The sequence below is a fragment of the Pseudopipra pipra genome, chromosome 1 (genome assembly GCF_036250125.1).
Source record: "Pseudopipra pipra isolate bDixPip1 chromosome 1, bDixPip1.hap1, whole genome shotgun sequence".
In the NCBI taxonomy this organism is placed as follows: domain Eukaryota; kingdom Metazoa; phylum Chordata; class Aves; order Passeriformes; family Pipridae; genus Pseudopipra; species Pseudopipra pipra.
This window is the reverse complement of record NC_087549.1, coordinates 22754769-23043126: the sequence shown is the minus strand read 5'-3', so window position 1 is coordinate 23043126 and position 288358 is coordinate 22754769. Positions and strand designations below refer to the sequence as shown.

The window sequence follows — 288358 nt, the reverse complement described above, 5'->3', positions numbered from 1 at the left end:
ACCTCAGACTAATTGGAAAAGCAGGAACAGTATGCAATTGCCCTCAATGCAGTGATATTAGAGTTTGCCTGCACGAATTGAAGTCCACCCATCTGTCAATATTTCTCCAATTTCTAGGCCACCAGCATGTTTGCTTATTCCCAGCTCTGCGTGGCGCCAGCTGCTGTGGGCAAGCACACACTCTCTGTGCCTGCCAGGATGGATGGAGGCAGGACCTGCTCAGCTGGGTGCCATCCACAGCAGCCTGTGGAACTTTATAGGTACCCAAACCACTCCTACCCCCCTGCTGGTGAACCTGAATGAGGCATCTTTTTTTTCGAACAGCATGGGCAAGACTGGGGCTGGCCTCAGGTGCTTGACACTGCACAGTATTTCCCCCTTCAGTTGGGGTCTGTTCTGCTCACTCCCGTTGGTTCCCTGTCACCAGTAGCTCCTACAGGCGAGGAACCACAGTCTTGCAGAGATGGTGTAGGAACGATAGGGAAAAGAGAAGAGAGAAGGGATTTTCAGGGCTTAAGAGATAGTCTTTCCAAGGAAAGACAGGGAGGCTGTTTCACTCCAAAACCTCCACTGGCAAAGGTCTCAGTGAAGAGCCTTGGAAAAATTCAGACTGCAGCTTGGCTTCAGAGTCACTGTGCATACCCTGGGCAGCGTAAATACTTTCAGTTGCTGTGGCTACAAGAAGAATTGTTAATTAGTCAATTTTCTGGGGAAGCAATAAATACACGTTACGATAAAATCTGACCACAAATTTGCTGGTTTGAATTTCTGTCCCTCAAATAACATCCTTGTGAGCATGTTTTCCAGATCCCTTCCCAGACTTACCCATGCCAAACTACCCAGTACTTTGGAGGGTGTAGGCTCATGCAGGGCCAGCAGCAAGGGAAGTCAGCACAGTATTTTGGGTTATTCTCACTAGTTCCTACATTAACAGCTGAAAGCTTCTGTAAGACTTTGGATTGTAACTATTTGATGCATCCTGCACACACATACACCTGTAATAATCACACAGAAATGTAATAACTGTTAATGGTGTTGCAAAGAGGAGCCAGGTTTCTTACTCTTTACTGTTATGCATATTATCTTGGATTCACTTTATTGTTGTGATTTTCTTTCCTCTCTTTTAACACAGCCCCACAGGCTGTCTTTAGCCAGATTACTGACAGCTGATTTGATTGGTGTTATAGGGATGAACTCTGAGAAAGTCTGATGGCACAGTGTGAGCTGCCTGGAGCTGGCAACCAGTCGTAACATACCCCAAGTAGTTTTCCTTTTCTTTTTATTTTTGTAGTCTTGAGTGATGATGCTCTTCTTCATAAATGAATTGGTTTTGGACAACAACAGGATGCCACTCTGTTTTGAGAGTTTGTTGTTGTTTTTAATAAACATCACTGTAGTGCCAGGTGGGAATTTAACTCGTGGTTAAATCAAGAGGCCATCAGTTCTATGCCCAGCTTAGATAGGCTGAGTCAAATCTTCTTTTGAGTACCTCTGTGCGGAATACGACAGTGTGAGTGCAGTGCTAAGGAGCTGGAGGCAAAACAGGTCATTTGGAACCTTATGTAGGGTGCTGGGGAATGGGCTCTGCAGGACTCTGCATGGGCCAGCTTGCGCATGAGGGCAGGTTTGACTTCTGGTGAGGTGTTGGCTGGGTAGAGTGATGTATGCGGGTGGCTCTGAGTCAGTGGTGTTACCAGCTCTTCTGGCATGAGATCAGTGTCCAGGAAGCATTAATTTTAGCAGCAGAACGTGACTTTTGTTGAGGGGAAGTACACAAAGAGCTTTGAGTAAAAGGCACATGACTACAAAGAAGGGTGATTACTTCCGAATTGTGAAATAAATGAAAGTGGCTTGTATGTTGTCTTTCTGTGGTGGTGCTTATAGACAGCAGTTGTACAGCAGCACTAGAGTTTCCTTTTTGGAAATATGCTGTAGACCACAGGAAATTGCTAAGTCTAAATAAACGGGTTTATTAACTAAATAAGAAAGCTACCAATTCCGGACCCTGTGTGATCACATTTCCCATTACATTCTGGTAACTGTTTGAAATTCAGGCAAAAATCCTGAAACTCCAAGTAGCAGAAGCCACATGGACTGTCCCTGACTTCAGCACGGCTGCATGTGGAGTCTCTGTGAAGAGGGACTGAAGCACTGACTCATCCAGCCTTAGATATCTCACCCAATCTTCACAGCATGGAATCTCAGATGGCTCTGACTACCCAAAATTTTGGATTGCAACTCTCCTATTTCCTTGCCATTTTCTCACTTCCCTCACTTTGACTGGAGACTAACTTTGCACTATGGAGCTAATTTGTTCTGGCAAGTTGGAATGTGGTACTTGTCATATGCCAGAAATTGCTGCAGCAGAGCATGCCTGTTTCTGAGATCCCACCAAAATGACTAGACTCACCTTGGAAACACTGGAGGTAATGGCAGGATTGTATTAACTTAATACTGCCATGAGGGGAAAAACAAATCACATGGGGGCAAGCACAAGAAGCTTCTGACAACAAGACATAATGGAAAAATATTATGCTGAAAAAAAGTTGCTTTAAGGCCATTTGATTTGTTGGTTTCCTCTTTGGAAATGTAAAAGAAGTGAAGAAAACTACCCTAGAAACAGAACTGAATTAAACAATACTCATATTCAGGAATAAGGAGGAACCTTTTGAGGCAATAGTGTGGGCAGTGATTGACTAAATGCCATCATCAAGGGTTAATATCTGAAAGCAGTACTGGCCAGCATTTCTGTGATTCTGTACAACATTCCACAAGTCAACCATTTGATGCTGCCAGACATGCTCTGGGAACACAGCTGGCACTACACAGGTGGAAAAACACAGATCCTGTAGCTTTCTAGGAACTTCGGTCTCTCAGGTCACTAAGCAGTGGTCCAACAACTCATTGAAGTCCTTTACTAAATAGATCAAACTCCATCTTAAAACTCATCAGCTTATTTAGTTCCCACTGCCCTGATTAGGAAGCTGACCCACAGCCTCCATGTCCTTGGATGGCCAGGAAAGGATTTAGAGAATGCAGTTTCCCGAGCCTTGCTTTGGTGGGCTGGAGGAGCTGGCCCCATGCATTTCTGTCTAGTAAGAATAGACTGGGACAACCAGACAGCCAGAACACCAGAGGTGTTGGAATGCTCTTCAGGAAGCTTTTGAGGTGTTACTCCTTTCATTACCCTGGTCAAGGAGCTGCCTATCTGTGCTGCATTTGTCCTGACCGTGCTCCCAGGTTTCACTCCTACTAAATCCACAGTGGGAAGAGGAGGGATATGCGCTGCCAGCTCATGCCTTGTTGCAGGTCAGGATGCACCTGGCACATGTACTGATGCCCAGGAACTGCAGTCTTTCTGGTTTAGACAGACGTTGCCTGTTTCTCCTTCCTTTCACTTTTTCAGGCTTTGTTCATCCTTTCTGAGTGCTGGTAGCCAGAATTGAACACATACCTCTGGGTTACATTTTACCAGTGCCTTGAAAAATAGTACCAACAATTCCCGTTTCCACTGTCCCATTTCCTGCACTGTCTATCACATTGTATTGGCAATTTATAGCCTGACAATAACTGATGCACCTACATCTTTCCCTTCCTCTATTCCTTTTAATATCCCATTTATTGTAGGAATCCTCATTTGTTATCCCTGAAATCCTGGATTCTCACTTTTCATTCCATTTCTGTAAGTTCCATCTGTTACCTTTGCCTTCAGAAGAGTCACCTCATTCTCTCTATCCAATATCCCATTCCAACCTGACAATATTCTGGAGCTCTATGTCTTTCTCACTGAGATTCCTCCTTGAGTTCCCCTCTTCCCCATTTCAACAAATAATTCCCCTTCTGTCCTCCCATCAGTTGTTTCACTAAGTCCAGACAAATGAGATCTATGATCCTTAAAATTTCCATCATCTATCCAATCAGCTCCTTATCAAAGAAATATCTCTACATCTATCATTTAATCCCATTTTTCAGTTACCTCCATGCTTGTAAATACTTTCCCCCACAAAATGTGTTTTAAATTGTCCAGAGCCTTCAAGAACTGGACTTCTTGGAGGTTAGGGAAGTAGTCTGGGGATTACCTAGTTTGTTTTCCTCTCTGCTCCCTTTTTAAATATAGGGCTTTCATTCTCTTAATTTTGAAGCTGTCCACTGCTGTTCCTGATGCGAGGTATTTATTACTACTCTACATTCCTATAAAATCTTCACTTTTGTACAGTGGCTCTTCAAGCAAAACTCAAGAAGACTTTACTCTCCAAGTGTTGCTTCTCACCTGACACATCACAGTATTTGGTGATAATGAGGGTGACTAAATGATGCAAAAGGTGGGTTGATTGGCATCTGGGAGGGGATGTTTGTACCCTGCAGGGAAAAGACAAGGCACAGAGAGAGTAGGAAAGAGCATGGACCCGTCAGGATGGCAGAGGCCAGTTGAGAGCCACCTTCAAGCATCCACCACTTTTGCTTGTCATCCTGGGCTGAGCTGTGCTGGAGATTGATGCACCTGGCTCTGTGTCATCCCACACAGCACATGGCCAGAGGGGGCAGAGCCAGCCCTGTGTCACTGAACAAGAGCAAACATCTGACTCTGCCAGGGAGAAAATGAGTTCAGGCCTTAAAGACAGCAGTGACAGGTCACCCTTCCTTTGTGGGAAGGAGCTTTGATGCGCAGTTATGATGTGCAGTTATGATGTGCAGTTATCTGTGTCCAATTAAGAGGCAAGGCTAATGAAGGCAGTCCTGTGGAAGGCTGCTGGCCATTGCCTGAGCCTGTGCACCACCCAGAAGTGCAGCTCCAGGGATGAGCCCGAGGAGACTTGGCTGATGTTCACCCAAATGCCCTGCAAACCCCTCCGGAATCAACATCTCCAGCAACTTTTTAAAGAGCTGGATCTCAACATAAATTTCAAAGGAGGTTTGAATTTCTTGCAAATTTGTATTACAGCCATGTTATGCTTGAAGGCTGAAGTGTCCACGAGGGTTGTTCAAATGCTATTTTTGCTTCTGCAAACAAAGGAGCCCTTGATACCAAATGAGTGACTATATCACCCAAGTATGCTGTCCTGTCTAAAGATGGAGATATTAGTAAGCATTTATTTTCATTGTCCAAAAAAGGAGGAATTGCTATTTCCATTTTTTTTTGCTAAATTTTAATACAAAAAAGAAAACAACTTTTGGATGGGGACACTTTTTTATTTTCCCAAGAAAAATTACTTCTGTGTGTGCAATACTGGACTTGCTTCTGCAACAAAAAATATTCTTTCAGGATATTTTGATGATGTCCCTTGGGGGGACATCATCATCAGCTGTTTTCCAGATGTTTTAGTCTTTCTTAATCATACTCTTTCACTAGCCATGAGATCTGATTCAAAGCTGAAGAACGTCATTCCATCCGGCACGGCTCTTCTGAGTCCCCAGGAAGTGTTTGGGTTTTACAGCTTACAGACATGAATTTAATTAAAAGATAAACTGAAATAAATCTATTTACAGTGTAGTTATGCATACAACACACTATTGACAGTCTAGAGCTACCAGCATTGCCGCTAGGAGATACATGTTCAAGGGTTTACATCTCATGTGTTTTATGCATCACGTTGAACTTTGTAATTCTGCCCTGGGGAATGCAGTGTGCCTGGCTATTCTGAATACTTACAGAAAATGTTCTCATCTTGCCGTCCACCTCTTTGTCTAGTTCATTTATGAGTCTGTTGAACAGCAGGTCCCACCACAAATTACTAAATTCTTTTGGTGACCTTCGTCCATTGCAAAAAGTTGTGGTTTATTTCCTTCTTTGTAGCCAAACTTCAGGAAGTCTTCCATCATCCCCACATCACCATTGGCCAATCAGAGCTCAAATCAGTCCAGCAGTTTAATTACCTAGGGAGCCTCATCTCCTCAGATGGAGAGATAGACAACAGGTTAGCAAAGGCATTTAGTGCTTTCAGAAAGCTTCATAAAAGAGTTTGGCAAAATAAGCACTTGAAGAAAAGTACAAAGATCAGTGTTTACAGAGCCATAGTGCTGTCTACTCTTTTATATGGATCTGAATCACCGGTCATCTACCGCCACCACCTGCGTCTCCTAGAACGTTTCCATCAATGCTGCCTTCGTACAATCCTAAACATCCACTGGTCAGACTATGTGACCAACACATCTGTTCTAGAGCAAGCAGCAGTCACAAGCATTGAGGCCATGTTGATGAGAACACAGCTGCGCTTGAGATTAAACACATCTCAAGGATGAAGGACCACCACCTCCCTAAGATCTTGCTTTATGGTGAACTTACCACTGACTGCTGCATGAGAGGAGCCCCGAAGAAAAGGTACAAGGACTCCCTGAAACAACATCTCAGCCTTGGCCACACTGATCAACATAACTGCTCTACTCTGGCCTCCAGTTGGGAGGTCTGGAGACACACCATCTATAACGCTGCTGATGCCTTTGAGAATGCACACAGGATCACTCTCAAGGAGAAAAGACAATGCAGAAAGAATCATGCCTTGCAGAATTTACCACCTAAGGAGTCTTTCTGCTGTGCCTTTTGCAATCGTACATGCCTGTGTCATATTGGCCTTTTTAGCCACCAGCACGCTTGTGACAAACGTGGGTAGAGACCTTTCCCTAATTTTCATTCGCGAAGCCCAACCATGATGATAATGATGTAAACAAACCTGCAGCTACCCAAGTCTCTGATGAGGAGTGTTGCCAGGAGCCTTTGGTCAAGCAGCAAAGCGGTCTGATTCTCTGCATCTGCCAAGAATCAGTGTGCAGTGGTTCCTGCACCAGCTTCACAATGCAGGGGTCTGCCTTTACCCAAAACACCAAACTTTGGCTTTTAGACTGAAGATCTCCATTAAAAGGACTGTTTCCCCCATTGCTCCATTCTCTGTATAGTTATTTATTCCTACATGTAATAGAGGTAAACTGCTCCTTAATCAAAACCATACCCTCCGCATCCATTTCCTATTGTATAATAAGAACAACTTGTTGTATACTTCTGCTCTTAAAAGTAAATTGGCTGTGCATGTCTCAGGCAGTTTATGCAGGGCCTTGTTTGGTCCAAACTGTGAATGAGGCCCCTGGGTTTCTTTCCCCTGGAAACCTAACATGCAGATGACAGCCCTCTGTGCAATTGGGATCATGTCTGCTACACACATGGCCATGCTGACATTTTCCTTGCTCCATCAAGAGATGTAGTCCCCAGCTAGCATAACAAAATGTAGGAGAATTTTTGAAAAATTAAGATCTTATTAGTTCTCAAAAAGCAGCTTGGGGATTTTTTTTAAAAGTATTTTTTCCATTAGTTTCTCTAAAAAATGAAATATTTTCTTTTCATTGCTCTTATATTATTCCTTCAAAAAATCTTCATTTTATTGAATTCAATTAATTTCTTTTGTTTTCATTCATAAAGGACTGAGTCCTACAAACACCTGAACACAGGAGAGCTTTATGGGAAGCAGATATATCCAGCTTTGAATGCACTCTCACTCGTAGTTAGCTTCCCAGAAACGTATCAGCCAATATCTTTTTTCTTTCAAAAGGGAGGGGGAAAAGAAGATCCTGTTTATATGGATGGTGACAATATAATTTTTTTAAATGGATTCCAAATATTGTGCTAACAACCTTGAGAGCTTGGTCATGCCTCCAAAAAATGCAGATGAAGGAAAAACTCTCTAAGAAGTTTTTTCATGTTTTATTCTGGATTTTTCCAGTTATCAGACCCCTGGCAGTCCAGTTTTGGGAAGAATGTTGTGGTGTGGCCCCTTCACTTTGCAGAGCCTGAGAGTGCATGAGGTGTCCTTTTGCCAGACAAGACCTACCACCTCCTTCCCACTCCCCTGTTCCCCCTGCTAGTCAGAACACACAGAGCGATCACAAGTGAGGCTGAGGTCACAATGCCACCAGCATCCCAGGATGAGCCAAGAAAGCCTGTCAATGACTGTAAGTACCTGCGTGCCTGGGCTGGGGAACTGTCTGGGAAATGTGGTCCTGCTGGGCTGGTCTCAGTCTATCTGGTTGCTCATGTTTCTCTTCTTCTGCTATATGCAGACACATGTGAGCGCCCTCCCACGGCTCATTACTGAGCACACACATTGTCAGGCTTTCATGCTAAGGCCACCTCTTTTTTTTTGTCTCTCCAAATGCATGTTGCCAGCCAACTCGGATGGCAGATCTTATTTATGTGTCCACCCCTCAGCACTGGGGTTGTGACCCCATCCATCCTTGACTTCCCCGTGACATATTCAGACAGAGGAAAGGGCCCAAACATAAAAAATTCTCAAAAATGTAAGGTAGACTAATTATTTTTCCTGTCATTTATTTTCATATGGAGTCTACCACTGCTGTGGGAGGAGAAGTCGACAGAAGTGAACAGCAGAGTAGGTGGATTATTCGAGCTCACGAGCAGTTCCTATTACCACTGACCCATCTGCAGGGGCTGCAGACTCCCAAAGAGTTGGAAAGGGAAGTTTTTCTGATGTGGGAATGCTTGAAATTGTTTGGGCATCTGCTCATATACTTACACAAGTCTTGGTTAGGGGAAGGAAGAACTAAAAAACATAGGAAGAAAACACATACATTGGAAAGTAAGAATTGCTGGGGTCTTTTGTTTGTTTGTTTGCTCTTGTAAAGGAAGCAGATGTAGGTAAATAAAAGAATGCAGATTCTAATTTCTTGGCATTTGATAATTCAAGTGCATTAGAGATACAGCAAAAATCTAAGCCACAGTTTGGCAGAGTACAATACTATTATCCCATAGGAAGTACAGACCATTTATTTCAGTGCTATCTCTTCCTGATTTATAACTCCCATGTAAACTTTATGCAGACTTCACAGAGCAGGACTGTGGCAGGTTCAAGGAGTAAGGTCTTTTCTGTACAGTTACATTAAAACAAACCTCATATTTGCCAGAGGCAGTCTCCAGCTTGTTTTCATAAAAAGGAAGTGTAGTGAACTTCTTCATGCAGCCTTCACTTACGATCTTCCTCATTCTATTTCCCCTTCATCTTAAAATAGACCTTTTAGGCTGAAAGTTAATGGTTCCACTTTGTACACGGAAAACATAACAGAGTGGTGTGAGGTGAAATGTAGGAGCTAGTCCAGAATGACGCAAGGAAGAAAACAGCTTCAGCTGCAAATGCTGAACCAGTCAGAGTATGAAAATAATTTCCTTCCTTCAAAGTGAAACAAAAATGTAGCAGAAAATATACTTTCTGGGAGGCATGAGCAATAGCCCTGGGATCAATTGTAAAAAAAAGTAAATTGTTTAAATATATAAAGTTTGTGTTAGGAGCTGTTGCAGGGCAGAGAAGAAGGAATTATTTGCTGATTGTGCCATACATTTTAGAGGTTCTCCTCATTTATTCTAGTCACATACATACACACTCTTTTACTACAGAGAGCTATTTTCATTCAGAGAACCACATTTCAACGTGCATGCATTGTAAAACCACTATAGGAAGAGTGTTTAGTGAGCAGCTAATGACTTCCTTAAAAGGACAATACAGTTAACAGTTGAGAGGATGTACAGCTAAATATGGCCCTTATAAAACTTAGAAGATTCCATTAAAAAACAGACGTGCAGGAAGTGTCTAGTTCCTATTAGAATGAATTGTACACAGTTGCATGGGAAGAAATAAATTCAGTGTACAGAATTTTACATCACATCCTTTGAAAGCTCTGAAATTCTCTGGGGTCTGCAAATCTGTGCATCTGGTCCACATACAGATACATACACACACAAACAATTAACTGGCGTGCAATTACTTTAAAGGAAAATGTGCATCTGAAAGTCAAAGCCTACACATCCTGAAGTGGAGGATAATGTTCTACTGACTGCAGCAGGCTTGGGTTTGGTTGTTAACTTACAGCCTAACCTGTAAGTTAGGCTCTCCTCTTACTGATACCACACTCACACGGAGGGACTCCAGGTCTGTGCAAAGGAGGGAGGAATCCATTCCTGTAATTTCTGTGTTAGAAAAGTAATCCCCTTCTCTTCTTTGATACAATTTTCTACTTTGAAAATTAAAACAGAGCTAATGCTAAAATTTCCTTCGTTGATCATTTATTCATTTCATTTATTACGAACTGCAATTATGCATTCAGCCTTAATCAAGTTAAATGATTTTATGGGACTCTGCATGTTTATTTTTAAGGTATTTTCCAGAAAAAGATCTGGAGCCAGAATCATTTAGCATTGAAAGGTCACTGTTTACAGGAACCTGAAAAACCTTTCTCAACTGTATTTGAAATGATTTTTAATTCATTTGCAAGGACATCAGAGAATCAATTTGCCTCTAGCCGCAGTCCCGACGCCGGCGAGTAAAGCCAAGAAAATCACCCAGAGAGCATCAAGACAAATCCCTGATGAGATACAAGGCAAAATTGCCTACCGGAAACCTAAAGACCTAGGGTCAGATGTTCATGGACACAAATCCAAGATTTTTTTTTTCCCTTCAAAAGACTCAGTTTTCATTGACACAGTGAAGCTACAAGCTTGTGCTGTGAGGATGCCCCAGTTGGGTTCAGGACCTTAGGAAGGAGTGAAGTTTTGGGCAGGTGGGCTGCCTGCAGACAGTGAGGGCTCTCACTAGTCACTTGGGCTGCTCTGCAGTCCACAGTGGGGACAAGACCCATGTCGGGTTTCCTTGCTCCATGCAGCCTTTTGATCTGGGAGCTGAGGAGTGATCAAGAAAAGAAAAGTTTAAAAAAAATATAATTATAGAATCATTAAAGTTGGAAAAGACCTCTAAGATCATCAAGTCCAACTGGTAACCTGGCACTGCCAAGTGAGCCACTAAATCACGTCCCTAAACACCACATCTGCACATCCTTTAAATATCTCCCCACTTCTTTGGGCAGCCTATCCCAATGCCTGACAACTCTTTTGCTGAAGAAGTTGTTCGTAATATCCAAAATAAACCTCCCCTGATGCAAGAGGGAAGTGAAAAATATCACTGTTGTGACAAAGAAGGTTTAAAAAATGAAAAGGAGGACTTTTCATTGTGAGGCCTGGGTTTAATGTTGTATTTTTATTACTACAGATGGTTTCGTGGGGAATATGATGGCTTTCCTGCTGTGATGGAAGAATTATGCTCAATTTAAAAGCCTGAATTTCCAGTCTACAGGTTTCATAGGAAATAAATAAACAGTTTCACACAGGAAATGAGCAGAAGTCTCTCTGTGGCACACAGCATTTACAAATCATCGATTTGTCATCTGATATTTAATGGACTACCTTACATTGAGAATAGGGCACTGACATAAGTTTTACAAAGAGCACCAACAACCAGACTCCTAAGAGCCCATGCAAAATGAGTGCAGTCCCCAGCATCTCTTGTCGCATCCCTTTTCCAACTCTGCTGAAGTGCTTGGGCTAACAGACGCTCTACTTGTGGCTTTTGCATAGTTTGTTCTGAGCTGGAGTGATACATTTATGTATTTACAGATATAAAAAGAAAAGCAGGTAACAGAGGTGCTACTTAGAAACCTCTTTTAACAACAGAATCAGCATAGAAGTGCTTCTGCTAGGTCTGAGTCATAGTGACTTAACAAGGGCAACCAAACATGAGCCACTGCACAAGACAGCAATTAGCTCTGGTGGGACTCCTGTAGAGCAGTCACCAACCTCTTCCTCGCCCTTCCCAGTCTAACCAAAAGGTCACTAATATTATTATTATTAACACAACAGAAGTTGTAGCACATATGAAAAACCTTATAATTTGCCATATTTGCCCAAGATGTCAGTGAAGGCTCAGTAGTTTCTTGCCTCTTCCTCCCCAGCATTGGTATTTCTGGTGGGATTCAGGCTCCTAGACCAAGGGCAGGCAGCAGCTACCCAGTCTCATGACCTGCAAGGTTTACCTCATGTCCCTGGGGAGAGACTTCATTACCTCAGTTCTGTAGTCACATCACACACATCATGTTCCTAGGCACAAGGATGCCAGAAGCCATGGCTGTCTCCAAAGACTTTTCAGGCAGAGTGGCTGTCTCAGGAGCATTTCTTCCCCCTCTTGGGGTCTGGAGAATTTGAAACTTTGCCCACCCACAAGGTGACATCCTCATACAGCCTGAGCAACCACCCCCAAACACTTTCTCCACCTTCAATGCAGAAGATGTCTATCTTCTTTCCAGTTGATGGTTTGTTCACCTTGTTGCTCCAAACCATCAACCCTCTGAGCAGTAACATGACAGACACCTCCAAGCTCATGACATGCTCTTCAAAATGCCCTTGATGGGTGGAGAACCTGTAGTGTCCCTTCTGTTCCCTATGTCTCTCTGCAGGGCAATGTGGCTTTTCCCAGCTTGTACCATTTGTTGCAGTTTCTGTGTGCAATCCCAATTCAGGCTCTCCAGATTTTCTACCTGATGCTTCTTTTCCAACAGAGCCATAGGGGTGCCTTGCACTGCCTGCAGGACCAGGTCAACACCTGTCCTCTGTAAAGTTAATTCTGCATAGAATGATTTCCTTTGCCTGTCACAGGTCAAACAGAAGGCTTCCAGCTCCCTATTAAAAATGCCTTCAAGACACAGTCCTCTCAGTAAAGATCAGGAAAAGGTGGGAAAGAAAGGTTTTATCTTTATAGCAAGGAGAGAAGAAAGAAATTACAATTGTCACAGCTGAAGTGGCTTTTTCTCACAGCCATTTTATACACAAATGCAGTGACCCATGAAGTTACACCACCACACTATTGCATTAACACCACCAAAGAGCCATTAGCCCAGTGTCCTCTCTGTAGTAGTGATGGATCACGGAGAGGGTCAGTCCTTCAGGAGATGCCTGTGTTACCTGCTAGAAGCAAGAGCTGAGGGAGGCAGCCACATGATCACATCATCTCTTAAGAGCACACACTTGGGCTAACTGCCTGAAAGACCTCTAGGCGAGGTTCAGCATGACCCAAATGATGTAATCCTAGGGAAATCTCACGTATATCTTCAGGGGAAGGGTATTCTCCAGCAGCCCCAGCAGACAGCTTGAGTGCCCATCTTTCTCCTAGTCTAATCCACCAAGATTGTCCTGAACTGCCCCCTCCCCCCCCCAGTTCACATGGACACTAGACCACTACTGCTGTATCTTTAGCATGCCACCACTGTTACCAGGCTTCTTTTACCTATGGAGATGGGCTATACCATCTCTGTTATTCATTTGGACAAGCTGTGAGACCCCAAAACACCTTCTAGAGGACCCACACTGAATTCCCAGGGAGCATATCAGGGGCAGCCCTGGTTAATTGCTGGTGACATCTGCACTTAGCACAGGTCAAGCGCTGGCCCTGCCTTTCTCAAAACAGGCTTAATAATTATTAACTTCAGGCTGGATGAAAAAAAAACAAATTTTAACTAATAACCTTGATTTCTGAGTATACACAAACCAGGGGTTTTTTTCAACATTGGCTCTGCTTGACTTTCTATTTGCCTGGGAAATATTGATTTGATGCTTTACCCTCTTCCTGCAGTTTTATACCAAGGGAAGCCCAGAAAATCTGGAGTGATGAATCCACAACGCAAAGTGAAGTCAGAGACATGCTCGAGTCAGTGGGTATGTGGCCGCACTGACAGAACCGGAGCTTCCTTTCTTCCCCTTTCCTTATGAATTAATTCACCATCATGTCAGTTCTCTTGTAACTAAGCTGGCTTTTTTTCTTCCTGTTTTGTTCTTAATGATGCACTCTGCAGCCATCGTGCAGCCTGAGGGGCTCAAATGGCATGTAAATGGATATTGCCCTGCAAGCTGCGTTCTGTCATACAATTGCCATCGTCTCCTAAGTCTTAAAAGGCAGGACATGATGTGAATTACAGGCTTTTCTTCTCCATGTGGGGCTCACGGCTTATAGTCCTAAATTACATTTTGTCAGCCTGTTGTCAAATCAAGACCATTAGAAATAAGCTGCAGTTATGTAAGTGTTTATGAGTGTCTAAATATTAATGTCAGGACTCTGCATAATGGCAATGGTCTAAATAATCCTTTTTAGCCTTTGTAGTTTAATCTTCATTCATATTTTATCCATTAGTTACCTCTAAATAGCATGGTTCTTTTGATAAGTAAGAGGCTGTGAAAAACAGTCACTGAAATTTCAACATTCTTGTCTTTCACTGCAGCAATCGAAAACGACTGTATTCCTGGGGCCGCTTGGTCTTTGGTATTTTAATTGCAAATGAACTACACAACCTACACAACCTGCAGCAGTTTAAAAAACAACAAAAAAAGAACAAAAAGCAAGCATCCCAGTGCCCATCTCCTGCCTCTATCTACCATCTGCAGAGGTATTTGAAATCTCAGCCCACTCACAATTATCGGCACTTAACTGCACCACTTTTCTACACAGTGGTATTCACCGGCTTTCGAAGCTTACCAATAAAATGCTGCCTCCATGACAAGGTGATAAGATAAAATGATAAAAGGCAGGAATTGGAAGCTTTCACACTGTGCCTAACTAGCTGCCAGTGTCCACAACTGATCTGTCAAGTCAGTGAATTGCTGGGCTTGGATGGAGGCCCCAGCTGTGGGCACCAAAGATGGTATAGCATCCAGCTGTGGAAAAGGAGGGTTTCATTTATTTTATGTGATTTTGATATGGTACAATCACTACCCTACCAGGGCTTTCATCTGGGAAAAAAAATATTATCAATACCTGAATGCAAGGGGTGTAATGTTCTGTGAGCATGGTTTTGGTAAGGGAAAAATGAATTCCATAAATACCTTGGCCCTCCATTTCTCAACAAATTCAATGAGAGTCTCATTGCTTCAGCATTTTGTAAATAACCAACTACATCAGCTGGTTATAAAGTTTTGAAATCTGTTTCCAAAATGCTCAGTAATTTGTTTGTTAATTTATGACACTCACTTAAATAAAAATAACCAAGCAAGAGGGATCAAAAAACTGCAAGAGGACTTCCAGTAGGAGAACTGTTACCATTTGCATCCATCCATTGCCATTGCTTAGGGCCTTTCTCATATCCCCCCCGTGTCAAAGGAATGACATGTAGGTAGCCAAGAAAAAAAGTTGTTATTAGGGAATTCCTCACCATTGGATTTGTGGACAAGGATATTTTCTAAGTTGAGACACAGTCTTGTGTCTGGAGATCCTATTGTGCAAGATTTGCCATTGGGGTTGGGTTCTAAGGAAGTTCTGACAAGGATACATGCTGCTGAAAAAGCACTACACACTGGTGTTGAATGATTCACTGTGTCACACTGGAGCCTGTTGCAGAAATAACTACTGGTAGCAGGGAGCATTTCAAACTCTGGCCTACAAAGCAGATCCTACAGTGTGAATCATGTCGGAGTGATCCTCTCTCCTTACTTCCAGATGCTAAATTGCCTAAAAGGTTGCTAAAAATATGACCATTGCTTAATATTACCCTTATATGTAGTCTTTCTGCAATATCATCTTGAAAGCTGTATGGGGAAATCCTTCCACCCATGTGATAAATACATTTGATAACTCTTCAGAATCTAAATTTTGCAGTGGAGGCATTCACTTTCCCTATTTTAAGCACATCCTTCCTAGTCCGGTCAAATGAATGTGAGCATTAGTTCATCAATGAGGTGAAAAGGAACTCTCAAAAGAAAACACACCCAAACCTTCACTTTTTTTTAGCACTGGAACCTGCTGATGTGGGGAGGACTCACTGCCAAGCTTTGCTTTTCCACAGCCTCAAAATCCTGCTGGGCACCAAAGCTGCTCAGCGCTCAGCAGGAAGAGTTGTGGAGCAGCAAGGGGGGCACAGTGCATTACTGCCCTGACCCAAAATGCCTGAGATAACTATCACCATTTTTTGTAAATATGCATGTGAAATAACTGGGGTTACGGTATATCAGGGCTTCTGTTGAAGGTAATAATCCATACATTTTCAATTGTATTATCCAGGCTCTCTAGAGTGGTCCAGTGTCCTGAACAAAAGCAGAAATAATTAGGTACCACTGCAGTGTCTAAATGTTATTTGATTTTGAAGACCAATTTTAAGGAAATCAATGACAAGTAAAAATTCATCTCTCTGATCTTTTCTGACAAGGATTTTGGGCTGCTAACAAAGCACTAAAAGCAGCATTTAGCGATTCTGTACCATAGTGGGTGACACTAAACATTTCTTCAAACTTCGCAGAGGGGTTGAAAAATTATATTATATTATGTTATACATCTAGAAACTGTTTGTGTATAAGGTATTTGCACAAGGTTAATATTTTCTTTTTCTGTTTGTGCATCCACACATGTCCCTATACAAATGTGTACAAGTGTATCCAGACATAGATGGTAAATCTATGCTTTTAACGCATTTTTTTAATAACCTGGGTATGGTGGCATTGTCTTCCTGACATTTTGGCAATACTTTGACCACTGTCAATGCCTAAAAGAATCCCATGGAAGTTGATGATGAGCTGTAGAAGAAATGTGTCTTCACAGCAGAACGGCATTGTTTTCTGTCTGCTGTTCTCGCCTCTTCTCTTTAAAATACTTCAGCCATCTAATCCGGGATCAGAAATGACACTGTGTCACTTAAATTGCCAACTGCACAAAGCAAGTCCTGAATAGTGAGTGGCTGAAACAAAAAAAAGTTTGTGCAGAACCTGTACTCTACAAATTATCTGTCCAAGCAATTCAGTGGTCACTTAAAAATAACAAATGCGTTTGAGGAAATGGATGGGGGCTCACAAAATGACCTGCTAACCACCACCCAGGACAAAGGGTTCACATCCCCCCACGATATCTACTTTATCGTCACGGAAAATTAGCATGTGATACCTAGGAAATACTTCTAGGGGAGTCTGCAGTGATCTCTCCGTGTTGCCTAATATTTTGAATTGGGCAAGGTTTTTGCAGACATTTCCTATGAAGCTCTGATACCACACCGATGTGCCCCTGCCTTGGGGAGCAGGGCTGTGGGAGAGAGGATTGCCAGCCACCATGTGCTTGAACACAGCTGAAAGTGGAGGAAGGATGATACTCACCCCGTGCTCTTGGATGTTTCCAGCACTGGGCATGATGTTTTGCTGGAAATGCTGGCAGTAGGTACTGAAGACTTTTGCAGGAGGCACAGAGAGGGATGCTGAGGGAGGAGGGATGCAGGGAGAGGTACAATGGTGTGAGCACGTGAGCCAGAGCTACTGCCCAAGCAAGGTCTGGGGCTCTGTGCCTTTCACATGGCTCTAACCCACATCCCAGGCCAGGGAAACTGCTCCCTTTCTTAACACCGTCTTGCACGTGGCCTGCAGAAAGCATACATGAAGACACACGGAGTAGCTCCTATTTTCAGCAACTGCTGTATGCATGCCAGAAATAGGCTTTAGTTCTTTGCTGGCTTCCAGTTTGTGTTAACAAAATACAGTGAAAGCGATTGCTGAGCAAAGGCAGAACTGGAGAGAGCTGCAGAGGGGTGGGAGACTGTGAAAAATGAATGGCATCCGTGCCCTGCTACCCAGCAAGAACTGCTGCACGGTACCACTGGGATCCTACCAAGTACAATCACTGACCAGGCATCACATATTTTCCACCTCCCTAATCAACAAAAACAAAACTAAAAACAAACAAACAAACAAACCCACAAAAAACCTCCCCAAAAAACAAAAAAAAAAATTTTAAAAATTGCTATTTTCTCTTTTAAATCCTTGGAAACTCTGCTAGAATAAACTCTCTAATCCTGTTTGAACAAGTGTGATTTTATAGTCTCAATGTTTGCTTTGCGTTGTATTACAAACCCCCATTGCCACTCACTTGAAAAAACGCTTTTGGCTCAAATACATCGAATAGCGAAAAACAAATACTGTTTATTCATCTGATTGAATTAAAAGCATTTTATTTAAAGTGTTTACAAAATCTTCTACATGTAATAGGAATTCACTGCAAAGCCAGAACAGTGCTTTTAGAACTTTTTGAAATCATTGCCGAGTAATCATGGTAATTTGATTATGTTAGCAAGACTGTTTAAAAATTCAGGAAATTGGGTCTCTGTTCAGTAAAATGAAAATAGGTTGTAGGAAAGAGATACTTGGGCATTAAATGCTACAAGACATCCTGCTGTAGATTGCCAGATGTTCCCATTTGGTGAACTGAACATAGTGAACCGTTTCGATTGAGGATTGCAACATGCAGTACAGAGTAATCAAACCGCCCTCAGGCAATGGGATGAAACTCCTCGTACCCTGCTGGGATTATCCAGTGCAGTAAATTCCCATAATCTCTCATCTCAGTGCATGTAAGTGGCTCACACAACCAACTCAGGTCACACATTTAGAGTTTGTAACTTTGGTTCTCAATATCCTGTGCATGCGCTTTTCAATAGCTATCAGTTCTGGACACGCACTTCTCATTCAAGGTCTTGTTTATATGACTACATGCCCTGTCTGGAGTTCCACTTCCATTCCTGCCCTCCCTGTGTGCAGGAGACATTAAAAATTAAAATTGCTGTGAAATAAGTCCTGAAGAATTTGGTTTTGTATTGCATTTTTCACACTTGGGTTATATAAGACCGCAGTGGAAATCCATCAGCTGGTAGCAGCCACACAACCATGTTGCGTAGCTAATTCTCAGGAACAGCAGCTCTGGTGGCTCTGGATGACTCTTTCATCTTGTTTAATGGTGAAAAGGAATTTTGGTGACATCGCTGGCGTTACACATTCACTCTTCTGTTTTTTAAGGAATGCCATGGGATTGATCTCTGACCTGGAGGGCTACACAGAGGTGACCTCCACCTCTGACCCCCACTACTCCAAAGAATCCAACTGAGTGATGGTCAGAGCATCAGCCTGTCAGCCCTGGGCTGCTCTGTGAGTACCACTTTCAAGAAGAAGATGTCCTGTGATCCTGAAGCAAATTTTCCCACTTGTCCACGTTTCAGTTTCAGTAACAGATATACTGAGACCCCCCGCTGTTTGGCAAGGATGTATCACTAGAGGAACAACAGGAGGATTTTTATGCAATAGGCACAGCTGGAGAAGATACCACTGCACTGTACCCATTGCAGGTTTGGCCCCATTTCCTGCTGAGCTTCTGAAATTGTTCTGCACCAGTATGGTGTCTGGATGGGCAGCACCAAGGACAGGGGATTGTCCAACAGCAGAGGTGCAGTGGTTCAGCTGCTCTCTTGAACTTAACCTCAGGGTCTGCTTCTGGTACCAGAGGGCAAGTAAGGACTATCTAAGCTAGATGAACACTGAAATTCAAAAGCCACTAAGAGAAGGTCATTTTTCTCTGAAATAACTGTGGTCATGCCTGTGTCTTCCTTGAATCCTTCTTGCTGGTGTCAACTTCCATGGGAGGCTAAACCTTTCCCTTCCCCTAGGTGTACAGATTTTGGAAATCTCTGCTGGAAACCCCCCAGTTTCCCTTAAGTTATCATGCCATCACTTATGCCTTCCTCATGTCCACCATGATGGAACAGGCATTTCTGGCTCCAAATGATGCTCAACCGCTCTTTAAAATCTGAATTTCCACATTTATTGTTAAGCCGATACAGATGTGAACCTCCACCCACTAGATCATAACTGATGAAAGTTCCTACACCATTTATACCTCTGAAGGGTTTTTCTTTAAGCACTTTTGTCAGCAGCATGTTTTGGATCAATTTCAAATTTACATTAAAAAGGCACACTCCTTATCCCTTACATTGTCACTACTTGATACAGCTTTCTAATACTCCTCAAAGAGCAGGTGCAAATTAGAAATATGTGGCTTTTGCACTATGTAGAATACCCTTTAACATTTTCAGCACAGAGCTATATCACGGTGAGGTTATTTTTCTTTATTCCTTTTTGTTGCTGCCATGACCATAAACTCCAGCACGCTCCTCAGAGAGGTGCTCAGGCAGGGCAGGCACCCCGGCAGAGCAGGTTGCAGAGAAGAGCAGGAGGCCTAGTCTCCATGGCTGTGACCAATTGTGCTGCACCACGGACCATGTAATGCCTGGGAATAAAAAGTGCAGTTACAGAGGCACCAAAACGCAGCAAGAATTTGCAAACACTGCAAGTTGCTACATGTTGCCATCACAGAGAGCTGGAAATGCAGGGAGTTGCACTGGATGTTGATGTTGGGTGTTGATGTGAGGCAAAACATCACTGTGTGGCATTTGTGGCGTTCAGCCATCCTCCCTGCTGCCATTGACACCAACCAGGTGTAAATTCAGGGTTTGAGAGTCTCTTTAGAGAGAAAGAACCCATAGTAGCCTGTTGTGGATAAGAATTCCCTGCAGGGGCTTGCCTAGCCACATCAAGTCAGATCCTCAGCCAGCTGTAGGTGGAGGGACTTGGTCCATCTTGGTCTTCCTCCTTTCCTGTAGTCTAAACCCAACAATGATCCTAACACTAGCTCCTTCTGTGCAAAGCAATCCAGCTGCCAGTACCTGGGGGGTTTAAAATCAAGCTAAATATGTTCATTCAGCTTCATCTTCCCCAAGCAGGACTGACTGCAGAGGTTGGAGCAATGCACTGTCATTGCCTAACAGCACAACGTTGAGGACTCAGCACTTCACAAAGCCCTTGAAGGCATTGGTTATATGGTGCTCCTTGGGCACAGAGTGATGTGCACACAGCTTCTCATTGATGTGATACCAGAACACCAAGAGACAGCAAATTGAATTTAGCCTCTTAATAGCATTTATTTAGGTTTGCTTTAGTAACAGGCAAGAATAAGGGCCTAAGAGCCCAGGAGACTATAATCCTTTTAGACACTCAAGCTCCTGAGCAGAGTGAGGTGAATCTCCAAATGTCATGTAAAAGACATGAGAGACTCATGACCATGGGAAATTCAGGGAATCCTGTTGCCTCTGAACGAGATAGCAGATGATGGATGCCTCAGATGGTTTTTCTCTCCTGATTTTTGGGTAGTACTGAGCTGAAGAACAGAGGTCGTAAAGACAGACTGAACTGGAATGAAAATTAAGTTTCTAGTATATATAATGAGCTGTCTCTCTTTTCCAGAATTTTTGTGAGAAAAAAGGGAGATTTCGCTAAATCTGCACCTTGACTATTAAGGCTTGAAGACACAGTGCTCCAAGCTGCTGAAAAAGTATCAAATCCTTCAGCAAAGGATTTGCTGAATTCTTAAGTGAACTCTTTATAATGTGAAGTGGAGCCAGTATCCTTGATAATATGGTTTCTTACCAAGTTAAACAATAACGTAGGAGTTTTGAAGCAAATCAACTCTGGGAGTCTACTACTGTCACTGTGCTTTTTCATCTCAGGAAATTCTGAGGAATATAACTGGAAAAGATTTATTTCATTGTGTACTTCTGAAGAAAAATCCATGTTAGAAAACAAGGGCTCGAGCTGTGGCAGATGGTGCTTTTCTGGAGAAGAAATTAGTGTTTAATAAGGACTGTAATAGTGTGAACCAGATGTTCATCTCACATTTTATCTTTGAAAGGATTTGGGAGGATGCCATATAGATACATATGTGCATCACAGATCTTGAAAAAATACACAACTGGATCTCCAGGGCCTCATTAAGGGAGGAGTAACTTTCTGTGAGCCATCACACTCCACTGAAAATCAAGGTCTGTTTAAACTGTGACTAAATATCTCCTAGGAAAGATATCTCCTAAATATCTCCTAGGAAGATATCTCCCTTTCACCTCTTACATAGAAAGGGCAGCACTCCAGAAGAATAAGGGTAGCGGTAATCTGGTTTTCCAAGCAAAACGGTGACCCTGCTTCATCAAGTATTTTGCAAAATAATACTTAAAGAAAAGAAGCTCATCAAGGAATGCTACTCTTACTGTGCTTTATCTAGCTCTCCACTGGGATGCAGAGGTGAGTCCCTAGCTATTGGGCCTTCCAACAAAACACAAAGCTGTGTCTGCACTGCTCCTGCTACGTGGAATCCTCTCATCCTTTGGTGAGCTGTCCCCATTTCTTCCCGTGCAATGGAGAAGGGCTCCCCTCCTTGCTCTCTCCAGCAGCTGAGCTACCTGAAGGCTCAGTCTCATACTAGGTGCTCCTGGCAGAGCAGAGGTGTGAGATCAGAGCTCCCACTTTGATGCTGAGGTCTTGTGGCAAGACTATTTTAACCCACATGTGGCTGCCACTCCTGTACCTGTGCCATGAACACCCTCCCACAGTGACACATGGCCTTGGCTGCCTGGAGCAGCACAACTGTGCCTACTCAGGTACGAGGCTCTCCCTCCATGCAGCCCCCAGGGCTGGCTGGTGTGACAGTGACTTCACTGGCTGTGGCTGTAGAAGATCGATCATCTTGACCTTGTTACCCTTTTGCACTTGCAGTAAATCAGTCCTTGATTCCAACCATGACCCTCTGTCTTGCTATCTTCACTTAGCAAAACCACACTTTGCTGTAGAAAATGAGCTGTGGATGGATAAATGCCTACAAATGCCTTTCCACATGCTGCATCAAGCCAGTGAAGCTGCCATAGGCATCTCTAGGAGTCGGACACATTACCTTTATTTTAAGTGGAGGGTCATTCCCAAAAGAGCGCATGCAGTGAGTACCAGTTATGGCAGCCGTGTTACTGCAGTGAGAGCAGGTGCCCATCATAGGATGCAGCATTTATTATCAGCTCCTGTCGTTACTGTAAAAGCTGCAAATTCTATCTGTATCTGTGAAGGACAAGGTTAATCAGTGACCTATAAGGTGCTTATTTAGCATTATTATCTCTCTGTGTATACATGTGCCTATCCACACGGGAAAAATCCAATTAAAAATCCAGGTGGCCAATACTTCAGCTGAAGCACAGCTCTGCAGCAGCAGCAGCTCCTCACAGTGCTGGGAGCAGTGTCCCAGGACCAGGCAGTGCTGGGACAGAGGCACACATGCGCCCTCTGAAACAAGAGTTACTCCTTTGTTTGGGCTTCAGGCCTGGCTTCTGGCTCCTTGTGGGGTGTGTGGAATTCAGGGGCGTTGTTCTGTGTCAGGGGTCTGGTAGCACCCGTGGCAGCTGACCTGGGAGTGGGGGGAGCTCAGAGCCCTGGAGGAAGAGGTTGGTTCTCCAGCAGTGGCTGCTGACCTGCTTCAGTCCTTCTTAATGCGGCAGCTAGAGCTGCTCTTTGTTCCCAGGTTTTAAACAAGGATTTTGTCATAGCACTGAAATAATGACCAAGAGGCTGTGCATTTTAGTTAGCCCTACTGTGATTTCAAGTCTCTTTCCTGCAAGCCAACAGGAAGACCAAGTGGGTACATACAGGAGGTTCTCCATTATGTTGAGGGAGAGCCTCCATGATCCTGCTGCCCTCCTTTCTCATATCTCTGCAAGCCTGCCTCAGCATACAATCAAATTCAGAAAGAAGGGATACTCAGATTACGTGAGGCACATTGGAGAAGCACATGGGAAATTATTTTACCATAAAGTTCATGGTGGATGTAATTGCCAGGATCTTTTTTCTGGGCATGGAGTTTGTACTTCTGCATATTGCTGGGGCATTCAACACCATGGGCATTTTTGCTGTCAGAGCTCAGTTATACTATATGAAGAACTTTGCAATATGTTTTGCGTAAATGGAAAAAAAGCATTAATTAATAGTTTTTTAATTAAGAGGATGAGATACATCTTGCACACTTAAATTGTTTTATAACAGATTGACATAAATTTTTTTGCTATTAGTAAGTTGTAAATCAATTAAATATGTCCACACAGAGGACCTGGTTGGTATAAAATGCAAGAATGATTCACAGATTGCTTGTACTTACATTCCAGTTCAAGGTCTCCTCACAGTTGGGCTAAACACTATCCTGTAAACAACATGCTTATCTTTTCCAGTTTATTCTTTTCTTGTGACTCAGATACAAAACTGAACTACTGTCATTCAGTTTTGAAGGAAATGCTTTAGCTTAAAATGCTCACACCAGGGTTCATGCTGAGTTGCCTCACCTTGCAATTAGAACAGGTGAGGAGTGCACATAAATGATTATTGACATCTCTAGGAGCTCAGCTGATGTAAGATTAGTTACTTAACTCAGTTATCTGCTGGAGCCCTTGAACCAAAATAAAGGCTATTTTCACAGACAGCATAATTTGCTTGTGCCAAAGCACAAAAGAACTCATTAAGGACTTCATTCTTTGAAATTCTTAGGAGTCACACCAAAACCCCGTGGCTGCTAAATATGTCTTTCCAGAGCTGGAAGTTAATGAATTTAAAATGTTGTTCATTACAGAAAACAAGAAAGAAGGAAAAATAATAGGTGTCACCATCATTAATGAAGAATTTGGAAGGCAAATAGATATTTTTTTCAATGCAAAGATATTTGCAAGTTTTTCCAGCTTTCCTGTGCTGCTACAGAAGCATTGCATCTTGTACTGTCAAGCAAATACTACTTCTGCAAAGAATTTCCTAAGAACAATAGAGTAAAAGCATCTGTGATCTCTGAAGTGAGGTTTACTTGAGAGAGAGCATGCCAATATTCAGAGCCCTCCAGCACAGCTTGGGAACACGGGCTCACTGCTGACTGAGGCACAGCTGGCATTACACCTGGAAATCAACAACATCATCTACCTAAACCACCTGCATCTCTCTAAGACTTAAAAAGGACAACATGATTCTCCTTCTTCATGCCCATTGCTGTCAACATAGTAAAGTCATATCAAATTTACACTGGTCAGAACTGTAGGAACATCCCTCTCTGCTCATTTCTGCCAGATATTGTTGCCCATTTTGCCTGATCCTTACTCATGAAACATCTGAACAGTGAACCTTGTGGGACAGAAGCAATGATCTCCCTTGTGCCTAAAGATCTGTTGTAGCATTTCAGGCAATGTCTAAGCAGATAATTTGAACAGCATGTGTGTTTACGATTTTGTTGGCTGCCTCTTCTTTGCCTTTGTCCTGGATTCTGTCTTGAAGGACTCCAACACTGTGCGGTGTCCACTGCAAATTAATGTGCTGTCAGGGCCAGTCACTGCAAGCCAGCATGCAGAGGAAGGCACTCAAAGAGCAATCCCAATGACATGTGTGAATATTCAGGGGATTTCTGTTGCTCATATGGGTTGCCATTAACAACCATGAGCCTTTATGATAAAGTTTATGACTGTGCCTACTACCCCACATAAAGAGAAAGGGGAAGGAAGAAAGCACCCACTGCCTTCGTCAAGGTGATAATTCCCACTCCAGTACATATTAGTCTTTTTCTTCCCCACTGCTTGCATCCTTCTCCCTCCCTCCTATCCTCCCATTTCCTTCCGCCACTACAAAGCCCTTCAAAGATCAAAGTCATCATTGACCATGAGTTTGCACAATGTTTCTGCTTCAACACTGGCTGGGAGCCAGCTGGCACGTGTTAAAAACCATCATCAGTGTCTGTTTAATTACTGTTCCCAATGCAGTATTTTAACAAAACTCTGGAACAGACACAGTTCCAGCAAGCTGATGCCCAGTGATGGGACACTGCAGCAGCACAGCCATGCCTTTGACGTTGACTGGTTTAATTCTTTTTTATTTTGTACTATTAGTCCACTTTTTGGCCTGCTTTGCAAAGATGCCTTTGCAAACACAGTAGAAGGCTATCTCTAAGATTTTCCCCAATTTAGTATAAATTTACTATTAAAATAGGTCCCAGGTAGATTTGGATTCAAAATATATCACTCACAAAAAAAGAGATGCTCTTCTGCTCTGGCTCCCCCCTCTGTGACCTGTTGCTGGATAAGGACACTCTCCTGGCTAGCCTTGGAGCTGGGGCTTAGCGTGATGATTGACTGACTGCTCCAGGAAGTGCTTGCAATTTATCCACTTGTTAAATTGAGCCCATTGTGGCTGAGTCTAAGCCTTTTCCTGACCTTTGATATATGTCCTGATTTCTGTCCTGCCCAAAATCACTAGGTGGTTCCTCTGGCTCATACCTTCTCTGATTCTACCCCAATACATGACCATGTATTCTTGCTGCCTTCAGGGAATCAATCACATGTAACACAGGCCAGGTCAGCCAGGCCCCAGGTAGCCAGTGGCTACTTGCATTGAAGGACCTCATGTTGTACATCCCTCTAGACAATGGCAGCTTCCCCCCACAGTCTCAAACACCTGCAGTCAGCCAGTCTGGGCACATGCCACCTCAGTGAGCAACAGTCTGACACCGGAGTGCTCATAGCTACCATTGTAACAGGACGATCAAAACCTCTACCCTCTTCATACTGTGCAGATGGACACCCTCCAGGTCAATCTCCATATCATGTCTAAGACTTTGCATGTCTGGTTACTTTGCCCATGTGCCTCTGTGGTTACATTCACTTGGTCAGACTTGATCTCTTTGACTATCTGTAGGTGCATCATCTCCACTATTGCCCAGAATTATAACACAGGATTGACAGCCACAATGCTCAAACCAAGTGCAGCCTAATCACAGAGACTCATGGGGCAGGAGAAATCTGAACTATCTGGTAGCAGGAGAGCATCCATCCCAAAGTACAAGGGAAAGGGAGCTTCACTGTGCCACTCAAGCTGAAGTTACATCTGTGAGACTGCAGCACCATTCAGTGAGAGACATAATTGGAGCAGTCTCTGGCTGATGCACAAGTTATCCCTGTTTTAAGGAGTGAGACTCTGTTCTCATGACCACTTTGACCTGTTATGCTTCTTGTCACCCAGAAATTTGAACTGCAGGTACCAGGACTGGATGGGGATGACAAGGCAAGTCCTGCAGCTGAGGACATCACTGTCCTGTCAGACATGACCTGCAGCCAAGGCCATTGCTGTCCTGGCAGACACATCCTCACATGAGCCAGGGAACCACTCCTACTGCTCTGCAGTGGATGGCCTCTTTGGCAGCTCGAGGGACTGTGAATAATCCTTTTGAGCTCCTGCCACCAGTCCCAAAGTGTGATCAGTACGCAATTACGCCAATGGCATAGTGTGAATCTTCTGCTTCAAGTGTCTGGGTTTGAATAATGGTGACAAGAAAGAGATGGTATGTACGGGACATTCAAAAGGACGCTTCTTCACACAGATCCCGTGATAGGAATACAGTCACCCCTTCAGATCACAGGACAGTGTTGCACGCAGGTCATGTACTATGGACATATTGTCCTGGCATCCTCACCTTGCCCTTGGATCGTATGATAAGTACATCTTCTTGTCCTTCCTCCCTTGTCCCATCACACAGCCAGATGCGGACCTCAGCCCCAAGAAGCCTGACTCCTGGCATCTTGCCATAGGGCTTTTGCCCATGCCTGAAGGAAAAAACCTGAGGCAAAAATGTGTCTTCAAGACACCCACGATGCTGAATTGTGACCCTCAGCATCCAGGGTCCCCCAGCAGAACACAGCACATGTGGTGGCTGCGGCATGCAGCATCGTCCTCCGTGACATGGGCATTTTAATAACTCCTATGCTGTTCCTTCTTGTATACTAATAAGTTTCACCTCCTCCATGGTGGATTTAATTGAGGTTTAACTGCTCAGAGCTTTTGTTCAAGAAGACATCAGAATCTTCACATCTTTGGTCACTCTATCTCAGCAAACAGGATCTGAAAAACTATCTGGGGATTATCCTAAGGATGAGGGTAAAATTTTGCCCTTGGAGAGATCGAGTATTTTACCATATATTTTATCATATCCCTGGAGTTGGGATTTTCCCCACTGAGATTTCTTACGCTTTAACTGGGCGTTCAGTTAGAAAGACCGCACATGGTGCTGTCTGAGTGATGTTTAGCTTTTCTGCTTCCAAGACTGGCTTGACCTAAGACGAGAGCTATGAGTGGAGGGGAGGAAGGGGAGACAGGCTGGGCAGGAAACAGAGTCCAGTGAACTTTTACAAACCTTAAACAACCACAGTTGGCTGGGAGATGGACCAAGGTTCAGGGCAATTTATTTTATCTGGAATTGTTTCACATTTCTGAATGTGTGGGGTTGGCTCCCCCTCCAAAAGAAAGTAGCCTTCTGAAGAAGGCTTTCAAGATGATCATTCATTTATCTGTAGTGCAATATTTGCCTTCTCTGTATTCAAAAATTTGGAACTAATTCCCTGTATGACATAGCATTTAATGAGTTTGTCTCCTGAATTCTGCAAAGCATTTAAAATACTTTGATGGCATTTTCTCTTTGGTAATTAATGTCTTATCAGTGAGTTTTGTAGAGAATAATGGCCTGATTCTCCTCCAATGCTGTTTTACATCTCTGTAGCTTCACTGACTACAAATGAGTTACTCCTGCTTCATATAGTGGGAGAGGAGAATTAAGACCTTAAGCCTACCACTGTTTAATCACATGCTTTGAACTCATTTTCTCTCATTCAGAATCTGTCCTTTGCTTGCAGCCCTGCATAATTTCCATTTTACTATCATTAGAAAGCTGGTCATCATCTAGAATGTGTATGCTACCCTTTGATTTAGGAAACCCAAAATGAGGGATACTCCAGCCAGGAGAGGCCCCACACCGCATCATCTTATGGTGGTAGATGGTGGGTCTTCTCACCTGGGTGCCAGACTTCCCCTAGAGACTGTTGTGCAAGCACTGAGGGACTTGGTTATTATTTCATTTCACCCCTAATAAGCAGCCTTTTCTACATACCTGAGGAGTTTGCAATTAGACCCAAAAAATAAAAGCTTGTTGCATGAAAATCAAGCTTTTTCTCTAGCATGAGAAGTTCAGCTGCATTTTCTCTTGGAAACAGACCACGGACTCTCCTTTTACTGTAGACTAATTTGTTTTGATGCTCACAGGATGTATATCCTGAAATTGGAATAAATATGCTGAAACATGCACAACCTGGACACATCTTTATTTTTTTTCTTTTGGCTCCAGATCCAGTTCCATCTTGAGAATGTAAAAACAACACCAATAGAGAGAGAAACAGAAATGCAATACCCCTAGATAGCTGTGATAACTCTTGACATAGACAGATGTTTACTTGCTGTTCAAATATATGTTTATTTAAAATATATTTATATCTGAACAATAAAGGATGAGCAGGCAAGAGGTAGCAGATACTGTTTTAAAATACTTTCATTGATTATACACAAATCTGGACTAACTTTAGCATGTTCAGTGAATTATATGGGCAAGTACTTCAAGATCTGTTTACTCCCGTAAGTTAGGGGGGTTATAAGTGGTGTCAATTAATTGCATTGATTTTCACGTGTGCAAGCATTATTCATATGGGCACAGATTTCCAGGATCAGACAATGGAAATTAGTTAAGTGGGACATGTTGGGCATTATATTTTAAGATCAACATTAAGAAAACCTTTGCTATAAAAACATTTAAGCTACAAAACAAAGTGCTTGGAGTTGAGAAACATCAGAATTCAGGTTGTCCTTGCAGCTAAAGCCTTATGATACCATCTTTAATTATAGTCGTCTGTGTCATTGTCTCCACAGTTTTCAAATTCTGCAACAAAACACTGCATGGATCTTACTGACATTATCTCTCCCAACAAAGCCTATTATTTATACTGATCAGCCAATGCAGAGCATTGGGGCCAACAGACATCTTCCCTTCGCTATTTGGTGACAGCAAAGGAACATGTGCCTTACATCTGGCAGTATAATTTTGAGGTCTGGAGAAGAATGAAGTTGTTCAATGCTGGACAGTTATCATCTTGTTTTCAGCAGGACCATATTCTTCCCCTTCTCCTCCCTTCCAGCATAGACGCTGTGTGGCCCTGCTTTCCTCCCTTGCTGCTCCCATGGGTATCACCTACCAAGGGTCTGATGTCCTGGCATTCATCCCTCTGTGTCAGTGTTTTTCTTCACCCCTGCGCCTGTCCTTCTCCCACTGTGCTGTTCCTTCTCCATATGCCCCCATCTTCTTCCTCAGTCTCCAGCTCTCACAGCTGCTGACCCTCTCTTTATTCCTCCATGAGTAAATCAAATTCCCCTCTCTTCCCTCTTACTGCACAAGCACACACAGCAGACCTCATCTCATAAGTTACAAGAGGAACTCTACAATCAGCCCTTTTATTTGGAGACCAAGCACAGAGAGATTTCTGTGGCTCTGAGCTGGAGCATGCCTGGCCAAATGGGATTTCTAGATGTCAGAATTTAACAAGTCTCTACTGAGCATGTACAAACTGCAAAGACAGCAATGCTTAGACATGGTCCAAAGTTGGGAATAATTTCCCAAATGTGTTGAAAAACAAATTTCTAGTGTTTGGTTGACTCCTTTTGACAAATTTTTGCACTTTCCTTCCATGCATAGAGGTAAAACGTCTTCTCAGAGAAATATTTAAGAGAATTTGACTTACATAGACAAAATAACATACTTTCTCCTAACCTTGTTCTTCGAAACATATGCACCATTCTTGATAAAACTTGCAAAACAGAAATCAAATTAAACAAGTAAAGTCAGCTGGAGGTTGATGCCCAGCATAGGAAATTTCAGCTTCATGCATTAAACTTTGGCAAATGTATAAGCAAATGACAACAAGATATAATAATGACAAAGTGTTGGGCAATCACTGCACCTATAATTCATAACTCCCACACATTTTAAGATAATGGAAATTACTCATGTTCATCAGGAATTGAATAGATGCCTCTGTTATTACTTGTATTATTCAGTTAGCAACAGCAGCCAAATGTATGTCTAACTGACTTTCATTAACTCCAGCAGTATACCTGGCAGAATTAAAATCTCTTTCAATTCAACCCTTCTGTATTTTTCTCCTGATGTACTGCATACAAAACTTAACCACAATATCATCTTTTGAGATAATAAACTAAATCAACTGTGCATTTCATTTGCAGAGATCATCACATATTAGACACTTTCAGGTATGCAAATGTGTCAGGGAAATATTGAGCCATGGCTCTAAATGAAATTTTCAGAGAGAAAGAATTATCTTTTCTATTTTAAAGGTACATTTTGTCCTAATTAAAAAAATAAAAAGGGTAATAGCCTTTGCTAGAATAACACGGGTAAATTTTACGCTGTTCAGGAGGTCAGCATGAAATGCCACTGAGTTTCCTACAGCAGTTAACATTCAGAGACAAATAGTCTTTGGGAAATAGTGTTTCTTTGGCCAAGTTTCATAATTTTTTGGTATACCTATCTGTCAGTATTGTGTCTTTGACTTTACTTATGGTGCTTGGTAGGCATCTCCCCTGGAAAAGAGATCCTTAAATCAGCAAGGCACTCGGGGCACATATTTTACATTTAAAAGATTCAGCAAGTTGCTGAATACCAGGGGCTGAGCCCTACTCTAGGAGTGCTGTCAAAGACAGACTTTACTGCCAGGTGTGAAGGCCATCTTTGAATCTAGATTAATAACTGGTTCAGATGTTCCTCTCTAGGCAGGGCTTGGGACTTTGTGAAAGTAACTCTTCTGGAAAGCTGGCTGACATCATTCTCAGTGAGCATGAGATGACTCCAGAACTCCTTGCTCCCTGCTCCATCTGCACATCCCCCTCTACATCTCCTCACTGGAGCGAAGCCCCCAGCCTAGGTGCATATCTCTGTCTCTTTTCATCAATACTCACTCCTTTGTTGCACAGTGACAAACACAAACCAGCTCCATTGGCAGGGTACTCCTGGGCTGCTTCACCCAACCCATCATCTTGTAGGAGGCTGTTGCTTGTGCTCTGCCCACAATGTCAGCCTTCTATTTTCTTCTTTATTAGGTCTTCCTACCACTATACTTTTCCACGAAAAATGAATAAAAAAAAAGTTTTGTCAGCTGCACCTTTCTGTTGTCAGTTGTTGCAGGCCAAGCTCAGACCTTCTGCTGTATTCATATAAAGCCCAGTATTATAAACCACCACATAACCCCCATACAGTCCAGCTGTGCAGCCCCAGCAGTGCCACAGCAGACACAACAAGAACTGGTTGCTCAGCGATGCCCTTAGCTCCTGCTGGCTGTTGTTTCAGCTATCAGGGATGCCTGGTTCTGTGCAGACATATTTTGTACTTCATATCTAACCAAAATAAAAATATAGACGGAATAAAAAATAAATAACCTGCATTAGTCTACGATTCAGAAGCCGCATAGCAAAAGAGACCATTGGATCAAAGAGAAGCAAAGATGTCCTAGGGTATTTTGGAGATGCTTGGAAGAGCTACCCTTGGAACAAGAGCCTGTTGAAGGATCCATGTTCATGTAATTACACTGTTAAGAACTGATGCAGAAAAAAACCATTTAGTGACATGTTACCAAAAATTTCTGCCACCTCTCCTGTGATTCAACAGTCCCGTGAGTACCAGTTCCATCCTACCACATCCCTCAATTCAGATTCTAATACAGAAATGAACACAACTGCACTTACATATATTTTGTGAGACATTTTTATAGAAGAGATGAGCAGTTCTATTGTTCTTAAATTAGAAGCATAAAATTTGGGAGTTTGGGAATGTGGTAATAAATCTTTCTGAACTGTCCTACCAACATATTTTGGGAAGTTGTTTTAGATAATTGCCAGTGTGGGTTCAAACAGATCTAATGTCAGCTGCTTTTTCCCTTTTCACAGGTTCTGTCCCTCCTTGAATAAGGGAAAAATTTGCCACCTCTTATGACCTTTAAATGTGATGCCAAGGCTATCCCATCCTGGATACAAATACAGCCAACAGTAATTCACATAACAAACATGAGCTCTAGCCAACACCACCTTGCACCCGCTTGACTGCAATTTGAGGCTCAGGGTTGTGCTTTGAGCCAGGCATTCTCAATCACAACCTCTATTACTGAACAAATCTTAATGGAGAAATGGCATGATTAGGAATTCTTCTCCCTATGTAGATCTCTTTCCTTAGCCCTGCTGGTTGTGCAAGTCACCTGGAGGACTTGGCCATGCAGAAATGAATACTTGGGAAGCACTCTGAAACTTGTGATGCACACATATCCTTAATGGTATCTTGGCAGCCATAGGCTGGAAAACTTTTTCCCAAGATCTTCATGCTTGTTTTTTGCACAGCTCCCATCTCTTTCTAACTGTGACTCTTCTCTAAACTTCCAGTCACTCCATGGCACATCCCACTAGAAGGGTCCTGCAAAGCCCTCTCTGTGCTCCTCCTAGCCTTAGAAATGTTTGTGTGAAGTCATTCAGTGCTTTGACTGTACAGTGCAAATGAGCCAGAGATGGGAACATAGACTATAAATCCAGAAGGCTTATTTCCCCTTTGGAGAGACACAAAACTGAACTTTAAAATTTGGTGGACATCTGGGTCTTTTCTGTTGTTGATAACTACATTGCACAAGCTACATGTGAGGCCCTCTTGTATCCTTCCAGCATACAACACATTTTGAAAAAAAAATGGCCTTCGGTGAAGTTTGCGCCTTAATCCCACCTCAATTCCACTCCAGCCTGGTTTGACTCAATGTCAATGTTGAGATCAGGTGACCTGTGACCGCTGGAGGGCTGGGGGGACTCAGGGTGGCACAAAGGCAGTGTGGCGATCACTGCCTGACAGTCTGCTTAAGAAATGCCCAGGCCTGTAGCTTTCTCTTGGCACCTCTGTCTCATCATCTGGCTCTGGTTACTTTCTCATTGCAGTTCTTATTACATAATTCATTTGGGTTAAAAACATTTGGTTTCAGCTTTGTGCTGGGCTTTCCACTTACCTCTGTACCTATAAAATCAGGCTGACAAGAAGAGGAGGTGATGAAACACTTGGCTGTGATAAGGTAGCACAGCTGTTCTCCATGGGGCCATATGTGGAAATGCTCTTACTGCTGTAGGGTGCTCTCAGACAGAGGACTCAAGAGTGTGGGGAGAGAGCAAGTGGGCTTCATGACAATATTTTGTTATTTCTGCAAGGCTTATTTCTTTTCTATTCTTTACTCTATCTTTCCAAATAATCCATCTGGCTTCTGGCCTTTAGTTCTGCTCCTTCTAGTATTAACGTGTGTGTTTATCTTTGTGCTTGGCATCAGGAATTGTCCCCACAGAGGTTTAAGGATGTGTGTAGGCATTTGGAGATTTTGCAGGTCTTAGCCCCTAATCCTTTAAGGGCACTGCCCATCTGGACACTGCAGGTCCATGAGGAGCCCATTAGTTGCTGCTGTCTTTGCCTGAGGAAGGCCTTCCCTTTGCTGGTTGCAGAGGATATTTTGATTTTTGATAGATTCTAACACATACATAAAACCCTGATAATCATGAATTGTAACACAAGAGTAAAGCTGAGCTTCATTGATACATTAAAGACATGACTGTGAGGTCTGAATGCTACAAAATGCCCACTGTAGTAAATCCCCTGCCCCTTGATGTCTGACAACCCCTCTCCCTGCAGACAGGGCTGCCTGTAAGACCCCATGCCTACCTGAGGTCCTACAGATTTTGCCCAAACAGAGTTTTCCTCCCTTTGCTTCACTGCACTTCACTTCACTCACCCACATCAAACAGTGCTGAAATTATTGCTTTGTTGGATTGCAATCCTGCTGCCTACAAAGGAAGAAGACACACAGAATTAGGTCTTAAGTATTTGCAACATACTTTGAAGGAGAAATATTATATGAAACAATCTGTTTAATATAAGAAACACATAAACAATCTCAGTGTGTGACACCAACAAGGAGCAGATGACTGAAAATCTGGTAGGATTTCAGTGGGGAATGCAGCCTAAAAATCAATGACACGGCATGTCCGGAAGGTGGATCTAGAAATAGCAAGTGTAGTAACTGTTGAGAAGTATCATGTTCCTGGGGGTCACACACAGTGAGAGTACTCCAGGCATGGCCAGCTACCCCTCTGGGCACAAGGGAAGGGTCCTGCCACTTCCCAGCACTGAGTCAGCTGCTGCACACACACTGCACAGGGATCGCCAGGGAAGTGGTTGCCTGGGAGAGGCTGGGAAAGTGATGAGTGGGGTGAGAGATTGCTTGTGCCAAATTAACTTTATTTTCTTAGATAGCATTCCTGTTTTGATAGGAAGGCAACCAGAGCAGGAACTGGAGGTAACTGGGATCTCAACACCACTCATTCACCGAAGTATTCCACAGAGCATGAGGCAAGCAAAGTGAAGGGCATGGAAAAACATCTGCTCAGGGAATCTCCTTGGGCTCTTCTTGCCCCCTTCCAGGCTGGGGTCCTCTGAGAGGGATATGTTTTGCTAAAACAAAAGAGAACATTACAGTTCTTGTGGCCATTTGATTCGGGCTATAAAACGCTGCTTGCGACCATCTGACTTAAATCACCAGTGGCAGTTTGCAAGTGAGACTGATGTATTTTGCTTTCCTGGTTATTGCTCCTTTCCCATGTCCAACAACTGATGTAATATATGCACACGTTCAGCGGTGGAAACACTCTGGCATAGGCAAATGGATCGGGCTGAGGCTCCTAAGGTCTTCAATACCACCATTTTCCCCAGCTGAGAAATACCATGGACTAGTCGTAGCAAGACTTCTTGTTTTGGCTTCTGGAGCACACATTCTTGCTGCTGTCAATTCCTGCACTATTTATTTTGAAGACATAACTCCTGGATCCATGTAACTAGGTAAAAATCACAGCCCTCTCTTACTCGCCACCCCTCACCCCTAAAACTTTCTAGTCTTCTTGCTGAGGGAGAAAAGTCTGAGGCAAAAAGACAAGTGGGAATCCACAATGGGCTGGCATTTTGGAATAGCCTTCCTTCCCGTGATTTTCAACCCCTCCGTTTTACTTTTTTCCGACACTTGAAGCTGCCACCCAGGTTAACTGGGGAGGGTGGCGCGGAGCAGCGGTGCGGAGTCCGGAGGCACAGCGCTGAAAACAACGCGGCCGCGGCCCGATTCTCCTTTCGAAGGGGGAGCCTTTCCACGTCTCCGCTTTCATACCGGGCCAGCCCTCGCTCCGTCGGCCCGCGGCGCTGCTCATGTTTTCCACTGGGGGGGAGGACGAGAGAGGGAAGACCGGGTCGGAGGAGGAGGAGGGAGGGGGGCAAGTTGGTTGAATTTGCGAGGGGCGAGAGCCGGCGGCAGCGGCGCGCCGCCTCCTTCCACTGGCTGGGGGAGCTGCCAATCTGTGTTGTAATCCTGCAGGAATTTCTGCGGGGTTTAACTGGGAGCCGCGGCGCCGCCGCCGCGCACTCGGGGCGGAGGGAGGGCGGCGGAGCCGGCAGCGCGCAGCCTGCAGCCCGGGTGCCCCAGCGCCGCGCAGCACCGGGCCCGCGGCAGCGGAGCGCGGGGACCAGCGGAAGGAGCGCGGCGAACCGGACCCGGGGCGCCGGCGGCCCTGCCCCGCGCCCCTCGGGCGCTGCCGAGCGCCGCCCGGTTTCTCCTTTGTGCCCGGCCCCCGGCGGCCGCCGCGCCGGCTCCGCGGGAATAATGCGGGGCGTGTGGCTGGCGCTCACCGTCAGCTTCGTGGCCTGCGCCTCCGGGCAGCCGGTGAGTGCCGGGGCGGAGGGGAGGGGGGCGGCGGCAGCCCCGCGGGACGGGACGCGATGGGACGGGACGGGGGCGGCCGCCTCGGCTCCGTCAGCCGAGTGCGGGGCGCGCAGTCCCGGCCCTGCCCCGTGGCATCGCCGCCCGCCGGGGCGCTGGGCTGGCTCGGCGGGGCATCTGTTGATCGCCGAGCGCTCTGCAAGCAGCAGGCACCGTTTCTCCCGCCCAAGACAAAAAGAAAAGAGACGCTCCCCCCCCCCCCCAAAAAAAAAAAAAATCCCACGAAGGCAGGCGGAGCACCCTGCCAGAGCCGCGCTCCAGCGAACCTCAGCCGAAGTTTGCTGCGACGACCCAGCCGCCTGCCGGCCCCGGAGCCCCCACGGTTCGTCTTTCCCTCCTCCCTGGAGGCGGGGGGAGCTGCCCGGTGGCCGTGGGGCGCCCAAGGGGCGGCGGCGTTGGGTTGGGTCCCGGAGCGGGGCTTTGTAGCCGTCCCGGACCAGCGCCGGGAGCCGCCGGGCCGCCCCGTGTCCCAGCAGCCGCCCGAAGACAACGTCGCCTCCTCCTGGTTTCACGGGAGGTGAGGCGGGAGCCTTTCCTTTGCAAAATCCACCCTCCCTGGCCGGTTGCTAAAAAGAGGGAAAAAAAGGCAGTAACTCCCCTTGGCTGCGCGGCTCAGGACTCCCAAAAACCCTCGGATACGCCGCGCTGCTGCGCCTCTCTGCGTGCGGGTGCGCAGCGCTGCGCATCTCCCGGCCAGCCCCCGGCCAGCCCCGGGCCCGGCTCCGCAGAGCCCGAGCCCGGCGCTGTCCCGGCCGGCCCTTCCCCACGGGATTGCCGCGAGCTTCTCGGCATAATGCCGCTATTTACACTTTTTCCGCGCCACAAGTGTATTCGCTAACCGGGCCCTCTGCTTAATGCAATTAGCTCGGTTGCCGGGATTTGTACCTCTGGGAAAGCCTCGCTCCGGCGAACGCTCCCACCGTTTCGCGGTACGGAGCTGGCGAGGGCCGGCCAGAGAGTTTTGGTCTTTTCCATCTGTGGATCTGAGACTGTCTTGAGGGAAGGGAGCATGCAAATGACACTGTTGCAGTGTTTGGGCAAATATTAGGAAATGATAAATTGCGGTTTCAATATGAAATTAAAAAACCATGACAATTTAATCCAATTAAAATGAGCCGCTTCACTGAACTAAATAATGTCACTAGCTTGGGTTAACTTTTGAAGTTCTCTAGCTATTGTATAAATTAGCCAAGTCACAACCCTTGTGAAATCTGGCTCATCATTAGGGATTTCTAAGGATACAATTGTAAAACACTTTTCTTAGGGACTAATTAAAAAGGGTTGGGTAGAACATCGACTACTGTTTCCGCTAAGTATAACTGCGCTACAGAAACACCCTTGGCTAATGAGGTACAATATACTTTAATTTTATAGAAATGCTGTTATTACAAAGTTCTGTGATGGTGGAGTAGCTATTAAACTGCCACAGTAATTAGTAAAGTATTAAGTTTGATGGTTTTTGCCTTAGGATGAACACACTGCAGCAGAGTGAGGTGGGTTGTTGGGGCATACTGGGTCAGCGCGGTTCGGGGGACAGTGGGGAGAGCAAGGCAGCGGGAGCCTGCCTGGCTCTGCTGCAGCGCCCTTGCTGCTGCCAGAAGGTTGTGGAAGGACTGACTGGAAAAGTAAAAGGAGGTTGGTCTTCTTCCTTTTTTTTCACCCCCCTTCTTTTTCCTTTAACCATGCCTGGCAGCAGCTTCATGGTCCCTTAAGGTAGGATTTTGTAGACCAGTCTTTGGGAAAAACAGATGCTAAATCCGTCCTTTCTGCAGAAGGCTGTCCTGGTCATAAGAGGAATTTTATATGGATGCTTAAAAAACCCCCAACTAGCTCGCCAGAGCACTGTCAAGTGGATTTGGCTCTAAATTTCTTCTCCTTTATTTGATTCTATTATTTTCTATTATTATCTACACAAAGCCTTACGGTAAAAATCTCTCTCATTCTGATGAAGTAAATTATCTGTGAGTTTTTTGAGTGGAGGAGAGGAAAGCAGCAGATTTTGTTTCCTAAAGCAGGGAGTTCCCTGTGTTTGTTCCATGTAACCAACAAACATTTTTATTGGGGTGGGCCAAGTAAACGTCAGAGCCATGTTAAAAATGTACTGGAAGTGCGACCTGCCGCTGAACCAGGGAGGGGTTTACCCGTACTGGGTGCATGCTTTGTGTGCCCTGACACTCTGCTGCACCATGCCAGCTCCCCCGGGGGAGCAGCCCTTTGAGGACATGGCTGTGATGAAGAGGGTGAGAGGAAGTCTGACCTGTTTGTGCCAGCCTGCGCATGGTGGCAAGTGTTGCCCACATCAAAGCTGGTGGATTTCAGCCAGGGCTTGTGGAGTGCTTTGCTGCCATCAGTGCAGTGTGTGGTGGCACATCAGATTAGAGTGGGGTCTGGTAACCCCAGTAGGCCTGAAAGGATGTGGGAGATTCACCCACAGTTGGCTGAATGGCAAAAAATGTGCTTTTTAGCTACCTTGAAAGTTTCTTTGCTTGCTTATAGGAGAGGAAAAGATGGTGACATGAAACTGGAAAGAAAAGGAAAACTGTGAATGAGAGGCCTGGTGTGCCTTTTAAAAGGTCGGGTCCAGTCCTGATATGTTGGGAGTCAGCTTTTGCTGATTTTAATAGCACTAGAGGGCACTGCCAAGTATCCAGCTGTAGTTGTCAGCTCCCATTCGGAAGAGGCTGATAAACCTTTCTGTTTCATTCTAGTTTGCAGCAGTGGGACAAATGGTTTTCCAGAGCTTGTGTGACAGTCTGATCCTCTCTGCATGCCCAACTGCACGTTGAGAAACTTTGTTGGCTAGCAGGTTGTGCTGCATACTACAGCATTATGGTGCTGCTCCCCTCACAGAAGGTTAATCACATCTCTCCTCGGGAGGCTTCTGGGGTCTGCAGACTGCTTCACATTAGCATTGCATGAGTGTGGGGTTGATTTTTGGGCTTTCAGTGAAACAAAGTTGTCTTTCTGTTTCTTCTGTAAGCATCTGAGCACTGAGTTGTTGGTATAAATAATAGTTATTGAAGGATGATCCAAGTTAATATTTTTCAGAAGTATTTAGTATTTTAGAACGTGGTGCTGTAATCTTCCTGCATTTGTTTCCAATGGTTGCTTTGGTTTTGGAATTTGGAGAATTGATAGTGTGTTGGAGAGGAGGAATGTTGGGTTTTTTTTTGAAAAAGGGAGTTAGACTTTGGAGATGGTAATTAGAGGAGAAAAAGAGATAGGTGGCATTTTATATTTATATGCTGCGTGTGTCTCTCCTAAGTGTGTTAAATTTGCATTGTTAAATAAGTTCCAAAGAAAGGGGGAAGCCTTTTCCGTCTTGATTTATTTCCACCCTTCCTCAATTCACGTAAGCTTTTTCTTTTATTGTAGCATTAATAAATACTTGTCCGTTCCTTTTTTGTGGCTTGGCAGAACCTGGAATCAGCCAGCAGCATCTGCCATGGCTGCTTCTTTTGCTCTGGCCGAACATCTGGGTTCTCCCATCCAACAACTGCCTGCACTGCCATGCACTGAAAATTCTGTGGAGCTCTGGGGTTTGCCACCAGTCTCAGGTATTACAGGTGCCCCTTAAATGGATGTTCTCAGGAGCCACTTTCTGGAAATAGATTTCCCTCTCAGGTTAGCTTATCTTTTAAAAATTATTCTTGACCCAAGATCAAACACTGAAGAAGTTCCTCTTTTTGATATCTTAGCCCTAAGGTCTGCATTGGAACTGACTTTGTATTCTGGCCTAAAGTGCAGAGTTGTTTTCTCTGCATTTTTTCCTAGATCCTTATCAAGGAAGTAGATGAGAGCATCCTCTTCAGTAACAAGTCAGGACAAATATTTTAGGGTTTGAAGTTGAGTACTGGGATTGTGATTCTTGGGCAGATAACACCTCTGTGGTAGGTTTGAGACACTTGGTGCACCTAATGGGATAAAGATGGCGGACTTTGGAGAATGAGCCATAAGTCTTGGATTTGCTTGGAGGTTTGGTGGATCTAAGTCTCTACGGTCCTAAGTTAAGTATAATCTCAGGATGACAATGAAGACCCAATTTCTTGACTAGTAGAGGTGCAAGTTATGAGAAGTCCCATGTCAAACACACAGCCATGATCTAATGCCTGCAGGGAGGATGGTGGAGAACTACCTTGCATCCTCCCTGGGGAATGTGGTGTTTTGGCAGGGAGTCCTGAGCTTGTAGAAGAGCTCGATCCTCCCTGTAGAGCAGCCGATTGTTTGATCTCTCCATTTGCCCTGCTCCTCGTGGCCAGTTGTCTTTACAGGATGTCAAGCAGAAGCATATGGATGGCATTTATTAATTACATTTTCTCACCAAATTGACTTTCACTATTGAGCGGTTTAAATGTTTTGCTTATGGCAAAGAATTGCAGGCTTTAGTAAGGCCCAGCAGCTGAACAAAGAGCTCTTGTCTAGTTACGGAAAAGTGCTCTTTTGTCTTCTGAATAGATTTGACTATGATTTTTAACAGAAATGTTGTGTTTGAGATTGGCAAGCTTATTCGAGGCCCCATATAAGACTCTACTTGACTGTAAGTCATAAAGATGCCCTCTGTGCTGATGCATTTGCGAGAGGATGCAGAAGCTGTGACCAAGTGATTTGGTCCACATTCAAGTTGTTTTGCACTTTATGTTGTAGCAGGCATGAGAGAATTACTGGAGGGTGTTCTGTGAACACCTCGTTGTTTGGTTTTCTTTGGTTCGTGCTTACAAGACACTAATAAACTGCTATCTATAATCTTTTCAGCACTAGTAATTTATTCATAGGTTACATGACACTATTCAGTGATTTGGGAACAAGATTTCTCCTGCTCACATTGAAGTGTAATTTGCAATCTCTCGAGTAAAGACTGCATTAGTGTTTGACCCTGTAATAATGACAGTTCTCACTATGTATGTTGTTTTCTTGATTAGCTCAGCCCTGGGGGATGCTTTCAAAAGCATACTAGATATTTAGGCAGAAATACAAAATACATGTAATCCTCAAAAGTATTGGAAAACTGATTGCAGTAGAAGAAAACATAGCATTTAACAACCACTTACAACAAGTGCACTTGTGCTGAACAAATTATTTTTGTCGATGTCTCAAGTAGGAGTTTCATATGAAGTGAAATAATGACTAATAGAGCAGTTATGAATCTGCAGAAGTTGACCTTGTCTGTAGATAGGCTGTTGGAGCGTAGTGTCGTGTAAACTGTGCTTAACTACGGCCTGAGCTGGATGGTCCATGTGAAAACACTATTTTTAGTTTATATATAAACAGCTTCTTCAGAAATCTCCCTTCAAATTGAACTGTTTTGTTCCCAAGGTGAATTGATTTGAGAAAGTTCAAATAAAAACCTCTTTGGCTGTGTTTCAGTTGTGAGCATGAAGACAAATATGTTGTACTTTTATTAATGGTAAGGAGACAAAGGGACTTGCAGAAGGTCAAACAGCCTGTAGTATGTGCAGGAACGGAATCAAAATGTTCAGAAGCCAGCATTGTGATTAACAACCAGAATGTATTGCCTGTATTTAAATATGATGTTGTCAGACATGTTTTGTTCCTGTTTGATTAACCATAATAAAGCATAATTTTCTCTAGAGGTGCTTCCACACTAATGGAGGTCACTTGTCACCTTTTAGATCACTGTGAAGTGGCCCATCCCTATTTTTTGAAGTGTATTTCGTAAGTGTGACTATCTCTCTGGACTGAGAGGACTGACTTCACAGAGTTGCAGGAAACAGTGGTGCTAAAGTAATATAGCCTGGGAGGTGAAGTACTCAGGGAGCAGTTGGATGCGTGACCAGTGTAGCCTCAAGACTAAGGATGTTTCAAGAGCGAACAAAAAATGTATCATACTTGCTGCCACAGGAATGAATAACCTAACTAGGTCTTCCCTCTCTCCTACCTTCCCCAGGATCCTCTCTGGTATGTCTTCTGTCCTTCCATTAATTATACAAGTAGAAGTAAGCTTTCCTCTTTCTCTGGGCTGAGCTGCATTAATTCCACCTGTGATGACTCTGCAGTACCTGCTGGAACATCTGGCTGGACACAGCACCTGGAGGAGACAGCCCAACTGCATGCATTTGATATCTTTTGCCTTTCAGAGCTGAGTCCTGTTTGCTTTTTGAACTGGGGCCTGCAGGGGAAGGCTAATAATGGGTTTGAATACATGGCATATCTTGCAGGCTGCAGAGAGATTCTTCCTTTGCTGAGTTGTTTATCCATGCTCACTCTGGATGTGGAGATCCCAGAATCAGTGTGTCACTTAACCTGATTACCAGATGAAAGCTTCCACAAAGCCTTTTCATTCAAATTCCTTTCAAGCATTGTGCAGTTCCAGGTTCAAAATGCAGGCACGGAGGTGTGATATTGATGGTGTACTTACTATTTAAAATAAAAACCTGTAAGGGAAGCAAAGCAGAAAGGTGAAGGTAGTTCAAAGTAAAGGAAACACCATCATTGGGACATCTAAAAGTTGAGCTTCCACTGAATATAAATTTGTCACATTGTATAAATAAAAATAGGTATGGCTTAGCCCTATAAATAATAATAATGCATAATTCCTGCAGCAAGGATGTGCATAAGATAATGTTGCTGAGAAGCAAGATTCTGAGTTTTTTTGTGGAAGGGGGATTGCAGAACATTCAGGTTCTGTCCTGGTCATGGGATTGCATCTGCTCCCAGTTGGTTGCTCAGAGGCACTTGATACATGCCACTAGTGGCAGTGCAAACATGGTAGAGGAAAGCATTTGTCCAGCAAGTAGAAGAAGCATCCATGAACATGCTGTGTGAAATCTGGTTTTGTTAGTTATGGGCTTGTGTAAATCTTATTGTGAGAAGGTGTAAGTTCCAAGAACTGCTGTGGCAGCATATGATGTTAGAAGATTAAAGCTTTGGAATAATTGATGACTTTAGCATCTGTAGCATGTGTGACTCACAAATTTTCTTTTCCATGGCAGAACAAGAAAAATGGCTAGTCCTAGAGATACATAGGAAAAGTTACTGAGGTGCCATTGCCATGCATATAGTCTAAATTTTTGTCTTTGGTGAGGCTGTTTATAATTTTCCAGTCATGCAGTCTTTGATTATTTCTCATCCATGAAGGCCAATCTTTTTGGTTGTAACCTCTAAAATGTCACAAACTTCTTGGGGTACATTTGAAATTATGTGTTCACAGAGACTGTCTTCCACAGAGCACTCAGCACTGACCTCTCTCCAGCTGTTGTAGTTCTAGCTGGGAAAGCCTTTGAAACTCTGTGTGTGTATATGTTTTATATAGAACTTTATTCTACTTAGAGCTCTATTTTACATATATTTAAATTTTTTATACTGTCATGTGTGTGTCTTTTACAAAAGGCAGCATGTCTTTCAAGTACCAGGAAAAGAAATGCCCCACAGAATATGAGCAGAACTCCTAGTTAAATAAACAGAACAAAATTGCTCTCAGAATTTTCTTGGCCTGAATTAGTGTGGAAGGAGCATCTTCTCTGACCGTACTTACCAGGAAAAAAGCATTAAACAGAAGGTGCTCTTTGAAAATTGTTTTTGTCTTGTTTCTTTACTTGTAATTTAATACAACACTTGCATAAATTTTCCTCTGTAAGTAAGATTTGATCCTCTATAGCTCCAACAGGTGCTTTTGGTTGGATACTCCAGTGCAGCCTTCCCTCTGCCCCCAAGACCCTGTTAGGGGACAGGCATGGTCATTGTTGCAGAATGTGAGTTGGAAAAAATTTGTTCTAAAGAGAAAAACTGAGAATAGTGGTTAGCATAGATCTGGACCTGACCTGACCAGGCTGGGAGGTCACACCAGAGCTGTTGTGACCCAAATGGACCCCTGGCTCAACTGAAATTGTCTGTCCGTATTGCAATTGAATTTGCGTTTTCCTCTTGAGCAAAATGCTTTGGTGGACAAGTCTTTCTGGTGCATGAAAACATGACAGAAGTCTCCAGAAATTTTCAGAGGGTTTGGCAGTGAGCAGGAGGTGGGTGATGAAGACCTGTGGCAAACCATGAGATGGTTTTTGCTCTTCTGGTAGGAGTTGTGGTTCTTCCTGCAGAGCAGCATAGAACATCTGCTGGTGTGCAGAGGGGAGGAATGGCATGAGGGCATTGGAAGAAGAGGCAAGTCTGATATCATGGCTGGGCTTTATGAACGAAGATTTAGGAAGGCTCTATCCACATTTGCTACAGGCACGCTGGTGGCTAATGAGGCCAATACGAGACAGACATATCCAATTGGCCAAAAGGTACAGCAGAAAGACTCCTTAGATGGTATATTCTGCAAGACACGATTCTTTCTGCATTGTCTTTTCTCCTCAAGAGTGATCCTGCGTGCGTTCTGAAAGGAAACAGCAGCGTTATAGATGGTGTGTCTCCAGGCCTCCCGATTGGAGGCCAGAGTAGACCAGTTGTGGTGATCAATATGGCCAAGGCTGAGATGTTGTTTCAGGGAGTCCTTGTATCTTTTCTTTGGGGCTCCTCTCTTGCGGCAGCCAGTGGCAAGTTCACCATAAAGCAAGATCTTAGGGAGGCAGTGGTCCTTCATCCTGGAGATGTGCCCTGCCCAACGCAGCTGTGTTCTCAGCAACATGGCCTCTGTACTTGTGACTGCTGCATGTTCTAGAACAGATGTATTAGTCACATAATCTGATCAGTGGATGTTTAGGATTGTACGGAGGCAGCGTTGATGGAAGCGTTCTAGGAGACACAGGTGGTGGCGGTAGATGACCCATGATTCGGAACCATAGACAGCACTATGGCTCTGTAAACACTGATCTTTGTACTTTTCTTCAGGTGTTTATTTCACCAAACTCTTTTATGGAGTTTTCCAAAAGCACTGTATGCCTTTGCTAATCTATAGTCTATCTCTCTTACTGTCCAAAGAGATGAAGCTTCCCAGGTAGTTAAACTGCTGGACTAATTTGAGCTCTGATTGGCCAGTGGTGACATGGGGATGATGGAAGACTTCCTGAGGTGCCGGTTGATAGAGAACTTCTGTCTTCTTTAAGCTGACTTCCAGCCCAAAGAGCTCAGCAGCGTCTGCAAAGCAGAATGTTAAATGCTGCAGAGCTGCTTCTGTGTGGGTGACAAGGGCATCGTCATCAGCATAAAGCAGCTCCCGGACAAGATGGTTTAAGGTCTTGGTGTGGGCCTTCAGTCGCCTTAGGTTGAATAGACTTCCATCAGTACGGTATCGAATGTAGATACCGTCCTGATCACTGAGGTCTGCCATGGCCCTTTGGAGCATCATGCTGAAAAAGACTGTGAATAGGGTTGGAGCGAGAACACAGCCTTGTTTCACACCAGTGGTTATTTGAAAGGGCTCAGAAAGTGTATTGCCATATCTGACCTGGCCATGCTGATCCTCATGAAGTGAGATGATCATTTTAAGGAACTTGGGGGGACAACCTAAACGTTCCAAAATCTGCCACAGACCTTTTCTGCTCACAGTATTGAAAGCCTTGGTGAGGTCGACAAAGGTTACATAGAGTCCTTTGTTCTGTTCCCTACACTTCTCTTGCAGTTGTCTGAGAACAAATACCATGTCTGTGGTACTCCTGTTGGCTCTGAAACCACACTGACTTTCAGGTAGAATTCCTTCTGCTATAGTGGGTATTAGTCTGTTCAAGTTCTTGCCAGGATTTTGCCAACAATGGAGAGCAGAGTAATACCACGGTAATTTGAGCAATCTGATTTAATTCCTTTCTTCTTATACAAGGTGATGATGACTGCATCACGTAGGTCTGATGGTAGTTTGCCTAGTTCCTAACAGCACACCACAAACTCGTGAAATTTGGCATGGAGTGCAAGGCCCCCATGTTTCCAGACTTCAGGTGGAATTCCATCAATCCCAGCTGCCTTGCCGATTTTCACCTGGTGAATGGCCTTGAGGGTTTCTCCTAAAGTGGGGGCAGTATCCAATTCGTACGTCACCGGTTGTTGTGCGATGGACTGAATTGCTGAGTCTCGGACTACACGGTTGGTACTGAAAAGAGTCTGAAAGTGTTCAGACCATCGATTCAGAATGGCAAGTCTGATAACTGACTATAAAAAAATCTATCATTTAACAACCTCAAATAATGAAAAATCATGAACATGTTTGGATAATGTTTGGATACTTCATTATCACTCGATGGCCTGACTGTGCAGGGTTTGAGGGTGAGGAAAGTAGGTACCATGGCCACCTGTTAAAAACAGACTTAACTCCTTACAGTGTGCAGGTGCTGGAGGAGACAGGGCCTTAAAGGTGAGTATTACTGGTTGTCTCCAGTCACGTTGCCTATTGCAAATGCTTTTCTCTCTGGTGCTATTTAGCCCAAGCAGCCATGTCCTGTTGAAGAGCTGTGCCTGTAAGGGGGATTCTTTGCCTTTGGTGAGGCTCAGGCTCAGTAACAGACAGACTTTCTGCTGGGGTGGAGAGACAGAGGTGCTGCCATTCTGGGGCTCCCGGATGGAGGGAACTTCTGAGCTCCTGGTAGCAAAGAAACATTGGGTCTAAAAGGTCTAAAATGGTTTGAGACAGCACTCTTGATGGTATTGCTGTGATGAAAATGCAACTTCTTGTTTGTTTTGCAACTGTAGGGCATTAGAAAAGGGAAATTATCTTTCTTTCCTTTTGTTCCTGTTCACAACCTGAAAAGCTTATTCTACCCTTGGCTGGTTTGGGTCCTGTGCTTTCAGTAATGCTGTTTTCTTGACAGTATCTCTCCTACTTTAACAAAAGCTTGTGACTTGGCATCTTGATGTAGGTGCCTTCTGGTGGACACTTGGAACTGGTCTTCTGCCTGGTGGCATAAATTGTCATGTAGCAAGAGCCAGATAAGCTTAATAGTGATGAAGATTTCCTGATACTTTTTTTGAGAACCATGAATCTTGTCTGTGGGTTAAAGAAGTCTTCTGGGCATGTGAATATTTTGTAATTCTACTGATGTCATGTGCTAGTCATTTAATTTTGGGGTGGGTTTTTTGTTTGGTTTTTTTTTTCTCTGACTTTCTCTATCTGCACTGAAAGAATTAGACAGCTTTGGGTTATGACAAAAAGACCCAACAACCTTACTCTGGGGAAAAAAAGTGTGGTGGTTCTATAATACACAGGTAGGAGTCTCTGTGATGCTTCTTTGCTGTGTTACTTCTTGCTGTTTCACATAATATCTGAGGATCTTGCCTTCACTGGTTTATGCAGGTAAAGTTATTTGACTTGAGGAACCTGAGGAAGACTGAGGAGAAAACTTCTGGCAGACACTGTCAGTCTTAAAAAAAGTAGGTAGGATCCCTTGTCATGAAGCTTGTGGCTGTACAGTCAGAACTGGCACAGTTCCCACATAGTAGAGTAGTTCACATGGCATTTCTGTATTTGTGACCAGAGATAAAGGGGTCCTAAGGGAGGATTAGCAGGAGTATTTTTGGGGATTTCTCCATGGCTTCCTAGAGATGCACAGAAAAAGCTAATCTCTTTCTCTCTCTCTCTCGTTATTTAATTCAGCTAATCTAATTGGAAAACCTCCTTAGAGCATTCTCTGGCAGCTAGCTGTAGCAGCTGCACAATTAGTAGTGTCACCTAACAGGAGAGCAAAACATGGAGCAGTAGGAAACTGGAGTAGGATGTTTCTGTGTATCTTAACAACTCTCCCAAGGGCCAAGCTTGCTGAAGTGAATTCAGCTGTGAATTTCAAAAGCTTAAAAAACCCCAGTAAAAGTCTGAATTTTTAAAGACTTAAAATTCTGAATGCCTCAATGAAGTAGTTTTGGGGTTTGGGCATTGTTGTAGTTTATTTACGGATTGATTTATTAATGAAAATTTACACAAACATGACTGGGATTGGTGGGCTCTCTTGCCCATTCCTCAGGGGAGTAAAGCTGAGTGGGGAAAAGGTGTATAACTAACTGCTTTATATATCTGGGGACAATTCTTTTTCCTTTGGCCTCCCAGCTTGGCTCCTGGACTATGCTTTATTTGGGGATAGCCCTGAAGTCCATCAAGAGCAGGAGCTGGCGTGGAGGAGAGCATCAGCCTCATCAGGAGGTGACGGAGCCATTGGCAGTGATGCTCCCTGGTTGCACAGTTCAGGGCTGTACGAAGGCACCAAGGGCAGAGGCAGGTTTGCATTTGAATCACGAACTTGGCACTTTACAGCTTCACATCATTTATTACTAGGATGCTAAAGTCACTTAGCCATACCTGTATATTCAGGCAGCATTTAGTTAAGAGTATGTGTGGGGCAAGTCATGATTTCCTGATCTGCATGGAGTTATGTGGTTGTCATGTTTGAAATGTGTGACCCATGGTTATAAAGGATAGGTTTTGGAAGCGCTATTAACAGAGTGGCATATGTCAGGGACTGGAAAATCTAGGCTATTTATAATTATCCACAGGTGGAGAGGGAAGCAGCAGTGCATAGTACCAGTAATAATTATCAGCAGTATAGAAGTTCATCTCTTAAGCCGTTGGGTCTAACGCACTAAAAAGTATTTGATCAGAAGTCTGGCACAGCCTTCAAATGGAGCCGTTCAAAGGCGTCCTGACCTAATTTTGCTGCGGAAGTGTGTGAGCCTTTCCTCATTCCCCTAATTTCTTGCAGAAGGTTTCAATGATAAAGTCTTCATCGCCTACACGTGCATATATTGTACGGCAGAGCTTTTGAATAAAAGCAGCCCTTGCAGGCCAGGTGGTAAATATAGCATGCAGCTTAACAGAAAGGACATTCAATTAAGCAGAGACGGATCTTTCTCCTGCATTTTGCAGTTGTCAATTAGCTTTCCTTAAGACTTTTTTTTTTTTATTTGCTGAATCTTTCTGTGATTAATTACAAAGTCTGAAGTTCAGTGCTGGCTCTGTATCTGTGAGTAAAAGCTTCATATTACGTTGAACTTCAATTTCAGTGAACACCTCTAAAATGTAAAGCAGCTTGTAAATAAATAATTACATTACAAAACACTGTCAACAGAGCTAGGTAAATTTATCATTTCGAGCATACAGCGTAAGTACTTTGATTTTTCCTTTGGATAACTAAAAGCAGATGTAATGACATTATGTCTTAATGGACTTTCATCTTCAAATGGGGAAAAAGAAGCCTATTTTTTCAACAGTGGCACAATGGAGCATACTGCAGGGATGGGTAGTGCTCTGTGTTATTGTCTGTGTAGGTGTAGACTGTTTTTATTGAAAGATAAAAACAAAATAACATGAACTGAGAGCTTTTGAATTCTGACTTGTCACTTGTACAATTTCTCATGCCATTATCACCATAGTGGTGGTATAAGACTACCAGTTTCCTGGTGAGAAAGGTTGCTTTTTGTTCAGTGTGGGGTTTTTCAACTTGTGTTAGTGGTATTTCTGAGCAATACTGCACTGTACATGGTAACTATAGTGCACTTAATTGTAATTTATACCTTAAGTTATTTATTTGCTTTCTTTCTTTTCAATCTCTTGTGCTTGCAACCTCATTAGACTGATTTTTTTTCTTTCCCTCCTGCTGCTTTCGTGCTATCAGGCAAGCCAGGTAACTGTTAGCATTGGCACTGCTCTTCAGTCTCAAGTTGCAAGTACAAGATCCAAGAGCAGAAGAAAAGGTAGATTAAAAACTGGGCCAGCTCTGGGTTTTGCCTACCCTCAGGAATCCTTCTGCTCACTCAGCTCACGGCAGTGAAAAAGAGGGGATGGGGAAGAGTTGTGAGTGACCAAAGTACTGGCAGAGCTGTTGGCAGGAAGGGAATGCTGGACTGCTGACATATCTTGGCCAGACCTTAATTCAAGGAAAAACCTGGACATGACTGATCTGGGGTGGAAAAGAGTTGCTGTATCAGGGATGCTAACTCCATCTTTGACTCATCAGCTGTGCCTGTTTGACAGCACTGGAGCAGACAAACCAAGTGTTTAAGCAGACATGGATGATCTGAGCACTGCATCCCTCATCCCCTTTGCTTTTTGAAAGTGAATATGTGATGCCAAACTTTGTAGCTTGGCATTTCTCTCTGTTCTTCGGTTTTTCTTGGAAGCCTTTGTGTTCTCCTCTCTAACTGGGGAAGAATGGGAATAGTGGGTGCAAGTTGCTCCTCCTCTGACCTACAGCCTCACTTCAAAACTTATTTTGTGCAAATCACCATTTGTCTGTTTAAGTGATCAGTAACTATGCTCCCTCAAATGGAGGGGGAGCCGGCTGAAGTTGGGACTAGTTGAAGTATCAGGTTACCGAGGGCACTATCATGAAGGTGACAGCTGCTTTCCTTATGCTGTGCTGAAACAAAATATCCCAAACCATTCCACAGAGCCTCACCAAATACATTAACCTCAGTGCTTTTACTCTTTCCACAAGTTGGTGGAATACTTAGCACTCTCAGTTAATCAAGTATTGGAGTGCTAATCTTTCTCCATAGATACCGGGGAAAATGTTGCTACCCCAAGAGTGCAAATGTATGCTTGACCTAATGACCATTTTCAAGCCCACAGAGCAGGGAGGGAAGCAGTTTCTTCCTGAAGTGCTTGTACACCCACTGTAGGTGCTGAGCCTGGCACAGGGGGAGAGGATTATCTGTGGCTCAGCAGCTGCTGTGTGGATGTACGACTCTTCATACTGTGTGCGGTGAGCAATCTGTTAACCCAACTCTGTCTCCCTCCCACCTCTTCCAAGGTATTTACACTTACCCTTAAGTAACCATTTCTTTCTTTGACTACTTGAGCTGACACACTTTGAGATACTCAGGAGTGAAAAATGGGAGGTGCTACTTGAAATAGCCTTGATGTGCTGCACAGGAGAAGTGTGTTTGAGGAGCAGGCTATAAGAGTCCTCTCTGAGCTCTATTTTTACCTCTCTTCTAATAATACCATTTTATTTTTTTTATTTTAAACAAAAACTCCTATGGGTGTCTTAGCCACAGAAAAAGAACCCACAAAAATACCTTGCTGAGGTTTGGTTGCAGTTTGTTTCCAGTAATGAAGGGCAAACCTTTGTAGGGAAGAAGTTTAAATGAAAGAGTAAGGTAAATTAAGACCGTGAGAATATGCTGGTCCTGGGCTTTGTGGGACCATGAGTAAAGTTTTGGGAATCACCCTCTGATGCGAAGTCTTTTCTTAATATTTGCCCCTTCAGAAAGAAGTAGTCTTGGGATTAGTCTTTGGTCTGCCAGAGACTTACTCCCAGAGTGGTCAGAGGGCTGTAAAATACGATTTCTTTTGAGGCAGAGGGACCTTTTCCCAGGCCTCTGAGAAAGGGTCTGCTCTGACAGAAGGCGTCAGAGAAAGGGAGGTTGAACTGGGAAGCCTGAGTCTGTAGAGACAGCAGGGATGAGAGACTTAAAAATTGTGGGGGGTAAAGCTGAGAGTAATCCTCTAATTGCTGAGCTGCACTGTATGGCAAGCGTAGCTTTAGTTGTTACATGCCAACTGCCTCATCCCCTTTCTGGTTAGGAAAAGCAAGAACAAGGAGTGAAAGGATGCTGAGAAAATCACCTGGGTCAAACTTGACTCACACAGGTCTGATAAAATGCACCGGGAGTTTCACTGAGTGTGTTTTAATAGATAGCTGTAACAGCCTGAGGCAGGTGGAGCTGCAGCAGGAGGGAAGCTGGGCAGCCTCCGGCCACAGGGTTTGCAGGAGGCTCCTTCCCTACTCCCTCTGTGCAGCCCTCCTGTTCCAATGGGCTGCCAGTGTCACTGGAAACCTCACCTTTCCCTGACCATAGAGCTTTCTCCAGCTTATGGAAAAGAATGTCTGTACCACTTCATTTGTGGTCAATGATGTGAAATGTTTCCAGAGTTGAAAGTGTGCTCTGAGCAGTGCTGATACTCCTGTCAGGGCAAAGAAACAGGGTAAGAGTTAAGGTATTGATAGAGCACCAACTTTGTATTTTTTGGCTTGCAGCTGCTTGGCTATTTCAAAGCAACTGGTTTATCTTTTTATCTTTCTCCGTCACACCTAACTTAAGCAAAGCCTGTGCTCTGCAGAGCCTGTTGGAACACATGCATTTTGAAGTGGAGAAACTGCTCAGCAGTGAGGAAGCAGGAAGATCTGACAAACAAGTTTGGTACCTCATGATTCTTACTCTTAGAAGGTCTGGAGCACTAGGTACCCCAATAACAAATCTCAGGAGCATAAAACTAGGTGATGCATACAGGCTCTGCCAGGGAGACTATTTAACCTGAACTTTTGCAAGAGGATGAGTGGAGTTTGCTAAGTCCCTGCTCATGCAGCAGAGATCCTGCACGCCTCACCTCACCTCCATTTGCCAAATTCTTGAGGCTTTTTTGCTTTAAAATGCAGGTAGAGGCTGAAACTCTATGACTGACCTCTTGCGTGAGGTGACGCCTTCTTCCAAGGGAGAAGGAACAAACCAAGGAAATTAAAGGGAGAGTTGTTGCAATAAGAATTTTTTAGCGCTGTTTTGTTTTCTTTTTCCGTAATTATTTTTAATCCTCTTCTGCTGGCAATGTAAGAGGCATCAGAAGGCGGCAGTGTGTTCGTTAGGTGTGGTGCAGGACTTATGGAGCCTAACCAAAATGAATAAGCTTCACTGGATGGTCATTGAGCACATGCTTTGGAAATAACTCCTCCATTTTCTCTTGGGGTTTGGGAGATGAAGGGAGACTTTCTTTCAGGCCTTCTACTTTTAAAATAATATGCTGGCATGCCAAGCAGAGCAGGATTTATTTTTTTCTGATGCTGGGAGAAGAAGTCTGTGATTAAGAAACTCTGGCTGTCTGTGACACTTGGTTTTCTTGTATTTTTGATGCTTGTGTTTGTCTGCTAGGGTGTTCACAAAAGCATAAGAAAGTGTATTTTTGGGAAAGTTGTGAAATGGATGACATTTTCCAAAAGGACAGTATGTCTCTTGGCAGCATCACAGTCAAACAAGTAAATATGTGTTTTGGTAAGGAGCCTAATTTTGAGAACATCTATGGATCTGCCCTGTCATACCCTCCTTAATGTGATTGCAATTCCAGGCAGTCTTGGAAATACCACAGATATCAAATTCAATTATTTTTCCTTCATATTTCATGAATTTAAAGTTATTTTTTAATTCTATGATAATGGCCTGGATTAATGGACAGTAAAAACTCTGGACTTCTAGCAAAATTAGCACAAGGTAGCCTGGAACTCTAGTGGTGGTGTCTCAGCACTTTCTGTGGAGAAAAAGGTGGCTGAGTACCAACTTCTGTTCACTTTTTACCTCTCAGCTGAAACTCCTGCTTGTTTGGGTGTTTGTATTTCCAACATAGAGGGATCTTCCCTCTACTAATGAAAAGTGTCAAACTGCTGAAAATTTGGTGGAGGGGGAGGTGTAATGCTGCGCTACTGCTGCTGATCTCTTGTGTGCATGGGGGGCATCAACAAAGTCAGATGGAGAGACACGATAAATGATGACAAAAGAGTCACAGCATGACTTTACATGCTGAAAACCATCCTGTGACTTCTCACAGCCGTTAACTAATGCCATTCCAGAAAATTATGCATGTTTTGGAAGTGGCTGCAGCAATGGATGGGAGAGAGGCAGCTTTCCGTGAAAAGGAGGAAAAACTCTTAACTTTTGATTCCCTCTGCTTTTGTTTTTGTTGGGGGTTTTTTTGTTTTTGTTATATGCAAGACATAACTACAGTCAGTTCCTTGCTCTATTCTGCCCAAGGGCCAAGCAAAGCACTGATGGTACCTGGTGTTGTCACTCCCAGCACAGGTGCCAGAGGATGAAGGAGTTGACGTCTCACCAGTCCCTGAGCTGCTCACCTCCTCCAAACCAGTCCTTCATTGGGGAAGTTGTTGCAAATAATATAGTGTTGCAAATAATGCTGTGAGAGATGAGGGCGAAGGTAATGGTGGATTTATCTGTGTGACTTCTGGAATATGACCCAGGGAAGCAGAGGTACTCTTGTGTAGCTCTTGTGAAAGCAGAGGACCACCTTCACTAGGAGAAGTGGGACAGAGTGGCAAGTTGGAGCTGACTATTTGGGTGAAAAAAAGCACAAGTACCCCTTGTGGTATTTGATATCTGAACTAATGTGAAAATGCACAGACTGATATGGCTGTTATGGCAATACTTCAGCATAATTTAAGGAATTATGCTCCTTCTGCACCACCAGCAAATCAATTATTGCTCTGTTATGCTCATGTAAGAAGTAAAGTACCTGTATTTTATCAGTTTTATCTTTGAAAATCTGTGTTATTCAGGGCTTTCAGTATATGAATTAACCAAGTTAAAGTCCATGCATCACAGTGCATATGGTTAAAACATTCTTACTTATATGGTGAAAATTAGCTAATATTTTGTATGAGCTATTAAAACTTATTTAGTTCTTGCTTAATAAATATTTATTAGCTGCTAAGTATCAGTCATTCATGCCTGATGAATGAGGTTCTCCAGGAGACAGCTTCAGCTGGGAAGGCATCTCTCTTCCTGCCCGGATCTACATTAAGCAACGTCTTTCCCACCTGCTGCTTTTTGCCCACCATTGGAATATCCCTTTTTGGTGCTTGTCAGTGAGTCTGGATGGAGATGTGGGTATCTGGCACTTCCGAGCACTCAGAAAGGGGCCAGTTCTCCAGGAAGAATCCTCTTAGAGATATGAATTTGTTTGTTACACAGGGAGGATTGAAATGGATCATCTACTCAGGCGATGCTGTGGTTTCTCCTTGGGAATTTAGGTGGATATTATGCATGTCACATAGCTGAGTTTCTGAACACATTTTTCTTTTTAAAATCTGTTTTTAAATGTCAATAGACTCATCTCTGAAGCTTAAGCATCCAGAATTGACAGGTATCTCTTCAAGACTAGAGAGTCTTTGTGAAGAGGCAAGTAATAAGGCAGTATTAAAATAAAGTATTAGGCTGTTTGGGATTGCTGTTTATCTTTAGTGTTGGAGGGTGACAGGTCTGGATGTACTACAGATACCATTTTCCAGGACATTGTGGACCATGTGAATGTGTGTAGACTTCAGCCTGGAGGGGACAGGATTTTCTACAGGACAAGAAAACAGTAATACATTTGTATGCATTATGGCTGTTTGATAGCAAAGGCAAAACTCCACTTATATATGAAAGGCAGGACAAAGGGAAGCCAAAAAGAGCTGGCCAGAATTGTATTGGTTTGTTTAAGAAACAATGGACTAGGTACAAACACAGCAAAAGAAAAGATCCGCCCCAAAATTCTGTACTGCTTTTAGTGTGATCAATGAGAGCCTAGCAATGTAGCATCAAACAACAGCTTGGGATGTGCTGCTGGATCTTTTGAAAAAAATGATTGGTAAATGGTATTTTGCTGATGCATTAAGTGGCAGTTTGCTGCAGAATTGCCTTGAGGAATCAAAATAAGTTAGAGACTTCACTTTTTCAAATGTAAAGTTTCTATTGCCTAGCAGTTCAGGGATTGCCAGGCCATCAGCATGATCTGCCCAGATTTTGGAGCTGGATTTAGTTATATACTTTAACCTTATAAAAGAGTCAATGCTTCTTAGCAATTTTATATAAGGAACACTAGATACGGTATTAATTTCCTTTTCAGTCAGTGTGTTCTGTGTGAGGTTTTATTTATTTTTTTAAAGAGACCACATGAAACCTTGAGGATTAAAAGTAACTTTCAAGGGTGTAATTACAATGCAGTTCTCCACTGCATTACACTTGTTTTGTAAACTGTCACTATGCAGCTGAACTTACCCTTTGAATGAAGCCTTATGTACCACCCAGAGTTAATATTTAAACCAAACCACACGCTTAAAATTGGCTACCCATTACCCCAGTTACATTAAATTAGAAACTCTCATAACAAAGTGAAAAGGTTCTTGTTTATAAGAATAAGCCGCTTTCCGACCCTCGGGCAGCAAACTTGCAATATTTTAAGTCTTTTGCTCTGAAGAAAATAGAATTCAGTCCTCCAGCTGCACGTGGCCGTCTCAGCACTGCAAAAATAGAACCTGGTGCTATCCCAAATGCATAATTCGTCCCGTAGCTTGGAGGCATTTGTGCAATACGGCAAATGGCAGTGGCTTCTTGAGCATGCCGTGGTTGAACAGGGCACGGCGGCTGTGGGGTCCACGGTCATGTGCCTGTTCCCAGCTTGGACTCTTCCGTCCTGTGCCAGGTGAGAAAGGCACCCTAAGGATGATATGGGCAGCTTGGCAGCCTCGCTGGAGAGTGCAGGGACCGCACTGCTTTTGGGAAAGTAGAGACCGACCTTGCAGCCACTGAAGTTGCGGAGAAACCGAACCTGATGTTGTCTTGGTTGAATGCAAAGAAAACGAGTTGTAGAAGTGAGTAAATCTCAACTTCACTGGTATCCTTTGGATGGAAATATATTGATTAAAGCTTTAGAGAACATGATTATGTTCTGAATTTGTATAGGAAAAAGCAGTTTTTTAAGCTATATAACTGCTGTGTGGTGTTTTGCTTCTTTCCCTCTTTCCTGCAAACCAGTATTTATTTCTCCCCTTCCATCACATCAGTGTTACTGCCACCAAAAGCAGAGAGTTGGGATCAAGATGGTGATCAATGTTGACTATTAGAGAAGCGCAGCATAAAGTAGCTCATGTTAATAGCATTACCTTGTCTGCTTCTGAGCAAAATTTACTAGAGCATTTATTAATTTCCATTAATAAATTTGGTGTCCTAAAGTATTTTAGAGTTGTAAATAAGTAAATAAAACAAAAAATAAAAAGAACTTGTATTTTCAGAGTAATTCCTTTACAGCATAAATTAAAAATAAACGGGAAAAAAACCTCAAATCAGATGCAATCCATAACTTAAGCACACGCTCTAAGTTAAGCACACTGAGCAAGCCCAGATGGGGCTCCCTGGTGGGACTCCTTGTTGTGTATTAAGTGAGACATGCATGGAGCCATCAGATAAAGGTCCAAGTTCAGAGTCACAGGTGCAAGCCCTAATCCAAAAGTGATAGCAGGGTACAGAGCCAAAATTGACCAAATGTGTTCCTTTGAGGGTTTGTTGGCTTCATTAAAATGCTCCATGAAGTGTTTTCACGTTTTTTGATTGATTTGAGGCAGGCTAGAGCATGCTCTTGTCTGCTGGAGATCTGTTAATGTATTTATGAACTTACAAAATAATGTAAACAATTTTAGTGCTCTAGATGGAGGAGAGAATGGTACAAAATTCAGTATAAGCATGAGATGGCATGAACACTTAGACTAACACTGCACAGGTTGCTTTATTCAGTATCGTATCTTAGTGAAAAGACAGAATTAAGCCAAACTTACCAAGTGTTGCATTGAGAGGAGCAGGCTGAGCAGGAGGAGCTGACAAATGCAGAGAAGAGGCAGCTGGCTGCCTTGCAAGTTTGTCCTAGGAACTGTTGCCTCTTAAAAACAGAAAATAAATCAAATTTTATATACCAAAGGCAGTTTATGTGCTGTGTTTGGCAATTAAAGTTAGAAGTGCAGCTGAGAGGGGGGATGCAAATCACTGCAGACAAACATAGAATTGTCTCAGTGGAAAAGATGAGTAAGAGAAGAAAGTGCTGTACAAGTGACTCACTTATTTTGGTCAGCCCTTCAGAGAGGAAATCAAAATGACAGAACTGTGTGAGTCTTAACAATTTTCCACCGTGCTAACTGGGAGAAAGGATGTTTCTTCTTTGCCTCATATGAAAGACACCAGGGGTTGTCATTGCCTGTGTAATTCTGTTAACCTGCTGTTCCTGTGTGTAACTGAAGTACAACATGTGTGCGATGTTCCTGTTTCGGTTAAGTAAGACTTTCCATCCCAAGCTCTCCTTGCTAAGTATTTGTGAAGCACTCATGTTTTTCTTACTTGATAACTGGCAGTTGCCTGCTCTTTTCTCTTCCCAGATCCTCTTACCCCCGCCACAAACTCAAGTTACTAAGCAGTGTAGGGATAAACCCATGGCATCTTGCCTGTCTCTGAAACTGCAGCCTGGGGCTGGCTGGAGTCCAGGTTTTTGGATGGCCACTGCCTTGCTCTTGCTTGAGGATGCTCCTCAGGGCAAAAGCAGTGGATTTTTGCAAGGGCTGGAATTGCACTATAGCATCTGGGAATCTGCAGCTGTAGACTTTGGTCTAGCATTTAGTTGAACAACTCATACCAGGCATAGGGACTGGTGCACATGAACCTCAGTGACATTGCAGAGTGGGTGCTCCAAAGTCCATGACATATGTGACACGTGGACTGAGGCCTTAATTCTGCTCTTACATACTCACCGTCCCTGGAAGTTGTTTGTATTTCTGATTCTGTTCTTTGTTTCCTGGCAGAGAATCTTTGGTGGTATGTCCCGTATAGATCAGGGACAGATGAGTTCTAGATTATTGGAGTGAAGAGTTTGCTTGAAACTGTACTCGATCCTGTGTTCCTCCAAAGGTGGTTGTTCTGCCCCTGGACTGGGGAGCTGGCAGGATTTGTAGGCACATACCGTGCAGTAAGGTCGTACCTCCAAAGCCTGTAGTCAGTTCTGTTCTGTTTCAGGGGATTTGGCTTTGTCAAATCCTTCCCGCTCTGCCGTGAGGCCTGGCAGATGAACATGATTAAAAATAGATCTGGCTTCTAACTGTTTGAATTCCCAGGTGGCTGAATTTTTATGTAATAGGACTTTCACCATAATTTATCCTCTTGGGGTGTATTAGCGATGAAAAGCCGCCTTTCCGCAATCACAGTTTGATTCATCGTGTTTTGTTGCTGCAGTTGCTCAACATTTATGTCACTCATTTTTGCTACTAGGTTGCTTTTGCTACTGTAAAATTCAAGGTACTCTATTGAAGAGAAGCTATACTGGGAAATTACCCTTTTATTACACCTGTTCTAGTATATCCTTTCCTTCTTTTCTTTCTCTCTCTGTTTTTCTCATACCACTTCAGCCTCAGAGCTCACATGATGAGACGTCTTTTGCTGTCCGGTAGCAAGGCCTTCCTCCTGACTGAGGAGTAGCCAGCAGGCAGCAATTTACACCTGGGCATTCATGTGTCGCAACAAACCCTGTCTTGGGTGTGCACGGTGCTCCTGCAGTGCCTGTTGCTCCCATGGGCAGGTCTGTCCTGGGCGAGGGAGGGCTGGGCTCCACCTGAGGCTGCCTTGCCAGCAGCAGAGGGAGGGGTGATGTCTTGGAAAGTAGAGCTAACTGGTGTAGGCTACATGGCAAAATGGATTTTCTTTCTGGCAGCTCTGCCAAATTTCTCTTGACAGAAATTCCAGCAGCCGTGCTTCATGTGTGACTCCTGGGGAAGTAGGTTTCCAAATCGTAGTGGTGCTGTGGCTTAGCTGGTGCCAGCAGTCGGTCTGACCTGTATTTGTCCTTCAAGGTGTGTGACACTTGCTTGTGTAATGCTGATAAAAGCAAAATATTTAGAGGAGGTTTTTCCCCCCTCCCCTTGTCCAAGTGAAGTGTCAGCTTTGGACCTCTCTCCTCAGATATGCTGTGGGAATACACCTCAAAAAAGGCGTTGTGTGAGTTTGAAAGCACAGTGTAATCTGCAATGTGGGATTTCTCTTGGTGTGTCACGTCATGGTGCTTCACCAGCCATTCAAGGAACTTGATGAGGAAAGTATTAAAAAAGTATTAAATTTATAGTTTATGACATTTCTACAGAAACAACAGTATTTTACCGTAGTCTCCTATTTTTCATTCTCTTCCCATAACTCATCTTAAACTGCTCGATTTTAGAAAACGTATGCATTGTAAGTTGATTTTATGTTTCTATATCCTTTACATATATTCTGTGGGAAGTTTTTATAAAATACAACTTTTTAAAATGTCATTAGCTTTCTATATAATTTTTTTCAGTGTTGTGTGATGTTGAATGAGCGTTCCTCCTGTTTCTTGAAGCATCTTGCCTTTGTTAGTGTATAATGTTTCCGCAATTCATTAAGCTTTATAAGAGTTTCTTCATAGTGAATGAAAAGAATTGCAGGTATTTCAGGAATCTGTGAATAGCTATTTCATAATAAAAGGCTAATAAGAGGAGAGTATTTTTTTCCTGGTAATTTGAGTTTCAAGAGAGGTGAGTACTGAGAGCTCAGTGTTAGAGCCTCCTCACTAGAGCTTGATACTTCACTTGTGTAAAAGAAAGCTGTAGTCTTCAATGAGATTGCAGAGAGATAAAAATACAGATCCGCGCTGTGTCAGAATATTTCTCACCACAGCACTGAGCAAGCACTGAAGTCTCTTTATCTAAACCAGAAGTGACAGCACTGTTGCCTTCAACATGGCCAAGAGCTAAGGTAAAAGGAGGAGGACTGGATAACAAGTCCCATTTGAGTGCCTGTAAAAAGTAAATAATTAAATTACTTGCAAATTCTGTAAAATGCTGTAAGTCCTTCTCTGTTAAGGAGCATTAAATAATTCTAATTTGGAAAGACATCTCAGGATGACCATTTTACTTTTTAGAAAAGGAATTATTGTAGATTTGCTTTGCTCGGTGTAGTGAATTGCAGTAGCTGCTGTGAGAGCCCTTCAACCTTAATTCCTTCCTTTTAGGAAGTGGTATTGGTAATGGGAAGTTGTTCAGATTAGGTTATATCAGTGCCTGGTTTCTATCAAACAGCTTGGCAGGAATTGCTGCATTCTCTGCTAATAGATTCGTTCCTCTAATGGCATCTCCTTCTAAATGCAATCTCAGATGAGATGCTGTAGTACAACTTTTGTTTCATGACTGTATTTAAGAGCATTGCCTTTAAATCATGAAGTCTTGTTGAAACCTTATTGTACTTCAGTTTATTTATGTTTAATTTTTAAGCAGGGATTCCCTTGAGCTAGGTACTCAGTTTTACTTAAGGCACATAATAAGTAAGTATCAGATGTGGATGATTATTTTACCGGCTATGGATTTTTACAGTATAATTAAGGTTAATGTTTTCCTAAACTTATTTGGTTTTGTATCTTTTTCAATTAGTGTCCAATATAAAAGATAGGTTTGTTCTTTTTTTTCTAATGTGATTCAATTATTTCTGAAGGGGAAAAACATCTCTCTGGTTTGGCTTCAGTGTTTCAGCAATGTGTGACCTTAGAGGAATATGCTAAAGCCTGAACTTTTCTTTTTTTCTCTCTCATCACTGATTGTCAGGAACAGGTTCCCATAATTTAATGCTACCTCTCCAAGGACAGTAGTATTACCTATGCTTTGGATTCAACCCACACAAGGTGGGTGTCATGGTTTAACCCCAGTCAGCAACCAAGCCCCACGTAGCCATTCGCTCACTCCCCCAACCAGCGAGATCAGGGAGAGGATTGGAAGGGTAAAAGCCAGAAAACTCGTGCACTGAGATAAAGACAGTGTAATAGGGAAAGCAAAAGCCATGTACACAAACAAAGCAAAATATGGAATTAATTCTCTGCTTCCCATGGGCAGGCAGGTGTTCAGCCATTCCCAGGAAAGGAGAGCTACATCATACGTAATGGTGACTTGGGAAGACAAACGCCATCACTCCAAACATTCCCCTCTTCCTCCTTCCTCCCCCCACATGATGTCATATGGTATGGAATATCCTTTTGGTCAGTTTGAATCACCTGTCCCAGATGTGTCTCCTCCCAGCTTCCCATGCATTCCCAACTTCCTTGCCAGTGTTGCAGTATGAAAAGCAGAAAAGGCCTTGGCTCTGTGTAAGTGCTGCTCAGCAATAACAAAAACATCACTATATTATCAACTTTGTGTTCCAAATCCAAAACATAGCCCCATACCAGCCACTGTGAAGAAAGTGAACTGGACCCGAGCCAAAACCAGCACAGTGGGTTTCATTACAGGTGCTGAAGGGGGGACAACTCTCAGTCAGTAGTTCCAACAAAATAAAGGTGGGGTTTTTTCCCATTGTCAGAAGCAGCCTTAGGATTTTACTAAGGGAAAATTTTGTTGGGGAAAGTTACTCGAATTAAGTCTGAATTTATGCATAGTACTAATGCTCTATCAATTTTGAAGATAGTGCTCATTCCTTTCTAAGTAAGAGACCTCTGGTTTCATGCTACTGATTCAAGGCAGTATCAGGAAGACACAGACAAATAAATCTTTCCTGTGTATTTGAAAACAGTAGAAACATGTAGATGATTTCTCTCTTCACACAGGAAAAATTTTAGGCCCAGGTAATAGAGTTCATTGAGTAAGTTTGAACTTGGAACATGTTTTCTGCCTTAAAAGGGCAGAACATTGAGTAAGCAGCCTGCTAATGGCTTCTAGTTTCCTATGACTGTTGTTATTGCAGCAACCATGCTTCATGTGAAAATCAAGGAAATTTAGAATTATATGCAAGTTTTCTAAATTTCTAATAAAGGTTAAAAAAAAAAAAATCCTCTGTCTCCTAGCCCTTCCTCACCCCCCTCCAGCCTGTGTTGTGATCCTCAGGCTATTGTGAAGTTTGTGTATTGTTTTCTGTTCCTCACAAGAGGTACTTGTATTTAAAAGAAATTAAAAGCCCCTGTGGGAATGGCTGTTCTGGAGGAAGCTGTCAAGGCTTCCTAGTTGTATATGCAGTAAAGCCTATGTGTTACTTCCACAAAAGTTAATTGCTCCTATGTTTAACTTAATCACAGACCTCAAGCCTATAAAGGAATTAAAATTTGGAACTTGTCCTTTCTTGGTGTTGGCTGGATTTTGTGAGGGGGGTTTTAAGTGTGTTTGTTTTGTGTATGTGTGTATAGAGCTTTATTTTTTTCTCTAAAATTGTCCTTTTGTCCCCTTTAGAATTATTGCAATAAAGCAGAATGCTAATTTTTAATAGAAGTGAGTGCAGTATGGAGTACAGTCATGCATTTATTTATTATTTTTTTGACTGCCCGTACAAATTAAATTCTACATGCCATCCTGCAGCGTGTTAGTAGGCAGTCTGATTTATGGCTGAAGAAAAATACCATTGCTACTGTTTTTGAGAGCCTGGGAAGGAAGGAAATAGGTAGCCTTTCTGTTGGTTTTTAGTGGAGTACTCTGAAATGTTTGGACTTGAGTCAAGAGAACAAAAGCCCTCTTGTTGGTTTATGAGGTTTTGGGGTGTGCCTACACCCTAAAAATGTCATGGTAGGATTTATTTTGGAAGTCTTATTTGGAGCTTTCATCACCACCTCTGTGAGGAGGGGAAAGCTACTATCAACTCCCCTGTCTGGCCCATTTGTGGCTAAATCCACCCAAGAGGAAAACATCAGTAATAATGCATCAGTCTGTGCAAATTTTGCCCGGACCTGTCTTTCTGGCCTTGAAAAAAAGAATGAGATGTTCACCAAGATTTTCTGCTAATGTCTGTGTAAATATAACTGGTGATCTGTACAATGGGAAACTCTGGAACTAGAAGGTCTACATGTGTTTTAACACAAGCAACTGGTAATACTTCACTTTGCTGTCTTCAGCTGCCCATTTCATATCAGGATTACAGCCTACAAGTCCTTTTTAATGTCCTTTGAAGACTTACTTTAGTTTTGCAAAGGGACCACGTGTCCGGGAACTGCTGAAAAGCTACATGTAAATCTGTTCAAATCACCTCATAGCTATGGATCTATAGGCATAAGACCAAAAATTATTTTCTGTGTGGTTGCGGAACCCAGAACTGGTGAAAATGCTGATCTCTCACTGAGGAACCAGGACAGCACAAGCGTGGTGAGAAAGGTGCCCTCCTCTTTCCCACCATGACCTTGCTAGATTTTCACTATGGCAAAGAGGAGGAGGATTGTTCCTGTTGCAAGAAGCTGTGGCTGGTATAGCAGCCTGCACTCCTACAGCCTCTGACGTGGATGTGTCAGAGGCAGCAGGGGATGAGGGGAACTCAGTGATCTATAGAAAAGCTCAACAGGGACAGCTTAGATGTGTCCCTTCACTGGTGCAGGAGCTATTGCAGATTCTCAGGGTCTTTCCTACAGCAGAAAGGAGAACCAGTTTAAGCAACTGTAAGTTGTGATGAAGAGGGCAAAGATCGGCATTCTTGGTTTTTTAATTGTTAGAAAAATTGTCAGATAGATTTGTGTTAAAAACCACTGGTATTCTTCTCACTTCTATGAGCAACAAGTTGTTTAAATTATCTTTGAAAGTCTGTAAACTTTCTTTTTCTGTGCTTGGCATTTTTAGTTAAAAAAGGCAACCTGAGAGGAAGAAAAATGCTGAGTGTAGTTCTTGTACCCTGCATTATAATCATCTAGCACACATGGGATATGGAAGTCTGGGTTGATGTCTGCTACTGTGAGGAGTATCTGGGGGTTTGGCTCACCAAAGCTTGCCTTACTGTGCAGGAGCTGCTGTCACTGAAGGGTGATAAGCCAAACTTTGTTTATGTTACAAAGCTGAGCGTTCCAGAAGTGTTTCAGGCATCTGCAGAACCTTCATTCGGGGTCTTCTCTCTTGTATGACACAGACCAGCCCCTGATTTGGAGACAGCCTCTTCCTTCTGCCTGCAACTCCAGCCCTTCTAACATGGGAAGAGAAGACAAATAATCTTAACATTTTGTGACATTTGAGATACCTTCTGGCACTGGGAGGTCCACATAGTCCAGTCCTGGAAGGTGTGATGGGACCTGCAGGAGGCACATGTTCATCTGGAGCAGGAGCTGTGAGCAAGGCAGGGTACCTGAGACATCACAAGCAGTGCTATGTGCCTGTGTTTAGGAAACTCAGGAGGGCCCCCCTGGCCACAGTGACTAGATTTCCACTGATTAAAATAGGATTTTAGACACTGAGCTCAAGGCAAATCCCTGCCTAAAAGTGGGTGTCTCTGGAGACAAATGCCTCGCTTTAGGCCTGGCCCTCTGGGCAGTTTGAGCTCTCTAGGAATGGGTGTTAAATTCTCCGTGCTTGTTGGTGCTTTTTCTGTTTTCCTTTTCCCCTATCGCTGATGAACAACGATGGTACTTCAACTTGGGGCCAGAAAGCTTGCCAATATCCTGTAATTGCCTCTCAGACATTATCTGGGAAGTTGCTTTTGTATAATTGTCTTGTTTTGTTCTTGCCTTGTTTGTTCCCACAGCCTCCTATTACATTAGGACAATACGTCCCACTTGGAAGGTTCTCTAAGCCACTGTAAGGTAATTTCATCTTGCTGACCAGGACACCACTGTTCGTAAGTGCATTATATGCAGGTATCCTTAGGGGTTCTTCATATTGTTTGGCCATTTATGAATACCCTGGCTCAAAAGAGAAGGTGGCACAGGAATAGCAACTGGAGTGCTGTCTTATGCTGAGGAAATAGGTTCTTATTGTCTGCAGATGATAGAATAGGTGTATAATTACCAGATACTTTAGGCACCTTTTAACACAAGCACAACTCACTTTTAGAGGTTGGCCTTAGGTCAATTTTTCTGAAAATCTGTAACTGATAGGTATACAATGGTCTTTTGCATAGAAGAGAACTGTGAATTTTGAACTGGTTTTACTGGTTTCTGTCCCATGGTATGATAGATTCAGAATGTTTAATTTTAAGCCTTGATAGATTACACTTCATTCTCGTTGTGCATGAGAAAATAAAGTAAAATACACAGTCTGCAAGTTTTACAAACCATTACGTCCTTCTGGAATAGCTCAAGTTTGAATAGTCATGTATCTTGTGGATTTCAGTTACTGTATAGCAATGCAGCTACTCCTTGGGTTTCCTTTCCTCAGAGTGGCACATGGAAAATTGTATTTCTAAAGCATTATGTTCAGCATGCATCGTCCTCTACACACTGGATGGCATTGAGAACAGACCTGATATATATATATTAAATAATATACTATTATTTAATGACTGTACAGGGTAGAATTAATAACTACCAGAGTTGCAGTTCTCCAAGTGTGGAACAATATAACTTTCATAGCAGTCATCAAGTGACTATAATCAACAGAGGAAGAGGTAAAGCATTTACCTGGAAGAATTTTTTTGGCACTTAATGCTGTGATAATTAGTCAGCAGAATTGGTTTTCTATACAGCCAGATCCACACATTTAGTTTCATGACAGTGATGTCTGGATGCTTGTACAGCTGAAATAGCTGCTGTTGTACATAGCCAGAGAAATACTACCTCTTCTTGCTGAAAGAGCTCTGAAGTCAGGAGTTATGCTGTTGTTGCTTTTTTCCCCTTCCTTATAAAGTGTCCAGAGAAATGAGTACTCACTGTCCCAGTCCAGGGACGAGTCACCTACTTGTTTGGGTTATACTGTGTCAGTACAAATGAACAGAGGTCTCTTTCTGGAACTGTCAGTTGCACAAGTACGTGTCTGCAGCCTGAAGTTGTGGGTTTGGGGGTTTTTCAGTGCATCTTACAGCAGCTCTGGGATACTGAGGTTTCTTTCCAAGCCTCATAAATGTTCTGTTTTCATGGTAATTATTCCCTTGGAAGATGCAGATGATCTGCTGGTTTTACAATGTGCCTCTCTACTGTTTTATTCCAAAACTCATTCAGACCTACTGGAATATGATGTTGTAGGTGCCATTTCAGTCAGAGATTGCCTCCCTTGCTTAACATGTGTTGGAAAGACTGTTCAACTGTTAACTGAGGAGTCTGAATTCACACATAAATTGAGGACTGTGAACAACCCTCTGGAGAAATTTATGTCTCTCCGCTGATCTGTAGAAGGACCTTTTGGCCCTAAATTTAGCTACTCTGAATTGAAGTAAAATTAGGTGCTTGAAATACAGTGACTTTCTGTCTTCCCACCTCATCCAAGACTGCCACTGTATTAAAGCTCTGATTGAATAATCCAGCATGAGGCCAGTGGATTCAAAATTTCAAGTGAAATCTATTAGTAATTATTAGATCTAATTGTACATAGGTACTGAGAGGGAAAGGAATGTGCATATGGCTCTTCAGGGACTCACTTTAACCTTTGTCTCCCTGTGCCAAACAGAGGGACACAGAGAGTAGGAGTAGTTGCAGATAACATTGCAAAAATACTTTAGGTTTCATCCAAGGCTGATGTTATGTTTCAGGCCGTGGCAGTTTTCATCAGGACAGCTGAAACCCTCAGCCCATGTAGGAGGCACTATTGAGGTTGTGTGGCTGCAGTCAGCAGCAGAGATGAGTGAGGAGCAGTGCCCTTCTTCTGGGCTCCTGGTCCTGACCAGCTACCATGCCAGGCACTTGCTAGACACTCAGGATTTATTAATGGATAAATACGTGGGGCAGGAGCTGCCTTTAAAATAGTTGTCAGCGAATTGTCAGAGAGGTGTGAATTCAAACACTGATATTCCTCTTATGGAAAACTATTTCACTTTGGCCACAATAAATTGAATGATGTAACTGGTGCATTTGTGGGACAACCTGTCCACCCAGTTCAGATAAAGCAAGGGGCTCTGTCACATGAAACCTGGCTTTGGGGCAAGGGTGAAGGGATAAACAGGTGATGGATGTTAGACATATGCTTTCTATACCATGCCAGAGAGAACTGTGCAACAACCTGTGCACGACAGAATAAAGGAACATGTAAAGGTTGAGCGTTAATCCCCTCTAGAAGCCATCTCCTGCGTAAGAGGGATGGCCTGGGCCTGTTGACATCCAGCTGAGGAAGCAGGGTAATCCGGGTGTGATCCTGTCACAAGGTGTGCTGAGCCTCTGGGAGCTACCTGGCCTCTTTAGCTTTGACCTCACTCCAACCCAAATCCTGTACCTGGGCCAGAGTGCCCACATGTCCTTCTTGGCCCTCCCCTGCTTAAGTGGAAACACCTTCAGTTTTCTTGAGCAGAAACGTCAGCTGCTGGTGTGCACAGTGTTTTCTGGCAGTGTCCATGTAGCTCCCTAAGAGCAAGAGACACTTAGATCTTAACCAAAATGTGTCAACATAGATTACGCTCTTAAAAGAAGTAAGCCTTTGAATCCCCAACAACACAGTCTTAATCCCACAGTCATTACAACATCAAGCAACAAGTCTGAAAAAGATGTTGAGTTTGATGCCGTTGCTTGCGTTGGCTTCCAGCCGGAGCAGCCAGACTCCATTGGTGGCACAGGACCACAGCTGTGTCCTGTGCTCTCTCTGAGCACCTCTCTTCTGAAGTGCTGAGATTTCAAACAGCTTGAGGATGAGGGCTCTGATGGGATACTCTGCTTTGCTTTGGCAAGTCCTGAGAGTATTTATTGCAATGATACATTCAGAGGGGAAGTAACATGCCAAATAGCTGCCATAACTGGAGGTGTCATGATACTTTCTGTGCTTTGCTTTGAAAATACAAGCCTGAGGTTTGATGTGTGCCAGAATCACTGTGAATGCAGACTGAATCTGTGTTTAATTCCTCTTTAGCGCTGGGGTATAAACAAGAAGTATGTGCCCTGGAAATTTTTCCATCTGCTTGCTGAGAAGCAGTAATGGAAGCTCAGTGTTGAGATTGATTGATTTCCCACAGATTATAGAGCAGCAATTGCAGACAGTTTTACTGTTTAAACACTGCTTGGTATAAACCACTTTTATAGCAGACTGGAAATGCAAATGTCCATTTAATCTGTTTGGCTTCTTCAGCGCTGCATAATGTCATGAATGACAATCTTCTCCAGCAAGATGGAAACCTTCAGCTGTGTGATCCAATGGAGTAAGCTTGAAACTGAGGGAAAAACTTGCTTCTCTTAGCAACTCTTTCAGTGAACATGAGTTTAACTTACAGATGACAGGGCTGATTATAAATTGATAATAGGATATCCTAGGATATAGAGGATACTATATATCCTGTTTATAAATCAATAATGGATATTAATTTCCTAAGATAGTATAAGGTGGAGCAGTGGGGTGAGGTATCCTTAACTATGCCTTTATTTGAATCTCATATATTGGTTTAAAAAAGAAACGACACAAAAAAAAGCAATACTGCTGCACCCATCCCTCAACATACAGAATGTATATACTAAGGTTTTGTGGTCAGCTCTTTAAATGCTACTTTTATCCTTTGTTTCAGCAAGTGCTGAAGGACTGCAGTTGGCTGTTCCAAACCCAAGTGCTTTCCATTTTGTGTTACCTCTGAATTGTGGCTGTAATGAACACAGAGAGGGGAACAATACAGCCCTCTCTCATTCTCACAAAATGGGGTTTCAAAAACCAGGCCCCATTGGCTGGCCAGTGCTAGCTGGGTTTGCATGAGAGCTGGCACAAAGTGAGCGGGGACAGATTAGTGTCCAGTGGGCATATGCCCGGAGGTAGTTTGGTGGAAATTTCTCCCCAGCTATCTGATGACAAAATGAGGTTTTTCTCTCTGAATGCAAATGGTGTGCCATTTCAAACCAGCCCTACTGGGAAAGTAACAAAGAAAACGCCTCACTGTCTGTAAAAGCAGGCTGTGACTTGCCTGGAGGGATGCTTTTGGCTCTCGGTGCTGTTTGCTGCCTGCCTGAAGCTGGTGGCTGCTGAAATGGTGCACTGGAGGAGCAGCAGCATTCCCAGGGCCAGTGGCTGCCGATGCCATGGGCAGGGGAGCAGGCAGGACAGGCCTTTACCTCTCCCTCCTGCTCCATAGCCTGTGACCTCCAAAGCTGATTTCAAAAATATTAGACCTGCAGAGCATGGCTTGGTCTTTCTTTTTAAAATTGTAAATGGGCTCATGTAGGACATGGTGTCTGGGGAGGAAATAAAGAGTGATTGCTGCCTTTCCAGGAGGCATGGAGGCCTCCTGATGCTGCCCTCACACTGGTAATTGGGAGCTGAGGTGTCATCACACAGCTTTGCACTTTGTTTTATGTCACTTTTTTTGGTGGTGTTCTTCATAACCCATCATTTCCCCCCCCCTTCAGACTCGCTTAAAAAGAATTAAATGGAGGCTTGTTAAGCCTTTCGTTGCATACATCTGAGCTGTAAGCCAGTAGTAATCGGCTCTCCCAGCCCATCAGAGGCTTCCTGGGGGAGTGCTCCATGGGCCTGTGTGTGTGCACATGTAATTACTGGAGGAAGGACAGCCCCTGTCAGGAGCTGGGCTGGGGCCTTAGGTCTCTAGAGGGGCCTGTGCTCTGTCAGGCAGTGAGGTGAGCAGTTTCAGCACAGCAAACTCTCAAGGTGCCAGCACATCTCAATAAGCCAGTTTTTTCTGCAAGTGAAGTGCAGCTATGTATTCCACTGAACAAGTATCATTAGTTTTAGTGGCATGTGTCCAGTACAGACTCATGTTTTTTAAAGAAATGAAATGAGCTGATGAGTCTGCTTTATCAAAATGCCAATAGGTATTGTGTTCCTCTGCCTAGCATTCTTTGTTTATTGTGTCATTATGTAGTTGAATGAACTTCTGAGTGACTTTTAAGAAGAGACATCAGTTATTGACATAACTTTAATTTTCAGCAGGAATGATCTTCACATTCTCAGTTCTCAAATGCTTCTTGGTCATCATTTGCCTTCCTTCAGTTATGGTCCCTGAGAATGGCATGTGACAGTGTCTTTCTGGTCTCTTCTGTCTGATCAAAGCAAGTAATCAAATGCTGCCTTCTATGATGTAACATGTTGCAATTGCCTCCTTACATTCTTCTTCCCAATATGCCATAAAAAGCTGCCTCCATTTGTATTGTTTGCAGAATTGTATTTATCAATAACTTCTTCATCTAATTTGCTCGTATATGTTTACAGCCTTCATGCCCTGCCCTTTGAGGAGACGTTTGTTCTTCATGCAAATATCTAATTTGAGAAGAACTTGAATACAATATTATTGTATGATAGAAAACTCCTTTATGCTTTCTACTAAAATCACATTACAGGAGCCTTCTTCTATCTAGCTTCTATTTAACATAGCGGTATAGATGCTTATGTTAAAATACTGCTTCATGTTGCATTGCAGTCCTTGACCTCTAGTTTCTTAGCTATACATATGCAACTTTACTAGTAATGTTGCAAAACTATTCTGTGCTGTCTTGCAGTGGTCTGAATGTCTTGGTGTATGGTCTCCCTAAGCAGAGTTTTTACACCTTCCCACTTTGTCCTTGGATTTTTTTTAAGCTCACAGAATCCAGGGAGGTGAGCAGGTTTGTGCGAGGTCAGGTCTGTTAAGCAGCTGACATCCGTAACACTTAGGCTGATGAAACCCCTTTTTGCTTGTTCCATTTCTGAGTGCTTAGTGATGCTTTTACTGAAGCAAACAGAAACAGGAACTAAGAAGCTTTCTAATGCCATCAGTATAACAATCTTTTTCTATTGCTTGCAGAGAAAAACCTGCGGTTTGAATTAAAGTTTTGTTATTAATCTGGGAAGAGCCTTGCAAAGTGCAATTGCTTTGGACATATCTGCAAGAAAACTTAAGAGAATTTGTCCCTTTGATTGGCAGCTGTATGGAGCAGATTATGTGCTGTATTTTTGAAGCAGAACTGTTGGAAATAAAGTGCAGATAATTGGAATACATCCATGCTTTATCTAGAATAGCACAGGGTTGACAGGTTACTTATTCATTGCGTCTGCTATTTTTGCCAACCCTTAACCATGTTAAGTAGCAGAAAGATGTCAGTGCTGAATTAGTTTCTTCCGTAAGACATTGCTTAAAAGCTCTTTTTGTGGTACTCACAAGCAGTACAGAATTGCTAACTCAGAATAACATCGGTTCTTTCTATTCCCTCTGCAAGGGTACAGGCTTAACAAGGAAATAGAAAAGCTGATCTAACATCTAGAAATAAAATATCAGTAGCAAAGATTTTCTGGATTCAAGTTTAAATCTCTTTCTTTTACCCTTCTCCCTGGGCAGCTTCCTCTGTAGAATTAGCCCTTAGTAGAAATTCTCCTGGCCCTCAGCTGAGAGTCTAGTTATCAAGTGTGATACAGAAGTTGGTATCAAATCTAAATCTTCTCTGTGCCTATGTGGGCTGTCAGTTGAGTAGATTTTATAATGTGCCCTTGGATTAAAACAGGGTAAGTCCTAGTAGTTCTGAGGGCACCAAGGGGTAGTATGGGTCACTGGGCACACAAGCTTTCGAGATATGAAGCTTCAAATTAAAAGTACGAGTTGCTTCCCCAAACAGGATCACCTCATAAATATTTCTGATAAGTAGAAAAGTAGAAGAAGAATGGATGTGGCTGCTCGACTGTGGCTATTCATAAGTTACATCCAAGTAAGACTGCTGTGCTAGCACTGACCTTCTCTGTTGATACCTCCAGGCACGAGCCTGCACAAGACCATGAGATTGCTTTTTGATGTATGCTGATATGTATTGGGTTTAAATTTGCTTTTCCTACCATACCAAAGAAATCTGATCCTCAAGCTGGAGACCTTTATCTGTTAAGGAATTTAAAAATAGAGCAGAGTGTTTGGGGTTTGAGTTTAAAGTCTGAGAAATTTACCTCTCTTTATTGTTCTCTTCCTCATCCCCCAAGTCAGGTAATGTGTTTTCTTACTCAGTGGGTAAACACATTTGCTAGGTTCTGTTTCTCTACAAGATATTTATATAGATAGATATAGATATAGATGTGTATAATTGCAAGGCAAAAGAACAAGGCAAAAGAAAGTGCGCTAGTTAGAGAACATGGTCCTGAAAAAACATGGATTTGGTCTGTTTTGTCTGCTCTGCATTCACTTTGCCCCCTCTCAGGAGGTGGCTCAGGTGCATAGAAGGATTCCTGGCAGCAGGGCAGTGATCTGTAGGGTATTAGAAACATATCTAAGAAGTGGAGAAAAAAAGAAATAAAAAGGGAATTTGACAGACCTCTTTCTGGTTTCTGCTTAGTACCTCCCTGTTTTGTGCTGTATTGTAAGCAATGCTTTAGCAATAATACAGACAAAGCCTAACAAAGAGACTTGCTTGCTGGCAGAATGTTGCTTAAAATAACTTACTGAGGATAAAGAGGCTGCCCAGGTCAATAATTCTGTGAAATCCTCAATGTGTAGCAGCTCCAGGAGGTTTTGTAGGCATATAGATTTTTAAAAGCTTTAGACTTGATAAGGCAGTAAAGATTGCAGAGTGCTGCTAACTTTGTATTGATAGTGCTGGGACATCTATATGAAGATTTGAGGTTTAGCTATAAAAATACTGAAATCTTTGTTTCCTCCAGCAGAACTCTGATTTAAAGTATGAATCCTAGAAAGAAAGAATTGTTCTTTGTTAGAAGACACTTAATACCGTTAAGAGCCTGTGTTGTATTTTACTCTTCAGTCAGATTTATGACTGTTAAAAATGCTGTCAAACAACTTACTTGGCTTGCTTTCCTTTAAATTAAGGGAAGTAAATTTATGAAATACAGTGTATTTTATCCCTACCTTCATTACGAATGTAGTTCTTTTGTAGTTCTTTTGATCTACTAGTTTTATGTAGCATTATTTTTAAAACATCAGCTGAAGGTTATCAATGTGATGCTTATTTCAGACAGTTTTATTAAAGGCAATTGCTCATGATAATTGGGAGAGATTATGTTATCACTAAAGCTTCAGTTAAAGCAGCAGCTTTCTTGACCATGCTTTAAACCAAAAAAAAAATTATAATGTACTGGAAGAAGGTAGTCCCTTATGTAATTCCAGTTTAAACTTTTTTTTGAGAAACTCCTGTATATTCATTTTCAGAGTTTTTAGATCCATATTCTGCCATATCCCTGTGCACAGCTCATAGGCAGGCAGTAGCATAGGGCAAAGGAGCGGGAGCTGGGATTTTGGTGAATGGGGAACCTACACAGGAAATCTGGTGTCAGCCTTTCCACTGCTTGTGGAGTAGCCCTTTTATTTTAGTGTACCTTCTAGTACCTTCTAGTGGTTTCAGCTTGATGCTTTCCAAGTATATTTGTAGGGTTTTTTAAGAGCAGACATATGCTGGCTGGTTCTTCTTAGGAATATGAATGCATGTTAATTTTTGTGGTGTGTGGAAGTGTGACAGGTATGGAGGCTGATAGCAGACTGCCTCACCAAGGCTCTGCCTTGTTTTGTCTTGCTGTGCAATTGTATGGGCAACCGTGTGGGGAGAAATTCCTAATAGTATAGTAGAAATTCTCTTTTAGTGATTCTGCTCAGTATATCCATCTAGTTTCTGAATGAAGCCCTGGGCTGTACATATCTTCAGAAGAAATGGTCCCCATGGTTCCCTTGTCCAGTCTGACTGCAAGGCCCAGGGAGCTGTCAGGAGAGTCAAAGACAGAGGGAAGACAGGAGGAAAAAAATCCTTCCTTCTTGCCTCAACCCCACCTGGCTAGGAATTTGGCTGGCACTGCTGGCAGGATGCTGTATCCCCCCAGCTCAGCCTGTCTGTCGTCTTTGGCTGGGGAGTCAGGCAGGCTTGTGTTGATGGTGCACTAGTTCTTTCTCCCTGGTGGAAGGAGGGAAGTCATGCCTGAAGGGCAGCATACCAGACAGAAGGCTGCTTCTGAAGTCAGGTAGCTAGTACAAGAAACTCTATCTCTGATTTCACTCAACTGCTTTTATAGTAGAAGTTATTAGAGTGGTGTTTTATCCCATGCAAAGTAAACTCATTTCTTATCTTTGTATGCATCAGAAAGGATATGAAAACCAAGCCTTTGTAGCAAAAATTCAGTTAAGTAAGATGGGATCAGAATGCTGAATCCAACAACTTAATCTTGGAGACCAGTGAGATGAGTGGGAGTTGACACCTGGAAATAGCAATAAAGTCATCCTTGCTGTCTTACTGTTTGGGAATGTGGGATACCAAGAGGTATTTCACAAGCATGTACCTGGTCTCTCAATGCTGTCTGTGTTTGCTCTGTGTGCCTGAGGAGACTATACCAGTGGAAAGAGTATCAGTGATATCAGTGATATCAAACTGAAAATGCTTGCTCTTTAAGCTGTGAAGTCTGATTCCTCCTCACCTTTGACAAACTTCAGTTGCCATACGTAACTTTTGTTAGCAATATTTAATTGGTGCTTAATGTAGCTATAATAATATAGTTGGTTTATATGTAACTTCCCTGTTTATGTGAAAGGAATGTAATTGATTGAGACAGTTTATTGCTAATTCTCACTACTAATGGCAAAAAGATCTTAATTTAGATGATTTCATGTTAGTTGAGTCTGGATTCCTCGCATGGGGTTATTTTGTTGAAATCCATGGGCTGGAAAGGAATCAATACGGGGCTTTTGAAACTGGTGGAGGTTTGCAGTGCTTCCACTACAATTGATTACAGCTGCATTTGTAGGGCTTTAAAAAGAACAATCTGTATTAAAAACATTATTCTTTGGTATGAACTAGAACAGCTCTAAATAGGTTTCCATGGGGTCTGCCCTGCAATTTGACCACTTCAAGGGATTGCAGTAATCACCAGTGGGCCAGGGCATCAAGGCAGAGGAAAGGCTATTAGGTGGGGAGTTATTGGCATGCATGCCAGAGAGGTTACCCTGGCAGCTTTAATCATTCATCCACATTCTCAGGAGGAGGGACAAAAATATAAGTGTTAGTTCTTCTGATTGATTAGCAAAACAGATCAGTAAAGCATGAAAGGAGAGAGGAGGTGTGGGTAGAAGAGCCAGTGTGCGTTAGACTTAGAAGCACTGAGGCAGGTACATGTAGTTATGACCTCTATACCAAATGCTACCTGCTTCTCCTGTTACTGTCAGACTTGTGACTGGTCATTCAAAGGCAGGCTGACCTCTTCATTCAGCATTTTCAAAGGGGAGCATTTAGGTTCTTGGTCATGGCTGTGCCTTAAATTTAACCTGTCTGCACATGGGCTGATGTGTCCTTAAAAAAATGATTAGCATTTTGAGCTGTGACAACAATTTGCATGGTGGTTTTGATCCTATTTTTAGGGAAACCGATGGGTGCTTTTTGGAAAATGTGCAGAAAATTGCTATGCTAATTGAGATAAATCAATCTGTGATGCACATTGCTGACTGCTGGCTTCTGATGCCGTTTTGCCTGCATTGCCCTTTAATATTTCAGTCTAGAGTAGCACTTTGGCAACTGATTCAGCTGTAGCCCCTTTAAAATAGTTTTCCTGTTGTATTGTGCCTACGTCAAAGGCAGAGTTTGAGAATAAACTGTTCTTTGCACCAACTGATTGCTTGGCATGAAAGCTAAAAGAGCTTTGAATCTTTAAATTTGGGAATACCCAGAGAAACTTTGATATTAAACTTCTGCTTTTACATGGGAAACAGGAATTGCTGTGTACTGTAATTGACTGTTAAGCTGTCTTGAGGTTTTCAAGGTGAAGGCGACAACTAAACTGCAGTGTTCATTTCTGAGTTTCACATACAAGGAAAGACCTGTTGGTGTGGGGGTTAGGGAATGTGATATAATGTCAAACTGGGGGCTTTGCATAAACAGCACAGCAGTACTGTTTGCTTGAGCTGACATATCAGATTTGCCAGGCCCCTCTATCGTTTCTAAGTAACGATTTGAAGTTGGAGTAAATTTATGTGGTCATGGGATTAGGAAGGTCCTAACCTGTAGACTGTGTAGAACTGCTCTTCACTGCAGTATAGTGGTGGTGCCGACACACAGAGATAAAGGTTTGGTTTTCCAGAAAATTATTGTAACTGAATGAAGATATACGTAACTTCTGCAGGGTAGATGATGAAAACATCTTTGGAGTGGCACGCTCAACTGTGGTCTCATTCAGCTAGCAGTCTTTTAATACTACTTCATAGGGGCTTGAGCCTAGCTGGATAGCCTAGGAAGGCTATAGGATAACTCATGAGGATCTATTTTTGATTGTTTACTAAATATTTGTTGTAAAATCTGTTGTAGCTGGAGAGCATGGAGAAAGTTGTTTGATCTGTCCTTCATCACAGATTGTGCTATTGATATTCAAGTGTAAAGATAAAAAGCTCTGCTTGATCTCGCTGCCCCGCTTGCTCACCTCCCTCCTGCATCATCATACAGCAACTTCTGTCTCACCCTGGGCAACACAATTTTTGGATAAGGGTTAGAATTAGAAACCAAAGTTTGGTCTCTGTGTGCATCTAGTAGATACATGATACACCACTGGAAATGAGACACTGTGAAAAGAAGTGGAAAGATAGAAGCTGTTTCCATTGGAATTTACCACGAACAGACCAGAGCTTTAGAGGACATTTATCTTTCTTCTCAAGGCAGGACAAGCCCCAGCTCCAAAGCTGTAAGCAGGCCAAAGACCCACTATGCAGTTTTGTGGTCTTTATAATGGGATGAAAAACATTTTCAGTTAAGCTTGAACAAGTTCTCCTTTTACTGTTTTAAGTTCTGTTATCACATAATGTACCATACGGCATGTAATTACATGAGGGAATATTTCTAAAGGCATAGATGACTGTTAGAAAACAGGCACACGAGTTTCTGTAACTTTGTGAAGAGTGTGAACTTAAATCTATCAACTGCAGCACTGCAATTTCTTTGGCTGTGAGTGAACAGTAGCTGACGTGGTGGTAGCTTGTTGGTGTCTTCTTGGATGCAGTGTACTTTTGTATTGTGAGCCATGACATAGACTGCTGAAATGCCTAACACCAGCAAGAGTTGTTTCATTAATGCAGTCCCTGTCAAATACGCCTCTGTTTTGGTAATTAGTCTGGCGTAACAGATTGTGTGCATCTTAAAAGCCAGCATATTTAGACTCTTGGCTCTGACATGAGGCAATCTCTGTAAATCAGCTCTTTTGGTGGACTCCTCTATTGTTGAAACTAGCAGTAGTAGAAGCAGTTTGCAGTACTTGTGTTTATTTTGGGCTCTCTGCCTTTCCTCAGCAGCCACGAGCGGTCAAACCCTTTCTTTATCTGTCGTGAGAGATTGGAGGCCTAGAGCTATAGTTTTGTGCAGCATCAGGAAGTTATACATGAGGTACAAGGAGCGTGAATAATCTTTCTGGCATGTGCTCCAGCTGTGGTAGTGGCTCTGCTCTGCACCATACAGGATGACAGCCTGCTGTGCCGCTGCCGGCACCAACACTGTCCCTGGAGGCAAACACAACACTCGTGGGGACACCTATACGAAGACAGTTTACTCTTCCACTTTTATCCGAAGAAGGGCAATAAATGTCCTTGTGTAAATGAGCTTTCCAGAATGAGTCATGGCAATCAAAGCTTGTTATTTAATTGGCCAAAGGCAGTGGTGGGGGAGATGATGGCTTTTGCAAATTCAGTCCAGGCAGTTCCAATCGCAAGGTTGGTTTTCACATTGGGCATGCGGATGAGCATGAGGACTGGCATGGAAAGGGACTAGCCTTGGGGAGTGTTTGGAGGGTTTTAAGCCATTCTAAGGTAACACTGGGAGGTGGTAACTCTGTCAAAATTATTTGGAGGAAATGTGCAATGCAGATATTGGCTTCCGTATGAAACCCTTGCTCTCAAACTTGGAAAAATCAATCTGGGGGCCTGGGCTTACAGAAAGAGTATTTTTGCTGTGATGACAATTACCCAGACTGTGGTGCAGGGCAGCTTCCCTGTGGCCAGTACCCACTCTACTAACATCACCATTGTGCAATCAGTATGGTTTCTCCAGGGGAGAAAATGGGGAGTCCTTAGAGTGTTGTGCTTAAATGATGTCACCAATTATAAGTGTCTTATTTCTCAGAAAATTCCACAATTGCCCACAACCGTGCCTCCCACCACCACTTTTGCAGAAGGCCCCACCATGGTTGGTGCAGTGCACTGAGCTGGGGTTTGCATGGAAAAGTTTGTGTTGCGAGTTCTTCAAAGTGCCAGTGTCACCTTGAAAGGAAATAATGGGGACTACTTCTCTCCTTTTCTTCTATTCCCAGCTGTAGGGCATATCAGTGAAAGGAAAGGCAGGCATCTGTACTAAGACAATTAGTGCTAAACATACCTTGTAACATAAAATCCTCCTTCAAAATTGCATGTTTGTAGTTGGGTACATATGGGCAGCCTAGGGAATTGCAGACTGAAGGAGCTGGCAGAGGCTCATCTCTGAGAACTAGTAACATGATGAAAAATGGAAAGTGAATGCTCTTCTGTTTGGCATGTTTCTGTGGGAAAATCTGGTGCATTGAGGTGGAAATCTGATTTTGAAGTTTTGCACTTCATATTTTTTGTTTAAAATTGTGACTGATTCCTGGGCAAGGTTAACAAACTCTTAATGGGACAGTCTCACCTGTGAGACAGCTTTCCTGGTGTGATGACACCAGGAAAGCAAAGAATTGGCAAACAGTGATGGGAAATACCTGCCTGCTTCAAGGTCAGCAATGCTGAGATCTGTTAGGACTAACTCCTGTTAGGTGACAGACCATAATTCCTTTTGCAGGAAGCCTAGAGAGAAATACAGCTTCTTCACAACTGCCTTTTCTCTAGCCTTCAATGGGAACCTCTGCAATGGCCCTGAGGCTTTAGGTAAATGCATTCTGGTGGTTAGCTTTCCAAAAATGTAGTGTATATAAAGAGTACATCACTCTTGTGAACTCAGACTCACCAGCTGAGCATGCTTTTATGCAAGCATGTAACTGCACTATTTATTAATAGAAGAGGAAAATCTGTTTTCTTTCTCCTTCTAATGTGTAAGATCTCTGCCTGATCAACAGCTGTAACGCTTGCAAATTTTCAGAGGCCCCTGGCTTAGATATTTGTAATATAACATCACTTTTTAAATATTAGTCTCTGATTCCATGCATACTAAACAGGTTACATCTAAAAGAATTCCATCTAGGGAAAAAGGGAGGCAATGTACCATTAGTAACCCAGCTGCAAATCTCAAATTCTCTCTCCCATGCTTATACTCAAAAAGGCAGAGAATAAAAATTTGAGTGCATCTGTAAATAATAAAATGTTTCCTTCTATGTCAGCTACTCGTTGCTCTTGTATCTGAGCTTCAAACAGCCATGACAGCCATGGTAGACATTACTTCTTCATTGCTCCTCTCACCAGCTTTCTTGGCTTCATCCAGATGGCATCAAAGTGTGTAAAGTCTTACTCCTAAATCACCCCCACGTAATGGGAGGACAGACAGTAACAGCAGCACTGAAAAAGGGAATGGCTATGACAGGGTGCTTTGTTCTTTTTTTTGAATGAAATGTGCCATCCATTCCCAATCCTCCTGTTGTCTGATTATTGTTTTTCAGTTTTTTTCCGCTGTAATTTTGATGAATGATTTATGCCCTTCGTGAGATGATGATACAAGAAAACCTTTTTTGCTTTGTTTTCTTTCTCATTTACTGTCAAAATGAGGGTTTGGGTTTGGGTATTTTTTTGTTTTTAATATGTCCTGGATTATCTAAATTTATTAAATTAAAAATTACTTTGAATGTAAGCTTTAGTAAAATAAAGACTTTGATATTTCAAATTCAACATATTGCTGGTATGAAAATGTCTTTTATCTAGTACTTAATGGGTGCTAATCTACACTACATCCATGAGATTTAGATTTATGCCAGTGTAGTCAATAGCCAGACAGGAATCAGTGGTCATTGGTATGCAGCATGTGAAGTATTTGGGTCACAGGATTTTGCAGCATTATATTCTTGGAATAAAAACATAAGTGGGATAACAATGATGGACAAGAATGCAATCTCTGTCAAGAGGTAACGAGCAGTTTTTGTGGCTTCAGGGCCAGATTAAAGGACTGATAACAGAGGCATCCTTGCCTGGTGTTCCTGCTGCTTTAATAGGCCTGAAAATAAGGCTGTTACATAAAAGTGATATGAGGGCTTTGATTTCAATTGTTAGCTATAGGTAATAGTCCCTTAAATATTTGGCCTTCATAAAAACTAAAAATAGTTTTATGTAGCTAGAATTTGCAAACTTTTTTTTTCCTCCTAAGCATGTTGAAATGCTAGTACAGACCTTTCTCTGTCCAAGCCTACTGACTACAGACTTGTTTTCCCAACTTTTCTTTTGTGAACATCCTGGAAGTAATCCATGGACCCCCATGGATTCCCAGCTGACAATCAAGAAAACATTTCTAGAGCAAATACTAAATCAAATTTATTTTTACATAGCATAAAATTGCAAAGCATGGCTTCAGTGCTTGATACTCACTTAAGCACCGTGAAGTATTCTTTTATTTTCGTTAACCATCTCTCGTTTTTCTAAGCTTAATCTTCACAGACTTATTTTTAATGGCCGTGTATTTGTTGTTTAATGTTGGACTTTTCTTTTTATTCTTAGCCTTAAGGCATTTTTCATTCCAAGTGATCTAAGGCAGCCATGTGCTTCTAAACAACTGGGATAAAAGGTGCAAGCTGTGGGTGTAGAGCGAGTGCTCCTACTCAGAGTCTACTCGCCAGCTTGCAAAGAGGGTCTGTTTGGGAACACTGCAATGAATGCATTTATCTGTGCAGGTGCTTGGGGATTTTTAAGCTAGAGTATGCTTCTTTGTGCCTTTGGTTTGAGAGGGTGCTTGTGTCCTCCCTGAGTTCCACCAGTGGGCAGAAGCAAGGGGTTCTGGCCAGAGAGGCTACAAAGCATCTTCCTCAGATGGAGCTTGATGTCTGATCCGGATGCATTTGGAGTTCACTGTACCATGTATTTCTCCTATAGTAAATATTGTACTAGTTCTATAATACTGTGGGGAATAGTTTTCTCATTCTGGTGGAGTTGTGCCATCCACAGTACTAGATACTAAGTAATGTTTCACATTGTATCCATTGCATCCCCGGAAAAAAATACAATGGATTCTGAAATTGGGGCTGAAAGCTACCTAGGCTTTTCTTCCTTTTCTGTTCCTCTGTTTTCAGCTGGTTTAAACCCTGAGAACATCCCAGCATTGTAAGAAATAAAAGCTTTTGGCAACTGAAGAGCCATAATTCATCGAAAGAAAGGCAGTGAATATGATGGTGGGGAGGCTGGCTGCTCAGGCACTTACAGTTTGGGCTAGGTTGGGTTAGCTGCTCAGCTAATTTAGTTCTTACAGGAACTAAATTGTTACAAGAGCTGCCAGGAGTCATTTCTGTCTTACTCTGTGTTCTCTGTGAGGCTGGAAAGAGCAAGAAAACAGGACTGCTTGTTTTGACAGGGGAGGGGAAAGTTTTTGGAGGTTTTATTTGGTTTTTGAATTTTACTAAGTTTGCTTCTGACATAGACAGAAGAGGGAAATGGTCTAGGGAATAAATTGATTGGCAAGTTCATATTTTTATTTAACACAAAAAATTCTGGGGATGGATGTGTGATGCTTCTGTTCCCAGACTAGTTTTCATTCACTAACTTTTGCAAATTCAGGCTATTTCTCACCTCTTGCCAAATGCAATTTCCATTGTTAGGAAATTCCTGCATGTAGGTCTTCAATTTTTTTTTTTCCAATTTGGCATTGGGTAACATTTACTGCCTCTGATATCTTTTGAATATTGTGTGGCTTTTCTACACTCATGGTCAGCCACCTGCATTTCCTTTTCAAAATGTTTTGGTTTTTTCCTGCTTGATATTAAGGAGTGGTCTCTTTTGTACCATGCTTGTGTCTGAAAGTAAAGTGGGGTGAAGTGGCTTGGTCCATTGTGGCAGCTGGATCAAGAGCAGGATATTTGTCCCGTGACAGGGAGTTGTTTTCCCATACGGAAACAGTCTCAGCTGTGTCTTAATTACAATACCACCTATACACCTACCACGGTACTTCATGACTTCCTTTGGAGACATCTTTTAAAGGAATTAAGTCATTTGATGGTGACCAGACATCATCTCGAATTTCTGCTTTGGACTGCAGCCAGTTCCAGGCAGACCGTGTGAACCAACAGCAGATGAGAGCAGGCATTTTGCAAACTTATATTAAAACCAGGGTTCTTTCCCCCTCCCCCCCACAACATGTCCCATGTGGGGGGAAAAGTGGCCATAGAAGGAGTAGACTTTGACGAAGTATCATGTTGTTTTTCTTTTCCTCTGTAGAAGAAAACCAGGGTAACGTTGTTTTAGTTTAGAGCTGTCCAGAGATGTGTAAGGTACCCCTGGTGCAAAGATCTTTTTACTCTGACATACACTAATAATCAGGATGGCCTCTCTGCTTTCCATGAAGAATAATTTTTTATTGCAGATAAAACTGAAGAGCAGTTTTTTGCTGTGAAGAAGCTTAAAACAGGAATCTGTTGCCACAAACCTCCTAAAAAGAAGTAAAAAATGTTTTCAACAATATTTTTTAGATCTCTGGGAAAAAAAGTTACCTTGGAAAGTCTGATATGAGTCTTTGCATACAGGAGTTACCCCATATATAGTTTGGCACTCCTTTAGAAAAGCTTCAGTGAATGCTGGGTAGAATAAAATTGGCAGTCAATGCCATGCAGTAATAAGTAAGGTGGAAACATTTGGGACTCAGAGCAGCAGTTTTGGGTGCTTATATGAGATACAGAATAGATGCATTTTGGTATAGCATTTTGGTGTTTGGGGTTTTTTTTACTCGAAAATCCATTTAGAACTGTCATACTTTCTTCAACAAGTCATCACAAACAGGCATTCACAGAAATGCTGGTAAAAGTAATAGCAATAATAGTACCTTCTCAGTCATCAAAGATACATGGCCCTCATAAGGAAGTTTATTCTCTGTTAGAAAAGCTGTGGAGGAAGGCAGTTGCTAGTATTTCGAAACCTGAATTGTCAGTTTAAAAGATGTTTGATATCTTGTTCTATTTTCAGCTGATTTTAGCAGAATCTCTCTTTAGTGGAGAAATACTTGCAGACATAAAAATCTGGTGCTAGTTACAAGAAACCAAATTTTTAGCCTATTGAAGCTGCAGTTAAATTTTAGGAGAGACTTGTTCATTTAGGAATTGGAGCATCATGCTGCCTGATCCGGCTGAAAATGTGATAATCCTTAATCAATAGCACTGTCTTAGAAACATTTGTATTCTGTAGTCCCAGTTGTTTGTTCTAATTTCTAAAGAGTTTTGTGACGTTTGGCTCAACTAACCTCTGAGGTAGTTCTTGATACATGTTCTTGTTCATTCCCATTTGAGATCAAATGAACAGACTTCACATGACAGCCTATAGATTTGTGTATTTGAGATCTCGACAGAGGGCTTCCTGGGATTTGCTTCTTTCGTGTTACAGAAGCTCTGAAGAGTGTATTTGCAAATCCTCTTTATTCATTCATGCATTTAATAAGATGAAGTGTGGTTTTCATTGTGCGGCCTTGGATTTTTTTTTTATGCTGTAATTTTTACAAATTTGTATAACAACTGAGATGAATGCGGGGCATAATCTGAAAGTATAAACTTCAGTGTGCCATCAACAACTTAAAAAATAGAACTGAAGATAAAGAGACTGCTATGCTGGAGAACTGTTATCTTTTTAACTATTCCCTCTTATCTGTTTTCCAGAGAACAGATTTGACCTCTGATAAAGATTTATACCTTGACAACAGCTCTGTTGAAGAAGCATCAGGAGTCTATCCAATTGATGATGATGATTATTCTTCTGGGTCAGGTTCAGGTGAGACAACATATCACAAATTGATTTAAAAAGTGTAAAAAGTAATGCAATTATTTGAGGAAAAGCTGTGCAGTTTTCCTTTATAAGTTGGGGATGATACTTTCAGTGAATATCATGAGTACTGGGCTCTCTATTTATGGAGCACTAAGCACCCCTGCGGGCTGGGTTTGAAGTATTAACTTTCTGCTCTTTTCTCTTATGCCTTAGTTGCATCATTTCACTGCGTTATTTTCTCTCTGCTGGGTATCTTCTTTCCCTCTGGTTTCTGTGTAGGTCTCTCTGGAGTTTAGTAATAAGGATTAGGCAAGGCTTAGTTCTCCCATGACATAATGCTAATTTAGCAGGAGCAATCTGGTTTTCTCTTATATGCAGTCAGGTTCACGTAAACATGGTGTCCATTTCTCTTTTGTTGTTGTTCTTTTAACTTTAGAAGTCTAGATACTGCCGAAAAAACAAGAGTTTTCTCTGAGGTAATTACATGCATATAGTGAATAAAGAAATTCTTAAATATAACATACTGATTTCTCAGACTTAAACACTCATTAGAGGCATGTAGCTAGCTGAAAATTTTTCAAAAAAACTGTCAGTGAAACCTCATTAATCATTACTCTTAGAAAGCCTCTTTGAGGAGTATCTTCTAGACTAGCTTGGTGGCTTCAACCATTAAAAGCTAAGTGAAGGATTTTATGGTAGTTCTGGAAAAAGACATTTCCTTATTGTTGTGAGTATTTGCTGAGCTGTTGTGGAAATCCCATTTATTGTCCAAGTATGTTACTTATTTTTTGTTATTGTACTTTTTGTAATATATCTTTTGATGTTTGTACATACTGGTTTACTTTTAAAGGATGAGCCCTTCTTCTAACACCTTGTCTATGTTATCTTGTAGACCACACTTGAGATTTTTTTGAATTTGTGTTTTTCCTTTCTTTTGGTGATTCAAAGATATGTTAAATTAAGTCTGAAGAGGTCTGATTATGCTGCCAGGCAAATCCAGGCCCATGGTCATTGGTATCTGGGTGATACTCTGCGTTTTGAGAGTCCTCTGTAGGGGCAATTTGACATTCCAGTGAGATCAGAGGCTTAATTGGACCTCCTTGCTGTAGACTTCTTCAAGGAGAGATTTAATATTTCATTTGAAAAAAAATAATTAATGAATCAGTGATTTCATTCAGTTCACAGTACTGCCTAAGGAAAATTCCGACCTCCAGGAAAAAATGCGCTTTCAGTCAACATCCCCTTCATGTCTTCAGGTGCTGGTGACTTTGTAAGCTTCAGGAAAGGACATATATTGACAATAAATAGTTGTATGAAGAATGGTCTGTTTTGGGGTTTTTTTCATCCCTCTGTGGAGTTTGGCTGTTTCTGATGTGGATAATTCAAAATATAGCCCTGCTTTTGAAGTGGAAAAGACTACACAAGAACTGGCTTCAGATTTTATTAACCCAAGGGTTATAAAGGGCAAGTGTAGGGTACTACACCTGGGGAGGAATCACCCAAAGTACCAGTACAGGTTGGGGCTGACCCACTGGAGAGCAGTTCTCCTGAGAAGGACCTAGGAGTCTTGGTGGATGACAAGTTGACCATGAGCTGGCAGTGCCCCTGCGGCCAGGAGGGTTCATGGTATCCCAGGATGCATCAGGAAGAGTGTGGCCAGCAGGTCAAGGGAGGTGATCCTGCCCCTCTGCTTGGCCCTAGTGAGGCCACATCTGGAGTACTTTGTCTAGTTCTGGGCTCCTCAGTTCAAGAAAGACAAGGAGCTACTGGAGAAGGTCCACTGGAGGGATACAAAGATGATGAGGGGTCTGGAGCATCTCTCATATGAAGAGACAATGTGAGAGCTGGGCCTGTTTGGTCTAAAGAAGAGAAGACTGAGAGGGGAATCTTTTTAATTCATTTAAATATCTCATAGGTGGGTGCCAAGAGGATGGAGCCAGACTCCTTTCAGTGGTGCCCAGTGACAGGATGAGGAGCAATGGCCATAAACTAAAACACAAGAAGTTCTACCTCAACATGAGGAAGAAATTTGTTTACATTGAAGCTGGCAGAGCACTGAACAGGCTGCCCAGGGAGGTCGTGTAGTCTCTCTCTCTGGAGACATTCAAAACCCACCTGGACATGTTCCTCTGTATCCTGTTCTAGGTGACCCAGCCTTAGCAAGGGGGTTGGACTGGATGATCTTCAGAGGTCCCTTCCAACCCTAACTATTCAGTAATTTCTATGATCTCTGTCATAAAAGTGGAGTCGAAAGGACAGAATCTAGCTCTAGACATCACCAACAGTAACGCCTTGGCTTTCTTTTCTTTCTTTTCTTGTGCTCAGCCTTGAGCCGTGGGTGGAAGATGGAGTGTATGGCATGCACTTTTGCTGTCTCTGGCACTCTCTGTTTCTTTCCTACAGGAAAACAGGAAAAGTCTCATTGTAGACTGAGACAAGCTGGATGCCCCTGCAGATAACTCATGTGACAGTACCCAGATCTAATATTTTTGAACAAAGCAAGAAGTCTTTAGTTCAGGGAAGAAAAGTAGCATCCTCTCCACCCTACTCCTCCTATGCTTACTGCTATCTCTGTTTTATGTAGAAAGTGTCCTGCAGGTGTAACATTGATCAGTTTTTCTGATATTATGTTCAATCTGTCTCTCTTTACTTGATACTCAGTGATGTAATATTTCTAACAGAAAGAACCTTCCCACTCATGAGTGGTTTTCTTGCTATGTAATTCCAGTCCAAGCAAATTTGATCCAGCAAAAGATCCAGAATGACAACACGCTGACTCCTTTCCTTGCAATGAAAATTGTTAGCTGCCACCAGGCCTATGGAGATTAAAAGGAATTGTCAGCACCACCATTAATGCCCTTGCAGGTCTTCAAGCAGCATTAACATGGACAAATGTCACTGTAGGCATGACACATTTCAGACTAGAAATTGGCTTTCTGTAAGGAGTACCAAAGGTATTCTGTTTTTTTCTTTTCTCTCCCTTCATAGCCTCTTTAGCTACTGTTGTGCCTTTGCCCTAGTGTTCAGTCCAAATCCATTGATCAACAATTTGCGAAGGAGCCGTGCCTGCTTCCTCATTGTCCTACATCAACAGTAGAATATCCATAGTGAATTCATTAGTCCATTGTTTCTTTCTTGCAGTCTCCATCTCTGAGGAAATGCTTCAGTCTATTGTCACTCTTTTTAGTGTTGGTGTTTTATATAGGATAGCAATAAAAAGTAAAAATAGTTTTCCTGCCTATATACAACTTGAAATGCTTTTATAACTACTGTTACTTTTTTCTCTGGCATGAAAGATTTTCACTGAGCCTTGATCTTGGAGATAAGTGCAAGTAACTGCTAAGAAGCGTGACTACCCTTATGTTAAGGAAAGGTACCATCACTTTCAGATTTATCTGCAAGTTCTTTGGAAGACTGCCTGTCTTGTTCTTGTGTCTTCTTTTAAGTTACTCATGGTAAATACATACAATATATATATCAGAAAATCATGCAAATTTTTCCTTGACTTTCTTGTCTTCCCCAACCCACTATTTCTCAGCAGCTTGAGTTGAGAAGGTTAGCTCAGGATGAACTAGGTGTAGACTGACTGGGGACTGTTCTTGGAGGAAAGTTGTGGTGATAGGATTGGAGTTTCTCCAGGCAACACAAGAGCAGATCTGCTTTGGCTCTTGACCCAAAGGGAAGCTGATGAGGGGTCACCTGGCTGGGGAGTTGAATGGCCGGGGGCCGTGGGGCTGGGGAAAGGGAGGGCATGTGCGCTCTCCCAGGTGCTGAACAGGAACCATCATGGGTCCATGGCCAACCCTGGATGCCCCTGGCCTGTATGGCAGTGTGTCTGGCAGGCATTCCAGCTGGGGCCACACACCCTCTCCTGCTGTGCTTCCTCTCGTGGTGCACACAACACAGAAAGTATTCATTTTCCCTTTCCTAAGGTCCCACTTGTAAGTGCCTTTCAGATCATCTTGGAGCAAGAGCTTCCTCTGTCCACCTGCTAAACCAGCCCAAGCATGCTTCATGACATTGGTTGCGTGGTTGTCCAGGTCCTCTGACATAAAAGGCTTTGTTGGGGTTTTTTCCCTCCTTGGGTGAGAGTTATCAGAGGCATGACATCCTTGCACTATCTCCAATTATTTCAGCTGCAGTTCCCTGACAGGGCACTAGCATTATGTTTTTAGTGTCATCTCTGGGTGCCTAACACTTTGTTGATTAGAATTGCTTTGGGGACTTTGCAGTGAATAAGAATGAGGTAAGCTAGCTACAAATGTGTCATTCTGGTGTGTGCCACATCACTGATAAAGATCGAAGGTGTGAGATGGTGGTTATGTGTGTGCCCACCTTATCACTGATTTGCTTGTGGTGGTAGTACTCCTATAGTGTGATGTGCAATAGCAGATAAATATGATGCCAAAAGACGGGGAGAAATGATCGGATTTGTTTGGTAGGAAGTGTTAATCACTGGCTGGTTTGCAAGTAAAAGTGCTAACTACTATGGGATTTTTTTGTCTACAACTATCTATAAAGTGATTTCTACTTTCTATCCAGTAATTTAAGCTGGCACAAACTTGATTTTCTGACAAGTTTCCTCAAGCACTGAGCGTGGTAAAGAGTATTCACGTTCCTGTCATCCAAGGGCTGGCTAATAGACACATCACCGAGGGTTATATTAGATATTTCCAATACAACAGCACAATTTAGAGCTATTTTGACCACTATGAAGACAGCAGTTGGGCATCCTGAAGAAGGTACAGTGGATAAAAGATGGTGTGTGATGGTTGAGAGCTCTCAGCTCTCTTCCACAGAGATAGCTGTGGGTTTAATTACTGCAGGGTTTTTGTGGTGCCCTGACTAAGAAGGCAGTATCTCTTTGTAGGGGGACTCAAGGCAGTGAATACCCAGCACCATCACCCAAGCTGGCCAAATCTAGAAACCACGTATAGAAACTGTGATATTTTCAAGCTCTTATACTCCAACTGCTTCGCCATGTTCCTCTTAACGAACCTAGTTGGAAGTTACATTCCTGACACTAGGTATTTTCTTTCCAATCCTATTTGGATTCAATGAGGGAAGTGGTTCTCTTTTTTGTGCCTTTTAGGGAACATGATACTATGTAAAATGCTATTGCTGTGTTCTGGAGAGGATTAGTGATGGGTTTTTTGATTCTTCAGTCTTATTTACAGGTAATTCTTAGAATACTACTGTCAGTTTAGCAAGGGCAATGTCTTCCCCTTGTTTAGATCTACTCCATGCAAATCTGAGGCCTGTCTAGATAAAGCTAATTGGAAGGCAGGAACCGTGGGGACGTGTCTGAGCCAGTAACTGAGTCAGACCTAAACAGTAGGTGCTTTGATGTTTTAGGAATTGTCAGAATTCTCCTGAGACCATATGCAAGAGGATTTGGGTACCTTTGGTGAAAATCTAGTGACTAGTCCCAGTGTTAGATCAGTCACCCATTTGTTGAAAGACGGTAAATCTGCATCATCCTTAGCCAAAGAAGTTCAGACCTGTAGTGCTTACCATTTTATCTGGCAGACACAACTATTGCCTGAAGCAAAGGTGGCATCTAAGGATTTGGAGGAGCAGTTGTGATTAAATGGGAATTTTCATTTCATAAAAAGAAGAAAATAAATTTCTGTACTCTTAAAGTGGGTTTTATCACATCTCTAATCTGACAATCAAATTTAGTTTCCTTGACTGTGAAAGCCTTGTGTAATATGGAGGAACTTTGGAAGGTAAAGCAGGCTGAGCTACCCATTGGGCCATTATTTCTCAAAGAAAACTCTTGAGTCAAAGCCAGAAAAAAATTCCTGTTGGATGCCTTTCCTCGCCTCTGTTTTGAAGCAGGATGTTGACTTTTTGATCTCTGAGTAGCATTTCAGGGAAATACCTGATTCTTGTTACGAGGTCTTCATTCTGAAGGTTGTGCTGTAATTTTGGTATATCTGAAGGTGTTTTCCAGTATTATTCTGTGCCAGTATCTTTAATTACCTTTTTTAATGATTCTAAATTTTACTTTCTACCATACAAAGGTTGTTTTAGTTATTGTCTTGTTAATACCGTGCCTTTCAATGCCAAATGTATGTAATTCTTGATTGTGAGTTCAAAACATTATTATTGCACTCATATTTTCAGCCTGTTTAATTTCTCTAAGAAAATAAGTTAAAAAATCTGTTTGGAATGAGTGAGTCATACTGTTCTGTTGTAAGAGGATATCTTTTTATTTGTTAGGAACTATTCTTATGCACATTTGCTAGATTTATTACCCAATAGTTACTTGGGTAACCAGTGCCTGTAATGAGCAGAACACATTGAGATTCCTAAGGAGTGTCCAAGAATAGGTCAATTCTTTTTCCTCTTTCAGGTCTTGCAATAATTTAGTCTCTTTCCTGTTCTTCTTCCTTTCGCTATCACTAAAGGATATTTATGAGACATGTCCATTATCTTATTCTAAAGGAGCCTTCATACTCCATCAGAGCTTTGAATGTGAAGGAAATTAAATTTAAGGTAATCTTTAGGGAGTTTTTTGTCCTCTTACTCATTTCAAAAGAAAAAAGGCTTCTGAATTATGTGGAGTTTAAAACCATGGGAATTCCTAGTGACTGAAACATAAACTAATAACAATCTGCTTTTAGATAGAAAGTGATTGGTTTTTTGTTTGAGAGTTCAACAGATGTGCTGTAGAGGAGAAATTTTGTTGTTGAAGGAGTATGTTACAGGGAAAAACTGTTCAGTTCAAGGTTTAAGTAAGGTTAAAGAAGTTTACTGATTTATTTATGATATGTAATTAACTAGCAATCATTGAACTATACTTTTAGGCTTAATATCAGCAGATAACCACAATACCTGCCACTTATAAAATGGTAACATACAACTCCAAATTTCTAAATTACCTTCTGTAACTGATCCAAATGTGTGCTGCACGCACATAGACACCCTTCTCACAGGCTATGGGTGTGTAAGCTCCCCTTATCTGAATGTACCAGACTCTCTGCCCATACGCTCTCGCTGTAGGATACTTAGATACCCTCAGCCCCATGTGATCCAGGGCATCACCACCTCCTGCCACCCCAAGGGGATGACCCTGCACCCCAAGGTGTTGGTTCCAGCAGTGCCCCCATGGTGGCTGTGGGAGAGCTGGAGGTGGCTGCTGGGGGCACCCACAGGGTGGTGAGTGGCACTGCCAAGCACCAGCAGAGCCCCTGGTGTGATGAGGCCTCATCAGACCCCATGGCACTGGGTCTGCCCATGTCACACCAGCCCTGATGGCTGCTGCTTCCACTCCAGACTTTCTACCCCTGTTACAAGTGTTAATGCTTTTGTCTCACCTCTTTTCAGGATGGGTCCCTCTGTATGAAAAGTATCATGGTCATTTCCTGATTACTGTTTATTCCAGCTGATGCACTCCCTTCCTTATTCATGGGATCACCTGGGGCAAATATTGTCCTGACAGTTTGGGGCACACTGTTTGCACTCACATCTTTATCTTAGCAGGCACTGTCATCTAAGCCCCTTGCCTGGGGTGGGCTGTGCAAGCACCTCTATGTTGGTGTCATAATAAAACATATAATTGGTCTGGAAGAATTTCACAGGTTAATGAAGTGTTACGTTTTGTCTCCAGGTGCTGAAGAAGAGGAGGATAGTGCAGTGATAACAACATCCAGAACGCTTCCAAAGTTACCAACTACTAGTGATGCATCTAGGGCTGAGACCACCACGGTGAAAATGCAGACCAAGGGGCCTGCACAAACAAAGGTGCGTGGCTGGAGAGCAACACCATTTAAAATTACTCCACTGTACCCTATTGATGGCTTGATGTTAACACTCTTTTATTTATATGGATTAAAAAGCCCCCACAAACTTTACTTAATGCTACTATAGCCTGTTAAATGAGTCCAGAGCTGTTTGGTTTCATTCCTACAAGAAAGTCTGCATAGAAATGTCTGGATTTCACATGAAAGAAAAGAGAGATGCAAAAAAGAATATATCATGATACACAGGACAGTTTCTTTTGAGTCTAAGCTGTACCTTTTTTACATCTCTCAAAGAGTTATTAGAAAAGTCTGCGTGAAACTTCCCTTCTCAAGGGAGAATGCTGTGTGGTTTGACCGTAGTTTGAACACTTGCCAGGTTCCATTAACTATTTCAGTATTTCTTTCTACCACCATAAGTAGTACTGTCCAAGTTACCTTCAAAGGCATTCTGCATATAACATACCTGATATATTAATTTCAGAATTGTTATTTCATTCCGAAGCTGTTATTCTGATAAACACAGGCAATATTAACAGCTCTTTGCTAAATATACGTTTGAAGGTTTTACACTTACAGGTAGTGTTTTTCATTCTGACATCCTGATGACAAATAGATCCAGTTACAGTGTTGTCTAGACCATCTTTCTATGGTCTAAAAACTTTCTATGTGTTGTGTTTGGTATTGTGGAGTATGTGTGTGAAGCCACAGCTACATGACTGCCCATGACAGGCAGTGGCTGTGCTAACTTGTAGTGTGCCCTCTTTGTAAGCAACGCTCTGTTTCTCTTTTTGTGCCACAGTCACCTGAAGAAATTGATAAAGAGGAAAGGTCTGAGGTGGATGCCAAGAAAAAGAGCGATGAGCCAGGGGATGACACGGATGTCTTCACTGAGAAGCATTCAGAAAACCTCTTTCAGAGAACAGAAGTTCTGGCAGGTGAGGCAGTGTTTGCCAAGGTCTATCTCACCAGAAATAAATAGAAAACAGAAGGGATTCATATAAAATAATGCAAACTCAACATTTGAGTTTTCTTGGTATATTCATGGTATTAAACACATTAGTACTAAGTACATTCATAGTTGGTAGCCAGTGGTTGATTTGAAGAGAATGAAATGGGCATCTTCAGGAGATATTTGGTAGTTAAGTCTATTGCTAATTGATTCAATGCCCACAACTTGAATACTGCCAGCTGAGTATCTGAAACTTCCACAACTCATAAAAGGAATTACAATTTGATTGATGCTTGCAATGAAGAAATGTATTTCTCACCTCCCAAGAGCACATTGCTGTCTGGTCCATTGGTACAGATGGACACTGCCTGGGAGGAGCTCATGGCAGGTGTGGGTAGAGGGAGAGGGATTGATGAGCACCAACTGTTAGGGTACAGATACCCCTTAGGATACAGAGGGTCTATTTCCATGCATTACCCAGGGAGGCAAAAGATGTCCACCTTTGTTTTCACTACATGTGAGGGGTTTTTTGGTGTAAAAACAGTGTTTACAGGTACACTTTCCCCCCATGTCCTTGGAAGGGATGTTGGGAGCCATGAAGTCACACAGTTTTGGACCACATCTTCCAATGAGCATCAAAATGTGAAATAGCATTAAATCCACATCAGTGGAAGCGTATGGGTTTGCTCCTGAAGTCTAGTTGGAGTTGATACTTTGCACACACTCACAAGTGCAAGAAGTGTTCTCTCCTGTTATTCGTCAATAGGAAATTCATTTCAATCTAGAGTCAGTGAAAACGGACAGAGAAAAGGGAAAACCCATTTCTTAGCTAGGGTAACAAAATACTTCTTTTAAAGCTGAAAATGTAATTGTTGAAAAATGAGTTTGAAAGATAACTTTATGCTCTGGCAGTACTAGTGGCTTTCTTAATTGGGGTTTTGAAAAAATTCTAATAACTTTTTTAGAACTGTGGGTTGTTGGATCACTGACTTGTAGGTGGAATGTCCTTTTAAATTATTGCCTTCATAAACACAAAAAAGCTTTCTGACAATATATTTCAGGATACTAATAATGAAGACAGTTGTATAATGGAAGCCCTTTTCTGCAATTTGAAAATAATAGCAAACTCGTTGTGTGGGGTGAAAAAGAAGCATGGTGCTTAACTTGTTTTTCTGGCATATTGTAAATCTCTGTTTCTTTGATTACAGCTGTTATTGCTGGCGGAGTTATCGGTTTTCTTTTTGCAATCTTCCTTATCCTGCTGCTGGTATATCGCATGAGAAAGAAGGATGAAGGCAGTTATGACCTTGGTGAACGTAAACCATCCTGTGCTGCCTATCAAAAGGCACCTACTAAGGAGTTTTATGCATAAAATTCCAATTTAGTGTCTCTATTTATGAGATCACTGAACTTTTTTAAATAAAGCTTTTGCATAGAATAATGAAGATTTTTTTTTTTCATTAAAGAGCCATTACGGCACCTTTATGATAAAACCCCATTGTATTTAAAACTTTTCATGTATTCTTTTAAAAATGTAAAATTAAAACTTAACATTTGCAGTGTTCTGTGAATAACAGTGGCAAAGCATTATTTTATAAAACCATTGATGTTCACTGAATGATTTTTAAAACTTTATGCATAAATATAAAATAATGAAAATTATTGTTTTATCCTATGGTTCAATGAAAGTTGTTTAATTTTTGTCAGCATGTCTCAGATTGATCTTACAAGTTAGTTTTTATTTCATTAATTTATCTGTTTCCAAAAAATGCCTTTTTGTAGTTGTCATGGTGCAATTTGTCTTCAGATAATTCAGATAACAGTAACTTTTAGTGTAAATGTAATTTTTCAGCTATGTAAACTTTAACCTTCACTTTGTATAAATTTAAGTGTCAGATTATCAATTTTACACTTTGCATTGTTTCTCAGCTTACCTGTAGCTTCAGTGAGATTTGTAACAGTAAATTAATGTGTAAAATTGGATTATTACTACAAACTGTATAGTCGTATTCTTACTAAACAAATCTCCTGTAAGGAAGATTTGGAGTAAGCTACTGACGAACCTAAGCAAACCCAAAGACTCTAACAGTATTTTGAGAAGTTGCTGCAGATTTCTATGGCCACTGTATTTGTTAGTTATTTTCAATTTGAAGGTACAAGTAGAGGTTTAAATTTTTGTTCTTTAAAAATGCATTTAAGTTGTAAACGTCTTTTAAAGCCTTTGAAGTGCCTATGATTATATGTGACTCGTCGCAGACTGGTGTTAATGAGTATATAACAGTAAAAGAAAATGTTGGTATTTTATAAGCACAGACAATTCTAATGGTAACTTTTGTAGTCTTACATGGATAGACATAATTGTAATTTGGGAACATAAACACTACTGAATAAATCATGTGGCCTAATACTGAGAATTCCATTGTGATATACTTTTGTATGCTTTTCATTTTATGTCTACTTGCTTATGTTCTAATGTCACAGAGTACATCTAGTAGATCTTAAAAATCTAGACCAAAAAAAGAAAGGCTGTTGATCAGACTTATCCTCACACCGGATTTATTGCTGAAGCGGCAGAGAAAAACGAGAATGTTCAATTCTTGCATCTGGTGTATGAGTTATGCATCATTTGACTTTTGCATTATATTTAATGGCAGTATTGATGCAGACCTGTTCTTCCTGCAAATGTTGTTTTCCCTACTGTAAAATTCAAAGGAATACCCTAGCTCATTTACTGTGTGTATTGGGTTTTGATTTGTTGTTTGAGTTTGGTTTTTTCCCTGGCCCGTTGGAGAATTTTGGTTTATTCTGCTTGGACTCCAGTAGAAGAGTTGAGACAAGTGAAATGTCTTCATAAGAGAAGAAAGAAATATTCCGGATAGAAGAGAAAAGGTTCTGTTGCTTAGACCTTAGAAAGGTGTTGGATAGAGGGACATGTGGCGAAGACGATAGTCTGCCTCCTTATATTATGCTTTGTAACAGACAAATGGCTTCGTCTTCTGCTCTGTTGACCTCCTAATTTTTTATTTTTGAGATTTCCAAAATATAGGTGTTCAGGATGTCAAGCTGAAGTACATCTCAGAAATGGCAATGTATTGTAAATAAGATCTGGTAGCTCTTCAGATAAGAGTTGCATAATTTGTATTTGTTGCTGTCCCAAGGTCAGTGGTCATTTAGGAACAAACAAATGCTATCCTGTGCTCAAATATTTAATATATTGCTTTTTACTTAACTGGCAAGTTTTTTGAAGCCATACAACTTCAGCAAGTAAAAACAGGGTAAGAATTTAACAGGTATATCTTATTGTGCAATATTTAGTGAACTTCAATTAGTAAAATAACTGCTTGAAATAACTGTGCCAAGAAAAGAAGATTTCTGGCAAATGCTGTGCCACTGCTGTAAAATAAAGCATTTGTTAAAGTGCCAAAATAAAGTCTACCATGCCTAAACTAATACTTTATTTGTATAGTCTGACATCCAGTTTTTTGAAGCCCACTTTGCTTAAGGTAGTAGATCTGAATTTCTTTTAAGGGTGCAATTAATATTGCTGCAAATATAGCTATAAATATTAAACATAAGATAAACTGACTCCTCCTTCTTCTTAAGCAAATTAAGTAGCTGTTTTGATCTTACTTATATATGTAAGACTCTGCCTCTATACCTGCTGTACAGGCTACTTTATCCTACATAGACATCTGTCGTAATGAAGCAGGCTGCCAAATATTATGCTTGTCTAGTTTCTTCTGCATCTGTTTACAAACAGAAGCAATGGTAAAGTTTCAGCTTTATTTCACCATTCACCTTTTTTCCCCTACACATCCATTACCCACTCTGTTATATGCGGAAGAGTTAATGCTTCAGCTTTGTAGATGAACCTGAATATTCCAGTCCTCCCACCTCTCTAACAAAAACCTGAAACCTTTTTAACATGCAGTAGGTGTGTTAGCAGAATGTATCATCTTGTGATCTCTTTGCCTTTCTGTTTTAAGTGCCAAACCATACTATTAGGGAAAAATTCTAAGAGTCTTGGTTATAAACATCAGTTCAGTTTTCATCAGTCTGAAAACCAGGCCGATGCACTCGGCTTCCAGCAATGCTGTTCAGAAGAAATCAGCAGCTGAATGTGCGTCTCTTATGCAGAGGCCTCCTAGCACAAGTTGGTCTTTGGTTTTCCTTCCCTTTTGTTCTCCCCTTCCTGGATGTGTTTCTAGCAATACTCTGGCTTCTCATGGATGTTGCTGGGCAGCTGGGAGTCTCAGTGCCAGACTCAGGGTGCTGCGCCGCCTGCCTGCAGCTAGCAATGGCTTCTGTACCTCTGGGATGGCTTTTCCTAGAGACCCGTGGCTCTGCTGTGCTGGAGCCACTGCAGCAGCTCTGGAATTCCTCAGCAACCTGATACGGTGTCTCCTTGTGATTGATAGGCTCTAGTATTTATCAAAATGCCACTTAGCTTTGATTTACCCTGGGTTATAAATGGTTACTTCCTCTTAGATTCTTAGCAAATGAAGCCAAATGCAAGTAATATAAAGCTGACGTTGAAAGAAGGCTTTTGCCTTGGCTTTATTCATGGCAAAATAACTTCAGAAGTTGAGTTCCTGGTTACTCTGCTTGCCAACTTTACGAGTGAATTGTAGCTCATGTTTACAGGCTGTATAGTTAGCTTTGTCTTCATTCTGAAATAGGACAAATTAAAATAAAAATTGTCGTCTTGTATCCTCTAACAAAAGAGCAGCATATTTATAACTTTGACTACTTGTTGCTCTTTGTTTTTCCTTGGAGCTGTGTATGGAAATGACGGTGGATTTCAGTCTTAAATGACAGATGCTAATTTTAAGCAACATATGGAGTACAGGAAACTTCTGTAAGGACAGAAGTATCCAGATAAACATTAAATAAAAACTATTGGAGTGAGGGAGATGAGGATATTATGCTGAGTATTATGTACTTTGCTCAAGTAAGCAAATGAGAAGGGAAGAGGAATCCAAGGGGTGAAGCTCTCTAGGGAAACCATTATTCTTATAGATGGAAATAATACAGCAAGTTTTTTTAGGCTTGCAATCAATTTTATTTGTTACTTAGCACTTGCTTAATCAGACTGACATAATTTCCTTTAAGGAAATGTTTGTTGTCCACTTTTAATAAGCATAAATATTAATTTTGTTACATTTAAGCTTTTGTCTGTGTATCCCAGAGCTCTGAACCTTGGTGTCAAAACTCTGTGCCATGGACCTTCAGAGTATTGCCTTTCCAAAACTTTCATCAGGCTGAGGAAATATGACTTTGCTGTACAGTTCATCTGAGAAAAAGTACAGCTCATATACCACTCCCTGGCACGTCTTCTGGTCTTGGGATCGTTCATGGCTGGAGGAAAAGAGCAGTTTTGCTAAGGAGCTGGAGCAGGAGAGGGGGATGCTGACATGTGCATTTCATTTCCTCACGACTCTTGAGCTGACCAGGCACTGAGTTCAGCTGCGTGGGTGGGAGTGGGGGAGCTGTAACCCATCCCTGCCACTGGAAAAAAAGATGCCTTGCTGAGATTTCTTCCTCTGTGAAGTAAAATAAGTTGTATATTTTTTGCTTTGAAAACAAACAAATGATAAAACTTAAGCTCAATAGAGCTAGAAATGGAAATGTGGGCTCCTGCCCTGACCCTTGTGATCCAATTTCACATGTGCATCGGATGTGCTGAGTAGCTGCTTGCGTGGGTGGAAATCTGAAAATCCCTCTGTGTATTTGCAGTATCTGAGCATAGTTTCCAGTGGGGATGGGGGGAAGGGACAGGGCTCATATAGAGCTACAGACATTAATTTGGGGTGAGTGGAAAGAAGGTAGGAAGAGAAACTGTCCTGACAGCCCATGTTTTCCACTAGAAGTTACAAGGCATTTTGTTTTCTTTGAGTAGTTGCCTTTGCAAATTTGGTCTTAACAGAGACAATCTGTAGTCAGGAGAGTGAGCAGGTGTTGGTGTCATACCCTGAGAGACACTCTTGGTTGCACACAGCTTCCTAGCACATCAGAGATCTGTGCTACTTCTTGCAGATGTTGGCAGTCATAGCTTCTGCTAGCTGCTCGCTAAAGCAAAATGGATGCAGGACCTGCAGGGTTGACCCTGCATGTCTCGTGCTGCCCAAATGAGGTGCTGTGAGGGCAGCAGAAGGCAATAATCAGGGTTCTGCATTGCACTTGGCAAGGTCTGGGTTGTCTTTTGACCGTGGGAGGTGGGAAGAAAGGGATAAGATGTGCAACAGGGGCTTTGCAGTCAGGATGTGCTGTTGCCTATTGAAGCAACTTTTCACTTCTTTTCCATTTATTTTTCCTTTTGGAAGAGGTCAAGCTTTCACTACCTGTAAATCCTTTAATATCAAATGTTTTTATGGCATAGCCTGAGGAGCTCTTGAGGGTTTTAATTCACACCGCAGCTTAAAATCTGTAGATGTAATAGATATGTAAAATTCTGTAGTTGGACTGGGGCTGAGGGCCTCTGTCTCTCATGGCTGAAGTTCAGGTCCAAAGAATTCCTCCAGCATGGCAGTTCAGCCCTGGCCTGGAGTGAGAGGAAGTAGGAATGCTTGTGAAAAACTTCCAGAAAAATATTGCAAAACCTGTAATAGTTTGTTGAAAATAAAACAGAGCCCAAGTTCTCTATAGGGGGTGGCTTTAATTAATTTAGATTTCTTCTGGGGCATTATGCAATTTTTTTTTCCCATGGACTTTTTGTTGATTTGCTGAATGCAGAGGAAGCTTCTGATATTTTTCTATTTTTAATCCAAGTGCTGACGTATAAAGAACAATAACTCCACCAGACAACCTACTTGACGCTTATCTAGTGGTGGGAAACTAAGCTCAGTACAGGAAAAAGTTCTGTGTCCTAGTTACCCACCGACCTTGTATGGTCATATGTAGTTCTAGAGTGTAAACAAAGTTTGGTGCCCATTTTCCTGAGCTCCTGCAGTGGAACAGGAGCTTTCTCTAAACACTGCAGCTCCCCAGAGGATACCAAAGAGAAATGAGAACAGACTTTCTTTTTGATGTTTTTGTGTCATAACCCATAATACTAACGCTCATCTCCTTCCTACTCCCTGTTCTAAATATAGTGGCAGGGAGAAGTCAACAACCATCACACTAAATGGTACTGAAGGAATGTAAAACAGCCCAAAGTTCAGTTTTCATCATTCATCCCTGTAATTTCAATACCACAGAGCTAACAGAAGAGTCTCTTATGAAAGGAAGAGAAGCAGAGCGTGTGCTTCCTTCTGGACTAGCCCTTAGTGCCAGCTGAGTTAATGCTGACTTGGGGAAAGTCTCAGATGGCGAAGGGCATGTCTTAACTCTTGCTCAAACCAAAAAGGCTTGAATGAAGGACCCTGCCTTGACCTGGTGCCTCACTGCCAGGCTGGTGGCTGTGCCACTTTCATGTTGCTGAGCCAAAGCTTCAGGAACAGGTCTAGTGAATCTTCATGATTTGAGCTCCATCCCATAGGAAAACCTTCGCTGAGAATCACAGTCATCTTAAATTATTGACTACAATCAAAGCTGCAGCAAGAAACCTGTCTTTACATTATCAGCTTTCACTTTGTTTTGTATGTGCTCAGATATTTTCCTAAAGAAAATTTTCATTGGCTGGTAAACAAGATGACTTGTTAACTAGCAATTTATTTAATTTTTACAGCAAATTTTGTACTTTTTGCTCTGCAGGAGTACAGACTATTTTCATCTTTATGCCATTACAAAGCTTCCATTATTTATGTTTTAGTTTTCCCATTCTGTTATGTTAAAATAGTAAATAAATATGTATTTACCACTTGATTCAGTTTATAAGTTTATTTGTTGCAACTTGCTTTTCAATGCAAATTGAGAATTCATTATGAATGCATAAAATTAACACTTTTTATAAAGCAAAATTTATTAGGCCCATCAGAACAAAGATTAGTAAAACCATTTTGACTTTAAAGCATATGTAATTATTGTAACTTATTTATTAGGCAAAAGCATTTCTGCTAGTTATTGAATTGAGTAATTCCAATCACAATGTCTGTTAAGACTTAAGAAGCAGCAAGTCTCAATCTTAGTACTCTTCCAACTTATGGGAAAAAAAAAAAAGAACAAAGATTCCATTTTTTCAGCTTCTAAGTGGTTTTATAAAAAAAAAAAAAAAAAGCCTGAAAAGTAAAAAAAAAAAAAAATATACCCACAGAAGAGCTGTCAAAGAATCTAAAGTTTTCTTTTATCATCTCAAAAATTGGTTACAGGTGCTCAGCCATGTGACTTCTCCCAATTCATGGTTTGATTTTTGTAACAACTCTGGCAGTAGAAATCATCAATTTTTCCCTGCCAGTCTATGCTTTTTATAACACACATTCAGCACTAAAAGCTGTGAGAATTTTACTTCAGCCTTTCCTGATGGGACTTTTAATGCAGATTCTGAAACTCCACAGACTTGTTCAGCTTTGGCTCTTCTGAGAAATGCTGTACTTGTTCTTAAAGAAGCAGTATATTCTTTTACACAAGCTCTCAGTATATCAACTTTTCACTTTTCAGCATGTTTATCAAAACTTTCCAATTATGATCAGACAGACTTTGCAAATTTGAGTAAGAATCATGCCATTTTCTAAATATAGAGGATCAAGACTCCAAAACTTTAGTTAGTTTTAGTAGTAACACATTGACTCTCTTGCAGAATCACAGTTTTTCTGAAGTTTAAATTATGACTGCTATATTATTTCCTCTTGGCTAGAGCAGCCTGTTCAGAGTCTTATAGTTAAATCTAGAATGAGGTAGTGGTGAAGCTTGGTCTCAAAGCATGAATCCACACTGACTGGAAACTTGTGTCTGCATTCAAAACCTGTCACAAAATAACACAGCTCTCACTTTTGGGCCTGTTCAGATGATAACAAGCTATTTTAGCACTCAGTTTCTGTTCATCTGTCTAGTATCTGCCACTCCAAGAACACTCCCCTTCCCCATAAACTGACTGGCTGAAATATTGTTACCAAGAGAAGTCCCACTCCTGCTCAGCCTCCCATCTGCCTCTGTTAGATGGAGATTTTATTGTCTCATCCTGTATGAACACTGTCTGTAATGTGTTCATAGAATTATAGAATCATAGGGTGTTTTGGGTTGGAAGTGACCTTAAAGATCATCCAGTTCCACTCTCCCTTCTGTGCAAGGGACACCTTTCAATAGACCAGGTTGCTCAAAGTCTCATTCAATCTGGCCTTGAACACTTCCAGGGATGGGAATGGGGGACTGTTCAATACAGTTCAACTCAGCCCAGTTTGGGCCAGGGAGTAGCTGTGTTTTCACGCAGGTTAATGGGGTGCAGTGGATGTCCTTTGAACCTGGAAGTCACCATTACAGTAGATGTGTTAGTAAAAAAAGGGCTGTACTGGTACACAGCAGGATAGAGGATTCCCTTTACCCTATGTCCAGAAATAAAAGATGTATTTTATCAGCATTTTAAAAAGTATCCATGGATTTAAACTTGTTTGGGACAAATATGGGTTGAATAAATTGAATTTGGATTTTGAGTAAGTTAAACCTGGATTTCATCCTCACAAAAATATTGAGAAGAACACAGGTACCAAGCTCTCGTGGAGAGAGCTGCTGAGACAAACTATTTATAATTTAATTACTTCATTATAAGAAAAGCTATTTAGAGCGGTATTTAATGTACTTTTAATGCAAATATATGATAATTGATGTCAAACATTCAAATACCTTTGCTTTGTAAACACAGGAGTGGAGGCAGACCTGTCTATATTGCTGGACCAATTGCTACCTACTGGAGATCCAGAAGAATGCACAGAGGGGGCTCCTTGTACCTCTGGTTTTACATCAGGTGCCCATGCTCTGTTCTCTGCCCATGGCTGCACAAGTCACACAGGTTATAAAGAGGTTCAAGTGGAAACATGTTCCACCAATTCTCACAAAAACCCAGGCCATTGCCCCTGTCAGAAAATTTGTAGTAGTCTGCAGGAAAAATTACCCTGCCAGACTATGTCTTTTACGAGCAAGTTTTGCTGCCAGAACTTTTGTGGGAACATGAGTTGCTGGCATTTTTATGTCCCTGGAGCATGTGTGTTCATCACTGCTTTCATGAGATGCTGCATGCCCTTGCTGCAAGAGGCTGTAACAGCAGAAGGGCTGCTGCACACAGGGCAGGGACCCAGGGCTCATAGTTGCCGACATCGCCGTGCTCTTGGAACATGTGTACAGTGGCATTTTGCTACCGGCTGTATGTTGGTGGGTGTTGTTCAGAGAGGAGATTTCCCTTTGGCAGGAGAGGATTCAGTTTGTTGGCTTGCATCAGCATAGTATCAGAATGCATGGATAATTGAGGCAACTAATGCTGAGTTCTGATAGTAAACCTGCATTGCACTGGACATGCCCGAGTTAAGACACGTCTCAAGGAAGTACACCCTACCAACCCACTGCTGGCAGATGTTCTGCTCTCAGCTGATGATTTGCTCGTGATACCTGAAAAAAAATGAGTCTCTGACACAGCAGCAGAAAAGCAAACAGAACTGTGTAAAAAATACTTGCTTTGAATTGCTTGTTATTTTTCTTTCACAATGTCCCTATTTTTTCCCCATTCTTTTCACTATTAGGATATATTTATTTGCTGCTAGGCTGCCTCAATGGAGACATTTAAGTCAGGGTCAAGCTTAAATGCTTCTTCCTAGAAGGAACTGAAAAGCATTGATTCTTTGAAACTTCGGACTATTTGTTTTCAGCTCTTTTAACTGGAAAATAAGAGGAAATAAGAGCTAAAGTTTGCATTAATTAGCAATCCATATTTACCTGCCTACAGTGCAAAGCAACAAAGAAAAACTTTAAATGAAGAAAAGATCTTCTAGTGGTACTAAAACCCAATGTGGACCTAGAGGAGGCTTTTGGGAGACAGAAAAAATAAAAAGTGCTTTGCCAAAGTAAATAAATGTCATAAAATAAAAACTGAGAGCATACTTCTAAACAAGGGTAACTGGTATATTGGTAATTCCTTCAGTCAGGTACAGTGTGTTCCCACTTCAAACACCTCTGGTATTTGGACCTGTGCTGGCAGCTTTTCAAAGGAATCTCGTACTTTCTTCCCTCCACCTCCCCACTTTGCATAATAATTAGTATGTGAATATGCTTGTGATTTCTTATTATTTTTTAATGAAGTCACATTTCAGAGACTTCAACAAAGTTTGGAGCTCCACCAAAGCAGTTCTTGGTCCAAAAACCATGCAGTCTAAACAGAGTGGAAAAACAAAGCACAGCGAAATAGCATCATCCATCACCCCCATCCTGTGCAGGAAGGAGCATGGTACCAAGCAACTGTCCTATCAGAAGAGATTCAAGATGCATTCAGGCACTATCCTATGCCTAGCAGCACACTTCACCAGTTGCTTCATATGCTATGTAATAGAAAGTGAAAAAACCCCAGTAGTAAGAAATGTCATCTATCCTCACTTTAGGTTCTATTCCGCTTTCTATGAGTTAGATACCAGCTTATTCCTTGAAGCACCAAACTACAATCAGATAATTCTGATTATTTTTGACATTCATATATATCCAATCCCTTTCTTGAATATTATGTTCTTGACTCTGAGACTGTTACTAGCAGTATAATCACAGCAATCTTGTAAAGATGCATCCATACAGGGACCTTCAAGCACCTGACAGTCTTTATGAGTTCAGGAGCATGCAAGATGGATGACACCAGCGATTTCTGGATGGTAGGGCTAGGATTTTGCTTCTGTGGCAAGGACAACAGGAAGAAAAAGCAAGCAATCCAAAAGTCCTGAAGCTGCAAACTAAAGGAAAACAAAAGTATTTAGTGAATAATGCAAAATAGGAGAAAAGCATGTAAGAGATGGGTGTAAGGGAAATACCTTTCCCAAGGCTAAGTGGATATTGATGTCTTTCAAACCTGTAAACAGATGTATACGTGCTGCTGGCTGAAGAGGCTTGAGGGGTGGAGCTCTAGGTTTGTTGTTATGCTTCTTTATTTGCTCTTATTGCTTCTGTGGCAAGGACAACAGGAGACAAGAACAGAGTGCTCTCTACCCTCTGACCTGTGATTAATGACAGCGACACCAAGATATTTCCATCCTTCTGACTATTCGATGGAGGAAAAAAAAGATGGCCTATTATCACTCATCCTTTTGACTTCTTGGCTGTGGAAGGATTAACAAAGGGAAAAACTAATGGGAAACCAGGTGAGGGAAGTGATTTAATTATAAAGGGAGCAAACGAAATCACTCCCAGGAATCAACCAAAATCCTAAATTCAAATATTGCCAGTACCGTTTTACATGAGCTCGTTCATGCAGACCTGTCCAATGTTCTCTCTCACTGGAAGTAAAAAGGAAGGCCGTATTTTGATATTTAAGTTCAAGGTGTTGTGGGTGCAACAGCCAACCTTTGAGGATAGAATATTTTCTTGCATGACTTTCACTACTTAATCACTGTGTGTATCTCTTTCCAGGGATACAGTCCTAGATGAATGCTTACAGCTTATAGTAAAGAATATATAGAATGTGCAGGAAAGAGGCAGCTAGACAGGCAAATCTATGACAGACTTTTACTTGTGTAACATTTTTATTGAATCATTTATTTTGTTACCCTCAATGGAACAGGACTCTCAAGGACTGTGGCACTTGGAGAAACATATTGTTGCATCCCACCAGCATGTTCCCTGATCAGTATTGTAGAGGACACAGTCCCATCTGCAAAAATGTACCATTATGATTCTGCACTGAAAAATACAAGTGAAAAAATACAAATGAGTCACCTCAAATAAACGGGTGGAGGAGTCAGGTTGGCTCGAACAGCCATTATCTTATAATAAGGTGTTTCAAATCCCTCCTCAAGGTACACACCCATGAAGCTCATTAGTATAACAGTCATTTCACTGAGGCAGAAAGTTCATGAATATTGGAATACTGTGTTGAATATTAGAGGGAAATTTTTCACTGTCTTCTTGGTACAGCAGCTTTTTGGAAATGCACCAAGGGCTTTGATCCTAAAAACACTTACCTCTAAGCACCTGGGTAGTCCCATTGACTTTAACAGAATCAAACGAGAGCATTAATTCAAGTGTTTGCAGATTAAGACCCATGTTTGTAATTTAAGATCTTATCTACAGAAGAAGTTGCACTCATTTATCTAAGTGTTTTTATAAACACACCTTGATTTAAGTGAGTGCATTGTTACTCGTGCAGGCGGCCACCATCTAAGGAGTGGTGGCCCTACCTCGGTCCTGAACAGCGTGAAGGCAGCAAAGGCTCTCAGATAGCTGGAAACCATCAATGAACTACACAAGAATAGCCATGCTCTGAAGTACCCAGGAGAAGGACGCTGCCAGCAGGAAAGGCTTCGCATGCTTCATCCATTGTCCGTGTCCTTGCACCACTATCACACCTACTCTGTAAAACCGCAATCATAGTGGTCATCATAGAATGGTTTGGGTTGGAAGGGACCTTAAAGACCATTTCGTTCCAAACCCCCCTGCCATAGGCTGGGACATCTTCCACTAGACGACCTTGCTCAGAGCCCCATCGAACCTGGCTTTGAACACTACCAGGGATGGGGCATCTACCCCTTCCAGTGCCTCTGAGGGGAGTGCTCTCACTCCCCTGCAAGGGCTGGTGACGATGGATGAGAGTTTTCAGGCCTCCGGGGACTGGAGGCATTTCCCGAGCCGGGCCCGCCGGGCTCGGGGCGGGCTGCGAGGCGCCACGGGCGGGCACCGCGGGCACCGCCTGGGCCGGGCTCGCCCCCGCCCGCCCCCGCGGCGGCTCCTCCTCCCACCGTCCGCCGCCGGCCGGGAGCCCGGGCTGTGCCGGCGCCGCCGCCCGATCTGCGCGGGGAAGGTGCGTGTTTGCTCTGCCCACCGCCGCCTCCTCCTTCTTCATCTCCTCCTCCTCCTTCTCCTCCTTCTCTCAGGGAATCTCCACTCGGGAAGCGCTCCCCCGGCGCCCGTCCGCCGGGCTGCAGCGTTCACCCGGGGGCCGCGGCTTCGGCTTCGCAGAGGGGCACGCCGGCCACCACCGCCGGCGCCTCGGCGGGGCTCAGCCCCGTCTCCTTCTCTTGCCGAGGCCTCTCTTTAAAGCCGTGCAGCGTGTGGTGCCCCCCCGCCTCCGAAATGGAGCCCTCGGCCGCCGGGCCGCAGCCCCGCGTGGTGCCGGGCCAGCCCTGCCCGGGGACGTGCGCTGGGGCCCCCCAGCCCGGCCCACCTCGCTGAACCCTCTGTCCGCCCTTCGCCGGAGGGGTGACTGACACTAGCAAGGTCGTCCTTCAGGAGCACGGACATGCCATCGCGTGACACAGCGGATAAGAACCTGGGGGTGCTGGTCGACAGCCTACTGAAAATGAGCCAGCAGTGTGCCCGGGTGGCTAAGAAGGCCAAGGGCATCCCGGCTTGGATCAGGAATAGTGTGGCCAGGAGGACGAGGGCAGTGATTGTCCCCCTGTACTCGGCACTGGTGAGGCCTCCTCGAGTGCTGTGTCCAGTTCAGGGCCCTTCACTATAGGAAGGACATTGAGATGTTGGAGCAAGTCCACAGAAGGGCAATGGAGCTGGGGAAGGATTTGGAGCACAGGCCCTATGAGAAGCGGCTGAGGGAGCTGAGGTTGTTTAGCCTGGCAAAGAGGAGGCTCAGGCGTGACCTTAGCACTCTCTACAACTGCCTGAAAGGAGGGTGTAGCCAGGTGGGGGTTGGTCTCCCAGGCAACGAGTGACAGGATGAGAGAACGCCAGGGGAGGTATAAGATTGGACGTTATTTCGGAGGAATTTCTTCACAGAAAGAGCGATCAGACGTTGGAATGTACTGCCCAGGGAGTTGGTGAAATCGCTGTCCCTGGAGGTGTTTAAGGAAAGACTGGACGTGGCACTTTGTGCCATGATCTGGTTGACGTGGTGGTGTTCAGTCATAGGTTGGTCTGGAAGATCTCAGAGGTCTTTTCCAACCTAATTGATTTTGTGATATGAAATCATTGTTTACACTCTTGTTCCTCTTAGTTTAAAAACAAATATGGACCCAAAGTTGAAGTTGGCAGTCACACAGTGCTTGGGGGATGCATGATTGGCGTTAGGTGAGACATGGTGCTCTGCTGTGATCCTGAAATGAGCAGAGTTGACAGCAGTCACTGACCAAAAGCTGCGTCACTGCAAATGGATAAACCTCATAAATACAAATGAGTGCATTAGATATTTAAATATGTTTTATGGCACACCTCATAGTGGAGAGGTCCCAGCATGTAAAGTGGTTTAGTGCTTCAGAGTAAGAATTTCTAGTAACTAGTAACCATTAGGTTTGTCTTGACAGGTCTTCATTCTTCAAAGACCACCTTTTTCAATTTGATGCATAGAGGAGAAGTATATAAAATAAGCATTTTTTATATGTAGATACAATTTTTATGTATGTGAATATGCATATACATATTTTATAGAAGTACTAAAATGTATATGAGTGAGAAAAAAGTGAGATACAAAAAAACCATGAAAAAATGTAAGTTCAATGGGCTGAACAGATTTGACTAAGGAAGCATTAGATACGAAGGAGCCTTTTGAATCTGGTGGTGATGTCTGACAAGTTACAAGTCTGCTCATAATTATGAAAAAGCAAATTCAAAATACAAGGACAAGAATTCTGTTTGCTTGTTAATTACTTGTTTCTTCCTTCAGACTGCAGTGTTTTGGGGACCTGACTTTCCTAAGTGCTACATGAGCACCAGAAACACCTGCTCAGACAGTGCCATACACAAGAAGCACCTAAAATCCTACTTTCTTGTTTAGTGAGCCTTAATTTTCAAAATTTTGTCTATCTGTTGTTTTCACTGTTCAAAATTAGGTTGGTGTTACTGTTTCTGGAGGTACTTCCAAGACTGTACGAGTGTCGTAATGTACTGGTGAAAGGGGAACATGTGAGAGTTTCTTCTTATGAAACATACTTGGTACAGCTGTAGAACAGACTCCCTGTGTGCGAATGTAAAGACTGCTTATATCTTCATCTATCTAGAATATCTCTCTCTATTTTAGCTTGAGAAAATTCATAAGATTTAACTTAGGGTGACAAAAGTTGGCCTTGATTTTGTTCTGGTTAGTTTTCTGCCAGGATGAAGGATTTTATTAAAAGTCTTTCTCATGCTTACCTACTGTCAGTTCTTAAAATCACCTTCCAGTGTTGTCTGGTGCTCCCTCTGTTAGATTATTATTTTTAATAAAACCTCAGACACTTCTTTCCACAAAGAAACCCCTCAAAGCCTGCCATGTATATGAGAGTTCTTACATCCCTTTTTTCCTTGTAAATTTTGTCTCATTCTCTTAGGCATATCCACCCTATCTTGGAGAGCATTTTTAAGTTGTGCCTTGGAATCAGTTTTACTTTACTCCAACTTCTATCTTTCAGCTGAAGTCTGTGCAGATAAACTTGGATCAAAGCCACCACAGCTTTAGAGATTCATACAAAGGCTTTGTCTTAACCAATCTTGTTTCTTAGTGTTTAAAATATATATATAATTCTTTTGAACAGCAGAACAATAAGATACTAAATCAGATAAGAACAGATTGCAAATCTGGGCTGGGAAAGAACAACCTGGCATTGACCCCTGTTGGGAGACATCTGTTAGAAAAAGCTCGTATAAATTCTTACTTGTTTTATAACATGTTTTTGCAAATGCCTGCATGTCTTTAATGCCAAATTGAGAAAGGAAGCAACTTGCAATATTGTTATTGATACAATTGCACAAACTCATAATGCACATGAGATTCTTTTATCTATTCCTGCTATATTTTATGAAACTTCATGTCTTCAGATTGAAAACTTTGCCTTGTCATTTTTTCCTTCCTTTCCAGTTGTGGGAGGATGAAGGATGACAGTACATGTAAGAGATAGCAGCTGCAGGGGTGAAATATTTTGCTTAAAGGAGTACTTTGTGCGTAGAAATGTACTAAATGATTACAATCTCGAAGCTCTACAGTTCTTTCTGTTCTGTCTCAACAGGAAATACCATCCGTCAAAAACTGCATTGCAGTAATCTTTCACGTTATGTTACCAAATGTCTGCAATAATTTCAAAGTAGTGAAATAAATGTAAGTTCTTGCTTCAGTTGACCTCAAGTCACTTATATTTTCACTGTGATGGCAATAGTGAATTTTTAGCTCCAATTTGTAATATCTTAAATGCCAATTACTTGATTAAGTCAGCATTTCTGACAGAATGTGTGGAGAATGCTTTGCTTTTTTTGTTTCAGTTTTACAATAGAAGAAAAGATTGTATGTCAGCTTGAGAAAAATGTTAACCTTGTTAGCCTGTAGCTTTAAAAAATGATAATTTGGGTGCCTTGATCTTACAAGAGACTTGATTTCTGTTTTTGAGATAGGGAGAATGGACCAATGTGTGTAGGTTTGCCTTTAGTTTATTTATTCATTTATTGACTTATTTTTTTATTTAATGGAGAGTATTCAGACACCTGGCTCATTTGGATATTTTTTTTCCTGTACTGGTATTAATAATAGTAATATTTTCTCAGACTCTTTTAAATCTAATTAACATGGATCTGTTTGATGAATTTTCCCCACAGTGGGTGAGAGAAAAATGGGAAAATCCCTTTGGTGCAGTTGCTACCAAGAGGGATTTGGTAGAAGTACCCAATGAACAGATATATGGATTAAAATACATCTCTAAGATTTTATTTATACATTTTGGTAAAATGTTTCTCTGTACTATGCACTGCAATCAGAGGTATGGCAAAAAACCTATGATCTTAAAACATGACTTTAAAAGATACTAATGCTGTTTTAAAAAAGAAAAATGTCACTCAAATTTATCTTAATTCTCTAAGATAAATTTTAATTCAAGGATCTTTATGTTCTAGTGACAAGAGGTTAATTGCAGGTCACCTAACATTTCTTGCATCGTAGGAGTTATAAACAACTAAGATTTATTTTAAACTTGCCTGAGTGACCATCCTGCATTTGGTACAACAGTGAGTTTTTGCCAGATAAGGATTTGCCCAAACTTGTCTTGTGACCCCACAGATGCAGCGTCTTGTGCAACTGAGAATTGTTGTGACCCTTTTGAAGCCTGTCTAAGTACTGATATGAGTGTTCTGATTTTAAGTCTATGTGTGCTGTTTGGGGTTTTTTCCTTTCTTTTTCTCTAGTTACTGGTTAAGGTGCATGATCTTAAATGTAGTGATAGTACATTTCCTACTAGAACACTCTATATGAAAGGGAATGAGACCACTCTTCCACCCTTCTGCAAATTTTCTAGCTTTCATCTGCTACACATACATTGATATCCTGTGCCTTTAATTTTTTCTTAGTTTTTTTTTCAGAAGAGGCACTTGACTGTGAATTTACTTAAGACAAGTGAGTCAAAAGTAATTTCGTGTTTCAAGTGGCTCCACAAAAGGAGCTTATATAATATTATGCATGTATCAATAGTCATTTGAGAAAGAAATGTGGGGGTTTTGAGTTCTTAAAATCAGATCTGAGCCAATTGACTCCAAAGGGAAAGCATCCACTATTTTATCTGTAATGTTTGCAGACCAAAGCATAAATCTGATTTATCTGTAGTGGTTTCCCCATCTACTCAGCACAGGTTTTGAGATTAGCGTTTCTGATCCTGTTGATCTATACTGTTCTGAGTCACTGGGCTCACCTTCTGTTTCTCTCTGTCATGTTCTCCTGTACAAGACATGAGTGCTCTTCTGTGGCAGACTGTGAAACACTTCCTGGAGTTTTAGTTTAATAAAATTTCCTTGTTGCTGTGGAAGCAGAAAGAATTGTAAGTTACTAATTTCTTAAAGATTGATCATAGGATCATTTTTAAGATTGATTCTGTTTCCTGCTGTGGGCTGTTAATATTTTCTCTTATGACAACTAGGTAGGGCAGAAAAGTACATTGCTAATCTTGGATAATCTCTTCAGTGCAATACACAAAGCAGACAGTTTCTGTCTCACTGATGCACTTTGAGATACTCTAGGAGAACAAAGTCAACTTTATTTTAATTACTTGTCTGTTTTGGTTGTCTTGAAATAGCTGTTGAATTAGAAATCTCTAGAGGTTTTCCAGAAACAGAAAAGTCTCAGGAATAGGCTTGGAAAATTCTGTGCAGGCTCTGAGTTACTGCACTTGTCCATTTTCCTGCAGCTACTGCAGAGCTTTCCATCCCACCCACCCACCTATCCCTTGGATTCTCAGCCAGGTAGTAGTGGTGGTGGAAAGAGCAGAGCTGTCTGCTCCTCAGACTGCAGGGACTGTTGCAGTCCAATCTTCCTGTGAGTAGTACACCTTCATTTTCTCTTTGGCAGTAACCTGCTGGTACTAATGCTCATTATTGATTTCTGCAAAGTATAAGTGTTTTTCGCTGGATTGATTCTCAGAACCAACTTGCTGCTGATCATATGGACGAGGTTCTGGTGCAAGTGAATGGCAGTGTGGAGGGCAGAACCACTGTAGCTGGGATTTAGATGGACTTGAACCACAACTGATCTGAATCTTCTGTGTCTCACTCAGTCCATAGGCTGGTAAAATACACCTACACCAATGTTAATGCAAGTTGCTACAGCAGCTAAGGTCTGTGGTTCATGCTTCATTTTGGACTTAGGTCTTATAATTGAAGAGAAAACTTGCAGAAAGAGGGTAGTGAGCAGGAATATTTCTGGCTGCCCTTCAGAGAGTAACCGAATGAGGACAGATGTGCTTGTTTCCAGCAACTGATGCCACCCAAGTCAGCAGATACATCTTGCTTTGCAGTGCTCTGGTGTACAGTACAGTGGTTAAAAAGACCTGGCATAGCCAAATGCAGTGTATCCAATACGGATGGATCATACAGGGCTCTTTGGTAGTTGTCAAATTTTGGACTGTTCCAGCGGGTCTGGTGGTGAAAGAGGAGAAAGTGGTCAAATTGGAAGAAACTTGGAGAGAACAGCTTATACTGAGTGTCAAAACAGCTCTTAAAAGCTTGCTGTACTCACAACAGGTGACAGCAGTGTCTTTAGCTGCACTCTAAATTTTGATTTGGGCTGTGAATTTTACGTGTCAGTGAAAAAAGAGTTGGGTAGAATAGTACTATTATCTTTCTCTGTTTACGCCTGGAAGCAGGATGAGCTGAAAACTCGTTTGCAAGTTTTTTTCTCTAGAGAAGAAGGTGCTGAGTGGTGTTTCTGTTAGCAGTCCCCTCACTGCTCAAAGTAGGTCTGAGTTTTTGGCCCAGAATATTGGTTTTGAGTAAAGATAATACTTCTGACATAACAGTGTGAGTTATTTTGTGTCATAAGTGAACAAGACTCTGTGCTTTCTCTAGTATGGGAGTTTTGTCATGGCTAGAAATCGTTTTTTCCCCCACATCATACTCTCCCGTGTGATGATGTTTATGAAACAAATTTCTGAAAATTGCTCTATGGTTTAAGCTTTTAGGCTGAAAGAAGTCAATGCATGTTTTAAGCTTTATTTAAGGAACTGTCATAGTCAATAGTGATGAATCCTATGTTTCTTCTATCCAGATTGTATGACAAGTTTTTTTTTAATGTAGAAGTATAAAAAAACCCATACAATGTGAATCCTGTTTTGCTGACACTGGCTTTAAGTCGGGGGTGAACCCAGCAGTTAAAAACCACATGATATATTTGTCTGTAAAGCATATCTAATGTTTATATGCTTGGTTTTGGTTGTTTTGTTTTGTGCTTAAACCAGTGCAATTTTCTTGTGATTATGGTGCATCCCTCTCAGCTAGCTTGTCATTGTGTTATACACCACACTCTTGACAGTCCCAAAATCATGCATTTACAGTTTTCAGGGGTTTACAAAAGTAAGAACAGTTATGTTTTGGGGGAGTAGTAGTAAAATTTTCTGATTTTTTCCTCACCTTTCACGTGCTACTATGTATCTGCTTTGGCTTTTCCTCGTTGTTGTAGTGCTCGAAGATATGGACTTCTCTGTTGCTTTTTTTCTCAGTGCATCTGTATTAGAAATAAATGTATTCAGAGGAGAGAGTTGGGGCTGTTCAGTCTGTAGAAGATAAGTCTCCAGGGATACCTTATGGTGGCCTTTCAGTACCTAAAGGGGGCTTATAAGAAATACGGAGAGAGACTTTTTAACAGGGCTTGTTGTGACAGGACAAGGGGTAATGGCTTTAAATTAAAACTAGAATTAGACTAGATATAAAGGAGACATTTTTTACACTGAGGGTAATGAAGCTCTAGGACAGGTTGCCCAGGGAGGTGGTAGATGCCCCATCCCTGGAATCATTCAAGGTCAGGTTGGATTGGGCTCTGAGCAATCTGATGTAGTTCAAACTGACCCTGCTTGTTGCAGGGGGGTTGGACTAAGTGACCTTTAACGATGCCTTCCAACCCAAACTATTCTATGATTCTATGTTGGCTCTTCTCTGAAAATCTGCAACACACAGCCTGGTTGAGCAGCTGCAGACAGGAATGGGAGCATGGGAAAGTTCCTTTGAAGAATGTTATATAAAAATAACTATTGGGATCTTATCAGTATGTGAACTCTGTATAAAAAAACCCCAGATGCACACTGGATAAATAATAATTAAGAGTAGGCACCTGTCTAATGCAGCCTCCCAAAATTATCAAAATGAAACATGCTATCTTACATCGACTGTCCTTACAGACAAGTGCGGGCTTGTTGGTAAATGTGGATTAAGGGGTGTAGGATTATTGTTGCCATCAGATCTGTTCCAATGGATGCCTGGGAAGTTGTCATCAGGGATCAGGACTGATAGATAATTCATTGCCCAAAGCACTATTTATGTCCTGACCTGGCTTCCAAATAGTGTCAAAGAAGAGCTTTCTGAGGAATGACCCTAACGTGGGAATCACGGAAGGCACATGTGGTGAGACTGTTATCCTGAAAGGATCAGCACTTCGTCAAGAAGTCATAGATAACTATTTGGCTGCTTCTGAATGAAGAAGCAGTAGTAACTCCATGTGACCTCTACCTCATCAATTGCCTCTGCTTGGGAGCTGATATATTATGTGATAAGATCGAAACCAAGTGTAAGCAATCCTCCAATACCAGTTTCGTATTAACTTGGAATTGCATTTAGTTCATGAAGGGACTGACACTTGTAACACCTGGATTTACTGAAGGATGCAGAGGCTCCATTTTCTTCTCATATTAGTAACACCAGAGCCCCAAATGTTAAGTAGTCTCTTTACTCATGCTGTGGATAAAGCCCTCTGAATTTTATGCAGTTATGACAGTGTAAATATGAGGCTTTGAAAATCAACATTTATATATAAATCAAAGTAGAGTGCCCTAAGTGGATTGTTTCTGCAAGCTTTTGCGTCCTCAGTGGTTGGTCTTGTGACTAGAAACATTTTAAGGCCATGTTCACAAAGCTGTGCTTAAAGAAGTCTTCTTAGGAAGTAGGATAAAAGCCAAGGGTGCCTTAATACTCTGGGATCCCTGCCCAGTTTGATATCACTGTGTCTGAATAGCAATTTAAAGAGTGTCTAAATAGCTTCACTTTTTATTTTGTACCAGGCATAACTTGTCCAGCAAACCCAGGAGGAGTTTGTGGCTGTCACCTGCAACAGCAGAAGGATAGGAGGAGCAACTGGGGTATCAAGTGAAGCTGTGGGCTCTTGGGGCTCTGCTTGGCTGAAGTCCCTGTGTACCTCCTGAGCTCAGGTGTAGTCACTTATCTGAACCTGGTGGGTTCTTAGCAGTTAGTTTTTTGAGTTGGTTTTTTCAAAGATGGCCAGCGTAAAAATTTCTCTGTGTGTTGGCTTTGCCTTATGCAATCTGAACAGTGCAGAAATCCTTAAGACCTGGGAGGAAACTCCTGTCTGTTTTGTTTCCTCACATGCTTTCTTGGTATAATTTAATCTCTGAGTATTATTGTTGAGATGCAGTGTCAGAATCATGTCAGTGCAAAGTCAGGGAGATATGTTAACATATGCAAAGATAGAGTTGATCACATTCTGTCACTGTTCTCACTGTACCATTGGTGTGTTTATTCTGTTTTAATTGTCTGTAATTTTTTCTTGGTTTTTTTTTGTTGTTGTTGTTTGTTTGTTTTTTTTCATTTTCCACTTTGATTTCCAGTTGACTTTTTGTAATATGACCATTTGCTTCACTGCAGCAAAAGCTTTTGACTGTCTCTTCCTGGTAATGTCAGAAGAAGGGGCCTGAGTGGTCATGATAATTGAAATGTCTTTCATGTGGCAACTGAATCACTTGGAAATGTCACTTCTGAGTTCCTCCTCTTCCAATTGTTTGTCCATTTTGCCCGTTTGTAGTTGTAAGGCATGTTTGTCTCAGTGTGTCTGTGCAGTGCATAGCACTGTGGACACTGGTGATAACTGGAATGCGTTGAACATTGCTTGAAATAAAAAAATTAGTGCTGATAGATGTCTGCTGTCATAGCTGATTTTTTTTGTCCTGCAATAGCAAAATATTTTGATAATTTTTTGTCTTTTAAATGGCAGTAAAAAGTAATTAGAACTTAAATACAGAATCAGAGCTGCCTTATGCATGGTAACTGTAGTGCTCCATGATCAAATGTATGCTGCACTGGGGAGTAACTCTGATGAAAAGGTGGTGTTGGAGCTTTCCTCCACATCTGAAAGAGGTCTAGTTTTGCTAATGTATTTCTCAAAATTGGCTGAAAACCAGTTTTCTCTCAAGCTCTTTTAAGTCAAGTCTATTTATCTTCCTTGCAGTCTGTTGTTTGATTTGGTTCTTTAGACTTTTTAAGCTTCCTTTTTTTTCCCCTACATTTCAGTACAATCTTCAGTGGGATGGTGGCCCCAATTGTACATTGTTACTGAACTGTAGTAACTTGTTTCTAATGTTGATATGTTGGAATACAGTATGATATTTGAGTACCAGTATTATGCTCTAGTGAACATGATGAAATCATAAATTACATACTTCATATCTCATTGAAATTAATATCCTTCCCCACCCTTAATATAAGTAAAGAAATGTGTGCATCATAAAGATCATTTTTCTGTCAGTTGTAATGAGACATTCTTGATGCTGTGCCTTTTTCATATAGTTGTATTTACAAATTCATCCTTTGTTTCTCTGGAGAGGGAAAATTCAGTGGGTGTATCCTACAGTAAGGAGGGAAAACACTAAGATATCAGTTTACAACAAGTCTAGCAATATGTTCACCAGATTTCTCAGCTTCGCAAAACTACTTGAATGTTGTTACTGTAACAGTATGAGGAACATACCTGTTCTTGTAACTGTAGAAAAAGACTGTGTGAAAAAAAAGTTACAAAGATGTTTTAAAAAGTTATTTTAATCTGGAAATTTTATTTACTAGTATTCTTACGTATCTTATATTCAGCATTGCTGAAGAAGTATTGACTTAATTTGGAATTGTTGCTATTGGTATTTTACATTGATATGGGAGGCGTATGGAGTAAAATAGCTAAAATGGTTGGATACTTTTGAAAATATTGCTATTATCTTTTTTTGATCTTTTTCTTAGAAGTGTTTAATAATGTGCATAACTTTTCTCTGAACTTGTTGACTTAAAATGTAAAATTTTGTTCCATATACAAAGCAAAAAGTGCTTTGTAGGTGTGTGGTCATAGAAGCATATTATTCTTGTCATGTATGAAAATCCTAGGAATATAACTTAGGAGTTTCTAATTCTGGAGTAATGTAGGTAGGTGCAAATATCATCTGGTGTAATTTTTGTTAAGGATGGACAGGTCACTTCATCAGGAAACTTGGCCTGTTGCACTATATTATGTAATTAACAATTAAGGTTGCTTATTTTGGTGACTTCATTTTGGCAAATATCCTGACGCCTTGTACTGTACTTAAAACTGAGATTTAATTGTTGGAAGGAGACACTCAAAGTGTTTGTATCTGCTAGCCAAAATACGGAGCACCATAGAGCATACATGTGTTCTGTAGGGCTGAACAGCCTTCTGCCAGAACGCTGCTTGGAGGAGCACCCAGGCGTGCCTGCAAGTGCCAGATGCATGGCAATTTGATTCCTTTTGGCTTTCAGAGGGGTGGCAGATCAACTTGGGGCAGTAACAGCCCTGCACTGCCTGTTGTCAACAAAACTTGGTTTGCTCCTGTTACAGTGTCCATCAATCAGTTTTACGGCTTTTGAGCTTTTGCTATCCACAGATAGGGCTTGATCGTTTGCTTATGGCTCATACCTTCTGTTTTAGGCTTTCTCCTGGTATGAAGGTACGTTTCATCATTTGGCTGAAAAAAACTCAGAAAGAAAATATTTAGCATCAGAACTGTGGGAATAATTTAACTCAATACAGGATATAAGATGTCCTGTTGAACCTGTTTTCAAAAAGAAACTTAGTTTAGAATTTTGGGTTATAGAAATATTGGGCCTTGATGGCAATTCTTGCCTTTGGTGCCCATTAATTTGAGGCCTCTTGTTTCTCTCTTTCGTGTACTTTATTCTTTTCCATAGCCTGATCCATCTCCTCGGATAACAATATACAGAAAGTACAGAAGAGGTTGTAAGAGAAGATTTCTGTGGTTTTGTTGCTCCAATAAAAAGAGAATGCTTTTAGGATAGACTGAAAGAAAAATATGCGCTTCTGAAGAGTTTGTGTCTCATTTATGAATTTTGTGAATAGATAGAAGATATGTGTCTATTCCAAGAGGCTTTACAATCAAGAAAGGTTTCCTAAATTAGAAAGAGGCCACTAACATTTTGTCTCTGAATGGATGTGTGTGAATATATTAATTTTTTTTCATAAGCCAGTCTTTCTATGTCTGAAGGCAACCTGTCTTACCTTTTACACTAGGGCAATAGTTGTGGACTTGCAGGAAGTTGAGCATAAAAATACTAGGTAGTATAATTGCAGCCCTATTCTCATATGTTTTAATTTAATTGTCCAGATCTTTCCCACCCTCCCCTCAGCTGTCTTTCAACACTATCGGCTGGCTTTAGCTATGTACTTTGCCATTTATTGTAATATGAACAACACAATATTTCGGTGTCATTGATTCCAAAGTGCCTTCCATTCATTCAATATTTCTATTCAGTTTTTCTCATCTGAAAATCCAGCTGAATTCCTGTCTTTTGCCTCTGAAAAGATAATGTTCTCCCTTTTGAGAACTGTTTGTATTTTGCATGCTCTTTAAGAAGAATAATGTCAGCTGCTACATGGCCAAGGCACTGTTCAGTGGTTGTGGGATTTTTTGTTATTATTAGCTTAATTTTTGTCTTGTCTGTCACTGCTTCTTAGGGAAGTAGCTGACTGATCATTTCTGTAGCTTTGCTGGTACAGTACCTTGCACGTGTATTATGGTGGGATTCTTCAGGATTGTTGCCATCTGTTTTAGCAGCAGCTACTGAGTAAGATTATATCAGGGTAGCCTGTTATTATTCTGAGGCTTGGAGGTGAAGAGAGAGGGAAGAATGGCTCCTTTTGCTGCCTCCTTCCTATGTTAAGCTACAGTACTTCCCCCATACTGACTATACATAGGGTATCAGCTTCTGCCAAATGGGGAGCTAAGACTACAGTGTCTCTTGGCATGTTTGGACTTTCTCAGTCCTAATCCTTAGACTTTTTAAAACTTTTTACTTCCTATTCTGTCCACATAAGTCAATATCACTACTTGAGCCTATCTGGTCCTAAGTTACACTTATCTTTCCAAGGATTTCAGTATGTATCTTCAGTGGTAACAAATCAAGATAATTCTTGGTAAGTTGGTAAAGGTAAAACAGCTCAGGTATTCCTTTGGTGTTTTAGATTTTTTGGTCCAAGAAATAAGATTATTCGAAGTCTTTTATCCATATCGTGTTGTACTATTCCTTTTCTTAGTTTTAGATGTCAAAAGGCTAATTTTAAGGAGTTTGTAATGTAAATGCTAGCTTTGACTGTGTGTGTTCTCAAACCCAGGATTTTCCAACTGATTAACTGTTCTTCCAGATAAGGAATCTTGACAATTCTGGAAAAGTAGTCTTTGAAGAATATCTGCTTTTCTGCTTCACTCTTCAAGATCATAAAGCTTGCCCCCTGTCCTCATTTTTATAAGTGATGGAAGAACTCTCTGACTTTATTTTTAGGCAGAAATCTCCTCGTCATTTTGCAAGTTCACCTAGCCTTCCAGCCATCCTACTCCACAGCTGTCACAACAAACTTTTTTCCAATGCTATTAAATGTATCAGACATCACTCTGCAGCATGTGAGTTTGTTACCCTAGGGCTTTTCAGTCTATTCTCATGTCATCAAAACCACTGTGTGATTTCATGATTTTATACATTCCTTGGAGGAAAATCAAATGGTATGTGGTTAGGAAACTGATAGATACTCTGCAGATATAGCAGATCTCTAGCAATTAAGTGGTTAATACCCTCAATTTATTGTTTTCTTTCCTCCATTTCCCATAACCATGACTCCTGTGAACTCTCTGTATCCTTTTATCTGTATTTGCAACTGGGATTTTGGGAAAACTTGGCCGCACTGGAGAAGCAGCAGTGCTCTAACTTTGTTAATCCTATTTTTGTGCCCTTTACTCCTCTTTCTCTTATCTGATTGCTGTAGACAGTGTTCTCATCTGAGAAATTCTTTGTCCTCTCAGTCTCTCTCTCTCTCATTCTTTTCCATCTGTAACATTTAAGTAATTTATACTGTAATGATTTTAGTGATGGTAGCACCAGTTAGCCTAGTTACAGACTGGGTGTGCTAAACCTCTTTTCTATAAGGGCATCATTAAAAGATGAAGAGCCCGATGATCTTGCCCTTTAGCATCAAAGACAGCAGTTAGCAACAGACAAATGGACCAGACAATAGGTAGGAGCATCCTTAAAGTAGCTACTCTTAAATGTATCTTATGACATTCTCTGCACTACCAGCATAGTATTGTAGTATAGTACATATATAGTACGTATATGTAGTATAGTACATTTCTTTCTCTTTCATACTCATTTGAGCTGGAAAAGACTAATTTCCTGTCTTTAATTTCTCTTTTTCTTCTGCATACCTGCAACTTTTCTCCCTTGTTTTTTAAAATCCTTTCAGCTTGTATTTATGGCCTGCTTTCATATTCTGAATCTCAGATTTAATTTGTAAGATATGTTTTGAGCTCTAGTCCTAACTACCTGTTTAAGCAGGGTCAGCTGCAGCAGGTTGTGCAGGCCCATGCCTAGGCAGGTTTGGAATGTCTCCCATATGGATGCTGCACAACCTCTCTGGGCAACCTCTTCCAGTGTTTAACCACCCTCATAGTGGAAAAAAAAAAAGTGCATTCTTGTGTGCAGATGGAATTTCATATGTTCCAGGTTTTGTCCGTTACCTCTTGTTCTGTTGGTGGGTACCACTGGAAAGAGCCTGGTTCTGTCTTCTTTGTTCCCTCCCATCAGGTATTTATACCCAGTGATGAAAACCTCCCTGAGTCTTTTCTTCTCCAAGCTGAACAGTCACAGTTTTCTCTGCCACTTCTCATAGGATAGACATTCCAGTCCCTTAATAATCTTTTGCAGCCCTTTGTTGCACTCCCTCCGGTATGTCCATGTCTCTTGTACTTGGAAGCCCAGAAATGAACAAGTACTCCAGGTGTTGTCTCACAAACACTGAGTAGAGGGGGAAGATAACATCCACGTGCTGGCAACACTTCTGATGCGCAGCCCAGAAGGCTGTTGGTTGTTGCCAACATGAAGTTGCTTTGCTGACTCATTCTCTACCAAGCTCCTTTCCAGCTGGATGTCCCTAACCTGTCTTAGGGCATGGTGGTTAGTCCTCCTCAGATGCAGGACTTGGTTAACTTCCTAAGGTTCCCCCCTGCCTGTTTTCTCATGCACTCTGAGTGGCAGCACAACCATTGTGTACACAGGCACTTCTCCTTACCTTCCTGTCATCTGCAAGTCTATTGAGGCCACAGTCTGTCCAAGCATCCAGATCATTAATGGAGATATATATGAGTACTGAACCGAGTATGGGCTTTTAGGGGACACCACTGGCTACTATTTGCCAGCTAGATGTCACACAAGTAATCAGAATCCTCTGAGCTCAGTTGTTCAGCCGATTTTCAACCCACTTCACTGTCTATGTTATATACATATATATTTATGTTATATACATACATATCTATGTAGTATATCTTCCAGCCTATACTTTATCAGCTTCCCTGAAACCTTTAGGGAGACTGTCAACTGTCTTCCTAATGTCAAGGGAAACAATACTCACTGCTCTCCCCTCTTCTACCAAGCCAGCAGTTTTGTCCTAGAAGGGTATTGTGTTGATTAGGCACAATTTCCCCTTGGTAAATCCATGCTAACTATTCTGAGTCATCTTCTTGTCCTTCATATGTTTGGAAATAATCTCCAGAACTTGCCAGAGCTTGATGTGAGGCTGACTGATCTGTAGTTCCCTACATCTTACTTCTTGAAGATAGGAGTGACATATATAATATATATAAATATAATGGAGAGTGGCCTCACAATGACATCAGCCAGCTCTCGGTATTTGTGGATGCAAACCATGAGGCCCCATGGATTTATATATGTAGTTTGTTTAGGTGCTCCCTAACTTAATCTTCCTCCACCAAGGATGTGTCTTCCTTGCTCCAGACCCCTTTGAAATGTTCTGCTAGGATTTTGTAGGATGAAATCTCTCTCTTCTGTGGACTACATTCAGACCATTCTCTTCCCTCTGAGTATGGATCCATGTACTGCCATGGCTGGATGGCCCCTATCTGCTTCATGAACAATTAAATACATTGACCAATTTTGACTGTCCTATTATTTTTTATTTATTTGGCTGGCACTGTGATGTTCATTTTTTGAGTCTTAACTAGTTAGATATGCAAAAATAAGTAATCTCCTTTCCTGGATGATTCACTGGGGGTGATAAAGTTGCAGACACTGGGACAACAGGTGTGCAATCTTTCCCTGAGATAGCAGTAGAGTGATTCCTGTATTTCAGTCCAAGTATGATGTTGTTTTACCTAGCAGGGAATTACTTCTGATAGCTGCTTCTGAACAGATTATGCTGGACTATTCAAGGAAAGCACAATAAATTACGTTCCCATTTTTGTGTCCTTGCCCAGGGTTTGAATTAAGTTACAGTGCATTGGCAGGTAGTAAAATGCTGTGTGAGGCAAAAGTATGTTACATCCACAAAAGCTGTGGAAACATGTCTGTTCTCAGTGTTCAGTGGGAAGTTCCTGGAAGAAGTACAGTGCTTAAATGCAGCTCCTCTGGGGCAGCCTTTGGAGTGAGGATGCTGCTGGTTTTGAATGAGGCCAGAAAAAACAAAGAAAGCATTTCTTAGTTAAGGGAAATGTGATAACTGCAGTTTCATTTCTTCACTGAAAAAATGCATAAAGTTGGCAACTGGGAGCTCTTTGAGGTGGTCAGTGCTAATTAAACAATCCCCCTGTGTTTTCTGTGTAACAGCTAAGTGTGTCAGCTTTGTCTGGTAGATTTTGCAAACCCTTAAACAAACAAAATACCAAACCTTAGGTTTTTGAAACTAACTCTACAAAGTTTTTGTCTTGCTCCATTCAGCAAGAATTTCTTATGGCAGAAATCAGATTATCTTGCTTGCTTCTTTGTGCATGATGAACTTGGCAAAAATCATCATGCGAAAATGAGCATGGTCATCCCAAGAAAACTACTGATGTCTCTAGCAGAGGATGTCTATGAGCTTGTAATTAACTGCTCCAAAGGGAAAGAACATGGAGAAGGTGCAGAGCATAACAATAAAAATACGCTGATACCCTCTGTGTAGTATAACCACAAATAAACAGTAAGTCAGAGTATAAATGGCATTTTGCAGTTCTCAGGCAGTGTCCTGAGATAACCCAAGTCTTCTGCTCCTGGTTGTGTAAGACCTTTGCCCTGTCTGTCTCACAGAAAGAGATGAAATCTCTGTGATAGATTTGTCATTCACAGATGAAATCAGAGATGGTTCTTCACTACACTGTGAAGAACTTGTTAATTCCTTGATCTCAATTTTAGAGGACATTTGAATAGTTAAGGAGAATAGCTTAATGTTCTTATACTGCTAAAGCTATTGTTAAATTGCTATTTGTGAAAAGACCCATAAAGGCCTATGGAAGGCTGGAAATTTGTGCTGGTTATCATAATGTTTGTGTGTGTGTGTTTTTTGTGGGTATTGGGGCGTTTTTGTTTGTTCGTTTGTTTCTGAATTTGGGTGGGTTATGGATCCTAGAAATGTGGTTTCATACTTTCACTCTTTCTGTGCCTTATTTCTGTGTTGCACAGGCAGTGTTTCAGATGGTATCTTATGGATGCATGCCTGGTGGGTCATCCCCCCTTTTTGGGAGATGATCAGAAGCTCTCATAAATGTTGTGGGTTGCCTCTTCTGTTTCCATTAATGAGTCTTTCCTTCTAAGTGCCTGTACACTAATATGCACAACATGGGGAATACATACAAGAAGTTAAAGATCTGGGTGCAGTTGCAGGGCTGTGATCTTGCTGGGATTGTGGAGATGTGGAGGGATAGTTCACATGACTGAGATGCTGCAATGGATGGATATATGGCCTTTAGGAAGGACAGACTTGGAAGAAAAGGAGATGGAGTTTCCTTCCATGTGAGAGGACAGCTGTAGTGCTTGGAGTTCTGCCTGGGTATGGATGATGAACCGAGAGCTTATGGATAAGGATTAAAGAGCATACCAGTATGGGTGACTTTGTAGTGGCTGTATGCTATAGGCCACCTGATCAGCAAAAACAAGTAGATGAGGCCTTGACAGCTAGAAGTAGCTTCTCATTCACAGGTCCTGATGCTTATGCTGTACTTTACCATCCTGAGGTCTGCTGGAGGCTCATCACAGCATGTTATAAGCAATCCAGGAGGTGCCTGACACAGGGTATAGAGAAGCCAGCAAGGAGAGGTGCTCTCATGGACTTCAGACAAGCAAAGAAGGGCTGGTTGTGGTATGAAGGTCAAAGGCAGCCTTGGCTGCAGTGTCCATGTGATAATGGAGTTCAGGATCCTAAGAGCAGGCCAAAAAGCAAGATCACAGCACTGGACTTAGGAGAGAAGACTTTGACCTCTTCAGAGATCTGCTTGATAAAAGTCCTGTGGGATAAAGCCCTGAAAGAGGGAGCAGGATCCAAAGAAAGTTTTTTTAGTATTCTGGCTTAGTTTAACCCCAGATGGTAACTACATACCGTGCCAATACACACTCACTCCCCCTCCCGCCCCTCAGTCATATAAGAAGGAGAAAGAAGTACAAAAACTCATGGATTCAGATAAGAACAATTTAATAGGTGAAGAGAAGTAAAGTATTATAATAATAATTATGATAATAATAATAAATAAAACCCAAAAAATAAGTGATGGAATTGCTCACCACCTGCTGAAGAATGCCCAGCCCATCCCTGGCAGTGATCATTCCCTTCCAGTCAATCCCCACAGTTTGTGTACTGAACACGGTATGGAATATCCATTTGGCCAGTTTGAATCAGCTGTTCTGGCTGTGCTCCCTCCCAGCTTCTTGCGCAGATCCCCATGGCAGAGCATGAGACACTAGAAATTCTTTGACTTAGGGTAAGCACTACTTAGCAACATCCAAAACATTAGTGTGTTATCAACATTATTCTCATATAAAATCCAAAACACAGCACTGCACCAGCTACTGAGAAGAAAACAAACTCTATTCCAGCTGAAACCAGGACACTGGGGGCATTCGATCTAAGTCACTCTTACATCTTTTTAGCGCAGTAGAAAGTGCTTTCCTGATGATGAAGGTGAAGAAGCACTTTTATTCATGAATGGTTTAAGAAAAGTTTTTGTCTGGATGTTTTGTGTAAAGAAAGGCATTTGATTTGGCATTTCTGGCAACTCCTGCTCCAAATAGAAAGGAGATACAAAGCTCCTCCTGGATGGGAGCAGCCCTGGGTTTTGATTCAGTGAAGAATGTGATAATTTAAAGAGATGCAGCATTCCAAGGATATTTCTAAAGACCACAACAAAGATTGTGTCCAGTGGTCTGATTATCTTTTTCATTTGCTTTCAATAATTCTGTCTTCAAGTTGAGTTTACTTTCCTGCTAGTTCTGATCAAAGCATTTTCATGATAAATTGATTTATTTTCATTTCTGTCTGCCAATCCAAATAACAAAAAGTATTGCTGATACCTGTATAATTTTTTTAATATTTTTTTCTGTTTGTCTCTCCAACAGACCATCTGTGAAAAAGAAAAAAGAGAAAAAAATGAAGTACTTATTCCTAGTATTTCTCATGAATTTATTATCACAGTATGCTGGGAAACCTTTAAGAAGAGATGGCAGTTACCCGAAATCATTTGAAGACATTAAAAATGAGATAGCTGGCTATACTGATATTGCTAAGGCTATTATTGATCTTGCTGTTCATGGAAAGGCTCAGAACAGATCCTATGAAAGATTAGCAGTTTTTGCTGATACCATAGGACCTAGACTCAGTGGCTCAAAAAACCTAGATGCAGCCATCAAATACATGTTCAGTGCCCTGCAGAAGGATGGGCTGGAAAATGTGCATCTGGAGCCTGTGAAAGTACCGCACTGGGAAAGAGGAGAAGAGTTTGCAATGATGCTGGAACCAAGGAATCAGAGCATTGCTATTTTGGGACTTGGGAACAGTGTTGCAACTCCTCCAGAAGGTAATTCTTCCTTTTGGAATTATATATCACTTGCTTTTTAACACCAAACTGTATTACACCCCTTGTGGTTTTCTTCCTGCTGTAACAGTTCTGCAAAACAAGATGCTGTTTTTCTGGGGGATTTTTTTGTATGTCATGGTTGTGAATGATGCAGTTTGTATTTATGAACTGGCTTGTAGAATTAGAATTGATTCCTGAACTCACTCTCCATTATGTCTATACCCTTTTGTTTAACACTGCTGAACCACGTGGTCCTCCACTGTGGTTGATAGGAAAGAAGTTTTCTGTGGGGTGTTGAGTTGACATGTGATTTCTTCTTTTCTTGCCATGCCCTATCTTGCCAAGCTCAGCCCTTCACTTGGGTAAAAAACAAGACAGCAGGAAAAGGAGGAGTATCTTGTGCTGAGCTTGGGAAGTTCCAGCTCCTTGCTATGTATGGCTGTTGGTATCTCTGTGTCCTTTCCTTCCATTCCCCCTCTCATGCTCACCTTGGAAAGTCTTTGTCATTTACCTGTTGTTGAACTGTGTGTTGCCTTTTAGTTGATAATGTACAATATGTTACTTGAGGAACAAGAATGACCATTAGCTGGGCTCAACAAAATTCTGGTCTTTTGAGCCCCCAAAAATTAGCTTGCCTACAAACAAAATTACTTATAAGGATCTCTTTTTGTACATACTTTCTCAGGATTTTTATTTAAAGGCCAGATGATAACCTTCTTCTATGACTTCTTTCCATAAAAACCACTAAACTTATTCCTAGACCACTTCAAAAGCATTCATATTCCTTTATGAGAAAATAAATTTAGTTTAGGAAATAAAAGATAACATGATGCTCATAATTTTTTACGAATTGTAAATTTTTGTGATAGTGAGCTTTCTGTTTGAAATGAAACAATATATAAAAGATGTTTTGTTTAGAAAAATTACATAGCTCTTCAAAATGCAAGTAAAACTGGATAATTTAAGACACGTTTCAAATAAATCATACTTGGTTTGCAAAATTGCTACTGTAAATTTTGTCTGAGGTATTCATGTTATATTGAGGTAAAGGCATGCCTAAAATGCAAAACAACTAAAACCATTAATAATATCTGTTTGTACCATGATATGTGTAAGGTTTATTGCTTTGATAGGAGAATATTTACAGCAAAATTTAAGCCTACAACTTATTTTGTATCCTTTCCAGTCCTATTACAAGCTTCCCAAAAAGGAAACTAAAATTAAAAAGACATTTTTGGTGTTGAGCAGGTGTTACTGAACCTTCCAAGATAACCTGCAATTTAATCTTGGCAAACATCTTCACATCCCAAGAAGTCTGTTTTTTGTTTCTCTTTCTTAGCCATGTAGTTATTTGCACTTGCCTGGTTTTACTCCTAGGTTTGCCTTTTTTCTATTAGAGAGATACTGAATTTACATGTTAAAAATGCTCACAGAGGCTGATCGTGTCCTACTTTTTCATCTCTAAGGTTCTTATACTGGCAACTGAATGGTCAGGCTAGTACTTGTGGCTGGTAATGCCTTGAAAGATAAGATTCTGTTATCCAGTGCTGGTTTATACTGAGTAATGTTTAAAAAGCCCACATTTATTCTTTCTGACATTTTTACTTTCCTCTGAGATCTACCATGTTTCTGAAAAGAGGTACATGTTGGTGCTAGAAGACTTCATGGCAGTGAGATCTCTCATGAAAGAGAGGGCAGTTTCTCACACTTCGAATAATTTCAATTCAGTTGCTTACCTTCTGATTTCTGACTATCCTGTTTCTGGCTGTTATGATTTCTGCTGGTCTCATCTTGTTCTGTGCAAGCTGGGACAGGTTTTTGTGCTTGAGAAGGTTATGTGGGGTAGCTGGTGCCTGGTGAGCTCTTGGCTCTCGTTCTTCCAATTTCTGGGCTGTCCACCTGGCTGATGGAAATTTCTGGTGAGAACTGCTCATCACCAGTCTCTCTGGGCAGCAGCACTGGAGGGTGTGCTGCTCAGAAAAGTGCCTGTCCTAAAACTCCCACTCATCCCAAACATGGAATAAAAAATGTGTAGTTGCACATTAAAACCACTGCCTTATCACTTCTGAGATATTTGTTCCCAGAAATGCTTCCTCTACTCTAACCAGTGATTATCACTGTGCCTTATTCCTGAGAAAAAGGGATAGAAGGCCACCCTAAATACCATCAGAAATATTGGAACAATTTCCCTCAGTGAGAGTCAATCAGCAGTTCTGATATGTCTTGTTTTAGCCAAGAAGCTGCAGGAATGTGAGTGTTCCGGTAATCAAAATAGTGCAACTTAACTGCTGTTGCTGCATGAGATCAAACTGGGGAGATCTGCTGCTGTGCTGAGCTTTGGCAGAGGGATATGTTAAAGGCCAAGGACTGTCCATCAGATGTTGGCTCTATGATGGTTCCTGGATTCCTTCACAACTGCCTCTAAAGTGGACTATGCAGATCATCCCTGAAGTTGTTTAGTATTAACCTGATACTTACTGCATATTTTAAATCAGTGTTCCTATCAAGATATGTTTCACACCCCTCAGTTTACAAACCACTTACTCTGTATAGTCCAAACAGATCCCTTCTGTGACATTACTGATGCCTACTTAGCACCAGAGGACAGCACTGGCTGGACTTCTTGTCTTTTAAGGTGGAGGGGTGGGGTTAAGATGAGAGAGGATGACTCCCCCATCCCAGCAGGAAGTACAGGAGACCATTTCTGGTTTTCTCGATTTCTCAGTTATGTCCTGTATTCCTCCCTTCCCATGATTTTTACCCAGGCTTGTGACTTGATAAGCTGAGAAAACCATATTGGCAGAAACTTAAAACTTGGTGCTGGACTTGGTGGTCCTTGGTGCCTTCAGCTCCTCCTGGAGCTCAGCAAAGCCCTTCAGAGCTAGTGCTCTGAGGGGCTTTTCATTATCATGGCAATAGCCTAATAGCAATTTAGAAACCTGGTTTTGGATGCTTGAAATTCAGGGTTTATTTTCCCTTCTGTCCATGGAAATTCAAACCAGTGTTTCCTGAGAGTGACCCAATGGCCAGAGCGCATGCTGGGGTTGCTTACTTTCCATTTCTGCATACACCATGTGAGTGTGGAAAAAAATCTGCAATCCTTCAGTGCAGGAATAGGAAGACCTAAATAGTATCAGTATCAGTATTTTAGCCTTGAAGTCCAAGCCAGAACTGACTTCATTATACCAGGAGTGTCTCTTCCTGCGGGTCTTCTATCTCACCCATTCCTATGGGGTTGAAAACCTATTGGGATGTGGGCAGAGCTTTCCTCATTTATTTGATTTTATGAGGTTTTCCCACTTTAGCTCAGATATGGAACAGTTGGATGATATGCAGAAGCCTTTTCAGTACCTTGTGATCTTGTGGATAAAATTCTACTTTCTTCTTCATGACTGGGCAACATGCCAGGATGTCAAGTTTCCAGATTCCATCTGATTTACAGCAAAAAAAGGACAGTACAGAAAAGGTTAGATTTTCTATTGAAGAGGGAAACTCCCCGACATTCTCCCTCTCAGTGTATTCCCAGATATGAAGGTGTTGGGTCAAAAATAAAGTTTTCAGTTACTTTGATCTCCTTACAATGAGGGAGTAACTTTACTGCCTATCTTAGTGACAGGGAGAGAAGAAAAATGAAACACAGAGTGACCTGGATTTCCAGAAGTCAGCAGAGGCTGAAAATGGTCACCACCTCGAAGAAATGGATTCCTAGGTAACAAACAGTACTGAATGTTAGAAAGTGCTGGGTGCTGGCAAACTGGAGATTTACCATATTTAGTCAGTGTCCTTGTCTCATTTGTTCCAACATTGGCAAAACATAAAGATATATATAGAGAGACTGTGTTGATTTCTGGTAGTACTGATTATATCCCCCAAATTCTGAGGAAAATAGATATAATTGTTGCTTTGAGAATCCCATAATTGAAGGAAAGCAGTAGTTCAGCAGATGTTTGACCATAAAGTATCAAAGAATTCATATTTTTTGCATGTGTTTTAAAATGCACTTTTTTTACCCTGATGGGTGACTCTGCCCTTTAATTTTAAAGAAATACTGACAAGCAGAACCAACTCCAGAATGCAGCCTGCCTGAAATGTCTCCTTGAAAAAGGAGCAGTCTCTGGTTTTTTTGTACTGTTTGTTGCAGCAAAACTGAAATAACATAAATATGAAGATGATGTATTGGCAGACTTTTTCCTAGTTTTTATGTTCAAGTCATGGGTTTTTTTGTTTAACTGTCAACATTTGGTCCAATTGTGCTCTTATGGAAGATGGTAGGAGTTTTGCACTTAGGTAATATGAAAATAGTTCCAGCCTGTTATGTATAAAGTAGGGATAATGCATGTCTTGAAGTTGTTGAAGGTGTGTGCTGTAGGCTCACCATTATATTAAGCCAGGGCTGCTGCTGAAAGAAGCAGTCTGGCCCCAGTCTTGGCCAATCTGTTTTCCCCCCGGTGTTGACCCTCCTTTTTTTTTTTTCTCAGTGGTGAAGTGGATTAGGAAATTCAGCTAGATAAACAAAAGGCCAACAAAAGAAAAGTTAACTTTAATGTGTATCAGAGGATTTATCTTTGAGTTGCCAACATCTTGGGTGGTCACTGACCTACTGGAAGAAAAGGCTGTCATTCTGGAGGCACTCGAGTACCCCTTTGTCATGTGAAGGGTGGGAGTTCAGAGTTTTGCTCATCAGTCCCCCAGGAAAGTTGAGACCTTGGTGTCCGATAGTCTGTCAGTGTCTCGTAAGGAGACCCTTCACCAACGGCTTAGCAAGATCAGAGGGTACTTTGACCTCCCTTGTTAGGGGGAACTCAGCAGAGCCAGGACCCCTCAGCGGGTCCTGCCAAGGTGTTATCCGCCACCAGCAACTGCAAGGACTCACTTTAACAGTTTATGGAATAACACTTTTTATTAATACAAATTGTGGCAGATTAATAAGGTTTGAAGGTTGTCGGTGATAGTGTCTACTGCAAAAATATGTTTTAAAGCAATGTACTGATATGCATATTAAGCAAGCACAAGCTCTGATACGAAGCAATCTAAATAATATGCTATGGGATAAGCAAAAGCTCTAGTCCTAAATGCAGCATTTAACGAGTGTAGAGCATATTTCTCACCCAAGGCGTCCCTCTGGGGGTGGAGAAGATAGACTCAGCCCGTTGACTAACCCCAGCAGTTTTGGTGGAGGTCTTTTCCCACTTTCCACTTATCCCCAACTTACTTTTATACTATTTTCTTTATGTTTGGGTGGAGTTTGAGTGGCTCTTGTCATAAATACTTTTTATTTCTGATTGGTGTACCTAATGGGAGAGGGCGGGTGGTTGTGGTTTGGCACCCGAGAAGGGGATTCGACATGGTTGTTGGCTTCAGCAGCAGAACATCCTGATTCTCCCTTATCAGACAGGTACTGTACAGTCTTAGTACTGCAGTGTTCTCCCATTATGCTGAGATTAGAATGGAGGGGGGCCGCGTAGTCTCCATTCCACACTCTGTTCTGTTTCTCTGAGCAGATGTTTATTGTTGTACTGGGGAGCATGTTGACCTCAGTCCATCCAGGGAGTTGTAGCTGCTTTTTACCTTGAAACTGTGAATCCCCTCTAGATTTAACTCTATCATCCCACACCCTTTGATGAGGGGTTCAATGCTGAGAACAGGGGTTGGAGAGAGTTGTAGACCTGAGACCACAGTGCATGGCAAAACCCTTCTTCTGCCTTCACTGGATCCCCCCTTTTTCGTGTGTGAGGAGCTATTGAGACCATGAGCATCTTGAGACCATGAGCCTCAGTACTGGGTGCCTGGATTGTTTACTATTATTTACAGCAATGCTGCTTGTGGTATGGTAATTATGCTATTGTTTTTCTTGGAATGTAAAAGATGACATCCATGAATGACCTCAGACACTGTGGTTTTCAGTGGCTCAGCATTTGGGCCAAAAGTTAGTGCAGTGACATTCCAAAGATTCAGAGAGTAGGAGTAGCTGTGTGGCTTTGAGGTGGACATGCTGTCTGGGAAGAAATTGAATTCCAGTTGCTACTTTAACAAAGTGAAATGTGGATTGCCAATGCCAAGAGATGGAATTTTCAGGTCTTTTCCCTTTTCAGTGTCACTGAGTTGAGGGCAGGACTTGAATATGATTTTCTGCATGTGTGGGCTATGCATGCACTGTTGGATGGCACTGTTACCTTCATCCCAAAGGGTAACCAGCAGTGTCTGGCATCTTGACTCGCTAAGGAGGGAATGGTTGTCCTCAGTACTTCCTGCCTTGAGCACCTGTGCTCTCAGAAACTGACCTCTCTGGATATTGTTCTTGAATACCTGATTCTCCCTGGACGTTGCATAGCAAGCATGTGCCCTGTACAGGGCTGCTCCTGAGAGAACCTAACTTGTTGCATCTTTTGGCATCCAAGGCTTTGTGGTGGGTGTTGGGTCCAACCCCTTTTCTGCTAGGATTTGCTGCTGCACAGTAAGCTACATGTTATTGACACCAAACTATTCTAAGGAGATCCAGTACTTGCTGGAAATTGTAAGTCATATTTGTAAGAAATGTAATTATTTATAATGCTTATTTTTCCTCTATGTTCTTCTTAAGGAACGACGCAATACGTTTAGTCTCTGTGCTGTGCGTCAGAGCTGAAGAGCCTCATATCCTTTGGTTAACTCTCCTATGTAATTTTAGTTTCATGAAGTAATTATTTTTGCTGTTCCACAAAGTAGATGAGGTCACATTTTCCAGAAGTATATTCATATTTTACAAAATCTTTTTTCTCGATAAAAGCACTCTTCTTCATTTCACAGTTCCCCTAAAATATTTAATGTTTTCTTTATGTTATAATTCTTATATCAATACATATTGATATGTGTTGACAGAGCAAGTGTGTTTCTAGGTGGTAGAAATATTTCACATTTTCAGTACATGCAATAATTTTTGAGGGAGAAAAAAAGAAGTGATGATATTAATCTTTCATTTGCTTCAGTCTGACATGAAACCTGAATTGGATGAGTTCATTACAGATGGAATTTGGGTTTGTTTTTCTGAAAATCTAGTCGAATTGCATGTGGCATTGGGGGAAAGCCGAACTAATTCCTGGAGAGGGATGGAAAGCAACATGTTTTTAAAAGAGCTATGATAGAAGTTGAGGGGAAAAATGTTTTCTGAGCTGATTTTAGAGGGTGCTGAACTTAAAAAAGGATATAATGCCAGGTCCTAATCTCACTTACCTTTGAATATATTTGCCTTTTCTGTCTGCTCCCCAAGACCTTCTTTCTTTTGACCTATCTCAACAACTACCTTTTTCTCTCCAAACATATATATCTAACTTTGAATGTGCAGCTCTATCCTGTGACCCATGCAAAAAAAAATCTAGGTTCTCTGTGACTCTATGAAAGAAGCTACCTTGCAAATGGGCACAGGACAGTGCTTGTGGGCCATATCTGAAAGAAGCAAAGGCATGGTACTTTTATCTTGGGGAGATGATCAGCATCTGAGGGATAATGGGATTAGCCAGGCTGAGGGCAGAAAAGCTCGGGGCTACTGCCTGTATGTGCTTGGGGTTGGCATGGAATACAGTATACCTTCATGCATCAGCTACCAGGCTAAAGTAGCTTTGTGGGGAGAGCTGAGGTGGAAACAGAGAAATCTGGGAAGTGGCAGCCATCCAGGAGATAGGTGAGATACAGGGGTGCTCTGATGTTGCTGGTCTGTGAGGCAGGGCTGCCATCTTCATGCACTGTGCTTGTGGCCTGGTTTTGCTCCTACTCTCTCCTGCTCTACCCTGATGAGGTGTATTGATTTCCTGTTCTGATATCCTGATGCCTGGTTCTGATGAATGAGGTGGTAGCACTCTGTCTCCCTCTTGCTCTCACAACTGCAGATGCCAGGACATGTTTCAGATACATCTTCTCCAGTTTCAAAATTTCTACCAGTATCAGAACAATTAGATGTGTTGTTGACTTTCTGTGTTGATATTTCAAGGCAGTGTCTTATGCTTAGGATGAAAAATTTTAAATATATAATACACAGGGAAGTTTTGTGGAGACTTAGTTGATACAGTTTCCAACTTTGTTTTGTCTAGGCTTAAAATTACCGTATTTTAATTGTTTTAAGCAAAAATTGCTTTGCTCATCACTGTATTTATTTGACAGTGGCAGCTTCAGTGCATGTGGATCAGTAGCATCACTGTCCCATAGTGTGATTTGTAAGACAAATTGTAATTATTACATTAACAGTGTGCAGTTAATGAAGTTTGGGAGGTACACAGGTGTGAGTTGTTTGCTTGCTGCTATCAAAAAAAATGTATTGTCAAAGTAATGATAGCTGCATTTGGCTTTGTAACTAGATATCCAAGGGACTGATGCTATTAACTGGATGACAAAAATGAGACTGGGGGGAAAAAAGAGAGTAAGGCCATAATTAAGTAATGAGGAAATTGGTATCCAGTAAGATTAAACAGTATGCAAATGATATTTCTTTCTGGCTTTACTAAATTATTTTAATACAGAAATAGATTGTAACTAACTTGATTAAATTCTGTGTGTTTATGAATACAATGTTTCTAGAGATCAAAAACCAATAGAGACTGGGTTCACTAATCTCAGGAATTCCTGATACTCGATATGGTAAAGTTTGGCCCTGTGTTGCCCTAGTGTGGCCGGGGACATCAATATTCTATACGAAGTGTCCTTGAAGTTTTAATAGAGGTTCATCAGGTTTTAAAATCTGATAGTAGGGTGGATTTTCCTTTTTTTCTTACTCTTTGCTGAAACTTGTTACTAACACAGACTGATGCATAGCTCTAGATATTAAAGTGACTTAAACATTCGCTGCATTTAATCTTGGGAAGAATAAGTTACCTTGTGAGGAATCCCCTTTGAACTAATTTACTCCTTGCATCATTGCTGGCAGGCAAGCAGGTGCTAGGAGGGGACTCTTCAGACAGAATTGTTCATGCCAAGAATCAGACTTATTTATATATGGCAATGTTACAGACAGCTGATTTACAGATGCTTATATATATATATGTGTGTGTGTGTGTGTGTGTGTGTGTGTGTGTGTGTATATAAATGTACTTTCTGCTTTCTGTAGCTAATAAAGAGTAACTGTAATAAGTCTTGTGTTCATCCCACCTGTGACAAATTTTAGATTGCTAATGCGTACCATGCCATTTATTTCGACTGGCAATGTGATCATCAAAGTTGTGGCATGTTCAAGCTTTTAGGTAGAAATACACATTTCAGCGTACAAAGAACTTTGTAAAATGTAATTTTGCTGATAATGGAAAATTGCCATCTTGTGCCCACCGTTAGCACCCTTCCTGTACCTTAATTCTCAGAAATAACAGGGTGCAATTTACTGTTTAATAGGAGAAATGAGAGGAAACCCATAGTACTACCTAGATTCTTTTGCTCACTTGCCCAACACACCAATATGTATCACACAGTGAGATCAAATAGTCTTCAGCTTTATACAGATCATGTTCATAATTCTGTCCTCTGCACTTCATGCCTTTTATTTATCTAATTCCCCAAATATTCTGTATTCATCTCTTGAATGTTATAATCTTTATATCTTGCTTAAGTAAGCAGGCGATCCATCTCCCTCCTTACATGGGTTTTCTGAAGAATTCTGTTCAATAACACACAGCCAAGCTCTGGATCAGTTAATGGTGGAAGTAAGAAAGAGAGAGAACAGCTCTTGACACAGGAAGCAGAGCCATGAGGCACTGAATTGGTAGAAGATGCTAGGGCAGAGTTTTGTTAATTTGCTTAAAGGCTCACTAAGGTGAGACGTTTCCTGTTTCTAAGGGGAATAACTCATTCTCCTTAATCTGTTGAGGGTTTTGTTTTGTTTCTCCTTTTACACAGGAGGTCGTAGAGTGGTTTGTGTATGTGTGTCCACGTATTTGTTTAAGATAAACATTACTCTTGTCACTTCAATAGAAGATTCTGAAATTATATAAAATGGGACTAAAATGCAAACGAATGATTGAATTAGTCAGAAGTCACACAAGAGTGAAGTTTTACTTTGTTACGGAAAGCACTGTAACTGATGCTTTATGTATACCGTGCTGCCATTAAGTTAAACTAGCAAAGAGAGCCTTTGTTTTGTTTTGTCAAAGGATGGCTTTATTTAGCTTCTTTGGGATCATTCAAAAGTAGAGATACTGAGCTGGAGTTTGCAGCTCTCTGTTCTTTCCCGTAGCTTTAATTCCCACAGAGCTCACTGTGCAAACTCCTAATGCCTGTCATCTAGGAAGGGCCATAAATTTACCTCTCCATGATGTTTCCTAGGAATTACAGATAGTTACTAGCTGTCTGTAGCTTTCTTTAAAAAGCTTTCAGAGTTGGTGTTTGTTCATGAATGCAGTAAAGTAATGCCCAGAAGAGTTACACTCCTCATTTCTCTTGACCAATAGTCACTAATACGTGTGTCCTTCCAGTGCCTGCTGCACGATCCAAGTGGAGCACTGGGGAGAGCTAATATGAAATACAAATTGCAGTATCAACCTACTGAGACCATGACTTTTCATGTGGAAAATGAAATTTTGCAGATACTTGGCTTATTTCCAGTGGCAGGGTTTCATACCCAAAATGATCCTGTTGCTGGGATGTTCCTTAGCTGGGCAGCTGAACCTGCCATTCATTACAAGCAATTGGGGTCTGTTAGTATGCTCACCTACCTGCCAAAGGCAACTAGTAAAATTTGAAGGTGATTCTCTGGTCTGCCTCTCTTAAACGATGCCAGGTAAAGGTAAGAATCTGAATAGTTAAAATTTGTACACCTCTGACACTAGGGTATTTCTGTAGCTAAAAGTCATAGGCTTTTGCTGTAGCAGTAGATGTCTATTGCCCTCTTAGCAGTGAACTCTAAAGAAACCAAACTTTTGTGTGGAATGGTTTCTTTAAGGTTTTGAAGTGTGGTTTCATCTTAAAGAAGCCATGAGCCTGGACAAACTGGTGCTGAGAGAGATTACCTTCCTATTTTGCTAACAGTTCTTCTCATGTATCACAGCCTTAAATACAAGTCTTTGAAATCCTCTAAATAATTCTTATACAACATACACAAGCAAACGAGCAAAAAAAAAAAAAAAGGAGGACTTTTCCAAGGAAAATCAATTTATTCTTAAAAATATGATAGTTTCACTTCTTTGACAAATCTTTGCTAGACATTTTTTATTAGTTTTAGTTTTTACTGATGTATTTTGTGACTTTTAGGTGAAATATATAATGCTAAAATTTCAGGCATCCATTACTTCTTCTACATTTAGAAGCAAAGAACCAACCCATGTTGTTAAGCAGTCTCTACTTATCTCTGTAACCAATCAACACAATTGGATTTTAAGCACAGTGGTCATTTTAATGAATTACTGCTCAAATGCTGTGAAATGTAGTTCCTCAATTAATGTCCTAAAAAGTTAGAAGGGTTCTCTGGCTTTGGGGAAAAACTACCTAACTATAACATTCTTTGTGTTTTCAAGCAAGATAATACAGAAATTTAAAACTATTCCAACTATTAAAAATTAAGAGCTGAGTGGAATCTAACTTACCATGTGTAAATAGTTCTGCAGGAGTACCTGCCTGTGTTTTCTGAATCATAACTGGGACATATGGAAAATCTGGAAAATCTCCCAGAAAGGCATCCAGTAGAACTGCAGTATTCTGCTGAATTAAATATGAAGAAATAATAGTAACAATAACAATAATAATGCATACTGCAAAATATCTTGAAACTGCAGAGATTTAATTATTTAATTTATGGATTAAATAATTTTATAAGTGTTTCAGTCTAAAAATATGTGTTTCCAGTTGTCTTACGTTAAGCTAGGTTGTTTAGCAACATATCAAAACATTTCCATGAAAAGATTACTATCTTTTTTTTAATTAATCCCATAGGCAGCTTTTGCAAATGTTTTTGTACTATAAATGATTACAGTGAGGCATTAAAGCACATTCAGAGAACAAAATTCTCCCTGTGTATCTTTCTTGCCCTTCAAATTATGTTTTAATACCAACCTGATAGCAGGGTTTACAGAACTGTGTGGACTTGCTCAGGGTGCTATTACATATATTTAGTAGCAATCCCTGATGAAGTATTTCACACAGTCTTCCTTTTCCAGTAAAAAATTAAATCTCTGATTTCTTGAGTTCTGCACAATCCATGTTTTTCTGTGTATTAAAAGTGGCCATAGGAGAGCTATAGGACAGCAATGTTAAAACCACTGTGATACTTTCTTTCAGGAATCACGGCAGAAGTCATAGTGGTAGCCTCTTTTGATGAACTGCATAAAAGAGCTCAGGAGGCCAAGGGGAAGATTGTTGTCTACAATGAACCTTTCATCAGTTATGGTGAAACTGTGCAATACAGAGTACGGGGAGCAGTGGAAGCTGCTAAAGTTGGAGCAGTGGCATCCCTCATTAGATCTATTACTTCTTTTTCTATTCACAGGTAAGCATTTTTCTCTTTTCTCCCTGTAACTCACATTTCAACCCTTTAGTTCACATGTCTTTTCTGGGCAGGCATTTTTGTTCTCTATGACTTAAACATTGCCAGTTACGAGTGGGTGTTTGGTTTAAAACTATTGTCTGCACAATAGTTCTTTTCCCTGGTGCTTTGTCATTCTTTCAGAATGTTTTAATTTTTATGTTACTGATCCAAATTTTGTATGATATTTGTTTTAAAGAACTTCCAGCATTCTTAAGGCTGCCCTAAATATTCTGACATCAACCAAAACCAAATGTCTTTCCTGACAACATATATCAGACCATCAGTGATCCTATGAACTGGTTATTCTGTATGTTTGACTAGAATGTAAGTGTACAGTTTTCAATGTATTGGTCATTTTCCTAGAATGAGGCTGACTTGTACTACATGAAGGAGTAGTCTGCTTTCAACATAATTATTTAAAACACTTTAGCAGTAAGGCTTGTAATTCTCACACTGCTTTTTAAGTTTTTACTTTTTTTAAAAATATTTTTAGATGTCTTAGTACATTACTTATTTATCACATATAGCATTATGTTACTGAAACAATATTTTTCTAGTTTTCTGGTTGATAACAAAGTTCTTTATTTTATCTAGAAATTTTTTCCAACTCTGAAAGCTTACACTTAAAATGCTTATCTATTGTGAAAAACATTAATTGAGGCATAAAGAGAAAATGGAGAGTAGTCCATCCATAAAGTAAAAGGCTGACAGATGCACACCATTCTTTAACATAGTATTTTTTTAAATCTTACACAGTTATTGGTGAGCTTAATGCCTGCAGTGATCTTTGTGTAGTAGCCTCCTGGCTGTGGTGAGAGGTCTGGTCAGGCAGGCCCAGACAGCAGAGCTGGACCGAGGACTGCAAACTGGACAGACCCATCTCCCTGCCCAACTTCTCGTACCTGAGCAGGATTGTAAGGGGCTTTAAGTGGTGCCAGACACAAAGCTTGACTGCTTAAACTGTAGAGCTCTGTTAATAAAACCACTTAATGTAAGACAGCATGGAAGACATGCAGTTTATACAACAGGTACTGTATTTTGTAACATCATTCTTTCTTTGGCAAGTATGTGTTGAGAACAATACAGATCATTTTTTCCTCCCTGTAGTTACCTGGTAACTCTGTACCCACAGAGGAGTCATTGGCAGTAGCTAATCTGACCCCAGATGTGTGCCACATTGTAACCTGGAATTGTATTCTGTTTAGATAACACCATGGTTTCTTTATGATCTCTGCTTCTGTGTTTACTTTCTGCAGAAGTCTAGGCTAGTAGGTGGAAAAGGTCATAACAGCATTGGGTCTTTCTTGAGGCTGGAACTGGGAAGTCGCTGGGGCAGGCACGTGGAGACATGGTTGATTCCACTATTTCACAGAGAACATGACTGGTCACATCTCAGCAATATGAGAAGTGTGCAAGCTTCATCATCTGAATGCTTCAGAGAGTCAGAAACCATTAATGCCAACTGACTGTCTTGGAACAAATGCAGAGAACAGCTCTGCATGTGTAGAAACTATGTAGAAACTACCAAGAAACTGTAGTTTCTTAGTAGCATTTTTAAATGCTTGACCTGGTTTCAGCTGGGATAGAGTTTGTTTATTTCTTAGTAGCTGGTGCAGTGCTGTGTTTTAGATTTTATATGAGAGTAATGTTGATAACACACTAATATTTTGGATGTTGCTAAGTAGTGCTTACCCTAAGTCAAAGACTTTCCAGTGTCTCATGCTCTGCCAGTGAGAATCTGCACAAGAAGCTGGGAGGGAGCACAGCCAGAACAGCTGACCCAAACTGGCCAAAGGGGTATTCCATACCATAGGATGTTATGTTCAGTGTGAAAACTGGAGGGGGTGGGTGGCTGGATGGGGCCAACCACTGCTTGGGGATGGGCTGGGCATTGTTCAGCAGGTGGTGAGCAATTGCATTGTGTATCACTTGTTTTCTTGGTGTTTATTTATTTGCTGTTGTTTATCTTGTGGGTTTTTTTAATTACAATTATAATTTTTATTATAATATTTTTTTTCAACTATTTAACTGTTCTTACCTCAAGCCATGACTTTTTGTTCTTCTTTTTCTGAATCTCCTTCCCATCTCACCTCGGGGTGTAGTGAGTGAGCAGTTGCATGGTGTTTAGTTTCCAGTTGGAGTTAAACTATGAAAATGCTACATATTCCCCTAAAGAAGCCAACATTACCTGTTTAAAATGCTTTCTCAAATATAAAGCACTTGATTCAGATATTACCCAAACTATTTCTAGTGTATTTCTTGGTGACGAACAAATGTGATGTTTATGATGTATTTTCAAAAACTTAGAATTTTCTAACATAGTTCATAGTGATGAACAGATAGATAGTACAATATATTTCAAAAACAGTTTTATGAAAAATTGTATGTTTTAAAATAGTCTTATTTGGTATCATCACAGAATATTGCAGTCTATAATGTGTTGATTTACTGAAAACCAGAAGATGATCTGTCCTGTCCTTAGTTACGGTGCTGTGCAGAAGGGTTCATGAGAGTGGCTCTTTGTATGTTTTGTTTGCAGAGCATCTATGGAAGTCAACTTAAAATGTAATGAAAAATTTAGAGATGAGAGATGGAGACTGAAGGTAGGCCTGTTTATTAGGACTAGGTATGGGCATTACAGCTATTTCAAAATTGAATGAAAAGAGAGGAGAAATAGATGCCAAATGCATGTTTGTTTAGAGGTATTGAATCCTTAACTGAGACTGGGAGCTGAGGTGTCATTCCCAAAACCAAATTCAAATTTAGACACTGCCAGGGAGCATTTTTTCAATAAGTGTACTTTCTGTACTCTCTTCATTTACCTTTGGATGTGGAAGTGATTGATTTATCTATTTTTTCCTATAATATGGAAGGTATTCAGGTCCAGCCCGTCACTTCTCATACTTGGTTTTGACTAGATCTTTTTGTCTTGTTTTTAACAAATAGATATTGCTGTAGGCAGGATGGATTTTCTTATCTCCATGCCTTCTCCTGTGTTTTCTCTTAATCACCAGCTGTGTGTCTTCCTTGTCTATCCTACCAGTGCGCTGTGCTGGATGGACTATGTGCTGGATGTGGTGCTTCTTATCAGTCTGTGTCTGGGGCACTGTTTGTTCAAGTTACTTGCCTTTTTGATTAACTGATGGGAAATACTGTGCTGCTGCATGTGTTAGAAGGGCGAGAGATGAAAGGTAAAAAATAAAAGGTTTCTAAATGTTGTGAAAGTAAATCTTGCATTCTTGCAGTTTGTATGCTGCTGCTTTGTTGACCAGAGCTGCTTTGTTGACTACAGCTTCCTTGGCCTGTGTTTACATGTTTGCCAGTAATATGAATAAATGATAATGGGATCGTGGAGTTTTCTAAAACATCTTGGAAATGTCTTAAATATCCTCCTTCTCACACTGCACTATCCTACTTTGATCGGGTAAATGTAAGCTGAAACATCACAATTTTTCCTATGCTGTATCAGCTTTGATGGATTTTTTGGGGGAGGGTTATTTGTTTGAGGGGTTGGTTTGTTTATTTTTCAAATATTTCAATGCCTTTTGGACAGGGGACTGCTTATTTTTATTTACTTACTGTTTGCTGGAACAATGTAAGCCAATCTGTTGAGTGATTTCGAGGTGATCTTGCAATGTGAATAATACTGATCGGTTAAAACTAGGTACTTTCTAGTAGATTAACATCTTAGGCTTATTAGAGCTCATTATTAAAGCTTACTGACAAGACATAATTGATGAAATCACAACATGAATTAAATCACTGTTCTCTTGCTGGTAGCTTGATGGCTGTTCCTTGTTTCAGAGATGGCAAGTGGCTGCCACATTTTCAAGGGCAAAAAGTGTGAAGGGAATCTTTGACCAGTGATTATGTGACAGTTTATTTTTTTTTAAGGTGTGGTAGTATAGCTATGGAGTGAGTGAAGTGCCCTGGGGGCTCAGGCAGGTAAGAAGGGATGAACTTGATTATACTCTGCAAAACTCATTGATGTGTTTGTATTAGGGTTTGTGACACTCATTGGTGACAGTGAAGGACTTAAAGTATTTGCTGTTGAGTTTCAAGGAGTAGATTAATTTATTTAGGGCAGCATTGCTAAGTGAATAGGAGACAAAATTAGCAACTGCATCCTTCTTGACATGTTGGCACTAGTTACATGGTTGGTATTGCGATGTTACGTGGCAGTTGTGTCTCGTGGCATTGTCTGCCTCTTGTGTTAGAGTGAAATGCTACTATATAGGTACCATGTAAGAGTGGGGGGTTTTTTACTTAGGAGAAGGTCACTGTAATTAGTACGTAATTTCATCTGATTCCAATTCTTGGAAGGGTGGAAGGGACATGTTCCACTAGACCAAGCTGCCCAAAGCCACATCCACCCTGGCCTTGAACACCCCCAGGGATGGGACATACACAGCTTCTCTGGGCAATCTGTTCCAGTGCCTCACCATCCTCACAGTGAAGGATTTGTTCCTAATATCTAATCCAAACCTGATCTCCTTAATTTTGAAGCCATTCCCCATTGTCCTACATTACAGGCCTTTGTAAAATGTCTCTCTCCATCATTCTTGCAGGCTCCTTTTCCCCGTAATAATTTCTTGAAGCACTGGCAATTTGGTGGTGAAATGTTTAAACACAGATATTGAAATGTTTAAACACGGATATTAGGAGATAAGAGTAACAGAACTATTTTTAATGAACCTTCTCAAATAATATGTATTATTATAATCACTCAGCAGTATCCATGTTATTTGGCCTTCTGTAGAATTCTGAATACTTACTTCTTTTGCTTTAATAGCTTGGCTGTGCTGAGATTAATAATCTTGTAGAAGTTAAAATAATACATACATTTACTATTGTGTACAATAAACCGATGAGTGGTCCCAGTTTGTAGTGGATGTTTTTTGCAATAAAAATACTCAATTTACAAGGCATGGTTAAAAAAGTGATTGTAACAAGCTAGCCTGTTTTCTTTTGCTTCCTAGCTGTACATTTTTGAAACATTTCATAAATAAAAAAGGTATCCTTTAGCTGTTGAAATGGTCCGGTATTTATCCTGTGGTGAATGTACTCTTATGAATCTGAAACTTTCAGTAAATCCTTCTGTTTCTCAAGAACCACAGATTAGATAAAGTTGTAACACTGTGTCTTGTAATAATAACTCCTTTAAGGGCTCTGGAAAGAAGCAAAACTGAGGGTTTTTTCGAGAACTCAAAGAAAGTTCCCAAGTATCCTCAGAGATAAATGCCAGGACCCCAATTTTTTTTTTTAGTGCTGCAGAACAATCTCTCCAAAATACAAGAAATTCAACAAACAACATATTACAAGACCAAAATAGACCAAGTAGTACTTCAACACAGTCTGGAGACTGTTAACAAGGACACATACTTGGTCAAGTTCTTTTCTTTTTGGACTAAGTTCAGCATCTTATCTGAATTAAGTATTTTCCGTCACTTTCTCTCCCCTTCTTCAGGCTATGGGTGTCCAAGACACAAGGTCTGCTTGTGAAGCTCAAATAACTCTAATCAAAAGCTTTGTCTGGGTGAAATATGAATTCATGAATGGCACAGTGCAACTCAAGATTTGTGGCTGAGGTTGCATAGATAGCCCAAGTCAGTGCATATGACACAATTAAGTGCAGGCATGCCAGGGCTGGTATATCATCTCATGGAATGTATGTGAATTTGAAAACCATTATCCTAATTTCCCCTTTTTGTAACTTCACTTTGTTTAATTTTTTTATGTATAGTCATGTATGCCTTTTTGTATGTACACTGTTTTCCTTTGTATTCCTGACTGCTTTGTAGACAGTTCATTCCCTTCTCAATCTTGCTGGCAAGTATGTGAGTTAGGGGAATTTTTCAACTCTTGGATGTTAGTGCAGTGAGTTCTTACCACACCACCTCTTCCTAATGCTTGGTCTGCTGCCTTTGGTTCCAGACAGGAGAATTGCTTGCTAGGGAGATCTTCCTCCTTTCCCTAAAACTCCATGTCTGTGGAAAGTAAGGGCTTATTCACACCAGTAGTGACAGACACATTCAATTTCCTCTGCTCACTCTGCCATGTTTTCTGAATTCTGGGATGGTACAGTAGCTTTAGTAGGATTTCTTTTGCTTTTTGGTTGTTTTTTTTGGTTGTTTGGTTTAGGTTTTTGTTTGGTTTTGTTTGTTTTAATTTTTTAATAGCAAAAAGATGCACCTGGCCTTTAAAATGGGTGTTCTGTCCTTGAAGCTGTATCCTCTAATTGTGTCATGAACCCTGAAGGCTCCTTCCCCTCCTGTTCTGCTGCTTCTTCCACTATAAATGCTAGTATACCTAATTTTTTGCTACCATCTTGGGAATCTTTCTTCATGTGACCTGTTCTGCTGTCCATAGAGGGGAAGAAGTGCCGTGTCTCTGTGGGATTGTATTTCATCTGGTAAGCACTGGCTAGGACTTGTGTGTGAGCATGAGAGCAGTTTGCTGTTAATAGGGGACTCAACATGGTGTGACCTGAGCCCAGCCTACTCATGAGGTCGGGTCCCTGAGCGTCTCTGTTGCTCTGTGTGCACATGGTCTAGCAAAGCAGACCTGTATTCCCTTTCATGTGTCATAGGCTGGGAGTCATGCAGGTGAGACAGGTCACTTTGCCCGAGAAAGCCGCCCCTGTTGGCCATTAAATGACCTGGACCACCAGCTGTTATTTTCAGGCAAAAAATCTTGACATATATGTAAATTTCTAAAACTTGACCTACATGCTCAAATAATTTCAGGAACCTTACAGCTTAAACACTTCATTTTTACTACCTCCTTTATTTTGATTACTTAATAAACAGAACAATTGCTGTAAACAAGCAAGCCTATGGTAGCACAAAATAGTTTTGTCATCACTATTTTTTCAGTAACAGTGCCAGTTGTAGCATGGCGATGGTCATCCAGATTAATACTCAACTAAAAAAATCAGCTTTCCTCAGACATTTGAGTTTAATTAAGATTGTTTGCTGTTTCTGCCTGTTGAAAAGAATGAAAATGGTTCATATGTACAAAGTGAAGTAGAAGTTTTTGAATAAATAGATTTTGTAAGTTTTTGCTTAATTTCCCTCTTTTCACTCAGTGTTGGTGTGCTCCTTTTTCTGATCTGCCTATAGGACCCCTGTGACTACAAGATTTTCCAGGCTGCTGAAGCTGTGCAGCCTCAGTGGCATATCTGGCCGTGCTCAGGGGCCAGCCTGTCTGATGGTCACAGGGTGTACAGCGGGAGAGGAGCCGACACATAACATCTCTGGCCACTTGTACAGGCTTATTGTGTGTGAGCTGCCAGTGCCCTGGGTGCATTTGAATTTTGGGCCCCCTCTTCAAGTGCTGTGTCAGTTCAGGAATTTGCGGTTACTCTGGCATTTGGCCTGTTAGCACATGTGGTATGTGAGTTGAACAGTTCTGTTCAGTCCTCTCAATTTTTTTCTTTGCTTCTAATAAAACTAGCCTTGGGCTCTCAGGTCTGAAGGGGTAGTCCATCTGTAAACCTGCTTCCTTGTTTTTTGGTTAATAAAATAAACTTGTGTCTTGTTCTCTTGGGATTAGGGATTGGTTGTCCAAACTTTTTCCTCTTCTAATTGCAAATCATTTTTACATCTTTCAGAACAAAAATCCTGGTGTTGCAATGGAGTTTTTATATCCGATGTTATAATTAAAGGGAAAACCACTTTAAAAAAAAGTTGCATTAAAGATTTAGGTGCAACAGCTGAGACTTAGCGTGTGTTGAGCCTTGCTAGGTGTACTTGCTGAGAACATCTTCTGGTTTAGTTTCATCAGAAAGAGATATAACTCTGGTGCTCAGAAACTGCTTGGTGATCGGGCAGCCAAGGGTTTTGGGAAGTTCACTTCAAAAGTCCATTCTTTATTCATACTAAAAGGCTAATATGGACATACCACATGAGACATTTAAGAAATTCACATGACTTGTGTAATAATTTAAACTGTTTATGATGTGATTTCTGTACTAGTGGCCAAAGATGTGCCCTCTGTGATATAAAGATTTACTTCATCAGTGCAGGTTGTAGTTCTTGATTATCAAATGGCAATTCCAAGAGGGAGTGCAGGAACAGAGACAAAGCTTTCTGTAAGTCAGGAAAGATAAACTTAGGGATACTCACTGCATGCCAGCCAAGTAAGTCTTCTTGATGCTGATGTGTACATTAAATCAAACATTATTATTATTATTGAAATCTTTTTATAGAAATGGCTAAACCAGATTGCCTTTTTGTCAAGAAGAAACACTGAGAAAGATGTGTTTTGAAGGGAGAAAATTACTGTTACTTTTCCAGAAATGCTTTTCAAAGGATGTCTGGGGTGTGAGACATATCTCTGAGTGTAAAAGTAAACTGTTTCTATATCCCTTGAGTAAAAAAAATTGACTAATTTTACCTTCTTTTTCCACTTCCTGTGATAGTTCTAAGCTGGTATCTGGAATTTTCTGTGATTGCTTGCAATGCTATGTTCTTTGCTCCTGGTGCATACTGTGATAAGGATTGCCACCACTCCTGCTTCCAGGGAGTTGGCTCTTGTTGGAAGTACTGAAAATAAAGAGTTTGCCCACATTATGTGTGGATCTGATGCCTTAATTTATTTGCTCAAGAAACTTTCTTTGCTTTTTACCATCTTTCAGTGAGAGAGTACATAGTCTTATTATGGCCTTGTGTTTTCAATTGGGTTTTTTCCTCCTCAGCATGCGAGTTTTAAGCACACAGGGGGAGGGAGTGAATGTGTGTTTTGAAGAGTTATTTCCTTTCAGTGGGAAGGAGAATGCAGTTGTGGTCAAGGTAGTTTAGAACTGATCTCTGAGAGAATTGGAAAACGGATGAACTTGACTCTGCCCTGCTTGATATTCTGCATGAATATTCTGACTTTTAACAGTGCAGAATTTTTATAAAAATAGTCTCTTTCTGAGTAGGCAGCATCTTCATCTGCTTTGCACAGGCTTGAGGAATGCACAAGGCATAAAGGCAGCAAGAACTTGGGTGATAATTGTAGAAATGCCACAGTAGTGCTGTAGCACACCTGAAGAAATCAGGAAACACCACTGATTATTTGTGAACATTTTTCACTTATGGGTTTGCGTAGCAACAATAGTTGATCATAGGAAGCATCTCAATGAAAGACTGTCCTAAAGCAATATCCTGAGGCAATAGGATACAGCGGTATTGTCTCCTGTTCTACTAAGTGAGCAGCAAACAAGGATGAAACTCTTATTTGTGGTGTAGAAAGAGGAAATAAGAGCAGACCATGTTTTATAAGTCTCTGGGGAGCTTGTGGAAAGATTGTAGTTATGTTTTATAGCACTGTGCATGTTGTCTTGCTGCCCTTAGAGATATGAATTGGTGGTGTGCTGTGGGATTTGTTTTCTTACCCTGCACTTAGAGGCTTTCCCTCCTGGGTGTCTGTATATGTTGTTGACTGACAATTTGTTAATTTTTACTTTGCTTCCTATGTTCCCTTAAGGCCAGCATGCCAGACTGAATTCTTCAGTGTAGTCTTTGTGCTCACTTTTGGGCAAATCCTATCTGTCACCAAGAGAACTTAGATGTTGTTAGAAGAAATGGAGCCTGTGTTTTAGGAGCTGATCATATTGTACAGTGGTTCTTGCTATTTGCACAGTGATTAAGGAATCAGATTTCAGGTAACTTCATAATAGTGAGAAATCTGTAGATGATGTTTCTTCAATCCCAATCTCTCTTTGGCTTTTGCCAAACTTTTTGCTTTGAACTGCTTAACTCTGTATTTTGGTTGGTTTTGTTTTTTTTTTTTTTTTTACAGTAGACAGTGCTTCATGTGACATCTGAAGCCTCTGGGTAATTTCACACACCTGGCATACTTGTTTTCTTACAAAGTCAGTAAAATGCTGATGAGACTTACAAGCACTTTCTCTAACTCCTCCTGGTTTTGACTACTCCTGTTCAGGAATACGTTCATGTAATTGTGAAGAGTTTCATCCATTTAGTGTACAGTAACATAAACAGTGTCTTGTAACTTTGGTAGAGACAGGCTAGTAACATCCTTGTTGACAGACTCTGTTATCCAGAAAGATGCTGTAAGGATAAGGGCCTTATTGAAATCTTAGCTTCCTCACCGATAGCTTTTCAAGGCAAACCTTTATCAAAGTAGTATTCAAAAGTTTTTTTCTTCTTTTCTGGCCTAGCCACTCCCCTACCATTACTGAGTCACTCATTTTGTTGGTGACTAGATGGCCACCCATGTTGTGGTTAACTCTGATCTTGTTTGGGTACCATGAGCACCCACTGATTAGGTTTGCTAATATTCTGGAGTTATAAGATTTAAAGGAACAGTTTTATTCTGCCTTTGCATTACGGTTCATGTATATAAAGATGTTGAGTGTATAAAACAGCCAAATCTTGGGTTTCTTGTACTGATCTTTAAGGAGTTACAGCTGTGCTTGCTCTTGGTTGAGCACTGGGAACTTCAGCAGTTTTCTGTGATTTCCTGTTTCTCCCTAATCAGCTCCGGCTTTCTTCAGTGCTGCCAACCCCTTCTGAATCTGTATGATTTGCTGTGCCTATGAAAGCCCTGTTAGCAAGTTCAGAACCCTCTGCAATGATTGTAATGTCTTGATCCATCACTTGCAGGTTTGTTTTAATATTCTTACAATATTCAGTTTTCTTGATTACACTGACAACTGTCTCACTAGTATGTGGTGACTATAATTGCAGAGGACTGAAGGAAAACCTAACAACAAAAAGCTAGCGATTACAGAGAGGGATCTAAGTAATACAGTGCCAGTGAATTATTTTCAAAATGTGTGTATTTATTTTCAGCTGCTGATAAGATCTGAGAAGTATGTGGACTGTTATTTTGTTTCTCTGTAATTCTCCATGTTTTTTCTGTGTAAGTGCAGCACTTAGGACTTTATCTGGAGTGTTCATATCTAGAGCACATGAGCACGTGGCTCTGGGCAAGTGCAAAACATTAAATACTACCAGAATGGCTGTGCCAGAATGGTATAGAATTGGTGTTGGGGGTGTCCTAGTCTAATATTCTTCTTTTTCATTAAAAAGAAAAAAAGGAGTAAACCACATTCATTTCAAGTTACACTCAACAAGCAACTCACTTTTTTAATTTTGGTCCAGGCGATGCTGAAACAGCTTGTACAAGGTCTACTGTATAGATTCACCTGCGTATCAAATTTTATTATTTTCATGTCTTATAATTGGTTTTCCAGTTTGTATTTACCACTGAATATAGTTTCTACTTTCTGTATTACTCAAGATACTTATTCTATTTAGTATTGTTCTTAATTGATGATGGTACTAAAATTTATCTACAGAACCATTTCCACTTGAATATATCGAAGTTTTATTTATGAAATATGTTGTATCTGATCTAAAGCATCTGAAGTATTCTTTTCAAGGTTCACTGCTCATTTCCAAAAGTGACCACAGGTTTATGTAGGGACTCTGGCTGGATTTGTGTGCTTCAAAATCTATCTCATGTATGCAACATAATATTTTATTTTGATACGTAACTTTTTACTTATGGCATGCAAAACAAACAGGTAACCAGATATAGGTGCCAATTTTAAAATATATTTAATGTGCAACTCAACCGTTAATATCCACAGTCTCTCTGCTCAACTCCTGATGCATGCAGAGGATTTGGAAATGCCAGTTCCTCATTTTGTTTTGCTTTATTTGCTTAAACGTGATTAAATTTGTATGGTTTACTCCAACATATTATGATTTCTCTTTATAAGAATGCCTGCACTGTTTTTCAGGGGATAGGGGGCCTCTCGTTTCTGCTGTTTCTTCCACTTCCCACAGTCTTGCTTGTGGCTTGCCCATATGGTAGGGTATTTCTGTGTTATTTCATGAAATGTTGTCTTCACGTAGGATGGCCTCACCCTGCTGTGTTACTATGATGTGTGTCAGACATTTACGTATGATTAGCTAGACCTATTTGTATGGTGAAACCCCTTATTTATGGCACACAAATTTTTAGGAAGTCAGAGCCAATTATTCCACAGTTGTTGTTTATAATTTTTTTCTAGATGTAGCCTAATGTCGATGGCCAAGAGTAATAATGGGCTCTTCTCTGTAGAAGCAGTCTTGTGCCTTGCAAGTGTAACCATTTCAGTTGCTTAAATCCTTTTCTCCAGATTTCTTTTCCCCTTCAAATCCAATCAGTCACCTGTGCATCTCTTATTGTGTCCATCTTGTTGCATCAAATACTAATTCTTTGGTCTTGCCTGCAGGCTAGGGCTAAATGGTGAAAATTCTTCTCCTTCAGGTTTATTAAGTGAGGGGTGCCAACTCCTGTCTCTGCTCTGCCAGTGTTGCCAGCTTTGATTACTTGCCTGTTGTCCTCTCCTTCAGGCATCTTATACTTTCTCTCATTTTGTTTCTTTATATAGGTGGGTGGTACAAACCTAAATCTGTAACTTTGTTCTCTTCCAATATGCCTTTTTAAATCTGGCCTTTGATATTTATAGATTGTTCCCATTAGCTGGGTAGGTGACTAGTGTCTGTGGCTTCTGCTAAACTGTTTCACCTTACCTTGATTTCCTGGTCACTCTTCACAGTACTTCTGCCTTGGCTGTCTAATATGAATACTGCAAATACTCTGGGAAACAGAGAGGGGTCGTCTTTTATATGCTTCTTTTCATTATTACTACTATTAAGTAGGATTAAGCTTTGACTGCAATTTATGGCTTTTTAATCTATTGTGATTGCAACAGAAGAACATTTATTCTAAGAATAAGAAACAGAATATAACCAGTTGTTTCTGACTTACTTATATTTGGATTTCTTCTCCTTAGTTTGCTGGTGGCTGTGAAGCACACAAAAAATACCTCAACAAAAGATATTAAAACTATGTATTGTTTAGCTCTGGAAAATCAAGACTGATTCTAGAAGTTTGTGCACTAGAAAACAAAAGATACTTTTGTCAGACAAGGGAGAATAATCATATGAGTCAACTAAAACCAGGGATTCTGAAGTTCCATTCATCGCTCTGCCTTGTGTCCCTGTGGGATCTTGAGTAGCTCACAGTAATATCTCTCTTTCCTTGTTTGCAAGCAGTGGTAATATTTTTTGAATGTTAAAAAATAACATTTGTACATTGTTTACTGTAAAGAAGACAGCATTAAAAGTCAACTCTTCTAACCTGTGATTAAGTAGTCAATAGTAGATTCTGCAAAAATTTGCCTGTGCCAAAACCAAGTAACAATTGTGTTATTACATAACAGTGGGAGACTACTGCTGATAAATAATCCATAATATAACCATGGGGTTTTATTAGGAAATAAAATGTAGTGTGTTTGATTGTTAACTTCAGCTAAATTGAGATTTCAGGTTGGCCTAACTGGGATCTGTGGGAAATCTCTGGCAGGAGGTGAATGACAGAGAATATAGTTCATTACCTTGGAATATCGTACTTTCAAATGTAAATGTTTAGAAATAATTAGTTGACTGTAGCTCAGAGGATCTGGATTTTGAGTTCAACTCAGTAATAACTCACCATGAGAGAGTTGAAGCCACTGGAAAGAGCATGAAGGAGATGGAATTAGTTTGACAGCTGCAAGGTAATTTAGCCAGTGTACATTAGCTTGTAGAACAGAGTTCTGCTTCTAAAAATTATATGATGCATTTCTTTCTAAGTAGGTATAGTTTTTGAACAGATTTTCTATTTATATTATTTGTTAAGTTATATACATGGTCTCAGTGTTAACATCTATCATTCACAATCAGTAAGATAATTTTCCTGCACAGTGTTCTTCGGGGGGGGGGGGGGGGGGAATAATTCCTAGCTAGCATTTGAACACTGGGGAGAAAATTCCCACTTTTTATTCTGTTACTGCCTTGCAGTGTTGCACTAAGTGTATTGAGCCCTAAGGCTGTGGGGTGTGCACCACTCCATGAATGCAGGTGACTCACTGCAGGCCTCTCCTCATGGAGAGGCTGCCTGAGCAGATGAGTGAGACCCTGGACAGATGGGTGAGGAGGAAGTGGGGAAGCCCATGGTCACCCCGACAAGCCTCTTCTCCTGGAGCTACCAGAGGTGAGCTTGGAGAGTTCTGGCATTCTCATGGCTGTCACTTTTCAGATAGTTTGGAATTTCATTGTGTCCCTAAATTCATATCACCTCAACCACCACAATTCATTAGATCTGACCGGCTGTGTGCTTGTATCTATTGGTTAAAGTCCAAAATCACTTGTGCATTTTGATTTATGTACAGACTACAAAAGTCATTGTCGTTATTCTACAGTCTAACAAAAGCCTCCAGCCTGCAACCTTTTTTCCAGCAACATTTTCCTGAGCAACATGGATCAACTGATGAAAATGAGTGAAAATTGTATTGCTTCCGAGAATCCCTTTTCTAGCACAGACTCCTAGGCACTATTAGATATTAAAGAAATCCTTAAAATGTAAGAGAGGCATTGAGAATAATCTTCTCCTTCCCCTTCTGCAAATGATGAAAGAATCAGTGTATCACCAAGATTAAATCAGAAGAGCACAAACCATCAAACATTAAGCAAAATAATATGACTATACAGTATACGTTGAAGATCACAACAAACTTGATATCAAAACCAAAACACTGAGAAAGTGTTGCATTTTTTCAGCAATTTCCCTTTTCCTTTTGAGGAAGGAAAATGACTTGAATTCTAAAGACTCAACTACTTCCTCAGAAAACCCCAACATTAATATCCTCATGAAGACTGCTCTGTACTGGGTGTTCTTCCTGCATGCTCCCAAAGAAACCTGTAGCATGAGAAGATTCCCAGAACTTACTCAATCATTCTCTCAAACATGGTTTGCACTGCAAAGATTTTTTTTTCAGCCTGACACTCTTTGTTTCCCAGTCACAACACTAATTGCCAGTAAAGGAGCTGTTCAGAGGAAAGACACACCTATTGGGACATTTTTTATTTCATCTTATGTAGATTATGAAGCTTTTGGGACAATCTGCCACAGTCAACAGTCAACAAATACAGCTGGGGAAAGAACACTCACACTTGGCATGACATTTTACTGTGCTCGATGTTTAAGTCCTAGTTTACAGGAGCTGTAATACTATAATAAGCTTTAAAAATATATTCTGTTCCTAAAAAGAACTTTTCTGTTTACAATGGATGTCAAGATCAAGAATGAAAAATTCCAGGTGTCTCTGTAACTTTGGAGTGATAGGCAAGACTTGCCTGAATTTTGAAAATAAAAGCATACCGTTTATTGGAGAACAAGTTTATCAAATAAGTGTAATATACTATTAGATAGTTTTCTTATCACTTAGGCATTTACATTGCATTTTACATGCACAAGTGTCATTGTATAATCTGTAAACTAGATAACAGGCAAATACAATGATCAGGTGATGTAAAAACAGTCCCTTTCATGTGACACTAAAATCTCTCAGTTGAGGGGAAAAATAAGTGGTACCCCCATCTCTTATTATTTTTACTAACATATTTTTTATTCTCTTTTTTACTTGAATGGCAAAGGTATTGGATTGGTTAATAGAACAGCAAAAAGGTGTTTAATATTCTATAGAAGTTAGATCTGTGGGAGCAAAAGAAGCATTTATGTAGTGAAAATGTTTTAGAGTTTTGATTTTCTTCAGAAAATATAGGGGCTCATCCAGACAGATGTCTTGTAGTGGCTTTTGGTTTGCTCATGGCTTGATATTGAATCCAGTCAGGCCCTTTGCTCTTTCTTCTCATATCCAGTTGGGTTTTAAAACCTTTTCCCACTCTACCCTCTCCCACGCCCCCTTCTATTGAGGTTAATGGAAGTGTTGCCACAGATTTTCAGTGGAAACAGTGCTATACTCACAAACAAAAGATGACTAGATTTCCCTGTTTCCTCTCATCTGTTTAGCTTCTGTGATTTAATTCTATGGTATCTAAAGTGATAATAACTATCTTATTCTACGGTAGTTTTTTACTTTTAAAAAGTCTCCCCTTTTATCCATTCGCGTGGTTGCCTTTAATACTGTGATACTGTTCTGTGTTCTGCTGTCCCCCTCTGTCACTTCCCCTCTGTCACTCCCATTCCTACCTTACGGTTTTTTTCTAGACTGCCTCTGTTTCCTGTTGATGCTCAAGTCTTCCTTTTTACACTTTGAAAATGTGTCTCCATGAGGCTTTGCTTGCATCACTCTGACCTATTGAAGGGGAAAAGTATTTTTAAATGCATTTAAGATAGGTTTGTAGTTCAGTTTTTTAAGGAGGTCAGTGTCGAAAGAACATACTGCTCTGAATGGTGTGTGGTGTGGAGAAGGAAGGAAAGAAGAAAAACACCATCCACACACTCTTCTGTGAGTTTGAGGCTTTCTCCTGCCTCCTTTTAGACCTTACTCCCTTTTACTTACCTCTGTGGTCAGCTGATTAAAAGGGAGAGGTTTTTTTACTGGTGGTAAGACCAGTATCTTCCATTCCTACCGTTTTCCTTCAGCTCACTGGATGTTGACTGCATGTTATCCTTTACCATGACCATGTTTTGAAAGGAGGAGGAACCTCCCTCTATTGTCCCATGATGTATTAAATTCAGTGTCAGAGGAGACTCACGTTTCTGGTGACTTAAGGTATATGCCTCTGTGTGTGAGATCTTGACCTTCTTTGCTACTTCCTGTCTGCAATGAATCAGAGACTTGGAAGTACTGATGTGGTGATTGATCCTACCTTGAAAGCTCTGGTGCCTCTTCACACCTTTTTGTGCCTGATAATTTTAATGTAAGAATTGATTATCAATATTAAAAACATCATTAAATGGAGGAAGTAGGAAGGCCAGGTCAGTATTCTAGACAGCTAGCTGTTACTTAGTTTGCTTTTGTATTGCTAGCCCTGTGATGCATCTTTGATTTGCTGCTTTCCAAATAAAGAGAATGGAGGGGTTTGTTGTTTTGGTTTTTGATTTTTTTGTTTGTTTGGACTTATTTATATCCTTCCTGTAGGTATAAAATACAACATCTGTTCTTAGTGAGGTTTTTTTAAGTTTTTCTTGTTTGCTCACTAGTCTCTGGTGATAGAGGGGTGTCAGTGAAGATATAAATAAGGCTCTGGCTCAAGTCTGGGAAGCCAGGAGTTCAACAAGAAAATAAAAAAAAAAGCCCATGAAGCCAGAAGCCTTGCAGCTGCTGGCAATTAGGATTGTCATTGGTATTCCCTTCAGGAGCCCTCTGTTAACATCTCTATGATAGCATGCAGCAGGCAGCTGCATTCTCACAAGGCAGGGATGTAAATACAGGAGGACAGAGCTTGGTGGTTCATATTGAGCAGAAGGAGGCCAAACAGGTGTATGAATTAAATAGTTCCCTCAAGATGTTTTCAGCTGCTGGAGAGTCAACCTCATGTCTGTAAGATTCAACAAGTTTCTTTTTCAGTTGGACAGCAGATGATGCAAACTTCCATTTCCTACAGATCCTTGGAAAGCTTTGTGTGGACTTTTCTACTTTCCCAGCAGTTGGATAGTCCTGGGGTGGAATTCATTGGAATTCATTCAAATTTCTTCATTTGATCATTTTACCATTCACAGTTGTTTTCTGCTTCTTGTTTGAAAACCCGTATCTAATTCATGCTATTTTAAAAAAATTCTGCACTTACCATAGAATTCCCTTGGTGCTTGTGGTACTGAATATTATAGTGGAATACAAACATTAGTTTGCATTCTGTAACCTGGGACATATGTAATCATGGCAAAGCTATTATGCTTGCTTGGTAAAGCCTAATTTTAATGGGTGCCTAGTACTGATTAAATGCAGTTTTCTGAATATTAATTTAAATGGAGTCCATGTGGTAACAGAGTAATCTTGTGTTCTTTTTCAAAGGGAATTTTCCTTGGTAATGCTGGTAGTTTCTGGAGCCTCTCTTACACTTCACTAAACTTGTGCAGATGCTACATCAATTAAAGATTGGTACAAAGCAATCTGGAAGAGACTGTATGGCTAGATTCCAAATATTCTAACTTTGGTAGCAGACTGCTTTATTATTAATTCCATATTTGTATTGTATTTTTACTCCTTAGCTTCTTAAAATTTTCTGTGCATATTTCTGTTTGGTTTCGAATTTAACAGTCTTGTTATCATTTCAACTTACTGTAAACCAGCAAATCAAATCCTAAAAAGACAATATAAGAAGCAAATGAAGCAAGTGAATCTTGGGACAAATGATGACAGAAGCACAAAATTAGGCTGAATTTATTTCTTTTATATTTTGCCAAGTGGCTGTAAATAGGGAATAGTCTTGATTTTATTTTGTATAGACCTAATTCTTCTGAAAAGATTAACAATACTTTTGACATTTGACTAATTGCAATTACAGTTCGGCCTCTCTATACAGATAGTGGTGAGAATACACAGTTTGAGTGCACACAAGGACAGGTTTTGTTTTGTAAGGACATTATGGTGCTGGAAAAAGGGATTTATTTACTTGACTAGAGTTCAGGCCTTGCCATGCTGCTTCTGATGCAGAGAAAGTTACAAAAGTGAGGCACTCGAATAACTACTCTCCATAGCTGAGCACAAAAGCAGAATGTTTCCCTTCTGTTTTGCTACAGTATGTTTCTTCACTCACTTTGAAGTGTAAAGCTTTGTATATGGGGGGATTTTTTTGTGATATTAGAATATATAAGTATAAAAACAAAAGCAAAGTATGAGGAGGATGTGAGGCTATTATGGAGAGTTAAGGCTGTGATCCTGGTATGGCTACAGCTAGTGATTAATACAGTCATGGTTTCATTCATGAATGAATGTATTTTATGATTTAAGTCAATAATAACAAACAAACTGATCTAATATGAACTCTTAGTTTACATGTGGTTCGTACAGTGAATATTGCATGGGTCCTGTAGAAAATAGGTGGTCAGATATGTAATTAGAGTCTTGCAATGTGTTTTATTTGTGTGAGTAAACTAAAGACACTTCCATAACATTCATTTTGTATTTCCAAACCCTAGATTGCTTTTTGAGGTTGATGTGAAGAATGGTGCATTGGGTGTGTGTGCATACACATTATGGCTGAAGTAGATCTTTGTAAGCTTTTGTATAATCAAGTTTTGGTTGTTTTTTTTTTCTTTTAGATATGTTAGAGTTCTTGTAATGTCATGCTTACTTCTCTCTTTAGGAGATTGCTATCTTTGCATGAGGCTTTAATTTGAGATATATTTTCCATCACAGTATCCAGTTTAGCTTGAAGCACTAGTTCTTACACAGATTATTTTTCCCTGGGCATTTTAGCTTATCTTAGAGATAAGGGTTGGAAGTGCAGGAACAAAGTAAAGAAGCATGCAAGGTCAGCTACCACAGTAATAAGACTTAGAACTGACCTGACACCAGCAACACATCTTTTCATTCACATTTTTAGTTTCTCCACATTTGATTGTTTTACTCAGAAGAGAAACTGTCTCTTGATTTTTTTATTCTTCCTTTACACTTGCCTGTAGGATAGAAACCTCATCTGTTCCTTACTAGTCATTTGACATGCACTTCTAACAGAGAAAATGCTTTTTTTTTCTTTTGGAGCCGTTCTTCTGCTATGTTATTCATACCATGATATTTCTCTTAAATCCTTTCTGAGATGTGAAATCTAGGGGATTATCAAAAGCAAAATTCATCCACTTTATTTATCTGAATCTTGTCAGCTTTTGAACAAGAATGTCAGGACCAAATGACAATGAAGGGGCACCTTGCTTGCCTGTAGGTACCAATGTTGTAAAGTTGAATGCTGATTTCAAGTAAGGGTTGCTCTGTGATCTCTCTAGCTGGTTTTATGTGATGCTTTGCTTTTCTTTTCCTTTTCAAGGGGTAGGGAATGGTAAATATAACAGATTCTTTTTTTTAAGAAAAATCCTTTTTCTTTAGAAGTAATAGTCAAAAAGTCATGTTTATTCAGACTCAATGGAAAATATCTTCCTCGCCCCCAGTACAAGAATTCTTTCTCCTGGACTACATCCTTTTTGCCCTATTTTGAGCCAAACTCAGGAATGCTTCTCTCCATCTGTTACACACAGAGTCTGCAAGTAATTTCTATTTTGTTTAGTTAATTCTTGCTCAGGTCTTGCCATATGGTCAGTAGCCTTTCTAGTTCTTGGTTATCTCTGCATAAAAGGGCCTTAATTTGCTTTACTTTTTTTTTTAATGTACTCTTTGATGCTTTATTAAGCAATTTATTATGTAGATGTTATACTTAATACATGGCATATTTTGCATGTATGTAAACTTTAATCAGGTGCTTCCCGGGATTTAGTGTCTGCCACAAATGTTTTCTATGTGAGTTTGTCTTGTAGCATTAGGAATATACAGTACTGTGTTATTGTTTTGTGCCTTTGTATTGGTAATGCTTAGGGTCCATTTCCCTTTTTGTAGCAATCATTTGGACAGTCATCCATTCCCTTCAGGTCCTGGTATCTGCCTGCCTGTGCCAATATATCTTAATTTTGGTAGTTGGGTTGACCTTTGTAAGCTTGGCAAAATAGTAGTTTGAACATAAAAATTGCACTACCAGGTGACTTACAGGTTTATTTTTTGACTAGCTGGGTAGATTTTGTACCTGCAAGTGTTCGTTCATTTGGGGTGTGTAAGCACGTGTGAATCTCAGCAGGTTGTCAGAAGCTTTGTTCACAGCTGTGGTGGAACGCTGGGATTGAGCATCTGAAAGAAATGTAGTTGCTGCTTATATTGGAGAAACAAATACAATTTTAGGGGCTTCTTTTGTTGAGCATCTGGGAAATAACAAGGACAGTGAAATCAGTGATAAAACTTGAATTACTGCAATTCAGTGTACACACCATGTTAGTACTAGGACATAATCTTGCCAGAAGACACAGGTGAATGGATTCATTTAAAATGAGCAGAAAAAAAAGAGTTGCTGCTGCTCAGTTGTTGAATGTAGGGGGTTTTTTGAACATTAATACATGAAATTGTCATATCTCTCTTTTTTTTTTTTTTTTTCCCAGTGTGTTGTTTATTTTACATTGTTTGGAAAGTCTCCTGGTTAACATGCTGGGTATATCCTCAAACACTCAAAGAAATATTAAACATATGCAGCAAATTATCACAGTTTAAAAGTAGGGATGAGGATTGCCTTCTTTTTTCTTTTTTTTTTCCTACAAGGACAAAGGAAAAGGAAAGAAAAAGAAAAAAGAAGATCTGAACTTATAAGTCTACATAAGTTTATCCCACTCAGGGAGGATTATGTGGCACAAGACATTCTGAGTACCAGGGTAACTTATTCCAGAGGTGAGCTATGGGTCACCCAACCTGCAAAGCTGATGGAAGAGGCACCGGCCTTCGTATGAGGTTCAGCTGTAAACAACTAGGAACAATAATCTCCTGAGCTGTTGCCACCTATAAACAGATCTATTTGTATTCTGCAGCAGCTCCTCTAAGACCTCTGTAACTGTTTTTAGTATTTTCTTGTCAAATAAATATTTATACGTATCTACTCTGTGAGTTATATTATTGATTATATTATTGCTGAGAAGGATTTATTCTTCTAAACAAACAGAACTGAATAATCTGTCCCATTTTACCTAATCTATAACTTTACAAAGTAGATTTCTCTCTTCCTCCTCACCACATCTCCAGAAATTAGGTGGGTTTTTTTTTCCAGTCTGGAAGACCTAAAAATAACCCAGATTTTGGGCTTTTTTTGGGTGGGTTTTTTGTTTGTTTGGGATTTTTTTTGTTTAAATGTAAAAAAAAAAAAAAGTGTCTGCTACTTTAAGAAGGCTCATAGGTGAGGATTTTCATGTTGTACATTATTCTGGCCACCTGGCTCTGGGTGGCCCTGCTTGAGCAGAGGGGTTGGACCAGATGACCTCCAGAGGTCTCTGCCAACCTCAACTGTTCTGCAATTCTGTTATATAGTATATGGAAAATAGCATTAAAATGTAGTAGTGAATTTTCATTTCATTACTTGTCACAGGGGAAAAAAAGAATGTACTTCTTGTAAACTGTTCACTTACAGACTTTTCATTGCTTTTCTTCCTGATAAAACTGCAAAGAAAGTGTGGTATCAGAGCATGTCAAAGCATGACAATGACCTAAATAGAGCTGACACAGAATAGATTTCCAGACATATATAATAGTAACAGCCAGATATTCTGATTAGTGTAAAAGCACTTGATGTATTTTATCGAAAGGTTTATTAAAAATAGTAAATATACCCTTTTTGAGAGTCTACTGGGGATAGTTGTGAATGTATTCTTTTTAATAATTCTGTGGTAGTGATAAAAACAATTACAGAGCTAAGTTGTTAACTCTGTGTTTTTATTTTTCTTTTAATAGCCCACATACGGGGGGGCAGAGTTACCAGCCTGATGTACCCCAAATCCCCACTGCTTGCATCTCCGTGGAAGATGCTGAAATGATGTCACGGATGTCTTTCCGGGGCACTAAGATTGTTGTGCACCTGAAGATGGGAGCTAAGACCTATCCAGACTCTCCATCTTTTAACACCGTGGCAGAGATAGTTGGAAGCAAGTACCCAGAGCAGGTGAGTGAGACTATACAAAAAGAAACTTATTTTTTCTTTAGAAATAAAAAAAAAACAAACCCAAAGAACGACCCTTTCTAAGAAATCACTACAACAAGTAACTTTTATCCACCTACTCTTCTACATTTCGGACATCTGAGCTTCTCAGTCTTTTTCAGGTGACAGGTTTTGTTGCTACGTTGAACAGGTGTTGTATGTGTGTTTGGAGGAATAAACCATCTGCACCGAAAAGTATCCACCAATTCTGTTTGAACATTAGTTAATCCTACATTGTTGGTTTCCATTTATAAGACTTTTCTTCTCGCTTTCTCTTTTCTTCCAAATTCTTAGCTAAAAATCATACAACCTAAATTCATGGTCTTGAAGGATTTGTGCCTGGTATGAGGTCTTCTATGTCAGCTTCCAGCATGGAATGACTTTTCTGGCAATATAGTTTATTGTGAAAATGCTGCTGTAACCTCAATTACAGCAGCACTAGAAATCTCCACTATAGTACCTACTGATCCACAATTTTTTTAAACATTTTAGTTTTATAGCTTCAATGGAATTACTGTCTCTTACCTTTAAACCAGGCATAGCTCTTGAAAGGTTTTATCTTTTAGGAGATGGTAGTTCTGTAGCTCTGGCTTGTGGTGTCTAGAGATCCTCAGTGTTAGCATGAATGTACAGTTTCAGAAGCTCGAGCAGGGAAAAAGTAATTACCCCCATAGTTGATTGGTTTACATCCCACCACCTGTGAGTCTAGCTTCATGAAACACATATTTACCAAGCTAAATGCTCCAGCTTCTAAATTAGGGTGCAGTTAATTTAATTTTGTCATCTGCATTTTTAACCATGTTTCTGACCAGTTGATTGGCTATCTTTCCTGAATTATGTTTTGTGTATTCCAAAATTTGACATTTCAGTTCAGGTTATAAAGTATTCAGATGTAGACTTCAAAGATATGTTAAGGTGCTTGCCTGTACTTGATTTTCTCTCTGCTGTCCTGCTCTGTCTCTTTAATTAATGAAGTGGATTGGGATCTCTCTGCTTCTTCCACCAAGAAGCTAATCTTTTTGAAACACTGGGTAAAGGCTTATTTACAAGCCCCCTGCTGATGTTAATAGAAGTGGTAGTGGACACACTTTCAAAATGTAACCAAGAAACAGGAAAATAAAACAAGTGAATGTTTAGGTTTTTTAGTACTCAGTTCCTCTTGGAGCCTTAATGGATGCTTCTCACCACTCATTCCACTGCGTTACTCTAGTAAGAATAGGAACCATGTAGCTATTTAGGCAATAAAATACACCGCAGACCCAAACTCTTACAATGCCTTTTATGCCAAAGTGTTTCAAAATGCAGTACAAATCCAGGGCAACAGAAAGGTGACATTTCCACGGACCAGATTTCAGTTTAAGTTTTAAACTGAAACAAAAGCAAATCTGGATCTCTGAACTCTGGGTGAGAAATCAGCAGTGGATGGTATTGCTCTTACAAAGGTCTAAAGCAAAACAGTTTGAAATTAGGTTGAAGCCTGTGAAAGATAACTGGTCAGAGGTATTGCCACAAATTATAACTTAAAATCCTGGAACTTAATTGAAAATGCAGGTCGCTGTAGGACACTGAAGAAGTCTGGTGAAAAGTGATTCAGTTTGAGATGTAACTGCACATTTAGATGTGCTTGTGTTCATCTATATGTTGACCAGAATTTAATATGCTGCTTGATTTATAAATAATTCATTAACTTCTCCCATGGGATTTTAGCATATTTAATAAAAATAATCACCATGAACTGAAATAATATTTGTCTGACAGTTTTATCTGTAACAAGCAATGTTGAATATTATTACTCAAATCCTTTGGAGGAGAAAGCAATTTATTGTTTTTTCTTCCCTGTTTAAGAGGTTTTTGGAGGGTTCTTTTTTGGTTTTGTCCTTTTTTTCTTTATTTGACCACTTTTGTAGCATTTTCAGTTCAGTTTGTCCTTTTTCAATCATTTTTCCAGGTGTTTTATGTGGATTCTTGCATTTAGCAATTGGGGTGGTCGTGGGGGGTAAGGAAAACAGAAAAAAAATAATTGACATATTTCTGATATATTTTCCCAAAGGTTTGTTGTATTTTAGACTGTGTTCTGAAAGTCATTGCTGCTGCAAGAAATGTTTGATATCACCAAAATTGCTACTCAGAATTGTCAAACCTGCACTCCTTATTTTAGGCACCGATTCTTAACTTCAACACGTTTATGTTTCTGAATAACTTAAAGCAGTAAAAGAAATGTGATTACTGCTTTGTGAAGCATCAAGCTCTCAGGGATGCATTCATCTTCAGAGGCAATGATGTGACATGAGTGCAGATGTCCTGTTGCTTTTTGAGGCAGCTCTGTACCGAATGCACAAATACTTTTGAAAAATTAACCCACTGATACCTCAGGTTTCCTTTCTGCTTTATGCTTTCTGTTTGACCAGCCAGTAGGCAGTAAGCAAATGCTTCAACTAAGAAAATTGTACAGTGAAACCTAATGCAAATAGCAACTTTGCAGTGTCAAGTTTTCAGATGGTGTAGAAAGCTTCTGAACAGAAAAAGGAAATGGATTTTGTCATGCTATCAGTGAAGTTCAGTGTCTCACTAGTGTCTCTTTTCTGTTTATCGTTTTGTTATTACTTCTAAGTTAGGAAAGGGCTGCTCTCCCCAGACAAGACCCTTGCTAATGTCAGAGCAGGCATGACTGTGCATGTTTTGAGCACAGACATCCACCATCCTCATCAGTCGTGAAGTCCTCAGTTAGTGGCTTCTGAGGCACGATTACCTGCCCAAAGGAGGTGAGCCTGTGCCTATAAGATAATGAATTCAACATCAGCCATCTGCCCTACAGCCAGGCAGAAAGGGACCCAGGAGTTTGGATTGACAAGAAGCTGAACGTGAGCCAGCAGTGTGCCCAGGTGGCCAAGAAGGCCAATGGCATCCTGGCCTGGATCAGGAACAGTGTGGCCAACAGGTCCAGGGAAGTGATTCTTCCCCTGTCCTCAGTGCTGGTGAGGCCACACCTGGAGTACTGTGTCCAGTTCTGGGCCCCTCAGTTCAGGAAGGACATTGAGGTGCTGGAGCAGGTCCAGAGAAGAGCAATAAGGCTGGTGAAGGGACTCGAGCACAAGTCCTATGAGGAGAGGCTGAGGGAGCTGGGATTGTTTACCTTGGAGAAGAGGAGGCTCAGGGGAGACCTCATCACTCTCTCCAACTACCTGAAAGGAGGTTGTAGCCAGGTGGGGGTTGATCTCTTTTTCCAGGCAGCTATCAGTAAGACAAGAGGGCATGGTCTTAAGCTCTGGCAGGGGAGGCTTAGGTTAGATATTAGGAAGAAATTCTTTGCAGAGAGAGTAATCAGGCATTGGAAAGGGCTGCCCAGGGAAGTGGTGGATTCTCCATCCCTGGAGGTTTTCAAGGTAAGACTGGTGCCACCACTTAGTGCCATGGTCTAGTAACCACAGCGGTGTTGGATCAAGGGTTGGACTTGATGATCTTGGAGGTCCTTTCCAACCCAGCTGATTCTATGATTCTATGATTTCTTCCTATAAACAGATGAGAAGCAGTGGCATCAAACATGCTATGACTTGATGCCCTTGCAGCCTTTCTGCACTTGGGATCCCATTCTCACAGTGCTTAGGACAGCAGCAAGACTAGAAAACCTGTGGGTTGTTGGACTTAACATATTTAAGCTTGTATGACTACTGACAATTGAGCCAAAGAGTTTTTGAAATGAGAAGTATGGTGGCAGAACTTGCTGAGGTCCAGGCTATTGCAGGCTAGAGACCTTTGCAGACCATTCCTGGCTGTTATCTTGGAAGAGTATTTGAAGCACGCTATTGCACCTAGGACCATGCTGTTAGCATCTTTTTGCACTGTATTGTGCATTGGTGAGATGTTTTATTTAAACTATGTAAGTTGACACTGGAAACTGACTGAGAAATTCACAAGTTAACTAATGTGGTTTTCATTTGAAATTCAGGCAGAGCTGGCAGTAAAACATGTTTGTCTTCTTATTTCAATACAGATGTAACATGATTGGTCCTAAAGTGCAGCAGCAACTGTTCCTAACTCTGGGGAAATGCTATAAATAGCAGCTATTTGTTGTTAATCTAGCTTCAATGTACCTAATGTGCCAAACATGGAACCACAAAATACTTAAGTGAAAAGGTATCAAAGTGGATAAAGATATAACTCTTCTATATAATCCTGACTTTCAGTGTCTTTTCATGCTGTGTATTTCTTGGTGTGCAGTGCTGTTTTACTTATCCTACAGTTACTAAGTGATAAAAAACTGTTTCCTAAGTGCCCTACAAAGTACATCAATTGAATGGTTGCTCTTTATTCTGTGATCTAGCATAAATACTTTAGAGCAGAAACAGATGAGCTCATAAGTGGCTTTTTCAGAATCCTGAAGAACTATTCCAGGAGTTCACTCTACAAAGCTTTTTGCCTCCTGTTTTTATGGAATGCCACATATACAGTATGTACCATTTGAAAAGTGACTCTATTGAACACCACAAGCATGAAAGACCACTGAGGAATGTACTGTAGCCAGAGCCAAGTTTGGACAGCCCTTTGAAAGTATGAGTCTTAGGGATGACCTGCGAAACAGAGATGCTAAGGTAGTAGTTTGTGAAGGTCTTTACCAACCTGTGATTGATGTAACAGAATCTGTTCTGCAAAGGAAATAGCTGCTTATTTACTTCTTCATTCTTCTTCCTTTCCCTGTTTCAAAGATCAGCCCTCTCTCAGGTTTTGTGATACTGGGCAAAGATCCAGGGAGCAAGAGAACATAAAAATTTTCCAGGCTCCTGAGCCTGTTAGGCACTCATGCACATAACTGAAGAAATAATTTGTAGACTAAAAAAGCCCATCCCAACCCCAGGAAAAAAAAAAGACAAACACAAACCAACCAGACTTTTCTGAAGATGTGTAATACTCAGTACAATGTTGTTTTATGGCCTGGCATCAGTTCTACATATGTTAACAAAATGTCTATCCATTAGCTCTTTGATGTGGCTTCCAGACATCCCTATGCTCAAAGTAAATCATGCATACAATAGAGCTTTGAGGAGAAATGTTTTAAGAGCTTGATGCCATCACGTTATGGCTCCATTATCACATTTTCTCCATGTGGATTGTTTTGCTATTCATTCCAATATGTTGAAGGGTTTCTAAGTGCAATCTGTGAGCCTCTCTCCTGGGACTGTGAGCTGATGCCTGTTGCTGCTAGAATTTAAGTGTATTTAGAAGAATTAGGAGATTGTTAGAGAGTTTTGGTTTTGAGAGTTTTGAGAATGCCAGCCTATTACTTCATGACAGATAGGGAAGGAGAAGTAGAAAGAGAAATGGTGAAAAAGAAACAAGAGAAAGGGTGAAGAAGGAACATTGGCATTGTTAGGAAATGTTGTATTTTCTTTAACATATTTGTGTCTATGTTTGCTGAAATAAGTAGTACCTTCTGGATGTGTTTGTTTTATTAGTAACAGGATTTTGTGCTATTAATTGGCAGAGTTGTCTTTTATCCTGTGCCTTCTGGGAGTGGCAATATTGCTCTCATTTGTTCTTAAACAGAGGTCTTGGCATGATGAAAACAGTCAATAAGAAACTGATATGAAGGAAAATTTCTCTTTGTAACTTGATAATTTTATTTATTTGTTTGTTTGTTTGTTTATTTATTTATTTAAACCACCAGAGGGCCTACCAAATTTTAAGACTAAAGTCCATGCTAGATGTTGTGGTGTAAAGCTTGGCAAATATTTTAAAACTTGATTTGCCTGCTTAAAACCTAAGAGCTGACTGAAAGCATTTCATTCTGGTAGGGAGAACTTGGCCATAGTTTGGCTTCTGACTAATTGACTGTTGCACCCTAATTCAGTCATGTGTTTTGGACACTTTGGTATCTGGGTATGCAATAGCTACAACTTAAAAGTCATTTGTCATATGGGGTTGAGGTTGTTAAGGGGCAACATTTGAAAACAGTACTACTTAGAGGTGTGTGTCTGAAATATTGGTAGAACAAGTGAATGTGTACATATGGAAGAAAGATCCAAAACAACTTAGATATTTTCAAAAATTTTTTTCTTGATGTAATTTTTCTGGAAGGAATCAGTTCAGTTTCACCAGTATAGTGTGACCTTTGTGAAGTTCAGATATTTTCAAAATGACTAAACCATATCTATAAATGGGCAGGTGAGAGTGGGGAGAGGGTCAGGTGGTACCAGTCTCTACTGATCTTGGAGACACCTGAAGCTGCTGTGTGTCTCAGCTTGGTGATGCCAGAGGAGAACCAAGGGATATGCTGTACTAGATGTGGGCAAGCCAGCAACTCTTTGAAGGGGTTCTCCTCTTGCCAGCTGAGGACACAGTTGCTGTCATTACATATGAACCATTGCAGTATGAGAGAAAAATGTATTAGCTTTAGTTACCACCAATGCCTGGTCTCCAGAGGGAGCAGCACCTTTGACTCAGTTCACTGGCATGCAGCTGGTGATGTCCTACGTTACTGCAGCACTAGGGTGACAACGTCAAGGGATGAGGAAATCGAGGTGGCCTTCCTCACTAGAGTAAAGTGGGGTTTGGAAGAACTGAGTGATGCTGTCACCCTGTTATACATATTCCATTTCTATTCTCCTGATGTTCAGACAGTGAGCTTTCTGCACTTCACCTGAGCTTGGGCATAGATATCACCACATACACGACAGCTGGCTGCCCTCCCCAGCCCCTTTCTTTTTTTGAATCTAGGCTGGTGTCTGCCCAAAGCTACTTGCTGGACCTTTGCTCTCTCTGTGCGCTACTCTTCACAGTGTTTGGTTAGGTTTTAAATCCTCTGGATCCTAAACTGCAACCAACTAAACTGTGAGACTAGAAATTAAAAGGCAGCATTTAGAGTGCTTGTTCTGTTGGCTAGCAAATTCTTCAGAGCATGCAGTTTTGTAGTCCTTTTGATGGTGTGACTATAAACAGATACACTATAATGTTTTTTCTTTCCACCCATTCCTTTGTCTCAACTCCCACACAACAGTTTAAAGAATTACTGTGGAGTTGTATTTCAGTAATAATTTACAAATACGCATAGGATTTACAATATTATTATAAAAGCTTTTTCTCTTCACATTGAAAATGTTATCTTCTAAAATTACACTGCATGTTTCTTGCATTCTGATATGCAAGAGTATCTAAAGAGTAGTCATGGGTTTGGCAGATGATACTTGTCTGCGTCATGAAGTAAGAAACACCACAGTATTGAGGAGGAAGGAGAAAAGAAACTATATTTTACTTATCATTATGAATAAGTAGGTGCCAGAAACACTAGTGCCAAGTGTCAAGGATTAGTCTAGAACCAACTATTCACTACAGGGATAGTCAAATACCTGTTGTTGTATGTTTGTATTTGTTAGGTGCAGACTGTATGCTTAACTTAGTGCAACAGAAGGAGGACTACCAAGATAGTTCTTGTCTTTTGATGAATACTGTGCTAAAAAAATGCACATTTTCTATGCAAATTTAATGGAAAACTGTGGAGGTCAAAAACTAAATGATCCCAGGTAGAGGATAGAAGCTGGAATATTTATTGAACACGCGACACGCAATATAAGGGTCTTGGAGGCAGGACATGTTGATGAAGAGGACAGGTTATGCTAACTGGGGGACAGATTATGCTAACTAAAGGATTACACAATTCTCTATTGCAATTACACAAGGTCATTAATATTTTCCCGTAGCGAGGACTACATGGCGTGGAGAGAATGAAAGGGTTTCTACATCATCTGACAAAATCACCACAAAGTCTTTTCATATCTTGCTGAAGGAGGCAGGACAGTCAAACATAGCTAAATATTAACAAGTCTTGTAATGAGGCTCCTCAGAGTAAGGAGTTTCTCCCAGCTCCTGCTGTCCATGGCCTGCTACGTAATCCTATCAGTTCCTTTTCTGCTGATAGCTGAGTTTTGGATCCCAACAGAAAACTGCTTGTCTAAGAGCATGTGGGTTGGATGTAGGGGGATGTTCGACACAGATTCATAGATTCCCACACACAGGACCAATGTGGAGGAAGATCTGACAGTAAGATTTTAGATAGTGGACAGAGGTAATAAGGTTAATGAAGTGAAAGGGAAATGCTAAAAGCAGTGAAATGTAAAATGGTCAGGTTGGGACTGAGCTGAAAGGGGGAAAGAACTTGATCTGCTTAATCACACCGAGATACTGACAGGGGAGGTGTTACTCTAAGAAATGCGTGATTGCAGCAACTGAGAGAGATGGTTGCTCAAGGGTGTAGCAGAGTTCGTAGTTTTGGTGGGCAGAGAGACCATGAAACACGAAACCAACTTCAGAATTGTGGTTAGACTTGTAGGGTTTTATGCATTGCTTTGCTGCTTTGTGAGAACTGGGAGTGGGGAGAGATGGTGAAAACAATAAGCTGACCACAATTGGTGTGGTCTTTAAGAAAATTACTCTCCAGACCTTGCTTTACTAACAAAGTACATGCTTAAAAATGTTGATATAATTTGTCCTTTTTTTTTTTTAAGTGCTGTTTTTATATAGTTTATACGATGTCATTGTCTAGAAGGAGTTGCCCAGGCTTCTGAGACGTTAAAGGCCTTGAACTTTGCTACTCTAGCTTCATTGTAAATGTAGTTGCAATGATGCAAAAGTATTTATTATCATTTGGCAAAGAAAAATACACTGTAAAACACATAATACCAGTAAAATATGTCCAAAATGATTGTTAATAAAATGTTAAAGGTCTTGTGAGGCTGGCAGTCATAAATCTTAATTACATTAAGGAACGAGTTTTGTTCATACAAGTTTTTCATTTATTATCAGTACTTATACCAACAATATGTCATGATGTAATATGTGAGTTATCTAAAATTTCATTGTGCACAAATATAATTTTAATTCATTGGTATAGGTGAGGGAATTTTGGACAAAATCCTGATTTACATGGTTGACTCTTTTCAATAGTATTTGTCACAAATGTAAACTGATTTATGTGTTTAGCACTGAGATCCCATTTCTTCTTTGCCAAAGTTGCAAAGGAAAAAAAAGGACGTGTTAGGGTCTTTAGCAGAAAATGTATTTTGTACTACAGGTTCTGTAGGTTTGCTTCTTTATACATGCTGAAAAGCATGTTCCTCGCAGTCTGCATTTGCTTTTCACTTTAGTTTTTATTCTGTCATTTATCCCATAGACTGTTTTACAAATTTGAACAAAAATAAACTAAAATGTGTATTCTTCTGATAGTTACGTAATTGCTTGACATCTGATTTCTATCACAGTGTTTGAATTTACAACCATGATTGTGAAATATTAGTCTCAAGAACAGTGTACAATGTCCTGGTATAAATTACTGAGAAAAAACACCCTGGTGTTCCATTTCATTTAATCAGACATTATTAGATAGAGGGTGAATGGAATAATATCATGATGTAAGATGAAATAGTCTGTAAACCATATTGCTTTATGAATTGCATAAAATCAGTGGGGTTTTTTTTCATTGAGTGCATATAAGCAAATAGAAGTAGAATTCTCCCTGTATTTTAAATATTTTCACTCACCAGGGAAGGATATTAATGCTGTGTCAGTACTTCTGTAATTCTGGGCTTTATTTTTTTAATTGTGTACCTGGAGTAATGATCATTGTGCTTAGTTTTTACTTTCAGTAATGTCAACTGGACAAAGATTTTTCTCATCCTCTTCGTGTGACAAGTTTAATATCTTGCTTGTTGGAGAAGGTACTTCATGAAATAATATTCTTTCACTGTAATGGAATTCATTGCTACAAGACATATGTATGTATATATATATGTGTGTGTGTATATATATGCGTATATATGTGTATATATATATATGTGTATATATATATGAGACAGTTTTAGGACACCGCCTTCTGTGGCATTCTGCTTGGCAGAGTAGAGCATATTCTACCATTCCAAATAGGAAACCTCTGTGATCCAGTTTCTTGCCAAGTGAGTGATTACTGAGATCTGAAAAGCAATGTCCTTCATCCTCTCTTTTCCCCTTTCAAATAATTAGGAAGAGGACCTGAGGTCACATGATCCTTTGTTAAGGAAAGGAAAAACCGTATCTTTAACTGTTCCTCTCTGTCTTATCTTAGAAGCCAGTACTACAGCTGGTCTGTTCTGCTTGTATGACTCTGTTCCTTGGCATTGTAAATCTGAAGTCTTGGATTTATGTTCTCCACTTCTGCCAGAAGTCCGCTGACCTTAGTTTACATGTTAAGTGCTCCAGGGATCTGTTCACTTAGCTGGAATTAATGTTCAGATGATACTTTATTTGACTGTCTCTTAACACGTTCCACAAGTTGTTCTGTGAGTCCTTCTAGAAGACTGCAGCTGTGCATATAAATAGACTATAGTTAATAAGCCTATTTATAGCAAGCCCAAGTCTGATGTTTTCTTCTCATTCATTAGAGTTTCCAACCTTCAAATAAGTTCAACAAAATAATTGGATTGCACCCTTATCCGCTAAGTATGGTGCATTTACTTTTTCATCGATTAATTTAGCACTTTAATTTTAAATTGCCTAGGCAAATTTAAATGCTGAGTTTCAGGAGAGAGATACAACTAAGTATAAGGAAATATAAATAAGCTGGCTTTGATAGATTGGTTAAATTTCATCACAATTGGTAAGGATAATATTGTAGATTACGTGAAAATACATTAACTTTATATTCTTTTATCTGTGGACTTTGTTATGCACACAATGTCCTGTTGAAGATCAACATAACAGCCCTCGCTGCTCCTGCAAAATACCCAGCAAGCCTTTCAGAACGCTTGAGATTACTCCTCGCTGTAAGTCAGCAATGGCTAAGACTCAAATTACTTCCATTTTCTTTAATCTGTAGCAGGTTTTTCTGTGAGTTAAGAAGAACTTGGGGGATGTTCACAGTCATACTTCAGTGTGACCTTCTGAATCTGATAGTGACAGGACTAGGGTGAGGGAAAGTGATTACAGGTGCTGCCAGAGTCAGAAAGATACAAGTACTAAGTACTCAGAAGAAGAAAACAGCAATTCAGAATAATCTTGGCAGATTCATAGGAACTGTTCATACTTATCAGGGTGAAATGTGATCTGCTTTTCTTTGGGAAGCAGAAATTTAGTGTTCAATGTGCCACTGAAAAAGTGCCTCATACAGGATCCTTGCCCCTCTTCTCTGAAAGCAGTTGTGAAGTACTTAGGATTTAAGAGGCATGGTACAAATTGCCCCATGAGATTATATGCAGCTCTTCCTTGGAAGAGCTGTCCTGCCCTGTGGGAAAACATATTTGGGGCATATTCACAACTTGGGAGTTGAAGAGTCACTCTTGAAGAACCTGTTTGTACAGAGATGAGTGGAGGCATCTAGACAATCTTCCATGAGTGCAAATGCTTTCTCAAGCATCTAGTCATTCACCATGCTGTAGTTGCTGCTGTTTGTTTCAAAAGCCTCTGCACTAAAGAGATATCTTTGTTTTCTAATTATCTATGTAGCCAATTTAAAGCTCTTCTAGTGACCTTTCAGCATAGGATTCTGCAGCATCACAAAGCACAAATGTAAGTCATTTAAGATCCAAAAAGTAATATATAGTTGGGGAAATACAGAATTTGCATGTCTGTCAAATTAAATCACTTTCTGTTAAATTCAATTTTGGTAAAGAGTAAAGGAATCCAAGTTTGTGTTAAAAGCACAAAGACCTTTCATTTTTGTTTTCTGATAGGAAATTTTTCCCTAATTGGGAAAGACTGTGTATGTTTAAAGGAAAAATAACAAAAAATTCCAACCAAACCTTCCCCTGCTTAACAGAATCACTTAAGGCATTTAATTAAGATGATGTCTGAAAGCCACTAAGAAGTTGAAGAATGAGCAGCTAGCTTGCAGTAATTTTAGCTGTTAAAATCTAGTGACATTGAAACTGTATGAATTGCTGTAAGTACAGTTATAGTAGTTTGAACAAATCTTCTTTGTCTATAATTGCATTTTCATTTAAATGTATATCTTTTAGGAATAGATAAAGATTTCTTCTCTCGGGGTGGTACAAAAAGACACTAGCATATTTTCAATAACTTCATTTTGCTTCTCTGAGCACTTTAAAATCTATTGTTGAATCTTTGAAGCAGGGAAGTGATTTTTTTTTTCTTTTCCCTTATCTGAATGCACATATTTGAGTGTAATTTGAATCATAATTGTTAATACCAATTTAAAACTGGGCTGTTGAAACAAGCAGAACCTGAGATCAAAGGATTATTTGCACTGTGTTCAATAAATATATCATGCTGCTTTATGGATGCAACACTGACCTGGGGTTTGACTGTAGTGACTCAGATAATGTGGTGTCTTTCCCATCATGTAACTCAAACCATCCATCTCTTCTGGTGTAGAATAAGAGATATCTTTGTCCCCTTCTTCCTTGATAAACCACCTACAGATATAATCTCTGTCAAATCATAATCCACAGAAATTATTTATCTGAAACAATTAGCATAATGTTGTGCAATTGCTCTTAAGCTGACCTACTGAATGAGTAATTAAGAAACCTCAGTTTGTCTAAGGTTCTCTAGACAGTCCTGTGAAGAACTTCCTTTTTTTCAGAACTCTCTTAATTTTCTCTGCAGTGTCTCACATTTAATTAAACCTTTGCCTCTAGAAGAAAATAAAATTATTTCCAGCGCAGGTTAGCAAGCATGTATCTTTAATGATTTTGGACTGCAGTTGAAATTAGAATTGATTGGAGGTGTGTATCAGTACATAAGATCAATATTTTAAGAAGTGATAAATATAAAATGTTTATCACAATCTTCTTTGAACCTTGGAAAAGGTATCTGAAAGTAACTAGCTTTTCCCCCCCATTTTTAAAACTGTTTTAATGCTTTTTGAAAAGAATAAAAAGGAAAAATGGTAGCATAGATAGCAAAATTGACTCAAACTGTGAGCAAAGGAATGAAATAATTCTGCATCACTTTTTCACATGCATAATGAATGACATAAAATATTTAACTGTGCTAAATAAAACCACTCCATAGGTAACATACCTATCACAAATTTACAAATCCAAAGCAAATGTGAATTCAAGATACCATGATGTGACTGCCTGTTTCAGTCTTGGACCTGGGGGTACAACCTGTATCACTGAAACACTACCCACACAGCAGGTATTGCACTGCATTGCTTTGGTGGGGGCTGCCGAATTTCTAGCCCACTTCCCCTCACATCCTATCATCATAAACCAGCAGCCTTCCCCAAGATGTAATCTGCACCATCTGGCTTACTGCAGTTCCTTTTTGAAGTGGTGTGGATTGTCCGTCCTCCTTTTCCCATTTGTTTGAAATTAAATGCAGGAAGAATTGTTTAGCTGTGTGCTACAGCCAGATTCCCGCACTGTGGCCTGCAGAGTACCAAATTATGGAAATCTTTGTGGTGGTCAACAAAGTGAGTCAGCAGGTGGGCAGGCCACAGTTTTGCGAAGAGGAAGGAAGTGCTGTGCAGGTCACAAGACTGTGACCCGTGTGGCTCTTTGGCTCAGCCACGAACAGGGTCACTTTGTGGGCCAGGAGCACATTTTTGAATGAAGAGCTGTATTGAGATACCCATACAGTTTCTTGCTACCATCCTTATTTATTTTTGTGATGCTTTAACTGTGTACCTGCTCTGCTGTTCCACTGCTGAGTGCCTGCACACATGGTGCACGTGCCTTCTCCAACTCCCCTGCCTGGTTTGGGCTGGGGAGTGCTGACTCTGCAAGGGCAGGTCCTGGAGAAAAGCAGCCAGAGGTCGGAGTTTCTCAATATGTGTTTCTAAAGAGATTTTTTTCCTCTTCAGTTGACCCCTTGATGTAATCCATGCAGTGCTACCCATATGAGACACGTTTATTTCAATTACAAATTTTAAGTAACTGCTCTCCCAGTTCAAGGTGACATACAGAGGGTTGCTTTTCCCACCCAGTATTCTTACCTCATTTCTAATTTATGTGTTGAAAGAAAATGGGAGAGAGAAGTATTCAGAGAAACATTTCTCCTTATCGGTATTTATGCGTTAAAGTAACTCCAAAGAATCTGAATGTGCCAGGTGCTGTTCTGTCCTGAACCTCTCACTCACAAGCAAAACCACAGAGGGACTACTCAAAGTCTGCTATAAGCTCATCTGACAGAATTTAACCTTCTAGAATTGGTGTGGGGTTGGTGCCCAGGTCAGAAGCTAAGCCACCTGTCTTACTGCCTTAATGGTTAAAAAAGAGACAACAGTCACGGCTTCCTGAGTTCTCTTCTTAGTTCTTCTAAGTCCTTCCTCAAGCAGTCCCTATGAGTGGCTGTGAAACTCCTGCAGTTCTGTTGTCTTCCTGCTTTTCAACAACCTCAGAGAATTGTGAGGTGAACTGTTAAGACAACATAGACTCAGGCACCAATAACATGTGAATGAAACAAGTCTACATATTCTTTCTTCCTCACCACGTATTTCTACAGTAATAGGACCAAGATTGTATTGATGTGGTGCTTAGGTGAGATTAGTTCATAAATGATGAACAGGTAGATGAAGGTGAACTTGGCAGAGGAGAGTTCTGGTGGGACAAAAAGTCATTTTGAGGAACCAACAAACCTGGTACTTCTGTTTTCTACTGAAGATACATACCCAATACTGGTAAATTTTGTTTAGTTGTTTTTAAGGTATTGAGCCTGCTTATTGTTCTTGAATTTTATGAGCCTATGCAATCTAAAAACACAGGATGAAAACTTTACAGTCAGTAGGTACTCTTTTCTTGTATGATGGGCCCCCTTCTGACAAAGTTGTTGTAGGAGATATTTTCAAAGTTGGTCCAAGCCTGTAGAAATAAATTGCTCAGGAAATAAGGCTTTCACTGACCTTCTGTTCCAGAGAAGGGTAACTTTCTTTGATCTTACTTTCTTTGACATAGAAATACAGCGCCATGTGCGTCTGTAAATACTGTTTCTCCAGAAAAAAATAAACAAATTTTTTAGAAGACAGACATGACATACGTGGTTTTGTCCCCTTGAAACAGATTACAGAACAAACAGTATATAACTACACTGGGGAGTAGTTTGGCATTTACATTTCCTCATGTAGAGAAATTTATGTCCATGGTCGTAAACAGCCCAGAGCAGCCATCTCTGTGAGGGTTCACATACGGGACCCATCAAGAAAGAGAAACTCAAGTCCCCAGTCCAAGCATGCAAATTCTGCTCTTGGATGAAGTCATTGCTTTGCCTGGGGATTCTCTTGGATTTCGTAGTCTTTGCGGATGCCCAAATATTCATGATGCTAGTAAACACTGGCTTAAGCTTAGTTTGCTAAAGGACACAATAGGCCAGATCCATGACTCACGCTGATCTGTATACTTTTTTTTCTTTCTCTCTTTCTTGTGCTGGAAATTAAGCAGCTTTTCAAAGATTCAGCAAATATCAAATAGCAGCAGCCTGTGTACTAAGCTCCCATCCCATTGCTCAGCTGACTGCAGTAGTTTTCTGTGGAATACAGAGTCAAGATCTGCTGTTAGTACCTTAACTTTAATGCTCTACATGAGTGTACTCTTCAAAATCTCTGCAGTTGCATGTCTGCCAGTGGACAGGTAGGAGACAACGGCCAGAAGAAATGAATATAGTTGATGAAGTGAATTCTCTCAAGGAAAAAAAAAATCATACTTCATATCCATTTATTAGAATTTTAGCTTTCCCTTCTGCTGGCATCTTCCTTGTCCCAACCAATCAGTCATCAGAGTGAATGAGGTTATTTCTTTACTTAGTCTCAGGAAAAGGGGTAGGAGGACTGAGATTTCTATTTTTAAATTCATGGAAATGTGTTGGTACAATGATTAAGGAGATCTTATGTACAAGGGAAAATGTATTCTAAATTTATTTGTATTTAAAAGAAATAATTAGTATGTGCTGAATTCTGTTTTGATTGCCAAAAGTTTTGAGTTGTACAGCCTGACTTGAATACTTTGAGAAAAATCTTTGGCTGGAAATACGTGTTCTACACTGCAATATGAATACTTTTGTTCATTAAAACCTGCTTATTCCAAGAAGACTTGGAAAACTTTAGGAGAAATTTATGCTGCGTAAGATGCTTTGTTTCTGGGTGTGACAGTCCACAAATAATATATATCTGACATACTTGGGTATGGAGTTTCATTGGTTTTGGCAATCTAATCAGGAAGATATTCAGTGAATGTTGTCAGAGCTGGGAATGGACCAGAGCACATACTTATAAAACAATAACTTAAGAGCAACTCACTTTTCCTTTAAATTCTAATCCAGATGAGTTTCTTAGTGGAGATTTTTATTTAAATTACATCTAATATCCAAAATTATATCTACAAACTCCATTTTGATTAAGGCTTATACAGCTATTTATTCAAGGAGCTGTGTGGAGGATTTATAGCAGAAGGAATTCTACATGAGAGCCAATGTGGTTTTAGAGCCAACAGGAGTACCACAGACATGGTGTTTGTTCTCAGACAACTGCAAGAGAAGTGTAGGGAACAGAACAAAGGTCTCTATGTAACCTTTGTTGATATCACCAAGGCTTTCGATACGGTGAGCAGAAAAGGTCTATGGCAGATTTTGGAATGTTTAGGTTGTCCCCTCAAGTTCCTTAAAATGATCATCTGACTTCATGAGGATCAGCACGGCCAAGTCAGATATGGCAATGCACTTTCTGAGCCCTTTCAAATAACCAATGGTGTGAAACAAGGCTGTGTTCTTGCACCAACCCTATTCACAGTCTTTTTCAGCATGATACTCCAAAGGGCCACAGCAGACCTTAATGATCAGGACAGTATCTACATTCGATACCGTACTGATGGAAGTCTATTCAACCTAAGGCGACTGAAGGCCCACACCAAGACCTTAAACCATCTTGTCCGGGAGCTGCTTTACGCCGATGACGCCGCCCTCGTCGCCCACACAGAAGCAGCTCTGCAGCGTTTAACATCCTGCTTTGCAGACGCTGCTGAGCTCTTTGGGCTGGAAGTCAGCTTAAAGAAGACAGAAGTTCTCTATCAACCGGCACCTCAGGAAGTCTTCCATCATCCCCATATCACCACTGGCCAATCAGAGCTCAAATCAGTCCAGCAGTTTAATTACCTGGGAAGCCTCATCTCCTTGGACGGTAAGATTGATGAAGAGATAGACAACAGGTTAGCAAAGGCATACGGTGCTTTTGGAAAACTCCATAAAAGAGTTTGGCAAAATAAACACCTGAAGAAAAGTACAAAGATCAGTGTTTACAGAGCCATTGTGCTGTCTACTCTTTTATATGGATCCGAATCATGGGTCATCTATCGCCACCACCTGCAACTCTTAGAACGCTTCCATCAACACTGTCTCCGTACAATCCTGAACATCCACTGGACTGATTATGTGACCAATATGTCTGTTCTAGAACAGGCAGCAGTTATGAGCATTGAGGTCATGTTGCTGAGAACTCAGCTGCGTTGGGCAGGGCATGTCTCCAGGATGAAGGACCACTGCCTCCCTAATATCATATTCTGTGGTGAACTTGCCGCTGGCTGCCACAAGAGAGGAGCCCCGAAGAAAAGGTACACGGACTCCCTGAAACAACATCTCAGCCTTGGTCATATTGATCAACATAACTGATCTACTCTGGCCTCCAGTTGGGAGGCCTGGAGACACACCATCTATAACGCTGCTGTTTCCTTTGAGAACGCACACAGGATCACTCTTGAGGAGCAAAGACAACACAGAAGGAAACATATCTTGCCAATACCACCTAAGGAGTCTTTCTGCTGTGCCTTTTGCAACCAGACTTGTCTATCTCGTATTGGCCTTTTTAGCCACCAGCGCGCTTGTAGCAGATGTGGGTAGAGCCCTTCCCAAGTCTTCGTTCATGAAGCCCAGCCATGATGATGTGTGGAGGATAAAGTGTGGTGATTAAATCCAGCAGATTCATTTGCTGTTGGTTGGGGGCATATTTTTTCTCCATTTGCTCTACCAGTGATAACCCATGAAGTGTACGTTTCTGTATTTTTCTATATTAACTGAATATATTCTCAATATTTAACTGTATAGATGTGTCTTTTGAAGCCTGTGACACTGTTTTCAGCTTTTTACTCTGTCTTACAGGAATGAAAAATACTGCAACTGAAAGTAGATTTAGTACTTTTGATTGCTTGTCTTGTTTGAAAATGTACATCAGAGAGGTTCCAGGAATGCTGCACTCAGAAAAGAAATTGTTATAATCCTTTCACTAGCTAATTTCCACATGCTGTAAATGGATTGCTGTATATCCAAGGAAAATTGCTCAAGGGTAAAAGAGTTTGTGACTTTTATTTAGTGCATTTTGTGCAGCAGTCACTAGGCTAGACAGTATGATTAATAAATTACCAGTTTAGTAACTTGGAGCGAATCACTTTAACTGTAACTGAATTACTAAAAAAATCATGCAACAACAAAAAAGGTTTTTAGAGAAATTAAATATTTTAAATGGCGCTTTTTGTACTTGACTAGCTAATGTACCCTTTTTTAATGGAATAAATAATTTTACTGTGGCTTAGAAGGGGGACACTTGGGATATCATACAGAATTTGAACACTGTGGGTTCAATAACTGGATTTATTCAGATGCCACAAGTGATTGTGCTGGAGAAATGCATACCCTTCTTTCTTTTTCAATGAGACTTTAGAACTAGAATTACCTTAATATGCTCTTGCTCACCCTGTTGAGCTGTGATAGCAAGTCTGCAAGATTAGCTCAGTGAAGTTGAACCTGCACCCTGTGAAGCTGAGCGGAGTGGGGAACAAGGCCCAGTGGAGATGCTCAGGACCCAGTTGCACTGGTACAGTTATGCCCAATCTGCCCCAGATTTAGTTTCTAGAAGTCCATGGCACAGACAGTGTCTCCATGAACCTGGGAGAACTGAGGTAGATGCTGAGGAAGCAGCAGTTAGGTTACTCCATAATAGATAGGTGTAAACCTGGAGCATCACACTGGTTTTAAAGAATATTTTGATCCTTATTTTTTTTTCCTCCCTGAAATCAAGTGTAAAGTTTCTGTGACAAGGCTATAGGTTAAGTGTTTCAAGATTCTTACTATGTGTGCCTAACCTAGAATAGCACTTCTGATGATGTTTTCCAGCAGAACACAAGGCATTCTGGATTTTGATTTCCTAACTTGGTTTGTGTCCTTTGTGCTGATCAGGTTTCCTCTAGACTTTTAGCCATCTCAGCTGGATTCTTTTGTACATACAGAATACTTAACATTTATACATTTACTGTTCAAAGGTTTTTTTGAACATGTTTTTGTCCATAGCAAGCAGACTTAATCATGAACTGTGCTTTTGGTGATACTTCGAGCGAACAAACAGGGTTCATGGAGTTTACTTCTGTCTTCAGCAGTTCCAGCAAAGAAACCAAACAGCCATATCTGTTTAGACTGCCTCCATTCTGCCAAGCCTTTGTAGCCCTGCCAAAGTTCTCCACATCACTGAGCCTCCCCGTGAAAACCAGAGACCACTTCACTTTGTTAACAGGGCTGAAAGCCACTCACAGTGTGGGATTTGGGGAGAGAAATTCTTTCAAGAATGAGTTACACTCAACCAGTTAGAGTCGTCAGAGTAGTAAATCAAAGGGGTTATTTGTTTTGACTGGTGCCTGATTTGTTTTTGCCAATATTATGCTCAGTCAGAAAATTTTTAAAAGGCCCTTAATTAAGTGTGATATTTTTATAAGCAAAAAACAGGCAGGAGAATCTGGCTTAGCTTTCACTGTGTCCTCCCTGCAGAAACTTTATCGTCTGAACCATTCTAACTTCCTTCTCTTATGTCTTATAATGGACAATAATCATGCTTTAAAAATTGGGTGAGAAGATTACAGTTTGTATAATAAAGGGCTTAAGCAGGGGGCAAAAGATTGTACTTATATCTAAAAATCTGATCATGGGAACTGCTTTGCTTCCATAAATTGTTTATAAAGAATTAAAAACAAAGTGACAGAAATGCAGATGCCATGATATAAAGTGGGCAAAGCAGAATGATTTTAGGGAAAAAAACCCTTTTATTTTGTTTTTCAGTTTTTTCAGCATTTGAAAATGGATATATAACTTTATACTGATGGAATATAACTTTACACTTCAGAATTATTAGCAAGTATCCTTACAAATAACCTGTGAAGAAACTACACCTCATCTCAAAACTTTTTCTAGCAGGTTGTGCTTGTAAAGCTACTTCAGGAGACTTAAGGAAAGGGAATAGGAATGAACTATTGTTCAACATTGTTATAGTTGTTAAAAATTATGCTGAAATAATAAATGTTATTAGCTCAGAATTCTCACTGTTGAGCTACAAAAATAATTAACTCTTTGATTATGAACTTAATAAATATTCAATTGACCTAGTTAATAGGCTGTATAATGGCAAGTGAAATTTGTGAGGAACTGCCACTGAATAACCTTTGCTGAAGAGATTTCAAGAGATAAAACACATAGGTGTCTTTATAGTTTCATCATTAATATCAGATTAGTTGTATGTGTGATGAACTTTTAAGGAAACATATCTAATCAATATTAATGAAGAGCATTTTGGCACTATTCAGCTAAATTTTAATGGAGAAATATGTAGCTGGGAAATATTAATACCATGAGTCCTGCAGGATTCAAAGTAGGTTTAAACACTTATCATAGCTTTATTAAATGGGATAAAATGTTCTTGAGAGGACATTTGAAAATTTGATATTTATCCAATAGAAAGCCTAAAAGAGGGGATAGGAAGAATCTACAATTTAAAGATGTGATGGATGCCAATTCTGAATCTAGACACAAGTTATAACTGTATCTATGTGAAATTACTGTGTTCACTCATTCAAAATTGTGTCTTTTTGAAATTCACTTGGAAATGAATATTTTTTAACTTGTGCAAATTTTTATCAGTACAGAAAATGTTTTGAACAGGGCTCATAGATGGTGTTTACTGCTGCATTATTTTCCTGTTCATTATGATAGATGTTAGTTACAGTATTATATAAAAAAAAGCTTTGTATTCATTGCTACTTTAAAATCAAAAGTGGGGACCAAAATCACTTTACATTCACTTGGTGAGGCACTTGGACTCTTTTTTTTGGAGGAAGTGTTTTTTTCTGAAAGTGGTCCTGTTAACCTGGACAACTTTCAGTCTTATTAAAGGAGTCAGAAGTTAGTTGCATTTTAACCAGTACTGTGTAAGTGTTTCATCACACAGTGTTGGTGGTGACAGCACCGGTGACCTTAACTGTTCTGTTCTTTCCTCTGCATCTGTGACACAGCACTGCCTGCTGGTATTGGGTCATCCTTGCTGGTTTTTAGGTTCAGGTCACTGAGCACTGAGCACCTTGGAATAAGGACTGGTAGTCTGAAGCTGAAGTCTCAAGAACATTTTATGTTCTAGAGGAATGAATGAAATGGGTTTATTGCTTTGGCTTTAGTCCATGTTACTGAAAACTCTGGGACCAGGTGTCTGAATCTTGCAACCCAGATACCTTCTGGAGGAATAGTTGGTACTTGCCAAACTTACAGTCCAGTAATAAGAAAAGGAGATTGAGCTGTGTTCTGAACTAGAACAAAGAATGTGATTGCCCTCCTAATTTTGCTGTATTCACTTAGCTGTAGTATTCCGGCTTTTCAGGGCACTTAAACAGAATAACAGGGTAGTTACTCTCCTCAAGATTTTACAACTGAAACAAGGGATGCGAGAAGAGTTAAGTGAATGACACATAGGGAGCAATTAAAATACTGCTTTGTAAAAAGTTTGGAAGTACAATTTTAAAATAAAAGTTCCAGAAGTTCAGAGCAAGTGTAGAAAGCTGTTTGACAAAGTGGGGGAAATGGAGGGATTAAACTCAGTAAGAGGATTTTGAGGCCTGGGGAGTGACATGGTTGGGCAGTAGAAAGAGAAATCCTTTACTCTTGTCATGTTTAACTGAGGCATTAGAATTGTCAGAAAAAAGGAGGTTACAAAGGGGAGGTAAAGGAAAAGGATGGGAGGTGTGAATCACGGTATGTGCACAGGGAATTAAAACAAGAATGACTTCAGAGGATATCAAGAGAGAGGAGACGCAAGTTTTTTAAATCCTGAAAGAGAAACGAGAAATGGCAGATAATAAATTTGAGAGTCTCTTTAACTATTCAACTCTTCTGAAACCAGTCTGTTCTCAAAGCCAGCATTCCTTGCAGGCTACTGTGGGTCCGAGAGCTGTCTGCCAGTTGGCCTTCTCATGCACTCGCAAACTCTCATTTTCAGATATTTTGTTCTTGCTAGTTGCATCTAGATTTCAATTCCCTAGATGTAGTATTTTTTCAGCCCTTTCTATGACTAATAGTTTCAAGAACAGGTAATTCCTTTCAATCACTTCTTTTCCTAGGTTAATACAGAGGTTTTCTGAAATAGAACTTCCTTGGGCTGCCACACCACCACATAATGACAGAGCAAGGATTTGTTGCAATTTATGTATCTTAGCTGGGGCTTCATCTGGAAGTCCATCTTTAGCTTTTAATTTTCAGGCCTGCAAAGGAATAGTATTGATCACTTTAAAGGAATTCAGTGGAAAGAACACAAAATGTAAATACAGGATGGGGAATGACAGGAGAGAATGATTGTGTTTCTCTAAGTGGGTTGGTAGGGGAGGATGACAAGTGTCTGCACATATGTCTTAGTTAGGACAGCTGAGACCAGTTCATCATGGTATGGGTGCAACCCAAAACTGTGTATTCTATAGCCTTCCATGCCATTTCCCAGAAATTGTTAGCAGTAGAGACCTGTAGATGTTCCTGTCCTCATACCCTTTTATGGAATTCCCTGCTCTGAGGGAAGGACTGAGCATTCCTGCCTGAACTGGAGAATATATAAACTTGGAGTTTTGGAACCTTTTTACCACTTGTGGGATCCAGAGGAAGACTGCAGCTCACCGCTCTCAACCAGACTGCAGCTCACCACCCTCAACTGGACTGCAATCACCACTTTTGACCAGACTGCAACAGCTCTCCCACCAGCAGGTTTTTTGCCCTCTCCCTTTACTTTGGACTCAGGGGGGGCCCAAGAAACACCACTTTGTTCATGCCCCAGGGTGCTGGGTTATACATTTGGGTTTTGTGTGTTAAAACCAAATTGCTTGTCTGTATAATTGTACTTATTGTATTATTTTATTAAATTGTTATTCTGACTTATAATCTCTCTTTTGAGTTGAGTTCATTTCCCCTGCTGGTTAACTTTTAAACCAGCACAACATAGTATGAATAATTGCTAGGGATAAACTAAGCAGGGAATATTAGATGAAATATCATGAAAAGCTTCCTGAGAGAGACGTTTAGCTGTCTACGGAATGGCCAATCACTTGGCTCCTGGAGTTTCCTTAATTCGTGCTTAAATGTTTCAAACGCTGCAAAATACTGACAAGGAGAAAAGTTTGCTGTCATATTGCATCTGCTTCTAGTTTTTTGTCTGTTTTTGTTAGTTCCACTATCTTATTAAATGAACTTCTACTTTAAATGGCAAAATATATTCCAATATATGAAAAATTTTTTTTTTGCTTAGCCATCTTCTTACTGGAGAGGCCTTGAGATATGCCCAATCCAAAGAGGATTGTGGGCTGTCATATCTGAATCTTCAGGCTTGCTGTTGAGAACTGTTGCTTGTTCTCAAAGCTGAATTTTCTTTTTTACTTACTCCCACTGGTTTTGGTTTATCTCCAGTTAGTGAACATAACAGAAACATGTCAGAACTAGGGAGGAAGATTTTCATTTATTTAATGTGTGATTGTTTCCATGGCCTGGAAAGTTTGGAAGAAAAGCCCAAAATACAAACAAAGAAGTTTCTAAAATATCCGCATTTGCAGCCTGCGAAAGGGTGATGATTTTCATTCCATAATTGCCCATTCTTGTAGTAGATAGTGAAAGAGCCAAAGGCAGCAGTGACAGAAGTTACACAGCTGTTGGGAGAAGACTCCAGTGCAGTTGTCTTTATAGGACACTTTTGGAACTGACTGAACTTCTGTTGGCCTTGCACATGCAGCCTTGTACATCTTTGATGCTGCTTTGATATTCACAATGTGTAGTTGGTATGTTTTTCTCCTGCTCATCCAATCCTTTGATCTCTTCTGTTTTGATGGAAATTGAAACTAGCCTGGATTCTTTTCAGCAGCTCTCTGGAGATGATGTCTTCCATCTTCTGAAATACTTTTATAGATACTTTGTCCAACTTGGGGATAAAGTGGGACCTAGCTGTATTCACATCTAAGCCTCTCATGGAAAAGAGAGATTAATTGACTATCTGCTGTCTAAAAAGTGTTATGTCATGAAGATACTGGAAATTTGAGGACGTTTGCTTGACATTGGTCCTAATTACTGGCTATTTACATGGAAAGTTAATGCATGTTATATAAACCAAAAGAAATAATATATATCGTAAACATTGCTTGGTTCAGAAGGATGCAACCAGACTAATCAAAACTATATTTCAAGTGTGTTAGCTGTAAGTGTTTAGACAAGATCCAACAAATTGTTTCTTGGCTGCTGTAGAGAAGGCTTATATGCAGCTTCAAAGACTTTCATACAGGGTCAGAGTTTCCCTATGCCTCCCTTCTGTAAAAGCCATGAGAAAAATGCTGTGTCCTTCTCAGCTTTCCTGCTCAGTTGATATGAATGTTATTACTTGCACTGATGTCCTGAATGCATTGTACATGAGTTGTCTTATGCATTTCCTTTCATAAAAATTAGGGGTTACCACCCTCAGCCACATTAGTCTAGAGGAAATGTTTTAGGTTATTGTACATCTTTTGCTTAAAGTTTTTTTTTGTAGTCTGTTAGCACTGTCCCCTGCTTCCTTTGTGCTTTTATTTGTTTATTTTTAAAAAGCTGTCAAAATTTACATGCCATCCATTACACAATTTAGGTATGTCGCTGCTGCTCAATTACTCTGAATACTATATGAGAAGCATCCTTCCAGCAAGCAGTGAGAGGGGAGAAACTTCTGACCAAACAACCAGACATACACAATGGTTTCTTTGTGCCTGTGATTAACATGTTCCAACTAATAAAGCTAACCAGTATTTTCATTTATAAAGGATGCACTTCCAAAGCCATTGACACTGGAAATTGTATGTTTTTTCTTGGTAAATATATACGAACAATAAAAAAAAAATTACAACCTAATTAGTAATGCATGATTCTTTCAGAAAAAAACCCAATTATCGGACCATAGTCTTTATTTATTAACCTGCTGCCCATAGAGTATTGCTTGGAGTAATTCTCTGTAGAGACTCGTGTTTCTCTGGCAAAACTTGCAGTCTGTTGTGGTAGGCATCTTCATTTTGAGAGAAATGAGCATATTGTCTGTATCTGCAGAGAAGTTTTTTGGGAATCAGTCAAACTCCATACTGCACCAAACCAGTATAACGTATGCAAACAGTGCTATTTAATCAACAAGTGATTTTGCAATGAGATGGGATGAGGAAGGGAATATGCAGGGATGCTGGACACATCACTAAACACCATGGAAGTTTTTGAGATGTTGGGATGAATACTGGGAAACTGAGTGAAATAAGCTAGTCCTTGGTTGTAGGTTAAAAAAAAAACAAACAAAACCCAAAACCAAAAGAAACCCAAACTCAGAATATAGTCCAGACCCTGCAGATCATGTGGAAGGGAGAATTGGCAGTAACATATTTTTAGCTCACATAGTAATTTTTTTAAATGTCTCTGACATCATGTATTGTCTGGATTAAAAACATTTGTGTTCAAAAGGTCTATTTTTCCTATATCTAAACAAAACACAGGTATATGATCACTAGAACTCCAGCCACTGGTCATATGGTCACCATTAAATATTCCTAATATATAGCAGTGCACTTAATAATTTCCTTTCTATTAAGAGATTTTGGAAAAGCAGTTTTCTTGCTATGTCTGATTGACATGGACAAAATGCTTTTAAAATTTTTAATAGTCATCTGGAGTCAAGAAATATCATTTAATATCTAGTAAATTGTGTGTTTATGAAAAATTGCATTTGAGGTCTTGGATTTAGGGGAAATGCAGAATCATTGAGGACATATTCTTCATTTTACTTTAGCACATTGTTACTATTAGCCTAGATAATCTCACCATCAATATTTCCCCACAAGTGTAGGAAAATGTGCTTCTCTGGTTTTGGTGTAATTCTGGATTCCACAAGGCTACTTCAGAAGAGAAATTTTCTACAAATGTCATGCAAAATGAACTTTAATCTTATAACAACACTGTTGTACTTTGTAAGTGCATGCATTTTCTCGTATTGAAAAACGTGCATCTCTTTTTATATATAAGTTGTTGTTGATTTAAGTCTTTGATGATCTGAGATAAGATTCAGAAAACTAAAGATTTAATAACTTGTGGGACATTTAAGGGTACTTCAAATGTTACATTTTCTGGTTAGAATGTGTACACGTCATACCTGAAGATGTATGGCCCATTATGCAGTTCTGAATATGAATAGTGCTTTATGAATTGTTTTCTTCTCCATGTCCTCCACAGTGGTCAAGTTGTCAATAAGTAGGCTTTTAGGACTGAGGAAATTGGAGTTGAATATTGGAGAGGCAGCAGAAAAGATTGAAATTGAATGATAGAGTAGCTTTTCAGGAATGTGATAAAATCCCTGCATTTTTTCTGTCTTGGGTTGCCAAATGGAGGTTGCCCTCTCCCCTCTGTCCTTACTATGATTATTCATTTTCCTGTCTTTCAGATAAAGTTGCTCTGATTCAGCCTGAGTTGGGCTGTGGGAGAGGAAAGGAACATCTTGAGGAGGGAAGTGCTCCCTCTTTTGATTTGCCCAGTAGCCACAGTGATCCACTGAAGGTGACTGACACACTTGTCAACTGTGCTGGGGTCTGGATTCCAACTGAAGTTTAAAAACTGGGAATGGGGAGGATTGAAGGGAGATTTTAGTTACAACCTGATACTTAGGCTTTTCTTGCTCATGAGAACCAGTGTGAACATAGAGGTGCAACAGATGATCAAGATTGTCTGGAGAGCAAGCAAAGGAAGGTCTCCAGACGCTGTTATGGCAGCTATTGTGAAGGGGACGTGTGGGGACGCCAAGGCACCCTTGTGATGGAAAAAGCTTTGGCATTCTCTAGAGCTTCTTTGGTTATTGCATATGAAGCCTGTTTAACACCCATCCTTTGCCAGTGCAGTTCGTGTTCGATGTACCTTGAGCCTTTATTGTGTTTTGCTGTTCTTCCCAGAGGAAACTCAGGTCTCTCATAACCACTTATAAAGCTTTTCTGCAATATATTTACAGCCTGATTTTCCAGACTGGTTTTGTTTCTAAGTGTTTCCTCAGGACAATTTGAAGTGATTGTATCCGTAGTAGAAGGATCTGCTGTAGCTCAGTAGAGATCTCTGTAGAGGCAGTCTAGCACACTTCTTTGTAGGTGTTTGTGTGTGTTTTTTGAATTTTTGGTACTCATTTTTACTTTCACTGGTTACATGCTCAGAGTAACATTACAACAATTCTAGCTAATATCTGTTCCCAGGCAGCAGTTGATATAAATTTCTTCACCTCAAACCTATGCTGTTTTGATCATAGTGGCAATAAGTCATGGGGAGTTCTGCTGACATACTTGGAGTCAACCCTTTCTACAGAATTGTGGAGACTTTTTATCTGCAGCTTTCTCTTTACATCATTTGACTTCTTTACAGTTTCTATTAACTTCTTTCCTTGTGTATTTATAAAGAAATAAAACATTAGTTAGCGTTATATTTTTGAGAAACATGTTTACTGGAACATGTAGAATAACTCTGTGTGTAATAGAAAGTGTAATGTTGCTTGTTAGATTGCAAAGTTTGCAAGCAAAGTGCTAGAAATATTTCAGTTCAGTGTCTATTTTCCTTATGTGTGGCTCAGTTACAATTATAATGGTGTAATAGGATATAGGGTAGATTAATATTGAAAGTCCTGCAGCTGGAAAGAGTAAAAGTTAATTACTAGAGTGAGATCTGCAACTACTCTCTGGGTTATGTGAATGTAGGTAGTTTCAGAAAATGAACATGCAACTTATGTATTATGGGCATACATGCATTGCAGAGGACATGTTCTTTGGAGCAGCTTTTTCCAAGAGAGTGTCTTACATGTATTTCAGTATGGCAGGAGTAGCAGCCCACTAGCAGAGTAATTTTGCCTTTTTTTGCTCTTAGTAGTAGAACAAGTTAATTTGAATTTTTTTTATCTGTAAGATGCAAAATCCAGGTAAACACTTTTGCTTACCGTTGAAGATCAGTCAAATAAATGGTCAGGTTTCATGCTTGTTCTGACTTTACTTTGCAATCAACGCTTTTTAAAAGCCATAATTAAAATGCCCTCACAATGTTGTCACCTTTGAACAAACTGGCAACTCATATTCCCTTTGGTCTGTCCCTATCTTATATGGACAAAACCTGAACTGCATAAAGACTTCAGTCTCTTGAGAAGAATGTGATAGACATAAGAAGTACTGGCCAACATTTGAGCATCTTTTTGTCTTTCAGCAGGAGTGAAGCATCCAAGCATGGATTGGAAAGTCAGTAGTAAATTTTGTAAGGCGTCAGAGGGAGGAGAAAAGTTAAGAGATAACTACAGATTCCTATCAACTATTCTGAAATTGTTGTGTTTTTAATTCCCACTAATGTGGGAATAAAAATTGCTGAATGCACTCAAAGGATAAAAAAATGAACCAGATTTTTCATGCAGTTACATCTGATAACAATGACTAGAGTGGTTGCATTAGGAGAATCTTGTTCTTCATGTCCCTGTTTCTCTCTGTGTAATCTTGTCAGCAGTTTACTTAAAGGATAAAATAAGTTTCTTTTACCGTTCAACTATTAAAAATTTTAAGCAGGTACAGACCTGATAAAATCTTAACTAAACATGCCTTTAAAGCTTATTAATTCATGACATATAGTCAGTTTTGTGTACTACTGTGATAACCACTGTGTTTAATTTTGAAAGTTAAAGACACAAAACCTAATAAAATTAGAATAAGAGCCTGTGAAAACAGTGCCTGAAGGAGAAATTAAATTCATTTCAACAAAAGCAGATATGAAATGAAGTACAAGTAGAACACCAGTAATACTTTGAGTATGACACAAGGTTTCATTAAAAAATCCAAGAACCATTATTGCATTCGGTGTCAGGATTGTGGAGACTGAATTAATATAGAGTATTTTAGATGCCTATCTTGGAGGTTAGACTAATGTCTAATATCAGTTTGTTTGACAGCTGGTTAGCCAGTGCTACGTAGATGTCAGAATTTCTGTGAGCATACATTCCTCAGTTGTGTGTGAAATTGGGGAGCACAGGGATAGTTACAAGTAAATAAGTTATTTTAACTTGCAACCATAGGAAGAGAAACTAGAGGGAGGTGACATTGGTAATGAGACACACAACCTTTCAGATAAAGGTCAGGGATTTAAGTCTAAGGTAAAGTGACAGGGAGTGTTAGTTAGTACTGACAGATTTGGAGTGGCCTAGGGACATAAATTTAATGTTAAGTCCAAGTAGACAGAAACCCACATCACACAAACCTGTCTGTATAACCTGGACCTTGCTGGTGTTTCTGGTGTTTTTCTTTCTGATTTCCTGTCCGGAGCTGGACATTGGAAAAAAAAAAATCTGCTCTGAACATTTTCACAAGCTCAAAAAGTTTCTCTTTCCATGGAGGACATGAAGAAATTTGTGCCTGTGAAAATGTCAGAGATGATACCAACCTGCTGCCATTCCTTAGGCACCTGATAGAGAGGAGGTGGAGACCCATGTGCAAAGCACGGCTCAACTTGGTTCTCAGCTCTCCCACTTTTGGGATGAATGCTGTAATCACTCTGCATGTCCCTCCTAATGAATACTCAAATGTTTCACATAAACTGAACAAATTCCAAATGAGATAACTTCCATTTCCTGGTCCCCCACCCGTGGTAATCACACCATGATTTTGGAAATAGGCAGGACAAGGAACCTGTGTATTTCCTTCCTTTCTCTTAGTGCAGTTGACCTGTTTTTCACTTTTCTCCAGGGTTTGTCCAGAGCTATGAGTTATCCATCTACTGTCTGTTCTGTGAATGGGAAGCACTGGTTTGTGTCTAGCATAGGATGATCAAATCATAGAATCATTTAGGTTGGAAAAACCTTTAAGATCATTGAGTCCAACTGGCACTTGGCACTGCCAAGTCCACCACTAAACTGTGTCCCTAAGCACCACTTCTACATGTCTTTTAAATACCTGCAGGGATGGTGATTCCACCATTTCCCTGGGCAACCTGTTTCAATGGCTGACAAACCTTTTGGTGAATAAATTTTTCCTACTGTCCAATCTAACCCTCCCCTGGCACAAGATGAGGCTATTTCCTCTTGTCCTATTGCTTATTACTTCGGAGAGGACACCAACAGCCACCTGGCTACAACCTCCTTTCAGGGAGTTAAAGAGTGATAAGGTCCACCCTGAGCCTCCTCTTCTCCAGGCTAAACAACCCCAGCTCCCTCAACCTCTCCTCATCAGACTTGTGCTCCAGACCCTTCACCAGCTCCGTTGCCCTTCTCTGGGGACACTTGTGCATCTATTTTAAAGGATGTAACAGGCAGCAGACATACAGTGCCCAGGTGACTCATGTCCTTGAATGGCCTTTCAGCCTTGTGGTATGCCAAACATCTTGGAGTGCATTACCACTGTTTTTTCTTGCTTTGCCACATCTGTACTTTCCACCAGGTTTACCCAAGTCCCCTGCATTACAAATGCATTCCAGAGCCTTCGTATTACTGCTTCCAATAAACCAAATCTCTTTTGACTTTGAGCAGAAAATCCACCCTGGAAATCATCCTGACAAAGTTGTCTCGTCTGGTCTTTTCAGACATTGCTTGAGTTTGAAAAATCAGCCTCTTCTCCATCTTGGTGAAAACTTGTGTCAAACACACTTTAAGTTTCACAGGAGTATATAAACAAAAAAATTAAGGACACATAAACATAAGGGGTGAGCTATTGTTTTGTATCAAAACTCTGTGTTTTTGAGATACACTAATGGGAATTGAGTAGGGAAATGTGTCAGTGTTACTTGCAAGTACTTAGCTGTGTGTCTGTGAATATGACACTCTGGTTTCTGTGGGGCTGTGAATAGAAATTGTGGACTGAATTTTTGTTTGTATAAAGATGTACAGCTCCGATAATTTCAACATAATACAGGGGTTTTAAGTCTGTTTCTTAGTATTTTCCATGAAAACTTTCATAAGAGTGAATGTTAATCTTCGCTATATCCCTACATAATAAACAGTTGTGTAGTCCATTTTACTGACAAAGAGATCAACACAATATCATTAACTAATTTGAATGTAGAAATGAGAAATAAATGTTTTTCTAAGTACACATTTAAGCCTAAATATAAGTGTTGTTTTAATTATCAGAAACATAAAGAAACCAAAGGGACTATCATTGGTGAAAGAAGACTTGTAATCTGAAAATTATGTTAATACTTTGAAGACAAGTTTCATACAATATACAAAGCAGTTATTTTATAGTCATTGTAAGATAAAGACTTTTTTCATCTTGCAAGCCAAGTAATGTCCTGTTTCTGTGCATTCTTGTATCAGTTAATAAAACTATTAGAAAAAAATTGAAAATTATTTCATAAAATGAATTTCATACCAACTTTAATTTTTATTATGATTTTGACTACCCTAAGTAGAAAAGAGGTCTTTTGTCTTCCAGTAAAATACTATATTGAAGATTACAGTTGTACTTTATCTGTCTACATCTTGAAGGACATAGTGGGGTTTGGTAGAATTTAATTCCAAGTTGCGTTCTGTTTTTTGTGTCTGTAATGAAATTTTCAGAGCCAAAAGAAATATAGAATATATATAGATCTATAAGAAAATGTGACGTATTCATTCATTATTCATTTGAATCAGTGTCATAATTACAAAAAAAGACCTCTGGAGATCATGTAGTCTAACCCTGTGCTCAAGGCCAGATCAACTAGAACAGGTTGTGTAGGACTTGGGTTTTGCATATCTCCAAGAATGGAAACCCCACAGCCTGTCTGGACAGCAGTTCCAATGTTCTATAACCCTTGTAGTAAAAAAGGTTTTTTTATTATTTTTAAGTGGAATTTCTTCTATTTCAGTTTCTGCTTGGTGCCTCTTGTTCTGTTAGTGGGTACTAGTGACAAGAATCTGGCTCCCTCTTCTTTCCATCTGCCATCAAGTATTTATACACATTATTTTCTCTAGTCCCCTCTCTGTTGGACACTCTGGCCTGTTCATCATCTCTGTGGCCCTTGGTCGAACTTAGTCCAGTATATTCATGTGTTTCTTGTTCTAGGGAGCTCAGAGCTGGACACAGCTCCCAGATGTGTCTCTCCAGTGCTGAGTGGTGAGGAAGGATCACCCTTCCTTGACCTAGTGGCAGCACTCTGCCTGATGCAGCTTGGGTGCTGTTGGCCTTGTTTATGGCACAGGCACACTGCTGGGTCATGGTCAACTAGCTGTCCACCAGGACCCCAAGCTCTTTCTCTGCCAAGCTCCTTTCCACCTGGTCAGGCCCAGCACGATCCTTGAAAATCAGCCATCTCTTCTGAACTCTTTTCCTTTCCAACTCTGTCTCCCATAGGATTTTTACAAGCAGTTCCTTGAACAGGCTAAACTCTCCACAAGACCAGAGCTGAAATCCTGACACTTGCCTAGATCCTTCCTCTCAAGATCCTGAACTCCACCATCTTATGTGCATGACAGACCTTCGCATCCCCAGTCACTTCCTCCTTGTTTGTAAGTATAACAGAGCATCTCCCTCAGGGATTGCTCGATCACCTCTGTGAGGAAGTTGTCATCAGTGTATTCCAGAGACCTCCTGGATCGCTCGTACCCTGCTGTGTGCTTCTGCCCTGCAGATATCTGTGTGGTTAAAGTGCCCCATGAGGATCAGGGCCTGAAAATATGGGACTTCTTTGCGTTTGTCTGCAGAAAGCCTCACTTACTTCCTCCTCTTCAGGCTATCTGTAGCAGACACACTGCAGTGCCACCCACATTGGTCTGCCTCCTAATCCTGACCCAGAACCTGCTAGCTGGCTCATCAACCAGTCCCCAGACAGAGCTCCAGGAGATCTCACTGCTGTCACGCAAAGGGCAGCGTCCCCTCATCACCCTTCCATCCTGCAGCCATCATTTGCAGGCGCCTGGCCACGCGAGCCACCCACCACATCTCTTGAAACCCAAGGAGACAGCAGCACCTCTCACCGTCCTGCAATTCCCCATAATTTATGTTCTAGTGCTTCAGCCATCACTTTGTCGTAAATTCCTACATCCACGGTGGGTTCCTGCACTTCTGGGAATGCCTGAAGGTAGTGCTGCATTGAGAAGTTTATTGTGCAGCTTAAGAGGGGAGCAACATGTACAGGAAAGAGGAATAAAAATATTATGTACACATTCAAAAAATTAGTAACAAATAAGAATCTTAACAAAGCCCTGTGACAAACAAAAGGATAATCTTAGCAAAATTCTGAGAAAACTTGTGCAGGTGCCAAGAGTGCAGGATAAGCCATAGAAATAAAAAAGGATTACAGTAATCAAATGAAAGATTAATTGAGTGTTTTAGCATACTAGACAAATCCTTTAGGCAGCAGAAATGGCAAGAACCTGGCCTATGTGTAGATTTGTGGAATAAAAGGGTGGCATCAGAAGAGCCTTTGTCATGGGCTGGAGTTGCAGCTGTGAACATGGGCCTGTGAGTCTCTGACTGTGAGAGGAGGAAGTTTTTGCCATCTCAGCAGAAAGGCATGGAGCCACCTCCCACTGTAGAGTAGCAAGGACAAGAGGCATCACTAGTTGCCTGATAGTTGATCTGATAGATCATTGTGTCTGTAGAAGTGGGATGATGAGACAGTTTTGGGAGAACTGATTATATGATCAGCACTCCTTTTAGTATGCATAGTGGTGAGGGACAATGGTGTGGTAAGAGGCAAAAATTTCATTTCCATCGTGTTCAACTGGTGATGATGAATAATAAAAGCATCTGAACGTGTAGTTCATGAGGCAGGTTTGTGAGCTGACAGCATTCAAAATCCAGTTTGACTTTTGAATGCTGCAGTGAGGGCCCAGTAGGTCACATTTTACAAAAGCTTGTGTTATAGTAGGTATTCGAAAAAATATTTTCCTAAGAGTAAACATTGAAGCAGTTTGTCCAGAGAGGTTGTGGCATCTCCATCATAGGAAATTTTCAGAACTTGACTGGACAAAACTCTGGCTGATCAGATACAAGTTGACTCTGCTGTGAGCAGAACATGGAAGTCAATGTACAGTCAGAGGTCCCTTCCAACTTCAAGTGTTCCCTAATGCTTGGTGTCTGGCACAGGGACATAAGTGTTAGGTTTTGAAGCCTCCTGTGTTGTAGTTCTCTGCTGTTATTACAGCTGTCTAAGGGTTGTTTTGGCTTGCTTCCATCAGCACTCTTCTTGGAGAATTTTTAAAATCAAGTCTATTTTCTTGAGGACAGTTGAGAGGCGGCTACTCAGAGTGTCTTTCAGGTCATTTTAGGTCATCAGAATGCTCCAAGGCAGTGCTAGTGAGGCATGGTTCTGACTTAGTAAGGGATCCTCTAGTGTTCTTGAGAGGCAACAATAGATGTAATTTTTTTTTAGAAAAATCTACTATTTTTACAGTTTTGGAAAGGGTAATGCATAGTATCACAGTGTACAAGTAGGACAGTTCTTGTAAATGCCTCAGTGAAAGAAGTAGCATTGGACACTAGTGTTTATTTTAGCTGAGATTAATTCTGTTACTGAGATTAATTTTCTTACTGAGGAAAGGAATTTCAACAATAAAACATTTGGGGATATTGATAGATTTGTAAAAATGTGAAATCCTATATATCCCTAAAGTGAAATATATATAAATACAAATATTCTAGATTATAAAATTATCTACTACATGTGTAAGGGAAGTCTTCCTTTGCTAAGTGTGGAAAAAGGAGTGTTTCTCTCTGCACGTCAGCTCAGGTGCCATTTCAGCTTTCATACAGGGCTATTGCAGAGACTCTTTGCTAATCTTTGAACTAGAAAAAAAGCAGCTACAACATCATCTTTATGCAAGGGTGCTAATTTCAGTTATGCCTGGTTTTGTTTAGAGGTAGTTACTGTTATGATTTTTCCTCTTAAAACCTCTAGAAGGGAGTTGAAATATATAAAGTAAAATCCTTTATTCAAAATAGAGTATTATGAAGAGTGGTATTATTTCTGAGATGTTACAGCTCAGGAAACAGGAAATAAAAGATTCTGGAGGACTTTAATATGGAAATGCTAAGTCTTAAAGTCCAACATTTAATATGAAAATGGTAGTAATTTCAATATTTGGTTATCTTTTGAATGCTTATATAGTTTCTGTGTCTCGTTACCTTTACTACGATTCCTTTATCAGTAATAATTTATTTTCAGACTAATTTTCTCCTTCACTGTCTTATATGCTGTAAATTATATCAGCCCATGCTATTTAACTACTCAGCAGTTTTGAAATTCACTTCAGACAGGGAGGTTTGATTGCAGTACTTTCCAAGAACACTTTACTTTCAATCGCTTCTACTAAGTAGAGATTCGGCTTTAAAGAGTTTACTGTATATTGTGACACAGGGGTTCTTTGAAGGTTAATCAGTTTTTTAGCAATAATAGGGTTGGATTCTTGTGCGACTAAGTGAGTCACTTCTGTTTCATGTGCAGATCTATCATTTAATCAGAAGCCTGGAAGTTAAGACTTACTACACTGCATATTAAGTAGAAAAGACAGTTGTTGTTCTAATCATTTTTTTCTTTCTGAACTTCACTATATCTTTAGGGCTGTAAATTAGTTGAGACAGCTAGACTGATTATTTAAGAACCATTCCTAATGTGTGTAAAATCTAATAAAAGGAGCAGTCCAGTGAAGTCATATTATTTGGACACCAAAGCTAGAAACTAATTTGAAGAAATATCTTTATATATACAAAATAAAATCCACTGAATGTGGTCATGTTCCTGATTTACATTTAGGGCATGATTTAATCCAATTGCAGTTTAACTGGGGGCAGTTAATGTTTTCTTAAAGGCAGGTGCAGAAACACACAGATCTTTCTATTTGTAACCCAAACCAAAGATTTGGGAAATGGTCAGGATAGACTTTTTTTTAACAATGTCTATGACTATCAGCGTTATCAGTGAAACTTTCATTTTTGCAGCTGCTACAAAAATATGATAGTTTAAAAAAAAAGTTCTCAAAAAAGTTTCACATAGAAGTACAATGGTTGTATTTATGTAATTGAGCTTGGCAACAGATTCAGTAAATTTAAGTCAAAGTTCATCCATAAATTATCTGACTTTCTCAATCCACTTGAACCTTGATCTGTTTTGGTGTAATGTTCTGGAGTTGGTAAAGATGCTTTACGACTGGAGTTTGTAACACCAAATGAGATTACACCACCTTCTTCTGATTCAGAATTTCTTGCTGTTGCAATATGTGTTGTTCCACAGAAACGAGGAGTAATCCCCTCTCAGACACTGATGTTGAGACTGCTGCCAGGGAACAGTGTTACTGAGGTGTTCTTTCACTGCTAAAGATAAGGCGTCACTTCTGTTGTAAACTTGGTTCTCTCTCAATGAGTTTACAAACTCATTCTAAATAATTCACTTCATCTTGAAACTCTGTTTCCCAGGAGACAGAATAGTTATCTTCTTAAAACCAGTTTTTGCTTTAAGAACAAACAAACCACATGTTGATTTTGAAGTTGCGAAATAGACGTCCTTTATACCACAGACAATTGGGCTTTCACTCAGAGCCTTTTCTGCTCTTTTTAAAAAATTATTATTATTTGCAAATTCCTTATTGAGTGGACTGTATTGAGTCTGCATCAATGGTGGTGTTTGAGCTCTCTCCTCCATAGGCTGGTTGCAGTGGGGCTGCACGTCCATGAATGAACACAAAACAGAGTTCATTCACGTGTTGCCTTCACCACCTGCAAGTGCACGTGTGTGTGTGCGCGCTTACTTGTCCCTTATAAGAAAACAAAAGAGCAAGGAGTACCACAGTGAGCACTTCTCTGCTCTCATTACAGAAAGGTTTGTACCTCCAAAGCTGGCATGGCTTTTCTCAGATGATCTGGTTTCAAGTTATGTCGCTATTGTAGTAGAGGGCTGCTGCAGATTAAGTACGTCTACTGCAGGGCAATGTCCCTAGAAAACATGCTGTTTGCAATCTTTCATGCTGGGCCTGAGAGGATCATGACATTAAATCGCAGGAATATTGCTGTGTAATTCTGAGGCTTTTGCAGAGGGACTTGTCATCCAAATTTAAGCACTTTTGAAGGAGGGGAGGTTTTGGAATAAAGGTTGCAACATGTCTATCTACTACCAAGAAAATCAGTCTGTGCTGGAAAAAAATGTTGAGTTAAGGCTGGATAAGCAGAAAAGAAAGTTGAGACATCTGTGAAGAAAAGAGTAAGCTGCTCTTCAGATTTTGATGACAAGCTTTTCGTGCTTCTAAGGCATTACTCTTTCTGGTTTTTTATAACACACACATTTATAAGCATCTCACAGTGTATCTTCTAAATCTAAAGGGGTTTGGTGCATTCTGATTGGATTCATGGCAGTACAGTAGATATGACTAGTACTTTCTCATGGCCCTTGTTTAATACTAAGGGTATTTTAGTTATGTTACCTGATTTCACAGGCTGTTCTGAGTTGGAAGTGACCCACAAGTATCATTGAGTCCAACTCTTAACTGAATAGCCCATAAACGGATCAAACTCTGTTTGCATTAGTGCCTGTTGGTATTATTAGTACCAGGCTCTAACCAACTGAGCTAATCTCAGGGTCATTTTGTACTTAGATGAAAAACCACTGTTGTTTGATGGGCACTTGATACTTTTTGTCTTGCCATGATCTGTTAGTCCATTATTTTTCATAGCGAGTGAAAACACACTAAGATTTCTCTCTTGTGAAGAGGAAAATAGAGATCTTAACGTTTGGACCGCAAGTTAGTTCTTGTTTGACATCAGCCAATCAAAGAGTAGGAAGCATCCCTTCATGTATGGCTAGTTCTGGGCAGGACACAGGTGGATGCTCCAGGGTCTCCTTCAGTTTTTCCTTAGTGCTGAGCTGTCATAGGTTGAGCACTTCCACCCTATCCCAAGGGTAGTTTTTACTGGTATCAGTTCTTCAAAGACTATTGGGGCTTTACAGTGGCTCCTGCTCTTGTTTTTGTGCTATTGCATCATTTTACCACACCGCCTGCTCAGCTCAGTTTTTGTCTCTCCTTGACCTCTCCACTGCAATCATAGATCCATTGGCCCTTCAGCTTAAGGTCCAGGCAGGGAACTGTCTCACTTCTGGTATTGCTGTGATGCTGCTTGTCAACATTTGAAAAGTTCAGATCTGAAAGTGGATGTTCCTGGAGATGTGTATACTACTATTCTCTACTCTAGCCTTTTTTGCAGAAAATCCATCTTAGACTTGCTATCATGTTTTAAATAACCATTTAAAATATCCTTGTGACTAATGGAACTATAAAATACCTCATTGTAGTACATAGGGGATCCAGTAATAAATTAGAGGTCCTCTGTGACAAACAGCATAGATAAAACAGCATAATAAAACAAAAACCTCTGGGAATGCTTCAGTCTAAGTTCATATTTCTTCCTTAGGCACCCAAAAATAAGGTTAATCAAACTTCATGCCTAAGGGCTTAAACAGATGGAATATGAAAGACATTTTCACCATTTGGCAATGTAGTAATCCTGCATCTCTGGAAAGTATGCACTTTCTTAATGTACAAACCTAGATGTTTCATTTAAATATTTCTCACAGTGTATCTAGTTTGAATTAGGCAGTGGTTTGAAGCAGTAGGATGCAGTTGGTCATCCCAGATTTATATTCAGAAACTAGAGAACAATATTTTAGTTTTATTTAAATTTTTTTTTCCTCCCATTCTAAACTAATAAGCCAACTTTATGACAAAATCATTAAAATTCTTAAAGGCTAAACAAACTTTTCTGATTCTGTGTTTTAATGTAGATATGTTTTCTCATAACTCCTTTTCTAGATTGTATTGGTCAGTGGACATCTGGACAGCTGGGACGTTGGGCAGGGAGCTATGGATGACGGTGGTGGAGCATTTATATCATGGGAAGCATTATCACTCATTAAGGATCTGGGTAAATATTAAATTTTAAGATATTTTCAGTGCATTATATTTCGAGGATGTTTTGTATGATGTCTAAACTGGATTTTCTGTATTATCCATCTCTCTGAGCACAAATACTCATACTTCTCAGGTTTTTCTGCTAAATTCCTCCTTTCATCACAGGGGTCTTTCAAAAGCAACATATCAGTCAATGATCTAGAAAGTGCTTTGAGCCTGCATTTTCATGATCATCATAGAATGAAAGTTCAGTGTAAGATATCATATCTAGGTAGCTTAGAAGGAAGTAATTCCTTTTGATTTTGTCTTAATAGGTTTCACTCTGTTAATGAAGATGAAGATTTATGAAGTCACAGATAGGCTTGTGGTATTTTCTCTGCCCTTTAAGCAAACTATTAATTCAACATGTTCTTAAATCTTTCAATGTTCTACATGTTGCTTTTTACAATGGCTACTTCTCAACCCCTTACCTCACCCTTGATGACTTCTCAAGACAATTTCCTCCCTCAAGAGCTTGTAACTAGGACTGGATCTAGGCAATGATCCTGCCTCTAGTCTTTTCCCTTTCATCTACATATAAAGATATTCATATAAAGATATTATAAACTTCACAGAATTTCATATTTTCAATGTATATATTTCTGTGGGGTTGTTTTTTTCCTAGAATGTTCTTCCTAAATAAATTTATATCCTGCGCAACTTATTTCACCAAACAGTGATACATACATACCATCCATGCATTTGTGCATTCCCAGTTTTGCACTGGAGGGCTGATTTCCTAATTATGTTGCCTTTATGTTGCTGTGGTCTTGGGATCTGCTTTGGACTGTGATACCTCATTTGCTTGGCAAATATAATCCGGGTCAGCGGAAGCACACACTTCAGTCTTATCACTACAAGGATACACTTCTGTCAAGTCTGGCTTAGCCACAGTGACCTCTCAAATATTGTGGGCTCATATGTCTCACCAAGCAACATTTGACACTGAGGCCTTGTACACCATAGTATACTGCAAGAATAGGTTTGTGGGAAGCAAAGCCATGCTCTGCTCCCAGGGATCAGTTCTTTGAATCATTCTAACCAAGAGACAAGGTGACTGGGTTCTGGAATTTGGCCTGTTGATCAACTGGACTCTTCTGCAGCTGATATTCTAGCAAACAGTTTGTCATCTCTGAGCTTGCTGGTCTTGGTCCTCCAGAATTTCTGCTCAGCAGAAGTAGGAGTGGAACTAAACCCTCCTTCTGTCAGTGCTAAATGTGGATAAGGAGAGAAAGAGGAAAAGGCAGCCTGTATCCTGGATATTTCTGTTTCAGTAATGCTATGGATAAAATACCAGTGTGGACTTGCTCAGCCTACCTCCTCTTAGTTTGCATAGCCTCCCTTGTGTGAGGCCAATTTTTTCTACTCATGGGCTTCATCTGACTTGGGGATAGAAGTGGGCTGCAGACAGTGTGTTATTGTGGAAGAACTTGGTCTATATATGCCTACCTAGGATGTGTTTGGTGGGAGAGATTGTCCATAAAGTAAGATGATACAGGGCCAGTGTATGTGCAAGAGGGAGCTATGATTGCACAGCCTGTGTTCTTCAGACACCCAGATTCTCAAAGTTGGGTCTGTTGTCATCTGTTCCCAGTCTACTGTGACCTAGTGTGATTTCCGGCCTCCAGCCTGCGAATTCCAGTCTGCTTGATCCGTAGTTTTCTGCTGGTTTTACTTCCATATGGGCTTCCCCTCAAAACTTGATCAAAACAGACTTTTTAGGTTGTCCAACTGATATCCAAGGTTGTTTTTTCCCCTTCATCAGATGGAATCTATTTTTTCTCCTTATTCTCTTTTTCCAGAACTGTAACCTGTGGTCAAGAGGAATGCACCACATATTCATTAGAAACTAAAATCATCTGCTGCTCTGCTCTTAGCTCTGGCAGCCTTTAAATAATAAACTAGCTTTCTCTACTTCCCAACACAAGGATTTCTTCACTTGAACAGTCTCAGTCTTTCATGAAGAGCTCTTTGTAGAGAAGCTCTGTTATGTGATTAGCCACTCACATACTGCAATGGTGAACATCAGACATCCCTGTGAGTTCCTTTATTTTGCATTGTTTGAACCTTTAATCTCTCGTTTTCCTTGGAATGATTGGAATATCAGTCTGTAATTCAAAACAAAGTGCATTTAAATTTTTATTCTTTTAAAAGTAAACTAAATAGGATTCTTCAACAGAAGAATCCAGGTCTATGCCTTCTTTTAGTGTTTTTTAATCCTTTTTTTATGATGCTTGGAAAATTGTCTGTTTCCTCCACCTTCAAGAAAAAGAACTTACACTACTGTGTTTGCCACTCAGAATATTCCATTCAGAATAAACTGTTCTGTGTCTCTTAAGGGCAAGTTCATGGTGGCATTGTGTAATTCTTATTCACTGGGTTTCCCTTCATGCATGACTGAAATTCATCACTTTCTTCTTGTGCAAATATTTGATTTCCTCTGGTAGTAGCCTGTGTGTTTGCTGTGTGTCCTGTGGTGAAATGCCATTCTCTCAGCTGGGAAATGCCAGAGCCTTTGCTGATGCCGTCTGTTGTGGGCAGCTGTTGTGTCCAGCTCTTCTTGTACCTGTGTTCTTCAGGAACAGAAGGCTGGGAGAGGACTTTTGGGTCGTCACATCTAACCTGTAGATGACCAAAGGGCCTTTCGTAAACTGCCCTCCGTAGCAGATTGGTTAATGCAGATATCTTACTACGCACATTAAATATGACAAAAAAAGGACAGCAAAATAACAAGGTGTGCAGATTGTGTGAGAAGCAAATTAACGAGTTTTATTTAAAATCAACTCCATAGATGATGTTTTGAGTGAGCATTGTGTTTTGAATTGTGGAAGCTTTGTTTAACATTGTTTTGAACTCAGATAAATTTAGTCTTAGACTTGTCCACCAGATACATTTGAAATGAGGATAAGCCAACTCAATTGGCTCTATGCATGTGTAGAAAATTTTTACTGCATATGGGGAGTCTTAAAGCCATGGTGCATTGTGTAGCCATAAAAACTGTGCCTGCATTTACCAGAGTATAACTGATCTTACAACTGTGGTGATATGATCCTCAAGCTGAAGTGAGCATTCTGAAATATGAATTCTAAAGTATAAAGTTTGTATTGTGCAGTAGAAATACTGCCAGTACTTCTGCCATGGACCACTGGTTTAGTGAAAGCAAGATACTAGTACACTACTGAAGCAGTTTTTTTCAGTGATGATATAATAGCATTTCATCATGATATCAGTGTGACCCTTGGACATGGCTGGTAGACCCAAATTATGCCTGTTAATTGGGATTTTGATAATTCTGCGTAATATTTGAAGAATGATTATAGTTTAAATTCAATTCATACTTTCAACATAACCTTCTCCCAAAACTACTTAGTAGCTATTGGCTTAGGACCAAATAAATGAAATTATTAAAAAATTATTAAAATTATCATTTAAGATGGTCAGATTTTATTTTAAGCAGTACAGTTTGTTTTCTTGCCTCAAGTAAATTTTTTAATAGTTTTTGCTTTTATTTCTCAGTGCTCCTCTCTCAACAGTTCAAGCCTGTGGCAAGTTCTTGTCTTGCTCGGGACTAATACTTGTGTACATTGAATTTGAGCAAGAAGCAGCTAGTATATATTTAGTAGTTTCAGAGCCTTAGCCAGTGCTGCCTCTTTGCTCCTAATCCAGATGAGTTCCTGCGTTGCTTGGCTGAGGGACATTTCCCAGCTGAGGCCACAGGTGTTCTGACTTCCTTCAGCCCTGGGGAGCACTGTGCCAAAGTCACCTCACACTCCAGTGCTGGGAATGTGAGACTTCCATCCCTAAAGGGAGATTGAGGGAACTGAATAACGACAGTGATAGAGAAAGGTCTTTAGAAGGTGGTCATACGGCAGTGTTAGCTTTTCAAACATAGTATTTTGAGTCTCCTGACAGCAGCAGAGATCCCACTGGAGTTAGAGATGCAGTTGATTTTGATGAATGAATTTCACTGCTTCCTTCTGAAAAACTTCAGAAATGGTAACTGTTGTGTCTCTTTTTAATTAAAACAGCTGGAGTCAATCTTTTTTCCCTGTTTCGAAGAGAAGCCTGATGGGGTCTTCTACTTGACACTACAGTCTAGTTTATTTTTAAAGTCTCATCTCTGCTGGCACAGGAGGAATTAAATAGTCAACAGGTTCTTTGTTCACATCCCGGGTTTCTTTCAGCATTTACCCACAAGCTCTCTCTCCTTGTTCAGAAATGTGTTTTTTACCTTTCCCTGGCTGTGTTTGGGTCTCGCCTGCTTCATCATGGGTTAGGAACTGGCTCGAGGGCCAGGCTCAGAGGGTGGTGGTGAATGGTGCTGCATCCAATTGGTGGCCAGTCACTGGTGGTGTCCCCCAGGGATCAGTGTTGGGCCCAGTTCTGTTTAATATCTTTATCGATGATTTAGATGAGGGGATTGAGTCCACCATCAGTAAATTTGCAGATGACACTAAGCTGGCGGGGAGTCTTGATCAGCTGGAAGGCAGGAGGGCTCTGCAGAGAGACTTGGACAGGCTGGGGAGTTGGGCTGATTCCAACGGGATGAAGTGCAACAAGGCCAAGTGCCGGGTCCTACACTTTGGCCACAACAGCCCCACGCAGCGCTACAGACTGGGCACAGAGTGGCTGGAGAGCAGCCAGGCAGAGAGGGACCTGGGAGTTTGGATTGACAAGAAGCTGAACATGAGCCAGCAGTGTGCCCAGGTGGCCAAGAAGGCCAATGGCATCCTGGCCTGGATCAGGAACAGTGTGGCCAACAGGTCCAGGGAAGTGATTCTTCCGCTGTACTCAGTGCTGGTGAGGCCACACCTGGAGTACTGTGTCCAGTTCTGGGCCCCTCAGTTCAGGAAGGATATTGAGGTGCTGGAGCAGGTCCAGAGAAGAGCAATAAGGCTGGTGAAGGGACTCGAGCACAAGTCCTATGAGGAGAGGCTGAGGGAGCTGGGGTTGTTCAGCTTGGAGAAGAGGAGGCTCAGGGGAGACCTCATCACTCTCTACAACTACCTGAAAGGAGGTTGTAGCCAGGTGGGGGTTGGTCTCTTTTCCCAGGCAACTATCAGCAAGACAAGAGGGCATGGTCTTAAGCTCTGTCAGGAGAGGTTTAGGTTAGATATTAGGAAGAAATTCTTTATAGGGAGGGTGATCAGGCATTGGAAAGGGAAGTGATGGATTCTCCATCCCTGGAGGTTTTTAAGATGAGACTGGATGTGGCACTCAGTGCCACGGTCTAGCAACCGCAGCGGTGTTGGATCAAGGGTTGGACTTGATGATCTCAGAGGTCCCTTCCAGCTCAGCTGATTCTATGATACTATGATTCTATGATCACTAGTCAGCTCTTCATGCCCTGCCAAGCACAGAGGTGCACATCTGTACATCAGCTGCTGCCCAATCTATGTGTTTATGGGGGGTATCTTCAGAAGGCAATGGCTGTGCTGTGAATTTGCCAAATGACAAACTCGTCCTCTTCCATTTCAGTTGCTTCCACTGCAACCAGTATAAGATGTTGCCAGTTATTGTTAATTGAACTCCTTCTATTGAAGTAGTTGGTATAGACTTCAGGAAAGGCTGTGCTCCAATGACCATTATAGAGATAGGTTATGGTACAGAGTAAGTAAAGCAGTCCCTGCTTTTGCTATTGTCTTGTGCACTGAGCTCATGTTTGGTCATGTCTGCATGCCCTGTTAGACCAGGAAGTCTCCTGCTTGGACTGTGCCTCAAAGTGCTCCTGAGAGTCCTGTTCTTCCAAGTAAGAAAATATTTGCTATGGGGAGCTGCCAGAGCCAGTGAATACCAGGAGTCAAGTAGATGAACAGGGGACATTTTCCTCTTCCACACCCAGGGCACGATGCCTGATGCCATTTCTGCTGGAGTAACCTGATGAAGGAAGGATGATTGTTGACAAAAGCTAATCCCAGTCATCACACCTTTTACACAGCTTTCCTGCATTCCTAGACGATGATGTATGGGAGAAATGTATGGTGATAGGTGCTGTGTGTAGTTCCCTCTCTTCATCTGTTTACCAGCATTATGGGGAAATGCAGTTCCTATAGATGTAGGCATGGATCTGACACAACCAAATTTCTGTTTCATGGGAGAAAGGTACCGAAAACTACAGAAACGTTTTTAAAACAATACATGTAAGAATTTTAATATACTACCTGAATTACTTTTATGTAACTTATGGGAAGTTGATTAGACAGTTTTTCCCCCTTAAAACTTATTTAAAATTGAAATTGTAACTCTCATCTGAATTATACCCATGACTAATGCAACTGGAAAACTATTAGACAGATTTTTATGCAGTTCACTGTAGTCTTTGTATGAAGTTACATTTCTCCAGCCCAAATTCACTGGCTAATATATGAGGACTAAAGATATGTTTTATTAAAAATATGGTCACTGGAGTATTTCCTTTTCTGCTAGTTTAATTGAAGTCATATAACTGCAATTTTAATGTACTTGCCAAAAATTTTGTTAAACATTTTTCCCAATTTCCTGTAATTGTGGTGGTGTATTTGCTTACTGTCTAGGAGATATGTTGTGAAACGTAATTGACTGCTTTTACTGTCAGTGGGGTTTTTTTCTTTAATCAAATATGCCTGATATTAATTCCTTGTTCTTACTTTCTTTCCACTTTCCCAAAGTTGCATATTTTATTCTGACCACCTTTTCAAATCTAGTAAATCTACTTGGTACGAAATATCTGCATATGCTCTTACACTACAAATGCATATATTCCTTCATTTTAACATTTGCTTGAATGCATATTTGGCAAGTACTTAAATCTTCAATTTTCATACTTTGTTGACATAGCAGAGAGGTGACTGCAAACAAAAATTTGTTAATCTGGTGGTAAATTTAGACATAGCAATTTTACCCTATGTCTTTTGGACTGTTGCTTCTTTGCAAGCTTTAATTTACCCGAGAAATTCAAGATAAAATCTGAGCTTTGTTTATCTATAAAAATCCTAAAAGTCTGGCAGTAGAGGCTGTTGTGGGTTGTTGGGTTCTTTCAAATATGTAACATGACTGACATGGTGAAATGCTGAAATCCTTTACGAATGAAGTCAGGGGAATCTCATCCTTACTGTCCTTTTTTTTGAGGTATAAATTTTCAATATGGAGACACAAGTGTGGCTGATGCATTTTCTGACTCATAGGTTCTTGGAATAGTTTAACGGATTTGGGTTTTTTCTGATCCAAAGAGAGGGGCAGCAGAGGCAGAATGCAGAGCCACCACTCGGTAAGAGCAAACCACAGCTATTTGTAATCCTAGAGAGTGCGGGAGTGGGGCCCTGCATTGCCTTTTCTGCTCCACAGTTTGATGAGATCTCCAAAAACTTCTAAGGAAGCTTGTGTTCCTAAAGAGGAATAAAGTGTGTTTTAAAGGTGGACAGTGTCTTCTTCCTTTTGCGGGACTTGGAGAACCTGTTGACAGGACCAGAGCAGGGCACAGAGTGGAGGAGTCCTCTGGTGACTCTGGACTTTGCTGTTTTACACAGGCAAGTAATGTGTTTCCTTTTCTTCTTCTCCTTTTTTTTTTTTTTTTTTGTAGACATGACTTGTGTTGGCTTCATGACACTACACTAACCAGTTCTTTTTTAAAAACCCCATAAGCAGAAGAGCACATTTCACAGCACTTTTCATCTGAACTGCCCCTGAGCTGTGCTGCTGGGTGGCAGGAAGGTGTCCACAGAGAAACCCTCCCTCTGGCAGTACTGCTGCCTGTCTTGCAGCCCATTGCAATGGACTTTGGGCTTGGTTTCCTTCTTCTCCCCCTCATCTCCCCAGTCAAAAGGCTTAATCCATGTTATTTTTAGTTGCTAGACTTGCAAATCATTCACAGCTTTCCCCTCCAGTCTTTTATACCCAGCTCCTTCCTTCACATTTCCTCTTGGGTATCGCATTGCTTTTTAAAAATAAAGCTATCTAAAACCTCTCACATTTCCCACCTCCACTCATCTGCAAATCTGCCCTTCTGCCGTTAGCTCATCAGCCTCCCTAAAAACAGGAAAAGAAAATTGCTTGGGTAATCTCAGTGTCTTGGTGCACTGCAGTCAAGGCTGCTGATGCTTTGCAAGCCCAGTCCTTCCCTAGCCTGGCTCACCTTGGGCATTGCTGTCCCCCTGTGCCCTCTTTGCAGGGGCCTGTCCAGACAGCTGCTCACAGTCTATGCCAGTGGCAGAGTTGTGTCCTCTTAGACCCCGAAACATGTTTCTGAGCAAGCTGTCAGCCCCAGGCAAGACTGAGCTGCAGTATCAAGCTTGGCTCTTCTCTCCACTTTCATTTCCTCTTCCCTAGCCCCATATCTGCCCATTTTCTGTCTTCCTGTGATCCCATGTCTCTTCTCCTCCAAACCTCCTCTCTCTTTACTCCTGACCTTCAAGACTCAGAGGTTTACTCACTTTCCAATGCTATTTTGTGCAGTACTTTGTCCTCAGTGCTGCAACAGACAAAAATCAAGGAGATTGCACTGCTTTAAACTGATGTAAGAAGAAAACAAAGGCAGTTTCCCAAGCAAAAAGCTGTTTCCCATGTCTAATTTGAGCTTCACTAGAGAATTAGAAATAAGTCATAGTCAAGGTTTAAGTAGGTGTAAAAGGTTTTTTTGAGGTGTGCTTTGCTTTTAACTTTGCAGCCCTGCCAAGAAGAACTTGGGGGTGTTGATGAATGTCCAGCTGAGAAGCTGGACATGAGCTGGCAGTGTGTACTTGTAGCCCAGAAAGCCAAACATGTCCTGGGCTGCATTGAAAGAAATGTGACCAGCAGGGCGAGAGAGGTGACTCTACCCCTCTGCTCTGCCCTCATGAGACCCCACCTGAAGTAGCTGCATCCAGCTCTGAGGACTGCAACATAAGAAGGATGTGGACCTGCTAGAACATGTCCAGAGGAGGGCCACGAAGATGATTAGAGAGATGAAGCATTTCTCATACAAGGAAAGGCTAAGAGAATTGGGATCGTTCACCCTGGAAAAGAGATGGTTTAGGGGTGACCTAGTTGCGGCCTTCCAGTACCTGAAGGGGGCCTAGAAGAAAGATGAAGAGGGTCCATTTACAAGAGCATGTAGTGACAGGACAAGGAGCAATGGCTTCAAAATGAAATTCTTTGCTGTGATGGTGGTGAGGCACTGGAACTGGTTGCCCAGGTACGTTGTGGATGAAACCTGGTCTACTGAAAAGTGTCCCTGCCCATGGCAGAGGGGTTGGAACTAGATGTCTTTAAGGTCCCTTCCAACCCAAACCATTCTACGATTCTAAGATTACTTTCTGTTAAATCATTAATTGTCATTCAATTAAAAATATTTCTTCTTAAATAAAAGTCTAACTAGACAGACACTTTTGTGAGATCAGTTGTCTGAACCATAGAGGGTGGTATTTCTAATAGCAGAATGAAAGCCAAAGACCTGCTGGTTTAGAATAGAGACTTCTTCTTGGTCTTCAGAGGAAAAAGTCTGGACATGTTCAATTAACTGTGTTATTACTTTCATCCTATTAATTGCTGTTATTTCTATATGTATCTTCTTTGAGATTAGCCAGGAAACAAGTTACTAGGGGTAAGAGCCTTTTCTCTAACACGGTACTTGCTTACACCACAGAATACATGAATCAAGTAGTAGTCTTTTAAAATGGAAGCAGATTGTACCACTGTTTTTGATGATGTGTTCTTATCTTCTTTAGCAAAACGTGCGGTACTGGTTTTATTTTTATCTTACACTGTGGCAGAGGTTTTGGAAATTCCGGGCATTCTATGAGAAGTGTATGCATGATAGAAATATCCCAACTAATGTCACACAGTAAATCCCCTATGTCTAATCAGCTGCAAACCTGTAAAAGGTAGGGAGTGCAATAGGAATTTAAAGATTGTCAGCAGCAGCATCATGTATCTTACTACCTGTCGTATAAATACCCTTCTAAAGAAATTTCAGGCCCCAGGATAACTGCAGAAAAAAGCTGTAGCTCATGATGTTAAATGCAGCAGCGGACAAGATTTGAGGATGATATATCTGTATATAGCTCTCTCTAGTAGCTGCTGAAGCAAATTACATTAGTGATTTAGGCAGTATTAGAAAGTAAGGAAACACAGAATCAGAGAATAGTTTGGGTTGGAAGGCATCTTTAAAGATCACTTAGTCCAACTCCCATGCAATGAGGAGGAGCTGCTTCAACTAGATCAAGTTGCTCAGAGCTTCGTCCAATCTGACTTTGAATGTTTCCAGGAATGGGGCATCCACAATCTCTCTGGGCAACTTGTGCCAGTGCTTCACCATTGTCATTGTAAAAAAAATCTTACATCTAATCTGAATCTACCCTTCTTTAGTTTTATACCATTGCTCCTTGTCCTTATTGCCACAGGCTCTGCTAAAAAGTCTCTCCCCATCTTTATTCTTATAGAGTCCTTTCAGGTACTGGAAGGCTGCTCTAAGGTCTCCCTGGAGCCTTCTCTTCTCTCAACCTTTCTTTATAGGAGAGGAGCTCCATCCATCTGGTCATATTCGTGACCCTTCTCTGGACTCCAGAGCTGGATGCAGTACTCTGGGTGGGGTCTCACCAGGGGGGAGAGTAGAGGGGCAGAATCACCTCCCTCAAGTAGCACATTCTACTTTATGCTCAGATCAAGGCTTTGATAAACCATTTATGCAGGGGCTTGGGAATTAACTAATTCCTTGTTTTGTTTTGCTTGTGTCTGCAGCTTTTGCTTTCCCTATTAAACTGTCTTTATCTCAACCCTTGAGTTTTCCGTCTTTTATCCTTCTGATTCTCTCCCTCATCCCACTGGTGGAGGAGTGGGCTGTGTGGTGCTTTGTTGCTGGCTGGGGTTAAACCACGACACCTGTTAATCTACTCACACCCATTTGCAGTTTCCTTATATGCCTTATATAAGCTGAACTATTTGATTTGTTTGTGCATGATTCCAGTGCCTTGACTTGTAGGGATAAAAATCTGTTTTCACAAAGGTGGAATGCTTTTTACGTTTTTGTGAGCTGATCAGTCTTAGAACAACATTGAAGAAGTCTGTTAGTCATATACACATTGTCTTCTTAGAAAATACTTTATCTTTGTAATCCTCTCCATTAGTAAGGATTTATGTTTATAAAGTGGGAAAATAGTTACTGAAGGAAATCTAGTGTTTACAGTACTGATCTCTATTTTGATTAAAAAAAGACGATTCAAGTTCTCCATCCTGACTTATGTGCTGCCTTGAGAGTGAAGCAGGTTTATTTTTTTACTTTGCATGTGACAGGTCATTATAATTTGTCACTGTGTGTACCAAACACTACATTTCAGTTTTGGTGTGTGGGAGTGTCTCAATTCTATCAAGCATGACCAAGACATGTAGGACATAAAATTCAAGTCTTTATGGTGGTATCTACAAATGTGAACAATCTGTGATGATTTAAAAGAAACAGAAAATAGACTCAATAAGAGCTGCATTTTGGTATGACTGAAGTGTTTGTGGTACCCAAGGAGAATGAAAGGGTGGCAGCCACTCCAGCACAGAGGGACTGTAATGGAGCAGGTGTCCTGCTGTGCTTACTACACGCGTATCTTTAGTCATAGATCAACTGTATCAATGTTTTTATTTCATTCTTTAACTTAGGAACCCAAGTGCTCTGTAGTATTTTTTATGCTTGAGATAAACCATAAGAATGTAGAGGATCATTAGTAAAATGTACCTTTGTAGTAAACTATGACTGTATTTCCTGGTTAAGTTTTGAGGAGAGGGGAAAAAAAAAACTAATACATTTTTCTAAAACATTGGAGAATTTTAAATTCATCTGTAGGTTTTTCTTCTGATATCCTCTTTATTTTTAATATGATTATTCATTTATACATATAAAAAAGAAAGAGGCACTATTTTATTTGTGAAACAGTTTTCCTTCATTTTAAAATTGTCTGCGTACCCCTCTACATTATACACCTATCATAGAACATAGTTTTCTAGTCCAATTGATATTTTATCATATCTTTTCCATATATTTTTGAGCTGTGATCTGCAAGACTTCTGATTTGTGGAGGTGATACCTTGCTTAGGGAGCTGTAGTTTTTAAGAAGCAAACCAAAATAGTAAAAAAAAATTGTAACTTTAGTACAGTACTTTGTTTTGTTTTGTTTTTAAATAAAAACATGCATTGAGAATATTCTTGGCAGTTTTACTTGTGAATATTAGATTTGTTTGCTGCTCTTTGGTCACAATAGCTCTGTTTTTAATAACAGGTAGATAAATACTTATCACTTTCAGATTAAGATAATGAGGAAATTAAATTTTCCTCTGTACACTTTGCTTCTATTTAAAGTAACTCCCTCCATAGCTTACATATATATATTTTTTTTTTTTTTAAGTTACCAATTTAATTTCAGTAGAGCACACAAATGAATTTGCTGATGGGAATCTGTGAGATGGGAAGAGCTGATACACCGCCTCCGGGACTGAAAGACCAAAAGCTCAGTAGGACTTCGTTATTTCCCCAGCTTCAATGGACAGATACAATGACGAGCTAGGAAGGGGCCATAAGAATCTCAAACTTCTTCTCCACAAGTGAGCTGAGATCTCAAGCTCCTGGAAAGCAGGAGAAATCAGCTGGGGTTACAGCCCATCTGAGCCAAACATGAAGACCCTGATCACTGACCCAAGTTCCCCTTAGGGCAGCAGTGTCAGACTAAAGCATCTTGGTTTTTGCCTGGGAGGAGGCAGGAGCTGCTGCTCCTGTCTCAAGCACTTCCTACCAAAGCTGCTCTCATAGCCTTGGTGTGGTGAGCTTGAGACTGGGCTTCAGCACTTTGCATTTTGTGATATGACAAATAAACCTCTTTTTTCCGCTTCAACTGCAGTGCCACTGGAACCGTACCACAGGACTGGCCGCTCTGTGCTTTATACCCAGCACTTTTTCTTTTTTACAGCCATCTCTTCTAACTAAACTGCTAACACATTTCTGGTTATTTTGGGCTTAAATCTTTCTGACTTCAAGCCAATAGCTATTTTATTATTTAAATTTTGCCTCATTGGACTTCTGATTTGAAAAGTGAAGGAGGCTAATCCTGTACTGTCATGATTTAGGAGAGCAGGGAATCCACTGGGAGGTTATTTTTAAAGCAGTGAGATTTGACAACCTTTCTGTTTACAGTCAGCAGATTAACATTTAGAAAATGCACCTTTAAACCACTTGTTTGCACTTCCTTCATTATGAAATATTGGAAAATCCAAGTTGTTTTCTTCAGATTTGGGTTATGCCTTCTATACTCTACCTTCACTTATGAGGATTGCTAGCATGTAGTTTTGAGAAAGAAATCTTCAGATCATATCCATTGTGTTGAGAGAAAAAAATTAATGAAGGTCAGGCCTATTGGCAATCTTCAGCCATTTCAGTTAGGAAATGAACTAAGTTTTGCTGGTGATACTGATATTATTTCTCCTTGGCACAAAGATGTGTGTGGTACTTTATGCTTTATCACTTGTGATAATCTCCTCACTGTTTTGTCTTTTTTTTTCTAACATAATTAGCATTCCACTGCACAGAGAACACATTTTTCTTTATCTGTTTGCTCTTCCATGTTCTCAAGTTTGATGTCTCAAATGTATTCATTTATGAATAGAAACCATCAAATAAATAAAGGGCAACAACTTCTATCTGTTCAGTTCTGCCGTGGTAGAAATGGGTTCAAAATTTATCTGAGAACTTATCTTTTTTACTGAGCTACCGTAGCAAAGTAGAAAATGGCCTCATGTTCACCTTGTTTCAGAAAGTCATGCATACAGTTGGCAGCCAACTGTATTTCAGATTCCAAAATACAGATTGTTGCTTTTCATTTCTCTGATAAAATGCAAAATGATATTACAGAACTCCTCAGTTCTTGAAATGGATGACCATTTCCCATAAATATCTAGCAGCTCATTCTCAATTAATTGTAATAAATTAACCATGACAAAGCAATGGTAGTTCTCACGAAAATTTGATTTGGATCTGCTGAAAGCAGATGTGCATTCCTTACTGCAGAGCACCACAAAGCATGTGTTTCAGAAATCTATCAAGGTAGATACTTTATGTTATGGTTTTCAGACATTTGCAGCATGTCCCCAAAATATACTTCTCTTGTGCTGCTGCAACTGGTAGCAGCACCACAGCTGCCCACTCCTTCCTCATGTGGGCTTTCTCCCACTCCCCAGTCTTTCTCTCTAAACAAGAAAACAGTATTCTAGATAGCAAACCCCACACCTGAAATAGCTTGCGTTTAGTTTGTGGAAACCCAGGTTTTTCATCCATTGGAGAGTGGAGACCAATGCAAACAGTGCTTAATTATATACATATTTAGTACTAAAAACATTATTAAAAACTGTATTTTAGGACTTCGCCCCAAAAGGACTCTGCGCTTGGTGCTGTGGACAGGAGAAGAGCAAGGAGGAATAGGTGCCAAACAATATTATCAGTTGCACAAGGTAAATTACGTCTTTTCATCATTTTCTTGACAGCACTTTGCTCTCTAGTCTTGTGACTTGCATATTATTGTTGTCAAAATGTTCAGCTAATATCTAACCAAAACCAGTGATTCTGGTTCTGCCTGCAAGTATATTTTCTGGGCTTAATCATAAATGTAAACTTCATTTTACATTTAACAGTAAGTGATGCGACCACACATATACGTGTTCTGCTTGACCTAAGATACTCTGTCACAAAACTGTTCTGGAACAGATATTTCATGATGATATCTGCCATAGCTTTCAAACATAGCTGACTCTCTGAGAACAAATGATGAATGGTCCACATATGTTTGCAATATAAATAAGTTTTGTTTGCCTTATACATTTCTGCTTCATTGCATTTTCCCATAACATTTTACAATGTAAAACATAAAATAATATAAAGAGAAATCTTTGCTATCTTATCTTAGTAGTGTGTAATCTGTAATACACTTCGCCAGTTGCTAGTTTTCTGGGATCTGGAACATCTTCAAAGGTTGATTTCTGATGATGCAAAGAACACACAAATTCTATGACTATGGTTATCAGAATAAAAATATTGTGTATTATCACATCTGCCTCTCCCACCAACAACTGGTGTTTCAAAGTGCATCCTGGCATAAAGAGCAGTCGCCAAAACTGTTTCGGGGATAAGTCTTTGGAATATGTGGGGTTTTTTTCTTTTTCCCAGAAAAATTAGGCTGTACCTGTATAACTGGTCTAAAGTAGTTATCTTGCATTCTCTTCCCTAGTTTAGTATTATAACTCTCAGCAATGATTAATACATCCAAGGCAGAGAGGAGATGAATGCAGATGTGTTTAGAAAGTTACCTTTTCTACAATAGCATGAAAGCAGACTTACAACAATTCCTAACAGTATATTTTTAATGCTAAGCAACCTATCAGAACAAATAAACAGAAATTTCACTTTGAATCAATTCATTGTGATGAACAAAATTAGATCAAATTGTATCTGCAGTAGAGTTGTCAGACAGCATTACAGAGATTACAGTTTTCTGGCTAATTGAGGAAAAATCAATTATTTCCCACTAACTATTTGAATATTACTAAGATGTGTATTTAACTACCCATGTATAATGTTGTTCCTCCTTATGTCTCCAAATTATAGCGATAGCTTAGCTCTGTCATTTATTTGGCAGCAGTACCAAAGAACTTGCTTTCTGAGCTTCAGGGACGTGACAGGTTGCAGTTTAGTATGTGTTAAGGACTCTGGATTTACCACTGGTAGTCTGATGTTCAGCAGGATTAAACTAAAATAGAATGTTCTGGAATAGGTAGCACTTGAAAGAGATGCTTCTTATATACAGAACTGCATTTTGGAGGAGCTGGAAGGATGTGCCGTGCCTAAGTGCACACCACTCATCAGAAATATATTTGATGATTTACCTCTGTAGATTTCTGTGTTAGACAATAAGATCCACCCTATGGTGGTGGTGTCAGCAACATGTGAAATTGTCTCATGCATGTCTCATCTTTGCCAAAATGGTTGCATTTCGCTGTCGTCTCAAAGATTTATATTCAGAAATAATACCATAAAGTAGGCCTAAGGATCAAATAAGGAAATATAAAGCAGACTGGGTGTTGTTTGAAAGATACTTTGTTACTTTGCTTTTAAAAAGTTTGAGACAAAGATGCATCTTAGTTCTTACTCTGCTGATGAGATTCTTTCTGAATGTTGTGCTCTGCAGAGGAAGCCCTGTCTAACTTAAGAGTTTGTTATTTACAATGGAGGATTTAAGCAGAAATGACATCTGTCTGTTGTTTGTTGTTCTTGTTTTCCCTGTGCCATATGATCTGGCATAATTATAAACTGATACTACTATAGGACATTACATTACTCATAATAACAAAATAAAGCAGATTAATATTGTACATTATGTTTAGCATGAAAAATAACTTAACCTTTTAATGATTTACTTGCTCAAATTTCTGGCAATTAGAATAGTATGGCGCACACGGTGCTTGCTGATGGTAATGAGTACAAGTTAAATAAGAGTGGTATTTAAAGATTTCTTGCTAAATGAAAGACAGCCTGTATGACTCATCTACATAGCTGGATTTATTATGACTTTAGTTCGCTACAAACAAGTAGAAATATGAATGCAGTAATTCAGCAGAGGCAGACATGGATTTCCTTGAGATTGTAAATTACCTCCTCACATCAGTGGAAATGTGGCAAGGGAGAAAAAATGAAGACAATATAGTACTGGACAAGTACAGATACTCCTGCTTTTGTAGCTTATTTATTATTTCTTTCAGTTTAATTCAGGTCTTTCTTCCTCGTCTGTTATTGTAGGTTGCCATTTCTAGAAAGTTGATAAGTTACTGCAGAAGTAACTGAGATAGTAGTAGCAGCATAGTAGTTTTAGTATGGTGCCAATAATTAGCTCATATCCCTGCATAATAGCAGCATTTATATCACCCAAGTATTTCTGTAGATCCCAGTATTATCATTTCTGATTATTAAAGCTAGTGATAGGGTATATTGGCTATTCAGAGCTTTGTGTGAATATAAGAGCTGCCATATTGGATTGATCAAAAGCTCTAGTGCTCTAGGCAGTCTAGTGCTGTCTCTTGTTTCTGATAGCAACCACTGAATGTATGCTTAGGAAAAGCATATTTGCCCAACTGCGGTCAGATTAACCTCAGACACATACATTACTCATGCAACCATGCTTTCATTTTATCAAATATTTTTCTGGAGAGCATCTCATTGTCCTCATCCGTTGTTTCCTTTGTATGATTTTTCTAAGCCATTTCCAAGAGTTGAAAACTGTGTATCTTCTGGCAGTTTCAGTGCCTCCATTAGAGTAAGGGTACCTGCCACTCACTAGTACATCACAGAGCACCTGTTCAGTTTTGACCATGGGGCAGAAACCCCCCAGGGGAATTACCAGCCCGTTTGCTCACGAAGGAGATACCTGCTGAAGTGCTCACTGCTTTTAGCTGTTAGTGAATAATTAGATTTGATCCCAGACTAGAAAAAGAGTTGCTTTTCCTTAACATTAAAGCTCCTTATCTTGATGAAGGGTAATGAAATTAAAGGATCTAAGTGCAAATTAGGCTCCAGATCTTGGCGTTCAACACTGTATTTGTAGTCTTTTTCCAATGCTTAGTGTTGTGCGACCCAGTTGCTAAGTAGGGCTCTTACAATACAGTAAATATAGTAAATAACTTCAGAAATGTGAAACATTGCAACGCTACTTTCTTATACAAGTTGAATGGAAGAACTGGAGGAACGTAATTTTAAATGGCTTCGTGTTGCAGCTCTTCAGTACAGATTCTCCTGCAACATTTAACAACAATATGTGAGTGCCTTCCACTAGGGCTTTTTAAGTTGTTTGTATGTTTACTCTTTTGCTGCCTTCATGAAGGGAGAAAGAACTATATGTAATGGAGTGTCTGTCCCCCTTTTCATTGCTTTGGAGTAGTTTCAGTGAAAGGTCTGTGTACCATGAAACAAGGTTACAGTTATTTACTCAGCTGAATTAAGGGACTATGAGTGGCTGAAAATATTTATTTTGGAATAGCAATCTTCTCGGAAAGCAAATACACTTTGTAGTTAGAAGACTAAGAGATCCTAGGTCACATTCAAATTTACTTTAGTAACTCTGTTGTGATTGTTGGAGACATTAATGTGTTACGAATTTAATTCAAACAGTATTACAGAAGGCATTCTTAAAATATTTCTGTGTGCTTTTATTCCTATCTGAATGATTTTTACGGGACTTGCCTAAACTTCTGGTGCAAATGCCATACATTGTTTCAACTTTTTAGTAAAAGTCAAACTTAATGAAAAATATCAATCACCAGCATTTACTATGGTTTGGTTTTTGTGTGTTTATTACCAAGAAGATTTTATATTTTGCTCAAACTGCATCTGCATGAAAACAGAACTCTCTGAAATGTTGGTATTTCTTTGTTAATAGTTTAAGTACTCTTTGTTGATGGTCACATCAGGTTCTGTACTATGATTTGCTCATGAGTTGCTTTCTCTAAGAAGCAAATATCCTAAAACTATCTTGTCACTTTCAGGTGAAATGATTCTTCCCCAGAAAATACTGGCTGCTCAAAAAACAGAGTTTTCAGAAAACTCTGGTTGTTTCCTGATGTACCAAGTACTCTAGTGAAACGTGAGACAGGAATTTGTGTCTGATTTGAACCAAACACATAGAGGATTTTAATGAGTATTCTTTTATCCCAGCAAAATATGTTGACTGTTTGCCTATTGACTGTCCTCAGGCAATATTTTCTGTAATCAAAAATGATGTAAAATTACTGCTGGATTTTTAGACCACTGTTGATCCCTTTCATTGCGAAGTGAAAGAAATGCATAAAGAGTGAAATGTTCAGTTGCAAAACTGCAATAAGAAAATAATTACACTGTATTCTGCAGAATCTCAATTAACAGCCAGTAGCACCACAGTAAAGGTGGCACGATTATAGAATTATATTTTGCACCAGTTTTAAGTCAGAAGGAATTCATAATTCTTACTAATTAGGAATCAGCTACCTAGTGAAAGTTGCAGAGAAAGCCAGATTTTGCTAAAACACAAAACCAGGTTCATTCTTTACACTGCCTGAAGCACGGAAGACCCCAAATCAGTCATGACAGTGTGTCTCCTGGATGCTTAGTCTTCATTCCAAGTTTCATACACGTCTAGCGTGAGAAGAACTTTTGTCTCTGCATCTTTCCTCTCTTTCCCTCCAGTGAATAGCAGGGCTGCCATATGAAACTGGTGGAGGTGTGTTCTGAGGATAGCTGCTTCGAGTGCATACTCCAGGCAGATTGACCCAAACATGGGTCCTTGGTCCATTGAGATGTTCTGTTGTAAGAAAGTTGATCTCCTTCAATCCAAACTCCCTGCAGCTGTACAAGACAGAAAATTACTGCTTCTTGTTGACTCACCATGGTGAACTGTCCTCATTGGCTTATTTTCATTTCAACATTTCACCTCTTACCGAGATGAGAACCTAAAAGCATTCTGCGTAAAACCAGGAAATATTAATGATGTATGTGCCATGATAATTTATAAGGTGTTACAAATTTCTTTTCATATATCTTCTGTTGAAAGTTGCAGAAGTACTCATTAGTTTCCTGAAGGAGTAAACATCATCTTTGATTGAAAGATGTAAACCACAATTTTTAATTTTGGCAATGTTGCCTATTTTCAAGTGAAAACCTAAAGCCTTTCAGAAAAGGACAGTGGTGGGATGATTATTCAGAGTCATAGACATTGTTTTGATACCCTTATATTTGAGCAGTAAAAGGGCTTAAGTTATGGAACGTTTTCCAGGGAGAACACTTCTCTTTGATATGCCTCTTTGTCAAAGAAAAAAACCTCCCAAGACAAGGCTTCAGGTAATCCAATGCATGCCTTACTTAGCCGGCTGCTATCTTCAGAGCTGTCTGCTTTTTCTTGTCTATCACCCCGGGGAACTTACAATACTGAATGGTCATCTCTGTGAGTGCTGGGAAGTCAATACAGAGGAAACAGTCGTTGTATTGTACAAGGCAAGACATGCCAGTAGTACGTTTTACTGAGTGAAATGCTAATAAGTACATGACCAAATTGCTCCAGGGCTGTTGAAGTTACTGGGATTTTTGTCATTGGCCTACCAGAGGTCAGAACTTGTAACTGTCATACAGAACAAGCCATAAATTCTGTGGACTTCTTTACAGACTGTTTTCCCATAAAATGTGGCAGAAGAATATTTCATTTTGTAACAAACTTATGAGCCTTATTCATACCTTGTCATCTAGAAAAAATTGTGCTAATCTTTAACTCCAAAGCAGCTTTCTCTCATATAATGGGATCATTTACAAAAATATATAACTCACAGTGTGCCTGATTTTTCCTGTCTTCATTCAAAAAGAGTGTAAATGGTATGATCACACTTACGGCTGGTGGTTATTATGCCTTGATGCTGGTGCATCTCTGCTTCCTAACAGCTGTTGTGGTGGGGTTTTTTCTCTAGTTTCCATTTATGCTCTTTTGCTTCATTAAGTAATCTTCATGCTAAACAGCAACTCAAAATTACACTACATCATGTTTATATATTATTAAATACTTAGAGGATATTTTATTTTTTTTTCTTTTCCAGCTGTCACATGCACTTAGGTGTTTCCAGTGGGTTTTTTTGTCTTTCCTGTAGTCTTATTTGCCAGTCTAACAAAGCTGGGTGCTGATTTAAACCCGCTTTTAGTACTACAAGTGGGATGACCATCATTTTGCTGTGAGTTCTGCAACACAATTGTTGCCATGCTGTGCTTGTTTCCCAACTGCTCTGAAACAAATACAGGAATACAAGTGTTGCTGTTTCCTAAAATTAAGTGTAAATCAATAACAGAAATCTGAAAACACAGTGTCGGATTAACTGATGTCCCTTATCACTGGAACAAATGAACTGTTATTCAAGGACAGTGCTTTGTTGTTGTGTTTTCCTTGTAAAGTGACCATTTTTCTCAGTGGAATGAAAAACAAAACCAGTAAATGAGCTGTTGGACAAGTAATACTCTATTTTAAATAGTCCCAAATTACTGAAGGCTTTTAGTGTAACTGTTACCTCCATTGTACTTCCAGATATGTCACTGCTTTAGCTGGGTAAGAGGGATTGCCATCAGTGAGTTGGTAGGTTAGTCATGAGATGCTGGAGTCTAGTTTAACATTTGGTAAGAATGAGAGAGTTGGGCTTTTTCAAGCTTGAGAAGAGACAACTGAGAGGAGACCTCATTAATGTCTATAAGTATGTGAAGGGAAGGTGTCAAGAGGATGGAGCCAGGCTCTTCTCGGTGGTGCTGAGCAATAGGACAAGAGGCAACAGGCAGAAACTGGTGCACAGGGAGTTCCACCTGAACGTGAGGAAGAACTTCTTTACTGTGTGGATGCCCTGGAACAGACTGTCCAGAGAGGTTGTGGATTCTTCCTCAATGAAGATATTCAGGAACCATGGATGCAATCCTGTGCAATGTGCTCAAGGGTGATCTTCTTGAGGAGGGAGATTGGACCAGATGACCCAATGTGGTCCCTTCCAACCCTATCCATTCCGTGATTCTGTGATGTCATGTTACCAAGTTTTTGCCTTAGAGATAAAAAGTACTTATATTTTTAGTTTTCTTAACAGAGATAAAAATAGGTTGTTTATAGAGAAAACAGAAATAAAAGAAATTAAAATTAAAAATTAAAAATAGAAGTATTGGCAAGGATCATGCCTGATTGTGTGTTCAATGAAAATCATAAGCTATAGAAAGCAAGTTTGCCCGTGTAGTATTTATTGTTACGTTTCGTTTAAAAATTCATTTGAAGACCTAAGCATGATAAGATAAAGAAAGGTGACCTCTTCTGTGACCATGTCATAGGAAGATAAAGGATAAAAGTCTGTTTTGATGATGGCAGCAGGTCACACAAACAAGTTTTAATTTTCTGGTACATACCAAGAGAAGTGGCACAATATCAATATGTAGCAAATGAAATTACTTTCTGAAAAAAAATACGTACTAAGTTTAAAATACTTATTTAACTGGTACATTCACTATGAGCACAACTGAAGGAAACAGCTGAACCTGCACTTGTTTTTTTGAAATCTTTCTGTTTTGTAGTGCTGTTCCCTTGAATTAGTCAAGGGGGCAATGTACGGGCTTACCTCACTTTGCTTGTGGCTGTTATTCCTGCACTGTACATGTCAAATGATGACAAAGCATCTTCACTGTAGCATGTTTTCCAGTATGTATTTCTTTCTGTGTAACTACAAATGCCAATATAGCTGTACAAAAATGGGTGTAGTAAAACCAATTTTTTTTTAAGACTCCAACTTTCAAACTCGATGGTGAATAGTTTTATAAGTAATCCTATCTTCTAGTGGACTAAATAGGGAAAAAGCTTTCTCAAGGATGTATGGTACTTCAAGTAGTTGTGACCCATTACTATTTTGTTCCCCAGTGAAGTCAGTTTCTCTCCCTAGGGTATCCTGTTTTCGTGCCTCTCCAGCACATTCTCAGAACTGAACAGCTTTCTTACAGAACAACAATATGATGTAATGTATTGTGGGTGGTTTGTTTACTCTGTTTTATATTAAAAACACATGCAAAAATTTATGTGAGAAAACACAGCGGAAGACTGCTGTGATACTAGCAGTTTATGAAGTTTTTGAACTTAGGGATTCTGTTCTTTCGAGTGGTAGGTGAGATTTCTTCTAGGTATCCACACTGTTCCCAAGCTCACTCTTCTCCTCACTTCACTGCCCGAAATACTTCCTTACCCTTGTCTTACTGCTCCTCCTCATTTCACCTTCTCTAAAAATGGGCAGAAGTGCAACTTTGGAGACTCAACCAAAGAGGCTGAGTACCATAACATGGTATCTATGCAGTGCTTACTATACTTACATTAGCTTTCACTGGCAATTCAGCAGCACACTGAAATATGTATTGTCTTCCCTAAGTCTTGCTCCTTGGGCATGTGATATAAAGAAGATTTATATTTTGAAGCATTCTTTCTGTTGTATCTGTAACACTGGAGCATCATCAGTCTCTTTTAGCATGCAGTGTACTTTTCTTGGCCTGCTTCTCTCCCACTATGTTCAGAGGATCTGTAAATCACGATTCACATTGAGGCTCATGACCTATTAATACATCATTTGATGGTAGACCCAGACACCACATGTAGCCTAATTATTTACATTTAATATTTTTCAAACTGAAGATTTTTTTTTTTTTCACTGTATAAAAATGATGATTGCCAATTTGGTGACAAGATTGGTTAATTCCACTTTGATTTCCAGTAGCTGAATGAGGTTAAGGTATTATAACATTTACAGTTACTTAATCATGCAAATATTTTATATTAATTTTTTTAATTGCTGAATATATTTCTCATGTAAAAGTAAATACCTCTGCTATGTTAGAACTTATTTCACTCAAAAGAGAAAAGTTTTGGGAAAGTGTAAAACACAATTCTTGGCAAATTCTATAAAGGACTTCTTAAAACTTATGTGAATCATTCACAGCCACCTGTAGTTTATATTTGGGTTTATATCCAGAAAAATGTGAAAGAATTCTTTGCTGAATTGTAGGCTTATGTAAGCTGTTAATGAAATGGATCTGTTACTTGTTGCTATCATGTATCTCTTGTAAGGATTTTCTTGTAACAACCCATGGCAGCCATAAAATTGTGGAATGAGATCTAGGCATAGGAGTAACACCTGCAGTAAGTTCTCTTAGTCACATTGAAGATGGTCTGAAGTATAGCTTTTTTCTGCCTGACATGACCATAAAATGTTTTATTTTGAAAAAAAGTTTTGTGCTTCTCCAAAGGAGTGAGATCTTCCTCCACATAAAATCCATACATATTTTACTCCAATTAAACCTTTGTAACTGGGCAATCTGAGCAAATGAGGGAAGCAAATTAATTGCTCTGTATGTTAATTTTTGTTCTTTTAGCTAGAAAGATTCTTCCAAGTGCACACTAGACGCAAATATTACTGTGCTGATTGTACCCAAAATCTTACATTTCATGTTTCCTGTGATGATTTGCCTTGGAAGCACAAACTTTCCTTAAAATAGATATTATTTCTTCAGGTCAGGAAGAACCTTGGCATTTCAGTCCTCCAACTGATGTCAGAGTTGACTACATGGTATATTGAAAATAATGTGTTTCTAAACAGACAGCAGCTGGCTTTTTAAATAGGATGTCCTTCACAGTCTAAACAGTCTAATTTTAAAGCCACGGGACTGCATACTCTCCACACTGCAACAGAATTTCTGAGTTTCAGGTCTGCGAAGAAAGGGAGAGCTGCAGGTGAAACCTGCAATATGGTAGTGATGACTTGTTTTCTAGGTGACACTTCAGAAGTCTTAAAGGAAGTATCTGGGGACAGCAGACCAGACATGTTGTGGCTCCTACAGAATATTGATGCCTCAGAACAGAACTTGAACTATTTCAGCATTTTCATACAGAAAGATTAGGTCCTTTATTTTATGCTTATATACACGTGGTCACAGGAAGAATTTCTCTGCTTCTTAAACAAATTTGTTGTAGTGTGCTCACACTGACACCTAGAATCAGGTATATGATGCCAGCTAAAATAGCAACCACAGCACAATATCTTCTTTCCTTACATGTTTAGGAAAATATCTCCAACTTTGATATCGTCATGGAATCTGATGAGGGCACCTTTAAGCCATCTGGACTGGGTTTTACTGGCAGTGCTAAAGCTCGGGAAATCGTGAAAGAGATCATGACTCTGCTGCAGCCCATCAATGCTACGGATGTTTACGACAATGCAGATGGAACAGACATCGATTACTGGATGAGAGACGGGGTGCCCGGTGAGTGTGGTTTGCAGGTGACACTGCTCCCCCCAAGCAGTGCCATGTCAGATGGGTGGTCTGGTGTTTTAAAAATAGTGAGAAATGCTTTCTCCAGGGAGTAAAATCTTCTGTAAGTAAAATGCATAAATGTTAAAAGGTGACCAACAGAAGTAGGGCATAGTGTGCATTTGAACTGCAGTTTAATAATGGTGTAGATTATACGTAGAATAAAATGCCTAAAATCTTCTTTTCAGCTTTAAGGATTTATAATAATTAATCCCAGACTGGTGGTTTATAAATAGTAAACCAAGGCAGAGGGGAATTCTCCAATGCAGAAGAAATATTTTTTTAATTATTATTATTTTTACTCTGAAATATGGCGCTTTTTCTCTCTGTTTTATATGCTGGAGAAACAAAGTTTTTGAGACAGGACATTTAAAAGGTTATGGGTTATTAAGGTCTGATAAAGGGATAAAATTCATAAAAGTTTGAAGTGGTTTAGGGGTTTATTTGGAGGACTGTATCTGGCCTGAGTGAGGAGGAGCTTTTTGGCAAAGAGCCTTGTAAGCTGTGAGAGAGATCCACCACTGGCAGCACCCCTGTGCATGAGACCCCACACTAGCACAGAGGCTTTCAAAACACAAGAATTCCAACTGGAGGCCAGCCTGGGTGAAACCTTAGTGAATTTACATTTGAATAATGGTAGAAAGGTTTCATAACCATGATATTAAAAAAATTATGGTCAGTTTTAAAATTTTAAGGTTCTTTTCTCCTGTGTTTTATGACTGAAGTAAGCTGGCACATTTCTCATGGTAGTTTTACGACTTGCTACTATATGATTAGAATGTCTTAATGTTTTATTAACTGCCTTGTTTTCTACCTTGTGGAAGAAACAGTGAATCATAGAATATATTATTTTTATTTACAACCAGAACCCTTTTCTTCTCACTCAGGGTGTACAGTGATACCATAAAGTTGACTGCCTTGAAAAACATATGGATTCCTAATTTTCAAACCAAAATATCTATGCTGGGCAAGAAGTATGGATGAATGGATATTGTTAAACAGCTAGGGATTCATCTTCAGCTGGTGCACTGCTTTCTAGGCGAGGTGGAAGCTGCTAAGTGCAATGTCATTCAGCTGTGACAATGGTGTGCTGAGTTGTTTTTAGAGACCTTAAGCACTGCTGAGAGGCTGTAGCCGTGCATTATCCTCCACACCCTAGAAAAGCCTTTGCTGGTCCAGAATTTCAGACCTAAGGGTCCTAAGGGAGCTGACTCAGAAAGATGCCCTCCTTGATTTGCTGCTTGTCAACAGAGACGATCTTGTGAGTGACGTGGAGATTGGTGGCTGTCTTGGCCACAGCAACCATGAAGTGATTGTGTTTGAAATCTCTGTTGACAGGAGAAGTTGGCACTTCAACCCTGGACGTGAGGAGAGCAGAATTCAGGTTGCTCAGGGAATTAGTAAGTAAGGTCCCCTGGGAAAATGCTTTTGAAGGTGCTGGGGTCTATCAGTGCAGGTCACTTTTAAAACATCACCTGCTACGGGCACAGGGGCAGATAATGCCCAAATGTCGTAAGTCAAGCAGGCAAGGCAGAAGGCCGGCAAGGCAGAAGGCCAGCTTGGCTGAGCAGGGATCTTCTCTTGGAAATAAGGCAAAAAAGGAAGGTGTATGTCCAGTGGAAGCAAGGTCAAGTGACATGGGAAGAATTCAGAGATGCTACTTGCCACTGTATGGAGAAAATACATGCAGCTAAAACTCAGCTGGAGTTGAAGATGCCAGAAATATGGGAGACAATAAAAAGAGCTTTTTCAAATATATTAATGGCAACAAGCAGTATAGAAATATCATCAGCCCATTACAGAATGAAGATGGTCACCTCACAAACAGGGACAGAGACAAGGCAGAGGTGTTTAACACTTTCTTTGCCTCTATCTTCAAAACGGATGATGGACCAAGGAGGTCTCAGTGCCCTCAACTGGAGGACCATGACTGTGAGAATGATGAACTCCCAGTTGACCTTGAAATTGTGTGGGACCTGCTGCTCCAGCTGGATCTGCGACCTGATGGGATTCATCCCAGAATCCTCAAAGAGCTGGCTGATGTCATCACAAAACCTCTCTCAATGATTTTTGAGCAGTCTTGGGAATCCAGAGAGCTACCAACTGACTGGAAGCTGGCGAACATTGTCCCAATTTTCAAGAAGGGCAAGAAGGAGGACCCTGGAAACTACAGACCCATCAGTCTCACTTCATTGCCTGATAAAGTTATGGAGAAGATTATTCAGGGAAGTATTGAAAAACACCTGAAAGACAATGCTGTTCTTGGTCATAGCCAGCATGGCTTCATGAGAGGAAAGTCCTGCTTATCAAACCTCATTTCCTTTTACGACAAGGTAACCCACCTGGTAGATCAAGGGAAGCCAGTTGATGTAATCTTTTGGATTTCAGTAAAGCTTTCGATACTGTCTCTCACAGGTTCCTTCTGGACAAAATGCCCAGCACAGATGGATAAACACATCATGTAGTGGGTGAGCAGTCATCTCACAGGTCAAGCACAGAGGGTAATAGTGAATGGGGGAACATCAGGCTGATGACCCATTGCTAGGAGGGTTCCACAGGGCTCCATCTTGGGCCCTGTGTTCTTCAACATCTTCATAAATTACTTGGACACAAGACTGAAAGGGATATTAAGCAAGTTTGCAGATGACACAAAACTGGGAGGAGCTGTTAACTCCCTCAAGAGACCCTGCAGGGAGACCTCAACAAGTTAGAGGACTGGGCAATCACCAACCATATGAAGTTCAAGAAGGGAAAGTGCCAGATTCTGCACCTGGGATGGGGCAACCCTGGATGCACAGACAGACTGGGGAATGAGATGCTGGAAAACAGCACTGTAAAGGGACCTGGGGATCCTGGTCAATGGCAAGTTGAATATGAGTCAGCAATGTCCTGGCAGCCAGGAGGGCCAACCATGTCCTGGGGGGCATCAGGCAAAGCATTGCCAGCTCCTCAAGGGAGGGGATTGTCCCACTGTGCTCTGCACTGGGGCGGCCTCACCTTGCATATTGTGTGCAGTTTTGGGCACTGCAATATAAGAAAGATATTAAGCCATTAGAGTGTCCAAAGGAGAGCAACAAAGATGGTGAAGGGCCTTGAGAGGAAGCCGTATGAGGAGCAACTGAGGTCACTTGGTGTGTTCAGCCTGAAGAAGAGGAGACTCAGGAGAGACCTCATTGCAGTTACAACTTCCTTGGGAGGGGAAGAAGAGGGGCAGGCACTGATCTCTTCTCTGTGGTGACCAGTGACAGAACCCAAGGGAATGGCCTGAAGTTGTGTCAGGGGAGGTTTAGGTTGGATATTAGAAAAAGGTTTTCCACCCAGAAGGTATTTGGGCACTGGAACAGACTCCCCAGGGAAGTGGTCACAGCATCAAGCCTGAGAGAGTTCAAGAAGCGTTTGGATGATACTCTCAGGCACATGGTGTGACTCTTGGGGATGGTCCTGTGCAGGGCTAAGGGTTGGACTCGATGATCCTTGCAACTCAGCGTATTTCTGTGATTCTGTGATACTCTGATAAGAACTCACCACTCAGCCTGTGTTTAGAAAATGCAAGGGTATCAGAATTATTTTCTAGGTAAGGTGTTGGGAGCATTACAGATGGTCCTCAGGTACTTTCATTTTGCTTCCCATCTGAGTGTAACTGATAATAGAAGAGAGACAAATTTAACATTCAAATGCCTTGTTTTCAATTGATAATGTGAGTGGTGCTTGTGATGGCAGTGTATATTGGGCCCTTGTACACCATATCTCATCAGCTATGGTGCACCTGGAGCATAAACAGCTACAGCTTGCCATGGTCCTCTTGATTAGTCATTGGGCTACGTGTGCAAAGCACACCCATCAGGAGCAGTGCAGGAATGGAAGCTGTCTCCCACAGACATCTGTACTTCTCAGAAAGCATAAACTATGAAAAATATAAACTATAAGCTCAGCCTTGGGAAAATTTGAATACACCAGAACCAAGACCTCAGTTTTTAAATAAATCTGATTTGCTTTCCTATTAAAAATTTGTCACATTAATTGATAGTGGGGTTTTTTTGCTGAAGCTTTGGTTCATTTAACTTCCTGTTAAGCAAATAGCAATGTTCTTGCAGCATAAAGGAACACTGATTCTTTTTTTCCCCATCAAGCCCCAGTGAGAAGAAATTAGCTTCAGTAAAAGAATTTTGGATGATTTAGGTTGTATTTTGTACTGTACCGGGGAGACGTCTAAGACATCATGTAATCTTCACGCCTTGTCTGCAGTATTCTCCCTGCTTGAATAAGCCCTTATTATATATAATAACATTGAAACAAATTGAACAGCTTTTGTAATTTTATCCAATTTAAACAAGCAGTCAAGTGTTGACACTTCATCAATTTTATTTAAATATTTTCTTGAAAATACACTTGGTGGCTTTGCTTCTGCAACAGTGAGAGAAAATATGGTGTACTTCTTGAAAAGTAAGAATGGTTTCTGACGTAATTTCTCTAGAATTTTTCATGTTTTCATTGCTAAATAAATTCTTGGATCGTCTTTTTATGTTATTAATATTCTGCTTCTCCTGCTCCTTTTGGTCTGAAAGATCCACAGAGGACAACATTATGTGTGGTTTTCAGAGATTTCATAGCTGCTCCTGAGACAGCCGAAGAGACTGTGTCTCCTTAATCTCTGCTATTTCCAGTGTGTTTATTTTTAATGGGTATGCAATGAAATGTTATTTGTGATGTTACTTAAACATATGTGCAACTAAACAGGGGTGATTATTCTGAGATTTTAGGATGAGAGAGGCCAGGAGAGCTCAGAGTGCTTAGCAAACCATAGACTGAAGCTTAATTAATACCTCTAAAGCACAAGCAAGGTGATCTGAACCTAACACAGCACTCTGGTGCTTTATGACTGAAGAATATCAGAAATATTTCCATCAGTGGCCTTTACTTTGGATTGTTTTGAGAACAGTTCAACCTAGCAATGAGGAGTGTCTGTAGCTGTGTTTTTGTACTGATAGCCAGTTTTCAGCTACTGAAAATATTTGTATAACATTTGTTTTGCCTTTCCATGAAGCATAAATCAAATTAAATTCGGGGTTTGTGGTGACCATTGGTTCTAAGACTGCTCCTTTAATAATTATGCAATTATTTTTCTCATCTTTCTTTTTAAGCGTTCAATTATGTATTTGTTTTTAGTTAGGGATATATCCAAACTGAGGCACATAAATAAAGCTGTTCTTTTGCAACACTAAGTCCTAATCAAATTTGGCTAGAATTTGCAAATACTGGTGGGAAGATGGGTTTGTTGGGTTTATTGATTTGGTTTCTTAGCATACCTTTTCACAACAGGCTTCTTCAGTGTTTGAAAGGGTTAAAAACCCACTAAGCAAGCCCTGCTAAACCAGTGCTTGGGTATTTTTGCAGAAAAAGCAAGGTATCTGATGATCACAGATACTTGATGATTATCGAGATGCTTCGAATGTGATTTAGACGAGTTCCTAAGGTAGCAGCCGTGGGTCTGGGTCAGCCTTCCCTGAAAACCTTAAGAATCTGAGAAGGCGAAATGAAGTGATTCCAGTGAACAGTAGTTCAGCTTTAAATGGGTTTGGGAAGATAAAAATGGGATGCTTTCTTATTTTTGCAAAAGAATGGCTGTTGTGACACAATGGCTGTGGTAGTTATGATGGGAACACTTGTTTGTTAGGAGCTGAGCTGTATTTGAGATCGAGCTGACCCAGGACATCAAGCAACTCCCCAAAGGTGTGTTTCAATTCCTCTTTTAGAAATCAACCAGTGACCTAAAGGTGAAACTCCTTTTTACCATGTCAGTCTGAACCTTGATGGTTGTTCATGTCTCTCTGTCTCCACAGTGAAAGTGTCTTGCTTTTTTTGTTACATTGCATAAAAGGAAGAATTATTCTTCCAGAAACTAATACACAAGTAGTTAATCTAACTTTAATGTTTCTTCAGAAATGAAAAATTCATTGCTAACCTAATCTATTAGTCATTTAGATGTGGCAAACAAATACTGTAATATGTAATTTCTCTCATTTTCATAGTGCTTCTTTATAACCTTCATCTAAAATATGCTGTATTTTGGCCTGAGACACTAGACTTTGACAGGGATTATTTCCTTTCTTATTATGTAAGAGGTTAAATCCTTCAGTTCTACCCCTTTTCTGGAGCATACTTCCCTCTCTTACCCTCACCCCCATCATCCCTTGCAGCATCAGACTCAAGTGTAAGGCTGCCAGCACGCTTGAGCCACGCCTACTCCTCTGTTTGGTGTCAGCCAGGGACATGTCTGAGAAAGCAGTGTAATGGGAAAACTCCCTGACTTGAGGTTGCCAGTTGGACCTGAAGAATTGGGTAAACTCTCTTTCCCAAACTGTGAGTAACCTCTGTTCACTCTTGGCTATGTCACTGTTAGGAAGTGGTACTCCACAGTAATGCTTGAAATACTGCCTCTCAGTACTGTCCACAGTCTTGGGCAGGCTCCTTGGATCCAGTTTCTAAGCTTCTTTTTATTTCCAAAAGAATAAAAGCTGTAAAGAAAAAGAAGAAAAATCAGCCTCACATAGTCTAGGGCTTCATAAGCCAGTGCTGAAAGGCCATTAATTTGAATGTGCAGGGGTCGGGGATGTTGCACTTGACAAAGACCTTCCTACAAGATGAGGGAAAGAGAAAAAAGTTTCCCTAAAAGTAGACATTAAAATTAATTTCTTCAATACATAGCATTTGCATCACTTGTGGTTTGAGATGTTTAGCATAGGGAATCACACATAGAGTTCCACTTATTTGACAAATGCAAGGCAAATGTCTCCTGCTCACTGATGAAGCAAAAAGTTAGACAAAACTCCTGAACACTACTCAGAGAACTAAGCTTTATGGATAGTATTATAAGTACTTAGGTAATTTTAGGTACTCCACAGGTGCTACATTTTTGTACTTGCTAAGTTCCCGCTGCACTGGACATGTGTTGAAGCACAGTGCCAACACCAACCACTATTGGACTGATTTTTTGTTTGTGGAAATGAGGGGTAAGGGTCTTATGGTGTACGCTCATGTCTTGCCTGAGTCTTGATCTCAGTAGGTCTGAGATATACCAACATTGTTGTCTGAAAATTAGCAATATTGTATTGCTTTTCCCAGGGCATTCCTTTCCTTTTAAATATCTTCTTTTTTCTTTCATAAAGGAAATATGGTGGATAAGTGTGTTCCACTGTAAAAGCCAAATGTTCTGCAACTTGGGCGGTATTAAATTAAACCAGTATGCTAAGAGAACAACTGTAATTGCTTGGCACTTAAAGAACCTGCTGTAAGTGCTAAGGCTATTAGACCCATTTAAAATCCTGATTACAGACAGAACTGTGTGTATTAATCTGTAAAATAATTCATTCGTTCTCTAATTTATCATTGTTCCATTAAAATGGGCTTTTGAAATTAGAAATTACTCTAGAGTAATTAAATAAATTTAATATGCTGCAACTTTTTATGAAGGTGGATACTTTAAAAGGCTCATAGTTTAACATAGTATCTCAGTTATATTAGCCTTTCATATGACCTTCTCTGCTTTTAATAAAGTTAATAAAGTCTTTGAGACTAATCATTTAATGAAAGGAATAGTCTGTAACTTATGGTATGTTTTCATATAAGTTGTGCTATTTGACTACCAGACAAATTTGACCACACTTTAACATTTCCTTCCACCTTTGTTCTGCTTTGGCTACTCTTGTATTGGCACACTTGAGTATTGGGCTGCTTCTAATAATTAACAAGAAACATCAGTTTTACAAGGTTTTTCCGTTTCATGTAGACTAGACACAGACCATGCAAATAGTCATCTGGGATGGTGGTGTTGGAGAGAGGGATGGAGTTGAGCAATTAGGCACAGTGCCTGAGTGCAAATTTTCCTGGCAGTTTTAAGAGGGCTTTTGTAATATATTTCTCATTAGCAATTCAGTCTATTTAAGTCTAAACAAAATCAAAGTGGACAAAAGCAAACACCTTCTTCCAATAGGGTTAATGAGCTATAGAAGCACTTTGCAGGCTTGGTGAATTCTCTGTTATTTTGAATGTATAAAACAAGACTTGGGTGTCCTTCAAAAAGTAAAGGATAATTCAAGCAGGAGGAGTGGGCTTGATGCAGTAAAGACAAGGTGAGGTTCTTTGCCATATGTTATTCCGAAGGTATGATGGTAATGGGTTTTTCTGGCCTTAAAATATCTGTTAATCTGCCAGTAAATATTACAAGCATTTTCTGTAATGAAATGCTCTTTCTCCCTTTTAAGGCTCACCCATTTCAAACAGACTAGTTTTTTGAATATCAAAAGCTTTTGTCTTTGATTTGTACAACATTTAGATAATCCTAATTAGATACAAAAATAAAACTATCATTAACTTGTCAAGGAAATTTGAACTGTGAAACAAAAAATATTTTGTAAAACTCTGTCATATGTTGCTGAACTTCTAAACAAACACATTGCTGAATTTTTTATTTTATTTACAGGTATTATCTTTTCTTAAGTATTTGTGGTGCAGTATAGTTGGCAAAGTTTTCTTGGTAGTCACAAGTGAAAAATTACAGCACAAGGGTTAAGTAGCTGATATTACATAGCTCTTAAAATCTGTCTTTCAATAAACTTAGACAAGACAGCTTTAAAATAATCTTATATGATTATTACAATAAATTGGTTTGAAACACTGACTTTCTCATTGCCTTTTAGAATCCTAAAAGAAGTAAAAGTCTTCCACTGCATTCAACCCAGTACTAATGCTAAATAAGATCATTAATCTAGTAATGAAAACTTAAATTAAGGTGTTTCAAATAAAATCATAAATTCTAATGATTCTTGCACTTGTTAGCTAGTGAACTTCTTTCTCTTAAAGTTATTTTACTCTTAAAGTTATTATACTCTTCTTTCTGTCACTATCTGTAAGATTGAATTTCTTGCTTCCTTTTAGATGCTTAGTCTTCAAAAAGTTACATGAGGTGGATTGGTGTAAATGACTCTTGTTATTAAATAGGTTCTTCCTGTAAGCATATGCAATTCCTAAACATCTGAAAAATTATCAATAAATTTGCTTCTGCCACTCATCTTTTTAGTGGTAGAATATGCTCTGTCTCAGAAAAGAAACACTGAAAATATCTGACAATCTCTTAGATTTGGGGTGTGGTTGTTTTTATTCTGGCTGCGCCTCAGAGAGACATGGTAATTCTCTATTGTTTGCTGCCTAGGAAAGCTAAATTCTGTTTCTGTGGGTGGGAATATTCTTTTTCATATGAAAGTATTTGCTGTTTGTTGATTCTGAACAAAAAGTGTCCTACATTAACACACATAGCTCAGTGTTAACATGTTAAATATGCTTTTTGGAAGTACAATTAGTTAAGCCTTATTCCTAGAACTGTCCCTGACTTCACTAAAGCTTATGCAAATAATGAAGTAAACAGAAAGAAAAAAAATAATAAAAAAAGAGTTAATTAGAGTTCTGTAAGGAGTTTGGAGATGGAAAGTGCTTGCCACTGGAAAAAGTGAGAAAGTTAAACATGATTCTCTCCAGTTGTTTTTTTTTTTACCTTTTTGAAATATGACTGTATGAAAAATAAAACACATTTATAGTGTGGAAATGTTGGGAGATTTCTCACCAAATGTGTAATGATCCAAAATGGCTGTTAGGAACAACAACAAAAATATCTGTGGATTCATGGATTTCATTCCTGGGAAACAAACTGTAATGGCATCAGTATTAAAAACGTAAATCATTCAATAGCATTCCAGGATGACCATGTGGAAACTGCTCTTGATGGGAGGGACAGAAGTTAAATGTGTTAAGATCTGGCTTGCACCTCTCCAAGTAGTTTCCTGTATGAAGTCATATGATGAATGCCTCTAATAGGTTTCTCCAGGGCTTAGTGTATCCTCAACTATTTAGAATTTTCATTGATGATTTGGAATCAAGTTTAAAATTACAGCAAAACACAGCTGACGTAATTGCTATATTGAAATGATAAAGAATGATGAGAACAATTGATCATCCAGCCAGGGTGATTATGTGAGTCTCCTCTGGCCAGTTTGTTCATACCTTTCTTGTACTGGAGTCACAAAAGATGTAATATATAAAAAGCATGTTGCCTTGGATGTGTTGGTTGCCTTATTGCCAAAGAGGCCCATACGTTACCTCATTGCCAGAAGGTCTCAGTGGTGCCTCTTGCACAGCAGGGCCTGCAGCTCCTGTTCTGCAGAGCTGCTGCCCTACTCATGCACCTCTCACACCTACTACTGCCGTGAGTTGTCCTGTTCCAGTACAGGACTTTGGTTTTGTCTTTGCTGAATTTTCTGAGGTCCACGTCAGACCACTTCTGGATTTTGAGCTCTCTGAACAGCAGCTCTGCCTTCCAGCATGCACAGCTGCTCCTTCCACAAATTTTATGAAGAAACAACCCATCCCTGTCATCTGGATCATTACTGGGTGTGCAAAGAGTACTGACCTGGCACGGACCCCTGAGGGTCACACACATAACCAGGCACCAGTTAGACCTCAAACTGTTGCTGGCTACCCTTTGAGCCTGGCAGTCCAGACAGTCCTTCTAGTCCATAATTTTCCTGGGGACTGAGGTTAGTTTTTCTAGTTTATAGTTCATAGAATCATCATAGCATCAGAGAATGGTTTGGGTTGGAAGGGACCTTAAAGATCATCTAGTTCCACCCCCTCTGCCAAGGACAGGGACACTTTTCACTAGGCCAGGCTGTTCAGAGCCCAATCCAACCTGACCTTAAACACTGCCAGGGATGGGGCATACACAGCTTCTCTGGGCAACATGTTCCAGTGCCTCACCACCCTTGCAGTAAAGAATTTTTTCCTAATATCTAATCTAAACCTACTCACTTTCAATTTGAACCCATTCCCCCTTGTCCTGTCACTGCAGGCTCTTGTAAAAAGTCCCACTTCATCTTTCTTGTAGGCTCCCTTCAGATACTGGAAGGCCTCAATTAGGTCACCCCAAGAGCTTCTCTTTTCCAGATTGAGCAATCCCAATTCTTTCAACCTTTCCTCATAGGAGAGCTGCTCTGTCTCTCTAATCAACATGGTGGCCCTCCTCTGGACTCAATCCTGGATCCTACTGCTTTATACTGTACAACATTTGCCTTTTTTCTGTCATTTGAGACTTCCCCTAACTGCCACAACTTTTCCAAGATGACAGAAAGTAACCTCTCAGTGGCACTGGCCAGCTCCCCCATGCAGCCCATCCAATACCATTAATTTGTATTTGCCCCATTTACCTAAACAATCCCTAACTTCATTTTCCTATATCATGAATAGTACCTGCTCCCCTGTCTTTCCAATTCTGCCATGCAGAGACCTGAAAGCTACTTTTAAGTTTAAACCACAGCAATTCCTTTTGTAGTATTCTTTCATTGCTTATTATTATTGCTAATGTAGCAAATAATACAGCAATTCAACAGCATTTTCTTCCCAAAAGTTCTAGAAATTTTACATGGAAAGGAGGCTGTAGAAACCTCTCGACTGACTGTGCAGGGCACACTGGAGGTTTGAACCAAGTATGATTTTGATCCAGAATCAGGAAGTTTTTTAGTGACAGGGGCCCAGACACTAGTCAGAAAACTCATCCCTTCCTGAAGCAGCAAACATATCACACTTTCATTTGCAGGTGACATTTTAGGTGTAAATGTTTGAGGCTTCTGAAGAATGCTTTTGATAGTAGTCCAAACTGAACAAATACTACGCTCAGAAATAATTTATAGACACATTGTCCTCAAAGGAGCAAGTTCAAAATTATTTCAGTGGCGGCCTCTCCAGGACATCATTAACATTTATAAACTGCAGAATGGGAACCCTTCTAACTGTTTGTCTTCAAAACTCATTCTGCAGATTGGATCTACAGTGGTACTGAATTTCTGAAGAGCAGAATTTATTGAATACCACTTTTTTTTCCCCCAGATATCTCTTTCCAGTGACATTATATGTGTTTTCATGCAACAATTTCAGTCAATTCAGCCATGGAGTAGACCACAGAAAAACAATTATGAAAGAAACTGAATATACATTTGTATTTTATATTGGCAAATTCTCAAGAAAGTATCATGGGCTGCATAGGAATGCAAGAGAGAAGGTACAGGGTTACTCTTCTGGCTCTGACATGATCTGCTATCATCAGTGAACAATTTATGCTTCCTCAGTTTTCCCCAATGATAGATATTACCTGAGGGTTGCTTATGAGCTACTTTTTGCCTAAAAGGTGCAATCAAGAGGAAGGAGTCATTATTATCTTTCTAATTAAGCTGGTCCATCTTCTGCAGGAATCATCAGACCTTGCAGTTATTTAGCTCAAGCGCAGCTTCACCTGAGCAAATGTTGTGGATGTGTGTAAAGAAAAGAGCAGCATAAGTGGAAGCATAAGCTTCCTGTAAATGTATTTTAGGGACACATAAGTCTGTCTGCAAGGACAAAGCATGAACCTGAACAAGAGAAGCAGTTTAATGGAATTCTCCATCCAAAAAGCCAGTAAACCTAATTATGATTTACTGTCCATCAGGGCCAGTCTGTCCAAAGCTCTCAAATGTTTTCAGTGCCCATGACAGAGCTCTGTCTCAATCACCATGTAGGGCTTTAGAAATCCACCAAAAAAAATAGGCACTTCTCCTGTTGCTTAGATGGCTAAACTGGATTTTAAAACAGTTCAGTTCTATGAACTTTATTAAATGCGAGCAACGACCTTCTGGGACAGGAAAATTTTTGTAGTTGTTGGTGCTGTTTTTAAAGAAAGCTGAAGTAAAGAAATAGCTGAAAGCAGGTATTTTCAGATTCTAGTATCCAGATTCCTGAGACATTGAGCAGCTTGGTTTCTCAAAGAGTAGATACTCCATCCCTGCAAGCAAAGATATGAGGGTTTAGAGCATTGGTATTTTATAGCTATCACAAATTCCTTTCGGGGATGTGTAACGTACAAACACCTCACCTCCTGAGAGCTACTGAAAGCAACTTACACAAGTGAATTGTATGAGACAGAAAACTTAAATTCTCTGAGGACAAAGGTTATTGTGAAAAATCCTAAAGCAAAGTGATTTTACTTTGATCAGTGTTCAGTTGTCCATCTCTGATCAGACAGTTGTGAAGAAATAAAACCCAAACTTATCCCCAGTCAAGTCACAGAAGTGATTTTCAAGAATTCCTTATGCCTTGCATCCCTTAAATGGGTAACTTCTAGAAAAAGGACTTTTGCCACTATTTTCCACACACATATGCATTGCAGTTCATGTGAAATTTAGGAGTGGGGCATTTTTCCGATGAAAAGTTCTTGTTCATAAAATGCAATAGGATTACTCCAGAAGTTTGATGTCTGCTTGCTTTTTGCAAGGTTCACTTGGAATAGTGTTCCTGAATTTCCCTCTGCCTCGCAGACCAAACTTGACTGGAGCCATGGGTCAAGCCAACCACTAGAAAAAGATCTGTAGTCTGTTAAGCAGCTATTTTAAAAATGCTTACAAATACATGAGATTTCAAAGAACCACTAAGATAGCAAAAAGATTTCTAGAGAGCCTCTAAATATCTTTCGTTCCAGCATGGTCTTGCCAATACCTCTGTCATTTGTTTCACATTTGTTTAAGCTGATCTTGAAAACTTACCATAATGGAAACATTATAGACCAGCCAGTCTGTCCCAGTGCTATTCTTAGTGCTTAAGGAAGTCTTTCTACTGAGTCTTTTAAGTCAGTTTAAGTGTATTAAATCTTTCTTCTTTTCCTTGGGAACCCAGAGACATGGTTACTTTTTCCTCTTGCAGCAGGTTTTTATGTGAAGTTCTTTTTTTTTTTTTCATTCTTGGTATAGTAGTTCACACTTGCCCCTATTGATTATCATCCTGAGTTGTCTTTTCAAGTAACTCTTTAGTGAAGATTGCTTAAATTCCGATCATGCTCTCAGTTTACATGCTATATGTCCCTGGTTAGTGTCATCTCATAGTGTAGGAAGACTCCACTCCATTGTTTTGATGCATAATGAGAATACCAAATAGTCTTAGACTCCTGTGGTGCCCCACTCTATAGATCCTTCGATGTTTTACTCTCTGAGTACAGTGTTCATGCAGTTCGGAGCAACCTTGCAATATACACCATTTCCCTTTCCTCTTCGGCTCTCCTTAATGATAAACATAACTTTGAACTTTTATCCATGTTTTATAGGATCAGAAAGTTAGTTCAAAGGGAGCCATTTTATACACTGAGGTGCTGGACCAGGCTGTATTCTGGTAACATCTGGAGATCACAGAGATTTTGTGCCTGACTTTAAAGGCATTGATCCTATGTGTATGTTTTGGGGTTTCTTCATAGGTAGAATGCCTTGCAGAAGTAGTTTCTGCAGGTAGATTAGCTCTTTTGTTAAGGAAAAAAATATTGAAATATGTTGATTCGTATAAACGGGATCTATTTTGATGAAAATAGGATAGAAAATAACAGAATGGTGAATATTTCACTAAGAATAAACATCTAGGTAGAATTTAGAGTGATGCTAGAAACTAATTTTTTAGGATTTTTATTTCATGTATGTATTAAGTCAAGAAAATGTGTGTGATTGGAGTTTTTGGGTTTGCTGGTTTATTTCACTTTATGAGAAAAATTTGAGGTGCCTTTTATTTTCATTTGAGTTGGTAAAAGAGAAAAGCAGAATTGTGTCATTTGCTACAAAATGGAAAGGCCAGCTTTTCCTAGCTCTGCCTTTCATTGTCTGCCTATCTTATGGATTCCAGGAAGCTGCAGTTTTTGCATCATGTATCACTACAACAAGACAATTATTACTTTAATCAAAGGAAACAAGCCTTTATACTGTACAAGCTACTCTCTGGACTCTGATGCAGACACGAACCAGGCTAGTTCCAGTTTTTATCAGACTGTCCCCTTCATGCCTTAAGGTGGAAGCCACCAACAAAACTATTATAATCTCTGGAAAGAAAAATGAAAAGTACATGAGATATATCTATATACATATATAAACAGCACTGTTATATTATAGAGAATAACAATTCACCTTTTATAATGTAACCAGAGGATCAGAGCATCAGCACTAACCAGCTTTAAGACACACTTCTCTGGGCAACATGTAATTGAATGGAGAAAATTAGCACCACAAGATGTTTCGAAGACCAGGATCAAACCTAAATTTAATAAGGATGGAATACTGCATGGGAGAAAGGTCCAGCAAGGGCTATCCAACACAGTGGATAGCCAAGTTCCAACAAGTTCCTGCTCAGAAAGTCCTTAATCTGTTGATGACTGGACAGGTGTACTGAAGGAAGAGGCCTTGTTTCTCCCATTCTTTCTCACAACATTGGCTGCTACCAGAGAGGGGGAACAGGCTGGCTGAATCTTTGGGTTTTTCCCCAGTTCAGCTGGTTTTCTGTTCTAAGTAGTGCCAGTCTGCATCATCTAAATAATACTAGATGATCCAGGTAACCAGGCTCACAGTATGTTACAGTCAGTGGCCTTTTAGATGCAGAAATGTTCTGAGTTATTTAAAGTGTTAGATGTAAATTATGATGCAGTCTTTCCTTTGAGCCTTTGTATAATATAAATCCAGTGCCCTCGTCCTGCAGCCAGGTGCCTGCGGCCTCCCACTGCAGTGCTTGGCTCAAGCTGAAAGGCGGTGTAAGGCAGATGGGAAGGGAAATGGGAGAGGGGAGGTAAAGTGGCTGGGGTAGAGCTGTGTGGGGCCTTAGACTTTCAGCTTTCTAGAATAACTACTCTCAAACAAAAGCATCTTTTAGTTGGTTTTCAGATTTAAGCCAGAGATAAGCAGGAAGTATTAATGATACCAATTACTGTTATTGACTCCCTGCATATTTTTTCTGTTCTATGCTTTAAAAATGCTAACTGAATCTTTAGACGGAAGAGATTGCAGCAGCAGCTCTTCATTTCCAAATTAGAGACTCTGAGATAAGCTGAATGGATCTGAAATATATTTTAAAAAATAAAGGTTGTTAACTAACTGTCTTTTCATTCCTATTTCAGAGCAGAAGGAAGGGCTGGTGCATGTGCTATGGGTGTCACTTTAAAGAAGTCTTTAGATAAATACTGCTGAAGGCTGGGCAGTTGTGGTTTTTGTTGCACTCAGGTGTTAACTGGTGCATCTCGCAACCTGAATCAGGCCCTTGTATTCATAGCAGCCGCTGGAGAAAGAGGCAGCAGTCTGGTAGGCTACTGTATGCACAGTCTGTGCTGGTTTCAAGCAAATCATAGTGCATTCTCTTTTTGTTGTCTCTGCTCAAAGGTTGCAGAAATAGATAGCCACTGATATAGCCAAAATGCCTCATTTTGGCAAAGCCTAGATTAATTCTTGAGGGGTTTTATTTCCCCATACAGAAGGACTATGGAGGTTCCTAAGCTATTTGCACAGAACTGCTACTGCCAGCCTTGAAATTGATATTAGTGCTCCAGCCACCATTACTCTTGAGCTTGTAACCAAGAACATGAAGGAGATTGGGCCTGACAGGGCAGCTCTCGCTCTCTTGCTGTGCTGCAGTGTGAGAACACCAGGCTGAGCATGTCAGGGCTTCGACACTCCACTGCAGCAGGTTGTTTTCTTGGCCTGAACAATTTTAGCCCTTCTGCTAAAAGCCCTTCTGACTTTTAGCTAAGAAGCAGATTTCATTGTGCAGCTAAAACTAATTGACAAATTTTAGACATCTTAATTTTGAGAACAGCCCAAATCATATACATCTTTAATTTTAAATCCTCAAGATATGCTAACTGGGAAGCATTGAGGAAACTTAGTTAGTCTACCTGCCTCTTTCTGTTGATCCAGATTACTATGTACTTTTCTTGTCCACCAACACCTAGCTTTTAGGGCAAATGTTCATATGCAGTCATCATCAAAAGCATGTGCATTGGATGCTATTGAAGCCTCTAAGTCTCTGCATTTATGTCTTTTATTTCAGGATGCTTGGGGGAAAGAAGAAATCTTCACACAGTTAAAAATGTCATTTGCTTTCTCTTTTCCATGTAGCTCTTCTCTTTCACTCGGACAAGTAACTGCCAGGAAATCTGTTAATGGTAAAATGATTTTGAGACATGGTGCTCTGTTTTTGAGAGCATTATCTTGGATTAAAAACTTTTTCACTCAGTATACTGAACCCAGTCACAATTTCACTATCCCTTAGCCCGAGTAATGACTTAAAGTTTTTAATTACAGAGCAAGAGGACTGTGTGTGGTCCCTGGGGCCTGAGCTAAGAGAGTGCTAAGAAACACTCCTGTAATACTTTAACAGGCATGAGAGCTCCTGCCTGCTGAGACAGCTCTCTGCCTCTGTGGAAATGGGCAGGATCACTGCTTTACCCGTGTCTTGGGTCAGTCCTCCCCAGCCAACCCTCCCTTGGCTTCACCTCCCTGAGCTTTGCAAGTCATGGCTTGGACCTCAACCCCAGCCCTCATTACACATCTTACCTGTGCAAAAGCTTTTGCCTCCCCATTTTAGGTGTAGAGCATCCTTTCTGCAGGGAAAAAAAAAACTGAGCAGAATTGAATCTATGTTCTCATCATGGATAGCATTATTCCATGCCTTTTGCTGCTTTTTTTCAGATCATTCTCTTTTTCTTCTTGATTTGCAGTGCATTTCAAATTCATTGAGATAGGGAAAAGTGTGATTGCTCTTCCACTGTTTCAAGGAGTGAATATTTGGCCGCTCCATTTGCTAAAATAGAGAGCAGTAAAGACACTCTGGGTGCCTCATCTAATTCCAGATAAGCCTTGGGCTCTCGATACACAGCACAAGAATCTAATTATTGAAGTAATTATTATTGCCTTCTCTGCTACACTGCATTTTTTCAAAACCTTTGGAGTCACGGTGCTGGACCCTGCTGGCAGTGGTGGGACATAATGGCAGTCTGTCAGCTTTGAAATAATTTGTCTGTGCTTACCTGGAATGAGTTACTTATTTAAAATCTCACTTGTCTATTTTTTGACCCTGAAAAGAATATGTGACAGGGGAAGTATTCCTTTCTTCACTCAGTGCATTCTAATTTCTATGGCTGCATTTCTGAAAAGGTAGTGCCTTTTCTTCACCTCCTCTGAAGAATCTGATAATAGCTAATGCTAAGGTTGGACTACTCAGGACTAATGAGACCTACTAGTTTTTCTTCTTTTGTGTCAGTCCTTGTAGGAGTGGGAAATGGAAACTATTCAACCAATCATGCACAACTATTTTGCAATGATGGACCTTAAAGAGAGAAAAATCGTCCTCTCTTTTTTTGCTATCATGTGCCTGTCAATTTTAAGGTGAGGATGTAAAAGTGAAGTGAGGATGTAAAAGTAAAATAAGTATTGGCCAGAGTATAAAAATTTTTCATTCAGATGTTATTTTTAGGTAACACTTTAAATTCCAGTTTGACTGAGTATTCGTTGCAGTCCTTTGAATTTATAGCGTGCCATTCTACTTAGCAAGTGCACATTTGGCTCCTGAAAGGTTTTAAATTATGTGTGGGTTGTTATACCTCTGTGTTTATATTTATGAATCTAATGTGTAAAAAAAGTCTTCAATTTATGCATTTGAAAGGAACTAATAGTCTAATGGGATTCCAGTTATGAATACTTGCATTTGGGGAGCATGTCTTTCCCCTGTGAAAGGCAAGCCTAGCAATGCAGAGATTAAGATTTTTTTTTTAAGGTATGTATTCTAGCTTCTCTCTATAAAAATAGTTTTAATCATTTGGTAATGATCTTACTCTAGGCTACTAGCAATTATCATCACTGGCTCTTTTTCCCCCTTTGCATTTGTCTATAGGTGATGTTTGAATATAGCACCATAAACAGCTTTGCAGGAGCATACTTGTGCTTGATTTCTTTGACTAAATCCAAATTGAAATTACTTTAATGTATACAGCTGTAAACACTGCTTTAAGTTTTAGAATGGGCACAATGTATAAGAAGGATGGTAGGGAGTATTTAAACTAATAGAGGCTTATTTACTTTGTATTGTGTAGAATCTGGTCACTGTTATCAAATATTTGCATTTGTTACATCGTGTGAAATGTGCCTTTTGTAGCTGCCTATCACTTTTCTGTAAAAGTATATAATTTAAAATGGGACCTTGCACATTTTTATTCACAAGTGATGAAAACATATATTGATCCTTGATTTGTGCAAAATTGATTGTGATGGAGATAATCAGAATTTTCTGGAGGAGGATTTTCAAAGCTGCAGTCAACAGCTCGGCACTCATGGCAGCTGGACCCACTGATGCCTTGTTCTGCTTCTGTTAAGTTTCACCCAGACAGTCTTTGCTTTCCACATTTTAAATGGGGCCTTCAACCATATAGATTTAATTTGAAAAAAACAAAAAAACCCTCAAATTTATAAGAAAACAGCATGATCTGTGTGTAGTAAAACAATGCAGTAAGCCTGTGTTTAAGGCAAATGCTATTCACATTTACTGGTGGGACTGAAGACCTTTCACTGAAAGCAAACAGGTTAAACTTTCAACTTAAAATTAATTGTCAGCTTCTCTTAGTGTTCTTTCTGAGCTTATATGACTTTTGTTTCACTCCTAATATATTTGCATTTTGACAAGTCACTCACTGTGTTTGCACTGTGGCAAAGTAGCTATCACAGCAACTCAAATTTACAGGTTGGAAGAACTATACTAGTTAGGGACACTGCTTTATTTGCTTTGCCTTCTTCTAGGATTAGTTCTGCTCTGTGGATTAGCCAGTGCTCACATAAAAGTAGTGATACACCGCAGAGTCAGAGCAGGTATGAGAAATTTCTCTTACTTCCCTCCTTTAAAGGACAGAAATACTTTCATTTCCCCTTTTCTTTTCCTAATGAAGCCCAAGGTAATTTCATGAAACATTAAAACAGAGAAAGATTCTGAGATTATGAACAACTGTGTTGCAGCAGGTGTCTTCACTGTACCTTAATTATTTTTATCTTTTTTTTGGTTAAAGTGTGTTGTTTCTTTGCAGTTTTGCTGACAAAAAATATGCAATTTGTTTTTTAAAACATTGAATAGTTTTCATTCCTGCTGCTTTGTGTTTGTCACCCATTGGACAACATGATCTGTAGACTAGACCAGGAAGGCTTTGTGGTTCTCTGAACCCTACCCCTAACCCTAATGGTGGCTGAGGCTCAGGTACCCAGCACCATGAGTGGCCCAGCTGAGAAAGGTGTGGCACTTAGTGCCATGGTCTGGTTGATAAGGTGGTGTGAGGTCATAGATTGGACTCGATGATCTCAGAGGTCTTTTTCAACCTGGTTGCTTCTGTGAGAAGTATTTTCCTTCTTCAGAGTAATACCTGATTAAAAGAAGGTAGAAATAAGTTGTCGGTCTTGATAATAGAGAAAGGCTTTAGGCTGCCCAGCCACCTTTTTTTCTTTTTGGCACTTTGGATGTTCAGAAAACTGGATGTTAGCTGCAAAGGAAGTGAACATCAAGAACAGCAAGTTGACAGCATTTTCTGATGACTACTTCAAATATTTCATGTCAATACTGAAGCTGACCCTGAAAATGTGACAGTAATCTCATAGCAGAAAATGCCTAAACAATGCAACAGCCAGTGACATTTTTGTGTCAATAAAAGCCGAGTGATGCAGTATAGGAGCTATACATACACAGCAACAGGATCCATGTTATTTTCAAAGAGAATGTTCTGAGAATCTCTGTGGATAATTGTCTGAAATTGTCAAGTCAATACCCAGGGATGGTAAAAAGCACAGTTTCATACAGCTGGGGAAGGAAGAAAGGGAGAAAAAACCAGAAAGCATCCATAGGTATGCCACACTCACATCTTGAGTCCATTCACATGCTGGTGTTTGCAGGCAGTATTGAGCTTTTCATCTCAGGTACAGTGAAATGCAATTAGAAAAGGGAGCGGAGACACCAGAAGCCTCTATCCTCAGAGATATTGACTAGTTTCTGCATGAGGAGGGCTATTCAGCTTGGGAAAAAGCTGCCGAGTTAGGTGTGATAAAGGTGTATTAAGCCATTAATGGTATGAAGGTGAATGAAAAAAGAGAGGGTGCTACTACTACAGCTCCTAAAGTAAGAACTGTAGTGTGCCCACACGAAATGCTCAGGCGTACCATGCATCGCCACAGGGAGCTGTGGGCAGAGGTGTAAATAGATTCAAAAATGGGATTAGTAGGCCTGTGAAGAATCTCTCCATCCCAGGTAGTAAGCCTGCGAGTGGGTCATGTTTGGGCAGCACTAGCTAGGGAGACTTGCCCTTTTCTCTTTTTTAAAAGAAAGAGCCTTGCTGTTTGAAGACAGAGGTTGGATGAGTGGAAGAAGAACTTCCAGTGCCTTTTACTGTTGAAGCTTTATCTGGGGGCTTTGTGTGTTTTTTTCCAGTCAAGGGCTGTTTAGGATATTATTTTAGAGTTTAGTCAACTGTGCTCTATGGAGTAGAACTGCTTCCTTCCCTGAGACCTCATTTCACAGGATTTCATGCGAGTTCAGATTGGATCCCCAGCTGTCCCTGGTCCTCTGCTGCAATAAGTGAAAGGTTAATGCATTGCAAAAGTAACTGTGATAATTCTGAGCTGTAATTTAGCCTGTTTAGTGTATCCAGAGGATAAATTCTCAAATGCATTAAGCAAAACAAGAAATAATGCATTCTTCATATTGTCTCCCTTACACTGCAGTCCCATTTAATTAGCTACTGAAACAACTGACTGAAAGCTTTCCCTCTGTCTTGGTGTTTGAATCATGAATTTTAAAGGCTTTTGAGAGAGTGACTCAGGAGGTGAAACAGCAGGGCTTCTGATGTTATTTATAAGCTCTGTACTGGAAACTACTTCAGTGTCTGTAGCTATGAAACTCAAGCAACATAGCCTGTAATTTCATCATTTGAGACTAAGTGACAGAAGAACTAATGCTGTCAGCGCCCCACTAAACAGCATTAGCATTCTCCATTGCCTCTACTTATTCAAAAAATGGATAATGAAATAATTGGCATTGAAGCCAGCTGTCAGCTACAGGTTATCCCACAAAAGAAGAGGTTAATATAAGCACCAAAATACATGCAATAGATGCCTGCAGTAATTGGGTTTTCATTACAGTAACAGTTCTGCAGACTGCAATTCAGTGAGGGCAGCACAAAACATCTATGCAACACCTAGCACAAGCAGCCAAACACTCCACGGGGCTTGCAGCAACAGGAATGCTGTAGCATGGATAGAGCCTTCCAGCCAGCCCATCCTAAACACAAATACTACTGGACTAGGTTTAGTCCCTGACCACTTGGGATTTATGACTTTGCTGGGTTTTAGAAAAATACGAAATGAAAATAAAAACTAGAATAAGAAATTGTGTTCCTGATCCTATCATTCATCTGTTTGTCCTTTGGTAGGTCTTTGACATATATCCTTTGAAAGGAAAAGTCATGTGTCGTCCCATGTCTGCCCTGAAGTTTTGACCTTCATCAGACCTTGTCAAAATGTGTGGGACAGCAATGCTCCAGTTATGAGAAGGGGCAGGCTATTGATTCTGTTACTGTATGGACATATATGTACCCCCATACTGTTGTCTCATAGGGAGTGTAGGAACACAAAGCTGAGTTAGCACTCTGCTGTGAGGAGGAGAATGCTCTTAACTTCACTATTTATGCTTCCCTGGTATACATAGCAGTTTTTAACTGTATGGAAGATTGTGATATGTCCCTTTGAATCTTTTTTTTGCTATTTCTAAGTACTTGATGTAAAGGAAAAGGACATATGCATTTCATCAAGTCTTGCTTTATTTTTAAAGCATTGTAGTTTATTAGTACATTCCTGAATAGTTTCATTGACATTAAAAAGGTCTGAGATTGGAATAAACTTGATAATGAAATAAAAGAGTTTTTCTTGTTTCTTAAAGAAAAAACAGGAAACAAAAGCAATCTTTATTAGATAGGAAAAAAGGAATCTGTCTTTTATAGCCAGGAAAATCTCTACAGAAATAAAAATAAGGTTCCAGATCAGGCATTTGTGTTGACATCTTACTACAAGCAGTACCTTTGATAGTGCACAGGTTTGTCTTGACAGAGAGATGAAACTCGAACACAGACATGATTGGAAGATGCAAGAGAGGCACATGTGTTATCTCACAACACCTTTCTTTTATTTTTGTAAACTTTTGGAGACATTGAGCAAAATATCCCTTGTTAAGGCGTTTCCAGCTTTGCTGTTAGTAGGTAGTACAGCTTGCTCAATGGGGTACTGGCCTCAGCTCAGATGTCTGGCATCTATTCCTTTTTCAGCTGCTGTGAGAAAATGAATGTGTCATTTCATCTCTGCATGCCTCTTTCATCCTTCAGTCCCTCTTGTCTGTTTAGAGTGTATGTGCTTCTGAGCTGGAGTCATTTCTATTTGGAGAGGTAGATATACTGTGCAAAATAGGGTCAGGTCCTCTAGGGACTACTGTAAAAGGAAACCTGGAAAAGTTATATGCTTTTTTATACATCATTAGCATATTAACTTCACTGGATATGGCAACGTACATGTAGAGGTCAGTATCCCAAATATCTAACTGTAATACTGAATGCCCAAGAGAGGTATCCCCAAACAGTGGGAATTTTCCCATTGTATCTGAAAGATTCATGGAATAGGTGAAGTTCAACTTTACTTGAAGCAAAGACAATTGGGAAGCTATTGATAGGGCTCTATGGGAAACATGTACTGACTTCAAGACTCACATTTGGCTTCCTTTGGCAATTCAGTGCTATTTGGGATATAAAAAGAAGAGAAATGAAATGTAGAGAGAAGTGTAATGCAAAACATTTTAAGCTGAAAAGTTATTCTGGAGTTACTGCATGATTTCCCCCTTGAACATATTTGTGTTTTATGGAAGCTGTCTTTGTAATCATCCTGATAATCAGTAACTGGTTTTCCAGTCAGTGTTCTCACAAATGACAATAATTTAAATGCTTAAATATCTGGCACTAGAGTTCTGTTCTAATGCTGACTTATCACAGCAGTGCTTATGAAGGCGGTAGCACTTGATGGAGATTGACAAGAAGCAGTGGTCATCATTGACCTGCTCATCATTCATTTTGTAGGTCATTTAATCTTTTTCCTCAATAGTAGCATTTCATCTTCTTAAGGTGGCAAGAAAAAGTTGAGTCAAACAGTTTATTAACATGTGAAGAATTGGTGTTTAATGTGAATGTGTTGTAAGGCAAGTCAGTATCCTCATCATTGGCTAATTAATGTTCACATTCTGCATTTCATGCTGAGACTAGAAGCTAGAAGGAATGGACTGCTTTTCAGAATTCCTACGTGTGTGTGTGTGTGTATTTTCATCATGATACTCTTATGCAGCTGATTACTAAAAATATATTGTCAGTATCCATTACCAAAACAGCTGCTTTTACCTACCTTATGCATCAAACCATGTATGAAATAGTTGGTTATACAGAGACTCATGAAGTGAGTTCAAGAGACAAATGAACTTGAGTCGAAGATTTTGTTTATGCTGTGTCAATTCTAAGAGATGTCTGAAAGAGCCAAGGAAATGGCACATGGGTTAGAATTCCACAGAACAGTTGAGGTTGGCAGGCAGCCCTTGAGCTCTCTGGGCAATGTGTCCCAGTGTTTGAGCTTAGGGGATCACCAGTGGCACTAAATAGCTGCCGATAGGTGAAAGTACTGCGCTAAACTAGGTAACTAAACTGTACTAAAGAGGGGTTTCTGCTACCTTGTAATGGTACTGTGAATTATCCATGTATTATTTCATTGAAGCTGTAAATTATTAATTATTTTCAGTTTCTAATTTCCATCATTTTTGATGCATTCAAATAATAAGTATGGCATTTTTGGCAGCAGTTTTTAACATTCCCTATTTTCATGCCACAACACCTACTACATCCAGCTAGAAGCAGTTTCTCACTGATTTCCTTCTTGGCTGGCATTGTTCCTCATGTGATTTGCATCACTGTAAATGTGAACAGACTGAAAAAGGACAATTAAAGAGGGTTGTTTGGCAAACATCTCTTTTTTTCTTTATGGGTGCTCTGCAAACAAGAAAAAAGTGCATAAAATGTGACAGTGTAGCACTGAGCCCTTCTCTTTCTTTTTCTGTTTGGTGTTGGTTCCACCTGGAAATCAGAATTAGATATGCAGTACATACCTACATAACACATCCCAGCTGAGGACTTTTAAGTACTTAATTAAAGCTTTCAGACACTTGTATGGCTGCATGCTGTCTCCTTTCTAGGTGGCTAGCATGGACATGGGTGAATAATTGATAGGTCTATGAACCACGGATACTCATCTGTTTTACTTGACAGGTAGCTTATATAGCTGGCAAAAATGAGCCCCCATTTGTTACTGAATGTTGTTCTTGAGAGAAATGTTACATAATAACAACAACAAAAAACGCATAACAAACAGATCAATTTTAGGTGAAATAACAAAATAGGTAGCAAGTGAAGTTTTAAAGATTGTATCTAGGGGAATTTTCCCAGATTCTTTCAAGTTTCCAGACATGGCATGTTTGACTTTCAGGCAGATTTCCTTTGAGAAGGCTTAATAATTCAGTGGCTATCAAGGATGTGTTACAGTCAGCAAGCTGATGTTCTTTGAAACCTCACTGTTTGAAGCACTGTGCCCCCACCTTCTGGGGGTGGCCGATGTGCTCATAGCATTGCTTCTTCTGTTAGACTTTAAGAAAAGGGGCTGTAGGTTCCCATGGACTTTATTGAGGTAACCCAACATGACTGCAGTCCGAAGAGCCCCACAGAACTTCCCTCTTCACAATCATCTGCAAGGGTTGACCTCAGTCCTGGATACATTTACTGATGAAAGGGCACTATTCAGTATCTTGCTGCAGCCTGGTGACCTCTGGACTCGTAAATGTCTCCAGGCAGCTAACATCAATGTGGAGGAGTCTCAGGTTTGAAGCAGCAGGAGACATGAAAATTGCTTGCAGTCATTTCTGTGCCCCAGGGTGTTTCATGTCTAGAGGCTTGCATGAGGCCCTCGACTGTGAACTGTTCTTGTGCTCAAAACCAAGAACATGGATTTTCATTTTTGTTTCTAATTACATAGGATAAAACTGCTTTCTCAGGGTCTTTTCCTTAGTCTCCCAAGACGTTTACAGGTCACTGATTTCAATGCTAGCCCATGACATGAAAGAGATAGCATGGCCAGTTTGAGAACGTTTCTGTCTACTCACACATTCTGATGTGTCACAGTAATTTCTTGATATCAAAGTCTATAATTTTCTGATTTATAAAATCAATTTAGAGAAAAAAAAATCTTTTTCAGCATTTCAGGGGATTAAACATGACAAAGCAAAGAGTGTTTGTTCCTGTTCCTTTCACAGGGATAGAGCACTACTCTGTAAATCCATAGTTACTGTGATGAGTAAAATTTGTCCTACGACAAATTCCAGGCAACCAGTTTTTGTCTTCTGTCTTACAGAAATTTTCAAAAACTGTAATGAGTTTGCCTCAGTGGCTTAATTTGTAATGTGTCTTTATTGCAGAAGTCTGTCGGTTAAAGAATTTATCATTGTTCAATCCTTTTATGGTTGCATATATTTAAAAGGATTTAGAATCAAATTTTAAAAGTGAATATGAGTTGGCATAAATTCAATGTGAAAATTATTGGAACATAATTCAGCACCTGTAACCTATCCAGTGACTTCTGCGGGATTGCATTGCTTCAAGTCAGTAGCAAACAAGTCATTTAAGAACAAGAGCCTCTTAAAACAAAATCAGTCACAATAACATATAACCATATGCTACACCATTTGGTCTTTCTGCTTATCATCTCTCTTATGAAGGAATCTTCATCTTGTATGGATTTATAAAATGCATTAACTTTCTATTCCTTTTCTCTAAAATAGCAGTGAAATGAGCAATCCAAGTCAGTCTCCATTACAGCAATAAAAACATGCCTGTTAACCACAGGGAGAGCTGGACTCTGTTCTGAATGACTATATGAGTGATCAAAAGATATGTATTATAGGAATGTACAGTTGTGCTGTGGGAAATTTTGCTTTCATTCTCTTCAAAGGCTTCAGGCATCTCAGAAAAATCGAAACAGTAAGTCTTATGAGCACACATGAGTTTATCAAAGCCCTCATCATCTGATACTGATTTCCACTGCATGTAAATAAATGCATGAATAATTAATTTAATTCATCATTATTATGAAACAATCCTGGGTTTTTTTCCTCCTTACTTGGCATAGTAGGAGTAGCTTCAGTCTGTGTTTCCTCCTGCAGCCCGTGGCTCATACTTGTGAATTCACATCAGTGGATGTTCTCTGGGTTTGATGACCAAGCAAGGAACAGGTCCTGTTATGCTAGATGGGTCCTACCCTGGGAGCTGTACAGCTCCGAGCCCTTGTCAGTGAGCAGGCCAAGGGAATCAGTGCAAAGGAACTGCAAGCAGTGAATTAGTGTGGTGGGGGGAAAATATCACATTTACTTATTTTCAAAATGTGTGGAATTCTGTTAATGATGGAATGGTTGTTGAGATTACAACAAAGCAGATTGAGGGTGATAAAACCAGAGAAAAGGCAGAGATAATGAACTGAGAAGGAAGGAATTTCAAGGGAACAGGAGGGTTGGAGAGGGTCAGTAGGGACTGGACCAGGCAGACAATGGCCAGGGTGAAAATTCTCTGCCAGTGTTTCTGCTGTGGGTCCCAGTGGGGTGGCAGCTTCTCCAACTCATCTTGGCTTTGGTCTGCCTTGAGTGATGCCTTGCAAGCATTATTTGTGCTCCCTGAGCCCAGCTGGCTTGGGTAGTAGTAGTTCTTTCCCTGCCCATGTGCTCCTAGAGGGAATCAGTTGTTCCTGAATGGGAGGAACTGTGGTTTCACCCAACTTGCTTCTACCCCAGCTGATGAGGACTCGTGACTGTGAGAGGAATGTAGTCTTGGGCTCTCTGAGTTATCCCACGTTATCTGCAAAATTGCTCTGAAACAGCACATCCTTGTGATGAACAAGGGCTCAAAAGCAGAAGCAAACTCCAAAGTGTTCCCGAACACAAATAACAGCAAGCAAAGGATTCATAACTCAGTAGTAACTCATCATCAGAGCAGTGGGATAGAGAACAGGGGAAGCGCTGCCATGGGGTTACAGTAGGGATTTTCCTGCTTGGATTCTGCTAGTTTCAGAGGAAAATGGATGCATACTGTTGCTGAGGAAACGAGTCTCCCAGGGGAAGGTTGGCTTTTCCCTGGTGTGAATTTTTGCTGCCTCATGATCACTCGAGTCAATTAACCCAAAACGTACAAACTGCACGTGCCATGGCTCTGTACAGTTATTATATTTTGAATATATATGAATTTTATACAGTTGCATGTGGATTTAATAATAAACAGCCCAGGAACAGATTCAAGTTTATATTCTTCTTTAAATATTTGTATTCCTATAATGGAACTTTGCCCATTTCTATCTGTAGGTGCCAGCTTGCATAATGACATCAGTAAATACTTCTGGTTTCATCATTCTCAAGGGGACATGATGACAGTTCAGGATCCAAACCAGATGAATCTCTGTGCTGCTGTTTGGACTGTTGTCTCCTATGTAATTGCTGACATGGAGGAGATGTTGCCAAGGTAATAAAACAGCAAGAAAGAAGATTTCTGTTCTTCAATAAAGATTGTAAGTCCACTAATGCATGTGGACTACAGCTATGCTAAATTCTGCTTTTAACCTTGATTTTGTGCTTCATTATTGTATCTGTTTTCCTCAAAGTACATGCTTTTTTACATATAATTGTTTCTTTTTGCTGTTTTGATCTCTTCCATTTGTGATTTTCACTTAAAATGTATTCTTTTAAGTCCTTCTTAAATTTCAAATGGAGGTAGGATACCTCTTTGACAATGATATAATAAACATTTGTATGCACAGTGATCCCATGCAGCAGGAAAAGTGCACCAAATAAATTTGTTTCATCAGAATAATTAATGTATTGAGTTACTGTACACGTTTACTTGTTTTGTTTCTGTCTTTCATTCTGTGCATTGGAATGAAGCACTATTAACCAATCAACCCTTTCTTTTTACTGTTTTAAGGTAATACTGTAGTTTCTAGAAGTTTTCAGGTTATAGGACAAATTAATCTTGTCTGTTTTAATGGTAATATGTGGTAGAGTGGTCAAATAGTAGTGAAAATGCTAAAATAATTGGGCTTTTAATGATTTCATTCAGCTCTGCTGTTAGATGTTACTAAAGGTTCATGTAAGACTTAGATAAACCAGGACACAGAGGATAGGAAGCCAACCAGAGGACTCTTATTTCTCCCATCTTTTTTTGGCCACCTCCCTGTGGAAAGCCACGTGTGTCCTTTTCCGTCCCATGGCAGACTCGCCATAGTGACAAGCAGAGAATTTCATATGGCACTTTTTCTCTGAAATGCCATGATGTTTCAGAAACAGCATCACAGCTGTGATTTGTGACCTTCAGTACCTGCCAGCTGATATCCAACAAAATGTAAGAGCAGATTTTGGTTCAGAGTCCTGAAGCCCTTCCCAGCTGCCCCTCCCTTGTGGGGATGGCCTTTCCGGCTGGAAGCTGGGTGAGAGGATGCTCATGCATATTCATTTTGATGAAGGAATTCATCTGGGAATTTGATTCTTATATACTTTGTTGGTTTAGGGGGGGTTGTTTGTTTGTTTGTTTGTTTTTTCCTCAGAGATTATGAATATTCAGGTGAGTTTTAGGTATATCTGTAGAGAAGATATAATTGGTCTTGGGGAATATTTTAAGATGTATGATTTCTGCTCATTTCTTTGTGACGTGATTCTTACTTGTGCTTTTAAATTTTACGACAAGCAGACTCACTGATGTGAATAACTGCTGCAATATAATCGACACCAAACAACTAACGTAACAAACAACGTGGTGTATTAAACCAAATGGCAGGCAGTCCCTGGTGCTGTTAATCAGTTCTGCTGTTGAGCAATAGCTGAGTGATGAGCAATTCATTGCTATAGAATTCATAATCATGATATCTGTTTACCACAATAATAGCTGTTTTCCATCAAATTTATAAACTATTTCAGTTTTCCTTCCAAATAATTTCAGGAGCATAAAAGATGGCTGGAGATATGCTGCTCTATCTTTTTTTAAAGAAACAATGTTGAAATAAATAAAGTTAGCAAAGACTTCCTCTGCCTTCCAGGCATGATGCCTACGCTTTTTTTTCTGACTTGCTTGACAAGGGCATAGTTGGTGGTACTCATCATGGACAGCTCCTCAACTGTCTCCAAATCCAACCTTTTGACCTTCACAGAATATTACTGACTGTTTCCTGAACTGCGTTTCTTATTGTTTTCCCTCAAGGTATGTGACTTTGTGCATCAGAGATTCAGAAGGGTATTCCATGAAGTTACCTATTTTGTTCCAAATCTTAACCTATGCTCGCTTGGAAATGGTGTTAATTTGTGTTTTTCCCCATTGCCTCAAGTTAAACGGAGAATCTCTGTAGTCAAGAATACTCCTCTGCAGAGGAGAAGAGTGCAAGGGTGCACATGGCACCACAGCACATCCCAAGGTGTGCTGTTGGATCCTAAGTAAGAAAATTAACTGTACCCCAGCCAAAAGCAGCACAACTGTGTAAGACAGACCAAAAAAATTAAGACCACGGTGCCCCTGAAGAAAATATAAACCTTTGCATTAGCTTCAGATACACAGTTCCAGAGAGAAGCTTTGCAGAGAGGTTTTAGAAAAAAATGTTCAAAAATCAAAATTGCCGTCTTATTTTTATAGAAATAGTGAAATTGAAAATATTTTGGTTCTTAAATTGAAAAACAATTATTTTTTACATGTAAAACCAGATTTCATTAAAATAAAACACCATCTCATTGATTTACCTTTTTTTCTTTCTGATCGGTATTAGTTCTCAAACCTAAAAGTTCATCTGTTCATAGTGCTCTCCTGATAATCTGCCCGTTCAGATGTCTCTCAAAAATTTCCATAAACACAGACACGCTAATAAATTTTTTTTCTTTCCTAGTGGGATTTTGTACTGTCTGTGCAAGAGCTTATCTTTACCTCTGCTCAGTGAAGCAATTATGCTGTTTCAGTTGGTATCCATTAAACATGTATTGATCGGTCAATTTGCAATTGATGTGCCATTATCTTTGAGAATCTTTCTCAACTTTAATTGACAAAGGAATAGCTGAGGATATTATTTATATCACAATTATTGTGAGGGTCACCTGACATAAATCTTTTCATAAGTGCTTTTCATAAGTAATTTGACAACATTCTAAGTCAAAGGGATCACGTATGCATTTCCCTCAAATAAACATTTGCTTTTTTGCCTGCAAAGATCTGTGAGCTGAGAGCTGAAAAAACAGCAGTAGTATTTAAATATATGTCACGAATTTAAATTTCAAATAATCATTTTCCTCAAGGTATTACAAATCTCTTGCATCTGCTGAGAAGGGAGGCCCCTGGGTAACCTTCCTTTCAGCTACAACTCAAAGGTTTGAGACATAGCTACAAAGGGAAGAGGCCAATACATAATTCATTTACCTGACTAGACTATAGCACAAATGCTGATGAAAAGTCTGTTTTCAATATTGCATAATATAATGTAAGTAATTTGCCAGTAATAAAAGAAGAATTGCAGGATAGGTGCTTTTGTCCTTCATTGTGCCAAGACATTATTGAAGTTTCACTGTCTCTGAATGATTCAGTTCTATGTGTTCTCACAAGATTTTTAGCTCCCTTAAAATAATTAAAAACAAAGGAGTTGAAGCAGTGCTGCTGCTCTTGCTCTGCAAACATCCTTGGCTGTGTGTGTTTAGTTAGTATGCTTCCCCCATAACCGTTTGAGACACTTCCATTTACCATAAGTAAATATCAAACTGATCTTGATATCTATATCTGTCTCATGAAATATACATACCATCTAAATGTGCCCAAATGATTAATTTACTGCTGCGTAATGATTAGCATAAAAATCTCATCACTGCACAGGATAAAAATGTTGCCACTAATTGCTGGTTGGAGTGAACAATGTTTTCTGCATAGAAGTTAATGATGCATGCATCACAGCTCTTGAATTGGAAAGCTCAAGACTTTCTGGAAGAGAAGCTTTTTTTCCCCTTCTTTCCTACTAAATGATAGGAGACCCTGATAAGAGAAAGGAATATTTTAACTGACACTCCATGTAATCTTCTGTCTACTGCAAATGCATGGAAGCACTGTCCATCCGTCCACTGTAGTCTTCCATGGTCTTTACTTCTGGAAACTCTAGCCTTTTTGCACAAAGGTATGGCCAGCTCTGGGCCTGGGATTTGTAGTTACAGGTGTTTGGTAAGTACATTGTGCTAGCACCCGATTAAGGTTTTTAGATGCCTCTCTTCTTAATAATCGTGTTTGCCCCTGGAGGAGGGCCCTCGAAGACAGTCCTATATCCAACTCTCTGCTTAGCTTGCAGTTTGTTTTCATTTCAGGACAGATCAACTTGCTTTAGTTTATGTTATTCAGGGGTTTTTTGATCTTTCACTCTCTTTCCCAGCACCTGTACCATGACTTGAATGTTAGGAATGACTAGCCAACTGAAAAAAAATCTATGTATTTTGTGTCTTCGGGCTCAGGAACTGCAAGATGCAATTGAGATGACTCTGAAGAGCAATGCATAAGCACATGGGAGAGAGCTCCATCAGGGCCACTACTTGCCATTATCACTGACTTATGTTACTGGCAGACAGAACTTTGTGACCAATGCAATGGGTTTTCATCACCAGTCATGGTTTTCTATACAACTGTGTGAAAATCAGGCTTATGGAAACCAAAGAGGGAAGCTCTGGAGAAGGGATCACAAAAATCCACAAAAAGAGCAAGGTAGTACTGAGGCAGGGACTTAGCTTCAAATAGCAATGTTTTACTCTGCTTTGCTGTGCAAGTTGGGGAACACTACTTAAACCTACCTCAGTTTCACTGTTAAATGGTGGTGGTGGTGTTTGGTGCTCATGTTTGGTGTAACCTGATTTAACAACACTGTGTTAAAATACATGATGCATGTAAAATATGAGTTCATTTCAGAGGTTTGGTTCAGTTGGAGGAGAGGAATAAGAAGTTAACGCCTTCTAGCTACATGAGAATTCATCTGTAGAATGTGTCTTTTAGTAATTACTCTTTGCATTTACAATATTTGCATTATTCACATTTGCATTATTTGCATTTTCCATTTGTCTTGAAAAACAACAATAAATATTCCTCCTTCAGATACTGCCATTTTAAAATTGAATTTGGACATTAGCCATATAAATTTTAATGTAATGGGCCTTTGCATCCAGGAATGATGCGGGGCGATTATGTGTGTGAAATGGTCACAGACAATGCCATCTAGATACATCATTTCATAGCTTTGGACCATCACACACATGCTCAGTCTCTTTCACAGAATCAGTGGCCATGCAGTGGGGCAGTATGAAGAAAGAGAATAGGTGAAATGGTTTCCCAACAGCCATGCAGTCAGTCCTAAAGTTAAGTTTAGTACCTACCTCAGCCAAACTGTGCTGCCCATAAATGAGTCACTACTTCCTTTTTATACCACTGAGATAATTTTGAAGCTGAAGTGTAAAATTTTGTGCAAAAATGACATTTTTGACTGAGCATATGCAACATATGCAGACTGAACCTTTGGGAAAGACTTTGAAAGTGTGATTTCACTGAGATTCTTTGTGACTCATGTTATAATCTCTGGAATACTTCAGCTTCACTTTTGTGAACATGATTATTCAATATGTTACTTATCCTGAATTGTCTATATATTTTGCTTTTTCCAGAGATGATATGTCAGTGATACATCTACAGAGATTTAATAACATTGCCTGTACTTAAAAGCAAATTTCCTAGTTCTTTACACTTCATCATTTTTTATTTTGCTTTAAATTTCTGTCACTGGGACAGGAAGGTATCACAAATTTTAATATGACACACAATGCAGAGGCTAGTGATTGTTGAAAAGCAGATAACAAAATATCCATGTTTTTGAATAGAAGTGTCGTGGTGTTCTTTCCATGGCTATTATCAAGCTTTAGCTCATCAGTAAGATGAGTTTAATAAAAGAAATTACAAGAAAATGAGTCATGAGACATTTAACCATGGAAAGTTAAACGTTGATGCTTTACCCCTCCAAATTGTTCATTGTAGAAGCAGACAAAGCTATAAATATACACAAGAAAATGCCTGCTTCTCTTCAACAGTGATTCCCAGTGTTGAGTTCTGTGTAGAAGTTATTTTAAACCTTTATAATGTAGCCCAAACCCTTAACATGAAATGTTGAGAAGCAAATACACATTAGTTGTTATGAATTTCTGTATTCCTTTTTTGCAATGTAAACAGTATACAGCTCTATTGGGAACTCAGCTTAGCTTTGGTATTGCCGTCCCTCCAAGCAGGAGTCCCTCCTGGCCATATGGGAAGCCCTTTGGAAGGATAAGTATGAGCAGTAGAAAAAAACTACTTCAAAATTCAGTCTTGTTAGATCTTTCTAAAATGATGAAAGTGGGAGGTTTTTTAATGCACAAATACCTTTAGTTTGTTACATAGCTGAGCTGAAGTTTTGGCATGTGCAGTTGTTGGAACCTTTTTTCATTCCTCTCATAAACAGTAGTGTCTTCATAGGTATGAGAAGACAATAAATGAAATAATTCAGTAAGCTCTGCATAAGTACCACATGTATTAAACGACAACCTAAGTTACAAAAATTGAAGCCATTTATCAACAGGAACTAACTTTTAAATATGAAGAGAGGATTAATTTCCAAGTTGTTAGAAGGAAACGGATGTGACAGAAGGAAGTATCTTTCAATATGGCAAAATCTCATTTCAGGTGTTCCACAAAGGGCGTTTGCTTGAGCTCAAAGGAAAAATTAGAGAGAATGTGCATAGTTTTCCCTGATGAGCAAAATCCCACTGGTAGAGGCTGCTTCACGAGAGACTCTCTGGTTAGGGGGTTGTCCATCCCCTAAGCATTTGATAACGCACTGGGTTATCGGTTATCACTATATTCCCAGAACTATGTAAGCTTGAATTTATGGGGTGAGGACCAGAAGCACTCATTGGAAGTGTTCTGCAAAAAGTGTGTGACACAGCTGTCCTTGACACCATATCTTCATATGACAAATAAATAGTAAACCAGCTGTTGGTAGCTCAGCCACTCGCTGAGCCTGAGTGGTTGCCCTGTGGTTCTGTGAAAAGTATGATCACACCAAGCTTCATGTAGAGGAAAGAGAACTGAAGATCACTGACCAGAGTCCAGGTGTTTGGTTGACCTCTTTCTACACAATGAATATAGGATTTCTGCTTATCCTGTGAGTACTTTACATCCATGCTCCCACAGAACTAGATAGAGAGGAGAGTTTTCGTGCTTGGTGACCATGTGAAGCTGGATACTTCTTTTTGCCTTCCAAATACTAGAAGTTCGGAAAGAGCTCAGGGTCACACTTTTTTTTCCCTCCCAAATAGGTTGAATTATAGTTCAAACTGCAGTCCTTTAGACTTGGATTTGCAATGGACTTATAATATATAACATTTTCATCACACTGTGAAATCACCAAAGTCTAATACTTTTCATGTTCCATATCTCTGCATTTCAGAGCTGTGTCTAAACAAGCAGAAACAGTAATGGCTGTCAGTGGAGTGCTTGACAATATCTTCAAAGCAGAAGAGCTGAGTAAACATTTGCTCTGTGTGCTCTATTAGGTGTCAACAAAAATTTTATCCCTCCCTTCCTCGTCTGTGAAATGATGGATGGGGAAAACATTACTGCTCTGTGATTTTGCAATGTTACTCTTAGAGTTGCTGCTACAATACTTCTAAATCGGTTTGAGGTGTAAGATTATATGAGACATCAGAATTTGGCAAACTTCAGGGAAGTTGCAAATGTAGCAATGTTGTTTATTGGGTAGTGTTTATTCACACAGTAGTGAGTGATCCTTTAAAACAGAAATGTAAGTGGTTTGTAGTATTTGCAGAAACATTTTGCTGACAATCTAAAGCTCTGGAAGACTGCTGTTACTTTATTGTTGTAAACTAACAAAAATGAAATTAATACCTGGGGTTTTTTAACTTACCACTTTTAGATTCCTCATGTAAAAAAACCCATCAGCCAGTTTAAAATAACTGTAGAAAGAGCTCTCAGAGTTCCTTCAATTTACACTGGCTTAAAATGTAAAGAAACAAAGATTGAAGCTTTGGATAAGCGTTGGTCAACTCAGTAGGAATTTCTTCAAAAATATTTGCAAATGTGGGCAGATGGTGTTATAGTGTTCTGCAGTGTAACAGAGAAAGCAGTTACCTTAGACTCTTACTTTCTCCCAAAGTTATCCTGACTTTGACAAAAATCCTCCTGTTGCCATTAATCTCAAATATCCTAACAACCTCTAACTTTACTATCATGCTGTAAAAGTTTACTTTCTGACCGCTTTTTTTCCCCTCTTTGAATAAGCTCCGTCTAGTGGTTTTAACTTAAGACAATAAACCAGAAACTTCCAAGTTCTAATTCTGCCTCTAGTAACCATCTTGCTGGGTGGTCTTGGCACACCCTAAAGGTAAGCCTTCTGTGCAGACCTAATTTGTTAAAAACTAAAAGCAAAACAAAACAAAACAAGAAGTCCGTTTCCTAGCCTGGATGCAGCCAGAAGTGTGGGCCACTGTTTTGTTCTAATGAGGTGTCTTTTTAATGCAAGCACAGCCTGAAAACAGCTGAGATTTGGGCATTTTCTAATTTACGCTCCATAGGTGAATTAGCCTTTCTGGTGAATAATACTTCAGCTTGGCTGAAATAGAATACACTTGTGGTACATCTTCACTGTGGCTGATTCACAGTTTGGAATGGAAAAGACATCAAAATTTGGTGGGTTTTTTTGACATCGAGACCAATGAAACTTTGGAGTTGTGGAGTATTTTCTGTTGTTTAAAATAATGGACTATGCATATGAAATTGTGTATCTTTCCCTTGGACGTTCTGCACAGAGACTTCTAGAAAGTAACATTCAGGGGAAAAACTTGAAAAGATTAGTACAAAAACCATCATGTATGTTAATACCATGAGTCTGAAAACAGAGAATATATTCCAAATTTGAAGTGTTGAGTTTTGTGGGTTTTTTCCCAAGAGCAAGAGTTAGGAAAATATAACTGCAAAGTAAGTTTAATGAAGTGCCTGATTTATTCTTAATTCAACATCATTTTTATATGGCTGCAGGAAATATGCCTTACTCGAGTCAACTCAGAGAAAATTCAACAGGGAAGGTCCCACCCCTCTTCACTATCCTGAACAGAAATCTATATGAGTATCACGTATTCTGCTTCTGTACCTGATGCTTACTGAGCCTTTCGTACAAGTAATTAGGAGTCATCCTTCATAAAACACTTAGAAGCTAGTGAAATGTCAGCGGATTTCCCTCCTTGTTCAGTTTTATTACAAATTCATGTATTATCCTCTCAGTTTTCTTAGTGGATACAATTACTGACACTGAAGACTTCTCAGAGGAGAAATTAAAGTTTAAATTTGAAGTAATGCCCGTGGCTTAAGAAGACAGTTTACTGATAACTCGGTCTTCAAGCTCCACAATGCATCAATTACGCACTTTTTCATCTGCCAACCCTGGCTCTAGATTTGATACATATTAACTGCATCTCTTTGCTAAAGCAAATTGCAACAGAACTTTAGTTGTATGAAACACTTCTTCTTTGTACTTTGAGTGAATCTAAAACTGTCTTTAAAATACCCATTACCCTCAAATATTTTTTCCAAATACCTTTTTTTAAAAGTAAATTTCAATTTCTGTCCCTAGTTATATGCATATTCACAATTCAGACAGCTGAAAGAAAGCAGTGCAGGGAGGACTCATTCTTCCTGTAAGCACTCAAAAAGTAGTGGTAAAAAAAGTAGAAACAGCAGTTGTATACAATAAGTCTGAGATGCTACCAATCCAGGAATGAAAAACAAATTCCTGTCTTGTATTTAGGAGGGAAGAAACCTACATCTCTAGGAAAATGGGATGCATAAGATAAAATAGCATGAAGTGCAAATGGGAAGATGAGAAATTCTTACTGTACCCAAAGAAGGTAAAGTAGAGGCAAGATACCTGAAGCACTTAAATATTTTGGTAGCTGGAAAAAAAGAAAAAAAAAAGCTGAAGAGAAGAATGTCTGTATTCAGTACAACTATATAAAAAATAAGAAATTTATAACCCAGGAAACCCTGCAGTTGCCTCAGATGTTGTTACAGGGCCAAGAGCTGGGCCAGGCTGGTGGCAGGCTTGGAAGCTGAAAGCAGCTTTAAGCAAACCTGAGCTAGCTGGACGGTAGAAATGTATAACTTATGGGTTCATTATCCTTCATCACCCAAGAAGGTGAAAATTGGCTGATCGCAGTGCACTTATTAGAATTTTGGTTCAAGAGAAATTTGGACCAGTCCCTGATGCCTAAAGAATTATTGTGTGAAGCTGTGGTTGGAAAATGCAGTGTGTATCACTGCTGTAGCAGGGCTTTTCATCATTCTTTTTCCTTTTGCCAAAAATTGTTTCATGCATTCAATACTGTGTCTTTTGTCAAGGTTTACTTAAAGTTTGAAATTGACAGTCATCCCATGATTTCCCTTGAGCCAGTTTTCTTTGCAATGAATCTTCTCTACAAACTTCTTTGGAGCTTGTAACTTAACAGTGTGATAACACTGGCGTTCAGTGTGCTCGCACAATTTTCATGACCAAAAAACTTGCCCTTTGGTTTGTTTTCTAGGAGAAAACGATGTTCGTGCAACTGCGGATGTTGATTATTTGTATTATCTACAAGGATTCTTAATTGAAGAAATAAAGAAATCAAACCCAACTGTTTTGCTGCTTCTCCAGCCTTTTGAGATTGAGGCCTCTGTGGAACCTCAGCAGCAGCCTGGGAATAACAGGTGAAAGGAAAACTGCCACGTGGAGAGCATAGGCAGGGCTTGTTGGCCATCCAGTCACTGTGGTATTTGCTTTTGGTATGTCACTACATATTCAATATCTCAACATCGCATTCAGAGAAGGTTTCAAAAGCCAAAGGGCATTTATTTCACCTTCCTTTATAAAGGATGTTCTGAAATGTCCATATTTTCCTTCCTTCCCTGCAATGGTTTTCATGTATGTAAGGTTGCTATCTAATGCTATAGATTGCTATCTAATACATTAATGTAAACAACAAGAATGAAAGCCCACCAAAGATTGTTTTTACACTTTATAGGAAAAAATCATTGCACATTTTTGTGCATGATTAAAGCAAAGGTTCTGAAGAGATGAAGTGAGACGTTTCCTAGCAGAGGAAGGTGTGGTTCTGTGAGATAAAAGGAAGGTATATGTTTCCTCACTACTGAATTTGTCTGAAGATGCATCTTATAATAAACTGCCTCTTAATGTTGTGAGGAACCATAAATTCTGGTCAATTTAAATAGCCAGCCTATCTGCATTTTAAATAATGGTTTGGTTAATAAATAGAATAAAGCTCAGAGAGCTATGATGTAGTAAGTCCTCTGAAAGTCTCTTAAAGGCAGTTAATAAAGAGAACTTCTAAATCAATAGCTGACTTTCCTGGAAGCCAATGCAAAATCATTAAATTGAAAGTACTCTAATGCAAGATCATATGCCTGCAAGAATTCAAGCACTCACATCATGACCACTTTGTGTCTGGGGGAAAAGATGATCAAAACTTCTGTGAAGCAAAGCAATGTGTTTCAACACTATAATTTCTTCAAAAAAAGAGTTTTCTTAAGAAATTGAAAATCATTCCCTCAAAGTAACTATATTATTGGCACTATTTCACAAAAAGCTGCATTTTCTCCCTAACTGGCTGCAGAGGAACAGACCATTTCATTTGGTCTTGAGGAAAGCCCACTGCTTTCTTTCCTTTGTAATATGTGAAATGAAAGGACTGTACCTGGCACAAAGAAAAGCACTCATGTGAATGCTGCACATTGTTTTTCATCATATTGTTAAAAGTCTTTATTTGCAACCTCTTGCCATTTCCTAGACCTGACTACCAAAGCTCAACAAGACCTCAAACCAAATAAGCACTTGACAACAAAAACACAACTGTATTTTAAGACTTAAATATATTTTTCTTTCCTCTTTCAAACACCTATTTATTTACCTTCAAACACAGAGAGGCTCTGAGGTTCAAACTGTTTATATCAAGAGTCCCATTTTACAGGACAGCCTTCAGAACATTTGATATTAACTGTATTTATGCAGCTTCGTGATGTTTTGTTCTGATGCAATGTAGGTGGTTTCACTAGCACCTGGCAGGGCTCTTGAAGGTTCCCTTTCCAGAGGTACTTGCATATTTTTCTCCATCATGTTGATTCTTTCGGATTTGGATGGTGACAGCCTGCAAACATCTGTTTAATCCTCCCTGTGTCTTGGGAGAAGAAATTTAACATTAAAAATAAAAAGGAAAATTAAAAAGCAGAGAAGAGCCTGTCCCTTGAGATTCCCCTATAGACAAGTGTGCTGTTTCTCTTGGCTTAATGCGGAAGATACGTTCCTCAATGAATGTAGGTTGTAGGCACATGTATTCCTGTTTCCATGTAAAGGCATAGGAAGCTTAGGAAATCTGGTAATGAAATATGTATTAAGGCACAAAGTCAGTTACGTCTAATATGATTGCATGTTTTATAGAGAAGAACCTATAGTGTACTTTATGGAGTGCATAAAGGCATTGTAATAGAATCAGACATAGATCTTGAATGCACACAGGTAGGCTGGCTCCACTCATGACCAAATTCAAATACACACCCTATTAGATCTTCTACACACAGGATCTTGCACCAATGTGGTGTAACACTCCAAGCTTCAATGACTAATGGAAAGTGATGTTAAGTCATACTAACCTCTCTGAAATTGAAACCTAGGTGAATTAGATTCACTTACACCACTGAAAACAACTACTCATTACCTCACTGAAATTAGTTTACCCAAGATTTTGCACTTGCAAAGCAAATTTTAGGTTAGAGGTGAAGCTTTTTGTTGCTGGTAAGCCCTAAGGCTCCCCTCTGCTAATGTGCTAGTGGTCTGTAGCACTGGCTGCCCATTCAGTTGTTTGTTTGATCAGCAAACACTGATTGATAAGGTTTGATAAGGTTAAAACAACCTGGAAAAAGTGTTCTGAAACTGTCCTTGGCAGTGCTGAGAAAGGACTGCTGTTATGGGCACCCATGGCCTGCATCATTTCTGAAACAAGAAAAGCTGATTCCAACATTATTTCTCCATCCCATTCATCTGAACTGTCCCAACAGAAAGTGGGCAAGAGGGGATCATTTCCAAGAGTGTTGTTTAGGCATCCAGGACTTCAGTACCACCCAAGTGACTTCTTGGATGGTACAGCTGTGGTGAAGCAAGGGCTTGGCATTTGCATTCTCCTACTTGCATTGCTGGAAGTGGAAACTCTCTAAGAGCACACGGAAAGTGTGCAAGTGCTGTTTGCCACTGAGGGTTGACTGCCATAAGGCACAGGGGCTGCTGAATAGGCGTTTACAGGCGTCTGGCCAGGGAAGCTCATCTTCGCTCAGGAGAGCTGCTGCTGCTGCGGCTGCTTTAGCTCCACACGAGGATGTAGTGACAGCAGTTGGTCCTTCCCCTAGTCCTGAGATAACCTGTGTCATCACCGTGACAGATCAGCTGGTAAAGCATTAGTGTAAAGTGCACTCGTGAGAGACCACCCCAATCTACCCTTTCGTAATCTGGAAACTATTCCTTGGCATCGTTTCTTCTCCAGCACTGGTAGGGGATTCTGCCTTGTGTAATTTTGTACACGGACAAATGGAAGTGAGTTGAAACACGTACTTCAGATTAATCTTTGTTTTGTTAACAGTAATCTCTGTTAACTGTTTTGCTTTTTTAATAGGAAAATAGTTGCACATGGTCTTCGGGGATGACTCGTATGATATTAAAATTAATAAAGCTTATTTGCCACTGAAATAAAGAGACCTGGATGTGAAAGCATTTCACAGGTCACACAGGGCTGGGAGAAGAGGCAGTTAACTGAGAGCCACCTAGAGGGTAACCTATTTAGCTCTGTTAAACCAGTGTTAATGAGGAATATCTTAAAGTATAAAAGTACTCTATAAGATAATGTTGTAAGATGTGGGTTTGTTATATCAAACATATTAAAAGGAAAACACAGATTTTGCTTGCAAATGAGTACTAAAAAGATATAATGTTTTTCATCCTATGATAAAAGTCATTAGATGTACAAAGGAGATATCTGGAGGCACACTCCTGACTTACAGTTATTGGTACATACATAGAGGGGATATGAAGCCTAATAAGTATCAGATCATACAATTTGAGAAATTACTAATTGCTTTTAGTTTAAAGTCAAACCCCATTTTTTTTATTAGCAAATAAAAAATAAGGTTACGGGAGTTTTTAATGTGTAGGAAGAAAGTAGTTGAAGGTATGTAGCAGATGTTTTGATTGAGCTAATAAACTTTTTTTCATGTGTAAAAGGCAGTGTAGAAAACAGAGAAGTTCTTGGAAAAAAAAGCAAACTGGTGGAAACAAGCACTGTGAAAAAGAATCTAAACAGGGAGACAGAACTGAGTTTATTCATCTAGTTCATTAGGTCTCCCAAGCTACAGATTCCTGGTTTCAGGTAAGTAGAGCTGTGCTTTAAGAGCCTTTCTGTCTTTGTTGCTCCCTGTGTGAGCAGGAATGAGCCACAGAGCATGGCAGAGCCTTCAGCAGCATCCCTGTTCAGATGGACCAGGATCATGTTTGGATGGTTTTTCACATACAGATGAGAAGGAGGGAACTGCCTTTCTATCTTCTGTGTTTGGCTTTTTCTCATGTCAAAGATATTAAGGGACATAAATCACCTCGAAGGACAGTTGGTCACTGCCAGCAAAAAGAAAACCAGGCTGCAAATGAGAGCTGATTGCTGTGTTTAATAAAAGTAATTCCCTGATTTTTTATTCTTATTGTACTTGCTCTTAAAACATGTTGTGAAAATTGCAGGATTTTAACTTCTTTCAGTTTCTTTTGCAACATTTAAGAGAAGGAACAGAGCAGACCCCTCCATGCAGCTTTGCTGCCCTTTGCAAAGAGAGGCCTAAATCCCTCTGCATCATCTAAGAATAATTGCATTTGCAGCTACTAATACAATTCTTAAGCAAAGAAGCTTGCCTTAATGCAGTCTCCTAGAATTCCGTTCTTCTCAAAATCCAAAATTTGTCTCAGTTTTTGGATTGCCTATGCATTCAAGAACAATTCTGAGATTTTAATTCATTCAAGAAGTAGCTGAATGAACTTTGTGCCTCACTACTTTTCTTGGCCCGTGTAGCAGTTGAAAATATAGACAGCTCTTACTGGAGATGTATAAAACGTGCAGTTTTACATGGGCACCCAAATCTGGCAGTAACTGCCAAATGAATGCCAAATTCTTCGAAGAGGGAACAAGTGGTAATAATTATAATTAAGTAAATGGACGCAGTGTGCGTTAATAATGCCAAATGTTGAAAATTAGCTAGAACCTTGTGTACAGTGAATATTTTTTGTTGGCTGAGTATGGCTTATTTCACAGTCAGGAATGCCAAGCAACTGACCTGGTAAAGGTTTCTGTCCCCAGTCACCCTGTCCAACTTCTGACAACATTGTTTGTTTGTTTTCCACAGTTCTAATATATTAATTCCATTGGGAGGGTATTAAAAATCTTGGCAGAATTAACCCAGTCTTGCCTTTTCATACTACCTCCTACCAAAACACATTGAAAGTAAAAGTAATTTGAAACAATAAGCTTTCATCTCCTTCTCACAACTGCATTCCAAATTAGAGTAGATCCGCAGGTCCTAATTACTGTAATAAGCTGTAATTCATGTAGATACCTGTGAGTCACAAGTAAAACTCTGTGTTCTCTGATACAGCAAGTGTGTGTATATATGTGTGTGTAAATGCCATGCAGGAAATCCAGAACTAGCATTATTAAAGTTGCAAAAGCAAGAAAATAACCTTTAAATTTCAAAAATCATCCTAGACCTGTGTTTCATGTGCTTGCTATATCATGCAGCCCCCAGTCCAAACAGGAATTGCATATGCTATAGACAAAACCTGTAAGTGAGCAGATGTGAGAAAAGCTTAGCTCCCAATAGGCACCTGATCTCCGGAGCTAACCCTGGCTTTGTCACCAGGGCAAACATTTCATTAACTTTGGAGCGACCTTAGCCCAACCTTGGCATCAGGCCTTGCCTTTTAGAACTGAAACTCTGTAATTAAATATGCAGTTAAACATCCACTAACTGTTTGTTGTTGGGATGTTTTTTGTTGGTGTTTTTTTTTAACTAACACACAAGAAATACTGATTAGAAATTTAAAATGCCACCGATTTAAGCACTGTTTTGGGAATGAGGAGTGAAAATAAATTGCAGTGCAAGCTTCACACTGTGTACTTCCTGCCTTGTACAGTACATGCCTATAAAGAGAAATTGCTGTGGAATGACTTTCCTGCAAAATAGCTCTATTTTCACACATTGTAGAGGTTCATCATCTCCTCTTCCTGGGCTATGTTACTTTCCACCTATATGAATCCTTTTGAATTTCTAATTTCAGTGGAATCTCCATGGCCAGTTCTAGTTTTATTTGTCAAGATACTCCCTCTTTGAAATGGCCTGTTAGTGAAATATTCCTACAAGGGATGTAAAATAAATTAACCTGATATCAGCTCATATTCTTGTATGCAAATGGCTAAGTTCAAGGCTGCATACCCTATATAACATAAATATCCATAAATGGATGTAAGAATGCAGTTTGATTACATACCACTTCAAATAGCAAAGATGTAACAACTGGACCCAGTGGAAGCTTTCCGCATGAATCATTTTCTTTTTTTCCCCAAAGAAGGATTTGTGAAAAGAATTCATTTCCTTCTAAAGTTTGGGAGGTAAGGGGAATCCACCAAACCACACATTTATGTATTTCTACATTTGAGACTTAACTGGGGCTTATTCTTCCCTTTTATTTCCCTGTCTTTCTTCTGTCGTTGAATATGACAGAGGAAATCTTTGGGCTATGAGATTCTGCTCTCTTTTATTCCACTCTCACTAACTTTTCAAATAATGAGGAAATAGAAGAGAAAGTTGAAAGGTAAAACTCCTTGATATTATCTACACTAATGCGTTCAGGAGATAAATGACAAATTCATTTTGAAACGTTTTTTGATATGTTGGTGTGTGGTGTTTTCTTTTGAAACTTTACATTTCTTTTAATTTTTTCATTATATTTGTTTCCTTTATTCAGCTCAGTCTTTTGAGAATTACTTGAAATATTGAAAAATAGCCTAGCATTAAATTAAATTATGGTAAAATTACAAATATAATACTGAATATTAGAGTACATTTAGAATTACAGCAAATCTCTGAATTTTAAACTACATTTTAATCATATTTACGGCTGTGATTTGAGTTGCTCCTGATAGGCTGTACTTTTTTCTGGTTGTCATCACGTGCTGCTTGTTTGCAGCCTGTAATTACCAGGTATGTTTCTGTCTCCCTTGTTCAACTGAGGGATGGATGTGATCGTGGTGTGATGGGAGCTGATGGTTGGTTCTCCAGTGCCTGATTAGCAACAAACTTCGAGCTATTCCTGTTAACTTTTCTCGGTATCCAATTACTTTTCTATTTTGACTGTGTGAAAAAACACCTAAAAACAGTCAAAACTCTCTGCATGGCTTCTCCTCCTCTCTCCCTGGGACTCCCACTTTCTGCAGGAGAACCTGCACCCAACTGAACTGACTTGGGACTAAACAGCTGAACCCTCAGATCTGACCAAGACCATGCTGGCACAAACCAATTCAAGGATTTTTCTTTTTTTACAGGAGTCTGTGGCCTTTGTGCACAGCATGGTGTATTTCCATAGATCTGCATTGCAGCTTATGGATTTCTGGTATAAGTGTAGCCTCAGTTTATAACCCTTTTCAGTTTGACTCTGGAAAACAACCCACATGAAAGGCTGTGTAAATTCCTTCAGAAATACCAGCGGATCAAATGAAAAGGCAGTGTTGATTTATCCTAAAGATGAAGCAGGGCAGGGACACAAGCTGCCTTTCCGTCCTCTGCAGAGGTGCTGGGCACACCTCTCTGCCCAAGTAGGGCTGGTCTTACCACCACTGCTGCCATCAGACTTGAAGCCTTCAGCCACGGCTGCTCAGGGAAGTGGATGCCTTGTATCCAAATGCTAGAGCAGGCTGAGGAAGAAATTTATGAGCAGGGATTGTGCCTAGAGGACTGAGCTAGATGATAGCTAGTTGGGGGTGTGGAGTGTCCACACTATCCCCCCTGGGTATCACCAAGCCCCCCAACTCTCTGCAAACCCCTTCTCCTCAGTGCTCCCCTTCCTGAGTCTCTCTTGGCACAGAGAGTGGAAGCAGGACCTCAGCAACACACTCCTCTATCTGGACCTTAAAGCCAGCAGCAGGCCAAGAGGAGATGGGAGATGCCTCTCTCTCCTCAACATGTTGACTTCACCAGTGGTGATTCACAGGAGGACTGGAAAAGGAGATTTGTTAAGCAAGGACATGCCAATTGTCCAAAACCTACTGCCACCCACAGAAGCTGTTCTGTCCACCAGAGAGGAGCAAAAGTGGAATTTTGAGATGAGATCACCTGTTCTGAACATGTGCTGAAGACCAGGCTAACCAGTGCTTGGTTTTGAGATCAGACAGCACTTTTTGTTTGTTGTATGAGACCATACACCTACACAGCACTGCAGTTTATCAGCACTTCAGTTGATCAGAGGAATGGGAAGGGAAGGTCAGTCTATCTCAACAGAAGTCAGAGATGCCAGAAGGATGGTCCATATGTAAACCTAGCTGCTCTTGGAATACTTCTGCATGCTGTCTTCTGTTCAATCACAATCAAAACTGTGGGATGGTGGACAGTCTTGCAGAGCTGGCTGGTTCCTGCCTTTTCTGGTTTGCAGACATTACTCCATTGAGGTAGCTGACACATTACTTCTGTGGAGCAAGCCTCACCTGAGCCCCCTGTGTGGTGGTGGAGGGGGCATTTTTCTTACCGGCAGTGAGCAAAGGGGAGGCCAAAAGGGCAGATTCTGTAACACCCTCAGGAACATGGTGAAGACAATGTATTTGGTTTGGCCCCTGGGCCACTGCAGGGACACTCCTAGCACAGCCACAACAAAGCTGGGTTAGTGTGTGGAATGTGGCTTTGGGGTGGGGTAGTGAACACTTGAAATGATGGGTGGGACACATCATGGATTGGAGGAACAAGAGCTATCTGTTTTCTTAGGACTGTTACAAGTTCTGCAGAGGATGAGCTCCTTAGAAAGGCATCTTGCACTGAAATGCTGATGAAGTATTTCAGAAGAAAGCTAAGCCAAAACCTACGGGAACTAGGAAATCCTTATGGACAGGCTAAATTTTTATTTCACTAACTATTTTAGTACCCAGAAATCTCATATTTTCTTGACAGATTGATAGGGGCATATGAATGAGCCACTGGAGGTAGAGGGAGATGCAGGTGGGGAGCTCAGCCAGGTGGCCAGCAGAGCCATATTCACTTCTGCTCCATCCTCTCCTGTGTAGCCATGAGAGGTGACTAATCTTGATCCTCTCCTTCTTTAAGTGGGGACACCTCACAGAAGGGTTATAAGGCTCAAGTCTTTCCTGCTTGTAGAAATGCACACTATTTTTATTTCATGTCTGTAGGATGCCGGGGACCTTCATTGTTATGTGAATTATATGAATGGTGAGTGTATTGGGCTGCCTGAAAGTTGGGTTGGTTGTTAACCATCAGCGGAATTTATGAGAGATTTGCACCTTTGAGAACAGTTGAGGATTGAGTAAATAATAATTTGTTCTTCTTTAGTATAATATGTAACTGTTTGTCGCTGTTAAAGATTTCTTTCAGTAAAATTATTGTTGCAGTGGATTCAGCTTAAAACAGTTGCTGTGAGGGCAGGCAGTGAAGGGGAAAGCCAGTGGTTTGCCTGTCATCTCAGCATTGTCCTTAGGAGGCAGCTTGAGCAAGGCTCAAGCTTTCTTTGGCACAACCTGATTCAGTTCTCTTCATATCAGGCCTTTACTTGTGCTTCTTTGGAGAAACTTCAGCCTTTGCCACAAACCTCATGCTGATGACTGTCCTGGGAAATGGAGGGGAGGGAACCCTGCTCTCCTGAGCATCCCCTAAGCTAGCAGGGGATCCTTCCCTCTGGGTTCTTCCAGGAACTGCAGTATGGTGGTGCCCAGCCTGAAGTCCAGGGTCCCTCTTTGGGCTACCAGAGGGAATTCTGGAAATGGGCTGGGCTATGGAGGTTGTGGCCAGTTGCCTTGCATGGGCTGTTCTCTGCTTGGTGCCATGCAACACACAGCAGGGCTGGGGTTGACAGGGACATCTCTACCAGTCACCTGCCTCTGTTTGAGCCTGGATTCATTACCATGGTGTGACATTGTTCATACTGACCACACAGGGGCTGTTATCAGCAACATAGCAATTAATCCACTTTCACAGATGGGCATAGACACCTGACTGAGGCCAGGAGGCTGCAAAATGCTTTTGAACATCTTCAAGACAAAAAATGTTAAAGCAGTTGCTGTTACCTGTTGGTAAGCAGTAAGAGGACAGAGAGGGAACATAACACAAGGAAGGCAGGGAAAACTTCTACCGGAGTCAGCTGGAAATGCATGAGGTGTTATTAAACAACAGATGCACCGGGGAGTCCAAATCCTAAAAATCCCTTCATTATCCAGTTAAGGACTTCAAGAAGCTGTGGCTAAAATGTAAGATATCGGCCTAACAGGTCTGTTTATACAGACTTCTCTAAACAGTTCTCCAGTCTGATCTTTTGCTTCTGCAAAATCTTTATTTTTCCCTTGTGTTTTGATTCCTTTCATCTTAAAGGACACACTGCCATTTTCCAATCTGTAAATAAAACTCACTATGATAAAGGTCATGAGCTCAATCTCCAGGAAGAATTACCCCTCAATGAAAGGTAAAGCCAGTGTGGGGGCTGCCACTACTGCCCTTCTCATCCAGCACTACCAGGGCCTGATGGACACTGCCCAGCTCCTTGCATCTGTTTAACTTGCATCAATATCAGATCTCCTCCCTGCAATTATCCTGTGCCGCAAAAACAGGGCTTTTGGAGATTTACTATTGAGTCAGGAGAGAACATCATGGTGGGCAAAGCTACAGAGCACCACCAAACCTGGGCTTTGGCTGGTGTGGTGGAAAAGGTCCTTCGCAGGTTGGGTGTAGGTTTTGCTGGCTGTGCATGATGCATATGTCTGTACACTCAAATGTCCTGGTCCCTCTGCTTGAAAGCCAGCTCTATTGGCAACTCCTGCCTAAATTCCACAGGAAAATATTTGGCAAATCAGATGCTGACATGTTTATCTTGTTAGCTGTCAGGATGAGTAAGTGCAAGTGCTGAATGCTATCATTCAGCTTGAATGGAGCAATAGCTAACACTCATGAAATGACAGAATAACTGTATTTTTGCACATGATTTTTGTCAGACTTGTATTAATCCTTCATTCATCTGCTTTTCTAAGTGACTTTAAATAGACCTGTGCTCACTGGCAACCCCAAACTCCAGCTCAGGACTCGCGTGGTGACTCTACACATTCCAGAGATGAAAAAGTGACACTGTTGCCTGCTCATAAATGACAGATTGACTTAGCTTCTGCCCTGGCATATATACATTTACGTGTCTTCTAACATCTAATTTCACTGAAGCATCCTACAGAAAGCTCATATTTGGGTTTTTAATGCTAATCCAATAAAAAAGCAATGCGACCATTTCAAGGCGGTTATGGCATCAGCGACCCCCTGCCTGCTTTCAGGCAGGCATTCATGGGAACTCCTTGTGGGTGTTTAAACAGTGTGAGAAAATAGCAAGCGCATTGAATCTCATTTCTAAGGCACAAATATTTCAGTGTTTTAGAGTACCTCAGAGCTAAGAAATCTCTGAAACATCAACATTTGGTTTCCTGCTTGATCTAAGCTGGCCTTGCCTGAGGCAGGGGTTGATAACATACTGTTCTGTTGTTTGCCAGAATCAAGAATAGCAGAGCTTGTCTGATCAGCTCCCTCTCCAGCAATATCAAAGTGCTTCATTCACATTAAAAAGCATCAAGCTTTGGTGCTTTTCCCTTCTGATACTGACAGAAGTGCTAGCAGGAGAGGAAAAGGGTAGATTGAAGGTTTTCCCATCACTGGTTTGTTTTGCTCTTTGCTTCGACTTGTCCTAGAGGTGCCAGCATACCCTGGTCCACAGCTGGGGTTGTAAAGGAATGGCTTGAACCATTCAGTGCAACAGTTGCATGTGAAGGAGTGAGGCACTTAAAAGCTCTGGCCAGAATTCTAGTGTTGAGCAGGTAAGGACAGGATTCATTCAGAGGTCTGTGCGATAGGATAAGATTGGGAAATCAGCACAAGCTGGGAAGACAGAGCAGAGTCATACAGCTCTGAAAGAAAAATGTGGCACATCAATGTGAAATCAGAGTGATGAAATCAGGGCTTTTAGCAGCGCGATGCTCTATTTTAGCAGTGACAAAGACATGTCAGAGAGAACGTTTTTGGTTTTAGATCATATTTGGAGCACTTTAAGGGTACAAGACAGTTATCTGAAGGGAGGAAAGGCAGAAGATGGTACCGGGACCCACAGCTTCTCTCTTTCTACTCCTGCAGTAACCTCTGCGCATTACTACCACAACCCCAGGCTTCCTCTTCCTGGGTCCCTACCTCCTTTACTGCTGAGGGTGAAAAATGCTGCCTGAAACAGCAGCTGTTCAATATTTATCTTTCTCTGCGGAGTTCAATGAATGGCCTTGGCTGGCTGTACCACACAGTGCTGACACCCTGCACCTCCTGGCTCCTGCAGCACATGGGGCAGCCGAGGGGCAGCAGCTCCCTTTGCTCGCTTTGCCTCAGCCCATGCTGGGTGCTGAAGGAGGTAGAAGGGAAGGATGTCCATCTTCGTTATTTAAAGACCTTGCCCTTTTGAAATACCATTTGATGAGAGGAGAGGCATTTGTTTTGGGAGGGGAGCTTTGCTGTTTTTGTTTGATGTGTTTTTGTACTGAATGATATGTCAGGGAAAAGGCAAGGCTCCTCCTGTCAGAAGGAAAGCATTCACGTGAAGCAGAGTGCTATAGGAAGCTCTGAGAGGTTTTCCACATCCACCCACTTCACTAAATCAAAGGCAGCATTCTCCTTCACATCAGTCTGATTTACATTAGGGTAAAGTCCTGTGTAACTTTGCTGCAGTAATGACACCGCGATTACCTCTTGTCCCCTTTTTCTCTCTGTTCTCATCAAAAGGCTGTCAAATTATTCAGGTCAGCTTATGAATTGCAGGACTGAGCAGCACCTGTAATTTCACATCATTCAAACTAGCTTTTATCTCTCCTGACACAAATGCCAGACCCTTGTGTGCCCATGAACGGGCTGCTGGCAAGAAACTGTGGCCGAGTGAGTTATGCCAGTGATCCTGAAGTCTGTCAGCCAGCATGGGCTTCCAGGGAAAGAGCAGGTTATATTGAGACAGGAGAGCATATCTGATGTATCTATTTTTTAAGCCGAAGAGGCATTGGTTAATGTGGATGCCTGAGCCCAGGTCCGTTCTCACTCCAGATTCAGGGTTTTACCTGGAATAAACTGTAAACAATAAAGCCTGTTATTTCACAAGGCACTGCTGTGACTAACACATTTGTTCCCCTCTTCCAGTGGAATGACCTATATTTGCTTTTGATATAAAATTTTTCATAGGGAAAAATTTCCCCTTCGGTTGTATTTTACTTGCATTCATCACATGCATTTTAGCAGCAGAAAATTCTTTTCTTTAAACTACACCTTTCTTTCTCTTCTCATTACTTATTCAGAAAGCTCAGAAAATCTTACTAGAAGTACAGTCAGCTCACTGGCATTTGAAGATTAAGTGTCTTCCCGAGCAACCTAACATCTACATTTTCATTTGCAATTTAAACCAGAAGAAACAATCTCTGTCTTAAAATGCAACTCTGCTTGTTGTTTCAGTGCTCCATGGTTAAGCCACCCCCAAGCCTCAGCCCAGCAAGTCTTATGCCTATATAGCACAGCTCGTTTGAACAGCACCTGAGGCAGACTGGTCCCTCACAGCACACCAGGAGAGGGCAGGTGCTTTCTGGGCATTTTGGCAAACACCTGGATAATGTGGCCAGCCTGCTGTTGCTTCTCTGGAGTAACTGGGGTGCCTTCAAAATCCCACAGTGTAATTCTTCCAGCTTGAAGGAAGAAGCATAATTCCCGACATATTCAAGAGTTACTTTCCTACTTTACTCCACATTCTGCACATTCTCCACGTTCTGGTTCAGAATTAATCCCAGAGGCAGTCATGCATAGCTATTTCTTGTTCACAAATATTGCCAGCTAAAGGATTACATAACTGAGAAACACCATCAGTATGGAAAGGGAAAGGAGGATGTTCTGATGGTGGGGAAAAGCCTCAGTTCTGTTTTCCATCTTTAAATGGTATTGAATCAGTCTCTTCAGCTTTTCCTTCCTGTGTCTGCCCTTTTGAGGAGAAATCCACAGTCACCCAAGGTTTCTGAAGGACAGAGATGTTATCTTGGACAGCCAGGGCAGACTTGGTATGCCAGGGCTGTCTGTCTTCCCAACAGCTGAGCACTTTGCTCTCTGCAAGGGAGTAGTCCAAATAATGACCTTCTGCCCCAAATTCTCTAAGCATCTCCAAGCTTTGAGTCTCTTGTGCTCAAAATGCAGTTTCTCTATAAAAGAAACAAATCTATGGATTTGAATGCACCCATTGGCATAAGAGCTGCATCTCTTCGTGTGTGCTTACAGCGCAAGGGGAGGCAACCTCATCTGTGACCTCCAGCAACATCCCGGCAGGCAGGGTGGTTGAAAAAGTCATCTTTGTGTCCTGAGTAATTTGTCCAACCAAAAGAAAGAGCTCCATTTGAAACTTGTCAGGCCTTTTGAGAAAAACTTAGCCACGCCGAGCAGAGCTATCGGAGACACAGAAGGAAGGCTTGTGAGCTGGAGCAGCCAAGCGCTGCCATTAATACTGTCAGACAGCCATGGCTTCAGAGTCACCTCCCACTTCTTTGAACTGTTTTGCTGGTGCTTAAGCTGCATCTGCCCGAGATAAACGGTGCAGCCCTGATCTAGCTGTGGGGTCCAGCAAACTTCAGAGGGAAGCCACTGTCATGCTCTGTCACATTACTCGAGCTAGCAAGTCCGTGCTGCTGCCAGAAGTCCTTGTAAAATATATTCTAATTAGGCAATCTTACAAAGCTTACAAGTTGGGGAGTGGGAGGGAGAGGAGGAGGCTTGCTCTTCTTTAAAGCTGCTTGATTATAATGTCTCCTAACAGAGTAGTTAGGTTTAGTGTTAAAGTCTTGCTTAGTTTGCTGAATCTGGCCTTTGGGCTAATCAATCAGCTGCCATTAGTTTATGCAAACTGTGCAATCAGAAATATGGGGGTCATTTTCACAGAAAGTCATAAACAAAGGAAAATTAACCATTTAATGTACATTTGGTGCTCCCCAAGCTGACCACTGTTTTCACAAGTAGCTCCTGGTGTGAACTGACAAGGCTTATACAAATGGGCTCTTGTACAAGTCTGGGGAGAGACAAGACACAGTGAAATCCCAAACGGGGAGTTCAGACAAGACCCTCAGAGTTGCCACCCACAGCTCTTGCAAAAAAGATGCTCAACAACATCTGTCTTGCTGACATGATCATCAGCAACATCACGCAGGCAAATTCTCAGTGCTTAGCCACTGCAGGGATCCTAATGCCTTTGCTCTTCACATCGTCATTTTTTATAAGAGCTTCTCTTTCTCTTTTAATTGCCTTTCTTTTATTTTTCTTTTCTCTCTTCCTTTCTTTTTCTTGCATTCCAACATAAACATACCAGGCAGATTCTCACTGTATTTGCTCCCACTGCCAAAGTATGGGAGGATCATCAGCTGTCGTTGTTCCCAGCTCTACTCTCCTAAATTTTCCTTGTATAAGGCATAAATGGCACATCAGATTTGAGGTTTGGCAATACTGTAAGTATTTTCTTTTAGGAAAAAATAAAAAGGAAACAGCAAGCTCCTACCATTCCCAAATCTGCAATGTTTTTCTGGGCAATAGTAAGAGCAGTTAGTGAGAGGTGAGGGTTTTAACCTGACTTTGGAATTGAGCTTTTTACCTACTTGTTTTTAATAGTGCACTGCAGTTGATGTGCTCTGAAACAAGAGTCTCCCACACTTTTCCTGCACTGGACTATCACAGAATCACAGTTTATGCTGAATTGGAAAAGACCCACAGGGATCATTGAGTTCAAATCCTGGCCCTGCACAGAACCATCCTCAAGAATCACACCATGTGCCAGAGCATTGTACAAATGCCTCTTGAATTCTGTCAGGCTTGGTGTTGTGACTACTTTTCTGGGGAGCTTGCTCCAGTGCCCAAACACCTTCTGGGTGAAGAAGCTTTTTCTAATATCCAGCCTAAACCTCCCCTGACACAGCTTCAGACCATTCCCTTGGGTTCTGTCACTGGTCACCACAGAGATCAGTGCCTGCCCCTCCTCTTCCCCTTCCAAGGAAGTTGCAACTGCAATGAGGTCTCCTCTCAGTCTCCTCCAGGCTGAACAGACCAAGTGACCTCAGCTGCTCCTCATACAGCTTCCCCTCAAGGCCCATCTTTGTTGCCCTCCTTTAGACACTCTCTAATAGCTTAATATCTTTCTTATATTGTGGTGCCCAAAGCTGCACACAATATTCATGGTGAGGCCGCACCAGTGCAGAGCAGAGCGGGATAATCACCTCCCTCAGCTGGCTGGGGATAATTTGCCTGATGCCTCCCACGACACAGTTGGCCCTTCTGGCTGCTAGGGCACTGCATATTCAACTTCATATTCAACTTTGCATCGACTGGGACCCCCAGGTCCCTTTCCACAGCAGTGCTTTCCATCCTCCCATTCCTCAGTCTATATGAACACTCAGGGTTGCCCCATCCCAGGGGTGGAATCTGGCACTTTCCCTTGTTGAACTCTGTGTGGTCACCCACAGAGTGGGCTGGAGTTCTGCTGTGCCTGTATGGCATCATGTACAGGCACAGCAGAAATTGCTTGCAGAAATTGCAGCCCAGTCCTAACACGGATTTCAAACAAGTGCAGAGATGCTGGATTCAGAGCAATAAATCTTTGTCCTTTTGGCATGAAAGAAAGATGTTCACTGAGCTGCTATGGGTCTAACATAACTGTGCTGGCTCTTCTTATTCCTCTGCTCATAAGAATTACCCCATGTTAGTCTATCCTCATCTAATTCTGCCTTGTGATCTCCCTGCCATCCCTGCACTGCTTGGGTTTCGTTTTGGTGGTGGAAGAGACTGTTCTGCCCCAGGAAAGGGGAGAGCTGGCGGCAGCTCTGGCCTGGGGCTGGGATTTCTCAAAGCAACCCAGTGCCCACTCTTCATCACCACTGTGGGATGGATTTGCTAAGGTATTTTCTCTCTCCTTTTTGCCCTTCCGTAAAATGGCAAAATCATTAACATGTTAATCATTTTCTAAATTGGCAAGGATGTTTTAATTAAATTTTCTCTCCAAGTGGATATGGAGAAGGAGAACAGCATTACAGCAGTTAGGAATGAAAGGCTATTAGCTCTTGCTTTTCCCTCTGGCACACTCACTAAATGTAAAATTGGATTCCACTTGCTGGTGGATAGGTGGCCGTAGAGAAGAAAGCAGTGTTTTCAGTTGCCTTCATAGACCACTAGCTTCATTGCAATGAAGATCTAAGACACCCATTGAACAAACTGGAGGAGAGTCAGCTGTAAGTGAAATAAAATTATCTTAATGGACGATGGTCCCTCTGTTTGAGGACTCAATGGCCTTGTGCCCTTGGTCCTCCTCAAAAATCAGAAATGGCAATCTCCTGGCAGGCAGTCTCCCGGCCATGACAAGGAAACTTCAGTGTGAATTAGGTCTCATTTGGAGCAGAGGTCTCCAACAGCTTTAGTTGTCCCTATTGCTGCAGCTACAAGCTTTGGTGCAAGGCTGGGCATGGGCTCCCTGCATCATGGCTTTACAGCATCCCTGTCCCCATGGCCTCCCTGTGCAACTGGCCTGAGCGCTATGCTGATAGGAAGGAGCTGTCAGTTTACTTTATTGTTTGCATAAGCAACTATTAATCATCCTGTTTCTCTTAATTCTGTTACTTTCGGGGCAAAAAAGGAACATTAAACAAATAATAAACTTCTTATGAGTAAGGAGGATTAGAGTCAAACGCGCTAACAAAGGACTGCAGGGACTTAGGGAAAATTATATTTTCCATTTTCCTTTCTTCCACACCAAATCCCAGGGCAACAATCTCAGACAGCACATTTCACAACTTTAAAGGAGCTTCAGCAGTTTTATTTCATCTCAAGTGTGGTACAAGGAGAACTTGTGAACAGGGACCCAGACAAAGCTGTTGAAGTTCAGTTCAATCACGTGCTTTGGAGGAAAACTGTGTGATACAAAAGGAAACACTTTCAAAATCATCTAAAAATTATGCTGGAGTCCTACACCATGCCAGGGACCTGTCCTTTTACTTTTTGGCTTTTGGAAATGTTAGCCATATAATTTTGCGTGGATATTTCTCCACCACTCAGGACTAGAAGATATTAAAGGGGAAATGATAATATTTCCCTCACAAAGCTCCCCTGAAGATGGGCACAGCAGCAGACCCAGGAGGGGGGAAGTGGGAAACAGAGAAGGAAGTGCCTTTTTTCCTAGAGATGGATGTCTCACCAAAAACTGAAGCCTCCTGACTGCCTACAAACATGCTCTTCCTGCAAAAATCAATCTGTACTTTATTCTCAAAGGAATCCAGCTAGTATCAGAAAGCCCAGGGAAGACATTTCTAAATAAATATATTTTAATAGCTTCCAGGATCAGCTGGTTACTGGTGGTGGATTGATACAGAATTATGCCTCCATAGCTGAAGAGTTTTCAATTGTCATACATATGTCAACAGAAAGAGTAACAACGATGAATTTTAGGGTGAATGGAGGATGATATGGGATAACAATCAGTTGACAAAATGAGGGTACTGTGGAAGAGGCATTCACACACCTTCATTTACTGCTGCCAGGTCTGTTTGTTGCCATTCATTCCCCTGCCCCAAGTCTTTTCCTTACATGATTCTGCCCAGCCAAGAGAATTTCAAGGGCAACTGCTTAATGGCACAAAAGAAAGTGGAAAAAGTGGAGAAAGAGTTTGAATATATCCTATCCCGCCAAAAGGATGAGCTGTGTTCTGGAAGAAGAGGTGCAGGATCACCAGCAAAAGAAAGAGATAGAGGAGATGCCCTCCTTGTCATTTTGGAGTGCAGCTGCCTCAGTGCTTTTCTCCCTGCCTTTGCATAATGGCAGTGGAATCCTGTAATGCATTTATTACTGTTGGAAATGCTGAGCCTGAATATGGGAGACATGTGGGACAATGGAGGTATTACGGAGCAGAAGCAGTGAATGCTGACACCAAGTGAGTTGCCAAAGCTTGTCATGAATAATTTAAGAATAGCTCCAGTCTTCTTCCTGCCCATGTGGAGGGGTTTGAATGGATTCAGTGCTAATGTGCTCTCTGCGAACGTACACTGCCAACTGTATTTTCACGGGGCAGAGTGGGAAAATTTAAAATCAGCCATCAAAGTTAAACTGCTTCTCTTTTCTCTGTCAGATGGTTACTGCCAAGCATAAATGTGCATAGGATAAAAATGTCCTTTTCCTGGGCAGAACAACTGCAGGTAACATAGTGTGGGTTGCTGATGCTGCAGTGAGAACTTCCTCTGCAGCCCTTCTGCTGGCACTGCTCAGAAGGGATAGTATTCAAATATATAAACCCCCTGTTGCAAATGAAGGGCTGTAGCTCCATGAACAGCACTTCTGCTGATGCACAGAGTGCTACCTGGCAAACCCACAGCTCTGCTGCGGCAACACCAACTGCTGTACCCTACCCAGCTCCACTGCAGGAGAGAGAATGGAAAATGGTTCAAAATGGAGAAACCAAGGAAGATGAAGGAAGATGGACAAGATCATCATCAGTGACTTTGGCAGAACAATGTTTAGGTTAATTACTGTCACAATAATTGGCCAGCTGCTCCTAGACTGAAGTACCCACACTCTGGCCATGTGGAGGATCAACCATATTTATGCAGTGAGCCCTTGCATTGCTGCCTTCGGGGGTGTGCTGCAACAGCACATGCATGGGGCATTGAGATAGAAGGAAAAAGGTGGTGCTCTTCCTCATGGTCCCATGGATGCATGAGAAACTTCTAAGTGTTCACCAACCAGGTTATCCAGACAAATTGAGGAGGATTAGACAAAATTTAACTGATCGTTCCTCTCACTGACTCAACTCTGTAGGAAATCTCAATCAATTCACAGAGTTTAAGATATTGAAGTGCTGTATTGATTCTTTAATGATGTGTAATGAACTAGCAATAATGAACAATACATTCGGGATCGATATCAGCCACAACAGATAACCACAATCCAGACACAAGTGGCAATGTGCAACTACAAGTTTCTAAATTACCTTCTGTAACTGATCCCAACATGTGCCACACACATGTGGACTTGTGCACACTTACACAATCAGCTCCCAGGCTGTGGGGATCACACACACCACTCCTTGCCTGGGCAGGCAGGATTCCCTGCCTGCACACCCCTGCTGTGGGAGATTTGGGTGCCTCAGCTCTGTGCAATCCTGCCCTGTCCCACACCCCTGGCACCCCTGATGTGGTTGAATAACCCACACTGGGAAGTGACCCTCATGAACCCAAGAGTGTAGTTTCCTGTGGTGCATTCTGGAGGAAACACTTCAGGGTCCCTAGGACATCTGCCAAAATCCGTTCTTTAGTGTGGACTTGTGATGGTAAAAGTAAGGTCACTTTTTGCATGTCATTGTGCAAAATTATTTCCTAGTTAACACTACTGCACAACAACTAAGAAAGTCTAGAACCTCTTTGTATTCTGGCTCTTGAGCATTGCAATAGAAGTGGAAGGGTTCATCAAACGATCTACCGAAGAATAACTCCAAAGTTTGCTTTGTAACAACCCCTTCCAGCCTCAGAGGGAAAGTTCTCTCTCTGCTCTCCAATATTTGTGATTTGATTTTTTTTCTTTTGTTTTCAAATCCTGGGTTTTGTTTTGGTCCTACCCTTACAGTAGTCTCCATGAGACCTGTGTTACATAAAGTTACTGCTAAAGTGAAAAATGTATCTCTGTCTGCCTGAAATTCAAATCCTATTTTATGTATATATATATGAATATAAATGTATATATATATTCCTATATATATAACAAGTAGAAAAAGAGTTTGCTCATCTAGGACATGGTGTAGGACAATAGATAGTCCTGTGTTAGCATGTCTTGTGACTGTTTAGCTATGTTTTGATATAACAGGCTTCTGTGGAAAGTCTTCATTTTAATGCTCTGTAGCAGTCTTAAGAATGTATTAGTCTTACTCTGGGAAGGTAAGGAAGCAGAGCCGTCATGGACCCACAGAGGTGAGAATGTTGCAGGTTGAGAGATTGTGAAAGGATCTGACCCATATAAATAAAATTCCTTTCATCATTCATCTGTCATCTTTAGGGACCCTTCCTTTCTGCTAATAAGTGTATTTTTAGATCCTGAGTTATGGGTTATGAGCCTTTAAGCTCTGAAATCAAGATGTATTTTAACAGGTTTTAAGCTACGACATCTGATTCTTCAGTGGGCCCAGAGTCAGAAAGTCAAACAAACCAGAGCACAGCCCTTTCTGCAAAGATGTTGGGTTGTGGTTAATGGAAACAGCAGAGCTTGCAATACGAGTGTGCTGTCTTGGCCAAGTTCTACATCTTGTTTTTCTTGGAGTTAAAAATCACCTGATCTCTAGAAAGCTTCAGTTCTACTGTTCAGGGTTTATTTTAGAAACACTTGCAAAAGTCAACTCAGCACAATTTAGTATCAAGGTCTTCATCTTATTATTTGAATGAAGAATTAAATGATAGGGAATTTTGGAACAAAATTTAATTTTACAGCATGAGAAATCATGTCGTAATAAAAGCTTAAATAAGCACTTCATTTTCCATGAGCCTTGAGTGCCTGGGAAACAACTTCTGCTCCATCATTTTTTAGGGACAAGGGTCACTGAAGACTGATGCCTACTTCTGTAAGCAAACAACATCTTACAAGAATAGGTAATTCATTAAATTTAATTTTAAAATTACTTTTAAATTTGGAATTCATTAAATCCTGGTTTTGATCCCAAGAAAGCAGGTGAGACAAAACTCATTCCGTTTGTCTTTTTCTTTCTGTCTCCTGTGGGCTAATTGAATTGGAGAGTCTGAAGTAATTCCAGTAGTACCAGGAGCGCAGTGGATGAAGAGCATCATAATTCACAGATGAGAATGAAGAAATTCACTCTAGTCTTGAGTCTTGAGGGTGGAAAATCAGGAGAAATGCACAACAGCCACTCCGCTGTAAACATCTTGTCTTGTTTCTATGCAGTAATAGATCTTACGGTTTTTATAAAAATATACTAAATTTGAAAATGTCTTGCCTTGTATTTAGAAAAGAGTAGTTGTCCTCTGATTCAAATGAACTAAAGTAAACAAAATATATTTTAATGAAGAGCTAAGTCAGTAGTGTTATTATGTCGTTTAAGATTTGTACCAAGTCCTAGTCTGGGATTTAAGTGAAAAATGTGTTTAAAAGGAGCTGTTAAATTGAAGTGAAAGCGTGTAGATGAAGCATCGTTTTACTTTTTAAGGGAAACATCCTTGATTATAATAGATTTTTTTGACTCTAAATACTTTTGTAAAGTACTCGGTAAAGGTTGGAAGTGTCTATCCAAGGAGAACAGGTAGTGTCCTGGTATCAGACAGTGCCAGAAATACAAAAAATATTTTAAAGCATAGCCTTTTTCTAAAAAATATTTCTTCTTTCTTTTTATTTCACTGGGAGCAGAAACACACACATTTATTATACTCACTGCCTGGAAGTCAGTATCTCTAACTGTCCCAAAAGATAATCTGGTGTGATTTAAAATTCCATGCCTTGTCCCTGCACCAGAGTTTGATCAACTCTATTTGGTGAAGATTTCTGGCAACTCAAAGTGCAAATGACTGTCTAATCAGAAACACTTTACAAAAGAGTTTAGGTAAAAAGTTCGGATAACCTTTAGGGTCCTCCATGCAATAAATATAGAGACTTTCTGCTGATGTTAAACATACATCATTGCAGCTGAGTTTACTGGGCAGGTAGGAAAATCTTTGGAGTTTCTGTTTGTATCAAATGTGATTTATGTGAACCCTTTAGAATGTAGCAGACCCTGTCCCCAAACATGATCTGAGCATCTCTGACATCGTTGCTTCAGGCTTAAGTTTCTTGCAAGTCTTCCTGATAGGTTTTCTTAGGACAGCTAACATGTGTCTGTATAAGTTCTGTACATCTTCTATAGACTGAAATGCCACCAAGCAAGAAAAACAACTTTGTGCTTTATCACTTACTTCTCTTCAATATGAGGCCCTTGAGTGACACTTGGTTTTTGGATATGGGTGAAAAGAGAGGAGTTCAGAAGAAACTTGTGAGGCACATGAAACAATGCTCTTGTGACTTCTAAGTCTCCTGACATTAATCTTAGACAACTTGCTAGACTAACATCTTGATCAATAAACGTGAACCCTGGAAATCATGGGGCTGCTATTCATTCCGAAATTCAAACTGGAATTGCTAGCAAAAGAATTTCCGGGATGGACTCATTTCTAATTTGAAGTGAGCAGGTTGGTGACTGTAAATAGTCCAATGGTACATGGGCGATGAATGACCAAGAAAGCATACTGTGGTCTTAATACATATAAAGTAAACTCAGTACTCTGCCTTCTGATTACACAAAGAGCAGCCCTATCCCTCGGCATCATACTACCTGATAACACACTTTAATGAAAGAAAGAGCTGATAGAAGTCCTCATCTCTCAATGATCCAAATATCCTATTTCTTAAATGCTCCAAATACCTTACTTCCTTCAGGGCTTCAGTAATACTGGGATTCATTTGCAAACAGAACCTTAGTAAGAAGCCTTACCACCAAATGCTATTTGCAGCAAAGCAAATATCTGTAATAAAATGTAAAGAACTAACCAAATTCTAAAAGGGAATAAAATTTATTACAGAAGTTAAAAATAGCAATTTTATGGAGTTCAGATTTATCTAGTGATGTAAATCAATTTAATTTAGTAGGATTATGTGTCAGAAATATAGCCTGATACATCTAGGCTTACCAAATGTTGATACTTACCAAAGACCTAATCTTTAGTTAATTTTCCTGATGTGTATTAACAAATTCTGCATTATTGTGAGCTATTTCTTTTGTACATTCTATGTGGTATGCTGCATAAGTAAACCCTTGATCTTTCTCTTGAGTTAGCTACTTATTTATTTCTGGTAATGAAACAGAAGGCTAGCAGCAATATAGATAAATGGTAATGTATTTCTCTAAATAGTGAAAATCAATGTGTATGATTCAAGGCAAAGAAAAACCTTTATTTACGGCCTTTCTTTATTAAAAACAATTACGCGTGTTTATTTTACTGATGTTTTCCTGATACAGAGAGAACTGTTTGAAAGGACACGTCTAGAGAGCTGAGTGCTGTTCAGTGACAGCAGGTACTCAAGGGCTCCCTGCAAAGGAGTGGTGTCCGTGCTGGAGTCATCCTTCTGCCCAATTCCACCCCTTTGCTGCAAAACCTATGCGGTGTTTCCAGGAACCGTGTTCATGTCCCAGATCAGTGATTAAAGGATAGTTGTGTGTGCCAGGTAATGAAAATCTTCTATTATCCTTCTCAACTGAAGAAGGTGTTTTTGATGTCTGTTAAAAGGGATCAGCGAGTTCTGTCCAGGTTGAAAAGTAGCTTACAAAGTGGCTGGATGCAGTGGCTGAGCAGGAGGAATAA

The 288358-nt window shown here is 40.4% G+C and overlaps 2 protein-coding genes and 1 long non-coding RNA gene across 5 annotated transcripts; 2 read left to right on the top strand and 1 right to left on the bottom strand.

Annotated features, from left to right (window-relative positions):
• The first annotated feature begins 35855 nt into the window (after positions 1 to 35855).
• On the top strand, positions 35856 to 96382 carry SDC2 (syndecan 2). The gene is made up of 5 exons (XM_064648177.1): positions 35856 to 36156; positions 84123 to 84234; positions 91844 to 91977; positions 92776 to 92911; positions 94134 to 96382. Exons 1-5 carry the CDS (start codon positions 36097 to 36099, stop codon positions 94295 to 94297), a joined length of 606 nt encoding a protein of 201 aa, XP_064504247.1. The 5' UTR covers positions 35856 to 36096; the 3' UTR covers positions 94298 to 96382.
• A 10310-nt stretch (positions 96383 to 106692) lies between these two features.
• CPQ (carboxypeptidase Q) lies at positions 106693 to 254351 on the top strand. 3 transcript variants are annotated; one of them, XM_064648144.1, is made up of 8 exons: positions 106693 to 106780; positions 126040 to 126497; positions 138723 to 138930; positions 161234 to 161441; positions 200491 to 200602; positions 214973 to 215064; positions 225229 to 225430; positions 253847 to 254351. In XM_064648144.1, the coding sequence occupies exons 2-8, from the start codon at positions 126071 to 126073 to the stop codon at positions 254005 to 254007; spliced, it is 1410 nt and encodes a 469-aa protein (XP_064504214.1). In that variant the 5' UTR covers positions 106693 to 106780; positions 126040 to 126070; the 3' UTR covers positions 254008 to 254351. The 3 variants fall into 3 exon arrangements, with proteins under 3 accessions (XP_064504214.1, XP_064504223.1, XP_064504234.1); XM_064648153.1 differs by lacking the exon at positions 253847 to 254351 and adding an exon at positions 231153 to 231196; XM_064648164.1 differs by lacking the exons at positions 200491 to 200602; positions 214973 to 215064.
• On the bottom strand, positions 242371 to 243243 carry LOC135411061 (uncharacterized). The gene is made up of 2 exons (XR_010428975.1): positions 242902 to 243243; positions 242371 to 242501 (listed from the first exon to the last, which is right to left on the bottom strand). It is a non-coding gene; the product is annotated as an uncharacterized LOC135411061 (long non-coding RNA).
• Positions 254352 to 288358: the final 34007 nt, after the last annotated feature.

Bases quoted from the DNA above. Each gene is read 5' to 3' on its own strand.
- CPQ (XM_064648144.1), top strand. From the start codon at position 126,071: ATGAAGTACTTATTCCTAGTATTTCTCATGAATTTATTATCACAGTAT. The intron at 138,931-161,233 runs GTAAGCATTTTT...TTCTTTTAATAG, and splicing joins ACTTCTTTTTCTATTCACAG to CCCACATACGGGGGGGCAGA. The intron at 225,431-253,846 runs GTGAGTGTGGTT...TTCTATCTGTAG, and splicing joins GATGAGAGACGGGGTGCCCG to GTGCCAGCTTGCATAATGAC.
- SDC2 (XM_064648177.1), top strand. From the start codon at position 36,097: ATGCGGGGCGTGTGGCTGGCGCTCACCGTCAGCTTCGTGGCCTGCGCC. The intron at 36,157-84,122 runs GTGAGTGCCGGG...TCTGTTTTCCAG, and splicing joins CCTGCGCCTCCGGGCAGCCG to AGAACAGATTTGACCTCTGA. The intron at 91,978-92,775 runs GTGCGTGGCTGG...TTTGTGCCACAG, and splicing joins AGGGGCCTGCACAAACAAAG to TCACCTGAAGAAATTGATAA.